Raw genomic sequence first — 271,345 nt, forward strand, 5'->3', positions numbered from 1 at the left:
TCCTACACTGCCTTTTGAGTGGCAGGAGCTACCTACCTTCAAGCACACACACACACACACACACACACACACACACACACACACACACACACACACACACACACACACACACACATGCACACACATACCAAACAACACAACAACAACAACAGGAGTATGATGTCACTGCCACTACACTATTCTACATCCTGATTTTTTTTTTCTGTTTAAAGGCTATTAAGATAACATCATGGTTGTCTCGTATTTCACTGGCAATCAATATCTCAACTACCAGACAGTTTTACTTCCTCCATTTCACATACACTTGTAGTTTTTAAAATGCTAATGACTGTACATGTACGTTACAAAGGTCAAAGCATTCTCTTTCCATTGGTCAGAATTTGAAACTGTAAGCCCATAGTTACATGTACAATACATCACAGGGAAACTGTATATCTTCTAAATTCTTCTCATGTGTCTGACTGGATCAATGCTAACAATGCTTTTCAGCTTGGGCTTAATATGCTGTTCGGGTCTATTAAAGTTCTTGCATTGTTGCTACTGCCTTTATGCTGCAATCACTAATTACCCCATATCTCCAGATTTTCTTCTATTTTTTGTCTCTAAAAAGTATTTCCCTGCATGTTCTAGTCTTGTAAAACTGTGCAAAATGATTCAGCAAACTTCACACAAACTTCACAAAAACAACCCCGATTGCAATTTTTCTGATGTTTTGGGTGGCAACTGGTAGTTACCTCACAATGTTTGCCAAAATCTCATACTTTTTTCCTGCTCGTGCAAACGGCTCATGATGAAAAAACAAAACAAAACCAGTACTTCCCCCCCCCCCCCCTTGAAAAGTTACTGAATAAAGTATGTACTTTTTCATTTGCACACAACAGAAACACTTCACATTCTCAAAGGGGAATTAGACCAGTTGAAAGTTAGTCTGAAAAGATTTGGTTTTTAAAATAAAAATTAGATAATAATTAAGTTAGGAAATGTGGAGTTTAACTTACACATTGTATCCTTACAGACTAGTTCTTGAACAGTCAATATGAATGTGTATACTATGCAAAAAGAATAAAATGTCAACGATCATGAACATTGCCTAAGTTGGGATATATGAACCCTAACCCTAACCCCCTACCCTGGGGCACCACCATTTGCAATAGTGACAATACAATCTCCTTTCCCCACTATTAAAGGACTTTTGCCAAGCTTGGTCAAAATCCAGCCACCAGCTTTCAAGAAGAAAATGAAAATATGAAATAGTTTATGAATGACAAGATGACAGACACAGCACGATGGATGCTGAACGATCACAACAGCTCACTTGAGCCATTTGCCTAGAACAGGTAAGCTAAAAAAAAAAAAAAAAAATGAAGCCAATACATGTTAAACAACAAGCAAATGCTGTGTTGCAAGAGCCAAACCTAGTTGTGTCTGCAGAACTGACTCATTTCCTTATGAGAACACTACATATTATTGGTCCACATGGGTCAAAACTTAGTTGAAGGTGTAATAATGAACAGGCCGAGAAAATTCTGCAAATCTCATTGGTCACGAGCTGTGTGTTAAGTTTACCAGCCACACGTTCAACACCAAATTATTACAATCTCTGATGGGAGCCATGGAAAACATGCATATCGCGTACTTGTAGCAAGAGTTTGCGCACCTAGCAAGAGATGGCAATTGGCTAGCTAAACTTATTTACTGGATGAATGGTACGGCTAGCCATATATCTATGGCAAGCCAAAAAGAAAGGCGTCAACTAGATTTGCCAGGCATCAGTATTATTTATTGTTGCATACACGATTTTAAACAATGGATTTCAGATAAAATTTGTCCACTGTTCAATAAAACAGATAATGCACATACTACATGTCTTTTTGTGTGTCGGTAGGGTTATTGTGCACGCAGTAACTAGTCTACACCCACGTGGGAATAAGAAGTCAACAGGTTCCTCATGCACACAATTCCTACTGATGCAGTCAGACTTGTGCACCATTTTCATGTTGACTAAATTCTTTAATTTACCTTTTAGTTCAAGTCTGCAACGACAGCAATCAATCACCTCCTGATGTCTGTGGGAGAAATCCCTCTGCTCTTCTAGGTGTGTGCGTGGAAGATAGTCTTCTGGAGTGGGTCAGGAAATCGTAACACTATGAAAGATAGTAAATGTAACACAAGATGGAACAGTGATTCATCATACTATGTACAATGTACCCCCCCTCGACGTTTTGCGCTATAATTCTGTAACGCGAGAAGGCCTCGTCCCCAGGCTTCTTGACTTTGTTTGTTCCAGTGACAATGTTGTGACAATTTCCAATGAAAAAAACAAAGAAATACATAAGAAATTCTAAAACAATAAAATACTAAGAATGGAAATGAGTTTTGGAAGTTTTTGTGATGTACAATTGTTGAATATGCTAAAACAGATTTACAGATCAAAAATTAGACTCTCAATGCTTTTGATTAGGCTAAAATATGATCTTGAGCTTAATTTGCATAATTAATTAAAATTAGAAATTGATTGTTTCAAAAAATCTTACGACACAATCTTGTAGATTATGACATGGGTCTCACGCATGCAAAATTTCATCGCGAGCCAAGATCTCGGGGGGGGGGGGGGGGGGGGGGGGGGCAGGGGGAATCCATCTTTTATTAGGCAGAATGACCTCCTGCCAGGTATACTGCACATGATGGGCATACATGGAAAGTATAATACAACATGTACCTTGGAGGGTCACTTCCCTTTAAGTTTGATGTATCTAATGACACTGATCTACAGGGTGTCTGTAGTGTGTATCATAAACAGGCACAAGTGGAATATGAAGCCTTGAGATCCAATTTCAAAACAATTCATTTCCTGATCTACAGGCAGCAACAACTGTGTACAAATCAAGTGGTCAAACAGTGAACAATACCGGTACTACTGCAAACTGATTGACAAATTACCCTACATCGACGTATATAAATAAATTTGAATAATACCGATACTTGTTCACTCTAATGTGAAACTACAAATTCCTGATTACCGTACTGCATATCATAGACTTTACCACAGGAGGCATGGTATTACGTATATAAAATGAATTACATACAAAATTGTAGCAGAGTGACATTTCAGCCTTTTGTACAGGAAGTCATTAATATTACACACTCCCGGATTTATCCTAGATGAAGCCAACAGGTGGAGCCTGTACATCCCCACCCCTTTCTGTTCTTAGTCATGCATACATTGCAAAACAGCAATGAAGAAAAAAACAAACACAAACATGTAAGAGTTTTGATTCTTGTTTCCTAAAAAAAAAAAAATACTTGCAAAAGAAAATAAAATTCACTGTTTCAGTGGACATGTTTTGTGTGTGTTTCTTTGATATCATTTTCTTACTGATCAAAGCCCCTATTGTGTTTAAGTGAATTCTATTTGAACTGTCAAAAGAAAAAAATTGTACCCAATTTGGCTATTGTCAAGAATTTTCCACCACATGCCAACTTTTGCGTTACTTCTCGCCAGATATGTACCTCAATATCACATGTTTCACAGCAAAGCACAGAAACCAACTTCCATGTCAAAAGCTAAAAGAATGATTTATCACCTAGGGATCACCCATAACCACAAGCTCTTCTTCATCTAATTTACAAGTTATCAATATACATCCTTGCAAAGTTTTACTGATGCTCATGAAAACTGCATAGAGGAAGCTCCTTTGAAGGGTGTAATGGAGCGCTTCGTTTGACTCAAACATAGTACAACATCGTTAACACAGTGCCAGACCACAAACTAAATGCCACTCAATTTCCAAGGAAGTGCAGCAATGCGCCAACACTTCACGTAAGGTAACACTGCCGCTGTCATGATTACATGATAACCGACTTCTGGCAAGTGACTGGCACGCTCGAGGTAGAAACTGAGTACGACCGTGACCTTCGCACACACACACAGGATATTAAGCCGGCCCATGACTTCCAGGTTTCTACTCAGAGAGAGAGAAAGAGAGAGAGTTGATAACACACGACTCATTTGGTGGAATCACGACAGCTCGATGCTAGCACCATGTTACTTCCTTGGATGAAAACACACATAAAAACAAAGCAACATTTTGTAGTGCATTGTGGGATTAATGGACATCCTGTTGAAATTGTATACATGTGTACCAGTTGGAAATTGTTGTGACTGAGGCATGGTCCATTTTACAGAGTCACATCTTCATACCTACGTATGTAATTTTGGGTCTCTGAGAGCACTGTAAAAGCTATTATTTTCGCAAGGGTTTAATTTTCGTGAATTTTGTGAATCACTGTTGGGCCGTAAATTCATCAAGTGGCAACAAGCGAAAATACCGCAAACGGAGAGGTATTAGGGCACTTAAAATGGCCTCTGTGTCAAATCACACACACAAAAAAGCATCTCGTGAAAATGTCTGTGACCTCCTCATTCACATGTACAGTGAAAATACCAGCTTTTAGAGTATATGTATAAATGATTAGTCATTGAGAGATTTGGTGAGGTCCATATCCAGAATTCACAGGCATGGCCTGCTGGACACTATGGGATATCCTCATCAAATTTTAACACTGACCCATTTACTCTGCACTGAAGTGCAGCATTCACATAGATACTGTACATGTACCTGGTACAATTGTAGTTGTACAAGTATGCATGTACAAGTGAACTACAATGTGTGTCAAGACAACAGCTCAATATACATGTAGTCAATAATTTTGTAATCTCCTCTTTGTGACAAAATCAACAAAATTGTCTTTCTCTCTACAGTGTTGTACTGAACAATGATTCATAGTTCAATGCACTTCCAATCCCATCACGATGACTGTGATAATGTGCACATGTACACCACAGGTTGCAAACATCTTGTTTTCTATACAATCAACACAATAACACTTAACAGTTGAGCCAGACAAAATATTCTCTCTCTCCATTTTGTGGTACATGTACTTGCCTATGGAGGTCTGCACACAAAGAGTACAAAACAAACCATACAACAGATGACTGCCTGCAGAAACAATACTTTACCACTGCCAAAGAGATGCACACAGACCAGCTCCCAACAGCAAAGAAGCTCATAATTGCCAAAATACCAGCCAATGTTACATGTGTACGTGATAACTTCCTTCTCTGTTCAAGACACACTGTAGAAACTTACTGGATATGCTTGCTATGCTCCTGCTAGTGTAAACGGCAAAGCATATTTGGCACCAGACCATGAACTATGTACATCGTCTGCTCTGTAAAATACGTACTGCGCTTCCTTGTGGGTCATTTCATACGGAATTTCCAGACATCTCCACCCATTCAACATCTTCCCCACCCTCATCGATCCACCTCCACCCCATTCTAACCTGCCATCTGATTTTCACATCATCCAGTCTTTTCATGCCTATGGAAAGCGAGGGAAATCTTCGACCGTTTTCACACGGGCAGAGACTGCACCATTTTAATGATGATTAATAGCGATGCTTCATTAGAATCATCATTCTGAAGACAATTTTGGCCATGTGTATGCAAACTAGAATCATGAACGCTAAACTGAATTGCGCAATTCTAAGGACGGTCCAAATTTGTTTTTGTTTTTTTCAAATGACAATTCACCCAGAATGATGGCACAAAACATTCATTTGACCCCAAAATTGTTCTTTTTTTTTCCACGTTTCAACTATTTTTGTTAAAAAAAAAACACACAAAAAAAAACACTCCCCTCAAATGCACGCATTGCATGTGAAGCTATGCAGGTGTGATGTAATATAAGGCCTCGCAGGAGGCCGAGCCTGATATTTGGTACCATCCGGTGTGTATGAACATTTTGTCAATGGAAGAAGCCTTTTTAGTACCTTCCTCTTCACGAAAGACAGGATGAACACAAGAAGTAATACCACTAGTATCAGTAAAGTCAGAGACCCCTCGTATATAATTATACTGCTACTACTACCAGTCCTACTGAATTCAGCCAAACAGCAAAAAGAGAAATTCAAATCTGCCGCTCGTATCGAGTCCGGAGCTCTGTTCAAGAGTAATTGATGGGTACCAAGAAAGAAGTCACTCCACCTCTCAGTGAAACTGCAGAATCCCTGACACCTTTTTCAGTTCCTGTGTACAGATGATTATTCTAATAGCATAATTGTCATTCAGCATTGCAATATGCAGGCAATACGTTTCTTGGCTCGTGTGAAAACATTCTTGGTCACAGCTGCAAGCCCCCTCTGCTCTAACAAAGCTGTAAAACGAATTACACTGATATGTACAGAAGAGATAGCAGAGGTTTTCATGTACTCAAATGAAGTCTCTCATACGATTGTAGATAGTCCCCTTCAGATGTAAGACAAGAAACTGACTTCTTGTGTACATACAGTAGGTGTACATGATGCACAGTGTAGCAGGAAGACTGAAGAACGAAACTCGCTTGTCATACTTGTGTACACTGAATATAATGTACACATCAAATTCAGTGGAGCTTTTTAAAGAAATCTCACATATTCTGATCCTCTGATACAGAACAAAGAACAAGATGTACTACAGTATACTTCTTTACAAAGGAATCCTTTGTGTGTGTGTGTATGTATGTGTGTGTGTGTGTGTGTGTGTGTGTCTTTTGGTACGATATTAAATGAACTGCTGAAATGTCAAATTTAGGTTTTTGTGTTCAAAGAGCATCTTCATCAATATTATACACAGTATTTTTACACTTTCTGACATGTGAATGCTCATTGCTTAAATATTATGTATGAATCATAGTATGAATGAGTATTCCATGCACTTATCATGGCAAAGCTTTGACTGACTCTACCATTGATCTCTCGCATCACCCCCCCCCCCCCCCCCCCATATCATACCATCGGTCATAGTTGTACGTAAAGACATTACATAACCTACACATGATGCGACTTTTGGTACCCCGGGGTACCAAACAGAAATCTGTCACTTTGTTGAATTGCTACATTTTTGGGGAGGTTATAATATCCCTCCCCCCCCCCCCCCCAAAAAAAAAAGAATGATAATAATAATAATTCAACAAAATGGCAGATTTTTTTTTTTTTTGTACCCTGGGGTGCCAAATAGAAATCTGCCACTTTCTTGAATTACTATATTTTAGGGGAAGAGGTATTATAACCTGGGTTACCACAAAAACGGGTGACAGTACTATTTGGTGCCTTAGGATTAGGTACTTTTTTTTCTTTTTTTTTAAACAATGAGCTCAGCAGTGCAGCAGCATCATCACTGTACAACATGAGTGCTCATCACACACTACACCAGTGATCTCAGTGTTACACTCAAACAGCAACACCGCACAATGTATTACCACTCCATGGAAGACATAAAATTAGCAATCACGGGACATGTTCATGGCTTACAACATGATCTAGTCCTGAAATACTGTTCTAAATTGTAATAAACACGTAGAAAAAAAAGATATTGCTAAGTGTTATTACTATCATTATCATTGCATTAGTTATGTTTTAAACAGTCATACATGTATACACAGGGCTAAATTGGCTTTGGGATCATTATACCTGCCAGCTACAATTTGGCCACCATAAATGGGAATGTGTAACTGTACATATACATCTTACGAACACAAGATGGCGCTACACAATGCCATAATCCGAGGTATGACAGTACCCCGGGGTACGGCATGATGGTACTTCAGATACTACGATCAATCAAAGCGATCAGACTAGAATACAATTAAAAAAAATCCCCCTTTCCACAAATCAATCAAAACTATTGGCCTACACTATACAAGTGCAATGTATGTAGGTGGATTTGTACATTGTACATGTACAATACAATGCAGAAATATAATCTGTAGTCATAAGCAAGAGGTGTAGCTCACTTTTATATCATCATACTTTAAACATACATGTAAATTGTAATGGCATGTAATATGATCTATGACTATCCAGAGAATTGCAAGTCTAACATGAAGATGTTGATTTTTTAAAGAAGTTTACAAGAAAGCCATTTATGACTACACATTGTCATATTGAGAGTACTGCGGCCTTGCAAAGGCAAAATGAACACACAGATTCAACACATGAACCTTGGCGATGGTCTGCTGGTAATTTTTTGGATTGACAGAGATTCTTCCATACTGCTTAATATGAAGTTGATGGTAGAGACTGAGAAACTTCATGGGTGAACATACGATGGCTTTAAAGGTATAATATAATTCTCAGAAGGGCTTGAAATTCATCTTCCGGGCAATTCCATGCTTAGTACTTAACGGCGTATTAAAAGCAAATTTACATTTCTATTCTTACAACTGAATCACCATTTTATACAGTTCAAGTCAAACTTATGTTGAAAATATCTTCATCCTTCCTAAGTTTATGATGATAGAAAAGAATGAATACAATTCAACAAATATTAGAATTGTCATGGCAACTTAAAGGGTTGGTGAGTAATGTTACCCAAAAAAAAAAGATTTTGACGAAAAATCAATATCTTGTGACAAAAAATGTGCAAAAATGTCAGTTACTACAAAGTGTTGCATTAATTTCAATCTATGCATCATGACAAATGTTCCCGCAAATTTTTTTTAGCATTTTGACTGATAATTTTTCAGTTAGACCCCTAAAGTGTGGTTAGTAAGGTTACTGTTAGTAACGTTACATTTGTGCGGAGTAATTCAGCACGTCATTTCTCACCATTTTGTAATATTTTGATAGAATATCACATGACCTCTGGAATGCTTCAGAAAATTTATTCATCTTTTTCCCTTTAGCAAAATTTGGAGAAAAAAAAAAATCGAAGGAACCCACTGTAATTTGTATTTAAGTGAATTTAATTGTCCCCAGTCCCACGTGTACATTTCAAATGATGGTTCGAGATCTCGCAAAATCAATGAAAAGTAAAAATAAAATCTACTGAATTTGAAAGACCGCTATGATTTCTGAACATCAATGGCATTAGTAAAGTTGATACCTACAATGTTGTAAATCAAAGATTAAAATAAAGGGGCACTTTTCTTTTATTGATTTCATGTCCTCCTAAACTGTGGAATTGCCCTTCCACAATTTGGAATTTGCTTACAATGTACAAAATATCAAAAAGGGTCTGGATGTGGAGACTCTGCCGTATACTCCCATCTGAACAGCAGTAACCACACCTTTGACAACAAGGACGTAGTCATCTTAGATCGCGAGGCACGGTGGTTCGAGAGGGGAGTCAAAGAGTCTATCTACGTTAAACGGGAGGAACCATCCCTAAACCGAGGAGGGGGCCTGAGACACAACCTAGCCGAAGCCTACAACCCGGCAGTTAGGAAGATTCCTCGACGCTTTCCGAAATTCCCCGACCCTGTTACGGGTCAACAACCAATTGCCGCCAAAGATCAGTCGGCCTGATGAAGCGTCCCGGAGCGGACGCGAAACGTCGCTACTCCAAATTACAAGTAAGTCCAGTTGACTAGATTTACCGATATTGTTCATGAAAAGGGTCTATCAAGAAACTTAAGTCTGGCCTTAATGCAGTTTGCTTGCCAGGATGACAAGTGGTTTGGGAGTATTATGACATCAAAAGTGTAGAATAGTTTTGATGGTAGTACACTACATGAGTTTTATTCCTGAAGCAGCCTCCCTGTTCACAAGTGGGTAGGTAGAATGCTACATGATGATGGATCGCGCCCTAGCAGTAGTATTTCCCAACAAGCTGCATGCGACTCACTCTTGCATAGAAGATGGATGGACACCGCTGAGCTACACATGGCTTGATTTGTAATTGATTATAAAACATTATGCAGCAACAACGATTGAATATCGGAAAATCCAGTCAAGACTTATCAATTTTCAAAATTTGGGTTAGGAGCCGTCATCATTGGATAGGAAGACTACAACAGTTTGTGACACATGCATGGACAATATAAAGAGAATTTCACAAAATTTCATTTTTATGAAAAGTATAATACAATCATTCCCACAATTTGTTTATTGACATACAGAGTATGTGAAGGGTAGTATTATTCAATCTTCTTCTTGTAAGAAGTGCAATGTTGTACAGAGCAAGTCAAGTGTTCTCTTTCTTTCTTCATTAAATGCAAAGAGAAAGGATAAAATCGTACATCAAAATTTTCCTTATTACACTTTATTTTCCTTATATGATTATTTATGCATGACGTCAAGTGCTACTGTGGCACACGCACACAGCCCCATCTATGAGTAGATCTACTATTGAACTCTAGCTGGACGGATATCATTTATGACATTTTATTTCCACATCATGCTGCTTTTGAGCTATTTTCTAATGGTGTGCTTAAAAGTGTCAAAAAAAGATAAAAATTAAAGTTTTTGACAGCGCATTTAGGGAAGCCCTAATCTTGAAGAGGGACATTCTATGCAAACAAGAGGAGTTATGAAGATTTATCTACAGAAACTTTTTTTTTTTTTTCCAAACAGAGGCTTAGCTCAGTCTTTTAATCTGAGACCTTTGAATGACAACCAGTCACGATCCGATGTCAACCATAATTCAGAGCCCTGATCACGCCCCTAACGATAGTGATCCACTCTCACTATTGTCTGATGTTTGTACCCTTACATGTACTGTACATTGTAGCATAGCCCCCAGTCATGCTGACAATTTTTAGCAAATATTTAAAATACTACACAACACCAGATTCACATGTGAATATGATTGCACTTGGCGGGTCTGATACTGTAAAAGTGGAAATTTTCATGGTGTTTAAATTTTCACACATTTTGCGCAACCAGAAAATAGTGCGAAAATAAAAGCATGCAAATAGTTTTGCTTGCTGTGTGTTCCAGTAATTGATGTCTTGATCTCGCGGAATTAAAAACACACGAAACTCTTCTTACTCAGCTCGGTCAAGCGTGAAATATTAGTCACGCAGCTCAGAAATATCCACTTTTGTAGTGCCATGCCCATGATGATGGCATACAAATGCAGTGTGCACGTGTGTCAGTATTCAACATCAGCTCAGTGTGTCAAGGATGCACAAGAGTTACAGAAGGCAGCAGAATATAGTAGTCACAGTGACCATTGGGCATTGGTGACAATGAATTAGATCTACATCTTCGACTTTGTTCAGTTGATGCATTCTATAAATCAACCTGCATTTTTTTTTTTTTTTCAGGTGCTGTAAGATATTGCCTACATGTACATGTTCATTCAGGTGGCCCATGCTGAATGACCGAAAGTCTCCGTACTCAGTCGCCACGTCTGCACTCAAGCATTGCCGCGCCGCCGCGCCTGGCGACACTCAGCCAGTAATCGCTCGCATTTCAGCATTCGCATGGGTCGTTTGACATCGCATTTAAATCCATGATTTTAGATATGATGCCTCAAACCGATTTTGCTCAAATTTCGTGAGTAACTAGGAAACTTGTGAAGCTTTATGGACATAATCAAGCGAATTGCCGCAGTCCTTTCATTTTCGCGTTGCATTGCAAAAAAGCGTGGAGACTCCTTATAAGGGGTGCCCCGGGGGTTAGATCTACTTATAAGGGGGACGGGGTTACTTATAAGGGGGACGGGTTACTTATAAGGAGGGGCCCCCCTTGTGAGTGGGTTTCCCGAACTGATGTACATGCTGGTAAATCTAACTACCGAGTAAAATTATAGGTAAAAACAATACTATAGCGTACAGTAGATCTACTTACTAAGTTACATTAGTTAAACTTTACATTGTTACAAGGAACTTTTTATATTTTTGGGTGTGGCTGTGGCAGTGCCATTGCTTGGCATACTAAAAAGAGTTTATTTTTCACTGTTGACAGTCTCCATTGCACACACTGGACCATAGCAGGCAAACGGCTGACATGTCTGTGATATCACTGTCCGATAAAGACGACTGTGAAAGGTAAATTTAACAGGGCCTACACTAAATTTAATGCTACAACTGTACAAGCCCATGATTAACGTTCAGTCTATATCCTCATCTACACACCTCATTTTGTCCGCATGGGTCTACGACAACAACACATTCAACGGCCCACGGCCTTTTTACACACGATAAATAAGACTCAATTACTTCTCAAAACAAGGACATAATGTCCTAAATAACCAATCTCACTCCGACCAGGTGCATGATACACTTTCTAACTTAATATCTCGGACGATAAATTAGACTAAAGGGGTATTCTATACGTACGTTTAGCCCGGGTTCAGCACGAAACATGGAGGTTCAGAGCAGCGTTGCCAATCGGTTACTAACTTCGCGTAGATTGAGAAAGTACAACGCCATGGATGTACGCTGTGTGTGTGTGTGTGTCGTAGGGATCGGAGAGCGTGTGTACCGGTATCATCATTGGAAACAATGCTTGGCACCCGGATTGCGGATACTAGTTACACCCAATCGATCCGACTACCCGTCTCCAACTTCTTATGCCCTGCAATGATCACAAAATACTAGTACACTCATACAGTTGAATTGAATAAAATGTATGTTTATTTGCATAGCCATTGTTTTGCATACTTTCACTGAAAAAAGGAAGACATGTACAAGTATCTATCTTTGTTTATCAATCAATCTACACTAACTAAATCTACCTAAATAGGCCTCTATCTATCTTACTGGTATATGGATCTATCTCTATCTATCTATCTATCTATCTATCTATCTATCTATCTATCTATCTATCTATCTATCTATCTATCTATCTATCTATCTATTTATCTATCTGTCTATCTATCTATCTATCTATTTATACATATCTATCTGTCTATCTATCTATATCTTTTTATCTAACTATCTATTTATCTATATATCTATTAATCCATCTATATCTATCTACCTATCTATTTACCCATCTATCTATCTATCTATCTATCTATCTATCTATCCATCTATCTATCTATCTATCTATCTATCTATCTATCTATCTATCTATCTATCATTCTACAGTATCTATCTATCTATATCTGTTTATATCTATCTATCTATTCAATACCTAAACCTGTATACAGTAATCATCTATCCAGCAAATGTTTTCCTGTTTTTTGCAGTATTGAACATGAACTTGAACTTCATTTGTCTTCCGTATCTCAAATGCACATAAAAAAACAAGGTAATCACTATTTCACACAGTACGAGATGAAATTTTCGCGTACAGATATTTTCGCAAATAACTACTTGGAGGTACATTTTCGCGTGTTGTTAATTTCGTGGTTGTGAGGGTCTAGCTGAACTTAGTTATTTTCGCGTTGTTATTTTCGCGTGTTGTTATTTTCATGGTTCAAAGGCGATTCGCGAAATTCGCGAAAATAAAACCACCGCGAAAATTTCAGCTCGTACAGTAATTGTCTGCTATGGAGAGCACAATGTTAATTGTGATCAAAGAAAGAAGAATTCTTTCTCTTTCCATTGATACCCAATTATGTTAGCAAATATCATGCATGGCTGAGCAAATGAAATTTAAAGACAATAATGACAAATTGCACTTTTTCCAACTTTGAGTGTTATCATGAAGGTCCAATGAATGTCTCACTGACAGTCACTGAATGGTTGAGATCTGTCATGGAAAGTATTCAAACTAACAGGACAGCCAGCACAACTGCAGGTGTGTGTTTAGGGTTTCTTCTGACCTTTTGTGGTCCATAACCTTCAACATTGATAACGTGTGATATTAGTGCATGGTATATATGCATTTCAGCACTTGGAGTGTGTCCTGTTTTCATTGACCCTTGATGGATTGAGGTTTTGTTTTCCTTTTATTTCTAGTTTAGGGCTGCCAGTACAGTGTCAGTTTGAAAAACCCCTTTTTGTGATAATATATTGGTTTAAGTTTATGTATGTAGTCTATTCATTGTGTCGGTGGCTTGGTACACGTGTATTGCATACTTACTCGATATTGGAGGTTATTTTCAACGTCTTGTCACCTTTTTTCTTTTTCTTTTCTGTGTTTTATTCATATTTTTTCTAATCATTACAAATCATTTGTAAATCATTTGATCATGTTTGTGATATGATTTGATAAAACATACAAATAAAAAAAAAAACATGGCCAACATTGTTGATATCTTGATCGCTCCCATAAAGGCTAAACCATTATCCATTTTCTCTCTTCATATTCAGGACATGGTTTGTTGCTGCAAGCTACGTGTATGTTTGTTGTTTGTTTGTTAATTTATTTCCATCACAATCAATCAAGCATATACAAATATAAAAATAATACAATGTTAAGAGCGGCTGGATAAGCCTCACTCAGTAAATATTGCCAACACGGCTTACTGTTTTTCAGGAGGGTCCAGTTACATTTACAAATCATTTACTGCATAAAACTACTAATTACACGATTACACATGAACAAATCAAAAACGTCCCCCCCCCCTCCCATCCCCAACATGAAAAAAGCCAACATAGTTGACTTTAATCTAACTCAAACCCTGCATATAGCATTATACCTGTCTATAATCTGTTACCTATCTATACTCTGTTACTTTTTTTTATTCTGTGTATATGTATAATAATAGTCTAATAAACATAAAACACAAGTCAAATCGATTAGCTAGTAAGACCCATGGGCGAATGAATGTGCTCTTTAATATGATTTTGAAATAATCATATTAAAATTTGTTGCCTTTTTTACATGAAAAGGAATTACATTAAAATGAAAACTCCCTCTATAGGAAATCATTCGCTTACAATAATTAGTCCTTGGTGTTGGAATCTTTATGTTATAATCAGATTGCAAGGAATATATGTTCTCTTTAACTTGAAAAAGTTCACTCAAGTAAGGCGGTGCCAATCCATTCAATGATTTATAAACTAATTGAAGAAGATGCTGTCTTCTTCTCGAGACAAGGGAATCCCACTGACGATCATGCAACCTAGAATTAGTAGTATGAGAAAATGGGTCAATTTTTATAATGATTCTCCCTGCTCTATTCTGAAGTTTTTGAATCATATCCATTTGTTTCTTTTTGCCAGAGTCCCATACAATATCAGCATAATCTAAATGGGGCAATATGAAAGACTTATATAATATCTTTAAACTTCATTCATCAATAAAGCTTATCATTTAATCACTCTCCTACAGACATTATCAACTTGTAAATTTCAATTTAACTCTTTGTCAACTGTAATACCCAAATACTTGACACACTTAACCTGTTCAAAACTTTTGGAATTTATACTCAAATTTAACTCATTATGCTTATTAAACAATTTTCTATTACAATTAGCATACAAGCTGTTTTGTCAAAATCTAAACTAAGTCTGTTTGTACACATCCAATCGAAAATATTATTCAGGTCTTTTTGCAACATCATTTCAACTTTTTGAGGATTTGTGTCAGCAAAATACAATACTGTATCATCGGCATACAGGTGAATATTACATCCATCAACTTTATTTACCATGTCATTTATATAAATGACAAACAACAGTGGCCCCAATATCGATCCCTGAGGAGCCCCGTAAGAAATACACTGTTCATTTGATAATGTGTTGTTTGTTTGCGTTACAATTCGCCGATCACTTAAATATGAACAGAGAAAAATTGACTGTGTGGGTTGACCTTTGCGGGAGTGACCAAGTTATCAGACAGGTGGCCAAGTTGAAGGTTATGGACCATAAGATGTTAGAAGACACCCTAAACACAAACTTAATCATACAGGCTGGCCTATTTATTTGGCCACTTTTATTGACAACTCTTATCCATTCAGCAAGACATTCATTGTTTCTTCATTATAACATGCAAACTTGGAAAAAGTGCAATTTGTCATTTTTGTCTTTATAGTTCATGTGCTCAGATGAGTCATGCAAAACATTTGTAAACATAATTAGGTACCAATGGGAGGATCGAAGAAGAGTTTTTCTTTCCTCATAACTAACATTGCGCTCTCTGTAGCTGACGATTATGAGATAGTAGCCCTCCAAAGTCGGAATATCTTTTTCTGATATGCACTGTATAACAAGCAAATGGTACATTAAAAAAAAAACGGATCCAATGAGCAAACCTTTGGGAAGCAAGGCTTGTTAAGAATTTCCCTCAGTTAGGGAAAAAAAATTGATAAATGAATACATAATTTATAGTATTAAATGCAACTACAAGTTATTCAGGGATTAGAGAACTGCTAAAACACAGTCAAGTAGAATAATGATTTAAAGAGTATAGAATGGCTTGGAGAAAGAGAAAGGGGGAGAGAAAGAGAGAGAGTATGGATATTAACATTAAAAGTACATAAAAAAGATGAAAAAAGGACTTACAGGATGACTACTCAAGTGCAACAAAGATACTGTTAGATATTCTGAGAAATCTAGCAGCTGTAATCATGAACTAATCAGGTACAAGTATAAGGAAATTTCATTGGTAAATACAAAGAATTTAACTTCATCATTGATCTAGAGACTTATGTGCAAGAAAACTTTTTAATTTATGCTCTAAAAAAACACTGGACCTGGCATATACCATTGTCCCATCATGGACATAGTGAGGAAAAAATCAGATTAATCTAGTGAAAAACTGCACCGCATGATTGTCAGCATTTATTGTTAGGCATTCTCTCAGAAGAAAGAAAGGGGAGATGAAACTCTTGAAATATGGCATATACAGTATGACTTTGGTAGTAACACTACAGACACCCTGGTTGTAATAATTTACCTGATAAGAGTAGAAGTATGTCAAACCATGTTACACCTTTAATAGTAAAGATGTATACATTGCATATTTCAGTCAAATCTCTAGCACTCTAATATCTAGTTTTCATCCATGATCATTCATATTGCTCATTTTCATCACTAGATGCTTGCTCTCCACAAAGTTATTTATGTACTAGTAACTTATTCTTCATAAAGGACACCAACTTCCAAACAACTTCTGAAGTCTCATTTCTGTTATTATTGCTTATGTATATAAAACAAGTTATTTACTGCAGTTTATGTTTCATCCAAAAAAAGTAAAAAAACAAACAAACAAACAAAAACTAATTCATCTCAACAGATGTCCGACATGTAATTGTATACAAATCACTTGGTTTCTCAACATGAATATATATGTAAAAAGTGTGCTTGCATGTTTGTTTGTTTTTTAAATTTCATGTCCAGAGTAGTTTCTCAGCTGTATTCTTTGCTTATCACATCCCTCTTCCTTCCATGTTTGTTTCATCATTTTTGTTTATTGTTTTTATTTTTCTCCCCAGAACATAAAACAAGAATATCAAACATGACCAATAATATACACTGGTTGACTGCAAGGTGAAAATTGGCTGTAATTAACAAATGGAAAGTATTGTATACAAAGTTTTGAACTGAACATATAGCATTAACTCTGTTCTGAGAGGGAAAAAAAGATGAGGGGTCCTCTGAAAACGAGTGCTTCATATTGTGGACAACTCAAGCAATCAATGTGAAAACTTTGGTCTTCTTAAGTAAATTTATAAAATGATTCAAGACAGGACAGACATTACAATTAAGACATTAAAAAAGATAGAAACAGAAACACAGACACATATACAAACATAAACACAAACCCCAAAACACAACAAAATGTGACATAACTGAAACTGTAAATGCCTACAAGCTAGGTGACGAGAAATCAGAAAAAGGGTGAGCAAGAGGGTGACAGGGTATAGCTGGTGATTCTGTGCAGCTGAACCCCCCCCCCCCCAAAACTGCTAACTAATTAAAAGTAAGCCTGGTGAATGAGTAGTTGAGAAGAGGAGGGAGTGCACTTTTCATGCAGTTTAAACAGATGGCATATAGTTTCTGTTGAGATTGGGTTGCAGGTTTTCAACATTTTTAATAATTTTTTGAGATAGTGAGAAATCTCTTACGAGATATGCAACAGCATGTAATTCTAAGAGGAATTCAAGTTTATTTGATGAAAACTGGTTTTGAAATGGCTGAGATATTCACAACATAGCAGTCCTAATAAAAGGTGAGACCGATTTGTTTTCCCTTCTTTTTCAATATCTCAGCCATTTCAATACCGATTTTCATCATATGAACTTTGAATTACTTTTAAAATTGTAAGTGGTTTCTAAGTATCTTGCAAAATGCTAAAGGGCTGAATCCTCACCTCAACCAATACTATTCCTTCCCTTTAACATTGTCTGAATTTCTTCAGGTAGTATTCTCCATTTTATTATGATCTAAGGCTGCACTAAAGCAAAGGAACAAACTAGTACGTACAAGCATTGCTTTTGGTTGGTTCCATCATATTTCACACTCTTTATTCTTTTTTACAGACTTAAAGCTTTGGCTCTGTTATCTATAAATTATAAATTGTGTCACTATGGTATCCGTGGGAAGGCCTTGGAGTGGTTCAGGAGCTACCTTACTGATCACAAACAATCTGGTCAAAGTTCCATAAAGAAATCAGTTACTTGCGGTGTTCCTTAAGGCAGTTTATTGGGACCTCTTTTGTTTATAACGTATATAAATGATGTGATAAATGCTTGTCATGTTTTATCTTTCTTGTTGTTCGCAGATGATTCAATCATATAGTTTTTTTTGAACATTTGAATACCCACATTTTGGTGGATACCTTCAATTCAAAACTTCAAAAGGTGCTTTATTGGATGAGATCAAATAAACTGTCGTGGACCTTCTTAAAACCAAGTGTATGTTACTTAGTAATTCTTTGAATAATCTTCCTAATGATACTATCCAGATGATACTGTTATAGATGTAGTTTCATCAACAAAGTTCCTAGGATTGACAATTGATAATAAACTTTCGTGGAAGACACATATTGATAACATTTGTCATACAATATCTTGTAACATTGGTGTGATGAATAAAGTGAAGTTTTATTTTCCCATTCCCACCCTCCTTGTTGTATTTAACTTTGATTCTGCCTTATCATAATTACGGTATTATAGCTTGGGGAAACGCTCATTCAATGCATCTTGATAGACTGTTACGTCTCCAGAAAAAAGCCCTTCATAAAATTTGCAATGTATCTTGGAGATCTCGTACTGATGTTTTATTTTTTGAAAATAAGATTTTAAAGGTAACTGATGTTTATAATTACCATCTTGGTCAATTCACGTATAAATTTAGTAATAATTCATTACCTCAACTCCTTCCACAGATACCCAACTTGTCATTCTAATCCACATTTACTTTTGTTGGACCAAAATTTTGGAGTAGCCCTAGTGATGATTTAAAAACGGCCCCAAGTTTGAATTGTTTTAAAGTCAAGTTAAAGAATTTTTTTTAAAGATATTTATAAAAATTCATTTGAACGTCATCATTAAATATATACATTTTTTCATGTTCAAATGAAAAAAGGATAAAGTGTTGCTGATTTTTCAAGGATTATAGAAGTACTGGAAAATTCACTTTCATTTTTTCTTTAATGTTACAAGCATGGCTTAGCGGCTCCGTTAACTCATCACTTCTTGTCTTCACAATCGACATTTTTTTTTTTGATTTTCCAACCATGTTATCAGTTCTTCTTCATCTCTCTGTCTTTTCTTTCCTGTTCTATTTTCTGCATGACAGCGACTTAGTGTTTGGATTTGTCTGGATGCTTGTCTAGGGCTAGTTAGGTTTACATTTGTAGTTCGTGTAATTCATTTCACAAATTTAGTTTCATGTACAAAGTAGAAGATCAATGATATGATATGTACAATTGTTTTACTATGTTTGGGGGGAATGCATCCTACAAGCATTACTTCTTCACCATTACTCCCCATCTCCTGCATTTTCTAAACTTGAGAATGTTCTTTGTGCTTTTTCTTTTTCACCCTATCATTTGTATATCCATAAATTGAATTTATCATATTTTGTTAATGTTGACATATTATATATTATGCACTTATATTCTATGTGAAAAAATATATATATTTAGAAGTTCTGTTGGAGATGGGAAAAAAAATAAATGAATACATAAATGAATGACTCTATTTAAATGAAATTTTTGTGTTACCTACCTGCTGGTCACGCAACATTGCATTTACCTTTGTAATTTGTTCCTATATTTTGAACTGCACTTTGATGAGTTTATTGTTTTGTCCAGTGATATTTTGTTGTGAAAGATGAGCAATAAATTCAGTTTAATTCGACTCACTTCTGATTGCATAATTTGATTCCTTCTCTGAAAACATCTTGGTTTTGATTCAAATTAATGAATTCTTGTGTCGAGTTGTTTTAACTGCAACTGATTGACAAAGTGCCCTTTAATCTTTGTAAATAAGCACTGATTATTCGGTGTTGAGTTAGGAGTTGTCATGATGCTGCCCAAGATATATTTGGATGTATGATGCTGATTATGATTTCTAACTTTACATCAAACCAAAAATGATGACGTTAATGGGCAAGTTGCTGTGATATGATTTTTTTAATAAAAGGTGGTATCAACCACATGTTTTTGTTTTTTTTTAAAGAATTTCCTCCTCGTGTAGGTGTGCTTAGTGAACATGTATGCACATTATGGAGTAATCTTGTCAATGTGGATATTTTTTTTTTCTTTTGCCTCTGACAATTCTGGTTCTGGTGTATGGAAATTTCACACGATATATACATTTTGATATATTTAGATCATCTATCACTGGTGGCCTTTATCCATTAAGTTATTTAATATTCATGTACTTGCTTAATAATTCACTGATTCACATATTCATTCATGTATTAATTAATTCAAATCCTCAAGTACCTATTTGGTTTCTTAACATTTTTATGCACCTATTTATCTTTTTGTTAGATATGTATAATGTGTGTGTCCTTGTGTGTGTATGGATGAGGGTGTGTTATGTATGTATTTTTCATGCTTTAAACAAGTCTCATAAAAGACAACATGCGCTGAACACACACATCATTTTACAAATGCAGCTTACATTATATAGATGATGACTGGCGGGGGAGGGAACATACCGAATGTTCCCGACAACAAAAGTCATCATCTGTTATATTATATGGGTTAGTCAAATACATGTACCATCATCTCTTATGGGTTGATATTATAGTCAAAGTAATCTGAGGAAAACTTACCTGCAATTCGCAACGTCAACCACCAGCACAATGCACTCGATCGCTCGCGCAGAGCCAAATTCACTGTGCGCGGGTCCTTCAAATCACACTTTCGCACGCAATACAATAATTGGTCATCTGCTTTTTCACATTGTATGGAATAGGCAAATTTATCCTATCGATTGCATGAAAAATATGATCGTTCAATCGTTTGGTATCGTTTGTCATTTGTTATGTGAAAATGTTTTCCCATTTCACATTACAAAAATGCTCTGCCCATGGGCGTACATAACCAATGTGCCTCCATCACGTGACTGTGTTTAGCAAATCACTAACCGGCATTTGACTAACCCATTTAATATAGTCATTTGATGTAAAGCTAACCAAACATACAGTGTGACACAACACCTTGGAGCAAATCTCTAAAATCACAGATAACAACAAACAGCTTGATAAAAGTTGAGTTTACATTAGTTTGTTTTATTAGACCTCATTATGTTGACTAGCAGCATACTATTAACAGGCAGAGTTTACACAAACAACAACAGGAGGTTACACTGTAAAGATCCGTACAGAGAAGATCCAAAGGCATTAGTTAGAGAAAAATGATACTTTGAGGCAAATATAATTCAAATCACATTTCAATTCAGAGTTAATCCAAAAACATATTCTGAAGTGACACGGCAGTACACCGATGCATTATTTACAATTACTGACACAACATGACCGGCTTGGATCATACAACTAGCATAGGCATACACTTACCACCTGCTCGTCACAACAGACTTATGGATATGAAATATATATATGTATATATAAATAGGTTGAACATGAAAAAACAACTGATATACAAACAAAATACATCTTTAAAAATACCCCTGATAAGATGGATCCCATTATGTTTAATCTTTCAAATCCAGAAGACAGTTTTAAAAATACCCCTCTGGTTAAAGATGGGTTCTGTTGTGTTGGCTACGAGCTGGCTTGTGACAGCCAAGTCAGCTCCCGTAACTTCCAATTTAAAATAATCCATCTTTCTGTTTTGGCAATTAGAGTTTACACACAAAAGCATTTAATCTCATGATAAGTACTCAAGTAGAGATCATCAGTGGGATGAAAATTTGGCAATCAATAGCTACAATCTGAAACTGAACGTGATTAAACAAATTCTAAACATTCTTTTTTTTTTAAGGACAGATGAATGAGATAGAAAAAATAAATAGTATAAAAGTACAAAATGATATATGGGACAATAAAAAAGAAGCATTTTCAACACTACAAAAGAAACGAACATTACAGGTATGTAATTGCAAAATAAAAAAATTGTATGCATATATCTATTCCATAAATATCTTTTAGAGCAAAAACAATATCCAAACAGTTTAAACATGCAATATACACCATCACCTGGTACAAATGACACTATGACTCAACTATCTTGCTTTGCTTTAAAGTTGAAGTTTTGTCCACAGAAATGCAAGGTTTCGTCTACAAGAAATTAAGACAAAAGTTATGGGTGTTCTTCCTTTTCCTATAATGCTTTCTTTCTAGATTTGACATGAAGCAAGGGGTCATACTGTGAGATGTAGCAGAAATTAAAAGACTTGCCGGAATGTGGCAACAACATTGGCAAGACTTTGTTTCACAATGAAACATTTCACATGATTGCTTCCAATGTGAGATATCACAAACTGCTCAAATGAAAGTCACGCTTTGTGTGTGATTATGAATTACTTCAAAATTGCTGCTCTGCTCTTTTCTTCTGAACAAGATGCACATGATTTCTCCACATTCAACCACCCTAAATCTGATGTTCTGACAGGCTAATCGCTGCTCCATTTGAATACATCTAACAACTGATCATGCAAAATGGTCGCATTGGACCAAAAGAGAATGAATGAACTACATGCAAATCAAAACAATTTCCAGATGAATGACATGCAAGAACAAAGTGCAGCTGTTGGAAGTACTTTGGAAATATTGAAAAAGGAAGGATGTCAAAAATTCTAGGGTAACTCCTATGCAAGAGTGGCTACCAAAACTGGTATTAAAGGTTAAATTATTAATCTAGCAGACTTTCAGATTTTATTTCTTCTGAAACATTGTCCAAAACAGGTTAAAATTTGCATAAGGACTTTACTTGTCACAAAATGTTACAATCAGTGGATATGACTTTTCAAGTGGAATGCCTTAGGCAGAGACTATTACCTATCAGGTTAATATCTATAAATGGCACTACCTGAACTAATGTGTTCTTGTACTGCTCATGTCTTCTCTGATATCTCATTAGCAAAATGCATGTTAAAACAACAAGTAAAGACTTGGCTGGGTCAACACTCAAAAGAAGTTTTTGGTGCCTCTGTCTACAATGTGGCACAGGATTAGGAACTGTACAAAGCTGTTAAAGAAAACATATATCCTGTACTCAATGAACTCTAATGAACATTCCATTACGATCAGGGCATTCCCTACCCCCCCCCCCCCCCCAAAAAAAAAACAACAACAACAACACACCAATAACAACAATAATAAACAAATACATAAATAAATGTCCTAAAAAAGGCATGTGAGCATCTCATTATGCAATTGCAAAACTGTTGCTGTTGTAAAGGAGTGTGCAACAATGCCAAATAAACTGCAATTGCATATGTGGTATTTGTTGTCTACACTTTTATATCAGCATATGAATCAATCATAAAACACATACAAAAGAAATTAAGAAAAGAGGCCCTAAGAATGAGTGCAAACTTATTCAAAAATTCTGCCTCTTCAAACATTTTTGTTATTATTTGAATCGGCAACTAAAAAACAAAAAGATGTACTTTAATAGCCTACATTGATATCTAATTGCATATTTTGGTGAATAAAAAATACAAGCTCTACTATCAAGAATAAAATAGCCAACAATGAATGTTTAAAATCAATTAAAAGTGTAATTTCTTGTGCTATAGGACAGGAACTGACTCTTGGTGACTGGCAGAACTTAAAGGACAAGTTCACCTTCAAGCACATGTGAATTAAGAGAATGCAGCAATATCAATAGAATACATCAGTGAAAGTTTGAGGGAAATCAGTCAATCCCTAAGTTACGAATTTTTGAAGTTTCAGTACTGCAATCACTGGATGAGAAGACTACTGCAGCTTGAGATGTGACATGTGTGGAACGATATCACAAAAATATCAAGAAAATTCAACGTATTGTCACTTTTCTCGCATGACAGGGCACTTGACTCACCTCTTTTAGAAGGCAGGGGAAATAATACTACCCCTAACATATGTCAGTGCTAAGTCAAATGAATGTGAACGTTTTTCACAAAATTAAATTTTGTGAAATTCCCTCCATATTTCCCTTATATTGTTCTATACAGGTGACATCATGAACTACAGAAGTCTTCTCATTTAGCAGTGACTGCGCAGAAACTTTTAAAAATTCATAACTTTTGAACCGATTGTCTGAATTTCCTCAAACTTTCACTGTTGGGTTCTACTAGTACTGCAGCATTCACTCAATCCACATGTGTATGAAGGTGAACTTGTCCTATAAATCAACATTCCAGCACTTCAAGAACATATTTAAACAGAGACGCCTTACTATGGACACAATACACTCAACATTATTCCATGAGACAAAATATATATTATACGCTCTCCTCAATATCTACGTTCTTTTACACATTAGCAAAATATAAATCAAATTTTTACCGCTCGCTGAATACAGTATCATTTTAAATCTCTGTCAGTCATCTTTTCAACATGAGCAGAAAATTGAATCATGCAGGCGTGAGTGTGTGCTTGTCTGTGGACTGCAGTAATATCGTTGTGGCATCCAAAAACATTTTGGAGCTTCTTCCTTTGAAGGATTTGCATAATCTGGCTGATTTTCAAAGCTAATCAAAACAGCCAGACCACAGATATGGAGGCATCAGTAATTCAACTCCATTCTCATGTAGTACACAATCATCGTAATGTAATCACCTGATGAAATGTATGAAGATTTCTTTCTCTCTCAATATTAGGCAACATGACAACATTGAATTCATTTTCATTACAATCAATTAAAGTAATTGGCTTACAATATTTACATATATATATAATATAGCGATGTTGGTGCATATTCAAGACTTGAATCTGACACCATTCTCTTACTGGCAATATCAAGCAATGCTGGAAATGATAATCATTCCCTTTAATATTATCTCCTCCTCTCTAACCATTCTAAATTCATATTCGTTTGAGATTCACATGACAAAAATACACAGAATACCTTACACTTACATATTTTCTTTGTCAGATAAGAAATGTTTCTTCGCGTGAAGTTTATCATTCATTTTGGCTTGAAAGGACACTTATCTTCACATCTCACAAAGTCTATTTAACCTGCAATAACAGCTTATAGATCAATGGTATGTTTTCCTACATTGTGATTTTTGTTCCTTTACATACAATTCCACATGCAAAGTTCAGTGATTCTGACCAACTACACTTCCCTTCCAGTGAGAATTGACAGACTCTGTGGCACAATTTAACAGACCAATTTGGGTGCTGCAAAAATGAGATTTGAAACTCTTCTTTGGTTGTCTTCCCCTTTACTAGTAGACTAGATCTCTGATGCAAGAGGGAATTTCAAACATACCCAGCATCTCAAAATGTAAAAGTGTCCTTCGTTCCGAGAAAACATCGGTGAAACTGGAAAAGCATGTCATCTCAACAGCGTGCATGATTCTTTTTATGTACAATCCATGTTTTCACAAAGATAAATATACAAATATTCAAATAAGGATGACATATATCCCTCTATACAACATCACATATATATCACGCCCACAATCTTCCCTAATACTTTTTGTTATTGAGCCGTGCTACACATAGTGTAGACATCAACGTCCCGTAAACTCAACTTTACTTATCATAGTATACATTACCGATTGATTACCTATGTACAACATATCAATGTACCACAACATTTCTGAGAATCAAATGGTCACCACAAAACAAAGATGCTAAGCTTGGGTGGCAGTGCATGTGTACTTCACCACAGAAGCATTGATGACTGTGACATGATGCAAAAAGGCCGTATCTCCATCAAACAAGGAGTTCAAGACAAATATGTTGTAATAAGCATTACTTGAGTAAGCTTTGGTGCAAACGGACTGTACAACTGACAGTTTTTGAAATATAATCGGTATGCTTGTCTATATTTTCACATTGATTGTACAATGCACAACTTTTTATGAGGGCAGAGGAGCCACATATTGTGCCGAGATGACATTCCATTAACAAAAATAATTCTACATGTAACTACTGTAATTGCAAGATCAGCAATTACTTGATTTCTGCTCTTTTAGTTTATTTTTTTTTTTGTGCTCTTACATTTTATCAAAACACTGTAGATACTGCATAATACTTGTGTAGTGGCAAACATGACATTTTTATTCTTATAAACTGAACACAGGTCAGGGCAAAAGCAGCCCTTGAGGCTCAATGAACACTGCCACTTGTAGTGAATTCACACCAGAGACAGCAGTATATGTCACAAAAATAAATACAATACATCTTGGCATACTAAGAAGTAAAAGAAAATCTTGCATTAAAGTGGCATGAAAAAGTGTTTAAAAATTTGGTATGGCCTCTGAAAATGGATACACTTATGATGGTGTCAATTTTTCACTTCAATGTGTTATTATTTTTTTTTCTCAGCATCTTTTGATTTTAAAGAACAACATTTGAATAATTTGTCTCTAATTGAATGACTTTAAAACACTCAAATATCAATAGCTCCACTATACACCTGCAAAAAAGCAAAACTTAACAAAATGGCATGACTGTTGAATATTAATGCCTACTATACAAATATATCAACAGATCCTGTACACATTTTACAGCACTGCGTTTCAATATCAATTCTATACATGAGTGAATGCTTACAATGAAGGTACAACAAGAGTGAGTGATTGAGTGAGAGAGAGAGAGAGAGAGAAAACGAGAAAGAGAATGGGTAAAGAAACAGCCGTGAGATGGTTTCTGGGCCCTCGGTACGGGAGCAGGCAGGACCAATCTAACCTCCCGCGCATCCCTGGCAAGCGCAATTCGTGACAATCTGGACCTGCGTGGTGTTGGTGGAGCCGTCCGGGCAGTGGAGTCGGACGGTGCGACTGTGGGCGCTGCGCGGCCGGCAGCACGAGGGACCGCACTGTCCAGAGCAGACTTTGTTGCGAATCGGTCGCAATGTGCGGCACCCGTTCATCTCAAATATCTCGTTTGTCTTGAGTCCAGTACAGGTTGTCTCTACACGAGTGAGAAAATAGACAAAGATCAAAATAGCAAATAAGCTCCCCATGTAACAGTTCCTACATCTTTCCCAATTATCATACTTGACATGTCAGTAACATTTACCTTACCATTTTTCTCTCTCCATAGAAACAAAAGTCATTCTAAACCTTTTTTTCAGAAGATGATGTTCACCGAAAATGACCATTATATCAAGCCTAAAGAGGCCAACTTATGTAGTGCATAAAGACATAGTTGTATGTGCAAAGAGAATATATGAAAAAGACATCAGTTGATCAATGTTCACTTGGTTTTGAATCATGGATAATATTTGACCATCCTCCAAGAGCTTTGAGGGAGATCAAACTGTAGATTAATTATGTACCTGATTGCCCAATACTTAAAGGCTATAATCATGTAACCTCTGCTATGCTCCAGTGATTTGAAGCTGAAATCCAAGAGTACAAATGGATATTTCACAGGGGTTTAATGACCGTGTGATGCAATGGGACACACTTTTGTACATCTCAAAGTAATACAGCTCCAGCGGGAAGGGAGAAAATTTGGAAGCAATCTTTGGGCCTACCCTGGTCACACATGGGTCCCATCCAGCCGTCCTGGCAGTCGCAGCGGTAGGTGAACTCATCTTCCACCAGACAGAAGCCATTCCGACACCGGTGCTCCTGGCAGGGGTTGGGCGTGTCGTGGGCGGGGCAACCCTCTACTACGCCCACACGATTCTTGGCACTTGTCAGGGGCATCGGCTGGTGGTTTATGAAGAATGCCCGGATGCAACCTATCATGGGTGATTGCCCACAGCAAATTCTGATTAATCCATGAAATCACACTTTATTTAGGCTAAGCAATACGCCAAAATCATTCAACGAAATGAACTGTTGCTAGCATGAACTACAGAGCAAGGACAGAGCAAATGAACTTTGTTTTCAAGACACAGATTTGCTGATATGGACACTTATGTAGCAGCTGACTAAAATCAAGATAGGTATTCAGAACTCACCACGGAGACTAGTCTTGTTGCGGAGATGCCAGGAGTTGACGGCAAAGTTCTGCTGACTGACCGGCAGACCTCCGATGTAGAGCAAGGCGTTGACGTCCAGCCGGTCTCTCTCGCCAGCATTGGTCTTGGTTTGCCAGGGTCCGCCGTCGATGGACATGGACACGTTGCGTTTGTTGAGGACCAGCTGCAAGGTGTGGAAATCTCCCTGGTTCAGCTTCTTTTGGTTGAACATGGTCGCAGCGGGGAAGTTGCCGACATCGTAGCTGACGCGGATACGGCCGCGGAACAGCTCGACAGCGATGTGGTGGATGACCCCGAGGTACAGGAGAACGCCGTTCTCCTCCGTGGTGGCAAAGACCAGAGTGAAGTTGATGATCTGCAGGTTGCTGGGCCGGTAGTACTCCACGTACGACTCCCCTCCCGGCCTGAAGCTCATGCTGGTGGACACCTCGCACTTCCTCCCGTAGAAGCCCGGCAGGCACATGCACTCAAAGGAGTGGGTGATGTTGCTCTCGTAGCACTGGCCGTGGTTGTGGCAGTTGCAGGGCGTGTCGCTGATGTAGATGTTGGCGTTCATCTCGCAGAACTGACCGATGTAGCCCTGGGCACAGCGGCAGACAAACTGGTTGCGGTCCTGCTCACACACACCTTCATTCTGGCAGGTCCGAGTGCGGCAGTCCTCATAGCCCTCGGTGCAGTTGACCCCGCGGTGACCTGGAGGACACTCACATCTGGAAAAAAAGAGCAAGTTTATTATTGTAAAATGCCATTAACTAGTATTACTCATCAGAAATATAATGCATCATACATTATGCTAGTAAAAACCAAATATCTTAACATTACACTTCAAGCTGATTTGAAAAAAAATAATGGTGGCAAAATATCTACCTACTCCAAAGAAATGTTAAAGTGAGCCTGATGCGAGAAAATCCTTCAGATCTAAATGTCAAAAAATTATGTTACTAACATGTTGTATTTGAATACAAAACAAACTTGTGACAGCTAAATGTACAAAAAGTTGCTTCTAGAATACACAGTCTGCTGGCTGAATGATTCATACCCATCATTTCAATTCAATCAGAGCAATCCCATACATCACTATCAAAATATGCAGAATATTTAATTTCAATCAACTTTAGCAAATTTTTCATCTTGTCAAAGGACATATTCAATAGGCGAGGCCAAGGATCTCCAAATATATAAGAATCTGGAGTCTCATCCATCAAACCTAAGTACGCACTAGTTTCTCACAGTCAGCTGACCAGGGCCCCATTTCATAAAAGATGTTAGGATAGCGGCTCTTGCTGGAATGGCAACTCACAATAGCAACAGCCAATCAGGAAGCTGGATTCTAACCGTTGTCACGACAATTGAAATTCCAGCAAGAGTTGCTATCATATCAACTTTTTATGAAACGGGGCACAGATCTTACCTGTAGAAGTGGCCGAGATCAAAACAGACCCCTCCATTTTGGCACGGATCCACGCTGGGGTGGCACAGGTCAATGTCTACCTCACAGTAGTCACCTGTTTCGGGACGAAAAGGGTTTAAAGATAATTGCAGGGGAAAATGTGCAGAATGTGAAGGCATCAGCTAAGCACCAGCCATTCATTATACTATATCATCATATTCTCTATATTATATCATGTAATATGATTTTCCATTTGTATTTGATATTGAAGTGCCAATTAAATAAATAAATAAATAGATAATAACAATTATGATTAATAGTCTCATCTTAATAGCATACTTGGCTTTCACTCAGCTCTCCTAAAGCACTTTAACATGAATTGCATGATTTGTCTTAAAGCCGTTAAGTACCAAATCAAAATGAAAATTGGGAAGCTGATGTAGTTATGCCCATATCCTCCTGCTTGAGGCTCATATTTTGTTGAAAAAGTTACATTGTTCAGAATGTCAAATGTTAGATTGTGATTCTGAGTATGTGATTGAGTGAGAAAACAGCTATTCTCTCCGTGAAATGTACAAAGTAAAGTGTTCTATGCGAGAATGGTTGTGTGAAGATAGGTAGTGGGAATATGAGAACTCCTGGCACTTTTTAGCATATATTCAGATAAGTAGGCTTGGCATATAACTGCTTCATCATTGACAAGCCAACAGCAACATGGCACAAGGAGATTAAAAATTATATTTTTGTTTTTGAGTGGGAACATATCATGGATTGGATATCACACCTCTGAAAGACATTGCTGGTTGATGAATAACATACTTGAGGTAATAAGCTACTTTTAAAAAGTACAAATACACAGGTCAATCCAACTTGCTTGACACTGATGAACTGTGTGGCAAAGGCATTATAATATGTTTCTCTGAACAGTAATCCCTGGCGACCTTTGACCCCACTATCAGTGTCACCTCTCACCTTTGTAACCCTGCGAACACCTGCAGGTGTAGTTGTTGATGCCGTCCACACAGGTGCCGTTGTTGAGACAAAGATGGGCGCGGCAGTCATCCACGTTGATCTCACACATGTCGCCTGAAAACCCTGTTGCACAGTCACATCTGTATAAGGATGAGAAGAAAAAGCAACATATAATATGAGATGAAAATATACTGGACACAGCATATATTTTGCAGGGTTCTTATTTTAGTGAAGTTTGCAAGTCTGCTATTCCAGAAATTAACAGCACACAATAAATACAAATGCAAAAATGCATGCATACATTTCTCTGTTCATTGCTGTACTCCATGATCATTAAATTCAACCTCTCATAAAATTTTTGGAAGTCCTGAGTGGAGAAAAATTAGACTTGCTGAATATATGTCATGCACAGTACCTGGTACATACACACTTTTATTTCTAGTAATCTTCAGTCTTGATTCCATGTAATACAAATAAATCAATTTTACACTATCACTTTGATAACAAAATGAACAAAACAATTATGCACTTTTTTTTCAAAAAGTATATATAAAGTAATTACAATATGAATATCTGGAAATATCTTTACATAATTTTTCATACACACACACACACACACACACACACACACTTGCTTAGTTGGTCTATTGTTCATTTTTTAATGTGAGTAGAAAGGTGACATTTAGAATAGATAAGTGCCGCATCAGCATGGTAAAGGAGATTTCCGTCACTCACCTGAACCCACCAGCCAGGTTTTCGCAGACTCCGCCATTCATGCACGGCCGCTGGTCGCACTCGTTGATCTCAGCCTCACAGTTCTGGCCCTTGAACCCGGCGGGGCACTGGCAGCGGTAGCGTTCGATGGGGTCGGTGAGACACACGCCCTCATTCTCACACGGCGATGAGAGGCAGGGGTCGCACTTTGCTCGGATCATGATATCTGGTTCCTCTGCAAAGAGAGCATCACGGAGCCAGTATGTTATCAGTATGTCCTCACAAATTGCCTAAACACTGATCTTTACCAAGAACATCCTATCGTCAAATATAGAGAATTTGTTCATACTTTCCTGAAATATCCATATCCAGACTCTTTGCTGACATGAGGTGACTCGATAATGAACATTGTCCAATGTACATCACATTTTAAGATCTGTTGCCACTGGAAATGCCACTCCTTGACAATTTTCCATTGCTATTTTCACACACTACAGATACTTTTCATTATTTTTTCTCTCTCTTTTGTTATTTTAAAAAAAATGAAACGGTCCCCCCAAAATTAATATATCAAAGTTGTTTTACCAAATTGGCAATTTTTGTGGCAAATTTCTTTCTGATTTTGTGCAGATTTAATACACCACTTCCACCTAATCCCTCTCTAATGTAAGATGTGCACTGGTATTCAGAGTTTCCAATTTCTAATTGCTAATTTCTGCAGCAAGTTTCTCCTAGGATGTGATGGGTTAAAGCTTCACAGATCATTGACCCTTCTCTAATATATACCTGTGCAGAGGAATTTCCTGGATGGTGCAGTGAGGAGGAGCTTGCCCCGGAGGACGTAGGGTTCCGAGCAGCTGGCGATCCCGGGCTCCTTCCACCCGTCCTTCACCCAGTCAGACAGCCAGCGCAGGTTGCAGTCGCAGTACAGCGGGTTGCCACCGAGAGCCCTATATGCAGGTGACAGCCCGGACAATAAGGAGAAGATGGGAAAAGGGTACGTCAGTTCATGTCAATCATTGCCACAGATAATTGAAGAAAAACCCACAGAGAATTGTAATCACATAATCCTGTCTCGGAACATGACAAGGACACTGAGTCAGTCAAATTGGTAGTTTAGCAAACAAAAGCAGATAAAAATGATAACATGCACACACACAAAGAGACATACACACACACACACACACACACATACTTTAATACACTGAAAGACAAAGAAATGCTAAAAAACAGTTAACAGAGATAATCTGACACTCATCATTTTCGGCAATAAACAGTGTTGTCCTATAATAATAATAAAAGAAAATGGGCAATTAATGTTTGATGATTAATCTTTTAATCCTCCAACAGAATGGCCAAAGAGCGCAAAAAGAGCATGACATTTATTTGCAGAATGTTGGTACATTGTATGCATGTTTGTCAAATATCTCTTCACAACTACACCTTGTACTACGATGTATATAGCGCCATCTACAGGACAATTTCTGCTATGTTCTTTGGATGCCCTGTAATAATGAGGCATAGGAAGCTCTCAGTACTTTGTGATTTCATAGATGTAATCTCATTGGTCTAAGACAACAAGTTTATTTCTGAGAATATCTTACATTGTAGATTTATACATTTCTATCACAGTGAGTATATTATACAGATATTGACTTAACAGAGGTGGAATATAACATTTGAGATCCTCGCGGGAAGTTATATTTTTGTCGAGGATTATTATATTTTTCCGAAGCGCGTAGCGCTGAGGAAAAATATAATATTTCGAGACAAAAATATAACTTCCCAAGGGAAATGAAATGTTATATTCCTACCGAAGGAAAAAAGTCAATATCTGTTATATTATATGACCTACAGTACAAGAAATAAACTGCTGTATAAAGCAACACGACTTCTCCTTTTTAAAACCCACAGTCAAATTCATGAACGCGCGTGACAATGCTCGGCACTGTTAGTGATATGCAATCGAGCCAAACCGAGCCATAACTATGATGGCTTTCGCGTAGGCCCTACTATCGGTAATTCGTTCTTCCGTGGCATATAGCCGTGCAGGAGCATTCCTAGAACAGTCGCTATTCAATCATACGTAGGCCTGTATCGAGGGCCTATTTACGTAGCGGTAACGTTAGACTTATTAGAGCTAGATTTTGTAATGCCAGTTGTAAAATTATTTTTTTTTTAAATTGTAGAAGACTACCGTAACTGCCGCTTTTGGTCTAAAGCAAGCTTGTTGAGGTAAGTGTTTGTGGTGATGTATGAGAATGTGAACTTTCTAACAATGTAGGGCCTAATCTCTTCTGTCTGCAGTCACTGGTACATGAACTGTAGACTACGGACCTGGCCCAGGTCCAGGTCCAGCGCTAACGGTTAGTAGCATAGAACTACCGGTGTCAAAGAAACTTACTCAGTTAACTTACTCAGTTCAGGCGGTGGTAATACTAATTGGAATGGGAAATCCTCTGCCTTCCGGCCCTGTCACGACTGTCTAACATTAACGGGAGTAGTAGGCTCTATAGCTTCCAACACATTCACCAGTTTGTTTCTCTCTCAAGCTGCCATACCAGTTACAACACTGCTAACAGTTTGACAAAAACAAATCTGTTGCAATTTCGCAATTCTCGCTTGTAGCGCGTGTATGCTGTGCATGAAGTGTTGTCTACCGCTAACGCTTTACAGTAGTGTGCTGTGTACTGTGGTCACGGCGATTGCATTCGTGTATGTGCAAAGCGTCTCTGTGTATGTTGCGCGCATCATAACAATTGGTTTTTGATGACGTCACCCCTCCTGATATAACGCATTTGTTTAACGTAGTCGCTGTTATATTCCATGGTTGTACGTAATTTACGTCATGTTATGGAAATGTAACGCTTCTCATCCTTGTGACAATGGTCACGTGACTGCATTTTGACCAATCACACATTGATATCTATATAGGTCATATAATATTACAAAATATTACACAATCATGAGATAATATACTACTCTACTATAAATCTATTCAGACAAATAAATGCTGCTTGCCCAGTATGTCTGCTTGTAATAGACCTTTAGTTTCATCTGCTCCATTCACTACTATTTTAAAAGCAAAAGTCATGTTGATTATACATTACCGTGCTGGTTATGGCTATGACAGGCAAGCCTTTGCTGTGCATTAAGTTTCCTTGAACAAATTGCCCGTACGATGTATGCCAATGCAGAATATGTCAAAAGAAAATTTAAATGTAAACTGGCCCATATACAGGTAGCAAAGTTCCTTTCTCCCTTTCTTTCTTTTTTTAGTAGAACTTTGTGACAATTTATGTCAGTCACATGCAAATAAAAATTGAGAGCAGAAAAATGCCCAATAAGTTTCCTTGGGGGACCATGTCAAGCAAAGCATACTTCCAAAATTTTTTTTGGACGCAATATGTAACCTGAAAATTTCTTGCCATCTTGCAAAGAATTTCAACCATTCTCGTCCTCGGCATTCCCCAGAACCACTGTGACTTCCTGCCTATGCCTATCACATTCATTTTTTGCTCCAGGCATTGCAAAACAAGAAATTGGATTTAGTAAATACTCAGTCCAGTCCCCGTCATGACTGCCACTGCAAATTTTCAGGGCAAATCTTATGAGTGACATTTTATCTTTGAAATGATTTAACCAGAATTTATGTCCCAGTATTAAACACCAATTGGATAATAAGTCCAATATCCCTTTCAGACCCTCAAGGGGACAAGATTGATTAAAATCCTCCTATTTCTTTTCCCTCACTTTCCACACCACTTTTTCTCAGTCTCTCTTCTCCCCTCAGGAGTCTGTCTAAGACCTTGATCTCTAGTCATATAACTGAAAATGGTCTGGAACTGCATGTTAACTACCAGAATTTTGAAATGTATGCATTTTATTTGTAATACTTTTTTATACCTCTGCCATGGAAGGAGGTTATGTTTTCATCGGTGTTTGTTTGTTTGTGTGTTTGTCTGTGCGCAAAATAACTCAAAAAGTTGTGAACGGAATTGGATGAAACTTACAGGATAGGTTGAGAATGACAACAGGAACAGGGTTAGATGATTAAACTTTGGTAGTGATCCAGGATTTTTTTTTTTATTCATGAAGGATTTTCGCTATTTTGGCAGATAAGGTCAATGAACTTTGGAGTTGAAGCTGTGCATTTATTGAGGTTTGAATACACGCACTACAGTGCGTGCTCTTGTTTCTTCTTGGGCAAGGCTCTATTTGCCAATGACATAATCCTTCAAAAAAAGTTCAAAGAATTCCTGGATCCACAGGGTGGTGCAGATCACTACCAAAATTTAACTCTCTGTTTCTGGTGTCATTATCAACTTTTCCTGTGCGTTTCATTGAAATCTGTTCACAACTTTTTGAGTTACTTTGCAAACAGACAGACAAACAAACAAACAAACCAACACCAACAAAAACAGAACCTTCTTGGTGGAGGTAACAATGAAGACTGATGAATGAGAAGACAGGCCAATAGGCTGATAGGTAAGGCAAAGAGAGAGATTGAGAGAGAGAGAGAGAAAGACAGGAAAAAAAGAAATGTCTCTACAGCGACTGGTTATACCCCCGCCAAACAACATTTCATAAGCTTAGGTCAAAACAACATTTCATAAGCTTTGGTCAAAAAACTGAGGAAGTAGTTAAATCCGCAAGATCTTTCCTTGATCTTCTGCCATTAATATGCCGTTACCATGGCAACATACTTTCGGGTACTGTCGAAAAATGCGTCTTGCACATCTACAACCAAAGGCACACATCTGTACCAAGTTTCATGGAAATTGGGCAAAAACTGAGGAAGTAGTTTGCAACACAAAATTTTCCGTCATTTTGGCTCATAATATGTGAGCTGTTACCATGGCAACATACTTTTTGTCACTGTCAAGAAATGTGTCTTGCTGACCTATATCCTAAGACAAACATTCAATATGAATTCCATGAGAATTGGAAGAACACTGATGAAGCAGTTTTGCCATGAAGCATTTTGCCCTATATTTTACCAATAACATGCCGTTACCATGGCAACGCACTTTTTGCCACTGCGGAAATATGTGTCTTGCACATTAACATATTCAGATGAACATCTGTACCTAATTTCATAAAAATTGATCAAAAACTGTGGGAGGAGTTCGCGACGCAAGATTTGTACCCATTTTTGCCCATAATATGCCGTTACCATGGCAACGTACTTTTGGGTACTGTCAAAAAATATGTCTTGCACATCTACAACCCAAGGCACACATCTGTGCCAAGTTTTATGGGAATCGGTTGAAAACTGAGGAAGTAGTTCGCGACGCAAGATTTGCAACGGACCGACCGCCCGACCGTCCGCTGATTCCTATATACCCCCTTCAAACTTCGTTTGGCGGGGGTATAATGAGAGAGAATGAGGGTGAGGGATAAGGGGAAAAATTTAATCTGAAGTGGAAATGTTGGGGTGAGAACACAAATATAAAAATTACCTCGTTCAATTAGAGCTCTTGACACATTTACACCCAACATTGCGCAATCCCACTAATTGCTATCGGTTTGGTCGTGATCCAAGGCAGTTTATATATAGGGGCCTGAAATATCCTGTCACGCAACATCCTGGCAGAAGAATGCTGTATCTCATACAGAGAATACCATCAGGTGCCAAAATTCATTCCCTTCCCATCTTCAAGGTACAGATTAAACAATTCACTCAACTGTGAACTGTAATTATTGCCTGCTTCCAGCTCAGATGAACATTTAACATCAAAACAGCAAATGTGTATACAGTTCTGGCAGCCAAAGATATGCTTAATTGATATTGAGTACAAAATCATTCTTATTGAGCTGTTACATCTCCATATTTTTCTTGCAATGCAGTACACCCACTGCTATGTTTAGGGGAAGGGAACAAAATGATAGGCAAACAGAGAGGGTGAGGGATATGGAGAAAAAATTAATCTGAAGTGGAAATGTTGGGATGAGAACACAAAGTTAAAATTACTTTGTTCAATTAGAGCTCTTGACACATTTACACCCTACATTTACAACCACTGTCCAATCAAAAAGTTACTCAAGACGCTTTGTCTACCAAAACACAGAAGGTGCATATTTGAGATATCCCTGCGGTGACATATCTTTTATTTACCAAACAAACATCAATTAAGTAATAGTACACATTCTGGTATGAGTGCATGGTTTGCCTTCTAGCCTTAGCTTTTGGAAAGCTTTGGAAATAAAATGTTCAACTTGTGGAGAAAAATTGGAATCTCTCATGAGATTGGTTTCAACAGCTTTACTTGGGCTTGAAGAAAATTCATATTTTGTAGTTTTGATGGAATATGGGGTGCATTATAAGTCAAGGTATTTTTACTTCTCAACGCAGGAAAAGAAGTTTCCATGTCATCAAAATTACTGCTTACTCCGTATATTTTGTGAGGTTTTTATTTTTGCGAATTCCGTGAGTTGGGTACCATTTGCAAATTTAACAATGCACAAAATTATTACCTCTTATGTCGACATGAACACAACGTGCATGCATACATTTCTCTGTTTGTTACTGTGCTCTATGATCGCAAATTTAACCACTCACATAATTATCAGGAAGTCTTGATTCGCAAAAAATTAGACTGGCTAAATATATGGCGTATACAGTATGTTTTTTTTTTCTTTTTTCATTGCTGAATCCATGACTGGAAACCGGAAGCTAAATCCATTGAAGAGAGGCCAATATCTACAGAATGTGGTCATTCCCTTTCTCTGCTACTCAGATTCCACAGGAACTATTCAATATCGGGACTTCAAACGGAAGCGGGAAAAATGGCTGCTGTCAAACCCAATTTCAGACGTATGGCCTTCCAGATTCGCCAATTCGCCGGGAAATTGGAGTGGTCAGGCACGAATCAGCAGTATCCTGCCCCCCATTTGCATTCTACTCAAACAACAGAGTACGTCAAAAGTTTGGGGAAAAAAATAACTTTCTATTTTTCTCCTTTCTCTTTTTTTTAAAATTCTTCACCCTATCTTTCTTTCATGATGTGGACGGGGAGAGAAATGGGTCAGTTGGGACTGATGACTGAGTGCTGGAATCGTTGGAGACGCTGAGTTGCGAGCGTGCCGCCATCTGGAGGGTCAGGAACTATGAAGCAGACGTTTTGGCAGTTTTGATCTTAGTCACTATAGGCATTGATTGTTAAATGTTAAAGGCAGTACCCCTCATGTACACAGGGCAGGGGTGTGAACTCTCAACTTGGGATTTTACTTGGCAAGTGTCTAGTACTCGACCTGTCTCCATAATATCATGGTGACTGTTCCTATGGACATCAAAACTATTTGCATGCCATGCAAGTGTCTCTGAATTTTCCTTCTGAGCTTAACATGTACTGGGTAGGTGACTAAGAGTCTTTTTTTTTTTGTTGCTGAGAATACGTGTAAGTATAAACATTATTGTATCTTGAAAACACTGGGAAATTACTATCTTTTTTATTTCCACCAAAAATTAATAAAAATCTACACTTAAAATACAATTTTTGAAGTAATCATGGTCATGAATGTGTATACTTCTTTTCCCTTTACTTGGTAAAACCACACCTAGTAAAAAATACATCAATACAAAGCAAAACAAAAAAGGAAAAACAACATAACTGAAACCTAGTAACTACAATGGTAAAATTCACATGTAGGATTTTCTTCTTAAAAGTTTTTTTTCTCCTCTGGATATGGTCCAGCACATAGTCTTTGATGACATGGGATACGGCAATGAAAAGAATGTCACAGTTTGTGAAGTTTTCATTTTAGTTACTTACAAGTGTGTGAGAGAATTGAAATCCTCAAAGGTACCCTCCGAGATGGCCGAGATGTTATTTCCATGGAGAGAGCTGTATTGGGAAGAAACAAAATCAAACAAACATCGCTGTTAAAGAAATGCACTTCTAGTTAGTCTTTCTTCACAGTATGCCTTAGAGAATTTTAGCAACATAAAGAAACTAAACTTTAACAAGGCAATTCTTTGCATAAACGGGAGTATATTCATTAGATTTGGGGTTTTTTTTTTCAGGTTCTCTCTATGTATTTCAATGTATCATTTTAGTTCAAGGGTTACAATACTGCTAGCAAATATGTCCTTGAATTAACAATAAAAACTATAATAAAAAAACGTTCTAATAGCTGTTGCTTCCCTATTGGCAGAATCGCTTTCAGAGAACACAAAGATCTCTTAAAGAGATTGTCCGTACTCATGCATAAAGACAATGATCTAGGCATGGCCAAATCTCACTGTCTTTTTGTATTCCTGCACTGAAAAAATGATGTGCTTGTATGAGCTTTTCCACATGACGTTCTCAGTGGGAAACTGTACACAAAGTATACGAAAAAAACAAAACCCAGTTACAGTGGCTTCCTGAACGTATGACATTAATTTCCTTCAATGTTATGCGGAGTGCAACCCTCACACACTCCTGTGTTTTCCCCCCAATCGAAGATCGCGTGCAGTGAGAGATGACAATCGTCAATCGTTACTGAGGTGATTCACATGTCATTAACGACGGACAATGTGGAGGGTAAACACTCGAGAGAGAGTGTGCGGATGCCATGTTGAGTCATGAAACAATAGAGATGTCATTAACTACCACGCGTGATGTGCCATTGCTGATCAGCATTCACTGATGGGCAAAGGATTTTAATGACCATAACTTTGAAGCAGCAGAAGCCGGCGGGATGCAAACAATTTGCCGGTAATTTGATTTTGACTGGCAAAGGAAAACATCTAGCGATATGCTGACAAATATACTCTATAGATATCAGATAAAAATAAGACGAGGCTCGTTTGTTTAAAAGCTGCTCAGCTAGTATTCAGGGAAAACATACTGTTATTACGATTTCTTGTGGTATTTTGGGGCAGATTTCCTTCCTCATGATTGACAGGTTCATTCTCTGTTTACTCAGTTCTGGAACACTGATTGTTAATCATCCTCATGATTGCTCAAATGTCTGGAATTTATGATGTGGTTTTTACACTTCATCTCTTTTAACCCGCTGAGGAAGGTTTGATTTTGCTACAACACGCATTTCCCATTGACACTTGCCCGAGTATACTCGGGACTGGTCATCAATGGGTTAATCAATGAGAACTAATGTCACTTCCAGAAAAGAAAAAAAAAACTGCGAAAGGAAAGAAGCTTGTCTCCAATCAAACTTTATTCCACTTTAAACTGAAGTACAGATAACCCTTTTGATTAATTTTCAATCTTATTTAAACATTTGGGACATCTGAAACACCTATGAAAATTGACATGTTGCAAATCGCACTATTACTAGCCTAGTGGTGCAACCGCTAAACATAAAAACTAGATGATTTGGAATCTTTTTGCCAAAAAACTGAAAACCTAATATGGTCTCTGTACAATGAAGTAACTTTCAAAGTGGCTGATGCAAAGATCAAAGCACATAATTATGAAACCCTGAAACCTCACAATCTCAATTCATCTACACATATCTCTCCTTTTTGTCTCTTTATATGCAAATATACCTTACTCGTTATAAGTCAAGAGATCTGGGGAGAAAACAAAATATTTAACAGAGTATTTGACAAGGAACTTGCGCATCAAATTCTTCTCAAACCATTGTGACCACGATAAAATCAGGTCAGTTAATTTATACCACTACGATATCCATATACAGAGTATAAGTGATGATGTGACTGCACACTCCATACACAAGCACTGAGCCAGGACTCCAGAGCAAAACTGGGTGTGAAGCTACGGAGATGAGAACATCTTCATTCGGAACAGGCCATGACTATCACACAGCTTTGTTTCGATGTCCTCACCACCCCCTTTGGGGGAGCGGGCGGCCCACTTGGATTATCACATCAATCCTCACTTAATATGTGATTAATAACAGCTATCATCCAAATCTGATTATTAGGGACTCGCAGGAATGATGACAGATATCATGCTCCATGGAAAATGGGTCGGGAGATTCATAGTGGATAAAAGAGATCTGTAATTATATGCAGATAGATAGCTGGGTCTAGGGATACTACAGAGAAATAGAGAGAGAGAAAGAAAGAGAGAAAGAAACAGAGATAAACAGACAGACAGACAGAGGACAAAATGGGAGAAAAGAGAGATAATGAGATATATAGGGGTCTGCTCAGTTTGAACTTGAATACTGCAAGGTGTTTCCACTTAAGACTTTAACACATCCTTAATAGTTTAGTCATCTCCTGACACCCGAGGGTGTACAACTTTTTACTTCCACTTGATACAAACCACAACTTGTCATTCACTGAAAGAGCGATCTATCAATCAAAATAGCTTTCTCACTCGATGTGCTGTGAAGATTGTGATAACACTTTCTAAGAAGGCCAACATATTCACTTGATATACTGCTACAATTAAAAGTAAGGAGCCCTTGGTTTGCAAATGAAAGCTGGAGGTCCAGACCAAAGTTTAAACACAAATAATGCTGATAATAGAGGCTAGCCACAGCTTAAAATTGAGGTTATTTTTGTTATATCTTTATTCATTAATTTATTTTCTTTTTCGGTGAAATGGTAGCATATAGAGTACCAAAGTGATGATGTCACAGTATTTTTCTTCACAGCTTGGGTGCAAACCAGGTGTGAGCATGGTTAGCAACAATAGTGTTCACAGAAATTTGGGCCAGGTGCAGTTGTTACATTCAGTTTCCATGGCAATGAATGGCTAAAACATCACACTTTGGTACTCTATAGACAAAAAAAAAAATGTCAATATTTTGTTTCATTGGCTTATATCAGCAGCTGTGCATGCCTCGGGCAGAATGACAGATATGAGGGGACAGGAAACATGCCAAAAACAAATTTTATCTAAATCCCACTTCCAAAACTTAAACAAAAGACAAATTCCAACAAAAGTTGTTCAGAGAATTGCGGTGATGTGAAGTAAACCCCTTTTCTGGCATGGAATAATTTCGTCCCGTGTGCCAAAAACGAGTGATAGATGGCTGACATTTTCACTGCTGCATGCACGCCAATATTTTCCTTGAATTGTAGTGCAATGAGTCACATCACGCTGGTAGGAATCTGGGACTTCTATCAAAGGGTTCACGACACTAAGCTTCATGGTATAGAGTTCACATTTTAGTTGGCTGAAAACTTTGTGGTACTTTCAAGCACTTTACTTGTAGAAGAGGAAAACCCTTCTCTTTGTCCCATTCTTGTTTGTAGTGAGCATTTTTTTTTTTTTTTGGGGGGGGGGCTGAGAATTGAGAAATGCTGACATAGTTGATGACAAATTTCAAAGAATGAGCCTCATCTTTGCAGATTTTGAGATGCACACACCACATTAAAATGATTCCCACAAATGAGATCAACTTTGCATTCCATCCTTTGCAATTACTCAGACTACACTGATGTAGTGGTGCTCATTGGAATAATCTATGACCAAACCAAGGGCAGCAGAATGAGCAAAATTACCTCAAGTTATGTGTGCTTTATGTTACTTTCCAATGATATCACTTGGGGACAATCTTATCCACAAATCTTTTCAAGTTAGATGATCTTGACCAACTGTCCCTTTAACATCAATAGGCATGCTCTTAATCCTACAAATACAATTTGTACTAAAACTCTCCAAACAATTTCGCGAGCAGCATGTTTGCGGATCGGAGTCAGTACGTCATCATTCACGGTTTGTCCACACGCAATCTCCAAGAAAAAAAGGATGGCGCTTGGCTCCCCACAGGCTTCTATCCTGTTTGCACTGACAATGATTCAGACTAGAAGCTGACAACTGTGCTTGTTTTCCCGCCTCAAAATAGAATGCTTCATTGAGTATAAATAAGTATATTTCCCCAACCACTCTTTGCACGAACCGACAGTATTGCTAACGCATCAGTAACTAAATCCAAAACTCAATACAATGCACATGTCGAAAGTGCAAGTGCGATTGGATTATTTTTCCCCGCGTATCAAGTAACACCTAGAAAGACATAAGTGCCGCAGAAACGAAATTTACTCGCCGATTGCAATGCAAAGAAACTGTCAAGTTGAATCAATCTAGTCCCGTACTCCAGACAACAATAAGCGTCATGTAAATCCAATCCATGATTGAGATTTAGTCCAGCAACTCCAACAAGCACAGAATATGTGTACCTTCACGCATGAGTTGGTGTGCTTTATCATTGGATGCCAAGCAGGATATGTAATGTGCCAAGCCCATATGCGCAGTCAAAATGAGAATAATCCATGTACCACAGTTATGCTACCACTGAGAATTCTGGTCTGAATGTTTTCAAACCATAACCCTTCCAGCAATTTGATTCGGGGGCATGGATGTTACAGACCAGGAGCTAGGGCGAAATCAGAAGTAAGTTACAAATCTAATTATCTGGGCTGATCAATGGTTTGATAAACCCCTCCCTATAGGATTTAAGGATAATGATGTTGCTGAGCGATCAATACTTACAGTATTCTGAGGGATGTCAGACCCATGAATGCTCCCGATGGGATACAGCTGATTCGGTTGTAACTCAGGATGCTGGAGAATTGGAAATAAGAGAATAAAAAAAAATAAAGTATCACATTCAAAGCTGATTTTAATACACAACATATCTTCCTGTCTCAACTGTGATCATTCCAAAAGTAGAACGTGTTGATAATGACTGGTTACTTGGTTTACTGTGAGACAGACGCTTTTCGTAAAGCCAATATGTCTTCATCCACTTGTGCATAGAGATTATTATGTTTTAAAGAAAAGAGAATGAACTTGCTTTCATTGATAAAAGAAAGAGAGAATTGTTGCTACTTGTTTACCAGTGGTTGTCTGGTAGTCAAAGGCAAGGACTTGATTTACAAAGGGAGGGATATATTTCATGTAATGTCATTTCATTTCATTTGTTTTCGTTTACCTATCCATTTCAAACAAAAAATAATAATCATAAACACAGCATGATTATTAGAATGCATTAATTCAGGACTTCAATGTTATTTCATGATACTGTAGAGGAAAAAGTCACTGAGTATCTGTGTATTGAACCAGCTTTATGAAGGAACTTAAGAGCAATTGTTTAGATGAAGTCTTCATCAACAGTTCTATAGTCTATTGTGTCTGCTGCTCCTTTTTTCAACAGATTCACTCAATGCAGTAAAAACTTGGTCATTACCAATACAAAGCAGTACACAAGGCAAGATATTTGGGACAAAGGAAAAATAAAGTGCAGAAATTGGATTCACATTAGTGTCTACTTTCTTCAAAGGCAAGCAAAGCACAAAAAAAAAATGAAACAAAGAAGGCAAACACAAGTTGCATTGAAATATTGGAAGGGGAAAGAGGGAGAGAGATATATATATAGGGAAAGGGAAAGATAGAGAAATAAATAGGGAAAGGAAGAGATAGAGAGATATACAGGGAAAGGGAGAGAGATATATACAGGGAAAGGGAGAGACAGAGAAATATATAGGGAAAGGAAGAGATAGAGAGATATATAGGGAGAAGGAGAGAGATATATAGGGAAAAGGAGAGATAGAGATATATAGGAAAAGGGAGAGACTGAGAGATATATGGGAAAAGGGAGAGATGAGAGATATATAGGGAAAGGGAGAGAGAGATATACATATAGGAAAAGGGAGAGATAGACAGATACATATAGGAAAAGGTATGAAGCACCATATAAATGCAATTATTATTATTATTATTATTATTATCAAAAGGGAGATATATAATGGGGAATGGGAGAGATAGAGAGAAATATGGGGAAAGGGACAGATAGAGATACATAGGGAAAGGGAGAGATAGAGAGATATATAGGGAAAGGGAGAGATAGAGAGATATATGGGGAAAGGGACAGATAGAGATACATAGGGAAAGGGAGAGATAGAGAAATATATAGGAAAAGGGAGAGATACAGATATATATGGGGAAAGGGAGAGATAGAGAAATATATAGGAAAAGGGAGAGATACAAAGATATAGAGGGAAAGGGAGAGGTAGAGAGATATATAGGGAAAGAAACAGATAGAAAGATATATAGGGAAAGGGAGAGAAAGAACAATCAGAGTTGAACAGAGCAATCCATACTTTGCAGTGAGATGTGTGTTACAGGGACCACAGTGAAGGGTTAGCGCCACGAGAAGGACGAACAGCACTGCATGGCATGACCAGGATAGGAAAGAGATAGAGGGGGCTCTTGAGTGACATCTACCCCCGGTGAGGAGGATAAGCGTCGTTGTCCTCAGTGCCAGGAAATCGGCAGATCCTAATCCAATTTGCAACTAATTTGGGTTCACAGAACTACAAGGCGGTGATAACAAAACTCGTGCCTGCACCGGCAGTGGCAGGGTGAACATTTGATGTGATTCGTTCAAGAAGAAGATGCACAGTGACATATATCACACTTGATTGTTTGTTTGTTTGATTTTTTGTGATAATGCGCACTCTAGACAAGTGAATGAGATGCTCAATTACTCCTTTCAAAGCACCCAGACAATTCCAACCTAGTTTTCTGCAACGATAGGTGGAGATTACACCATGAATTGCTTCTACTACAAGAAAGATTATCTAACAGACCCAGGGGAGCTTCAAAATGAATCCCATTCAGCACGGGGTGTTAAGAGTGCACCCCTGTTACTCACATACATATAGCCAGGGAGAGGGGAAATCCCCTTCCTCCGGTTTTTTTGGAGGGGGCTCTTCTTGACGCACCACACTTGATTATCACTGCTTTCATCAGCTCAGCCAAGGTCTGTTACGGGTTCTACTTCCCTTCCCCGGACGTCAAAAACTAACTCTTCTTTGTCACCTCTGCCTTTCCCCCTCTTGATAAAGGTCACAGATGGAACCTTTACACAAAGGGCTGACGAGCCTTGATGAGGTCACTGACTTTAATACTACTTGCTGTCTAAAGACTTGACTGAATAATACCTGCTTGGTCTGACCAAAGACCCATTTTTCTTTTTCCTCTTTCAGTGCACTGATGACAAAATTGTAGATGTTACTGTGTACCTACTCAGAATAGGTCTTTTGATATTGAAATCTTGCCATATTTTAAAAATGAAATTAAATTGTAAAGATATGGTAATAGTCAAATGGACTGAAGAACATGACATTGTATACCTTTGAGCAAATATTAAACCATTGAGGATGAGCTGTTGCTGCTAAAACAAGTCTGCCCAAGTATACACAGGGTTAGTCTGCAACAGGTACACAAGCAGATATCCTGGCAACAAAATGCAGGTGAAAAGATGTTTTACTATACAAGAGAGGGAAACGACAGATAGGATAGAGGGGATGTAGAGTGGGTGGCGGGTGGGGGGAGGGGGATTGGCTTATCTCGTGGGACCAAACGAGGGAAGTGCATAGAGGAGAGAGGAAAGGAGAAGCACACGGATCAAGGGCTTCGGTTGGGGAGTAAGGGATGCGAGGAGACAAGAGGAGCATGACTCTCCCGCTTGCGAGAGTGGCCGAACGCCGAAGACAGATGTACGGCGCGGCCGCGTGACTCACAGAGTGGACAGTTTGCTCATGTTGGCAAAGGCATAGTCGGGCAGCATCGCTATCTGGTTCATACTGAGATCCCTGCCAAGAGGAGGAAGAAGAAGAAGTTTCAAATAGTTCAACTTCACTGAATCATAGTAAATCAATCCAATGCAATTCAATCTATTTCAAAACAAGTTTTACTCGACATCATATATCGCAGCTTGGATGACAAATTGCACATATCTACATGTTAAAAATACCAAAGAATTTACAATAATATTTTCTCTGAAGGATGTTCCATGGATACCTGCAATACCATAAATTGAAGTGTGTTTACATCTGATTAAGATTAAAGTATATTGTGATATCCAAACAAATCAAAACAACTGAGCAATCAAAATAAATGCCTGTATAGGTTCCCTAGAAATTATGATATACAGATTTTATGATAACCCTACAGCTGATGGCAAGTCCTATATGAATTTGTGATCCATTAAACACATCTTTGAAATCAGTCCCATCACAGTAATTCCTGATAACAAATTTAAAGGGGAAAATCGAGTCCAAATATAAGTTAGTCTGATAAGAAAGTGTAAAATATTACAAGTTCAACGGTATAATTTTGATCAAAACTGGATGAAAAATAAGGAAGTTATGACATTTTGAAGTTTCACTTTTTCATTATGAAAATGCAAATCGCAAAGTAAGCATGTCATTCCCTCACAACTTACCACATAGTTTGCACATAAAATTTTTTAAATTTCCAGCTTTTCATTAAAATGCAATTATGCCCAAGGCTCAAATCCTTGTATATCTAAGTGATCACTATTCTGAAGTTATTCAACCAGGAATAACATCATGTTTCAGACTTCAGTGATAGAAACATTGAATTTTTGTCATTTTTTGGACACGATCAATGGAAAATTGCGAGGGTATGACATGGTTAGCTCACCATTTGCATATTCATATCCATTGTACAAGAACTGTTTCGAAGAAATTAGCAAAATTTCAAATTTCATAACTTCCTTATTTTTCATCCGATTTCAGTCAATTTTTTACCACTGAACTCACAAGATTTTACTCTTTTTTATCAGACTAACTTATATTTGGACTGGATTTCCTCTTTAAGGGTTTCACAATAATTTGGGCAGTGAACATCACTCTCCTTTTCATCCAACATTGGAGTTGAATGACACATAGTGTCTTCATAATTCTATACTCTATGCTTTACTTCAGTAAAGATTGAATCCTACATAAGATATCCATCTTTCTGAATTAGTTACTTCCCTTTGTTTCTTCCCTTCTAAAAATAGACACGGAACAAACAAATTGATTAATTCTTCAAAATAACTTAAGACAAACACAAAAATTGCATTTGACTTAGAAATGAAGACCTATAAACTTAATGTAATATGCTAGCTGCAGAATTTCCAGGCATTGTTTGTTTAGTATTGCTGATAATATCTTTGATGACAATCCCACCAATTAACACTCCCATGGGCAAGGTTCAGTGCTTGACGCCTCGTTCATAAACAGTCTAAACAATGTCTGTCAAATATCTAAATCTTTTTGATAAATTGCACAAAGAAAACTTATCTCTTTGATCACATTTCTGTCTCAACTGTCATTGAATCTGTCACATGTAAGTATGAAAGAATCACTTTGATGTGACAGCTTAATGAATGACATAGTTATAATCAAATCAGCCTAATTTCCAGTCAAACATACTTAGCAAGAACAATACACTGAAGATGGGTCACTCGGGTACATGTGTCTCACTGTGTATCTCATGAAATTATGGCTATATCCTTGAATGACTGAGATGCAAAACCACCATCAGGTAATTCAGTTACAGTATTATGAATGGGGCAAGTGAGTGAGTGAAGAGGATTCTCTTTGCGAAATGGATTAAACCGGCATTCATCCAGGAGATGGGAATGACAGGAGAGAGTCTCGATTCCCGGTCAGAATCATTTCTTGAGGCAGACTTAATTGACTTCATGTGGGACTGTAGAAATCATCATCATTTTGGTCAGGATCAGCCCTAATTGTGTTTGAAAGGTTCATTATGATGTGGATTTCTGCTAATTTTTTTTTCTCAGGTGCTGAAACCTAAGTGAGGATCCTTCTTCTTTCCTTTTTTTTTTTTTTTTTTGCATAATTCATCACCGTTTCGGTAACTCACTTCCCTTCTGATAACTTAATAAATATGTGGTCAGGAGAGACACTCTTCCTCTCCTGGCTTTGCCACGAGAGTTTACCAGGTGATGATATGAACGAAGAAGTATCTAAAGAAGATGGTGTTGTCATTGCATCTTTTGTCATTATTTTCAAGGATGACATGTCACTCGTCACAATGTCATTTCCGAGAATATGAGCCGCAATTTGGTATGACATCGTACCTGCATATCATCAGTGCATTCATGAATGTACTCACCCAAATCTTACATATATTGCATTAATCACACAGTATAACTAATAGAAGAATCGATTCCTGTGGGAGTAAGCACTAATCAACATTTTTCGCAGTGATGACACAGGAGTGTTAACAAAGACAGCACTAACATGAAACATGTTTTAGTCTCTCCATGTGCCACTTGTACGGCAGGCTGACAATATGGTACTTGCCTACCACTGTGTTTTGTATCAAGAATTGTTGGGGGTTTCTCAAGAGTTTCTGAAATATATGGCTACAAGTCTGCATGGAAGAAGGAACTTTAGTGGCCCATTTGATATGACAGTAAAAAAAAAATTGCATTCATGATGGTGGATATTCATGTGGTCATGGTAATTCTGATTATTTTGTGCTGCCATTGCAGCCAAAAGCACTGAATGGAACATGGCCCAGATGAGTCTTAATTTGTCAGAACTGCTAATTGTGTATGTGGAAACTTCACTTACAGTGTGTGTAAACTTTTCAGACTGCTCAACCTGTCTGGTATCGTGATCAGCTGATTGGAATCAAGGTACCTGCAAAAACAGAACCAGAGGGGAAAATGATACTGGTCACAAGCACAGTCTACTTTGATAGACGGAGGAGTGTGCTTGCATCCTGGTTGTAAAATCTACATATTATATACATTTAACATTGGCAACTGATCTCAGAGCAGTACTCTAGACTTTGACTCCCATTCTTGAGATATTTGATATCAAGATTTTTTTTTTCTTGATGTTCTTCACTTTATGAACTCCTTTGTACTCTGTTGGGGTCATTTTTGAGTCCACTGAGGTGCTACAGTGGCATTGTAATTGCAAAGTTTGATACTTCTATATCTTTCACATGAACTGTCATTCCTTACTACAGCAAGATAATTTCTAAGCAAGATCCAATCAAATGCACATGTGAATGAAAAATACTATACATACATATACATGCTTTAATGAAATATTTTACACTCATCCGAGTAAAACATTTGAAAAAAAAATGATGAATGAAGAGGATCAGTGACAGGCTTCAACTATTAAACTTCATGCACGTTTTATCTCTTATTTTGAAAGCTGATGTTAACAGGCTCCGTCTCAGTATCAATTTCTTCCCCACGAAGTTACACATGTACACACATATGAGCAAAAAAAATAACAAAAGAAAAAAGAAACAAGATGGGAGTAAAATAAAAATAAAAAATGATCAAAAGTCATTCCTCCATCTAAAATTTCCCTCGAATCAGTCTATTTAAATTCAGTTGGAATATATATGGGGATGGCATTTTGACTCACAGACGACATACCCAAATAATCCCATCCATTATTTCCAGACAACTTCCTGAACCTTGTTTGTGCAATTTATGTAATGTCTGATCCCCTGGTTCTATCATTTGTCCATTCTGACGTTTCCCGCACACTGAATAAGTACTGTTGTCAAGGTCTTTACTTGTGCAAATAACCGAAGAAATCAATATCCATCAATTTATCATCGTCAAATTAATACTACTTAGCCGACGTACAATTCTGTGGCGCCGGATGGGATGTTGCGCGGAGGCAGAGTTAGTTCCTTGCGGCTGCATCGGACCACGGTGCCACTGCAGGCGCACTCTCTCGGACAGGCCAGTGAGGGCAGGCAGCTGTTGTGATCGTTGCCTGAGATAGAATGACAAAATGTGAGCTTGAGGTACCATCTTGCTAAATCTGTGTAAGAGGTCTGTAGTCACCTAATCGTCTGATGGAAGTACATATCTGTAAATACATACCTCCACAACTACTTTAAAATGTCTACCCAGTAAATTGTGAACATTTTGATATTTTATGAAGATAGTCTGTATAGCTTAGAAATTCTCCATCAGATGAAAGCCTTGAGGTTTAGCTTCTTCTTACAATTGGCAGGTGACTAGGACCAACTCATTAGAAATTAAAATGCATTTTGATTTAAACTGAGGAAATATAGTATGAGATTTCTATAAATTGTAGTTGTACAGAAAAGAAAGCATTTTCAGAACATGGTGGAACTGGTAAATGTGCACAACCTTCAAACTTTGCATATACCACAATTATCATTGTGGCCACTAATCAGCAACTCCTGTAACTGGGTATAAATTTAATGACATTTTTGCATTTATTCTCATCCATTTGAACATGGAGTGAGAGTAGAGCCTATTTTTATCAACCTGTTCCTTCAACACTGTTGTATGAATCGTAAAGACAGCACATACATACTCTCAAACACATATTACTCAAGAATGCACTCCTCGGATATATTTTTCTCCCATTGCCATAGTGATTTCTAAATATCCTACATGATGTCATGTTTCACCCTTGGGAATCACACACACACACACACAAACACACAATGGAGATCATGTATTGCTGTAGATAGCTAGCACATAGCTTTCAGCAGAGGTCAATGCCGTAAACTGGAGATTGTGGCCGCAATCTCTGTCCACAGTTGTCAAGGATCAACCCCTTATCTTTTCTTGGCACATAGTGACTCTCTAGATCTTCAGCATTCTCCTCACCATGTCTGTATTGAGTAATTCAACGCTAGGTCACACACAGCCCAACAGCAAAACATATATATGATAGGAGCGGAAGTGATTTCATGGGTCATTTAAAATACACTGATAATGGCAACTCGTCAAGAAATTATGGCCATGTGCCATTTCAGGCATTCCATCAAAAATGCTACTGACTAAAAGGTTTGAAAGTTTCTGAACTGCTGCAACCATTCTCTCAGTACAATTACTTGGAGAACGGATGACTTACAGTACACTTATAAGTGTATCTTTACAATGACAGAGAATACATGCCAAAGATTTTTAAAACTGATTCTCTTTAACCCATTGAGGACCGGAAGGGCTGATTTTGCCACAAGAAGCATTTCCCATAGACACTTTTCCCGAGTATACTCAGGACTCGTCCTCAACGGATTGATAGGTTTACAGAGTGTATGCATGGTTTTATCAACTGTTGTAAGAGAACCTGAAGCACATGTAATGGAACATCTGCCTAAACTGCTATCAAGCAAGGAGATGACTTAAAAATAGCTCTTCAGACTTGATCCAAACATTTTCGTATGAATCATCGTAGCATTATCACAGGAATTAGCTCCTGAAATGATTCTACAAATTTTCAGTGAGGAATGGCTATGGTTGCACGTGAGTCTACTTAAGCACAAGAAGATGGAACCCCATCAAAGTGCTGAATAAGGGGGGACTTGTCTGACACCATGACCAGACGTAACCCAGAATAGACAACTTGTCAGGCACTATCACATTCTGTCATGGATAACCGGGCTGTCATCGTCCAATGAGTGACTCACGGCCTCGGCGGTATATGCCGACTCATCTTCTATTGGCCTATGCGAATAACACACATCAATCCTACTTATAATATGCCTTATTGCCACGAATCGGCTACCCCATATCAATATGCATTATAAGTAAACAGTAACAAACTGATTGTAAGGTTTTACAGGCCCTAATTTTCAGCGCACTAACTTCTCAAGCAGTAATATTGAACACGTCTTCATGATTGTAAACTATGCAGCCCTGACATGAACTGTCAAAATGGAAACCTATTTTTTGAAAACCTTCACAGGAACAGTAAACTCTGCATATTAGGTGATATGTACATAACATCAGTTAGCCACATATCTAGCAAATTCTTTGATGTCAGACTCTTTTTTCTTTTCTTCTTGAATGAAGGCAAAAAAGTGTTTGATATGTGAAAGTAACCACGGAAGATGCACAACACACATGGCTATCGGAATGGTTATGACCACATTACCCTGATCGAATGGTAAAAGTCCCTTGTCATTGTTTTGCCCTCATAAGTTTTATCTATTGATGGAATCTGAATCTTACGAAGAAAGTCCACAGCTGGAGATCCAACTTACGTCACAGTTTTGCAAAGGTGGTAGCATTTTTGTCTTGAATTGCCATTTACTTTCACTGAATATTTCAGACATTTCTTTCTGACACATCAACGATGCTTTCACTTGTGTCCTATTTCTTACTTGCTACATATTTCTATCATCTCTCATTATTTTTGTATACTATATGTTTCTACCTAGAGCAAATCTCTTTTGTATGATTTATATTTCATATGTTCTTATATGCTTCTGGTATATATGTCTGTCTCTTATATTTTCGTACCTAATGCTTCTCTTGAATTATAAAATTGATATATTCCTATAAGGAAATATTTTCAATTGGTTTCTATATGTTTTCTAGAGTTTGATATATCGATATTGTCCTACCTAATGTTGCTCTTGAATTATAAAATTGATATATTCCTATATGTTTCTTCTTGGAAATATTTTCAGTTGGTTTCTGTTTCTATATATGTTCTCTCACTCACCTTCACAGGTGAATTGGTCCCGGCGCAGGGTCTGTATGGGTGTGTCCTGGAAGGCGAGTGGTTCCTGGCATCGGGGTTCACCGGTGACAATCTGTCTGGCCGCCAGGTAGTCCGGAAGCCAGGACAGGTGACAATTACAGTTGAGTGGGTTGCCCAGCAGATTTCTGATGGCAAACGACAAGTTGTCAAACTTGATGAATTGACAGTAAAGTCAACTGGGCTATCAGAGCAATCATACAACTTTGAGAGCACTTCTTGCAGATGTTATAAAGCATATATAACTGTCATCAAACAAACTAAATCTGCACATTCAAAGAGGTCACAAGTGCATAGGAATAATTTTTTTTGTTTTGTTTTGTTTGGCATGATAAGTTTTGTACACTTATATCCTTTGTTGAGAATGAATATGAATAAATGAAATAAAATGAATAAATGAAATGAAATGAATGAAATAAAATGTGTGTATTGTTTTCCTTTTATTTTTTTTTTATTTTTTTGGGGGGGAAGGGGGGGGGGGGGGGGGGTGAGCACTGCCAGTTACAGAAAGCAGTGGTCAAATATCACCAGTGTCCTGCCCTGATCCCCCTGATTGCACATGTAACCAAGGCCTCTGGTATAGGCCAGGATAGTACATTTAGAATAGACTGATTCCCTTTTCTATTTCTTTAGCTTTTGTTGGTTGATCTTAGGATAATTCTTACTTGTAGAAAAAGGTATGGAAGGAAAATCTTCAGAATATTCAGTTCTACTTTAATACATATTTTTCCAATCTGACTACAAACTCATCCCAGATCTCTTGTAAAGATGTAGCTTCTTCATGTGGTATGGAATCAGCAGTAGTTTGCATAAAACTACACTAATGTGGAAGAGGGGGTTGGGATAGAGATACTAAGCCTGGCATTGTATTTGGAGATGGGGGGGGGGAGGGGCTCAGAAGTTCCCAACTCTGCTACGATCGTATGTTGTCACATCCAAAGATGACCTATGATGGGCCTCTTGCATAGGTCAGAACCCATTATCAGGTTATCATGCTTGATTGTGAATGACACTCTCCTTTATGGACTCCTAACGTGGTCAAATACCCAAGCTCTGATGATTCAGCATTCATTCTTAAAAAGTGTCAAAAATAAAAGTGATGCTCTTTGCTAGTTATCTGAGGAAACTTTTAACAGAATTTTTCCCCTTTTTGTCATCCCACTCCTAATCCAATTCCTTCTTTGTTCTTTACTCTGTAAACTAGCTTAGAATACAACAATGTCAATGTTGTTTCTTCCCCCGGAAGATGTGAGCAGCTGTTGTCATTTTCCTAGCACTAAATTAGATCAAGCTCTTCTTCCCAAAAATGCAGATGTGAGATATGAATTCCTATGAGCACATTTGCCAAGAATTAATGAAATTACAAAATGTGTCATATCCGCAATATCATCGCTTTCAGGAATATTCCTCTCTCAGACTTCCTTTACTTTGTTGTTTTCTTGTATTTACTTTAATGCACAGAAGTATAGTGTATTCAATAAGGAATATTACGTAGATCCTGGGTAGTGTGTTTGATTGTGAACATCCTTCAAAACAACACATACCCTCTGGCCATATCACTGAAAAAGGATGCAGAAACTCGGGCAAGTGCTGGAATCTACCAACAGTGACAGTGACAAAAAACTCTTCAGACTAGAAAATGAATGACAGAATAGTGGAGTAGATCCCCAGGAGATTTATCAAACGTTTTCTCAAGTTTGTTTAAATATTACCAAAAAATGCCACAATTAAGATCTCCCTCAAGAAAAGGAGGGATCAAAATAATATTCTTGTTGTGTTACATACATTTTCTGATCTTGCAGTATACCACATTTCATTTTTTGGATAAAGATATGAAATCTGATATTCTTTCCTGGGTGTTGGGCACATGAAAGTCACCATGTTGTGTTGCATTCCACTTGGATAAATGGAGAAATTTTGCATTTTTATGGAGATTTTCCCAAAATCATTCGTTGACTGACTGTAAGGGATGACTTACAAGGTTGCTAGTTCTTTCATGGAGTCTAGTGAGCCGGGCATGATGGTACTGATGCTGTTGTCATACAGGGATCTGTGGGAGAAAAACAAGAGAGGAGCCACAGGTTCAGAAACTTTATCACAGTAACCATGGCAGCTATTATTATAGTGCATGTGATGGTACAGAGGCATGGGCAAGGTATCATAAGAGACTCAATAAGATACAAGATAGTAATAGATGGATAGATATAGAGATATATAGCAAAATGGAGATAGGTAAAGAGACAAAGAAAGATATACAATGTAGATGGACAGATAGTAGATAGATAGATAGATAGATAGATAGATAGATAGATAGATAGATAGATAGATAGATAGATAGATGAATAGATAGATAGATGGATAGGCAGACAGATATATAGACAGATACATAGATAAAGAGAGAGAGAAGGGGTTGAGAGGAGGAAAGACATACCCTCTGTTCCATGGTCTTATTTTTATCAGGATGAAAATGTTCCACACATAACCCCCTAATGCCAGATGGCATCTTTTTGTTTAATAGCTTTTGATTGATAAACATCAGATATCATCATAGAACAGTACCCATGCATGAGAATCTCTATGATAATCAGATCTACGGATAGGTCATTGGAGATGGTTACCAGTCATACACTTCATATAAAATCCAACTGATTCTCCTTACATAAAGACTAGGTCTATTACAAATCACAGTGTTATAGATAAGAATGTTGCCATTTGTTGGATAAATAGATATGCTTAAACTCTCATGAAGTATGAACACAGGGTAACTTTTTCCCCTTTTTCAGTAGAGATTAGGATGTCAACACTTGCAATGAAAATTTCTGTCCCCTGATTTGAAATCAAAACAGAGTAATCTAAATCGCACATCTGTTTCCCACATTTTTATTTCTCTCTCTCTCTCTCTCTCTCTCTCTCTCTCTATTTCTAATGGTAGCATCTTTCCAATGATATGAGGATTTTTATCACACATATCTCTTTTGGAATAATGCATGCTTCAAGAGAAGAGAAGTGAACTCCTTCTCAGAGGAGCGTAGATCAAGGTCGGTACGTGCACCTGTGCATACACGCACATCAACATTGACATATCATTCATTCTATTTTCAGTGACGTGCACCATGTTTGAAGTCTTGTTTGACACAGCCATTGAGACTCTTTCAATATTCTTCATCATTATTTTTCCCCTCCATCATCCTGGCCAAAAAAAAAAAAGAAAAGAAAAGAAAAGGAAGATAAGGAATGCGACATTATCTGTTGGACAGGATGTCACCATGGAAACGAGAGATACAACAGTGACAAGACACCTCTTCTGACCTCAAGGGGTCATCTCTTCACCCCTCTCTGTTTGTCCTGGTATTCAACCCAGTGTCTCCACTGATAGGGATGACGGCAGCTGAGCCAGGCTTATTCCTTCGTTGGATGCCATCGTCATACGGCTGCAAATGTTTGCACTTCTAATAAAGTTGCAAAACCACTAGCAACTAGCTGCCCTGCCATCCTCTGACTAAAGACATGTTTGCAATCAATCGTGTGCAATTCTGCATTTTTCCATTTTGTATTTGTTATCATTATTATTATTTTTTTTTTTTTTGATAATGCATGGCTCTGTTGAAATCCTAAAGTATACTATTGTAAACATTTCAAACATCAGATTACTAGTTAACATTAAAGTGTTGAAATTGTATGTACACCATCTGGTTACCACAACCAGAAATCCAATATAATCTGAAATAAATGCAACAAACTACATATTAAGCTACTCAAAAGTTGTGGGTTTTGGTTTGAAAGGGGGTCAACACACCCTAGAAGATAGATGACCTTTCAAGTTCACTTATCCCCCCCCCACCCCCATACTATTCTGACCTTCACCATGTAATATCCTTTGCCCTATGGGTTTTCTTTATCATTTTCTTTATCTTTTTGCCTACTCATCAACTGTTGATGGCATTCCAGTCCTAAAAAATCATAAGCCCAGTCAAACTTGGTCAAAATTTCACTGGTGTCCTTAGGTCAGGGTGGGTAAGAGATGATCCCTCCCTACATCAGACCGTTTAATTGGCGATGACGTGTCCCAGGATTTAAACAGGAAGGGGACCATTGAGAGGCAGCATGCCGTGGCGAACATACGGCCAGGGCCGGGCAGGCAGACGGTCAGCGTCCACTGCATGATTGATGCCCGGCCGCTTGATGGAAATTGTCGGAAATATGAAATTCCACGTCCAGAGGCTATGGGGGGGGGGGGGAGGGGGAGCGGTGGGGCTACCCATTTTCCCCAATCAGGCATCTCACAAGAATCCAGTTCCTTAATATATTGTGGCCTACTTCTCGGCCAAGGAGCAATATCAAATGCATCCTCATCACAACTCTTCCAAGGAATGGGACATACAAAGCTGACCTCATTAACTCCACTGATGTAAATGTCATCTACAAAACCAAGTTATTGATAGACATTTCCGGTGTTCGAATATTTTCTTTCACATTTCCTCTGCTTTACGTAGTGTCCTACACAGACAAAAATACATACATAAATGAACAAACAAGATGCAACATTTCAGAAACATTTCAGAGATCCTGCTAAATACCACTTAATGTGTGCATATCAGAATATTCTCTTTTTCAAATTTACAGTTCTTTGTTCAAAGTAGTCAAAGCGAGAAATGCAAGTGGCTCCATGCAAGTATCTACTTGATTTTTGCATTAAGACAGTATGACACAGTATGATACACCAACAAAGACTCAAATTAAGATACAGACCAATGAAAAGAAACGAAATGCACACACAGACAAGAACTTGCACTCACTCGCATAACATTGGCAAATATAAGCACACATCTGTACAAACATGTGACTTGACACACAATTTAACACACTCTCTTTGTAACGTTATGGTCTATAAAACATGACAGTACACAAAAAAGAAAAGATATTTGTTTAAAATTCAGAGGCAATATCATTCCTAAATTTGACTGTCTTCATTTTTTTTTTACTCAACAAATAAACTGAAAAATATTCATATATAGATGAATACCTACTAAAATAACAAATGTAATAAGTGAAATGGAACAAATAAGAACCTCACTGACCACAACCGATTATCACAATTATGAACAAAGAGATATGGAAGAGAAAGAGATAGATGTACTCACAGTAATCTGACAGATCTCAGGCCGGTAAACGTCTCGTTCGTGATGCAAGTCAGTTTGTTGCTCCTCAGCATCCTGGGGGAGAAGGTACATAGAGGAGCACCAGGGTAAGTACCCTCACCACAGATTGGAATGATGGAGTATCCCATACATTACCACAAACACCTTCGGACCAAGTGTGGAATGTCTGTGTGTCACATTCCAAAAGACAGTCATTTTGTCTTACTTACCATCATGATGATTGAAAGCTAAGAAACAAAAATTTGTAACAAGATTTATGCTTACTCCTCTGACTCGAGTAGATCCTAACAGATTTTAAATCTAAAACTTTGCTAATATTTTGTGGTACATTCTCTGTGACTCTTTTGATTCAAATGTTTTTTGATTTGTAAATCTTTCATGGGCCATAGGTACATATGCTTCAAATCAATTATAAATTTATTTTATTTTCACTGAACTACACTTTGTATTTAATCTTCCCTTCCCCAATGTCACTTGAATCTTTATTCCCAATGTCACAATAGTTTATGAAAAAAATAAGTGATAATGATCAACAGACAACTCTTGGTATGAACAAGTGGGATACCACAATGTTGTAACTCATTAAATTATTGCTTTTCCACCGATATTTCAGAACTTTAACTTTTTCAGGACTGTGGAAAAAAAGAACTCTTTTGTAAACGGGATTTTGTTTGAGTGTGTGTATGTGTATGTGTATGCATATGCGTAATGCGTATGTGTATGTGTATGTGTATTGTGTATGTGTATGTGTATGTGTATGAAGTCTATGGCAAAACATGGTTAACATTTTTTCAGCTAGTTTGAAATTGACTCCTAACTTTGTGACACACAGGAAAAAAAAAAACAACATTATGTGAAAACAGAAAATCCCTCAATATTACTGTTTTTTCTTAATATCATGGTCAAAGAAAGATTAATATGACCCATGACATGATCACAGACATCGGTAATGGCAAGTAAATTGAAAACAAATAAGTTATGTCACTCACTTTGGATTAATCACTCCATTGTATATGTGTAATCCTTATGCCACAAAATTTCACTCGAGAAATCAGAAAGTAAAATTTAAACCATCCACCTAGACCAAATCTCCCACCATTTTCACCATATTTTGTGACAATACACTTTCATTAGTCAGCGCTTCACACGGTGCCAGTGAAGATGCATCATGTTTTCACCACTGCATGTACCAAGGTGATTAGTTAGCATTTACCATCATACCCAAACCACAAAGATCTTCAAATCAGTTGACCAGAATCAGTACATTGCCCGTTTATGTATGTACATATATATATTTACATATTCATATGCATGTCACTGTGTTTTAGTAAATGCATGCCGACACTTGTATACCATGAAGCGGGTTTCTACGGAATTCTTGAAATGTGTCCAAAAAACACAACAGGTCCTTTGAATTACAAATCTACAATGTCAACTGTTCTAAAACCTAGAGTTCTCTACCTCCAAAAGGCAAATGTACCTCTTCTAAAGTTTTTGTGTTCAAACAAGAGTCAAAATAGAAGCTACACAATGAAGATGTAAATTATATACAAAACAAAAATACCACAAACTAGTTGCAGGATGGAAATGACTCTTGTAAGATCATAGCATATCTGAATGTGCATAAAATTGTTGATCAATAGGCCTAAATTTGCATTACCTCCTCCAAGAAGTATAAAGCAGTGTTAAAGATGACATTTTAATTGCTTGAGGTCAATATGCAAATAGTTATATAAAGTGCTTTGGAAGCAAACGAATACTTTCCACTGAACCTAGTTTCCTTGGGTCATATCATCATTACCTCATTCACACTATTCATTATTAACCTCAAAACAATTTCTGCATGTAACCGTAAACTTGCACTCATGGTACACATTTGTGTGAAACACGGTTTGGCATGAAAATTTTTTACAGTGCAATTCACCTCATGGAAATATAAACTCATGGCATAATTTTTTCTCCCTCCAGATACATGTAGTTCCATCAGTTTTAGATATTGTTGTTAGTTTTGAACAGGTTACAATGAATGTGCCCATGTACATCAATTCAGGTTTTGTCCTACTTGAATATATCAAGGGACATATTGCCAAGACCTGCGCATCATACCTTTGATGATGAATGAAATATTTTCCATAGAAAGGTGATCATGGAAGAATATATACTTTAATATTTTTTTTTCAAGATGCAGTGTTCATTTTTATATATGGAGAAATGATGGTTGAAATTTTTCATGCTATGCAAGGTGGGCACAATGGATAAAAGAAAGGATGGAGTGAAATGACCAATACCTAATAAAGAATAATATGATGTGCATGATTTCTGTTTGCTGTGATAATTTCATGGGAAAATTCAACATTTTCAATCAATTTTCATGATGATGATGATGAGGATGATGATACTTTAACAATTCTGTGGATCCATTAATCAGTGCTTGCAGTCACCCAATTATAAGCAAAATATTGCAGTGCATTGTGGGATACTGCTGTCAGCAGCAACTTGGTTGTATGACTGACTTAATGGTCACTCACTTAAGGGTCACATGACTTTTGCATCGAAGAGGAAGCTGTGAACTCATCATACATTGAGGGCTTTGACGAGAGCCTGGTCATGGCTTAGTACCTTACCATTCATTTCATGATTTGTGCCAGGCAAATCTTTCACAAAATTCTTAAATCTGCAACCACATCACTGTATATGCATAGGTGAACAATGCCCGCATTATGTTTGTTTGTAGATCCCTGTTAATTAACACCTCCTTTCCATTCTTTGGAGCAGAATCCTATAGCAATAGAGATTAGAAATGATGTTAAGCCATTAGGTCCCACAGACCAAAAATATCGGGTTTGATGCTGTATTTGTTTTATAACATGGGGGGGGGGGGGTAGGCCTACTATTTATTGACAATATATCATATGTTGAACTAAAACTTCTCTATACTATTGCTTATATACAGTAGGTTGCAGATTCATCAAAAACCTCTAAATTGCAAAATTTACTTTTGATGCCTGAAATTCCTCTTTGTCTGTTAAATTAGCAAGATTTGTATTAAATTTTCTGATTAGGTACAGATTTTAGATATCAACCAGGGCTATCTAATCTCTCCAAAATCAAGATATGTAGTGAATTTCAGCGGTGCCAATATAATGACGAAATATATATCTGTTGCAAATTATCCCAGAAATCACTGTGTTCATTATGAGAATGGGACGGTCAAGAAATGACAGTCTTGCGGGTCAATTGACACATCTAGAATGGGGACTCACTGTGAACTAATGCTGAAAATCATCCTCTTCAAGCTCACTGGGCATGTGTGCACTGAAAAATGAATCCACTCAATAATACCATAAACATGATTGTCTTCCCATACATGTTCTCATTTATGAACAATGGTGATGATGATGACTATGGAATGATAAAAGGTGACACAATGATAATTTTGGATTGCTCTTTCTATTAACCGTTAAGTTGATGATATGAAATGAAAGCTACTGCATTCCTGGAACTCGATGCTTTCTTCATCTGCGAATGAGTGGGGTGAATCTCATTTTTGTTCTAAACGCAATGGCAATGTAGCAATTCTTGATGAATGCAGGCATGATGAGAGTGAAGAATTTGACAAAAAAACACTGTACTTGGCATCAAAATGGTAACTCCATTCAGCCATAGCATTTTATTTGCCCGTCCCTACAGGCAGGGACAGTTTACTTCTCCCCCCCCCCTCTTTTCTCCTTGTGATCGGAGGACTTCTCTTTACAATCACTACCTCAAATTTGGGGATTGCACCACATACAAACAGAGGCAAGCTGATGTTGACGGAAGCTTTATCGAAGAACAATAATTATGGCTCTAATGTTTGGAGCAAATAATCTAAACTCACACGGGGGATTGTTCTTTCAAACACAGGTTCCACCAGAAAGAGAGAGGAAAAAGGGGAGTCCCACCTCGGAGCTTTGGATATAGCTAAGATCTCTGTCCTCAAACGCAAACCTAAGCATTTTTTTTTTTCATTTTTTCATTTTTTTTTTAACAAGAAATCGGAAGCATATGAAATAGTGATGATGGAAAGGGGTTTAGTCGTCTGTGTGTAGAAGGGGAACTTGGGACTACGTCAGACTTGGGGGAGAGAGGGGTGGGGAGAAGAGTGTATGGGAGTTCTTTTCGGCAATGTTTGGTTCGAATCCAGACGAGCCGGAACAGGTGGGGGTAAAGCGGGGAAGGATTGTTGGAGCTGATGATGGGCATAGGGGGCAAGCTGAGACCGGTATAGGGGGTCACCGTGAGATGTGTTTGGAAAATGGCTTCATTGTTGGAATGAAATAAATGTCGCTGAATTGGCATGATGGGATATCTAAATGACACCAATCTCTCGCAGAAGGAGTCCATCTATGGAGGCTTTCATGAAAAGGTTAATATGGTTTTCTTACATTTGCCTTTCAGGTTTTTCCTTCAAAAAAAAATCAAATATAGTTTCTTCAACCTTTCTGTATAACTTCTACACAATATATGCTATTCCCTATGGATCACTTTTCACACATGAGTGTGCACTTAAATATTTGGAAACAAAACAATTCTAAGTGTAAAAGTTACAATTGTAGTGCTAAGTGGCAACTTGGATTGCACACTGTGATAAAATAGCAGATTCTTCTTTTTATCTTAAAATTCCTTTTAGTCTAGAGACTCATTTACATACTCAAGGCAACTTATAATTTGCATGAATGCATTCAACTTTATATCACACATTTAACTTAGAGGTTACATTTCTAAATAGAAAATAACAGTTCCTCCAAACTTTGAGAAATCTACCTTGTCAGTTAACACTCAACAGCTATTTAGATAGCTTTCCTACACCAATCTTTATGCCACAGGACATTGTGCTTTCAAGAACTTTATATTCAATAAATGCATTCTGTTTACATGATTGATATGACCAGGCTATGATGAAAATATATATGTGATTTTAAGACAGGAAAATATAGAATATATAATCATACACAGGTTTACAATGATTCCCATATGCTGTACTTGATGGACAAGCTCAAACAAATAAATATGCTTATACAAATGTATATAAATCAAGTCTCCTCTACATCACGTGCACATTGACAAGGTAAGTTCTGCTTCTTTAGTCTCCATTCACAAGTACCAGAGTTAATCAACAGTCAAAATCATAACAGATTGTGCCTCAAACAAATAATACAACAGCACATAAGGTATTGAACAAAAAAGATCATTCATGTCAAAATGAAATATTTTCTGAAACAAAATATCAACAAGGTGCTGTAGGAAAGAGAATCAAGACAATGGTTTTAAAAAGCATCAGGCAATTACAGACATCTTAATAAATCCCAACAACTAAATCCACACATACTGGGCAGCCCTGAAAGAGAAATGCATGAGTTAGCTGCAATGGAGGAACAATGAACAAAATAGAAAAAGAAACTAAAAAGGAAATATAAGCAAAAGGATATGTTAATATTAAAGATGATATAGTGAAGTGAGCAAGTGGGCCTAGAATAAAATTAAAAAATGAGTTCTCTGTTAGTGAGGGTGGTTCAAGATGCATTCATATGTTTCCTCATGTTGGGAGCTCTCGTAAGCAAGCCAAGATGTTGCACATCGGAAGACGAGAGTTAGTGTACCATGCCAGGCAAATAGACTAGATGCTGAGCAATGAGGGTAGATATTATGTGATGGTGCATTTTGTGACTGCGCAGAGTGAGATGTGAAGCAAAATACGAACCAGTGAGAGTCAAAAGAGAAAAAAAATTCCCACAACACAAGGTGGACAGAATGTATTTAGCAGATTTTATTTTTGATACACACCACAGAAATCTGTGTCACATTAGGGCAAAATGCTTTGTTTTTATTCTCTTAAAAGATGTACTGCAGTGTTTTCAACATCAAAAGCAATCAGTACAAATAGTTGATGTAATTGGTGATTTATAGGGATTCCATTTCATTATTTTGCTGATTGATATATCTAAATACCATGTGACATTTGATAGTGTCCAACAAGCAAAGGGTGAAAACGGATATTCAGTGGATCAACACAAACAGAATTTCATTCACCATGAATCGCTAAACACAGGCTGCCTCTGTCACTTTGTCAGAGAAGGAATGGCAGTGAAACTTCACAGCAAGTCAAACATGAATAATATGGTGTGGGCAATATAAGACTATATTCAACAGCACTTGCTTCTGATACCTCTCTTCTGTGCAGTCACAAATTGCAATGGTTGGTTAATACGGTTGCATATGTGATTAATACATTAACGTTTCCTGCAGGGCCAAGACTTCCCAGATTACCTGCACATACTTTGCATCAGAAATCACTTCTTGGCATTCTTCTTCTTTTTTTCATCTTTAATATTCATATCTAGCAGTCAGGAAGAAAAAGATTTTTTTTTCAAACTGGGGGGGGGGGGGGACAAATGGTATTGATGGTATTGTAAAGTCATTTTTTAAAAATCCCCTTTGATAGATGTATCACCACTTTGATGTACAGAGAAAAACTAATGCCTGCACGGAAACCCCTAATCATGTTTGGTTTGTTTTTAAATCATTAGACAATTCACAAATCTTTAATGGGATGATACAGATTTTGAACATATCATCCTTCTTTCTTCCTTTTTTTTTTATATGAAGGTTAACTAAGAAGTCTCAACTCATCAATAATCTGTCTGAAAAAAAGTGCATTCCATTGTATACCGCAGGAAAACATGGTGATAACAAAAAAGGAAAAAAATGAGCGATATGTCATAATGCCCATGAACAGCACAAAATGATATCATGAAAAAAAAAATTGAAAGAAAAAACAGAAGAAAGGGTTATATGAAGAAGAGATGGAGTCTCATGTGCCTGGCTATGATGGAGGCTGCTGTCAGGTTGACGTAACAGTCGACTGGAAGGTAATACTCACAGCGTCCGAAGGTATTTCAGTCCTACGAAAGAGCGCCCCGTCACTTTGCTCAGTTTGTTGTTAGTGAGCTTTCTTCACGTTTCCAACGAGCACACGTAAAAATAAGAAATACACGAGTATATGTATATATGTGTATAGTAAAGCACAGAAGATATTACGATACGAAACAAAAGAGATTAACTTGATTTTCGATACAAACATAAAAGCTTCACAAATCAGTCTACTCTTTCTAATGACATGTGACAGGAGTGCACTGTTCAGTTTCTGGGGAGAATGTTTGCTTTTTACTACTGCTTTTAAAACAAAAAGAGCTTTCACATAAACTGTTCATACACTCACATTTTATTCAAGTTTAAATTTATGGAAAAAAAACGGGGCACAACATGTAGTCAAATGCCATTATGCAAGAATGCACAGAGAACAAATACAGGACATGGGGATAGGGGCAATATGTCAAGGCAAACAAACTAGAAACACATTCTTCTTTTGCTCACAGGAAAAAAGTACTTCATCTCGTTTCATATAGTTTTCTATTGAAAATCATATTAGTGTTCTGTTACAAATCATTTTATCTCATCAGGGCATAGTTTTGACTGAATATCTAATTGAATCATCAGGTATATGTAGCAGTGTAGGATTGGTGGCATTACACATCACAAAAGAGTGACATGACTTCATACAACCTTCAAAACAGACAAACATTTAGCATGCACTAAAATCTACACAAGCTTCAAACAGGTACTTTAGTCAAGAGCAGGACAATAAACACATGGAGGAAAAAAAGAACAACATAAATTCAACTTGAAGTAGTAAATTGCACATTGTTTGAAAGTGGTTGGAAAGAAGGAATTGTTACGGAATGATTAATGGCACGACTCAGATGTAAGAACAAGTCACAATGGAAAAAATTATATCAATTTGGGTTTGTATTTAAACTTCAAATTCTTGACACAATTTATACCATCAACACATTATCAGGTAATATAAAGCTTTTTATCTCACAGAATTGCTACATTGTATTGAATTTGCGATCCTTGTTTAATCAAAGAGCAATTCCTTAACAATTTATGACACAATGCTTCTCACTAGATTTTGTTACTATCACTGTCAGATAAGGGGAACATTAATTATTGCCACACAGCTGTAAGAACTCACAGTAAAGCAATGGGATGGCATATATACATAGAGCAAAAAAAAAAATAAACACAGGTATGACAAGAAGAATTTCTTACAATTCCACGAGGGATGACGCTCCCTGGAAGGCCTCATCTTCTATCACCGAGATGCGGTTGTCACGGAGATCTCTGGGAGGGTGGATGACAAAGAGGATGCAATATTCAGAGGATAATAACCTCTTGATGACTTATGCATAGTTTGTGGTGACAAAGTGTGCATATTGAGGTATAAGATGTTCCCTCCGTGAGGACAATACACAGAACAAAACACTGGTTCCATGTTATAATGTGTGAGCTTATAGTATCTCCCCATGGCCATTGCAGAGTACATAAAAAACAGACACTTCTGGCTGCGTAGATACATAATAAATTAGTTACTTGATCAACAAATAGATTAGCAAATAAATTACTGAAAAAAAAATAGTTAATAGAGTGGCGTACAAACAACTAAATAAGTAGAAAAATAAGAAAATGAATAGAAAATAAATGAAATAAGCACGAGATGTATATGCACTTTAGGTAAGATGAAAAAAAGTAACATGGGCCCATTAATATGTTATAGATGGCACGTAGACTGTCTTGAGTACAACAAAGAAAAACATTTACACAAAATGAAAAAAATAATTCAAACAGTTACACCAGTAGGACAACAGTAATAATATCCTCTGAACTTGAAATCTCAATTCGAGAGTATTACTCTGATGCGTGACACTGGCTGAGCAGACAATGCGCCATGTTCGTAACACAAATTCAAACATTGAGAGCTTCTCATTACACAGGTAATCAGTCCACACACCATCGTTACATGCATTTCTGCTTGGGAAACACAAGTATGCTAATCCAATTAGCTTCTCTACACATGAGGAGACACACAGTCTAATTGGGACATTTTTTTTCCAAACTTGCTACCATCCCTGATTAAAACCCGGCCAAGAGTTATCATCGTTACGTGCTTTTCTGGCTGGCAGAAGCATGGACTGATCTGATTTGATTAGAGCATGAAAGAGGGATTGTGTGAGAGGGAGGAACAAAGCAGCACGATCAAGAGTAGAAAACTTTTTATCTCTTTTTTTCCTCAGGATCTGGAATTTTCTCCCTCTTTTTTAGGATGTAGACATGGCTGAGTTGTAAGTCTGGGATTTTGTTTTGTTTTATTGTTTTGTTTTTGTTTGTTTGTTTGTTTGTTTTTTGTCCATAGGTACCAAATTATAAATGTACACATCTGCAGGTTAAATTACAAACACTGATAAACTTTGGTATATCTGGAGGAAAAATGAATGGTTTTTGGGCAGCTGACAAATGGATTTCAGTTTACTTATTGGAGAAAACACACCGGTAAACAACTTGTTTAGATTGCACATGAAATTGTAATCTACACTGACATATGTATGAATAGAAATATAGTAATTTTCCACCAATACATGTTGTTGCACTGTAGATGGTAGGTACAAATCACCTCTTCAGTAAAGATATACACTGTGCTCCTCTTTATGTGGACTGACTATGACTTAAATTTAAAAAAAAAGAAACTCTATGTAAATGCAGCGTTTAAGGAATAAGCCATATGATAATTTCACAATATATCAAATTTACAACAAGGGAAAAGTGTTCCACTTTAACATTCACCACGAAAACACGGAGCAACCATTTTCTCATAACAGAAAATGTATAAGTAGATTACAAGTAGGGCATTTCAGTCATTAAATTGAGAGAGACAAGCAAATTGATGTACACTTTATACATGATACTCACAGGATTTTAAGGTTGGGTAGATTGCTGAACTTTCCATCAGATGAGATGCGAGAAATCTCATTCCCATTGAACTTCCTGGAAAGATAAAGAAATCAATAAACATGCTTCATTATTGTTTTGGGTTTTTGAGTTTCCTTTTTTTTCTGGGGGGGGGGGGTCTTCTTGATTGATTTTGTAACTGTAACTTCTTATGTGACTAATATACTTACATTTTTTATGAAAATTTGACTTTGACGGAAATGTTGTCTTGTGAAGGAAATTCTGCCCCTTTGTGAACACTGTGTGACATGCATACTTTAGGTAAACTTACAAGTAAAATGATGTGGGTTTTTTTCCCTTGTGCCAACATATATATTTTGTCATAAAGTGGATATACTTCTGTAGATACCACATAGTATAGGATGAGTAAACACAGTGATGTTACTTCACAGACATACAGCATCCTTATACGACAAATACAATTGTGCTGTCCTTTATTACTACAAAGACAGGGGCATTAATTAAGTCAGTTTTGGGTCAAATATGACACTTTGAAAAAAAATAACTGTAAAAAAAGAGAAGACTTTTCTGGTATGATAAAAGAAAGTCAGTACATATCATCCACACTAATATGTAATAAATGAAATTGTGAATGTTAAATCACTGCTTAGATAACAGGCTGTAGATGATATCAATCAATGTTTTCAGTTAGAAAAAAGATGTTATCAAGATATAATAAATTCCATATCCTCCATACCATTTTTAAAAAAATATGTGGTATAGTTTGAAAGATTCAAAAGAACATATTTGTGTTGGTTTAAAAGGTAACAGATTGAGACAGTAGGCTATGGGTGATAATTTCAACTGATGCTTGTGGGGAAGAAAGGATGCCATGTTATGCAAATCATCATCACTCACAGTTCAGTGGTGTACATAGGGATGTTGTCAGGAACAGTGGGGAGTCCCCTGCCGGAGCAATCCACGATGCTTCCCTGGCAGTTGCAGGAGTCTGGGCAGTCAAAGTCTATGAAGCACTCCCCAGCACGCATTGTACGGTAGTACTCCGAGTCTGAAATGGGTGAAAAAAAGGGGGCGTGAGCAAAGACCATGATGTGTCTTGGTCAAAAGCTTCAAATAGGAAAGTAATTTAAAAATTTTGACACTTCTTGATTCAGCAAACACATGTTTTTGTGGCTCTGCCCAAATGGGCGAGGTTTGTTTTCACTCTATGGGAACAAAAAACTCTATCAAGTCATTTTACCTACAAGGAACTGCTTCACGAAAAGCAATATTCAATCACTGTAAATCTATCATACAATATCATAAAAATCTACAAAGTAATGAACAACAACTCAATATCAAAACAAAGGAGAAGTAACTTGATACATGAGCATAACATGTGGGTTATCATGAGAGCTATGCAGCAATACTTAAGAAGAATTTAGCCACAAACAACTCTTCATATCACACTCTCTATACCATCTCAAAGTTTGGTTCAATCAGAATTCAAGTGTTCAATTCCTCTGAGATTATTCATCAGTCTCTTTCATTGGACGGCAAATGAGACTCCTCAGATTTGCACTAAATTTCCTCAAAAACCATTTCCTCTTCTCGTCAAGCATTATACCTGCACTAGAACTAAAGCCCCACAGCGGGCTGGGAAACCTAATGAATACAAATTGGACATTTCCATTCTCTTTTGCTTCACTTTTCTGTCAGGATGCAGAGTGGTAGAGCATGTTTTGTCCGTTTCCATCAGATCAGGAAATGGACTTGCCATCCATATAGATGCAAATTACACCAAAAACCCTTCTTTTTCGCAGAACGGAATGCGTCTTCTACTCCCCATTATCTAGATGTGAGTTCGCTGAACACTGGATGGTTGGGGGGGGGGAGATGATTAGATCAAGGGTATGGTTCTGGGGAACGTTTTCGCCGGGAAGCCTTTGATACGACCGGATAAAGTGGTACGGCATCCAGCTTCGAGAAATTGATGAGGACATTACGTGCTGGTGAGAGGGTGGGGGAGAGGCAAAGGAAATGAACGCGGGATTTTGTTTATGACGGTATCTTTTCAAAAAGCTTTAGTGAGGGAGATGAGCTTCATTCAAGACTTTGTGAGAAATGTGGAAAGGAAGACATGTAGGGACAGTAACTGCACTACATTAACCAGTTGAGGACGGGCTGATTTTGCTACAACACACATTTCCCATATATACTTGCCCACGTATACTCGGGACTTGTCCTCAACGGGTTAAAGAGTGCTTCATTTCCATTTGAAATAATACATACCTAGAATCATCAATGCATATTACTTTCATGTCATTTTTATTTCAGACTTATCATATACCTTCTTATCACAAGAACTATGTTGAAGTACATGTACTGTCATGCAGAGAAAAAGAATGTCCATATTTGTGACATGCAGTAATAAGGAGGGACAGAAATGGTTATGTTTCATTACATACTGTATGTAAAACAGTGTCATTGTATCTACTTTTGTAATCAGTTTCTACGATTCAAATTGTATGTTAAAAATTGAATACTTTTTGCCGAGTGATGTGTATTGTACTTTGATGTGAAATATGAGAAATTCAATTCAATTTAATCTATGAAGATTTTGGAAACTTTATTTGTTCATCAAGGCTTTCAATGCTTCAAATAACCAAGAATATGATATCTGTAAACTAATCTGAATGATATATCGATACAGATAGATTTTGATTCATCCAGGTAAGTCCAGTCAAACAGATTTAATTTACATGCTTTTTGTCTGAATAATGTTTTTTTTAATGTAAATATGAAGTTATATATCCATGTAACTACAAGAAAAAGGCTATCATAAAATCAAGTTTGATATTATCTTACAATACATTATAACAAAAACATCCATCACTTATACATTCTTATTTTTTGTGAGGCACTAAAATGGAATATCTAAGGGAAGGACAGAAAAAAAGTCAAAATATGTGCAGTACTTAGACAAGACGAGGACATCTTGAAAATTGCATCTTTACAAATCATACAAGTATCTACAGATATGGGCACTTTCTACAACCTCCTTGTCCATTCACATATGCAGTGTACATGGTTTTGCTTGTACCTTTGCACTTGTATTTGATGGTCTTCATCTTGGAGATGCGTTTCCGCTCCATGCGCTTAGGACCAGCACACCGTGCGCCGCTGGTCTCCACTGGGTTGTCGTTCAGGTACTGGGCCAGCCACCGCAGATTGCAGTCACAGATGAGGGGGTTACGGGCGAGGTGTCTGCAGCGGTGAAGGCCATGAGGACGGAGGGATGGACAGAAAGATAGAAGGATGAACAGATGGATGGATAGATGGATGGATGGAACAGATGTTGGCACACAGGATGACAACATAATGACAAGAATTAAGGAAATAGTGAGGAGGAAAAGAGAGGAGATTGGAACAAGAAATAAAACTTTTACCGTCATCTTTAAATGCAACAAACAACTATGCCCTACATAGCAAACATAAAGATCACTGAAGTCTGAATAAAGATAACATTACAAAATATGAATTCAAGACTCCAAAATGGGCGAAAATGTCCACACTGCAAAAATTTCCACTTTTACAGTATTCTACTAAAACTTGATATACATGTGTGTCACACAAAGCAGTAGAGAACTGCAACAGAAAGACCAGAATGAATATAAACACTTCATGAGATCTGAATGTACCACTTTTTTTTTTTTTTTTTTTTTTGCTGTCGTTTAAAACTGCTTGAAAAGTCATAGTTATCACAGGGCAAAAATGATGAACCTTCCTGCCTAGCTTAAAGAAAGGTAAATGAGGGAATTGGCAGAATCCCAAACACCCTTCTACTGATGGGCCATCGTTTCACACCTCATAGCTTCTAACCAGACCTTTTTAATGGGCCCTATACATGGCCCACCTTTGGGAAGCGTTAGAAAAAAAAAAAAGGGGGGGGGGGAGGGAGGGTATTGATGATCTTAGGGTGCTGCTACAGACTGCAAAGCTCTAAACATTCCCAAGGTCTCTTTTCATCTCTATGGCTTCTGCAGTGTCAAAGGCCTGTCCCTAATCTCTCGACGTATTTAGCGGGTCTTTGACGGTTTTAACACCCGTGCTGTTTGCCTGCGTCGGCTCATGCAGGATTAACCCAATTAAAGCCACATTTTGACACATGTGGGCTATGTATTCAATACTTTGCCCTGCATGGGTCATCAGTTAACTACAGTAAAAAGATGTACATGCTGTAAGTGAGGTATATACATAACTGTTTCGATCCTTGAACACAGCAGAGCTGTGAAAATCCAACCATGGAAATGATTGTTTTGATTGTAATGATGATAATGATGTACATTCAGGAGACACGACATTTGCTCCTGCGACAATTGCTCCGATCTTATTTTCTTGAAGGACTTAGGATTAGGGTTGTGATAGGGTCTTAGGTCTAGTTTGATGTGAGGATAACGATTTGGGTTAGAGTTATTGCTGTGGATAGAATCTATATCTGGCTTAGCACGCAGATATTTCGCGGGAGCAATTGTCACGGGAGCAATTGTCGCAGGAGCAAATGTCATGGAAACGTTCATTCCACAGATTATTTTATTTTTGCAATATGACTGCTAACATCTATGTGTGCTGCAGATGATCTTGGATGCACCTGTCTCAAACAATCTTCTGAAGATATGAAATTTACTTACAAACTTCAAAAGATCCAGCCATACATGACATGTACCGCAGTGCAATAAAAGCAATTACACACCATTGATCTTTCAAGTTTCAAGTTTCAAGGTCTTGCTCAAGGCACATGCAGAGTGCTTGTTGCAGAAATGAACCTACTGGTTGACACAGCTTAAAATTACATAAAAAGGAAACAACTGATAGATGGGTGCATGGATCTCATTCAGGCATACTAGTACTACTTGTATGCAGACGTGTCCAATTTCATATCAACTGGTTCGAAGGCATCGGGCTCTGTTAAACCCTTTCTTTGCCAGGGACTTTGGACAATGTGTACAATATTATATTAAAGGTTTTCTGTGCAATCTATACTTGGAGTACACAAATGGTTAACCCTTTCTGCACCAGGGACTTTGGACAGTGTGTACACTGCTATGGGATTTTCTGTGACAATTGGCGCTCAAAGCACGCAGCATGATTAAATATCTTTCGCATCTGTCATCCACCACGTCTGATTCAGAAACTGCACCGTCCCTAGCTGTCCACAGTTTCGATCCTTTCTGGGGAATGGAAGCAGCCGTACTCGGGCGGACGCAAATCCCTCTCGAAAATGAGGCCTACAAACAATCCATCGCTGAGAACTTCTGTCACTGGTGAGTTCATCAGTGCATGGGAACCAGTCTTGATCTCCTAATCTGCATTTGCTATCTCCATGGGTCTACACAATCATTTATTCATTAACTTTTTTTTTTTTAATTTGTTGTCAGTGTAAACAGATCTTCCCAGGGACTCATGATACAGGCATCTACATCTCTGGTGTTTGTGGAACCTGATTCCCCTCCACTTCAGACCCTTAGTCTTTCTCTCTCCATTTCCTTTTCTCAGCTAGTAGCCCCCTCAACCCCCCCCCCCCTTCCATTGCTGCTACAGCATGTCATGATCAACTGCTAACTGCTATCGGAGACAATGAATGAGTGAGACAAACATGGATTGGATTCACGTGCATAGAATACACAAACAGAGCAGATGAAGAGGGAGAAAATGAAGAGAGAGAGAGCGTGTGTGTGTGTGTGCATCGAGAGAACGGAAAATCTTGATTCTCACATTACTACGAAAAAGGAATAGTTGCTGTTATCACTGTAACCCTCACTATGTTCAGAATACAAATGTACCTGCAGCAAATATGCAAAGACAGTCATAGCTCATATTCTCACGCTCTAATAAGATTTCGTAATTTGAAGATAGAGGTAGGATCGCATGAGATGTGAAGTTACATATTTGGATAAAGGGAAAGAAAAGCAGCAAAGTTTCATAATGGATTCAGAAAATATGAAGAACACGGATGAAGGAACAGTCACTTTGTTCAAAATGCATGCAATGGGCAAGATGGTTTATGCCAACTTTCTGGAAAGACATCTGGGTACTGACAGAGAGCTCTCATTCTCCAACACCAATGCCATGCCACAAGATTTTCACACCTAATAACAGGATATTTAATGACACCCCTCAGAAGACAAGATGGGCCAAAAATGAAAAGAATTCCCCCATCATATAAACCCTAGAGGGACAATTTGAGTAGGTCAGCTACAGGTGTGAATGAAGAGGCTGGGGGTTAGGACCCAGGTCAAAAGAGGTCAATCTGCGGAATCAATGCAGCATCCTCGGCCGGCCGGCTGAGGGAATGGCTCGTGAGGATTCTTTGTCTGCTGTTCACTGATCTGGTCAAAGAACGATGGAAGCCTCACAAACTTCTTCACTCATGTGCCAATGGAGTGAATGTAAGAATCCCTGACATGAGGTTTTAATTGACAATTGACATTCTAATTCCATGCTCCCCACCCCACAAGAACATTGAACCATGAGTTGACAACAGCTGTTCTGTCCTCGCCTTCATACCCTGTTCTTTCTTCCCAAGTATGCAAAAGTACGCTCTTAATCTGTGGTCAATGCTATTCAAACGAGGTGCTTCCACATTTCTTCACCATAACATCTTATTTTCTGAACCCCCCCCCCCCCCCAATTCCTGTGATCATGTTTTTCTTTGCCTATGCACAAAAGTGCAGTGGCACTAAGATGGCTGTCTTTCAGATGATCTGTCCTTTCTCTTGCTCAGATGGTCAAGGATTTTTACGGGCCTGCTCCGGTCATCTTCCGCCAATTCTGGGCCATTCTTGACAGGTCTGCCGAGCTGCAGGAGGCTAGCTTAACTGGTGCACTTGTACTTTCACTTGCATGTACCAAAACAGTGAGTTTGACTCTCATCCTAACTGGTACATTCTGAAGTCTACAATTGGCAAGAAGGTTGACTCACAGGTTGACTACAACAGCCAAGACAGGCAATTACAGAGTTTGTACGAAATATGACCATCTGTACGGAAGGTCTTTCATTTGTTTAAAACAGAAACAATATGCTAACCCTAAGATTACCAAGGGTAGCCCTTCTGTGCCTATCAAGAAGTCAATGACTTCCACAGGTGATGGTTCTGGAAGGGTTGATATGTAACTGTTTTTTGTGCAAACAAAATTCACAAATACGTATGAATATCTTAAACAATGAATTCATACATTTACAAAATTGGTATTCAACTGGACACAGGCATCACAGAGAGCATTACATACCTGCATTCAAACCTAGATTATAGTCAAACAAGACTTAAAATTGAGTAGCCGCCTCTTGTTAAGTCCAAGACATACGCTGGCAGGGCAGGGGTAAAATGGGGCCAAGCAGGTCATGCAGGTAACAAGCAATTAGCCCTATATCCTGACTCTTTTCACCTTTTCAAAGAAATTAGACATTTTATGCCTATTTACCATTCATCCTGCTAATCTCTTGCGAATGGTGAGAAGTGTGATTTGTACTTCCTAAAATGAGCTTGTGGAGAGTTCACTGCCCAGAGAAATGATGCCACATAGACTGCATAGAAAAATCATACACTTTCATTAAAATGTTTCATCCTGTCTTTATGGTGTCTGGCCCACGTCTAGACTACCATCCTGTTGCGTGAACTCTTAAACAGCTTACAACTTCCACAAGAAATGAGTAAGTTGGGAGCCATGAAAGAGAAAAATATGATGAAAATTTTCCACAAATTATCCTGACATTTCAACCATACACTACTCTATGAAACATAAAGTGGACAGATTTATAAACTTTCCATTAAAAATAGAGAAGACAAAGCAGGGGAGAGAGAAGACTCAAAAGACATTCGGCAAATCTTGAGCAAAATTTTGATAAGGACAGTGGCCTCTATGCACCAGGTCGAACAATAAGTCCTTTTTTCCTTACAATATGAGACATGTACTCATACCATCGAAATCTCAGGTATCCATTAAAAAGCCATTCCTGCTGCCTTATCTCCTTTACACCACATCAACAACACAGCTTAGCCTCTCTAATCCATACACTCCTACTTCTCAAGTTGCTGTCTTAAGACTTTGCCCAACTCCTGACATGTTTTCAGCGTGATCAACAGCCGAGTCAAGAAAAGAGTCGCGAGAGAGAAACTATGCTGCCGATAGGCCTGTAAGTCTGGGATTACTGGGGTGAAATTCTGAATATTTATGAATTTATCTTGGGGAGTTGTTGTTGCAAATGCGGAGGAGATCTACCCGACATAGCGGTCAGACCCGCGAATGAAATATGACCCAGATTTCACACGTGCACACTTGTTGATTGATGACTCGAAAATAAGCCCCAGCTAGGATACCCTGAGCTGAACTGACAAAAAAGTTCAAAATACTGGCCAGGCAAAATTCCACACCATAAGCACCAACTCCTCCATTCTATGCACAGCTTTGTGTTAACTTCAGCTGTATACAGGATGGAGGGTTCCTTAACCTTTCGTCTCTGGTATCTCGACACATGTAACAACCTCTATGAAAACCACAGAAATGTCACTCGCAACTCTCTGTTCTGTGAACACATGTTGGAAACTGCATCGTATAAAAGCAAATTTTTCTTCTCAATGGCTTGTAAGGCAATTTTGCAAGAAGATACAAGTGGAAGGACATTAGATGTAGTGACAAAAGGTAGTTACTCCTTCATATGTGAGTGGAGGATCCGAGAATCAGTCCTAGGTGATGAAAGGCAGTTACAGACTCGCAGGTAGGACTGGGATGGGATGGGGCCACATGAGTGGAAAACACTGCATGAGTCAACCACAGACAGACTTAAGGGTCAGCACAAAACTGATACTGGTCACCATGACAACCAGGACAGGAAATAATACTGGACCAATCATCAACTTCATCTTGCTGTTGAAAGGTAACTATAACTGTTTACTGCTCACATAATGACAGAATAAGGATTTGGGCTGGGCTGTGGAAGAAATGGATTGAGGGAAACCAGCTAAGGTGACACTTTAAGTGTTTTGGCAAGGCGACACTTCAGTTGCATTTACATTTTATAGGAGAAATTGAAACATATTTATGAAATCTGGTCAGTGGATTGATAGGGGTGATCTCATCTCATCATTCACATTCGTTTTCTAAAGTTTCATTTATATCTCAATGGCTGCAGGCATATATCCATATAGGTGTAATGAAGTGCCAACATTTATTCTTCTCCTCTGCTTCAGTAATTCATCAATCATGCATCATAAAACTTGGTAAAGGTGGAAATTCTTTGCTGAGATCAGGAAAAGCTCACACTCACAATGAAAAAATTCCGACAATGACTAGATTTGAACACTCAGACTGACATACAAAGTTTCTGGGATGCTTCTCTTCACTGTGTGATTTGAAGGTATGCTCATGTATCACTATGCAGGTGTTGGACTTCATTTTTCTAGTCTGTTCGTTTGGTCTCGTAATGTAGCTACAATGTCATGGATTTGGCAGCAGATGTATCATAACATTTAACATCACCATTTCCATTCTCAAGTTATAAGACAAAGGATATCCGTTCTTTCCCCAAGGAACTTAAAGATGCCTTGCTATTCAAATAAAAGACTTTTTGACGAATGACTGTTATGATATAGCTAAATGTGCACACACTTTGGGCTGAAATCTAATAGATGCCACTCTAATAGAAAAATGGCATCATCAAAGTTTGTAGATCCTGGGAGAGCTTGTAAGAAGGTTAATACTTTAAATCTCTTCTGTAGATCGATGGCTGCTTCATTATGGATTCTGTAAGATGTCCTTATATCTAGAGCTACCCTTCCTATGGTTATCGTGATGTATGACTGGTTTACTAAGTCCAGTTCGGCTCTCCTTCATCTCACATCTATGACCACACACACCTCTCCAGTTTCCTCAGCTACACCCAAGAGCCATAATTCACTCTATCGGAGCATCATCTGTGTCCACACAGCTTCCACGTTTTATTCTGTACCCATCAATATCTGACAAATAAGCAATTCCCCCCCCCCCCCCTCAGCAAGCACACATATATCCTCCTTCCCCCATCTCCAACCATCACAGTCGCACGCATGGACACAACTGATCATAAACTCCGAAGAGACACGCTCCGAGCTTAAATTGTTACCTCGCACACAGCCTAATTCTGTTGAAAGAAGAAATTTAGATAGAGGCACATGAATGGGAATTCGTGACGACCGCCCCTCTCGCCGCGACAAAACGTTGGGCCAAACTCCCCCGACTGGCAGCCCTGCCCACCCTCATCACGCCGTGCTTCAAACCTCCATCATTTAGGCCTCTTTGTGAGCCCCTTGATTACAGAGGTGTTAGATTTCACACTCCCTTCACAATCCCTCAACAAGTGCGATCCAAGTTACTTCATCACAAGAAACGACAGACAAGGGTATGGGGTAGGAGGAGGAGGAGGGGGAGGAGGAGAGAGAAAAATAGCAAAAAGAAAAAAAAAAAGTTTACTCTGCAACTAGCATGGCACAGTGGCAAAAAAAAAATTTGCCAGTATTGGCAAGAGAATGTTTGAGGATGTGAAAATAAAAAGGTGGGAGAACGGTCTTTCTACCATGATTTTTCTTCCCTCTTTCCCTCTCTTCCTGGGTAAATTTGCTCAATGGCTTAGGATTTTGGTTCAAAATATTCCATCATGACATGGGTATCCTTGGTATGGTGAGGAACAGGGATAAAATATGCCATTGAATGTATGGTATGCGCTCTGTTTGGCACACATAGAAATGGTCAGAAACCTCCCCCCCCCAAAAAAAAAAATAAATAAATAAATAAATTTAAAAAAAAATAATAATCAGCATCTTGTGAAAAATAAATCCCTATGCAGGATGCAAATGTGATTCATATTACAATCTGCTGGAACTTGAAGTCTCTATGTTAATGACAGCAATTATGTTTTCACAAACTTAACACTATGAAACATATATATTTTATGTTAAAGCAATTTGTTTATAGTCATGATAACTGTATTGTATATTTCCTATAATCAGATAGTTGCAAAATAGACTTACTTACATAAAGCAGTCTGAGGCACAGGTATAGGTTATGAAAGGAGAGTGCCCCCAAATTCAAAACCTTGCTTCTTTCTAATAAATTACTGCTGCCATAGAGGGTGTACATTTTACAAGCACTACTTCTTTAGTAGTCACCTTCACATTTGTAATCATATGATATGCGAAAATGTCACAATATTTTGTATGTATAAAATGTCCACAATGTGGAATACAAATACATTTCATTTCATTTCTTTACTGCAGATATTGAACAAGATAAATTGCTTCTCAACTTACAGTGTCTCAAGTTGTCTGAGTGAATCGAAGGTTCCGTTAGAGAGCGACCGGATGTTGTTATCATACAGGGAGCTGGAAAGAGAAATGTGGAAGACATTGTTTTTCCATAAATGAATTAATGCATTCTCAAATGACAGCATGATGAAAAATTTGACAAGCAATGCACCTGATGATGTTGTTCATGATTTATACAAAATAAAAGTGTTCTTTACAGACAATACTGAATGTTTACCATAACAATTTGCTCAAGTGATATGATTTTAGTTACAGATTCCATAGCAGATAGAGTTAACAATGTCAATGAAAATAAGATTTCATCTTATAGAAAACAATCAAGCACCAGAAATGGATTTTAGAAACTAGAATGTTCTTTCAATCAATCAGAATGTAAGCATATTACCATATTATTACTACTGCTGCTGTTTTCACTGCTACTACTACCACTACAACTATCCCCACCACCACCACCACTACCACTACTATTATGACTACTGCTACTACTATTACTACTACCACTACCACAACTAAAACCACCACTACTACTACTGCTACTACATACTACTATAGCTACCACAACCACTACCACTATACCACCACCACCACCACTACTACTACTATTATTATTACTACTACCAACACCACCTATACTACTATTACCACAACCACTACTATTCCTACATCTTCTCCAGTACTACTACTACTACTACTACTACTACTACTACTACTACTACTACTACTACTACTACTACTACTACTACTACTACTACTACTACTACTACTACCTCAAGCAGTACCACTTATTCTACATCTACCTCGTTTAGTACATGCAATGGCTGCAGTTTAGATGCTAAAATGTATCCTTTGAGTATATCACACCTCCACACCAGTCATCCACAAAGGCTGCTTCAGTTCATTAGCTTTATATCACACACAATCCAGAAATAAGCCATTCCAATTGATGGTGAAAAGCACAGCTGACTAATGGGAATCTATCCCCATCCTTGAGGTTACTCAAAGTCATAATCATCAGGATTATGGATGGCTAATCAAAAGCCTCATCCCTCCTTTTTTTTAAATGCTTTCAGGGAAAGTATCACCGGCTGTGGGCTTAAGGTCACTGATTGGGTAGACCTGAAAAATCAAGAGGGGATTTTATATATGTCGATCTACCTATGACCCTTCATTCATTGAGAATAGATCAGTGTAACCTCCAACTCTATTTTGTCACACTAGTGCTGAGTGAAAATGTGAGTGGCTGAATAGCGCATAGCCTTCACTCACATCACGCCCAATTAGGGTGCACATTGTGTACATAATCCTTCAGCTAACACACACGTATTACCAGTACGTGTGTGTAATGTACCTCTTACACTAGATTTCTACGGGTCATTTACTTTTGCTGATTATTTGGTATAATTTGTCATATGGTATGATTTGTCAGGTTACATCTATTTCTAGCCAAAGAAAATATTGATTGTTTGACCATTAGAAAAGCAATATGCTATTCTCCCCATTGTGCTTAAGTTCTTTATTAATCACTCTTTTCACTCATACAAATTCTATATATAAAACAGTCTATCCTTTTTTTCCACCTGTATCATTCCATTCCTTCTATCCACTTGTCCATCTATTCTCTCAATTCCATTTAATACTCCTTTATTACCACATCAATCACTCTCCAATTATCATTTTCATTTCTCCACTCATCTAGTTCTCAATCCTTCCATAAATCTCCTGATCCATTTAACTATCCATCCAAATATTATCTGTCTACTCCATCTATTCTGTAGGCATTGTTTATCCATAAACCTATCAACTAATGCTTTAAATTTTCTTTTCATCTAACAGTCCATCCTTCCTTTAAGCTACTTGTCCTTCGATCATTTTCCTCAGTCTCACCAACATTGACTCCTCTACCTCGCAGGGAGTTAAGTTTGACCATTATCTCAGAAAAGATTGCCTCTGATGCAAATGATGCAATCAGCAACTTTCCCTAAAACTAACACTTTCATTTCTTTTCTCCTACATCTATCCATCTATCTATCCATCCATCCATCTATCAATCTATCCACACATCTATCCATCCCTTCATCCCAGCAAGACTTCTTTCTTACTCACAGGAGGTTACGTTTGACCATGTTCCCTGAAAAAAATTTCCTGTTACAGATGATGCAATCAGCAACTTTCCCTAAAACTAACATTCTAATTTCTTTTCTCATTAATCTATCCATTTATCCATTTATCCATCCATCCATCAATCCATCCACCCATCCATCCATCCATCCATCCATCCATCCATCCATCCATCCATCTATTTATTCAAACATCTATATACAATGTATCCCCTCATCCCGGCAAGACTTCTTTCTTACTCACAGGGAGCTATGTTTGGCCATGGTCCCTGAAAAGATTGCCTTTGATGCAGATGATGCAATCAGCAACTTTCCATAAAAACTAAACACTTTCATTCCATTTCTAATCCATCCATCCATCTATTTATTCAAACATCTATATACAATGTATCCCCTCATCCCGGCAAGACTTCTTTCTTGCTCATAGGGGGCTATGTTTGGCCATGGTCCCTGAAAAGATTGCCTTTGATGCAGATGATGCAATCAGCAACTTTCCATAAAAACTAAACACTTTCATTCCATTTCTAATCCATCCATCCATCTATTTATTCAAACATCTATATACAATGTATCCCCTCATCCCGGCAAGACTTCTTTCTTGCTCATAGGGGGCTATGTTTGGCCATGGTCCCTGAAAAGATTGCCTTTGATGCAGATGATGAAATCAGCAACTTTCCATAAAAACTAAACACTTTCATTCCTTTTCTAATCCATCCATCCATCTATTTATTCAAACATCTATATACAATGTATCCCCTCATCCCGGCAAGACTTTTTTCTTACTCACAGGGAGCTATGTTTGGCCATGGTCCCTGAAAAGATTGCCTTTGATGCAGATGATGCAATCAGCAACTTTCCATAAAAACTAAACACTTTCATTCCATTTCTAATCCATCCATCCATCTATTTATTCAAACATCTATATACAATGTATCCCCTCATCCCGGCAAGACTTCTTTCTTACTCACAGGGAGCTATGTTTGGCCATGGTCCCTGAAAAGATTGCCTTTGATGCAGATGATGCAATCAGCAACTTTCCATAAAAACTAAACACTTTCATTCCTTTTCTAATCCATCCATCCATCTATCTATCCATCCATCTACCCATTCATCTATCCATCCATCTATCCATCCATCTATCCATCCATCTATCCATCTACCCATTCATTTATCCACCCATCTATCCATCTATCCATCCATCTACCCATTCATGTATCCATCTATCCATCCATCCATCCATCTATCCACACATCTATCCATCCCGTCATCCCAGCAAGACTTCTTTCTTTACTCACAGGAGGTGAAGCTTGACCAGGTCCCTGAAGAGATTGCCCCTGATGCAGGTGAGGCGATTAGCGTTGAGGAGGAGCAGCTGCAGTGATGTCAGCCCCCTGAAGATGGCCTCTGGCAGGTCCGCAATCCTGTTCTGATACAGGGTCCTGGAGAGGGGGGAGCGAGAAATACAGCGAGGAGGACAGACAGAGGCAAGGAGAAGGAGATGTAGCAAGGTTACAAATGGAAAAGAACACAAAAGAAAAAGTAAACATGAAGGACCAGAAGAAGGAAGCAATAAAGGATATGTAGGGAAAACAATAGGAAGAAAAAGAAGTGAAGGAGATGTAGAGGATGCGGAGATGGAGAAAAACAGGAGCACAGAGTGGAAAACAAGAAAGAGTAGAAGAAATAGGAGGAAAAGGACAAGACGGGAAGGCAGAAGTGACAGAAGAAGAAAAACATGGAAAGGAGTAAACAAAGTGACAGAGAGTAAGAGAGATGGAGATAGAATATATGATGGGTGAAAGACATAGGGAAGAAACATAGAGAGTTGAATTAGAATGATGACACACATACAACAGGTTGCAAATTTTCTGTCACTGTACACTGTTCATTGACAAACTCCCTTTGACTAAAATAAGGTAAAGTTTAAAAAGATTGAACAAAATTCAATATTGAACAGGGTTTACATCAACAAAAGCAGAATTATACATATAGGGTGAAAAGAAGTACATAATTTGTCACTCACTGAAATTGTGAAACTTGTTAGGGGTGGGGTACCAGCTACAGGAAGGAGAAGGATTGCATCAATTGCCGCTGATATTGGGGGTTTTAGGGAGCAACAAGAAAAGCATCAATTACATCCTTTCATTGATATTTCCAACTACTACTGCCATACCAGTTCTTTGCCCTTTCAAAGTTACCAAAAGTCCAATAACTATCCCATGAGACTTCTTTCAAGATCTCCAAAAAAGGTCTCATAATCACCCAGGGTGACATCTTTCTCCTTTGGAACTGAATTGAAGTGAAAGTAGACAAATGACACATTAACAAAAGAAGGAAGCATTTCCACTGTGAAACTGTTGATTACCAGGAAAAGTCAATGAGCTTAATACACCCCTCTTTCCCATCCCTCTCCACCTCTCCCTGAAAAAAAAAAAAAGGAAAGGAAAGGTAAGAGAAAATATTGAAGCGTCAACTCTGATTTTCCTTTTTGACACTACAAACAGGAAAGCCTGACAAATGCATAGCTGCTGTTTCTAATATCCTCCTCAGACAGAGGGAGAATGTTGGATTAGTCCTGCTCAGGGGCAGGGGGGAACACTCGGATGGTGAGTAGCACCTTCATTCTTTGTCAGACCATGCAAGGCTGTGAGGAAAGTTGTTTTGTTGCATATCCAAAATGATACGGGATCAAGAGCTCTAACTCTCTGCTCATAATTTCCGCACAGGTAGGGGGGCTGATATGCCTCTGGAGGCCTCTGGCTATGCTGATGAGGTAGCCAAATCATGGTCAAAACTACAACGATTCATTCCATTAAGTGCCCTCTGTTTGAAACTGAAGAAAAAAAGAACAATGTATTCATTGTGGGAAAAAGGGGAAGTATTGTTTTCACTTCCACAAAACACCTACAAGCTTTTTATTTCTACAATAGAAGACAGGGCAGCGTACACATTGCAGTTTCTTCAAAGTAGATTTTAAGTGAAATCACGCAATTCTTCAGGGAAAATAAACACACCAAACAGTGGAATTCTGTGAAAATGTGTTTTCCAAAGTGTCATACTAAGATACTCTACATTTACAGAGGCTAAGATGCCCATATTGCCCCTATGGTATCATTTTTTGTTGTTTTGTTTAATCTTGTATCCTGGTTTAGCTGTTATGATAGGCAAGGATGGATGACAAGCCAGGCCCCCACAGAGGAAGATTCACTGTATCAACCCCGTCTTGTCGGGAATTCTCGTCCCCCTCGCCTCCCTGCTGCAATAACGGCACTGCTGCTCCCTAATCGAATTTCTTTCTCATCTAATTCACAGCATGCTCTTTACCTACGGTCATTACCACAAATCTCACGTGGAGGAACTAGAAAGAAGTTGGGGAGGTGGGGGGGGGGGGTGGAAGAGGGAAATGTTTCCCCTCCCCCTCCTTTCTAAGTTTTATCTTGGTTAATTTCTTAAAGTGGATGTCTTGAGAAACAACTCTTAGCTACATCCTAACACTGATCACGCTGAAGCAAGACAACATCATGTATACATGCGTACACACAGCCACATTTCCTAAAGTTCAGACTTAGCTTGGCTAGTATACTGTAAAAGTGGAAATTTTCACGGTGTTGAAATTTTCGCGCATTTCGCGCAACCAGAACCTAGCGCGAAAATAAAAGCACGCGGATATTTTTGCTTGCCATATGTTCCTGTGCGTGATGTCTCAATTCCGTGGAATTGAAATATGCGAAACTCTTCTGACCCGGCCAAGCGCGAAAAATTGATCGCGCGAAAATATCCACTTTTACAGTACTTGAAAATTATAAAGCATGAGCAAGTCAAATGAAAACTTATCCACCCATAGTAAGCACATTCATGCTTATAGCTATATGTGACTGTGAAAACAGTATAATATGCTGAACATGTACTACATGACATAATGTATATATTAGGATTTGAACCTACAACCCCATGAAAGAGCATCTAGAGATCAAACTACTGACAAAAAATTTCTTGCATGAATTGCACCTGTAGTATTACAGTTCAGTACAAAGGCAAAAGTAGCATAATGAACATGTTTTGACTGAAGGAAAAAAATCAATATTTCCATTTGCATTGCTAACACCATACAGAAACAAAAGAGGCAAGTATGGCAATCTTTCTGTCTTTGCTGCATCTTGTAAAATAACTCCCTGTACAAAAAAAAAAAATGACAGTAGCTACATTAGTGCACACTAACAACTACTGAGTTAAAGATGAATGGAACATTTGAATGGAACATTTTCAAACAAATAACTGGAATCAGGGTATAAATCTATCCAGCTAATATTGAAAGCATGGGTTAAAACCTTGTTCATAACTTTCATCATATCCACAAATATTCCACCCCTTCTATCTTCTTCTACAATCTCCCTTTATTCCCTACTTTATTTTCTACATCTCTTGGTTGTCCCTCTTTGCCTGCTAAAATCTCTGCCCCCGCTCACACTTCATTTCACACCAGAAAAATGTGTAAGTGTTGCAGCTCCTCCTCGGCACACAATTTGGCTACTTTTTTTCCTCACTTTTACTCCCTACGTCGTCCTGATCTTTTCCTTTTCGGTAAAGAGCTCAAACGGATGTTTGCCCAGTATGGTAGCTGGTTAGCTCGAAGACTTATTTTGACGTATGCCAGCATGAAACTAGCAGGAGAAAAAGTCAACAACAACACGACTTTATCCAACTGTTTTATCCCCTGACCAACCTTCTCACATTACAAAGGAAGCTTTAAAAGTTTGCATTTTATGCCCTTTCCCAACAAATATTGCTCAAGACTTGCATGAAATTTGACCTTACTTGTAGCTCTCATGAAATAGGCTAGTAGCAAATGTCAATGTTTTGCAAAAGACTCAAATAATGGTCGCATTGTACTTAAACAAATTTCAGCTGGTCATCAGGTAGTAGAATTTGGGCCTTGAATGTGTATCAAATGTCTTGGTATAAAAACCTCTCTAATTGTCACCACAATTCATCAGAAGATGACAGCTGGCATAAGATATGCATATACCAAACTTGATATTTTAAACCATGGAATAAAAAAAAATAATCTGCTGTTTGTTTGTTTGTTTTGTTTTGTTTAGTTTTTTTTCACTGGAGGAACTCTGACGGTTTACAAAATGAGATTTATTTGAGCATAATTTACACTTCATATATGTGTCAACCCACTTGATTTCCTCAATTCATACAGGTCTGGAATATTTGCCTTATGTTTTGCAGCCCACGTTGCACTTCATCCTTTTGTACGTCATGCTATGGTGTGGCAATCGCCATGGGCAGTAGTATAGGCTATCAAAGTGATGACTTAACCAGCTTCAATCTGGTTTCACTGTGGCTGTCATGTCTAATTACAGGCTTCTGCATCTTTACTGCAACAACATACTGGCGGATACTGGTGATACCTAGGGCTTTTTCTTCTTTCTTTCAGGACTAAACTATAGGTGGTAAACACCTCACTTTTACTACGTGATAATATGAACGAAGGCAAAAAAAAAAGGCCAAAAAAAGGCCCCCCCAAAAAAAAAACAACAAACAAACAAACAAACAAACAAACAAACATCTATGGATGTAAGCTTTACATTTGGAATGCGCACTAAGAACTAATATTCCAACAGTCCATCGTCAACAAAAATATTTTTGGCCTCAAGCTACAAAAATGCTTATTCATGTTGAACACTTATAAACCTGCTGTATGTTACTGCACTGGTGGTTTGTAGTACACTTACATTAAATTTAGTAAAAGCTGAATTACACAGAATGTTGTATAACTGACACTACACTGTGCTTTTTGGACATGATTGATTCATCATTAGTGGCCAACTGTGAATATATCACATTTTAACATGGACAGATAGATAGACTCCTATTTGCATAAAGGTTCCAAGATTTCTTTTTTTTTTTGGGGGGGGGGAGGAGGGGGTAAAAGAATTTGACTGAAAAAAAGAAAGATGCCATGTTATCCACATTTCTAATATACCTGTAACTGAATCCAAAAATATCAATCTATACTGGCAAATACTGGAATCATGAAGTATTGATATCAAACCTTGAAAAAGTATGAACCTTTTAAATCGTTGAGGATATCGATCTTTTCATACAATTTCAGTGAAGATCTTTACAGGGACTTAGATTCTTAAACTGCACACACTGCAATTGCTGTTTACAAATTTCAGTATGTCATATATCTGAAAGGCATTGTAATAGCATGCTTACGAAATGTCATAATACTGTAATTAATGATACGGATATAATAATACGGTATAGAATCAGACATCTTGAGTACCAACAAACACATATTAGTTTTGGTTGAGCTGGGGGATTCAGATTTTAATTTTTTGCGAGATAACTAGAAATCACTTATATGAAATATAACAGAGCATACTATTCTAAGAGGAATTAAGGTTTATTTGATGAAAATACATTTTGAAATGGCTGAGATATCCAAAAAACCAAAGTAAAACAGAGTGGTCTTAATAAAAGATGAGTCCCACCTTTCATTAGGATCACACTTTAATACTTCATATAAGCAGTTTTTAATTATCTCACAAAAAGTTAAAACCTAAATCCCCATCTCAAACAAACTATACCCTCCCTTTAACAATAACCACTCAGAGCAGTTTATATTCTCAAGATCTCTTCAAAATTGATGAAACTATAAAATTTATCACTACACAAGAAATTTCCTAAACATCTTGTGACAAGATTTATCATGCGTCGCTGGAAAAAAAAAATGTAATCCATACCTCATGTGTTCATGTCTTCAGATGGGGAATAAACATTGTTTTGATATGGAAATAGTATGATTAGGTTTGCTTCTCTGCAGTGTCCTGAAGGGGGGCCTGTCTACAGCTGGTGGTTTAGCCAGCCTTCTTAAATAGTAGTGCCTGTTTTAACGTCCCCATTGCAAAGCATATATGTGTATCATCTCGTGAAGCTTACAGCTTGGGGTGATGTTACCATGGCAATAATAAATCTCATGTTTTGAATGATTTATTTTTTCTCCCTATAGGGGTTTCATGCACTTCACTTAAAAGGGAAGGTTTGCTACTATGGTCTGTCTCAGATACTGTATACGCTATATATTTCGCGGGGGTTTTATTTTCGCGAATTTCGCGAGTCGGGAGCTATTGGCGAAATTAACAACACGCGAAAATATTACCTTCCAAAATGAATCCCTTGCCTTGATGATACGAACATGTCAGTACTAGTATACCATGTCATGGCTTACCGAACAGACCATAGTGGCTAAGCTTGTTTACGTACATATAGCACGTCCACGTCTACTTACGAATACTGTAGAGAGCCAGTCCATTATCGCAAGGGGACCACTCTTCAGAAATCTAGCGCGATGGAATTAACCACTTCAAAAATGTTGAATTCTAACTTACTAGTTCGCAGAGTTTGGTAATTTTTTTTCATGCAGTGTATAACTAGTATCATTCTTATTTGCTAGTAAGTTGAAAATTCACACTTTCTTTGCCACTTCATATTTTCTCTGGTCCCCCAATCGCGAATTTAACCACTCGCGAAAATGTGTGACAGCAGCAATTCGCGAAAATTTATGTACGCGAAAATTATAGCGTATACAGTAGATCAAAGACAGTCTAAGAATTGTCTAAGATAAGTCATGTACATCTGCTTGTTCTGAAACATCATAATAAAAATACACATAAAGTTGCCTCATAAAGGTAGCCACAACTTTAATACAAATAGTCATCAAAGCACATCTAAGAGACATGCAACCAAATATTTGGACGGTGGAGAATCAGATATAAAAGCAAATCATTTCTATTGGAATGACTGTAGTAGGTAACATGTTAATGAATTGATGACATACATCTTTTCTGCATTACAACATTGTACAGAAGATAGCTGATACTTCCTGTCTTGCCATAGGCCCACAAAAGGCCTAGTTCTGAACAGCTTTAAATAAAACTGTACATAATGCTTGAAATCATTCTTTCAGCTAACTGCTTCTGAAATCACATCATTTGATTTCAAATTGAAACTGTTTTCCAGTTTCTGATAATTCATATCATATGATAGTTTAATTTGGTATTAAAAAATGGCTAGTGTGAGCATTTGTTCGGTTAAAAGCCCAACTGCTTAAAGGTAAGAAAAAAAAGTAATCAGTATTTTCTATTCAAACCTGGTAGTCCAATGAGGAAAATTATGTAAGGCAAGCAATTAATTACTCATCATGCAGGAAATGTTGTCAGTAAGCAATATTTTCGTGGTTTTTAGATGAGTTCACATTTTTCCCTCACAGTTATGATCATGTTTGATGCCACATGCCCTTGAATTCAGTCGGTTTTGGTCAGCTCTGAAAGTTCATAGAATTGTGACCTTACAAAAACTTATCAACTGACAAGGACTAGCTGCAGATGAACAGCGTATCCTATAGGCAGTGCTAATTTAGAAATGGGTACGTCGGAATATAAGCTGTAATACTAATTGTCATTTCATTATGAATATCAGTGTCAGGTTAGCATTGCCATGCACTGCATGAACCCAATGTCTTCTTTGAGACAGATGGAAAATGAAAGTCTAGCTGTTACAATTTTTATTTATTTAATAAATTATGACCCTAAATATGCAGGAGCATCTGACAGTGCATTACATGTTTTATCATCACTACATAGTTGAGAATGTGTCATGATGACTGTATCTAAAGAGAGAGAAAAAATAGTGAGCTAGTTTTCATACACACAATCCAGTGCTGTCATCTGTGTGAGCGAGTAGCCACATAATTTCATTTCACTATATTTGTCTCAAGGACAATTGCATTGATAGAACACAGATGATGACATGTTAGTGTCTTTTCTGCATCCTCAACACACGTGGCTCACTTCAGCATTGGTGAATGGGCAGGGGTAGTGTTGCACAGGGCCAATACTACAGCTGCCTGCAACATCATAACCAGCATAGCCGTCGTATCATGGCCTTGTTAGCACCCTGCGTCATCGCAGGGGGATATGACCAATGGTTGAGGTAGTATGCATGTGATGTAAAATGTATACTCCTCATCAATATGCATCATCAGCACATCTACAGTAATACATGATATATATCTTTTACATATCTGGTGTCTGGCATACATACATTCTGATGCTCTTGAATATGACTATGATCGAGTTCAGTTACTGCTGGTAAAATAGTACATCAACATCTTCTGAAGACAGGCTCAGTGCCAACAAGCTGAGATAATCTCAGCAGTTCTGTGAAAAATGTTTGGGGCGTACTGTGAACCACAAGTTTGTAGATGGAAAGATATAATGCACGGTACTTACAGAGAATTCAGCTTCCTTAGGCCGCTGAAGGCATCTTCGGCGATCACTTCTATCGCATTGTTACTCAGGTCTCTGGAAAGAAAAGTATAACACACAGGTGAAGTGGGAGGCGCTGATAACATAAAAGCCAGGAAATATTTCCAAAGCCTAGTAGTCTGGTTAGGACATTACATCATGACTTCTCAGGCAGTGTGTATTGCTGACTGTTACTGCTCGACATTGACAAACTGTTGCTAAATGGTATCTATTATCACATACACTTTTATACCTCCCTAAGTTCATTCACATTGTTATTCATTTTTTTTTCCAATCATTCCTTCATTCATCTGTATACATTACACACCTCTATCTTCCTTTAAGCCACACATGGAAAGTATATGATATCACTGTTTAGACGTAATGGTAAAAAAAAAGGTAATGAATACATGAAGATTAATTTGAAGGCCAAACAATTAATTCAATATTTGCCCGCACCTTATTTAACATCCCGTGCACATGAAATAACAGTGACAAAAAAAGGTCTACACCAAGATTACACAATAGCACAAACGATTTGATTTCATCTGAAAAAGATAAATTGTATATGCAATGATCGAACAATTGAAATTCAGTTCAACAGTTTGACATATACTTACATCCTTTTTAATTTCTTGTATGGTGAAAATGCCCTTGGTGGGATGACTGAAATTGTGTTCTGTTCAAGTCGTCTGTGGCAGGAAAAATGGGTGAAATTGATGTAAGATATTAATCAGGAGAAACTATCTTAAAATAAGAGATAAGAAATGAACCAACACTTTTGCAAGACAAAGATGCTTGAAACAAAATATATTTTGAAAATCACACACATCTCAACAAACGATTCTGCTTGAACATAGCATGTCCTAGCATTCATCTGAAAGGGTAATTGGTAAGTGTGTGTGTGTGTGTGTGTGTGTGTGTGTGTGTGTTCGTGTAAAAGAGAGAGAAAGAATGGGTTAGCCAGAAGATAGAGACAAAAAAAGATAAGTAGGGGCAATCTGCCACAAAAATACACATTTCAGATACTATTGCAACACAGTTGGGTGGTTTCATAATTTTTCACCTGTATGAGAGACAATGCTTGCAAACGCTCGGCCAATGAACTCTCGCGTTTCTCCTTGCGTGACACTGAATATCATCGGAGGAGTTTGGTGAGTTTACTTTGCAGGTCAAGGGTGGGCTTAGGAAGTCTTCCAGGACTCACACACGGGTGTGAAACCTTTAGTAAACTTTTGCAACAACAATCACCAGCTACCTTGCACTATTGTTTGAATGGTTCAAAAAAAAAATCTCCTCTCTTTGCATACTTTTTCTTCTTTCCTTTTGCCTCTGAATTCCCAAATGGATCTAGACTAAACATTGAATACATACAAAGGGCGTTTGCAGACTAAGCTCCAAAGAGAATTATGTAGAGTGTCTATCACTGCCACATTTCAGAAAACACACACGTTTTCAATTGAGTGCAACTTGCTAGAGATTTTCTGTTTAATTTCTAAGATAAGAGTTTACGTAGAATAAAGACAATATTTGATGGTCGGGATAATGCTCCCTAAACAAAGTGCAGAAATTGATCAAAGTCTTGAAGGATGAACATCATATTAACTCTGTCCTGGTGATGCACGCAGAGAGAGAGCAAAAGTATAATTGAAATTAAATTGAAATTGAAAAAGACAGACCTTCAGAATGAATCTAATATGTCATGGAATGAGGTAAGAGGAAGGAAACCAGGCTCACAATGGGCAAATATTGACCTGGAATCTTCAATGCGATAATACCCAGTCCCATCCACATATGAAAATACAATGAAAGCAGATATTCTAGAAAGCCAGCACAGATTAGAAGAATGACAAAGATACTGGCTGAGACATGACAAGAAACTCTCTCAATGATATGGAGGAAAACAGTATATATGATGCACATCCCATGCAAAAATTAAATCAGGATATGTCAACTTAGATGAATCAGGACTTCCTTTTTATCTTTTAAATTCATTGTGCAGTATGTTTTATGTTTCAGAGTTCTAGGGAATTGTAACATTCTTGTGCTTTTATGTGTGGTGCTTTTGTTTTCAGGCTACTTCAGTTACCAACATTCAGGAAATAGGTAAAACAATGCATTTATGACCTTGGACTGGCTTGTGGGTCTTTTTTTTAAGTGAAGTTAATCAATTTTGACAATATATGATTTTTTGTGTAATGAAATTTGAAAATATTATCCAAACAAGTCTCTCTTGTCTCTCTTGGCTCAGTAAGACGGAGGGAAACCAGACTTCCACTAATACATCTCAGCAGAACAGAAATTTTGTTGGATACTGTACAGCTGATGATGACAACCCTGACAAAATAATTTGACACTCACAGGGTGTCGTGTATCTCCTGGCATTTAAAATTTGCTCCTGGCGTTGGGTCAGCAAAGTAGGGGGTTATCAAAATCTTGAGCTCCAAATGACTGAGGCGCATGTACAAACAGTATTAAGTACCCAACTTATCCTTCCAATACACCTGCTCTTTTCTGCATCATACTGCTAGAAAGGAAGAGAGAGAGAAGAGGCAGGATTTAAGTTGAGAACTATGCTTATCCTTCGCTCGAGTTTTGGTATCTAAACACACCTGCATGATTTTTGACAGAAGACATGGTTTAAGACTGTCAAATTGGATTGAAATACAATGTAGATCAAAACAATGTTGGCACAATAGCTGAAAGCTATGGAATGTTGGATGATTGCATATCTTAACATCAATGAGCTGCATCCTATACAAATCCTCATGATAATCTAGTGAAAAATTATACCAGTCTTTTATTTCTGAAAATGAAACACTGTTGAATTGATTATGCACACAAAGGCTTTCAGTTGCATGAAGCCACATATCTTGGATGAAATTGATGTTCAATGCTTTTATCCCAACATCTTCATCAATTGTTTATATACTTTCTGGGCAAATGCTGTCGATTTTTTTAATTTTTTTATCTTTTTATAGATAACTAAACCCATGCCATTTATCAACTACGAGCGAGATGTATGAAGTTTCATATTGAACATCTATACTTCACTTTCAAAGTTATGTACTCCAATGTTTTTGACCTATTTTCACTTTTTGTTATACATTTTCAGGGAACCATTTGGCAATGTCATTTTGGTTCTGGATTGGTTATTAAATTCACTAGCATCACTCAAGGACACATACCTGAATACCTGAACAACACCTTTAAGAAAGGGGTCTCAGAGACGCTAAAAATTGCGGATAGACCAGCGTCTGAACTTTGTAACTTGCTAGAAAAATCAGGAAGAAAGAGAGCTGCTTCATAAACACCTGAAGGCATTGGCATTTATGAAATCACAGATTATATTTTTCCACCACAAAGGCCATTGGAAACTGTGTACAGCTCAATAAATGTTTAGAAAGACTGTATGGACAGAAACTAATGTATGTGACAAGCTAGCATATCCTCAGTCCTCAGAAAACTCCAACACGGCTCCGGGATACTCTGTCTGCAGGCAGAATGTCAATATTTTTCAAGTGAAAAATGAAAATATTTTTGGTTGGTGTATGGAGTACTTTCCTATTTTACTGAGCATACCAGTAACTACCCGTGCGTGTGTGTGTGTGCGTGTGTGTGTGTGTGTGTGTGTGTGTGTGTGTGTGTGTCTATGTGTATGTGTGTATGCACATGAGTGTATTGAGGAATTCTTGCCATCTTATTCCACAAAAAGAAAATGGAAAGATCCCAAACAAGTGTGGTGACAGCAGAAATTCTTATCCTACCAGTGCTCGTAGACAGAATTCTACTTGACACATAGAGTTACATCGGCAACAGCTGTGATGAAATCACGCACACTCTCGTGCAGGCGTAAGTCTCTCTATCATCCACAGAATTAATATCGTGGCATACAAATGTCTGAAATCTCAGTCATGATTGCTTTGATGGTTTAGTAATTAAAGGAAATAAAGACCTGTGTCTCTGATATAGTACTTTAACCCAATGAGAACAGTCTGATTTTGCTACAACAGACCCCTGCCCGAGTATACTCGGGACTCATCCTCACCTGGTTCAGTTCTGGTGGTATACAATGTAACATTCATACTCGCACAATGTCTAGATTGTAATGGTCTTTAGGCATACACATGTACCTGAAGGAAAGGACAAACTCAATTACATTGAGTAAATTACAAACTCTATGAGAGATAAGAAATCTAATTTTCTGTCTAGGCTACCTTCCTGATTATCCTATCTTCTTTCTTGTAATCATTTTCAGGTCTTTCCAGTATTCAATGACTGTATATAAGCTGACAAATGCAACATAGCAGCTTCTTTCCAAGAATCTGTTAGCTTCATGAACATTTTTTCAATGGGTTTGAAGGTTGGGGAGGGGCTATGGTTGGATCTATGCATACAAAGCCATTCATTTTTGTTTTTGTGCAAGTATAAGAATAATGAAATGAATTCAACTGAATTCAACTCTCTTCTCTCAAAATCTCTTCCTTTGAGTCAGTGGAGGGCTCCAAAGCCTCTCTCTGGCACACGTGTAACCTCAGAGAATGTATTGCAGCTGGTGCAGGTCTGATCTTGTCACAACCAATTACACTCTCGTTCCTCCATCATACCAACATTCAATGAAATGGAGAGATGGCAAATCAATTCTTCCACTGACCTCCGTCGTCGTATGGAAACATGGGCATGAGTAGGAAAAAAAAAATCATGTCAGTGACCCTTAATTTCAGTGAAGTTAAATCTGGGACAGTAAAAAGATGAATTATAACAAAAATAATAAGCAGAGACCTGCCTGTAATGTGCATCTTGAATTGCACTGGTCCAAAATTCTAATGGAGGTAAGAGGAAGCATCCCCACCCCCATCCACCTTTAGAAAATGAGACCTGATCGAGATGGATCTAAGATTGATTGGACTGAACATACAAAGGCGGATAACCCTGATTGGGCGCAATCACGGCAACAAGATTACACCACCATTGTGGATTTGGAGGCTGCTACCACGACAACCGCGTCATCTGCGAGGGGGCTCGCTTTTTCCATCAACTATAGGGGGCTGTCACCAGCGATCCCATCAAGAAGTGAACATCAATCTCCATTAGGTGTCACTTAAGGTTTGTTCGAGGCTAAGGACAGCTTTGTCCACCTTGATTTCCAGCACTGATTGAGGCAGCCCTCCATTCATGCCGGGCTTAGTGCTGATGAACACTTCACGTGAACCAGTATAAAATGAATTGATTTCTTTCCCCTCAAATTTAATACAATATGTGACCATTTCACCCCCCCCCCCCCCCCCCCCCATGTCTTGGGATAGATATCTCAAAGTTTGTCACACAGGATGGGGTCTTTCAGAGGAAATATGTTTATTGCAATCTTGCTAGAAAGTGATGCCTTGTCTGATCTAAAATGTCACATTATTCCATGACCATATACTGGTATCATTCTGAAAACTTCATAATTTTATTTTGCCACAAGTTGACATGCCTTTGTGAAAACTGGAGGTTCGGGAAATTCAATATTTTCAGCCATAAACTACATCAACTAACTTTACCAGTGCATGAAAAAATCTTTAAAATGATTCATATCATATAAACTCTTGCCAAAATAAAAAATGTCCAAAAAAAAATCTTGCTCAATGTCATAAGCAATCATGAAATTTAAGATAACGAATTAGTTATCTAACATTTGATTGAGTTTCAAAAATTTGTTTGCAGGAAGTCAGAATATAATGGGTTTCCCTTCCTCTCCATTACCTCTGGCTAATTTCCATCAAACATCAAAATGCAATCATCATGAGCAGGTCTATAATCTCTTATTTTGGTAGGAATATAATGATTCATAGGGCTCATCATATTTCATTCCAATCTACCACTCTGCCCCTTCAAGCATACATGTGGAAAACTAAAGGAAACTACACTAGTGTCCACTCTTTCACTGTCAGTATGAAGTAGGATACTTTGAATGACAATGTTGAGCAAGTAATCTTATGTCAAAATCTAATATCTAGCAAAATTTATGATGATTGATAAGAATGGAATCCCAATCCCTAATAAAAAGAGTATTGTGTCAAAAAAAAAATCTGCAATCACTTCAACTAAATCATCAGAAAGTGTAATACTGTATTCAGCATGCCATCAGTGGGACAAAAAATTTGGCCAAATATGTGGTTGTATCAATGATTTGAATTTGAAACTAATCATCATGGTCTAGTGTAACGTGATGAGCGATCCCTTTACCTCAGCCGCATTGATAAGATTCGAGGATAGATAGCTTAAGACCTCGAAGAATAAAGAAAATAACGTAAACCCCCACACAATAGAAAGACGAAGAAATTACCAAGTGGTAATAATTGGAAATGGATCAGCCACATTTCTTTTCGTTTGATTGATATCATTTTTCCTCTGGGACGCAGTATGGGAGGCAATTGACTCGAACCAAGTAATCGTTTTTCAGTGAATGCAAGACAAATGCAATTTTGAGATTTTCGAGAACCCTAGACAGATTAGGTGACCGTAATCCCACATAGAGACCAAACTTCCATTAGGATTACATATTATGTCTCTGCTGAGAAGTAGAGAAATAGACAGATAAAAAAAGGGGGGAGAGAGAGAAGGGGAGTGGGGAGATTTTAATACTGAGAGAAGGAATACAGTATGTTGTAGCTGTGGAGTGACTGACTGCTGAAATGGATGGGGAGCAAGTGTTTGGGATTTTACCGTGCTGATGGGGTGAAATCTTCAATTTTTGTATTTTTCAATGTATGCCAAAGGATATACATAGATTAATAGAAACCAAGGAAAGCATATACAATTATAGTGTACTAGTATACATATTTACTGACAATATACATATCCAGTAACAGTTATGTAAGCATGACTGAAAAAAATAAGATGATGAAGAGTGGCAAGGGCACCTATGGATTTCTCGCTAAAGCTTCTCTAAATGGAAAAACAAAATCCAACTGCAGGCAAGAATATCTCAGAGAAATTTATCAATGTCAATGACAGAGGTATAAGATTTCTCCCTAAAACAAAGCCAAGTAATAGTTTTTACTCCTGTTTATTTGCTTGACAACTAGCAGCTTTACTAAACAATAAAACAAGTTGCATGGAGATTTGTGATTGAATTTTGAAACAGTTTGAATGAATAATCGCCAATAGTCTATTTATTGCTCTCATCTTTATGTGTTGTGCAGGTGCCTAGGGATATGCATACCAGTTTGTTGTTTTACAGCTGATTGAAACCTCGTGCCTTACTAGTGAACACAGCTCATCACTGTTAACCTATTGGGCACTAGCCAACAATTGACACCAATCTTCAAAAGATATTGGTCAACTATTTCAAGACCAGCATCAGCACACGAGTATATAAACTTTCAACTCAGGACACAAGTCTCATGAAGGCTTCCACAGTGCCAAAGTTCATATCTCCACTTTTCCCCCAAGGCATGAAACAACCAAAAAGTGACACATTGCTCACTCTGAGTCTACATCTTGACCACTGCCTTTCGGCCGCTGACCTATGCCAAAGATAATACACAGAGAAATGTTTGCAATTCATTTTTGCCCCCAAGGTGCTGGCAGAAGTATGCTAGGGTCACACAGGTGGTACTACTTTTTCTCTTGTTCCAGTCTTATCTGATTTAAGATCAGATTGCACAGAAAACAAGCCCACAAAAAAATTATATTTTTTTTTCACCCCGCCCTCTTTTTGTGCGACTATTCTCTCTCCACTCAAATCTGTCACCTCCGTAGATGATTGCAGCAATTATATTTGCACTGTGTCTGAATTCAAGCATTACTTTTCTTTTTTGGTTAATGTTGTCGGATACAGGTGAAATGAAGTCTTTTTCTGATTTTTTTTTTCTTTCTAGTGCTTGATTGGCAAATGAACAATTACAGATTGGATGATTTATTTATTCAACATTTTGCAGGTGATGAGGAACAGTGGATATCTATGATGATCTATATGATCAAGTGAGAAGCCATTTTGACCTCTCAGTATTCAAATGCTTTTAAACAAATCAAATTCAACATGTTACTGATCACAATAACCTAAATATATTCTACTAAAAGTTCGCGTCAGAAAACCCCACAGCCTCAGCAATCAGTTTGTAATTCTTTAAACTTTCTGATGTGCACAGTTAGATAGACGTTAGGATTCATTAGAATAATTCCTCTTTGCTTTCCCTAGCTTTTAAATCTTGAGTCTACTGAATTACACTGCCACATAAATAGGCAGAGCTCATAACTCATTTGTGAATGTGAGTTATGGACAAATTTGAAGTGTTTTCTCATAACATGACTATCAGCATATCTTTCATGAAAACTTGTCAAAGAAGGAAGATCTTTGTTTCTGATGTTAGTGCTGCTGATTGGATAATGACTATGAAGTCCTCCCTGTGTACCAAAATCTATCTGAAATCTATTTGTTGCAGCCTTCCATGACCACCGATTATCTACCAAACATTGTAACATCCCGCGACATTCATCTTACAATTTTGATGAGTTTCCTCGAAAAGCAAATCAACAAAAGCTTCAATCTTTTATTTGTTTCTCAGAAAGTTTGAGGGATTCACTTGCTTCTAATTGCCACATCAGGAGAAAGGCATATCTAAGGTTTGACTTTATGAGGCCAAGACATGAAACAATCAATCCCTGGAAATGCATTACAGCAGTCTACTGTACCTGTGGGATATTGCATCATTTCACCTATCATAAAGTAGGTCTATCAAACTTACATTGCATCCATAGGCCTATGTGGGGTAAATGGCCAACTGCCATGTATATAAAAAAAAAGAAAGAGAAAAGAAATATGCTAGAAAGTTATGCTAGAAAGTTGCAGGCAAGAGCATGGGCACTCACAGGTTTAATGGGATGGATGCTACAAAAAGAAAAGGCCCCCTTCTCTTCCCTCAGGCATAAAACGGTTTTGAGTACTTTCTAAAATATGAACGTGAAGAGGGTACTGTAAGGAGGCTATATAATCACTGGGGGAATTTCATCTGATCCTGTTTCTATGAAGTATGCAACAAAGCCAGATGACGACTCTCATGCAGGTTTGATGAGCCCGAGCGGTCCCCATTCTGCAGGGCACAGATGGGACCCATTTTACGAGGTCAGGATGAACCCACCAATGAAAGCTTCTTCCCTGAAAATCTGATGGCAGCACTAACGGGAAACAAACAAAATCAGACAGAAAGCCAACAACAGAGTCACTGTCCCAATGACAATAACTTAAACCACATTGAAAAATGGGTACTGCAGTCCCATAAATCAAAACTCGGATTTGATAGCATTTTCAAGTTAATCCTCAAATGCCAAATGACTCGCCACAATGTTGGCAAAGGGCAAAGTGTCACCAAAGAGAATTACACATCTATATCCCTACCAACATATAGTTTTGTGGGGAATCAGCAGGATTAATGCTGTATGGCTTGGCTTTCATGCTATTCTCACTCTCAAGTCCATTATGCAATCATTAGTATTTTCCTTTTCTAGTGATGTTAAACAGGCCTGTATAGGCCTATATGGAATGTACATCTCCCATCTAACATCGAAACTTTATATCTTGTTTTACACCTATGGTATGGCTACATTTTACTTTCCCTTTCCATGATAAAAGAAAAGAAAGGAGAAGGAGAAGAAGTATTACTCTGAATTTGTTTTAAGAGGGTTGAGAGACAAGGTAATGTTCTAAAAAAAAAAAATCCAGTTTTTTTTTTGTCTTTACTTCATTCGTTTTTTATCTTTGTGCATTTGTGCATGCTTCTTGGCTACATATATCCATTAAAAACTATTATAAGCTTTCTTACTTGCCCAACAAAAATTTGTGATACAAAAATTTTAAAGATTTAAGAAAAAGATATCTGTCCACTTATGATACTAATGTGTAATGTTCTCCCAGCAGAAGAATGAGGACATACTATTGGAAGTGTTATAGACTTATCAAAAGTGTTTGGCAAGAAGCCACAACTTTTTAAAGCTAATGATATTGGGAAACAATTTTAAAGGGGCATTACGGTCTGTAGGAAGAGCAGGCACGGCACGAAGAATAAACCAAAGTTTCTTTTAGTTTTTACAAGGATTTCAGGTGAGATACACACACATGATATATACAGACACACAAACACTCATTTGTAATGAAAGCTGCACATGAAACAATGTTTATGTGAATCATCATAATAAATTATTATCATACAATCATAGTTTTGCACTTTGACATTTATGCAACATAGAGCAACCTTATAACTGGATGTTGGACAAAAAGTTGAAGTTGGACAGATTTATGTGGAATAATATCTCTCTGATTTCTGTGCCAATACCACAACTTGTGTGTGCTCTTTGGAATGTCACATGCACTTTTTGGGACTCCCACGATGAAACAGGATGGCACATCAGCCTACCCATTGTATGTTTCCTCTCCTAATTCAGTTTTCTCTCAAAATAGTTTGAAGTTTGAAGAGAAAGCCAAGTGTAGAAGTTTACAAACGGTCTGAACGCCAAGCGCGTGGTAGAAGCTTCATTCACAAATCCCAGAGTTTAAGGGATTTGCGCGTTGCTTGGATTCTGGTCCAGATAATTGACGTGGCCTTTTGGACTTGCGAATGAAGCGGCGGTACACGTGCAGGCAGGGAACAGGTGTGAGTTTGGCGCATATTCGGAAACAAAGGACTCCCCCATTCTTGCGCTCATTCTCGTCTAATATTGTCATTTCCTTCTGGGATATCAAAGCTAATTTGTCTTTGCCCAATTCATATATGCCCTCCGCAAACAGCCTCCCCGCTCTCAATCAAACAATTATGCTTGCGACTGTCGACAGTTGCTCCGTATATCACTGCTGCTGCTGCATGTTTTCGTGGAAATATTGGCCTGATATTTTGGATGGCAGTAGGTTGGCAGTCATCTCTTTTCTGCATCGTACATCCTGACAGGGGAAATTTCATGAATGGCTTGCTCTGTTTGTGGACTACTGAAAATATTTCTTGTGGCTTGTTCAAATGTTTTCCCTCCTTTTAAACAGAGCACCTGGAGCTTCCACCAACCGGAAGAAAGGATCAAATCATCCTCATCCGGGGTGGCAAAACAAGGTGCTACTTCAACTATTAGCTAATTGGCAAGCTACCACATGCCTACCAGCACACAATATCAGGAATAATGGATTTCATGTGACACACATTCAGATATTGAGCGTAGACACTCATGCCCTTGTGAAGCACTCTTACTTTTACAAATGTCATAGAAATTCAGGTGTGAGTTTCTTCAATTTGTCTCCCTCTACAAATGATATTTGTTAAGATTGCAACTGCTGATCTATAAATTAACAAACATGTCGGAAAAAAGGAACCAGAGGGACTTGAACCTGTCATCTACTGCTTTCTGGACAGCGAAACTACCATCAGGCTGTCCCTGGTTGCCGGCAGTGACACGATAAACTTGGAACAAATACCCAAGCTCCAAAACTCCGACACTGTTATGTCAAAGTAGTCCAAGGCGGAGAAGGCATATTAAATGAAAGCAAGATATTATTCAGAGGGGTGTCACTGCCGGCAGCCAGGCATGTTTGTTTCAGACATGTTTGTTAATTTATAGATCACAAATATCATTCATAGAGGGAGACAAATTGAAGAATCACATACCTGAACCTTCACCCTTCTGAACAATATCTTGCTTTCTTTTCATAGAAATTATTCTGCAATCTGACATCCAACAACAAAATTTCAAGAATTTTTCCTCTTTCTTTGTCTGTTTGTTGTCGTTTTACGGGTGGAATATGAAGGTAAAGGACTGTTGTTTACAGCAAGTATCTACTGAAAAGGAGGTCTGTGCAACATACCCATCAAATATATTTGCCCCTCTTTCTTCGTTCTCCTATTGAGGTGCACAGCTGAATCATTGTACCTCATTTTTCTGCAACAGATAGTGCTTGAGCAAGGACATTACAAATGATATTTCTTCAACTTGCCCATATGAGTAAACATGCAAGGTCCCCAATATTTTCAACACACAAGTGCTCACTCATTTTACTTGCTACAAAGGGAGTTTAGCTGCCCCGGGCAACTGGGTTTGTAGTATCCTGCTTTGAGCACCCTGACTTGGTGGAAATATGCTGCATGAAGACAATTACTACAAGTAATTGACAAAATTCACTGATACTCACAGTTCTACCATGTGATATGGAAAGGTGGCCGGTAGCTGGGTGAGCCCTCTTCCCCTGCAGTCCACAACACGTGATGTACAGTCGCACTCATCTGGACATAAGGCTTCAATCTCGCACATTGCCTCGTGATTTTCGTTACCTGCAGTACGACCAAATGGAATCACAACACATCAATGACAAAGTTTTCTGTATTATCAATGGCATCATCAAGGCCAGTCTTCATTTACTACTAAAAGATAAACAAAAACAATGACACTGTTACATACATGTCAATGCAGGGAAAGCACACCTTCATCTATTTTATGCAAAACTATGACTTTAAAAAAATCAAAATGTATACAAATGTATTGATTACTGTGTATGTAGAACAAATTGTGACATTGCAACACTTTTGAGTCACATCTGATCAACAGAATTTTGCCCTTGTGAATTCACTGAAGATACAAAATCATTTTCAGTCTTCATTCATTGCATTTCACTGATTACATAAAAGGCTACAAATCTTTCAAACATCAATTACACTTTTCTATTGACAAGATACATTCTGTGACAATGCATTCAATTCGTCATTTGCATGCATAAGAAATAAGATCAAATCTAATTCTGGACCTAAAAAAAAAAATCAGTCAGGAAATGAAATAATGAGTAATATGTGTCTCTGTGTGGCAGAGAAAAAAATCCAAACATGACAGTGGACTGTCTGTGTACCATGCATAGAGTTCTGTGTCATCTTTATATCAACTTTCATGTCCTTCTGAATTCGGGAGTGAGCAAGCACTGGCTACAATTCTTGCAAAAGGAGAATTTGATGCAGGCGGAATATCGTGTGCCATTTCTATTGTTCTCCCGAGCATTCCCAGTCGCAGCGCCTTCTTCCCCTGCCTCTGCCCAATCTGATTCTAGCTGGGAAACAAGGTATCGGGTGCACGGCGATCGATACAACTCCGACTCGGATGGTGTTTGTGGCTCCTTTGTGAAAGTTCCTGTGAATAAAATGCTGAGTCAATGCGGCAAGCAAAGTGCGTTGTCTGTGCCGGTTAATAAAATCGTCATCTGATCCCTCCTTTCTTTCCTTTAACCTTGCTGCCAATTTGGCTTTCCTACAACGTCAATACTCTTTTTTTTTCCCTTCAGTGGCCAAAATCGTTTTATTCACACCAAGATTGTACATTTTCACAGCCCTAGCGATTAACTTTCTTGTTTTGCCGAGAGGCAAGGTATCGCATGCAGAATGGGAGTTAGGCACATACTCCTCCATGTGAATCTAGGTTATACTCTTGTATCCCATAAGAGTTCGAGCCTAATGATAAAACTTTGCATTCGTCTTTGGGGAGGTGCTATTTTTTTCTTTTGGGGGGGGGGGGAGGTTCAACATCAGACTTTTTCATGTTACCATTTGCTATGATTTATACGCCGAAGGTTGTATGCTACAAGTATTATTTCTAAAAATCCAAGTATAAAGGCTTTTTGTATCTTTTTTTTGGTGTGGTGTCTTACCTGACACAAGTGTCATCCATGTGGATAGGTATAAAGTGATTTTGTAGTGATGTATCTAAGAAAATAAAAGTTATGAAATCATCCCTCTCGGAGCATGTATTTTTTCCCTCTAGAGACCTTTCATTTTCTTGTAAAAAATGCATCTGTGCGCATCAACATTGCATTTGCCTGAACGAATTTAACTGCTAACTTAACTGCATTGTTTTCAAATTGCTGACATAAAAAAATATGTGGAAAAAGAACAAAATAAATTAATTCAAATGGACAAAATTAAATTCATGACAATATTCCAAGCTGGACTTTCTACAGAACAGCCCATACACTTAACCCCTATCAAAACTAAAACTAAAACAAGTCTGCATTAGTTTTTTTTTTTTTCAAATGCCCTTTTAGGAACTTGCAAATTTCAAATTTTGACCCAAAATTACATGACATATTGAAGTGATCTCAACAATCAACAATTGGACTTGTTGTTCTAAATACAATGCTCTGAAGAAGATCAAAAGAAATGTAAGTCATGATACTATGAATGTTTAATCAATATTTGCTGAATCTCTAATCATTAACTGGCCATCTACAAATTTAGCAAAATACTGAAATATGTCAGTTTTGTGTAATCAGAAATTAGACGACCCAGTATGGATTACATTTCCATATTAATAGTGGTTTTATGTAACCATGACATATAGAATTCAGATTGACATTGTGTTGCAAATTTATAATATATATATATATAATATACAATGTATATTATATATATATATATATATTAGGAAATACAAAAACATATCAGTGATAGATACTAATTTGCTAAAGATTTGATTGTCCCGTCTAATCTTCACGTTACAGAATTGACATGAATTCAAATTTCAGCGTGCCTTGAAGAGGACTGAATAGCATACTGGTATACAAATTGTAATCTAAATAATATCATGATACTATATCTGGACAGGATGCTTCATTGAATATTACTATTTTTGTATGCATGTGCTTGTGCAAGTGTGTGTGTGTGTGTAGGTGTGTGTGTGTGTGTCCGTTTGTGTGCAGGAAGAGGAAAGCTGATAGCTTCCAGCCTTAGAGGTTTCCTTGCCCATAGAATGCAGGGTCGAGCAGGGGAGAAGCTAAAATCAGATTTGAACGCTAGGCTCCTTTGTTGTAGCCGTTATGGAACCTGTATGGCTCGGAGCTAGGATTTTGATTTCTCTTTTTTCCTGATTTCTCTCTCTCTCCCTCTCTCCTTCCATCTCTCTTACTCAGTCTGTTTTCCAGAAAATATCCTAATGCATGGGTTTACATAGTACTTCCATTGCACAGTAATTCTACATATCTATGCATATTTAACTCCAAGTTGCAATATGAATCATGATAAACTCTTTCTCATATATCTCATATGTTTCCTTTTTACATTCTGTTTATCTGTTTGTTTGTATACCATTGTAGATTATAAAAGTTGAGCTATCTCCTTTCTTTCTTTCCTTTTACAAGTGCTATTTAAAATTTGCAATGCAGTTTCTTGGTGGTTTTCTGAAACTACCGTTGACTGTTGTTGGGTTTTGTTGTTGTTTTCTGGAGATGAGCTTTGGTCACGCTTAATTTTTAACTCCTATTTCAGCGTCTTCTCTGACACAGAAAAAATTTTTCATCAAACTATCATCCCTTCACATTGTGTCTATCTTGAAAATATAAAGACCGTTTCAAACATTTGACGCATCTTATCCACATCTTAACCATTGTGTGTACTTGTCTGCAGAAACATCACTACCACATCAATGATGCTAATTATGTATGACATCAGTTCATGCAAATGGAAACAGGATTTAAAGGGATGGTATAGTTTTGGTTGAGACTTGGCGTCAGGTTTCTAACTTTCTTGGTGAGATAATGAGAAACCTCTTACGAAATATAAGAGTATGTGATTTCAAGAGGAATTCAATGTTTATATGATGAAAATTGGTTTGAAAATAATGACTGAGATATCCAAAACAAAGCGATACTAACAAAAGTTGGGACCCACTGCTTATTAGGATCACTTTATTTTACTTTGTCTTTGGATATTTCAGCCATTTCATAACCGATGTTCATCATACAAACTTTAAATTCCTCTTAAAATAGTATGCTCTATAACATTTCATAAGTGGTTTCTTAGTATCTCACAATAAGTTAAAAGTTTAGTCCTCATCTCAACCAATTCTATACCATCCCTTAACCATGTTTTTGGTGTGCACACTAAATGTTGTCAATGTTTGTTCTGTATCAATACTTGTGCTATACATTTATGGTGCTGCAAGTTGTTGTTTTTTTCTCCTACTTTTTTCTTTTATCACCGATTTCTTTATCTTCCTTTCATTTCATCTTTCCTCTCCCTCATCCTTCCATCTTTCTAGCTCCCCCGAAAAAGGTGTTCTCTTGATTTTGTCATCCCGATCCTTCCCTTGGTCCTGGGTTTGTCAAGCCAGGCCAGGTGGGATCCAGATGGGGGCCGCTGGGGGCTATGGATGGGAGGCTGGGGAGGTTAACCTCACCTGACCTGGTGACTTCTCCGAGAGACTAAAGGAGACTTTAAGGAGGGGTAGGGAATGGAGGAGTGGAGGAGGGGTGGAGGAGGGAGGGATGGAGGGAGGGCAGGCAGGCAGGCAGGCAGGGGATGATGAGGGATGGGGGTTGGTGACTGGTGGAGGGTGACTCACAGGTAGAGGTAGCCTATACACCTGTCAACATTCCCCCATACTGTAAAATGAGGAAAGTTCGCGTGCATTCTAATTTCGTGAATTTTGCGAGAGCCAAGATTCGCGAAATCAAAATGCATATGTGAAAGTTCTTGTCCCCTCTATACACATTGAATGTTAGTGGTAACTCGCAAAAATTTCATGCCGCAAAAACGGCCACCGGCTCCAATTCGCGAAAATGTCATGCTGTGAAAATATTGTGTTTTGCAGTAGTTCTGTTCAGGAGAAAAGTCTGCAGACCATGATAGTCACTAGGATGACTTCGTAAACATCCTGGCAACCAATCCTGGTGCTCTGTGCAATTACAAAATTATATGCACACACTCAAAATGCATTAGTATTGAAAGATTATACAAAATGCACATGAAGCATGTGATAATAATTGCAATGATGTTGAATTTATGATAATGGTAATAAAGGTTTCAACAGTGCTAATACCACAATTATCATTCTTTCTATCATTATTACCACAATTAGAGAGAGAGAGAAAGGGGAGGGAGAGTTTGAAAAATAAAAACCAAACTTACCACAAATATTTTTTGGTTTTCCTATAATAAGGAGCAGAGTTGACCACAGGCAGAACAGCCAAAAGCATGGTGGCTGATACAATTGCTACTTTGCACAAGCCTACAGGATGTAACCTATACTCAGAAAATTATTGTCATGGAGAGCTCCTGCTGAGAATTAATACAAGTTCCATGTAAACCCATAAAAAAAGGAAACCAAAGATGGCTTACTTACAACCATGATTGGGATTATTACTGTTTTTAAAAGTATTGAAACTGCCTCATGCAGCACCATGTAACCTGATTTCTCAACAATACCAGTAATGCAATCTTCAACTGCATCCCAGCTTTATCGTGCTGATGGTCAACTACTGCCGATAATTGCAATGTGCGCTACTTTTCACCCTCTTTAGTGTACTCCGTGCCTTCCTGGTGCGATAAGAAACTGAAACTGTCCATCAATCACTTTAGTTTATAACGAATTGGCAACGTTTTGGCAGGTACACACACCCTTCAGGTGCTTAATCCTAGTGTCAAATTATGTTTCCAATGGCAGGTGACAGGGCTGAGAAGAGCTCCTTGCCATTATTAAGTCTGACTTTTCAAAATATCATCAATAATAGTGCTTGAAATATATCCCCCCCCCCCTCTCTCTCTCTCTCTCTCTCTCTCTCTGCCTCTCTGTTGGATTTCCTTGTTTGCTTCAAAGCTTCATCACTTACTCTACACATACTGTCAAATGTATCAAAATTCACAATGTTAGACCCGTGCCTCAGGGAAAGATTCATTGCAACTTCGGAAAATCATGCATTTGTGTCTTGTTGCTTTTTGTTAGATGCTGTGAAGCAGACTTTATGTGAGGAAAAAGATATTTATCTAAAACAAGTACCATAAAAGAGACATGTCACAAAAGTACCTTGATTATCATTACTACTGTCTGAAGTATAAAAAACATGCATATTAAAAACTCCCTTACACGAATACTCTAAACCACATCAAATTTGTGTCCTATATGTTTTGAGGTGTAACAGACAAAATATTTCTTTTCCAATAAAAGAACACAAAATTAGTGACTTTTGATTCTAAATAAAAAAGTTCATGTAATATCATAAAACCCTAATAAACAAAAAGTCACGTGGCCTCAAATATCATTTTGACAAGTGCAATAGACAGAGCCCTCTCATAGAAGTTTGTATGGCTTTTATTGTTAATATCATTAGTCTAATGTCTCTCTTCAGCTCTCAGCTTACGTTTCGCAGCTTTCTTTCAAATAATTCTTTCCATGGAATGAATTCTCCTCTAAAAAGACAAAGAGATATCTACACCATATAAGTATACCCTTTCAAACAGAAATAATCTTGAGACATGAAAAAGTTCACTGATGTGACAACCTCACTTGTACTTGCATTTTATCACCTGTGTCCCTGATCAGCAAAGGTTGTAGAAGCCGAGACAGAGTTCTGCCTCAAAAGGGCAATATCTGAGGTTTTGATATTCCATCGGAGACCAGGACGTGATAAAAGACTACTCTGTGTTCCCTCATACTCAACAGATTTGTACAATTATTGCTTGAATTTGCTGAAAAAGTTGGCCGATGAAAATATGCACTTGAATTTATGGACAGAGTGGACAAATAAAAACACACACACACATACATATTTTTCATGGCGGAACAATTTCTTGTCACTTTGATAAGTATATCTATTACATTTTCAGACATTTATGACCTTGGCTGCAATATGAACCAGAAGGACTTTGATCTTGAACACTCTCACAAACCACCTGGAGTGATGTCAAAAGAGCATTCATGTTTATATGTAACATCTCACGGCAGATTTACGAAAGCTGCCCTTGAAAGGTGATGTGAACATTATACTGACAACCAAAAGAATGTTGATGCCACAAGCATTAAATCGTTAGTTGGTACTTCTTTTTACGCATCATGCCCACACTCCTATTAATCTTCTTTAACTGTGTAAGAGATGCCAAAGGCTTACACGAGAAAGAAAGCAAACGAAAGAATTTTGGGCAACCTATTATTTTTCCTTCCCTCTTTTACTGTTATTGGATGGCTTTTATTGAGTTATTTGTTACATTCTGGAAAATTTTTCTTTGATCTTAATATCTACAATCAATATCAATACAGATATGTGGACAGGAGATATATCACTTTTCTGTACTTTAAATGCATGCTTTGAAGGAAGCTTTGTGAAAATATATATACATGTTTAATATTTTTCAGAAGTCTTCATATCTTTGAGCAGCTTTTTACAAAATAATTGTTTTTCTTTGTAAAAAAACCTGTCAGTTAGCACCAATGATGTAAATCTTTAGTACTTGTTGTTCTGTTCAAGAAAAATTAAAATTAACTTGAATTGCCTAATCTTTCTATGTGTGTGCATGTGTGTGTGTGTGTGTGTGTGTGTGAGTAAAAAGGAAAATAAGTTGTTCATTTGGGCAACAACTGTGAGCATCTTCATCGAAATTGCTCAAGATAAAACACTTTTTTGTCACTCCCAGGGACTTGGGGGCAGGTACTCATTAAGGCCTAACTTTACATGGCATATTTTGTTATGATTGATTCTACACGTGTATATCACGTGCATAATAATATGATCAGGATACCATATTCTGGTTGCCACTGACATATTATTCTCTGAGAAGTTCACTTGTCTTTTCTCCACAAATTGATTGGGCTGTTGGAATGCGGCTTTACGGAAATCCATTAAGTTTCACGCCCCAGCTCCTGCCAGAAGTGGGCTATAAATAAGGCGACCACTCCTGGTTGCCACATCACCCCACTGCCTCCCCATCTGACCACTGCCACTTGGCCCCCTCTCACAACAGCTGCTCAGTGCACTTGTTTGATGACTTTGAACCCACAATATTGGCTCCCAATGCCATTGGAAACTGGGCGCCATGGCAACGCCGCCATTTTTACGCCTGACACAGGCATTTCATTCTCCCTTGCATGGGCAAAACTCAGTCATAAAACCACAATCCCAAGAGCAAAAGAAATGCAAGTGCCAACTTTTCTGTTTCAACAGACAACGAGGTATCAATCGTAAAAAGGTCATTCTGTCAGGAAGTCTCTTTTCCGATACTCAAAAAGAACCATTTGCAAGAAAAATTTCCACGGACTGATCAGAATTCGCTCATCCTAGTTGGCTGAAATGTGAGTCAAACTGACACAATGCCACCACCACTGGGATTTGGTTGCCAAAAAGATTTGTGAATGGTGACGCTTCCTTGGCCATCAAAGAAAATGAACTTCAGAACTTTTCCCAAATTCCCTTACCCTTTAAAACAGCCAAGCAAATTGACATGATATCAATAAGTGGAGAAGTACCATGACCTTATGAACAGGCTCCTGTTTAATTTCACTTTTAAGCATTGACATTAGCATAAAAGTCATATCCATAATCTAAAATTTATATTATATTACTTGATACTTTGTCTTTTCATTATAACTGAATCACAAACCTGCAGAACCTCAAACAGGCAGCAAGAAGGTGAATTGTTAAATTTGCCTAAGGCCTCTCGCGTAGGAGGAGAAGACGACACTGGGGCATGTTGTTTCATGTTTAATGAAGTTATGTTTTTTCCATCTTATCCTGAAGAGAAACTTGTGGTGAGTGCTTACAAGCTGTCTTCTTGTCCTCACCAAGGTACCTTGAGTTCTAACAAGTCACTTGTCCTGAACGAGGTGCCCAGGAAAGTATATTATCATCTATATAGGACGTTTTAGCGGCGCATTAAAAACGCGTATTGTAGTGCAATCAATTTTTACCGTTCAATATCAGAACATATTGAACGAAACGCATAGACCAACGTATTAATTCCCTATAGGCTACCGTGGTTACTTGCCATTTAAGATCACACCATAATCAATTCTGTCTCGTCTGTTGCGCGAGCGCTTGCTGAATGCGCAAACGCTTACTACTAGTGCGCGTCATTTTGTTACAATTCACAAGCGCGCAAGCCACGCAGTTTGAGGGGCTTCCCCTTTTAATCGCTAGGATTTGACTGCCGCTAGTCAACTTCAAAGACGAGAAGAAGCCCGGTAATTTTGTGCAGTTTATGCTTGCTCTACTTTAGAGTATATAGATGATAATAAATATATTGGATGGCCTTGATTCATGGGATACCAGGGGATATTGCACTTGTTAGGGTCAATATTGCACTCATCTTCGATTCGTGCAATATTGGCCCTAACTCGTGCAATATTCCCTGGTATCCCATTCATAGCCATCCAATATAATATAAATATTCCGTATAAACCCTTTGAAAATCTCTGGGAGGAGCTGAACGGGCTCTTACCTGTACACCTGAAGTCTGTAGTCTGAAGTTCAGCCACCTTGAGGCTGTGGAGCTGGCGTGGAGTCTCGCAGGTGGTCAGTAGACCCAGTTGAGGGTGTTGTCGCAGCCAAAGGGCAAGCCATGACAAGTGGCAGTCACATGCCAATGGGTTCTTTGACAGTCTCCTGTGAGGCAACAAGGTGGCAGCAACAATGAAATAAGTTGATCTGTTCCGGATGATGAAACTGTCATAGATTTCTAATTTTCAGTTCTATGTTGGAACTGCTATCAAGCAGCTCACCAGAGCCAATGATTATTACTTACTGTACAACATTTGTATTTTATACATGTGCCTTTAAGTCTATCACACACTTGCAGAAAATGTATAATTACACAATGTGCATATCTGCTATAACATAACTTTGACTGGTAATAAAGTAACATTCCAACCGTCATAACAAGTGCACTTTTGGACAAATGTGACCTATCACCACAAAAGCCTCCCAAAGTTGTCACACTTAATTTTCTCGCTTCTGTGCTGTAATTCTCTGGACTCTAGTGAGATAAAAACTCCATTTCACAAAAGCCTATCACAGAATGCTACAAAAGCATGCATTGACAAACAATTGTACATTATATACAATCTTATGAAAAACAAAGGTAAGCTTTGCAATTTACATGGTGTCGATCAGGGAGGACATTTGACTTCAAAACACCCATTACAATGGGTCAACTTAAAACATCATAACAAGATGCTGTCCCAAGATCCAAAACTGTAAAAGTTCAAAACCACTTTTTGGCCTAGAATTCAGGCAGGAGGTAGATAAGATGGCAAACCTAATCTTTTTTTCTCCTACAGATATCCATGTCTTATTTTTCAGCCAAATCACCTCAGTTTGCAGGATCCCTATTACACTTAAATGACTAACAAGGTAATATGGTAACAGGTCACAAATAAGGGAGACCTGAAATAACTCTTTAACTCTTTATGTGCCACGTTCGCACGTCCGACTCATTCGACGACGTGCCAACTTCGCATATTCTGCTCAACAAACAAAGCCGCCAAAACCGATCGATAAATCGCTAATCACTGCTAATCCCGCGGCACAATAAAAGCGTTTCTCGTGCTTTTGTTCCTCTCTTATACGGCTTGCATTTTATGTGGTAATTGACTATCAAGCGGTGCTCCCAACTAGATTTGCTCGTACATTCTTAGTTTCTGTCAAGGTTTTATGTGCAAAAGTCATGCCTTTAGAGTAATGTAGCAACTGGTCATTCAAAAGAAACATTGAAAATAGATTCGTCATACAATTTATATCGAAACAAAGCTTGGCATTCCTGTTTAACTTTGCCTACTATTATGCCCATCTTGACAGAAATTTGTAGAAGTTACACAAATTGGGAAAACAGAATTCTTTCTCAAAGCCTGACTACCTTCGTGTCTCAGAATAAGGTGGCACACAGGGGGTTTCCACCATGGCACATAAATAGTTAATAAAAATGACAAGAATCTGAGGAAACCTTTCATTTCCTGCAGCAAGATGATACTGCAGTTGATAACATCATATGACATATATCATTCAAATGCCAATGGCAAGCTATACAGATCTGATCTTTTGTTAAACCTATTTCACGGGCTAGCTGCTTTGAAATAAGAAGTACCTTTGAGCTTCTCATATGATTAGATGTAAAAATTTTCAAATTTTTCTGTAGTAATACTTTGCATGTCATAAAAGCAATTTATAGCATCAACAAACTCATTCAGCCGTATACATTGTTCAATGTAGTACATCTCTCTGGTTAAATTTCACGATGGGTAATCAAAAAGATTTTGGATCTTTGATACCTAAAAATTATGGGTTGCTTTACAAATACATTTTTAAATTCAATTCTGTGGTAAAGAAAAAAAACTTTATGACTGGTTATTAAAAAGATATTGGTTCTTTGCTGCCTAAAAATGAGAGTGTGCTTTACAAATATATTCTTGAATTCAATTTTTTATCTAAAAAACAATGATGAGCTACTAAAAAGATATTGGTTCTTTGCTGCCTAAAAATGACAGCTTGCTTTGTAAATATATTTTTGAATTCAATCCAAGGTCAGAATATGTTCGCTAGGTGAATTCAATCTTCATTTGAGGACCACTGGATGTTGCTAACGAATATCAGCAAATAACCCTATAAAGAGAAATACACTGTCTGCTGGTATTAATATTTAAAGGAAACTGGGTCCTGTTCTGTGCTGTAGAGGATTACGAAGTGATGGTTCATTACATTTTAATAAGTAATGCTTACTTCTTTGTATTGTCTACTTCTTTATTTTTAGATTACTATCCTGTAAAAACACCTTGTTATATTTACCATAATCACACACCGTTGCTCGTTCCCGTAATTGATTTTAAGATGCAGGTTAAAACGCATCAACACTCCGACACTGACACATTGACAAAAACACATTTTGTCTTAATCTCCAACAAAGGGCAAGATTTCCTTCCTTTCATACATGATTGAATTACTGTGGCACTGATAAATACTCTATTTTTAATTGCAACATCACAACAATTTAGTGTCATCAATGTCATGTCCTTATCAACTACATATGACATCAAGAAAAATGCACTTCATAGAATCAAATTTGCTAATTCTCAAGAGAAACGATTATATGTCACTGCCTATTTCTAACGATCCAATCAGTGGGTAATCTAACAATCACGGATGTATTTCCCTTGAGTTCAAGTCTATGCTATAATAAGGGTACAGTTTTCATGCGGCATATTGAGTGACATCCATTCCCAAAACTTGTTTTCAACAGCCCCCTTGCATTCAAACTCCTGCATCGGATTACAAGTCAGTTTCGCTGACGTCACTGCAAGTCTTGTCTGGAGCACAAATCATAAATCACAGATAACTTCTCACACTTCTCTTTTCTTTCCAGAGTGTATAGATTGGTACTTTACATCAATCACTGGCATCAAATAAACATTTTACTTTTTTCTTTTCATCATGTAGCACATGCATAATTGTTTTCTACCATCAATTGCTAGACATGACGTGGGTAAAGTTCAGTGTCAGGTAATACTACCTGGGACATTGCATACGTGTGGAAACCATGCATTATTTATACTGCTGCCAGGTCATTTAGAAGGCGGAGTCACCCCTCCATTGTTACAGGACAGCCATAGGGGAGCTGAAACTTTATTTTCAAAACATACTGGTCATGCTAAATTTTTATGAGCCATAAAATCCTTGTGACTCACAGAGATCTGAATAGATGTATGATTTCTGCAGAGTGCTTGAATTTCTACCTTGCAGTGAAACTTGCATAAAATTCCTATGTGTTTCTGGAGCTCTGTAAGTTCTTTGTAGCCTGAACTTGGTACACAAAAAGGAAGCATTTCCGAAGAAGAATGTTCCCAAGGGAGACATGCATATTTCACAAAAGCAGTGAAACAAAATGTGACAGAGTACAGATCTGGAAGTCACCTCCTAAAGTTAAAGGCATCTCAACAGTTACGTCTTCGATATTGTTTTGTTTTTGGACACACATATATATTTTCCTCAAAGCAAGGGACAGTATATGTCCATTAATTTGTCATTCCAAATAACCTTTTTTCAGGATGGTGTGAAGCTGACATAAATAGCAATATCATCCTTTGAAAAATGTTTTTTTCAGGTAGTAAGACAGACTCTACACCTAAAACTAAATGCTTTTCCAATAATTCTACTTCAAAACATCCCAATGCATCATTTTCAAACCAGAGCATCATGACTGAAAACACTTCATATTCTGTTCTACTTTGCAAGTCTGAAATGACTTTTTAAAAAATGGCTCTGGTCTGCTGCTTTGACTTCTAGAACAATTCTTCATTTTATCTCTATCTCTTTGGGGTATATTCCCTTTAAAAGTGAAACATTGGATTCGATATATGCCTCTTGCAAGATATTTTGCTTGTATTTTGGAATGTCACATAAATGATACATTGCCTGCTCCAGCATTGATTCCATCCCTTGATGACACCTCATCCATCCTCCTACATACTTTGCGCATCAAATCAATAATTCATCTCATTATAAGGACACATTTCCTCCACTGTAGCCTCTCCTTATAAAATATGCATTGTTATTGCCTCTTGGTAGAGGAAAAAGAGCAAGTCAACAAATATTGCCATTATTATCTGGCGCCTTACAAGATTGCATGGTGATTATACATAATCCCGACTACAATCATTTGGATTTAGCTTGACCTAATCAATTTAATGTTTTATGCACTAAACTGAGTATTTAGATAAACACACTCTTCTCCAGATTCTTATGATATATCAACATGATAATATATTATACAATACAATTACTATTTACAGTAGTTCTCTCTTCACACAAGGCTAAGAGCATTTATAAAATTACAGAAATAGAAAATTTATACATGTGATTCAAAGTAATGATGAAAACAATTTTGACCAAGCTTCAATACATCATTTGGACGAAATCATTCAGTACAATGTAGGTTCTTGTAGGTAAAAATGATATCTGTACAGACCTTCAGAGTGGATATAGAATATAATATGTTTTCAGAGCTTTTTCAAAAGAGTATATGGATACAGACTGTCTGATACTGTAAACGTCGATATTTTCGCATGATTAAAGGTCCAGTTGACCTTTGGGAGCAGTGATTTCAAAAGTTTTAAAGATATCACATTTGATGCATATGTGTAGGTCTGTTATAGCACAAAACATCCCACCATATAAAATTTTCACAATAAAGCCTAAAATATAAGGAGATATCAGGATTTTTCTCAATAAACCATAACTGTATACGGTTTAGTCTGGAAGCATTCTTATTATAACTATTGTTCTCATTTTGCGTATTTAACAATACTTAACATCGATTATATGGATTCAAATTTTAACAGTGGTTGTTTCTATCCCTGACTAACATTTTAGAACTATTTTAATGCACTAATGTTGGGTTTTAGTTTCATCTGCAAATGATAAATTATGCCTTTAATCTTCGCTCTGAACGGCTCAAAAACATATTCGCGGGTTCTTGAATTTGCTCTACATGATTTGTCAACCCATTCAGAATAAGCTGAGAAAATTGTGTATATATTTTCACGTGTTTTAGAATTGTGCTACAGCACAAAATACGCGAAAATTAATGTACCGCAAATTTCTGCGTTTACAGTAATCAATGGGATCAAAGCAATTCCACAGAGCTCTTTTCAGAGTTGGGACAATCCAGGTTTTTGCACTACAGAATGAAAGAATAGCAAAACTATGGTATCCAAAATTTTAGTAAAGCCCTAAAAGACTTATTTCGTTTCTTTTAAAATTGAGACAGGAAGAACTGTAGTATACTTACAGCTGTTTCAGAAAACTCATATGCGTGAAGCTACTACTGCTTAATGTTGTGAGATTGTTGTCATTCAGATATCTGCAGATAAAGAGATGGGGAAAAGGGGTCTGTGTTAGATATTAAAACATAGAAAATTCTGCTGACTTTTTATCAACTCCTGAGAATTACAACAGACAAAGACAGAATGCTAAAGGATTTAAGAGAGGGAGAGTCAGAGTGAAGCAAGGCAGAGACAAAGAGTATAACTGACCAATAGATCAAATTTTGATGGACAGATAAAATGAGATTGTGAGTGATAAGCGACAGGCAGTAGATACGCAAACTTCAGGGAAAGATGGAGGTAACTGCATCTTCTCTCAGCTCTCCTTCATATTCAGGCGATATGCAAACACAGTGTACATTAACGTATCATTTTGTCTCTGTGAAATTCAAACTCGTACGCTTGTGCAAATCTCCCAAACCCTGCAGCTGTATCTAATTTCACCACATCACGTCCGATGTTTGCTTTCTCTTTTTGCCTCGCCTTGAGACTGGCAACCTACTGCCTCAAGTATTGATTCACAGGCCCAACCAGACTCTCGCTTATCATTTTGAAAATGTATCATTTTGAAGACTTTAATCAAATGTGACATGAACTCCCTGTGAACTAATTGATTTTTCTTAGATATCAGTCTCTTCTCTTGCTCTTTGAACTCCTGCTGCCAGTGACATTTCCACTTGTGTGAACATCACAAGAGGTCTTTGAGATTATTTCAGCATTGTGCTTCAAATCAATACCACACGGATCAACTCTTGTTGATACGTCCAGCCCCATAATCATAATTACTTCCTCCTATATCCTTCCTCCGCTAAAAATCAATCGATAGCGTCAATAAGCGAAGAGATCGCTGGGGCATCACTGTGGCATTGATCTGCTCTACGATGCAGAACTTAATTTGGAGTGACGGAAAGGGAGAAACCACAAGAAATATCTCTCGACAGTCCATGAGATTCTCCTACGAGCATCATTAGTGTAATGAAACAACAACCACAACTACGGAAGAGCAAATTTTATCATTTTTATTTAAAAGTCACTACTATAGATTCAGATAAATGTAGGTGAATATTACTGAAATGGAGTGCTACTTGACAGGCTATGCCAATGTCAATTAGAACATTACAGGAAGACAGCTTTTTTTTTTAAAAGGCTTTGTACAAATTTAAGAATGTGAATCCTGCAACATAAAATACTTTCTTCATCAATTTGATTTTGGATGTGAATTATTTCTTCTAATTTTAAACTGTTACAATTTAGCAGTTAATGATTAATATCATAAATAGTTAATTCATACGATAAAACATGAAACATTGCATACAATTGTACAACAGGGACATAATAAGCAACGCCTAGTAAATGTTGAAACACTACAGCAGCATGGCAAGATAAGCATTGTGCCGAGAATATTCACATTTGATTACAGTAAGATGAATGAGTAATTTCCAAGTGCTACTAGCTGAAACTAACTTAGAAATGACTAATCAACATATTAAAGTTTCTAGTTGTTGCAGTAGTAACAAAAATCCTTTAATATCACATATGTGAGTCTTTCAATGTGACAAGACCTTGAATAAGAAATGAAAAGGACATGACTGTATGACTAAATCCAATTTGAAATATTTGCTGGGGTACAAGTAATAACACAGACATCCAAGTGCAAATTACATAAGTTTAAAACTTGTTAATCTTTTTGCAGCTGATTAACAAATAATTTCATTAATATATCAATCCTTGTTTTAATGAGAATAACGAACTTGATGGCTGAGCTTCATAAACTCTACAAGATAACAGACTGATGAAAATGAAGACTTACAATATTTCCAGCAGCCGCAGTGGTCTGAATGAACCGCCCATGATGCACAGAATCTGGTTATTATGTAACCGTCTGAAAGATAAAATATATTGATGACATTTCAATACATTGAAAATACATTGAAGCACTAGTCTGATATCATGTGCTCTTAACACCTCACGATGACATTATTAAAGAAGTTCAGGAAATGCCATGTTTTGAATAAAACTAGTGCCGAAAATATGGAAAAAGTACCAAAGTGGTCTGGAATAAACTGTATTGGAAATGGCTGGTTCAAACCTGGAGAATACTGTTTCTTGAATACAGGTATTTACACACCTTAAATAAAAAGCTTCATAATTTCTGAGTAAATAAAGCTTTTATTTCATATTAAGCTATTGTACCAGCTTCTTAAAGGGCAATGACTGAAAAAAGTTTAGAGACTGCATAGTCGCCCATTTTCCTTTTTTTTTCACTAAAAAGATGGTTTGCATACAGGTACATTATGTTTAAATCATTGACTTGATCAAGAATTTTAGTGAATGGATGGGACTTTCTGCTTGCCCTCTCCTTCATAAAGTTTGCCTAAAGTGCAATCCGTGTTTCACACAGAATTCACTTCCCGAGCCTTCAGAAAGTTTGGTTGCATGACAGGGATTAGTGCAATGTACGGAAGAGGATTAATCCATCCTATTGAATCAGTATAGACCTTGGCCACACAGCAACAATACCTTGCAGAAAAGAAGTATCTGTGCTCAAGTGTTTCTTTACGCCAAAAAAGCAATGCACTGATATCACTGTCTTATTTCTTCTTTTCTGTCTTGAGACAGCATTTGGCCTTGGATTAACAATGTAATACATCAGCTCAAACTACCCTGGTAGTATCAACACCTGGGGCCCCATTTCATAAAAAGTTGACACGATAGCAACTCTTGCTGGAATGGCAATTGTCATGGTAATGACGAGAATCCAGCTTCCTGATTGGCTGTTGCTATTGGAAGTTGCCATTCCAGCAAGAGTTACTATCCTAACATCTTAAATATTAAATGGGGCCCTGGTGTTGAAAATCAATGTGTAGGAATATTTTCATAATCATCCCTGGATGCTTGAGCCAGCTTTTGATTTTTTCACAGTGTAAGTGTGTAATCTATCAGCTCAATGCATGATGCACAAATACCTCTACACTGATTGTGTTCTATTATATACAATGATTCAAAGTTGATCTCATTGACACACTTTATGAACACATAAATCCTCTGTGGTTTGTTAGGGGAATCATGCCATTGTGTAAAGTTAGATACCAGTAAATTGCTGTTCGATGGTAGATACGATGATTGACCTACAAAACATCAACATCTGGCAGGTAATCGCAATCATGTGTCTGTCATTAAATCCACCATCAGTAGTATTGTCTAAAACATCTACACTTGCCTTCCTCTGGTGGTTTACCATACACAAACAGCTGTTTCCTTGTACCAATGTCAATGACTTTGAAGCTACTGTAACGCAAGATATATTTTCACGGCATGAAATTTTCACAAATTGGAGCCAATGGCTCTCGCTAAATTCGTGAAATTAAAATGCACGCAAACATTTCTGGTTTTACGGTAACTACATGCTGTAAAGCTATACTTCTTAAACAGAAACTGATCACTTGAAGTCTAATTCATGTTCTAATTCAGAGTTGCAATGTAGCATATAATGCCATATCCATTTTTCTTGAGGCATTTTTTGCATTAAAGAAAAAGCACCAGAAGATTTTGTAAACATACTGTACTACATTGTTGTAGATATCAAAAATTCATTTCAATGACATACCCCAAGATATGAGTTTTAACACTAATTCTTATGATCACTGCAATGGTAGTGACAAAGTTTCTGACATAACTCACTGTTTGTATGACACGTAAATATATCAGTTTATACACATGCATACATTTTACACAATGCAATATCAAAGAAAACTAGAAATATCACTGAAGGTGATTAATACCCCCGCCCCGTGACGACAGTCTTACCCAAGGAATGATCTTTCCTTGATCTTCTGCCATTTAAATGCCGTTACCATGGCAACGCAGCTTCCGACACGTCCGAAAAATATGTCTTGCACATCTTCCCACCAAGACTATTGTGTGTGCCACATTTCATAAGCTTTTGTCAAAAACTGAGGAAGTAGTTCAATCCACAAGATTTTTCCTTGATCTTCCGCCATTAATATGCCATTACCATGGCAACGCAGCTTCCGACACGTCCAAAAAATATGTCTTGCACATCTTCCCACCAAGACCAATGTGTGTGCCACATTTCATGAGCTTCAGTCGAATACAGAGGAAGTAGTTCAATCCGCAAGATCTTTCCTTGATCTTCTGCCATTTATATGCCGTTACCATGGCAACGCAGCTTCCAACACGTCTGAAAAATATGTCTTCCACATCTTCCCACCAAGATCAAGGTGTGTGCCACATTTCATAAGCTTTGGTCAAAAAACTGAGGAAGTAGTTAAATCCGCAAGATCTTTCCTTGATCTTCTGCCATTAATATGCCGTTACCATGGCAACGTACTTTCGGGTACTGTCAAAAAATGCGTCTTGCACATCTACAACCAAAGGCACACATCTGTACCAAGTTTCATGGAAATTGGGCAAAAACTGAGGAAGTAGTTTGCAACACAAAATTTTCCATCATTTTGGCTCATAATATGTGAGCTGTTACCATGGCAACATACTTTTTGTCACTGTCAAGAAATGTGTCATGCTGACCTATATCCTAAGACAAACATTCAATATGAATTCCATGAGAATTGGAAGAACACTGATGAAGCAGTTTTGCCATGAAGCATTTTGCCCTATATTTTACCAATAACATGCCGTTACCATGGCAACGCACTTTTTGCCACTGCGGAAATATGTGTCTTGCACATTAACATATTCAGATGAACATCTGTACCTAATTTCATAAAAATTGATCAAAAACTGTGGGAGGAGTTCGCGACGCAAGATTTGTACCCATTTTTGCCCATAATATGCCGTTACCATGGCAACGTACTTTTGGGTACTGTCAAAAAATACGTCTTGCACATCTACAACCCAAGGCACACATCTGTGCCAAGTTTTATGGGAATCGGTTGAAAACTGAGGAAGTAGTTCGCGACGCAAGATTTGCAACGGACCGACCGCCCGACCGACCGCCCGACCGACCGCCCGACCGACCGCCCGACCGCCCGACCGCCCAACCGCCCGACCGTCCACTGATTCCTATATACCCCCTTCAAACTTCGTTTGGCGGGGGTATAAAAAATCACATGTGGCTTTACTTCCAAAATATATTCACAAAGATTTCATAGCTCTACAAACTATGCATACAGCGTAGCTCTACAAACTATGGACAAAATCCATTTGTTGAATAACATCCCGCAATGCATACATGTACCACTATGTTCTTAAATCATCTACATTTCATACAAAATCAATGATATATTTTTGTTCACATTTTTATCATCTAAATGTGTTCATGCCATCATAGTACTAACAATGGGAATATGTTGCAGTACAAAGAAAGGAGAATGAGTAAATTCATACTTACAAATCTCTTAATGCTGATGCTCCTCTGAATACTTTCCTGTCAATTTTCACCATTCTGTTAAAACTCAGGTCTCTGAAAAAGTAAAGAAGAAAGGGGGAAATTCTAAATCATCTTTGACATCAAAATCAAATTATCAGCAAACTAAATTACAGATTGCACTAGGGCTCGATATCAGCAATGGCCCAGTGGTCTGGAGCCACTAAAAATTGATGTCGAGCCATCAAATTCAAAAAAAAAAAAAAAAATCTTTCTTTTGGTGGCCTGATAAGGCACTTCAGATTCATAAGGAATTATAAAGTTTCCATTCATTTTGGGCTACATTTCTTTTTTCAGGCCACCAAAATGTCAAATTCACTGATATTTTTTTAAAAGTTACACCTGTAAGCCCCCCCCCCCCTTTTTTTTGGCTTTATCATTACTTTACAAAACATTCTCAGTAACATTTTTTCTCTCGTGATTTTTTTTTTTTGGCACTCAACTGCTCTCACGAAAATTCACATTGATTCATGTAAAGATCAAACTGCGTATAGTTTGATGATTTATGCCAGCATAGCTTGCTAAGATATTGCAATGGCAAGGGTATTGATACCGCAGTTTGAAAAAGAAATGTTGAACCAGGTGTCAATCCTAACACATAAAATTAGTTGACACTTTTGTGAAAATAAATCATTTACCTACAAAGAAATGGTGATACATCTTTCCTGTCAGGTGTAAAATAGTCATTAAAAGGACAGAAATAAACATACGATTACTAACAAGCTCCTTTGTGGAAGGTTAATACCATTCAGCTTCTTCATTTGAGGCTGTCACTAAACCCCTCCCAGCTCATTAAACTGCACTTGGGAATTTGCAATTTTCCCTATTGTATTTCACTGTTAGACGACACACTAAGAAATATCTCTTTCAAGAGCTGGCTTTTAAAAGATACTGAAGAATAGACCGATTCGTTGGATTTCTTTCTTCTGTTCTTTTCTCCTGAAGTCAACATTGAAAGGCTGGCTGAGGAAGAAACATATCTTACTGGAATGATGTATAGCACAAACAAAACCCCAGAAACATACAATGCTTGTTTTATATGCACCATTCAGCATTTTAAAACATGGATTGATAAATGAGCGCTGGCTCACTGTTGCAATTTCTCGTATTAAAGCAGCTTATAATCCATCCCCTAGCCGCCTTGATGAAATAGTCATGGCAGCTTCAATGCATGAAAAGAAACAGTGTCAATATGATGCTCCATGATACAAAATGAAGATGAATCGGCAAAAATCCACGGGAGAGGGACATGGACAAATCAGATCACAGGATTTGGAGAGTAATCTTTGGTTTAAAAAAAAAATGTTCTGACTGATTAATTGATATTTTCATACAAACTCAAGTTGAGTATGGTTCATCCATTAGTTGAGATTTGGGGAAAAGATTAACTTTAAAACCGTGATCCACATTAGTTTGGTGTTTTTTGTGAGATTTGGAGGGTTTTTTAAAGCTTTAAAGAATGAGAGATAGAAGACTGGGGGTATCATGTGACAAGATAGTTGTTGACCTACAAAGAACCAAGAAAAACAGCAAGCCTGTCTGCACAGAAAGAAATTTCACTTGTACATGGTATAGGCTGTAGATCTTCACTCAAATATCCTTGGTAAATGTTTATCATGGATAATGATGATTATGTATAGTTTTGTACCTGCATCAAAGACTTTGGCCTCCCCTTCTGTTACATAATACCAAGGACAGCATTTATTGGAGGACATATGCAGACCTTTCACATGGTTTAAAAAATGAAAACTCTCTTGAAATTATCTTCATAAATTGCAGTTGTAATCATGATTAAAGTTTCAGGCCTTTCAGACGCTCAAAGCTCGAATGTATAGAGTCCTTTCAGATGACAGAAAAATCTCTCTTATAATCAAGTTTATGAATCATGTTTGTAACTTGATTTGAGTTTTGGAGATACGAGTTTGTGACCTGTTGATACACTTGCAAAATATGCTTTCAGCTAGTGTAGTACGGGAAGATCACATTACATTTTGCGCAGTCTGTGGATGAAAGTAAGTGTAAGGTCAAGCTCAGCTCCACCTCCTTAACCCGTTGAGGACGGTTTGATTTTGCTACAACACGCATTTCCCATAGACGCTTGCCCGAGTATACTCGGTACTCGTCCTCAACGGGTTAATGACATTCTGGAGGGCATGCCTTTCAGTAGGGAAGTGAGCACCACAAATCCAGCAAATCAAGACCTGAAAACAACTCTGGTCTTCGATTTACTAATCGTGATTCTAGAATCACAATTAAAATAATTTGCTTTCAGACAAAAGAATTAACTCGATTGCAATCTTGATTTTTTTCTAATAGAGATTATAATTATGATTACAAGAGAGATTCTTCTACAGTCTGAAATGAGGGAAAGATATACTGTAGGAAGAACTGCTCATTCTTCTCCCTCCCACCCAACCCTTTCCCCCATCATTACTCTTGCCATGACAGACACCTTAGTCCCCGCGTTGCAGGGGACACTCGGAATCTTGATGAATTGCGAGGATTGCTGATGATAGGATCATGACTAAATTTATCATTTTGAAATGGATGGCAGATTCATCATTCTTCCTTCCTCCCACAAAAAACGGGAGGCAGACGGGCTTACACAGCCTGATCTCCCTCGACATGAAAGGGATATGCTGACGAGGGGACATGTGCTGGGAAGGGGGCTCATATACTAGTGCTCAGGCAGGAGATGCCTCGGCAGATATGATAAATCACTTGTGGGTACTCCAGGCTTTTTAGCTGCAAAATGGCTAGCCTTTTGTCAAGGCCCTCTCGCTGTATGGTGAAGAGAGCCCAGCTGAGTGGGGTTGCGCGAGGGCCTTTTGAGATCTGCTTCGCATCCTTTTGTTAGCCCTCTGAATTACCGACTTTTGCTCCCAGATTTCGGGAGCAAAAGTCGGACCAATCAGCGTGTCTGTCTGCTCGAACCCGATTTGAATGGAGCGAATGCACGCCGCAGACCACACAGAACTCTACACACACAGAGTGTGTAGAGTTCTGTGGCAGACCTCTGCGGGTGGTCAGTGATGCATGCGAACAGGCATGACAACACGTCCAAGACTGAGGATTCGGGGAGCGCGCCATTCTATTGGTTGACCGGAACCCGATATAATGAGTATTCAGAAGGGTTCACGTGTCATGAATAATAATGTGTGAAGCAGATCTCAAAAGGCCCTCGCGCTGGCGCGCTCGGCTGGGCTCGCTTCGCTCGCCCATTACAGCGAGAGGGCCTTGACAAAAGGCTACAAAATGGCGGGCATTTTTTTTTTTTTTTTTTTTTGAACAGGGTGCAGTGGATGAGCAAGTGCGGTAATGATGAATGACCACTGAAGATGTAGACGACTACTCCAATAAAGTTTGCATAGTGGTCTTGATGCCTTTATGTCCCTTCTTAAAGCAGTTTATCAATATCATGCATCAATAACTTGATAATGGGTAAAAGTCAGAATATCAGACAGATAAATAAGTAGAGCCTATTTCTCCATGACTTGACTTTGTTGTATCAAAGTTTTGGATCAAAATTGATTTTCATTTCATCAATTAGTTGATGTAAATGAATTGTGCTTTAAAATCATGCAGGGTGAAAAAGACAAACAAGAGCAGGAACATAGAATCCATTCATGCTCTTTTACAGGGTTCCCAGCATTTCAAGAATACAAAATTCTCTGGATTTTTCCCTGATTTTTCCCTAATTTTTCCATGATGAAGTCTCAAAATTCCATGATAATTATTTCAACTCATTTCAAGTTTCACATAGCCAGTCATCCAATGAGTCTGACTGACTACTTTCAATGTTGGGCCAATTAAGATTCCCTGACTTTTCCCTGATTTGAGGCATTTAAAGTATATCAAATTCCCTGACTTTTTCCTGACTGACTGGAAAAGAGTGAAATAATTTCCCCTGATTTCCTTGATTTCCCTGATGGGCTGGGAACCCTGTTTTAAGCACCTATATATAGGTGCCTATATCAAAACAGGCTGGTCCTGTTTAACCTCACCAATCAAGGTATCTAGAAGACTGAAAGGGAACAATCTAAAGACTCTACAATATCTTGCAAAAACAGCATATTTTGCAATGCATCGTCAGAGTAAAACAATTTATTATCCAGTGACAACATTTATATACCCTACCTTATGTCAATTTGTAAACAAATTGATAACAACAGCCTGCATGAAACAAAAAAAAAGCCACAAGAACAAGTACCTGCAGTATACAGTGGTGTATGTACCACATATTGAAATACATGAAGGTAAAAAATCTCCGTCACTGACAAGTCAACTGACAAGTGTCAATGGGTAGGCCCAATATCAAACTCAAACCTCTCCCCACCCCCAACCTCTCTCCCTCCCCCCCCCCCCCCACTCTATATCTTCTTTTAGTATGAATGAGGAAAATGTGAAAGGGTTACAAAGTCTTTCTGAGAACTGTTTATGCTTTTAGCCCAGAGGTCAGACAAGACCTTTTGACCCTTCAGGTACTTATTTACCCAGATATGGTGAACATAAATATTTGTATACAAGTAGTCAGGAACCACTATTACAATACAGCTGCTGGCACAGCCCCTTTCAGTTCAACTATTTCTTCTTGTTAATATCAAATTTCTAAAAGAGGACAGTTACTGTTCCCACTTTTCCATAACATGAGATTACAAGCTTACCAAGAGCACTTGTTCACCTTTTACACATGTTCCTTTTAAAAATTAAGTATGTTCCACTGTTTTTTACATTTTTAACAATGACAACACAAATAGTTTAAAGGGATTGTATACTGTAAAACGAGGAATTCTGTGAATTTTGCGAGAGCCAAGATTCGCGAAATTAGAATGCACACAAAAGTTCTTGTCTACATTATATGCATTGAATGTTAGAGGCAACTCACAAAAATTTCATGCCGCGAAAATATTGTGTTTTACAATAGTTTCGGTTAAGAGCCAACTTCACGTTTCTAACTTTTTTCGGTGAGATAACAAGAAACATCTAATGAAATATGAAAGAGTATGTACTTCCAAGAGGAATTCATCATTTATTTGATGAAAATTGGTTTTGTAATGGCTGACCCACCTTTTTATTATGATCGCTTTGTTTTATTTTGTTTTTAGATGTCTCAACCATTCCAAAACCCATTTTCATCAAATAAACTTATGCTCTGTACTATTCTATTAAGTGGTTTATTGGTATCTCACAAAAAGTTAAAAGCCCATTCCTCATCTCCACCAATACTATACCATCCCTTTAAATTTTGCAATTGCCTGTCAGCTCTCATGTTGTCATGTTGTCATGTGGATGTGACCCACTACAACAAAAGGATCCGAAAGTCAGGGAGGACAATTTTCTGAAGATGGCATGACATAGAAAGTTCCCTTACTCTTCTACTTTAATTTCATATATAACACAACTCATAAAAGTACTCGGTTGCGGAAATATCAATGATTTTATTAGCGCATGTCAAGTGGTCGAGGAAATAAGAGTTTCGAGGAAAATGCCTTGAAAGTTTTCCTTCTGACGCTAACATGATCAAGGGGATGCAAGACAGTTTTCACCGATTGACAATAGAAGGTATGATCCTAGCGACCTCTGCAATGTTCATTCAAGCTTAGCGCCAGCGGTCTACAAACGACCAATCAGTAATCAGGATGCCACGCACTGACCAATAAGATCACTCCCTCATTGCTAGGGGCGGAGTCTAGTTGCGGCGCTAAATCAAAATCTTCGGACACGTTTCTGTTACATTGAAATTCAGAAAATCATGGCCCAGAAAAACGCTAATTTCTTGCCTTTTGTTTGATCATTCAGCTTCGAAATGTTGGCAGATGATAGACAAAACATTAGACTACAAAATTATGCCAAAAACAGAAATCTGATTGTTTTGACCAATTTTGATGATCAATGTGACTTCAAACTCAATTTTCTCGGCACAGCCGTCAACGACTTTAGGATCCTTTTGTTGTAGCGGGTCACATATTATCTTGATTTCATTGCTTTTGTTCAAAGGAACTCTATTTTCATCGCAAACTCTGCATAACCAGGACCCACAATCTCATTCTCTCACACACTCACTGTCTTTCTCCTTCTTTCATCATGCAGGAGGCAACTTTCTCCGTGATTAAAACTTTTGATAAAACTTTCAGAGGTCATCACTGTTCTTTATTTCCTCCCCCTATGTATCCATCAATTACAATGCCTTGTCTTGTCTGCAAGCAGGCCAATGACAGATCGTATTAGAAAGCATTTTCTTTGCATGATTACGAGTTACAGAGCATGTACCAAGAGAAAGTGAAATGTGACAGGGGTCAAAAGGGAAAAAGACAAAAAAACTGTCACCAAATTACCAACCTTAATACGATCCCTGAAGCACAGTGCAGTAGACCTTCAAGAGACTTGTTTGCCCAAGAAAATGCCCCCATGGGTCACATCCTGAAGCATTGTGACATTATGTTTGCTAGCTTAGATTTCGATTGTGAAAGGGACATCACATTTACAGAGTGATTGCACTTTCAAGTTGACAGAAGGGGAAAAAAACACAAAAGCTGCATAGTACACAAAGTTTGGATGATACAGTATATTTGTATCATACTGTAACACACCACTTGAAGGTCTCTGTTGTAGTTTTATTCTTATTTTTCTTCAAGGATTCTGGAGAGCTTTTTTTTTTGGGGGGGGGGGTTGTATTTCAGACAGTCCCTCCTGCATGTCTGCATGAAATGGTTGTGATGATAGCAAATGTAAATAGCTAACTCGACACAGGTTTCCAGCGCAATCCACTCCCATTACGAGAAGCATGTGACTCATCAGCGACCGTATACCAGTCTGTCGCACTTGACTTGTCCCAGGTATGGCTCCATTCTATGCACATGTTGTAGTGGGTTGTGGTTGATCATGCCACATTGAACCACTTTCTAAACATTGCTCACACTTAAAGGAAGAAATGACAGTTTTGAATGTATCAGATTTGGGGATTTTTTTTCTTCAAAATCTTTTCCTACAGATGAAACCTTGCAGATTGTATGAACTTAGTATTCACATAAAAAGAAAGTGCTAATAATCAAACTTCCATTCATGGTGGCTAGTATTCCAGTGAGCAGACTACACCCTGACCCTAGTGCATTCTCCATCAAAGCTAACAGAGCTAATCCTCACATATATAAGGCACAAAGGATAACCTTTTACAGTCAACTTATAATTTTTTGCTGATGTCATAAAATCCTAAGACTCTGGGAACCTGTTAACATAGTCCTTTACAATGAGTTTGAATGTCAGGTTTTGTCATGAATGTATAAATAAAGCTAAGTTGTACTTAAGTGTTCAGGTGGAGCTCAAAGTAGAGATATCATCTTTTTATAAAATATGTAATATGATAAAAATAAAAACAATATGGTTATGACAAAGCTTCTTGTCACAAGGTTGTCACTGTTTGTAGGCATCTGATCAGAAGCACCACTTGGCACATTGCTTGTTTCATGCATTGTCATATTAATTTGCAGCTGGTTTCCTTGGAAGAGGGAACAAACCTCTTGATCCCAATCTTCCTCATTATGGGGGCGGATTGTACCCCCTTGAAAGGGGAGGATGGGGAGGATGATCCCAATTATATCCTACTAGAGGGATTACACAGGACCAGACTGACTGTCTGTGAGAGGAGGAACATGGAGGTGCCAGAATCAATCACATACCCTCAGACGTAGCACTCACATGACTTTAAAACTCTGAAGAAGAAAAAAACACTAATCAGAATACTCATCACCTCCATTTGTATTTGCATGGAATAAAGTTTTTAACCCTTTTAGGACTATTCCCTGGTACACGTGAGCCAAGGGTGTGACACAGGGGTGCGACACAGGGGTATTCCCTCAATATCCGCTCCCTGAGTGAATGGTATGGATGATATGAATGAAGTAGATCAATACCAAACATTTAGGGCCTATTTGCATCATGTACGTTCTACACAAGTAATCATTTTTTTTTTATACAAATGAGCCTAATATTTGTTAGCATTTGGCACAAGTTAACAATGCTACCAGGGAGGTGGGAACACCTCCCTAATGCTACTTTACTTTCAATAACAATACAACATAAATGTTTTGCAATCATATGAATATCTTACATGTAGCTTTATCCAGAGCAACACACTTGATTTAAAAAAAAAAAGGATTATATGCTTTCTGTATTCCATGCAAGTAAAAGATTGGTCAAGTACACTTGGAAATGACTTCTGATTGTGTCAATTCTAAATGTCACACTTGATGGTTGTATTTAATACAATCCTGCAAGGAACTACTTTTTTTTTTTTTTTAACACAGCTCTAAATTATTGCAGGGATTGTACTGTATGTTATGTATGATGCATGAGATGCAACAGACTGGAAAATCTCCCTGAATGATGAGAAGCTTGCTTTTATGTCAGAATGATATAACAGAAATAAAAAAAAAACCCAAATAAACAGGTGAAGTTAAGAAATTCAATAACACCTGCACAATGCTGTACTTCCAAGGACATGACAGTCAGAACAGCATGTGAGTTGAATTTCTGCCCGTCTGCATGAGCCAGAATGTACTGGACTTTGCTCTACTGCCAGCCATGAAACATATCATGTAGCTTTATAAACAGTGTTATTGCAAAGTCTGTCTTGTGAAAGCGCTAACATGGACTTGGTGACCATAATCTGGTTCTTTCAAGTTCTACAATGTAACATTTGCTCCCCACCTCCCGTGGCCCAAGCCCCATGAAAGACAAGAAAGTCCGCTCCCATTTGTCAACCCTGACCCATACATACCCCCACCTAACCACTCACAATCCCTTCTCCACCATGTCTGTTCTTTTGTGCCTCGGTGAGGATTATCCACATATTTTGAATATTTTTGAAAATTAAACCATTCTGGGTGAACTTGAATGCCGAAGAGAAAAGTCTGTCACTTAGCAGTTCACGCTTGTTTTTTCCCCAAGCTGCAATGATATAACTGAGCTTGCACTGTTTAATCCAACTACAGAAGGATCTTCCTGAGCATGTTTTAGATAAAGAGGAAGACCAAAAAAAAGAAGAAGAAGAAGAAGAAGAAGAAGAAGAAGAAGAAGATGTCTTTGCCATAGCAGGGCAATCGTATCAGTAAGCCCTTCTACAGTTCGGCTCCCTTTACCACTATCCTTGGATCAGAGCTTAAGCTAATGAAATACAGGCTGATGATCCAACATGCATCAAGAGACAACAGCTTCCACCTGTACGATATGGACGATGATGACGGTAACAGGATGTACGCAATACACCTGTCCTGCATCAAACCCTTTGGAAGATCTGAGTTTGCCATAATGGTCATATGCCACGAAGACTTTAGAGCAAATGCTGGTTACATTAATGGTAAACAAAGAGCATGGTAAAAGTATCTGCATAAGATATGACAGAAATCTGGAATTGTAAAGTTTGAGGGGAAAAACATAACTTGAAACAAAAAATAATATCATTGTAAATGGTCCATCCTACTTCAAGCAGGACCAACTCTGGATCTGAATGATAAAGGCTTAAAGCCTGCATTCAGAATCATCCATAGGTATCCGTAGGTAGTTAGGAAGGTAATATTTCATCACTGGTAACACAGCAATCCTAGCCATTGACTTTACATTTCTTCAACAATGTCAAAAGGTGTACATACATATATCCTTCACATCAAAGGAATGTGAAACAAAGCAACATTTTTCATATACCGGTAATCTTCTACTGACTTCCCTTTGGTTATGCCTTGCACTGGCCATATAAATGTTTCTGCATTCAAATGTAAACTTACTTTTTTGTTTAGTATAATTCGAGATGGCTCGAAATATATGGAATAAACTTGGAACATTATCAAATAGAAAAAAAAAATATTGTTGCAATATAAATGCTTTAATGCAGGGGCATAAAGTCATATATTTTACTCCTGCAATCACATTCATACCTTACACATTTCACATGAATGCATGCTGAGTATAGGCAACCTAAAAAAACCCTGATATTCTACAGCTTGGTTACTGATCTAGACACTGTCTGCAGGGCAAAACAGGGGGATAAATACCAAAAAGGAAGATTCTCAGAAAGCACCCGCTAGAAAACATGTTTACCACCAGAGAAAGAGGCAAGGGGCTAACAGTGACACAGAAATCATGTCGTGTCTGCCACAGTGTGAGTCCACACACCTGACTCTCCTACCATCTACTGACACACCATGTTTCCAGTGTCTTGTTACAATGTATGCCACACTCATCTCCACAGATCTACTTCTGCATCACAGTGACATATTGCATTATATGGTACATGCGTCGTTTTCGCACAGAGACATTCTAGTACATGTCCTTCTAAGAGTGAAATGTTACAGTCAGGTGAACTTTTGCCTCTCCAGACACTGAAACAGCACACATCCTCCAATCTGCATCTCAGTCTGGTGTTTGTGTTTTAACCTGATAGCATAGCATTGGATGCCGGCAGGATGACAACATGGCATAGAGGTTACAAAAATAAATAGGTATGGATGAAAGAACATCAGCACTTGTGAAATAATCAACATCTGGGTATGACCTAATTCTGGTGCCATTACCAGGTTGACTATTCACACATCATTACATTCCACTCCTGAAAATAAAAAGACATTCATGACTAATGACCCATTTAATCATGCTAGAAAAGTTTTCAAATTTTGTTCAAATTCTATTGAGACACTAAATTTGATAATGGTAACCCTTTTGCTCTAGGCCTACGTACATTGTACCTGTACTGAGTCTTCAACAGATGTGGACGAATTCTAAAGGCAAAAATGATGACTCACTCCATAAAAGCATCACAGAATTGATTCCAAGGTCAGCAGATTGTGATGCAGAGGAGATGAGGATGTTCCTTCCGCAACAGAGTGTAGTATGTGAGAGATATTTCAAGTTCTATGTGCACATTAAATTGGAAAGAAATTCAATATCTTTACCTTAAAATTGTAGGGCAGTTTGATCTGATATAAGACACACCTTGAAATCAGATGTTGCTACAAGTATATATATCTATGAAATTATATCTAATCTGTGGTTAGAGGTAAAAAGCTGCATACCTGTTGCCATCGGTAACCAGCAACTCTGCTATAAAACACTATGTTCACCTCAAGAAATTGGAGAGAAAATTCCTTGTTCATCTTTGTGAACTGATTTGGGTATTGATGGCACTGAATGTACAACATGAGGCAGCAGACAAAGCACCCAATGAGTATTTTACTTACTCTAGAAATACTTGCTCTTTTGGGCAAGTGATTGAGCTACTTAAAGGGTGTGTACAGTTCTGGTCGAGGTGAGGATTTAGTTTTTAACGTTTTGTGAGATATTCAGAAACCACTCTATGAGATGTCAAAGAGCATGCAATTCTAAGGGGTATCAAAAGTTTAGTTGATGAAAATCGGTTTTGAAATGGCTGAGATATCCAAAACAAGGTGAAACAAAGAAATCCTAATAAAAGGCATGGCCTGTAGTCTTTTATTATTATCACTTTTTGGATATCTCAGCCATTTGAAAACCAATTTTCATCAAACAAATGTTGAATCCTTCTTAAAAGTACATGCTCTTTCATATTTCATACAAGGTTTCTCATTATCTCACTTATAGGAATGTTCAAAACACGAATCCCCACCTAAACCAGTACTATACAGTCCCTTTAAGGCAACCAATATTTCTTTTATTTGCTCCCCTTCTTGGGCTCATAAGAGAACCATTTTCTTGGCATCTTAAGGAGGGCTTCTGTCTTTAAAGCTAAAAGTGAAAGAGAAAGAGTGCACTCGGGAGAGAGCAAAACAGACACAAGACATCCATTCGCCACTGTGCACTGCCTTCCCTGCTGTGCCCAGAACGTGACATATGCTGCAACTGACAATCTAGGTGATAATGTGGCAATGATGCCATCATATCAACATACCACATTATCCAATGTGATGGCTGGAATTTTAATGGCATTGGCAGGACCCCCCTCCATCACACGAGGATGACACCTGGAAGCAAGGCAGGAAAAAAAAAAAAGATCCCGATCGAGTGTGCGGTATCCAGCTCATTGACGAAGCTTTTGAGAGATATGTGATGGGGTGATGAATGAATGCTATCTCTTCCAGGGGAAAAAACAAAAATAAACAAAAAAACCTATCATTATTCCACCCAAGTCAGACGCAATTTGATTTGTGCACAGTCTTATGTCTGAACTAAATCATTCTGTATGTATATGATAACAATCCAAACAGCATGTAAGGAAAGATCATGTTTCAATAACTGGTTCCACGACATTTGCCCCTGCAACAATTACTTCCATGAAACGTAACCCTAACCCTAATTCTAATCTTCACATCAAACTAAACCTAAAACCCTATCACAACCCTACCCCTAACCCTAACTTTAAGTCCTTGGAGAAAATAAGATCGGAGCAACTATTGCAGGAGCAAATGTTGTGTTACCCTAAAAACTAGACTACAAACATTTTGATGGACATTATAAAAACACATTGGGGAGGGATAGAGGCTGTGGAAAACAGAAACTATCAAAATTGGCATTTTCCTGGTAAATGTCATCTTGCAATTGCCATTCACTGCAGCTTATAAATATGCAGACAGTTGAGTGACCTACTCTTCTTTCGATGTGCAAATAATTTGCTTGTTTACAATACCCAACATTTCCTGGTATCAAAATATCTGCATTCAAAGCCTGAAAGTGATTGAAATTTTAGAAGCTCTTTAGCACCCTCACAACCATTCATAAGTAATTCATTGAGCTTTGAAAACCCAGATGGTAGCTGAGAGCTCTATGTTTGCTTTGGCTTGTTCATGATTTATTTACAAGATTTGTCAGGCCTCTGTTCTGTTCTGGATGAGGCCTCATTTCCTCTGCTGTTTGTTCTCATTTTGGACTTGATTTGAGGGACACCAATCGAGGGATATACCGCAGAGTACTGAAAATATTCATAAGTGGATATGTACGATTGATGAGAGACACTTAAATTATTCATTTTTTTTCTCTTTCGAGATACCACAGCTCAGAGACATTTGGAGATTCGAGCTGAGGGTTGCGAAGCACAAGGGAGGTTGGCACATTTGGGTTATGCGAGGGTTTCCCCGGGAACACGCAGGGAGCGGTACAAACTCCGCTGGCTGCCGTGGAGGGATTGATGTGGGATGAATGTCAAATCAGGAATAAAAACCCAACTCCTTACGAAAGCAAATTCAAGTCTCCATGGACTGTAGAGAATGTCTTTCCACCTAGCAAAGAATGAACAGCTACTTCAATTTCAAATGCTCTTTTTCTGTGAAATTTCTGTCACACACTTCATGACATCAATGCAGAAATGCTGAAGAAAAGCTATCCTACAAAAATATAAAATGAGCAGTTGCAAAAACCACTATGCTAGTCTCATAAGTTGCATTGACCGATGGTCAACTACTAATTGTGGAACATATGAAAATTACAATCTTCTTCACACCTGTAGGCTGTGTTGAAAGATGAAATATTTCTTTAAGTTCATGAAAATGAATCTTACTGAAAAAAAAAATCAAAATCAAATCAGTATCACTGAAATAGATTTCAGTGAATATCATGATGTAACTTTCTATGTAAAAAGCACTATGTCCTTAATCAATGGGTACTTATGTTTCACTGCTCTGCTTTGATTTTTTTTTTTTTTTTTTTTTTGGGGGGGGGGGGGGGTGGTGGATTGTATCATCCACTTAGCTTGCCCAGATTTTGGTTTTGTTTCTGAAATGATCTCATCTCCTTTACCAAGTGCTATAAGTCATATACTGTAGCTTGATAACTGCAGGATATTGGAGTATGTATGGGTACACTTATTTCTATCGGACAGTACCAGGTACTGTCAACAAGGAGTGTTGCCTGTATTGTTTTGATTACGTAATCAAACACAATTAAGTATAGTTACATCTTTCATGCATTGGATGCAACACTTGCATGTCATTTCCTGATAATAAAGCACATGACCATAACAATGATGGGGTGTGAAGATATCATGATCGAATAAATTGAATAAAATACTCCAGTATGAGCAACGCAGAGACACCAAAGAGCAGGCCAAAAATGGTGCAACTTGTGCGTAACTGTCACATATGGTGGTGTGCAGCCAGTGAACAGAAGCTGCCACATAACAGTGTGTAACGATACTCTGAAATTTGAGCATTTCACTTCATTGTCAGCAAATGATGGCTTCACAGAGACGGATCCAAACACACACAGAGACAGCCCACACACCCGGCTTGAATAAGCAGAGAGTTCGGAGACAGTTTTGCTTCCTAATGCTCTAATATCCTGACTTGTCCTCTGGGGGCGATCCAAGCAAAATAGCTTGGCCTCAGGGTGAAGAAAGAGATAGGGAGACGAGGACAGAATGGGCGAGAGGGAGGGAGAGAAATATTGGAGACGGTAGATTCTTCTTTTGCTATGTGTGGTAAGGGAAAACTCAGGGCATCAGATCATTGCTTTCTCTTTCAGTGCCATAAGGTTGGGTTCTTGTGGTTGTGTCCAGGAGGAGGAGGAGGAGGAGGAGGAGGAGGGGGAGGAGAAACTCAGTTGTCATCATGTGTGTCAAATACCAGACAATGAATGAACCTGCTCTTTCACGGCAATGGCTAGTGGTATAATGACCATGACAAGCCCATGTTCCCACTGTCTTGCATAATCCTGCTAGAATATTAATTTTGAACATTATCTTTCTTTTTTTCAGTTTGAATTTTAATTCACTACTCATGACACACAGGATAATAAATGTAATACATGGGATTGGGAGTGGTTCTTGTGAGCTTCTGCAAAACAAAGATACTTACTTCACACATTTCAGTCACAGTCAATAAATTTGATTTCTGTCATGCCAACAATTTGGCAAATAGACTCATGTTCTCTTTCTTCTGCCTCACTGAAAGGAAAATGGCTTGTTCATGGCTATAGATCATAATCACACTCACAGGGAGTCATAAAGTTTTCTTATAGACAAAGCATGAGTTATATAGATTCCATAAATGATGCAAAATACATAGAATCTACTTGTGTCTCTGTCAAGGCTTATTATATTGTAAGTTTGTTGAATCATTCATTTGACTTTACTATGAGAGAAAACCATGAGTTGCATACCAGCATGACTGAGATGAATCTCATCTGACCCCCCCCCCCCCACATCCACACACCCACACACATATACACACAGTATGCTTTACTTCATATGGCTGACTTAGCAATAATACCTCATGAATACATTTATTGCCATTACTTCACACCATTTGAGAAATTGTCATGATCCATGACTGGTAGGCTGCAAGAAAGAATGTAGAAAATCATTGCCACAGTTGAGGGCTTCTCTGATAGGGCTCTTTTCATCCAAGCACAAAGGCACACCATGCTACCTCTTCATGACTTCAAATGCAAAGCAAATAGTTTTCCCCCTCAGATTTCACCCTTTTTTCATCATTTGTGCCTGACTGATGATATCTTGAGACTTCCCTGAGAAGAAAAAAAAAATGGATATGTGTGTGTGTGTACACAAAGCAAAGACACTCTTGATCTGAAGAAGCACAGGTCTGTGTGTTTGAGTTGGAAGATTGATTTTAACTTTGGTAATGGCCTTCAGCTGTCATGGGGGTCTGGGGTAGCCTTGATTGTTGACAGAAAGGCAGAGCACTGATCTTATACAAAGAAAAATAACCAAGCTGGCCAGTTGATATTCAAGGTGGGATAATGCAAAGAAAGGTAACTAACAAAAGTCCCTATCATAGCAGAGAATCTTCACATCTTCATCTTCAAAAATAGAGTACTCTATTCAAACTGCATTCCTCCCCACTTCCTACATTAAGAAATACTCCACTGGAAGTATTTCACACTGTGATGTAAACAAATGATATTATAGGAATCTACCAATCATTTACTTCTCTCTAATAGCAAAAAAAAAGAAATCCATTGATTTTAAACAACTCATGATGTAAAAAGAAAAATCTGTAGCCATTCATTTTTTTTTAAACTAAGAAAGAATATAATCATGACTGAATTTTTCAAGCAGGAGATATGTATTGCACTGTTTCAGACCTACTGCATGTTATGGACTTCAACTGTCAAATGCCTTTGCACACAGTGAAGATTAAGATGCGACTGACAGGAAAGTATTTACAGTATTTGATCTGATTGAATGCGATTGCCACACTAGCACACACAAGGAATGAGAGAGAGAAAGAATCCTGTGCTTTCCTCCGTGGCTGAAAAAGTGATGGTGGTGGCTTCATGGCGCGTTTTGACACCCGGGAGGTTTGGGGGGCTCCACGGCGTCTCGGCGGGCTAGACGCCCCGTCACACTCACAATGGGCGCGGAATAATGGAGGGTGCGATACGCATCGCAGGATGAACTGAGAGAAAGATTGACTAATATTATTAGGTCAATTTTATTTGACAGGGCCCCCATTCATACCATCATACATAGAAATAACACCTCCAGGGCCTTCATCCTGCCAACACATCAAGCAGAGATTTCCAAGTTTCTCAACCAGTGTGTGGCAAGAGAAGAAAAATAAAGAAATAGGGTAAAATCAGTTAGTTTAAATAGTTGCGCAGTGTCGTCCAATCTGTTCAGGTGGTTGTTGAACGGGGGAAGAAACTTCACCAGGATTTATGCCAAATGTTTGCGAAGATTCTCTGGAGTATTTAAGGTCCTGAGAAATGGGGAAGTGGTTTTCTGCCATCTCTCCCCCCTCCGGTGTTTCTTGTGTGTGCGTGTGGCGACTGACAGTGGGGGCATTGGCATTAAATTGACATTCTTGTTCCCCAGCTGAAGCGAAACAAGAGCATTGGCAGCATCCGTTAGGGAATTCTAATTCTCTCCATTTCCCTCTCTCTCTCCCTCCATCTCCATCTCTGTTCTTCTCTTTTACCTAACTCTTTTTTTTTTCTTTGCTCAGGAAGTTTGATCTGGGAGCCCATCTCAGAGGCTGCCTAAAAGACTAGAAACATACATGTCAGGGGAAAAAATGTTTTTCTTGAAGTTTGAGATGCAGGAAATATGAGTTATCCAAGGTCCATCATCTTCAATCTTTGGCATTGGTTACACTTTGGCAGCTAGGTACTGCCCTCTCTGTAACACAAGGAACAGTGCTGGGTAAAGACAGAAAACACTGTGCAGAATTGATACAAGATGGCTGTGTCCTCCACATCATTGTTGGAAAAGGAAACATTTTCATGATAAAGTATGACTAACAATTATTCCCACAAGTCAGGAAATGCATGACAGCACCATTGAAAGAAATCAGCAGCATCCAAATTGCCTGAACAATGGATACTGCAGAGGTGTAGAGCATGCATTTATCTTTTTTTTTAAAGGATTTTTGTTGTTGTTGTTGTTGTCCCTTTATAACATACATTGCACATACATGTATTCATTACTAAATAAACACAAATAATAGCTCCTGCTGTGGAATCTGCAAAGTGATAACTAACTAGTTTGTTTCTAAGGGTGCATTTATCAACTCTTTTTCTCGGCAGAAACAGGTTTTCCAAATGGCTTTCAGGGAATTTTTACGAGATGATAAACGTAAAGCTGTTTTGATTATGGAGTTCAGAAAGCCTTTTTGAAAACTTCAAATTTGTGCTTTCCGAAACAGGTTTCCAAAACAGGTTTCCAGAAACCTGTTTCTAGAAGCCCTTTGAAGCGAGATAAATGCAAAGCTGTTTTGAAACGGCTTTGTACTGCGGTTACGAACCATGCGTTTCCGGTTATTCAATATGACCCCTTCTCCTCGGGTCAAAATGCGCAATGCAGCTGTGCAGTGACAAGGCCAGTTTTCGTGTTCGCGATGAGTTGATAAACGCAACTATTTTGGAAGCCGTTTCTAAAGGGCTTTGGAAACGGCTTTTGAAAGCCGTTTCACACAGGGGAAAGATGAAAACGCAGCCAATGTGTATTGTGGGTATTAGCTATAAAGAGCCACAATTCACAAGTGGTATAACATTTTCACCTCTTATAATGTTTAGGGTCAAAAGTGAGGTGCGGGTCAGATCTACTTGTGCTAGTACTGCATCTTGCAGAGGACATTACTAGGTGACAGGGTAGACTAATAATCTGAAAAAGCCATTTGTAGAACTTAAGATCAAAACTATTCATATGATGATTGAAAATACCTACTCATTGTAGAAGATCTCCAGAGTGAAATCCGTTAAAAGACTCTTTGGCAATAAATGGACTGTATGTGATGGCTTAGCCTTGCTTTGAGGCTGCAGGCTGCTTTTCTCATGCACAAAGGTCTCTATCATGTATGACTCAATGCCACAATGTAAATCAAATAAGATTCAAACAGGCTGGATGTAGGCTACTCAGAGAGAGGGTAAAATTTGCTCTTGATGTTACAAATTGGACAGGGAACAGATGATGTGGAATATAGTCACTGTCCAGATATCAGATTAATTATGTTTTTTTTTTGTCTCTGCGTACATCGGGAGAGTGAAAATAGAAAGGCTGCTGTCTGGACAACAGACTAATGATGGCTTTCTGCTCCGCTAATTGAAAAAGGTTATGGAAAGACTGGTCCCGAGTTCAACCTTCGTGGAGGGCTGGATTTGGTGATTGATGTCTGGGGATTGATCAGTTGGGTGACGATAATCCCTCTTCTCTCCCTACCTCAAGGGGAGTATTTGCCGGGTAGGATCAAACTGTCCAATGACTGATGCGGTAAATTGAGATTAATCCCCACAAACGTTCCAAAAAAACTGTTGTTTGAATGAAACACTTCCTGGACCCAACTACGGGGAGAAAATCTTTCTATCTTTTTCAGAGGGGGTCAAGAGATAAACAATCTGTATTGTTCATACCTGACCATCCTCTGCCAACATCTATTCCACAGCTCTTGAAAGTGTTTTTTTTTCCTCTCAAAATGATTAACTCCAACACTAATATTCTCTCATCTTTCAGATTTGTCTGCTGAGGGAGTAAAGAGCTTATTATAAAATTAACAGTTATTTTAATGTGCACACTCACATGATATTTAGCTTATATGCTCATTTTCTCCTATAGGGCCTACATGCATATTTATCCTTTAACACAGTCATGATACTGTCATGTATAAGAAATGACACTTCCTTGCAAATTGGTAGCTTATACCTTTGTAATCTACTGTGAATCCATACAGGTAATATCAATGTGTTACATATAATGTGTATTCATATCATGAGTCCTTTAGTTTTGTGCAACTTACAGAAGACAGTGTAAAACAGATAAAACTAAATGAAATGGGCTAATCAACCTGAAATACTGATTGATTTGTTTGAATATTTATCTCTCTAATCCACAATCCACATGTAGATTAATTCACCTGTAATATCAAAGTTGATCATGCTGACATATCTTTATCAGATGCAGTTTGGTATCAGTCTGTGAATGTTAGCATCTTTGACATATTGAATGTTTCACAGTTTAATTCAACTATTGGAAGTAAATCTGTGAAATTCTTGTCAAACAAACAAAAATGATAAAACCATATCATGTATCTAAGGGAAAATCGTCACACTCCATTCCTCTTGTAACTGATTTGGGCTGGAGAAGGGGTGACTTGCGGCCGAGGTATGCCTCCTAGCAGCTGGGAAAACTTCCCAATTAGCCTGAAGATGATCTCCGTTCATCCACCCTGATCGGAAACGACGCTGATGAACATACCAGCCTGCTCCGAGCTGAACTTGACCTCAGAAACATGGCTAAACTCCTTGGCGTGTGCTGTCAGGATGGTGAGGACCGCATCAACATCACCCATCATCCTCAATATTTTGCAACAACTTCATCCCTGTATCATCGCATCGGGGAATGCCAGTGGGGCCCCTAGTAGACTGTCACAGGCAACCTCGTTTCCTGATTCCATCCTGCTGCTGATGATACCTTGCAGCTCTTGTCATGTGCTGAATCTCAGTTTGAGACTTCTCATCTCCTCACAACTCTGGCAAGTGCCATCAAACTCATCCTGCTCATGCTAACATTTAAAGGCTATCGCTCTTGTTTCAAAGAACAAGTGTCATTAGCGGTTCATTCATGTTTCAGTTACATACATTCACAACTGAAAAAAGAACTTTTCCACCTACTACACATCATTCATTTTCAAAACCAATTACCAACTCGCCATGATATGAAACAACCAGGTATTCTTGTCATCCAAAGTTAAATTGACAAGAATATTTGATGGGGCAAATGGATGTTTTATGTTTGCTTCTTATGACAAGTCTTTTTATTGACTCTCATTTGAAATATTTAAACATATGCTACGATCCTGACATTCCTAAGTTCACAGTATACTCGGCCAAAGTTCTAAACAGGTTTTATCGTATAGGGTAGAGCTATCATTCAATCATTACAGTATGCAGTGCAATGTTGCTATTTTCCTATATTTTATGTTATCAGAGATAAGATTGTTACAAAATTGACATTTCTTATATTGATTTGTATCTTCAACTTTTTGTTTTGCATACATGTAACTTGTTACTGTACTTCTAAGAGAAAAAAAGAAATACACAAATATAACAAAACAAAACAAAATTCCTTGTATCAAAATATCAGACTATCCCGCAGAAAATTGAACTGCACATCAAAGGCTTGAAACCTCGGGCAGTGCCAGGTCCCATTGCAATAGTTCATATTGGGAGAGTACTTGCTAGTATCTATTTCTTTATCCACTCACGACTAATCCCAGTCCTTGGAGTGATGGAACCATGGAAACATTTATGATTTGTATCATACACTGTAGCTTTGCTTTCAACAAGGCACAATTGCAGATATGCCTGAAATGATCTGATATCTAAGAAATCATTTTCCCCCAGGCATTTGCTGCAATTTCCTATGACACCAAGAATTTGATGACTGTTGATGGTTGATCTGAAAAATCATATCTTACAGAAGAGATCTTAATCACCTCTTAACCGGCTTTCTGGATTAACATTCCATCATATGTGGGCCAAAAAGATTTGAGGTTTATCTCGGTTCAAGTGGGTCATTCTTCCTGGTATATCTACAAGTGTGTACCTACAGATGCTTCACTTCTGTAGCATCACACAGGAAAATCCTTGTCAATGAGATAGCCTGCACATATGGATAGTTTCATATTTGGACAAGTGAAGGTCAAAACAAATTATCTGCAAAGTCTGACACTCTTCAGATTTCCTTTGGCAGCATACTTCTTGCTAAGATATGACATGGAAACCTCACTAAAGGTAAAGTACCTGTATTCCATTGACTGTGAGTGTGCACTCCTTATAGGCTCCTGTTAAGTAGTCAAAATTATGGAAATTTTCCCTTTTATCACTAAATATGTTTCAATTCTTGAAATCAGATTTGTATGCATTCATTTTTTGCTATGTTGGCAACCCTTGGCAAGCTTAGCAACCTTCTGGAATAACCTTTGTTGTAATAATACACATAAAAGTTGGAATATGATAGTGAACCAGCATATTGGCTGGATTCAGAAACCAGGTGCCTATACAAGAATGTGAGATACAGTGTAGATTAATCGATTGAATATAAGTTAGTAAGTTTTCTGCCCAGAGCCTGCACAATCTATTGTACTTTTGCTGTGTTGTAATTACTGCAATACAGAAGTTTCCTGTTTGCAGTATCAATATTTCTCAAACACTACACTACCAGTTTAAAGTAATTTCTGTTATTTATCAGGGTTTGATGTATTGCTGCAGTCAAAGATAGGATTTGCCCCTTTAATTACAATCAAGCTCAGATACCCGCTGAATCAAAAACATGATATTGCTTTTCACAGTCATTTCAGATTGGAGCTCTCTTTGAAATGCTCCACTGCAATCTATAGGCAAATCACATACAGATTTACATTTTTTTTAAAGTGCATGTTTGAAATGTAATGCCATTTGGATGAAGCTAAAACTTTCTAATTAAAAAAAAGGCATGGAGATTTCATCTTTTTCACTAAATTCCGACTAAAAGTGCTCTTCAGGTATTAGCCAACAAACTCCAGTGCTTGTATGAATAGTGGGTATTTAAAAGCATGCAGTGCAGTCCAGTGAAGTAGCTGATGCATACTTGTGCGCACACCTGCTTGAGGACATTGTTGTTCACATGTGTTGCAGAGAGGAAAGCTGCAACATTCCACAGATTACGCTCAAAGTCAAAACAATATTTAAACTTCCAAGATGACTGGCAACACATGATGCACGGCTGTGCGCATCTGGGTTCAGCTGACAGCAGAGTCAGCTGAGAGTATCGAGTCATCTGAAAGTATTTGCTCTACAAGATGCAGGATCTTCATAATTATATCATAAAGTTAACAAATGTAATTGTTGTATCCCACCCAGATCTCCTACCATAACTATACTCGGTGCCATCATAGCCAACATAGTTGTCTGTGATAGTCATACGTGAGTGAACAGGTATGGTGACGATGGTTAACAATAATGTAATTTTGACAAGTGATGTGTCAATATAAATACAACAAATTTCTTTTTCTGGGGGAGGGGGCTAGACGATACAAAAATACATGTAGTTTACCATCGATCTTCTAAGCGTACTTCCATTAATCTTTCTAGACATCAAAACTCAAAGCTGAATCCTGTAGTTGTCATGTAGGCCTACTTCCTACACATCCATGTGACTATATAGAAAAGTGTAGCATAGGCCTGTATAAGGGGACAGGTATGTACCATGATAACAGAGTTACATGAATCTTGGAGCATCAACAAGGCCAGAACTTCTCGGAAATACAAGTTTGGCAAGCCTGATCATAGAGCAAGACGGATCATTTAGATATTCAGCCAGGTTTGTATCATCAAACAATGTAATGGTAGAATCTCTGTCTACCCTCCTCAAGGAGAGATCAAACATATTAAGACATTAATCATCATTAAAAGAATCCAATTAGCAGCATGGATTATTCTTTTGAAGAACTTCATCTCGTCAGTGAAGGTACACTATTCCTAAGTGGTTCAGACGAAATGGTTTCTCTTGGTGGTAGGCCCCCATTTCTTTGGCTGCCCTAGGATAATATGTGAAACCTAGAAATTCCTCTATTTGACGATGTGATAACCTTGCCAGTAAGCTGTGTTTATAGAAAATAGTGCTCTATCCAAATAAGGGGGGGGGGGTACAGCTCTCCCTATGGCCAGTGCTATACTAAATCCCCTTTTATCACTGATGCTATTTGCTTGATAAACTTGTTCCCCTAGTCATTTTGGTGATAAATTTAAGATCGCTGGAATGTCTTGGTTAGAAATTGTCTGCATGGGTTCATAGAGGTTATCTCACGATACAGGGTATTCAAAAGAGCTATCCTTCAAATTTTCAAAAGCAGAGGCTATAGTAAGATTTAGAGGAACTTGTGGAAGGGGAAATGAATCTACAAATTACAATTATGTATAATGTGCAACATTTATATGACATCTACTTTTTTAAGTATCTATAGAATAACATTTTCAGTATCTAACCATCTTCAAAATTTTTCCGACCTTCATTGGTAACTCATGAGTTGATAGATGTAGCAACAATCTGCCACAAACTCAGGATGTTGGATCCCACCAGAGCGGTGGACCTCTTCTACCTACGTGATCCCACAGAAGGCTTCAATATATATAGCAAGAATGCAAGATTAACCTCAATGTGGAATAAGGCATTTGTGCAGAAAAAATAAAAGGTGACCTTATTTAGCTGAATTAGAAACATCACAGAGACAAAGAATATTTTCAGTAATTTGTGAACATACTACTACATTGTTTTCAACTGCTCCCACATGTGACCTATGACTGTACTTGCCTCATGCAGGCCCAGCTAGGTCTCCCTTACTCTGGCAAAAGGAAGCAAGCGACAAATTATTCATATCTGTTTTAAATATGATTTGAGATTTGCACTTGATACCATATCCTACTTTCATGACTGATTTTCAGCAGAAACATTAAGCTTACAAAGAGACATCTAAGTGATATTGGCATGCTTTGATGGTCATTTTCAAAGGACAAATACACCTACATTGTACTTTAAAAAAAGTCACACTTTTGTCACTTACTTGTTTTTGCCAAAGTAGGGCAATATACTCTATTTGATCAGCAAACTTGACACCTTGAGTGTTAATTAACCTGATTGTGTAAGTGTTTCCATTTAATTCCCACTCAGTATAAAAACCTATTATGCCTTTTATCTCTTGCAAGTAGCCAACGGCCACTGACAGGCCTTTCCTCAAACATCATAAACAGCCTTCACTGCCCACTCATCTGCTTGCTCAGTTGTACGACTTGAGCAGAAACTCCAATATTGACTTAGGTAGAGATGTATGTTATATCAAGAGATTATCTACTGTATAGAAGCTGTAGCTTGATGCATTAAAGTTCTACTCCTTTTCTGATGCCTTTGGACGATCCTCCTATATTCCTTCAAAGTAAGGCTGCTAGATGGCATTTATGGGCATCAAGGTAGTGAACTCATGTCATCTTCCTATAACAAGAAACACTACACTATAGAAATGAAGAACCGAATACATAATATATGTACTCCTTTTTGGTACACACTATTAATAAAGGTATCTCTATGTTGCATTAAGATTCAAACATATTCCATCCCACGCTTTTCTAATGCTCAATATCTATGCTGAAAGAATATTATCAAAATAACTGTTTTTAACATCTGGCCAATGTATGAATAGATTAGAAACTTGATATAATATGCAAACTTATTTTTCATGGTGGTGCTTACATTCAATATCAGTTAATCTTTAATATTACATTCATCTCACAAGACTTAACAACCGACTCACCCTATAATATTTTCCATATGATTCTATTCTGCAGTGAAGATCCAGTCATACACAGAGATCAAAGGATCATTGTGTGCCAAGAAAAAGAAAAAATGTATGTTCAGTCGATCGAATATATGTGAACCATAATAATAAAGGCAAGTAACATTTGTGTGGGAGTGATTACAAAAAGACAAGAGAGTAATGGAGTACTTTATAGGCTCACAGTGTATATTATTGAATTCTTTTAGGGTGTGTGGTAAGCTGTAACATAACAGAGGGCATTGTGAATGCTATTGTCACAAAGATACAAAAACTGCAGGCTGATAAGATTCATATCTATTTCTGAGAAGGCATCAACAATTCTTCAAAAAACAACAACAACCACGAGAGACGGTGCTTTCATCTATTCATGTGAAACTGGGAACTACTTTTGTGTGACTTATTCTTTCAATACCACATTATGCCAATAGTGGAAAACGCACAATATATCTGGACTTTGCCTTCCACGCAAAGCTGCCACTTTTCAACTGACAAATACTTGAGGTTGCAACATTTTAACTGGGGCAGCATTTCAAAATAAACATCCACTTCTGGCTTATAAAAGGTAATAGGCATAGCAGCAAAAATGTCCAACAATCGAAAGTCCCTCCCACTTTCTTCAGAGCATGATAACCTGATTGATGATTTTTGCCGGGTATACAAGACAAAACCACTCTCTGACCATAAAACCCAACCTCAAACTATCTCTGCAGAGCTAGCTTTAGCCATAAACTATCAAATTCAGATGGATAAATGGCTCTGACTGAGACCTCTTGACTTCACAATCCTCATTTCAGGAAAGAATCAACAAACAGACAATGCAAGTTCAAGTGAGATGTACTCCATCAAAACAAAGAGTAGATAGGGCCGAGGTAAGCATCACATAGCTTCTGTGCATGTGTATAACATTATTATGATATAATATACACCTACACATCAAAGTTAGAAAAGAGAATTAAGTAGACATACCATACACAAACACACACACACACACACACACACACACACACACACACATCCAGATTTAACAAGTTCAGCATGAAATGGTAGACTTTTCAAAATCCTGATACAGCTGCAATCAAAGAATGGGTCAGAATTTTTTTTTTTTCAGTATGTACAAATATCTTCATCATTTTTCCTAATTAGCCTTCAATGCTAGATGTGAAATAGAAATTGAATATTATTCTTGAATTTCATTTTCACTTTTCTAGTAAAGAAATACTGTTACGCAGTATCTAGACTCAACTAAAACAAGCCTTGAGTAAAACAAGTCAGAAATTTTGTTGCCCAACTCTGCATTGACTGCCAGTGCCCTTTCCCTATGAATTGCAATGTATAAAGTACGTAAGGGGTTGCCAATATTGAACACACAAGCAGTGTATGGAGAGGGGAAAAAACAGAAATGGACTGCAGCAAAGCTTTCTGTTTAGCAAGACAGGTAACCATCATAAAGGGAGGAAAAATGAACTTAGACGACCCAGAGACATGCATTAAACTCAGACATTGCCGATGGATTTGCTCATTTTTAAGTTTTACAAAGAGAGCGCTAACACGCACCATTAACCATTGGCTGCGGCCATTTATCTCACAACAGCGTTGGAATGCTGCTGCTTGCTGGAGGCTTTGTATGCCATGTTATTGTCATATTTTTTGGAGGAATTGTTCACCGCTGGAACAGTAACAACACTTGTGCCATACAAATGTGCCATGCAGTCGTGATACAGAACAGATGTTGGATCATGAACTGCGTGATGCTCCTAGGGAGCATAAGAATGTAGTCCACAACAGCATACTGACTGCAATGTATGGGGAAAGACACACATTAGATGTAGTTTAATATTGTCTCTGAACAGCCAAGAACAGCAATTTCATATCACATTTCAGTTCACTGTACATTTTGATGCCACTATACATTGAAGACTGCACTACATCCTAAAATTAGGAGGAAAAAAATCTATCTACCACAGCATTCCTAACTGGTAAACCACAATCCACAACAGAGATAGATGAACTTAGACATCCATGTCTTGTGTAATGTTTGGTTTAGATCTACAAATGTAAATTAATATTTTCATTGAACACAAACATGTAAAGATGTACTGATATAAATCTATCCATGCATAAACTTTACCACAGAAATTTGACATCAGCAAAGACAGGATTCTTAAGAACAGCTTGTAACTGAAACGTGTAATTTCATATTCAAAGTACAACAGGCTGTATACATAAGTTGGCAAAACGACAGTAAACAGAAATTTCTAGTTCATACAGTTGTATTTAAGATCATTTTCTCATCTCCAGAGCTACCAAGTCTCACGCATTCTGCGTGAGACTCAGGCATTTAGGGGCCATCTCACGATCTCACGCATGACACCCATTTTTCTCACGCATCGGGCAAAGTCTGCAACTTGGGCCTATAATAATGAGCATAGCTCAAAAGATTAAAGTGATAGTTGCAATTGAAGGTATATTTCCCTTTTGTCTTTCAAAATAAGTAAAAAATAGTCACTTAAGTATGTACCTGATCGCACCATTAAGAGCTAAAAATTGAAAAAGCTCCCTACCGTGGGAGGCCACAGGGGGGAAAACCCCTCCCACACCCTCACTCGCGCACACATTCGCATGCTGAGATGCCGAGTCATGAAAATCTCACTCATAAAATTTGTTCGAACTTGGCATCCCTGCATCTCTTTAGTGATGAAATTCTTTGTGGTCACATAAAATCTACTAATCTAATAGTTTGCTTGACAATGTGCACTCTAAATACCAGTTCATAGGAAACATCAATAATTTGATTTCTATCATTCGCTGACAACATTGATGTAACCACCACAACAAAATGAATTGAATGCATTTGCTCTAGTATAATTATTATTATCACTTTTTACTAGAATATGTTTATTTTTGTCACAGAAATTTATAACTAAAAATGTATGGGCCTATCTACTGTGAACACTGCTAATATATACAATCACATGTCTTACCCTATTTGTGGAAAATGAGGCATTTAAGCACCACTGCACACACGTTTTTGTAGGTGGACTTCGCATATAAAATGCATTCACTAACTGTTCAGACCTCTAGACCAAGCCATCCCCACCCACCTGAGATCCCCCTCCCAATCTATAAAACACACACAACTTTAACATGCAAGAGAATAATCACAGGCAGGGAGCAAAAAAAAAAATTATTGGTCAAGTGTTATTGAGATCTACCATGTTTACAACTAATAAGCTGTGCATACAAACACAAGCACACATGCCCCATTCCAAGCTTTACAGGTGTGCAGTTCAGGTAGAAAATCTACCATGTCAGGTGATGCCCACGACAGATTCCAGGGTGGGACTCCTTTCTTTTTTTGTTAGCAGTCTATAGGTCAAAGGTCACTCTTTCAACCATGGAAAGGCACTCACAAAGAATCCACAAGTGAATCTAAATAAACTACTCTTGGTTTACAAGTCCCTTTCATTTTTGGAATAGTAAAAACAAACTTGGAGAGATGTAGGGTTGGCAAGCAGCTTTCAGAAAAACTAAGAAAGGAACCAAGAGAATGTGGGCAACGACGAACGTGGAACTCGAGTGAGGAGAGAGGGGAAAATCCACCCTGCATTCAAGTCTCAGGTCGCTCACTAGCTGATGATGAAACACTAGGCATGGTAGTTTCAATGCGATACACTTTCAAAACTTTACCTTAGCTCCTCCTTTGCACTTCTCCTCATAAGGAGATAGAACTCACAGACAGTTTTGAGGAAACATGATACAAGTTTGAGAAACACTAAAAATCTCAATTTAAGCAATTGATTTTCTCATGACCCATGTTCTTGGGGTATGTGCAACAGTGAATTTCAGGGAAACTTTAGATCATAACATTGCTAAAGATCCCAAACACCAAGCTCTCAAGAGAAAATTAATTCATATTATATTTACAACAGCATGATTCAACTGTATCATCAAAACAAATTTGGCCTTCAAGCAATATTTCCACTTTAATTTTTCCTGCCTACATATCCTGTATCACTTCCTTCATAATATACATTGTACCTGTGAAATTAGAGCACACCTTCTGTCTAGAATCCAGTGCTCTATGATAACTGTGACAGGGAGTTTTCAGAGTGAGAAACGAATAATTTTTCATCACTAGTATCACCTTTACCACCACTTCAATATGTGATCCCCCGAGAGATTCCCAGATCTGTCTTTGGCATACCCTTCCCTCAGATGTTTCAGATCACCTCTCCTTCACAAATGCAACAAGCAATTAAATGGAAACGAAACTCCAGAAATGATGGATTTCAGGAAGATCAAATTCCTGGAGCTATTTCCTTTTTTTCCCCTAAAATTATATGGAGTACAATGAAGTGCTGAGGTGGCTTTGGAGAAAGGAATACTGACATTTGTATGGACTGGTAGAGAGATTTACGACAATTTTGTCAAATAAATCTCAAGATTTCCAAAAGCTTTTTTTCCCCCTGCTTTCGTTGAGTCACTCAGATGTGCTATAATGGTCTCCATCTTAAGAGAGGATCTAGGCAAAAGCTACAACTTCCCTTCGATGTACTAATCCATTTCTCGGCGTCTCATTGTGTACAGTGATGCAGATGAACAACGTGGAATTCACCGCTGCATTAATAAATTGGATTTCGCCAGCATGTGTAATATACAAAGGCTCTTGTGAGTAGCAACACGAGACACATTTTTTGTGCGATAAATCAACACACTTCAGTAATAAAAGGAGCCAATAACCTCATGCTATCCAGTGACTATGACAGTCAATTGGCTCAGATAACTTAAAGGACCACTTTTATACCCCCTTTAACCTTGTTTTCTAATGATGGGTCCTACTGCACATTATGTATGCTTATATTATCGCCCTGACATGCAGGAGAGTATTAAATTCCTAATACAACATCACCAAGATTAACCTCCTTCTGTTTCTCAAATAATTATATTTCATCTATGATTATATAATTGACACAACTTGTGAAACAACTCAAGCATAGTTTTTATTTTCATAAAAAGCCTGAAACTCCTTACTTTCACTTCCAATACCCTAGAAAGTTGCCATATTTGTTTTTCTTCAATACACAAGACATAATCTCTCATGTGCACTTCATCAGTAGAGAACCAGAAGGGTGTTACTACATTTTTTTTTTTTTTTTGGGGGGGGGGGGGAGAAGGGGTATTGAATTATTGGTATCACATTGTAGAGCTTCATCTCTCTTCATTATGGTATCCATTTTAAATCATTTTCATTTTTAGTAAATTGTTAAAAATCAAAACCACAAAGGCACTATTTCACCCAATATTTTGAACAATGCTTATATATCTACCCACTTATGATTAGGTAAACTCTTTATTTCTTGAAAATTGATTGTTTCAAATTGATTGTTTCGTTTTTATTTATGCTCAAATCAGTAGCGCCCTCCTGGTTCCCAGCTGGATGATATGTTCCATCCTATTTAAAACATACAGACTTGAAACAACACAAAGGTCTAGATCTATTTTTCTCTAAAACAGGAACAAAACCATGGCAACCATATCAACAGGGATGTGGTCCCACCTCCCTGATATCAACATCCCTTAGCTGTATAAGTACACGTGATGGCGTTTGGCTGTGTAACCTCAAATCATACACCTCTTGCACTTTAATCAATTTACTTAGGATATTCAGGCACACTACCACTTTAAAATGATGGTTATGAGATGGAGTTAGACCCGCATGTGGTCCTTGACGGGCGATGGGTTTCTTTTATTTAGCTGGTTGATATTATCGTCTTTTGCGGACTTTGTGCACAAAAGGAAACTGACTTGAACAAAAGCCATGCTGGAGGAGTCTCCTATACAACGCAGAGATTGATTGCTTTAAACCACTATGCCTGATCAGTAAAAGAACGGTTTCTTTGCGGCTAACTCACTGTAAAGGTGAGGAGGGTAATAACCCAGTGTGATTGTTTGCCATTGTGCAGCATTGCAAAAGTCACTTGTTGTGGAGGGATGATGGAGAATGTCTGATTGATGAGGCAAATAATTCAAATTGATCTTGTAGTACATCATCATGAAGGACTTACATTGATAACTGAAGTAACTTAAAGTTTGAGAATATTCTTCTCTTCCATCCATTTCTTCTTCTCCCCTTTCCCCTTCTTCTCTTTTTCTAAATCTGACTACAAGCCTTTGGTGAGTATGTTTAATATGCCTTAACTCATGCATTCTTGAAGATACAAAATATTGAAAATTTTTAACTATTTGAGCTCTAGCTGTAGCTTACCCAAGGAAAGTTTAGAAGGGCTTTTCCCACTCCTTCAAACAATCATTCCTGAGTCTTACTAATGTACATGTAGCACAGGCCAAATCCCTGATATTTTTGCATCATTCGCTAAAGAGAGAAAAAATAGTCCAAGGTCTTACTTGACAAAAGAATTTTCGTCCCTGTTTATATGGTAGGAGCAATCACTACAATTTCACCCTAAAACAGGAAAACATTGGCATTCCATCTATTCTAGGTCCAGCTACAAATTAATATATGTGAACAAACACTGGCAATGAAAACTGAATTAATAAATTTAATCTCACAATGTGAACCCGCCATGCCAAGGACATGTCAAGCCAAAGCAATCAATAGTAGGTAGGCCCTACTGTTCCAACAATAAGGTAATAGTATGCATCCGTTAATCGTATCATACAATAGTGTCCAAGTGTCCATTGCCACATGGTAAATTGATGCCTATGGCAAGGAAAGACTGAAGTGGAAATATAAACAAGTTTTTTCACAAATGGCGTGTTTTTTTTTTATTCATAATGATTGATTGAATACCATATTTGTAAAAAAAGAATGTCCTAGGATGAATTTATGAATAAATATTGCAAGGTCACCTCTCTTGATGCTCATCTTTAAGAAAAAATAATTTTGTATGTATGTGTGTGTGTGTGTGTGTGTGTATGACAGCAGATATCAAACCACAAGAGTAGTGACCCAGAAACAAGTGCATGCAACAAGAGCTACTAAATCTCCCCTTGCTCTCGAACTGCACCTCTCTCTACAATTGGTAGCACGACATCATGAAATGACCTCTGATCAATGCCACGTCCATGCAATAAATTCATCATCGCTGGTCGGACAATGGGCACTGGTATTTATGACTGCCATATCATTTCCTCCGAGGCATGTTCCAGATGTGTAAAACCACCACTCAGTTCCTGAAACTGTTGCAGAGTTCAGGTAATGCTTGCATTCAGGGCTTCCTTTTTTTATAATTAAAAAACAAAACTGGATACAGGCACTCCAAGTCCAAGCAACTTTGTGAAAGTGTCACAATTAAATACATATTTGTGCATAGTGCACATCTGCAAAAAGAGTAATTTTTATTATTCTGTAACATGCTGTTACTTTTCTCATATAGAGCTGTAGCATTTCATCTTGGCTAGAACGAGAAATTCAGTGATTTCCTACATCACTTTCTAGGGGCTGTGAATGAGGATTACTTTCTTGCAGATGCAATGGTTTCACCACATTGCAAATCTGGAAGAAAATCACCAGCTTTTGTTCTGTGATGCACAGTTCCCACATTTTGGCATTTTTGCATATTGTAATTAGCAAACTTGAGAGTTGATGTACCAGTACTCTATTTTAATTCAACCTGAAGCATCTCAAAGACGATGAACTGCATGGAGAATTTTCCAATGATCTTTTCTCCACATTCATCTTTCCGTTTCTGTGTCCCTGCTGGCTGGGCACTCCAACATCCAAGACTTCATACCGTCACGCACAAAAATGATGTATTACTCTCAAAAGGTGTGCCTTTTCACACTTGGTTATTCATCTTACCTGGCATTTTTCCCTACCCCCCCCCCCCCATTCCCTCTCCCTCTCTCTGCAAAACTCCTCTTCAACTCTCTGCTGTATACAAACTAATATAAAAAATTTCAGTTTCCATCCTGCTTAGCCGAGAAGCCTTTGGGTGGGAGCTGACGCTTGATACAGTCTAATTCCCACAAGGCGTAGCCCCCAGAAATCTCTGATTTGGTATTCCACAGGAAACTCAAAGGCATCAAAACTTTCCTTCCACACCCTGTAACCCCCATCCACAATCCAAATTTCTATGTATAACTTTTCCCCCATGTTTTTGTAGTGGATGCCTGCATTCAGCTGGGAAATATGGCCCATCTATAAGTCAATACGGTCAAGGTAAGGCATGCTCCTCTGGGGTGTTCCAATTTCTTATTCATTCAACTTCTCCCAAACAAAAGCCACATGGTTATAAGGCAAAAAGAAAAAAAAAATGAAATTTTCTTTTCCTCGTGTCTTAGCCCCCCCCCCCCCCCTCCATCTCTTTTTCAGAGACTCCATTTTCATTTTCATCAGGTGCAAAATACGAAGCAGAATACTTCATGGTCAACATTTAGAAATGAATGTTGACCATATTAATATCTCCAGAAATACCACCATAACCCAAACAGATTCTGAAAGCTCAAATTCATGATTTACATATCATAACATCAAGTTACACACACTTTAGTATACACAGTAAACATTCTTGCCTCGTCATGGTCTGATTTGGGTTCCAGTATTCTGTAGGAATTAACAGGATTTCAAGCTTGCTCTCATCATCTGACTCATCACAAACATGTTTAACAACACGCCATTTCTTTTGAAGTTCATCTTAACCCCTTGAAGAGTAGTCCCAAATGGTGTCTATGCGGATGGGAAATGCGTGTTGTAGCAAAATCAGCCAATCCTCAACAGGTTAATAGTGTTGTGTCAGAAATGGCATCATGGGAGATGGAGAGAAAACAGCAGAAATAAAAAGGAGTGGTATTTCTTCACAACTGATATTTTCGCTGGATCAATGCCATTCATCTTGATACTACATAGCTGTCAAAAACACTTCTTTCTGCATGATACCTCTTCACTCCTTTCTATAACTACCATCTTCTTTTTTATGCAACATCTATTTTCATATATTGTTTGCCAAACAATTCACCGGAAACAAAGTGACAGCATTCATTTAGCCATGATTGGCATGTCTTGAAGAAGGGATATTGATCTGATGTTGAGGTACCCTCCAAAAGATTTTGAGAACCGCAACAAAGTCATTTATACGATCTCCCTGCTGCTTCCTGTCACTTCACCAGGCTATGCAGGAGCAGGCTTTCTAACTCCCCTTCTTCAACCCACTCTTAAACCAATACAATGGGACTAAGCCAGGATGGGCACAATTGACACTCATCAGTTGACAATTGTTTGGATTGTTTGCAGCAGAGATCTTCCTCCTTACTAGTCCCCCTGCCGCCAGCGGGCTGTATATCTGCCCACTCCACTCGCGAGAAATATGTAAGTTTACTAAAGGGGGTGGAGTAGGGGTGGCTGGACATTACTGGTATGTGTAAGGGACAGTGACTTTTAAACACGGATCTATTGAAGCCAATGTTTGCTCAGCCGATTCACCCTCATAGAGTGTCTGCCCTGTCATGTAGACACAGGTGTTTTGCTTGCTGGTTATTCTATTGCTCATTTGGGGTAACACAAGGAGGAAGATCCCCAAAATGTTTTTCTCAATTTTGGAATCATTATAAGTGATTGTTGTTACACAAACGGATGGCCATTACGAAGAGAGTCTCCATGTAACTTTCATGAACCAGGGAGGCGAGACGGTTCACCTCCCTGCATGTACATAATGAGGCCACTTCAACAAACAGGAGGTTTGGTATGGGGGTATAAGGAGGGTACTACACATTACATCTAACAGATGCTCTTCATACTTACTATAAAATGAAAATTATGTACATAACATGTATATTTCTACAACCCACTATCAAAACATTGACATTTGTAAGTGACTATATACAGTATATTACTTTAGCAAGGACATACTTTTTAGGTGATCCGAGTATCCTCTCGGATCACCTTCTGTATCTGTACTGATTCTTTGTTCTTCTTTTTCTTCTTCTTCTTTATTTCTCCTCAAAAGTTGTGCAGAGGTTAGCTCAGAAAGTGCATTGCCTCTCAATGTCAGAGTTATACCATATATGTATCATGTCGCAAAGACGACAGCGCAAGTAAAATCATAGCGATCAGTCGACCGTGACGTCACTATGACGTCATTATATGAAAACACATTTTCATGCATATCTCATTAATGGAATGGAATATTTCAATGAAAATTACGTCACATATATTTCAAGTCAAGCGCATTCTACTCATATTCTCAAAATTCATTTTTATCTCAAAACGCGCGCGTACGCGCGCGTTGAAATATTTGTATGCTCAAATCCAGCTCAAATTTTTTTTGCACACGTTTCAGACCATTTGGAGCATTTTTTGAAAAATTGAAAAAATTGGACGGACGCGTACGCGCGCGCACATATTCGCACGCACAGCTAATATAAAATAGAAATTTTCAATTTTTTCACACCGATCGGATGTCCAAAATGTCAAGGAATATTTCTACCAAGTTTCAAGTCGATCCGACTCAATATGACGTCATACGGGCCCGTCAAATTCAAAATTCCGCGCGTGCGTCAATGGGGACACACAGTGCAACTATGCCAAAAAACCGCCAATTTTAAATCGGATTTTACTCGTCAGGATGGACGGTGACCCCCCATTTTCTTTACATATTCTGAAAGGTGATGAGTTGTACATGTCATTTCATGGGCTGGCTATGCTGATAAAATGATTAAAAGATATCAAATTTCTTAATAAAGTAAAAAAAGTAAATTTTCAAAATGACGTCATCAAATTTCAAGTTTACTCGAGCGTATCTCACTAATCCTTTGCCAATTTTCACCCAAATTTCAATATGTTGTAGCTTATGAAATGCTCTTTCATAAATGTTATAAAACAATTTTGATTTGATGACGATATCACCTCGAAAAAATGGATGGAAGGTAACCTTGTCAAATTTGACCAGTTTACGTGTAATCTCTATGGGAGTGCAATTTTTATGGAAATGAAAATTGACATGACTATCTTTATCGAGCACTAGCTCACTTATGCTTCGGTGAATTTGTCTAAGATTTTAATATGTTGTAGCTGAGATGTAGGGCTATCGTAAGTGTGCCCTTCGTTTTTTCATACGTTGTCGGGATCACGTGAAAAAACTTGGTTGAAATTAAAGTTTATCTTCGATGTATTGAAATATTTCTTTCTTTTTGCAACTTTCTTTGCAATAACTCAAGAAAAACAGCCCCTATCACCTTCATATTTTGCACATGTTTAGTTCATGTCACGAAAATTATTTCACAAAATTACAACTACTTGATCAGACGCCATCTTGGGTATGTAAATTAGGGTCAAAGGTCATAGATGTTTCATCCTGTATCTTGGTGAATACATGTCCTATCTTTCCCATATTTTGCACACGTAAAGACCATGTTACAGGGATCATTTCATAAAATAACCACTTTTTGCTCAGATGCCATCTTGTCTGTGCAAAGTGGGGTCAAAGGTCATATGTACTTCTTTTTCTATCTTTGCTATGACGTGTTATCTCTATGGGAGGGAATTTTTTAGATGTGAAAATTGACATGACTCTCTTTATCGAGCACTATCTTACTTATGCTTCGGTGAATTTCTCTCAGATTTTAATATGTTGTAGCTGAGACTTTGCAGTATCAGGACTCGAATCATTGATTAAAAAAAAGATCGGATCACCTTAATTTGTCAGTGATGACAAATTACAATCTCTAGTCTTTCTTGTTTTTGCACAGGTTTTCGTTTTCTTGTGTACTGGTGTTTGCTTGATAAAAATCTCAAAAAGAATACCTTGCAGATGGGAATTACAAATACATTGTATGTATTTGTACTGACATATTGTTTAAATTGAGGTAAAATTCATAAAAATAGATAAAGCATATTTTCTTGGAGCAGAAAGTTTTGTATACCCAATGACTCTGGATGTTAGACACATTTGTGTATTTCATCACAAGATCATCTATTATTTATGTCTTGTTTTGATTGCATTTTGTTTTTGTTTTTTGTGCTTTGTCTTAATACAAAAAAAATAAGACCATATTTTTCTGTCTCAGAGGAAGTGGTCCTCTCTTCTAAAACATTTTGGTATGAGGCATATCTTCATAAAAACTTTCTACATTGAAACTCAATCTAGTAAACTCATCTAGTAAGCATGCTCAACATCCATTGATGAATCAGTTGCTTCAGAAAGCATCATCCCTACAACACTAGAACATACCTCAACCATCCAAGAAAGATTTGAATTAAATCAGAACATGAAATTGTATTTCTTGTTGTTTCATACAAGATGAAATGTTACACTTCTTCTGATATATCAAGTTCTAGCCATGTTGAGAAGAAACTTGGATAGGATTGACAGGGCAGGAGGAGAGGGAGGGATCAACTTTAAAGACTCTTTCATTTTTCTTCTTCTTTTTTTTAAACAAATTGCTAACTTTGTGAATAAGTTTTACTTTAATTCTGTTGTAAATATCCAACACTTAAAGATTCAACAATACTGCTAATCACGCTGTTAACATTTCCTTATTTCCATCAAAGCATCAAAATTTAGGTGCAGCCTTAAGATTATTCTCACCAACACTTCATTAAAAGAAAGGGAGAAAAAGGAATGAATCTGACATCCAAGATTTCCAGCTTTGGGAACAAACTTTGTCTTCTCCATCTTTTGTCTTCCAAAGTAAACAATAAAGTACAAATACGAAATTTCTCACAGTAAATTCCTAGGTATTTCTCCACTTTGTTGAATAAGTCCAAATAAATCCTTTGACCAATTGGGAGTAACAGGATCTACATGAGGGGGGAAGGGAGGGTGTTTCATGGGAGCTTTACACAAGCAAAAGGTGGCTCAGAGTGGGACAAAGAAAGGGAGAGACCCCATGATTGAATGGGGTGCCTGATTTTCAAATAGTCCTGCCATTCGATGCGGAGGAGTGCGGGCCCAATGAGTTTGGTAATCTCCGGAGATTTTCTGGTCCTCTTTTGTCCTGCTTGACACCTGGGAGATAACTAATGGGTCTAGCTTCTCCTTTCATCTATTCAGTGCAAAACTTTTTTCCCCCCTCCAAGTGCCAGCGATGTCAAACTGGGTCTTTCTTTCTGATTCTAACACCCCCCCCCCCCCAACCATGTTGCTGTTATACAGTTGAAATAAAGCATAGGAGAAGGACAACACTTTGCATAGTGAACATTGACTAGCTTGGAACTTGTCGAAGTCCTGCTACCTACAATTTGTTTCTGTAACTGGAGGGTTCTCTTCATCCAAAATATATCTGACAGTAATATACCTGTTTGGGAAGACATTCTTTAGAGACCTGCAGGCCAGGATGATGTTCCTATGGTAATCATAAAGCATTGTATAATGTACCTCTTTGAACCATGTCCATCTCTAGCAAACCTTCACACTGCACATTATGATGCAAGTACTGTAAAAGTGGATATTTTCGTGCAACTAATTTTTTACGCTTGACCAGGTAAGAAGAGTTTTGCTTGTTTTTAATTCTGCGGAATCAAGACATCCACTACTGGAACATATGACATGCAAAAATATTTGTGTGCTTTTATTTTCGCGCTAACTTCTGGTTGCGCGAAATGCGCGAAAATTTCAACACCGCGAAAATTTCCACTTTTACAATAGTTGACAGAACCGTCTTACTCAACCCTGGATCAAAATATAATATGAGTATTCTGCTGATTGTTGGGAAAGTATACAACAAAGTACCAGGCAATATCAAACAATTTAAATTTCAATATCAAGTTGCCCAGCAGTAAACAAAATTTTGAAGTCAGTAGTGAGATAAAAGAGAACATGCACTCACACCTACAATTTGATGGTGTACACTTTCCAGAATATACTCCCGAACTTTTGTCAGCATCATGGATTTTATCAAAAGTTCAATGTTTTCATGGGTATTGATAGAATTGAAATTGTCAAAAAAAAAGATATCAACGCAAAATGGTAAATCTTTCTGTCCTGTCCAGTAACATTGTCTGTTAGTTCAAGGTCGCTATAAAATTGAAAAGGCCTGAAAACAAAGTGAATCAAATAGATTAAACTGAAATTTATGTAAGGATGCACTGGTTGTGCATGAGACCAGCAGCTACCCACAAAAACTGCAAACTCTCTGATGCTTCTGCTCATGAAGGCTGACCCATGTTCAGAGATAAGAATCCTGTGAAACAGATAGGATGTGACTTCAATGGAGGTCCTGCGTGTGCAGGAGAGATGCAACCATTCATCCATTTCAGGAGGAGTCAATTTCTGTTCTTTCAAAGAGTTCTTTCAGAGAATTACTTATCAGTCATAACCAGTGATATCTCAAAAATGTACAGTGCCAGAGGCAGTGGTCTGCAACTCTATAGCAAGTGACCTATGGCAGGGATGGGACGAGGACATCATCTTAAAATGTCACCTGGAGCCCATCTAGCTTCACGGAGGACCATGTACGTGGTTAAGTGTATAGCATGTATACCCACTTCTTGGGGGTCAGATTGATAAAAATGAAGCCCGAAATCCTCCTGGGCCATTTGTTCATACCTTGTCCAAATAATTCCATGGAGGTCTACATCTGAGTTCTCAATGTACTACAGATGCAAACCTTCAACCTTTGGTTGACTATTACTAGTACCTGGTCAACACTTCCATCATCCTCCCACTTCATAAAGCATGCATTTTACAAATAACTAATGTAAGTTAACAATTTGCAAGAAGTCGACAACAGGATCTCTGCTTCTGACTGACTTGGAGCAGATGGTCACTGACAAAATAAAAGTATTTTGAAAACAGAGGCTGAACATTTATTGATAATCTTCTACCACATGTATCACAGTGTTTCCTATAGTAGTTCACATGAAAAGACAACAAAAAACATTTATGTGGGTAATGAGATATTGATCATTTGTCACAATTTGCAATGTAATGAAAACATCATCAAATGACACACACTTTCACCAGTGTTACATCATCTAATGTCTATTATTTGTCATTTGTCATGCCCTTCTTTCAGCCAGTAGTGTGAATTTCACAGGTAAGAGTATCCCACTGTGAATACATACTTCGTAGCTGCAACATGCAATGTGCCAATGACTGCCTTTTTTTATAAGATAAACAAAACATGCGGGGACAATTTTCTGGAATGTAAATCCCTATTTCTAGACAACCTGTCTGCTTCTGTCCTACTTTTAGTCATTAACATTCCCCAAGGGGGTAAAAATAGTGTAATTACATTGATTTATCTGGAACGACGACGATTCGCATCGAAGAAGGAAATCAATAAGTCCACCCAATAAGCTGATTGATGGAATGGCGGCACAGTTTTTTGTGCAAAGTTTCACTGTGGGTGATCTAAAAGACATGTTCTTTGAGGAGATTTATATTCTTTTTTTTTCCTCCAATCATGATGACTGTTTTTATCACATTGATGAGCTAGTATGATCGCTACACAAGTGATCACACCACATCATTGACCATGACAAATTACTGACATATATGGACAGTTGGCTTGAACTGCTACAGAACACCACATCAGTTTACAACATGCATCCTTCATGTTGTGTACTAGCTTTCTTTATAAAACATAAAACTCCTGACTAAAATATGTAAGTGATCTACAATCTAATTTATGTTTATCAAACATTTCAACAGATTTCTTGATTACCAATACACGAAAAATGCTACTCTGAAGGAAACTTTGAACATCTGAATTTTTCAGCACACCGACTCTTGAGAGGTTTAAAGACATCACATTGATCAAGTACAATATACTTTCTGATACATCCAAAACACAAAGTGCATAAAAATGTCTTGTAAGAAGAGTGATATACCAGGTACATTTGTATGTACAATGGAGTCATTAGCTGTGTTCTCCTTGAAAACAATATGGACAAAAATAACAAATCTCCTGCTGTTGTACTCATAAGGATTCATTCACTAGGGCCTACAGGTAATCAGAAAAAAACTTCTCACGCTGTGTAAATTATCTGGATGATATCGTTCTGCAATGCATTTTATGTTCTTTAAACAAATATTATGTAAGGGGAGATAAGAAAACAACAGTAGTGTTTGTCTTGGGCAGGATATTCATATTGAACGGGAGTGACTCATCCTCATCCTAGCTCAAGAAAGCGAGTCTCTCTGGCCTATTTTATTTGTCAGTGTTCAGGCTCGACATCAAAAGCACGCAGTGCTTTCAAGCTGATTTGTCTCCACCACAAAACGAGTTCAGAGAGACACATGGACAGACAAGTTTAAGACCAGCCATTAACCGCTGAGCCACTAATTTTGTGTCTCTACATGGCAAACACAAACACTGGTTGTTAAACGGCTGAATAAAGCCCAAAAGGCTGTACTTTGCTGTTGTTGTTGAAACAACTTTAGAGCAGTGTATACGCTGCTACTTTCCTTAACGTCCCCCATGGTTCATGCGAGATGGTACATAAAATCCGTCTAGACTAATGGCTCCGACAGACAATCAATTCTAGCAAAAGGAAACCTCGCAAGTATCAGCCAAGACTAAACTAGTCAGAAAACACTTCAAAGGCATCGTACCAACCTACCTCTGATATCGCTTGACGTTCTTCCCTAGTTGAAGTCAAGGAGCATTGAATTGAATTCATTTTATTTCCATGAACAACAAAAACTTATTTTTTTTACAGGTACATTCCAAAAATGAAATGCAAGAGAACAAGAAAACCCAAAATGCAGTATTCTTTTCATGAACTGAAAATAAAAAAAAAAATAACATAAACTACATAGGATCATATGAGGTGATGATTACAATAGAAGTAGCACAACTTTAATTAAGAACTTTGGTTAAAAAGAAGTAATACTTTTGCTTGAAAAAATAAAATTTGCACATCTTTAATTTTTTTTTTCATTGTTCGTGAGATGCACTGCCATATTGATCTGGTTTTCAAAGTATCGAAAGTATTGTTTTGTTTTGTTTTGTCTTCTTTTGTTTTGTGTTTTTGGGTGTTTTTTGTTTTTTGTTTTTGTTTTTTTGCTTCAGCTGAATCAAATGATAGATGCTAAAGGTTTGAGAGTAAAGGGTACCACTTTAGCCAGGCCCAGGAGGAAACAAATGATTTAGTCATTTCTTCATTATGGTCTTAAGATATCCATACACCAAATGTGGTAAATATGATTTGATTTGATTTCACTGGATTTCATTTTATTTATCAGGTTATCCACATATTACATTTATGACATTCATCTACACATCAAAAGTTTTGATAGTAACAAAAAAAAATTCCATGTATAGAGAATGAACTTTACATAACATTTAAAGTTAAAGGAAGATATCATACCAGAAGATTTTCTCCTGTATTTTATTTATTTACTTTTTTGAGGTGGATATGTCTGGGATAGCAACATGAAGATGTTTGGCCTGTGACTTGCACAAAGGGATCTGATCTCCTGACTTTGCATTCACTGTTCTCATTTGTAGTCATTGGCACTGTCTCGTCAACCAGATCAACACCCCCGATTGATCTGGGGAACATAAAAAAGGGCTTACACGAGGGATAAGCTCTTTAATCATCTAATTGCAGATGTGGACTTCTATTCCTCAAGGACTGGAAACATTCCCTATTAAAGCAGGAAGATTATAGGATGAAGCAGTCCATTTATATGGCATCCCGATAATCTCCATTTTAATGGAATGCCATGTGACTGGCGTTTAAAAGATGCTTTTCACAGTGTTGACTCACATCCTTCTGTCCTATAGATCGCAACTGATCCTAGAGCATCTACTTCTGTCTGAAAGGAACACAAAACGTTATAATGAAAATGGAGCTTCTTTTTTGAGAATTCTGACCAAAATTCAAAGTACCCGATTATGGAAGATCAGTCCCAAATCATTAATCTCCATTTTCCAGCAGAATTGGAAGAACCTCTGATAATTTGTTTGTTTGTCTGCTGACTTGTTTGTTTGTTTGTTTGTTTGTTTGATTTACACAAAATATAAGTAACATCCATGGAGTTGTACTGTCAGTCAGTCTGGCGTTTGCAGCAAAGCCACACAACTCTCAAGGACAACCAAAGAACACACACAAACTCACACAAATGCATATAAAACTGTACAAAGACACACATATAAGGCCTTCAAACAAGGAACCTTTATACATGCGGTAGGTTTCTATCATTTAGCTAGGGACCGCATTTAAGTGATACAGATAACCCCCACAGACAGATGCCTAAATGTCTTTCTTTACATTCTGCACACAGACCTCATTTCTCAGTGATCAAACCCTACATGAGGCCTATTGTACCTTTCCATCAGCTGACGCTCATGGTTCACTTGTGTCTGTATTCTTCTGAATGGTTCGCATTTGGGAAGCATCAATTAACTACTGCAAATGCTCCTAAAAGTATAAGTAAGATATATTACGGTACTTACAGTTTATACAGGCTCTCCATCCTTGCAAAGGATAATTCCGGCAAACTCTGGATTTTGTTGTTATTCAGGCGCCTGCAAAAGAACAAAATCATAGGATATTAATCTTCTTGCAAACTTACCCTTAATGGAATAAAAGACATTTTCACATTTGAGATGAATAACAATCAGAAAAGAAAGACTATAGTTGTTAAAATTTATCTTACATATAAAACAGTCTCTTTGGGATTGACTTGGATAACATGGATTAGTGTGAATCAATTACTGATTATTGCCTGTCAAGTATGTTCCAACATGACTCCAATCAAAATCTGCAAAATTTACATGAATAATGACACTTGACAGTCATCAAGCTCCACTGTTATCAATGTTACGATCATCATCCAGGGGGCTGGGTGGGACACTGTTTTACTAAAATCTTGCAGCATTTAAAACGAAGTTACAACTGAACTAAAACAGCGCCAGAAGCTGTGATTCCATGAGGGAATCAACAGAGAGCCATGCACCAACTGGGCCAAAGACGCTGAACTCTCATTAATTGTGCGAGAGGGTTTTCATCAGATCTTTTCTCCCTCCAGTTGTAACTCAATAGAAAGAGAGTTGCTATCAATTATCCCTTGAGAAACAAGTCAAGTTTTGCTTCTCACTCTTGTGATTCCCTGCTGATGATATCAAACTCCATACAAAGGAGCCAGAAATCATTTAAAGTGACAACTTGCAGGTGGACTCTGAAAGACAAATCCTATTTCCCTCTGATGCATCGAATGTCAAAGTTAATTTTTCCTACAACCCCTCCCCACCCCCACATTTTTTCCATCACTAAGTTTAGGAGTAAAAATGTGCCACATTCAGAGTTATCCTTTACATATATTCCTAAACAGAACTCTGCAGAAAGTTGACCTCCATTACTTTCATAGAGAAATATAAGGAAGGATAATCTTTCAAGGAAAACAGTATTTCATAAACTTGTTTGCCTTTGCCTTTAGTTGCTATTTAAATTGCAGTACATGTAACAGGTCAGGTAAACATCTGTTTGTTTTTTATTCATTTTTCTTGTAATGCATGAGGTCCATCTACTAAGAAAAAAAAAGAAGAAAATATCTCATCAAATATCTACATGTATTATCACACAGACCAGGCCATCATTAGAAAGTAAAAATGTAATAAAAGTCAAAAAGACTTTTGTATTGAAAAAAATATATATATAGCACATGACATTATAGATAGATAAATGGCTGGATATTGCAGAGTGTGGTATAATTATTTACAACCCTCTGATGTACATGGAGCCACATTTATTGTATAACTGGTACCAGTAGACAAAAACCTAACCGAAAGAGTAAAAGACATCTGACATAAAATTCTGTTTCATATCACCTTGATTGATCCCAGGCCTTCAGACATTTACTGCGATATACATTTCACCAATCGCACCGCAGGAAGAATTTGTACCAATTTGTGGCTAAGTATCATATTCAGTGCTTAGGCAATGCTAAGAAAACAGAAAAGCCTGAGATCTACTGAACCACTGTTAAGTGTGTGAAAATGGCATTACCACCACAACTACTCTCAAAAGAGGTCATGAAAATGAAAAATGGATTAAAATTTCTTGGGAAATCTAACTCTTCAATCCTGTTCCCTCATTTGAATGGAAAGCACCTTCCTTGTGCCATCTATAAACAAAAGACTTTTGCTGTCATCAAAATTGCAATGCAAGTGCATGTTGCAGTAATTCAGTCTTTGTTCTGTATGATATCTTTGTAATGTTGATATCACAGATGACCATATGCAGTAGCTGCAGCTGAAATAGGCATCTTATGTTCTTGATTATATATCTCATGTACAGCAGCAGTTAAAAATTCAATATAATGAGCTTTAAGGTTAATAGATATATAACTTACTTGGACTCTGAAAGCCAGCCTGTATAATTTTTCATTAGAATAAATGCCTGTTGTTGGGAATGAAGTTGTGGGAACACAAATATAAATCTTTCAAAACACAAGCCTCAAAGCAGACACGTGTCCAGTTTTCTTGTTGCTTTAGCAGTTGCTTCGAATAAGAAGAACAGATTTTATCACTTTTTTTTTAATGCATGGGAGGTGACATGTGGCAGTCAGTGTTGATGGGCAGCATTTTTAATGCAGCCTGTATACAATGTATAAAGATTTCGGGGTTAACTGCTGTCATTTATACTTCGATACTGTGAATATATCCATAGGAAATATGCACCTACCAAGCTAGTATTGTTAACTGATATCTTTATTAGATAAACTAAGTAGGCCTACATTTTAAACCATTAAGTAACATTCATTATTGATAATTTCTAAGAGATGATAACTACAAGTGATTTCTGCCCAGAACTAACTGGTTGATAGGTGGTTACTTGTATGTGATGCTTGACACCTTAAAACTATTAAGCAGAGAAGTCCCCATGCACACAGATTAGAACTGCATAATGACCTTAAATACACACTGGAGATCTAGTGAGCTAGCGCTACACTGTCTCTGATATGAAGATAGCACCACACCCATGTCAATTTTGGTTCCAGTGTGTCTTCATTGATGGGAGAGGAGACAGAAGGGTTGGAAAGAAGATTTGAGCACACTGTTTAGTCTTTGGGTAAAAAAAACACCTCATTTTGACAGATAACTCGAGAGCTGCAGCATCTCATGACAGAAGTTTTATAAAAAGTGTGTGATCTCTAAATATACTCAAATGATGAGACCTATCATTTGCATTGTTGCTTTGAGGCATTTCAATTCAAACCAATTCATGATTTATAGTCCATGTCGGTGATAGCCTACCTTTGACAACCATTGACAGGGGTCGACTAGGGCTGCTCAGCCCACTAATGGGGGGTAAAATCAAATTATTCACTTGGGGAAGGGGGGGGGGGGGGTTGAAGGCACCAGAGGATCATGTTCGTCATTTTTCTTCAGAGAGCATTCCTTGAATGAGTAACAGGGAATTATCTCCATGTGATTCAAAGTGAACGACCTAAGTGTCGCCTTTTACCGAGGCAACTCCCAAGATGCTACACGGCCAAGTGGCCTCTGTAACCTCAGTATTTACTCAAAGCGGTCCCCAGCTCCTAACCTGATTTACCAAAGCATGGTTCTCTCATAGCAGTTCTCCTAATGAAATTAGGCGCTAGATGACTATTGATCGCCGACTCGCCAGTCACTTCCACGGATACGTTAATAGCGTCAATGCATGTGTCAATTACCCGCGCCCTGCGAGAATGTCCGCTTCCCTTTTATCCAAATCTCCCCCAACTGAGAGCGGGAGGTGGTTTGAGACTCAGCATGGGTTTGCTCCGCTTTCTCCTGGAGACAACTGCAATTTTACACCGTGGCCAGTTCGTGAGCCGCAAAAATAAGTTGCATTTCCATGACCTCCAAACCCTCCCTCCCCCCCCCCCCCCCCTTCCAATTTAAAATGACAGTCTTTTCTGTGTAATTGGAAACTGGTCTTGGGAATATTTCTGACACATGCTCTTCCACACATGACAAATCTGATTCAGAATGAGAAGAAAAGGGGTGACAAAATCTACTATGTCCTTCTCTGCAGACTACGATAACACATAGGCTGATCATTGACTACAAAACCAGAGCCCTTGCATTTTAAAGATTTGGAAATGATTTGAACAATAATATTTATCCCAGCTCAATTAATGTCTGACAGTGTACTTAGCATAGTTACAGTGTACCAGTATGTCCAATATCTTTCTCTTTTTTTTTTCAAAGGCTTATACAATACATAGTTCAAAGTAAAATATAAAAACATGTAAATAAGATTTCAAAATTAGCATCTCTTTTATGCTTTAGACTGGCTTAAAGAGAAATGAAACCTTGATAATGATGTAGACAGCATGAATGCAGCAGTATTACTGTAGTAGAACACATCTGCCAAGTTTGAGAAAAATATGACATTCCATTCAAAAGTTATGAATTTTTGAGGTTCATAACTTTTTGATGGATTTTCCTCAAAACTTTGCTGATGTGTTTTACTAGAATTGCTGCATTCACTCAGTCCACACACAAATATATAGGGTTTCATTCCCATTTAACTTATTTTATTGTCACTTTTCTGTGAAGTTATATGATAGAAAAGGTGAAAACTCTATCTCCCATGGCACTGAACCCTTTGTGTGATACAGAAACTGGATCCACCATCAGTTTGTGCAACAAAAAGAAAACAACACAAACATTGTGTGTCTATACATTTTGGTTTACACACCAAAGTTTGCGCGATCACATCTCATTATAATTCCAAGTATGAGCATCTTCTGCACAGCTTCTAATAGAAACAACAAAATGGGTAGATTTGTACAATGATATGTTCTATCATCCTGGCCTACACATGCTTGATTTTGACATACCAATGTTGTAATTGAAACTGTTGGCTAAAGGAATAAATGCCTGGAATGTAACCCAATGTCAATCAAGTCAACACACCTCGGCTCCCCACACTTGTCTAAGTTCTTGGGATTTTCTGTGTGTTCTACAGTACACTCACCATGTTTGACATTCTCTCTGGCACACAAGTATGTATTTACCATGAGGATTTACATATTTGAAGTATTAAGTGTCTTTTAATTCAAAACCTCCCTATAAAATCCGCAGACATCCCTTCTGACTGTAATACTTTGTTACGACCAAAAATCACTCTGAGAATGATCGCACAAAAGAAACAATCAACTGATGTTCAGGCGGTTTATTAACAGTGATATTGTGGGTACAGACTCGTAATCGGTTTTCACATCAGTACAATAATGATCACTAGAAACAAATATAAGTCAGTAATGGCATCACTTACTCACTAAATCACGAAATCCCTACAGTTTCCTGGTAGTGTCCAAATACGATGCTTGATGCACAAATGAATGATCCGTGATGCACCGATGAATGATTCCTTCGACGTAAATCCAGAGGCACAGGTTACAATAGTCCGCGTTATAAATCCAGGGTATATGTCCACAATAGATCCACCGTATAATGTTCCCAGCGAAATGTGCAGAATCCAACGACCACATCCAGTCGATGCGTTGAATGATGATTCACTTTATATTGTCCAGCTAGGAATCCAGCCCGTCACAGCTTTGCCGTAGCAATGTCCGTTGACATTAAAATATGGAGTCCAATGAAGGCACATTAATTCTCTGCAGGCAAAATGTCTCCCAGGCCAAGTATCTCCACAAACATAACAGGTCAGCAGGTAACACAGGACTGACTATAACAAGTCGCTTCAGAGCCAGAAGTGACGTAACTCTCAAAGCAGAGGTGTTGGGTACTCTGCCTACTGCAGAATTTCTCTAGCTTATATACTATCTATTCACCCCTTCTAGCACATTCTATAACTCTCTCCAACCTACTAGCCAGTCTAAGTTCCAGGAAACCTGGATGACTCACTGCCTAACTATGTACAAAACATCACTGCCAAGAATAACTACCAATCACATTGGGCTACAGGGACAGTGCCTCACTCAGCCAAATATGTTAGCACTTCCCAGAACTTTCTGGAATGGGTGAAATCCTTCTAGATTGAGTGAGCTATAATGTATTTCCTGCTACATGCATGTACTGTATAGCTACATTGTATACCACCTAGAAAATTCTCCACTTATCTGGTCAGCCTGTATGTACTATATAATCTATACCACATAGAATGTTCTCCATTAATCTGGTCAACCTGTGTACATACACATTAAAACAACCATGCATACAGTACATCATACATGTACATAACTACTAGTGTGTACATTTGTGACACCATCCCCCATGGGAAAAAGAAAGCCTTGCCGTAGCAAGGGTTTCTTTTACCTTCACAATTTCTCATTGTTATTTACAACAAATGTGAGGTAAAATCCAAGTCAAGCAACAAAAATTACATACTATCACATGCCTTTTGGATAGCTGTATTAATTCCATGTTCTCTTTTCATGGATACCATTTACAATGATATTGCTTGGATTCTCGGAGCTTATACAATCATATCAAACTGTTTTGCACACATTAATGGATATGCTAAACACATACACTGTAAATGATATATGCTGGTGAAAACTTTTCACCCTTAAATTCTACTTAGCTATCCACTACCTATGTCACACCAACTGACTTTCTGTCATAGCATTCTTTCAGCATATTGACATGACACATCCTCTGATCTTTGCATCTGTCTGGTGTGCTGATCACATAGTTCACATGATTGAGTTTCTTTTTGACACAGTATGGGCCACTGAACTTGGCTTTCAGTGGTTCACCTTGTATGGGTAGCAGTACCAGAACTTTGTCACCTGGGTTGAAAGTTCGGGCTTTGGCATTTTTGTCTGCCTTTCTCTTCATAGAGTCTTGTGACACTTTCAAGTGTTCCCTAGCTACCTCACAAGCCTTTGAAAGCCTTTCACGAAACTTTGACACATAGTCAAGTAGGTGGACCTCATCATCCTCAGTCATGAATTTCTCTTTGATGAGCTTCAGTGGGCCCCTAACTTCATGACCGTACACCAACTCAAATGGGCTGAAACCCGTCGACTCATTTGGGGAGTCCCTCGTTGCGAACAGTAGGAAAGGGATGCCCTTATCCCAATCCTCGGGATACTCCTCACAGAACGCCCTAATCATTGTCTTTAGGGTCTGGTGGTAGCGCTCCAACGCACCTTGGGACTGGGGATGATAAGCTGATGACTTCAGCTGCTTCACACCCAAGCGATACATCACCTCTTGAAATATGCCTGACATGAAATTTGACCCTTGGTCAGACTGCACTTCCTTGGGCAACCCATACCTAGTGAAAAACTGCACTAGAGCATCTACCACAGTCTTAGCAGTGATATTTCGCAATGGGATAGCCTCTGGAAACCGTGTAGACATATCCATGATTGTCAAGAGGTACTTATGACCCGACCTAGTCCTAGGCAAAGGTCCAACACAGTCAACTAGAACCCGACTGAATGGTTCTTCAAACGCAGGTATCGGAATCAATGGCGCCGGCTTCACCGAATGCTGTGGTTTACCAGCCACCTGACATGTGTGACAAGTCTTGCAAAACTCAGCCACATCCACATTCAACCCTGGCCAATAGAAATGCCTCATGATCCGATCCTTTGTCTTTCTGACGCCTAAATGGCCGCCAACAGGTAACTCGTGAGCAATCCTCAAGATCTCACCGCGGTAACTAGGAGGGACAACAACTTGACGGACCACCGTCCAATCCTCATCAGCTGGCCTATGGGGAGGTCTCCACTTCCTCATCAAAATGCCATCTTTGACATAATAGCACTCAGGGACCTTTTCAGCCTCAGCCTCAGAACACGCCGTCTGAGACAAGCCTTTCAACTCAGAGTCTGCCTGCTGTGCTTCAACCAAGGAAGACTTGCTAAACAGCCCATCACTGTTAGCCTCGGAGCCTAATACAGCAACCCCATCATTCAAATCCTTGAAAAAGGTTTCTGCCAACCAAACACCGGAATTCTCCTCCACATCAACAGAATCCGCATCATCTTGAACAGCTCTACGAGCCTGAGACCTAGTCACAACACAATCTGGGAAAATCCCAGGAAACTCCTCCTGCAACTGCTCAGTTTCAGCAACCACCACTGGTTTATCTGAAACAACTGGAGACGCAACCACCTTGTCCCCAGCCAAGTCATTCCCCAACAGGAAGTCAATGCCTGCCATAGGCAACTCAGGAACAACTCCAACAGTCACAGGACCAGAAACTAGGTCACACTTCAAATCCACTCTATACAGTGGCACTGACATATAACTGCCATCAACAGTCTGAATCAAGACTTTTGCATTCACTGCACTGTCTGGTGGAAAAGTCATACCACCATCCACCATCAACGACTGAGAGGCCCCCGTATCCCGCAGGATGACTACTGGCTTACCTGCCTCACCAGAAGTACATGGGGTCACCTCACCATCAAACAAAAAGCTACGATAGCTCTCATCCACCTGCTTCATCCTATCTTTGAATTTGGGAGACTGACTTTCAATGGCCTGTGTTTCACTGAACGGGACACTGTTTTCGGGTAGGACACTTTTTGACATGACAAATCCCAAGTCCTTCTTTGTTTTGTTTTGCAACTTCCAACACTGTGACTTTACATGCCCTGTCTTGTTACAGTGAAAACATTTGATGACATTTGCACTTGTACTGGACCCTTTGTCAGATTGAGGCTTTGGTGCCGATGAAGTTTCAGAACTCGTGCCTTTTTCAGAACCAACATTCTTTGGACTGCTCGACTGAATTTTGTCTCTCTTATTTCCAGAGAAATTCCTGAAAGGTGGTCTGTTGTCATTTCTGTGGGTCAGCTCATACTCATCAGCCATCAAGGCTGCTTTATGGAAACTTGTCACTTTGTGATCATCCAAATGTGACCTCACACTGAAAGCAACACTCTTTTTGAATTCTTCCAAGAGAACAACCTCACGTAGGTTATCAAAGTCCTGATCCACTTTCAGGGACCTGTACCACCTATCGAACATCATTTCTTTTTCACGAGCAAACTCAACATGTGTCTGGCCTGGTTTGCGGTACGAATTTCTGAACTTGTGTCTGTACGCCTCTGGCACCAACTCATAAGCATTCAACACTGCCTTCTTGACTGTAGCATAGTCACGTGATTGCTCTTTTGAGAGAGATGAGTACACATCGGCTGCTTTGCCGACAAACACACTTTGAAGGAGCATGGGCCAAAATTCCTGTGGCCAGTTCAAACTGTCAGCCACCTTCTCAAATGACACAAAATATGCATCGACTCTGTTTTCTTCAAACTTTGGCACCAATCGAATGTTCTTGGCCAAATCAAATTCAGGGGGAGCCCTTTCACGATTTCCAACAGTCTGTGCATGAGTCAATTCCATCTCACGTAATTTCACTTGTTGCTCCACTTCAAATTTCTTAATTTCCAGTTCCTTTTCTCTCAATTCCATTTCTCTAGCCCTTTGCTGTCTTTCTATTTCTCTTTCCTTCATTTCCATTTCTAATCTCATCTTCTCTTTCTCCATTTCCAATCTAGCAAGCTCAAGCCGCATTTGATCAGAAATTTGAGCTTGATTTGGAGTGTCAATTTCTTCTTTGAGCTCCATGTGACCAGCTACTAAGTCAAGAATCTCTGCCTTTCTTGCACCTTGTGGAACATCTACATTCAAATGCTGTGCAACAGCAGTCAAATCACATTTGCGTAACCTTTGCAAATCTTTGAGGGACAAATCTGTCCTCTGAACAAATGCCTGAACATCCATTATACTGATTGACATTGTTACAATGTATAACACACAATATACAATTGAACAATCAACTCAACTGGTATTTTGTCTGTACCAATATTCTGGATTCCGGAACGTTCCAAATTCTAAGTTTTGGCTTAAAATTCAATTCCCGGACAAGCCCCCAATTTTGTTACGACCAAAAATCACTCTGAGAATGATCGCACAAAAGAAACAATCAACTGATGTTCAGGCGGTTTATTAACAGTGATATTGTGGGTACAGACTCGTAATCGGTTTTCACATCAGTACAATAATGATCACTAGAAACAAATATAAGTCAGTAATGGCATCACTTACTCACTAAATCACGAAATCCCTACAGTTTCCTGGTAGTGTCCAAATACGATGCTTGATGCACAAATGAATGATCCGTGATGCACCGATGAATGATTCCTTCGACGTAAATCCAGAGGCACAGGTTACAATAGTCCGCGTTATAAATCCAGGGTATATGTCCACAATAGATCCACCGTATAATGTTCCCAGCGAAATGTGCAGAATCCAACGACCACATCCAGTCGATGCGTTGAATGATGATTCACTTTATATTGTCCAGCTAGGAATCCAGCCCGTCACAGCTTTGCCGTAGCAATGTCCGTTGACATTAAAATATGGAGTCCAATGAAGGCACATTAATTCTCTGCAGGCAAAATGTCTCCCAGGCCAAGTATCTCCACAAACATAACAGGTCAGCAGGTAACACAGGACTGACTATAACAAGTCGCTTCAGAGCCAGAAGTGACGTAACTCTCAAAGCAGAGGTGTTGGGTACTCTGCCTACTGCAGAATTTCTCTAGCTTATATACTATCTATTCACCCCTTCTAGCACATTCTATAACTCTCTCCAACCTACTAGCCAGTCTAAGTTCCAGGAAACCTGGATGACTCACTGCCTAACTATGTACAAAACATCACTGCCAAGAATAACTACCAATCACATTGGGCTACAGGGACAGTGCCTCACTCAGCCAAATATGTTAGCACTTCCCAGAACTTTCTGGAATGGGTGAAATCCTTCTAGATTGAGTGAGCTATAATGTATTTCCTGCTACATGCATGTACTGTATAGCTACATTGTATACCACCTAGAAAATTCTCCACTTATCTGGTCAGCCTGTATGTACTATATAATCTATACCACATAGAATGTTCTCCATTAATCTGGTCAACCTGTGTACATACACATTAAAACAACCATGCATACAGTACATCATACATGTACATAACTACTAGTGTGTACATTTGTGACAACTTCTCTCAATGAGAATTTGGTATTCAATTTCAGCTTTTGTGGGCGCATTCCTGAGGTATGCTGATGACTTTGCTCGTCAGACTTGCAATGCAAATCCCCTAAGAGCAGTAAACATGACAATGTAAACGCAGTCTTGAATAACGTGAAAGGCTCCGCAAACTGTTGCACTGTAACCTGTTTGTGGTTTGCCTTTACCTCTGCTTTCTTTCTCTTGCTTTGTGTCAGTTCTTCAATCTTAGTTTGAGCTCACCCATTGAAAAAAAAGAAGGGGGGGGGAGAAAAAAAATCAAGCAAGACTTGTAATCCAAGCACGTAAATCCTCAACAAGCATGGCAACCTTTTTTTATGTCTGGAAAGATGTTCAAGGAACCTAAAATACAGTTGTGGTCCGTGTTTTTCTTTCTTCAAAGTGTGTGAAGTTATTTTCACTTTTAAGCAGAATGAATTTTGCTTTGATTACCATGACAATGTACCCTGGGAAAATATGTTTATCACTGGGACACAATCAAAGTTCTTCCAATAAAGGGGGGCATTACATTTGGGTCACAAATTATAGGACAGTTCATATTACAAATCAAACAGCCTACAGAAATATCAATGCATAGAAGCAAAGATTCTCTATCTTTGTACCAATTTCTCGTCTTTTTTTGGCATTTTAATAATCATGTATTTCAGAAAGGTCATTCATTTCACTGCCAAGTTAGTCATTTAAACAAACTAGAATCCAGTTGCAATTAAGCAATTGGTGATATTTCAATATGCTATTGAATCTGAAGCATTTAAAATCAAAATCAGTAGAGGGTCTATAGGAGCCTATACTGATTCATGATATCTCTGTGACAGAAGTTTTCCATCGTTATGATTATTTACTTTTTTTGTTGCCATGACAATGTGCATTGTTTCTTTTTTTTATGACATCATTCGTGCATATATACTTTATATTGTATTTGAAAAAAAAAAACAACTGCCCTTATCAGACGAATGAAAGACAGATCGACAACTTGTAACACTTGGAATCATGTTCTCTTTTTCTTTTTTGATGATGGAAATAAAGAAACTATTGAAATGAATTGAATTGAACTGAAGCTGGATTAATGAGGATAGATTATATATTGACAGTGTTGGCCCACTGCATGAAATATCAAAGTTTACTTCTCCCTCAAGATTACCCACGAACTCCTCAGTTGATGAGAACTGAATTAATCACAACAGGTATAATAGTAATACAATCACAACAGATAAACCTCACATTGATCGAGATGGTCCAGTTCTACATAATATGCAAATCTCTCGTATTCAAAAAAATGCAAGGACAAAAATAGTCTTATTCTCTATACCTAAGGGGTTAGAAATACGTAGTATTCTACAGTTCTTTGTCTCCCTGGACTCTCTCTCACCACTCCCTCATTATACATCATCAAGGGAGGTAAATAGAATTTCAAGTGCAAGTTAATGTATTACTTAGTTCTGCCACTTACCTCGGAAAGAAAATGTTCTTTTCTTTTCGACGGAGTGAAACTGACATTTAGCCCTTGTCCTAAATTCTGTAATATTCATCGGCCTGACCGCCGGATCCTTGATAGGTACATCAATAGGCTTACTGATTGAATCGTCATTTCCTTCAACCGAGTGAAACATTCACTATTAGGAACATGTTAAGTTTGCTAGATCTTAGTGTGCAGTTCGTCGGACTAAGTAAAGGGAGTAACGGCAGTAACTACAACCGCCGAAAGTTTAATACACGCTGAGGAGCTTGACAGCAGGCAAACGATAGTCTGGTTACAATCGATATCAATTTGTTATCTTATCGCCATTCCAAATTTACAGTAAACTTACATTCGTTCAACGTTGACCAAGTCTTTGAAGGCTCTCCGTTCAATATGTACGATTTGGTTATCCATGAGCTGTCTGTTGAGAGAGATAGAAAAAGACGACGAGATCGAGATATCAAATACATGAAAGGTAATATTCACCGAACATTTTATAGTGATCGTATTACATGCATTTCGGTCTTTCATATCTTCTTGCAGACATTGTACAACGACTGCATAACAAAATAATATATTATATTATAGCGATTGATTGGAATCAAATTCCCCAAATCAATTGCAAAGAGTTTGCAATTGATTTCAAATCCATCTCATAAAAATTGATATCAACCGCAATTTACACAAATGCCTTACACAAAATGCATAAAACAATAAAATAATGAAAGTGACTGAAGGGCTGGGTTTAAGATAAAACATCAAAAGTTATCTAAAGGAAAATATCACTTACAATGTTCGAAGAGAATCCATTCCTTCAAAATCTTTTCTGCTTATTCTTGTGATGTTATTTCCATTGAGGTACCTGTGAACAAAGTAGAGATAAAACGTAGACAATTCAGGTTCTCTGCAATTTGATTTGCTAATTGAAGTGCCTATCAGATACTGTGACGCAATATTACAGCTAGATCAAAAAGTTATGATTCTCTTTCGCCTGAGTTCCTATCGAGGGTAGATAGCACCATCTTCTAAAATACTACCTGCCGTGTTCCGCCAGATAAAGGGACTTGTTAATCACCACCGAAAACAGAATGATATAAATATTGAGTCTGACGAAAACGCAATTTTGACTGAAAAATAAATAGATAATAATAACATTGATAACAACAATTATAATGATAATGATGATAGATAATAATGATGATAATAATGATAATAATAATGATAATAATGATAATAATAATAAAAATAATAATAAATGGGGAACATAATGGTCACGATATAGAATACTTGTCACTAATTTGCGTTGACTATTTTGTGTGGTTCGAAATATTGGTGATAGATATCGAATAATATACTTTATTGAAACTTACTGCGCTGTTCAACGCAATGATCTTTCGCTAAAATTTATAGTCATGATGTCATCCTTACTTCAAAATTGAGATTTAATGTCCCCTGGATGAGGGAGAATGAATAAAACACATTTTGCCATTATGCTGTATAGGTTTTGTTTTGTGAAATACGTGTTTTTTGTTGTGTGTATGTGTGTGTGTATGTGTGTGTGTTTTGTTTTGTTTTGGTTTTTGGTTTTTTTTTTTTAAGTTTGTCACTGCTTGTATACCGGTTGATGTACGGGTTGTGTCGTTCATATAGCGTAACGTGACTATGCGAATAGCACGAGAGAGTGCGAAATTGTGCGACTTTACACTTTGTTATTTGCCGCGAAACAGCGTGCAAGAAGACAAGTGCGGTTTCTTTTGTGTTTCGGGACTTTCTCAATGACTCTATTTTCCCCCTTTTTTATAGGCTGATCTCATCTTTTCTTTCTTGACTGGCAAGCGGGAAGGCTGAGATACGAAAGAAAATTAGGCTCATGGGCGATTCTTGGTGCGTCGGATGTTCACACTCTCGTGAAATGTATCACATCCTAACGACGTCGGCCCTTTTGGAGGTGGAGCAAGCAAACAGTTTGTGCAAACTACTTCCACGAAGTGGTCTCCAGTGTCCGGCAGGATAGCATACGAAAGCGCCTCTTGGTCCCGGTCATTATCTCACCCCTCACGTATACAACATCCAAACCATCTTGCTTTTCCTCACGCCCTCGCTTCGCACTATACCCCCCCCCCCCCCTCCCTGTCATCCATTCTGTCTTCCCATATTATACATTCATCCCATCTCGATTCCTTTTGGATGAAAGTTTTGAAGATCAAGGTATTTTTTTCCCCTCTCTCTCTCTTTCTCGCAGTAATTGGGACGACTTGAATTATTGAGAGTTTCGTCGCCCGGAGGAACGTGTTCCGGATTAGATTGGAGACGGAGTGGGTCAGCTGATTCGTGATAGTGTTTCAGAAAGATGATAATGCCACCTATAGGACCTACAGACGTGGACTCTTATAATATGACATGTATTGTTCATAAGAATATGTGCCCGTATCACTCTCTCCTGCTTATAATAATATATGGCGTACACTGACAAGCCATTTTTATTTGTCTTATACATGCATCTTCTTTGGCGGAAAGCCTGTCACCTCCATTTCCAGTCTTACGAATCTATCTCCCTGATATTAGGTACAGAAACATCTTTACTCGAAGGAAGAATGGAAAGAAATGTGGGTTAGGTCTCAGAACAGGTTCAAAGTAACTTAAAATCAGGGCCAAAACAAAACATTCGTTTCTCAGCTACGTCGGAAGGCATAATCTATAGTGACCTCGCAGGAGAAATACGAAACTTTGTTTTGAAATACTGATGAGGTAATTCCTTATTCATGAGACCTGGACCAGGCTAAGCAGGGAGAGTAGGCCTACCTGATTTCTTACGGATACATTTTAGTACACATTATTTACTGACGTAGGTATTCAAAGTCGACGTAAATGATGTCAATGCTAAACGAAGTAGTGGTTGTTGTTTGTTTTTTTGTAAAAATAAAAGAAATGCAATTGTACTTCCCTTATATATAATGTTTAAATTGTTTACGCCATTTCATTTCATATTGAGGATTAGAAATAAAACGGAACTATTGAAGAAACGGATGAATAAATCGATGCATATTAATTTTGTCAGAATAATGATTGCCGTATTAATGAATAAATAAATGAATAGCGGTTGGTGATGAATGAGTGAACGAATAATAAAGCATGAATAACTCATGAATGAAGATAACTATACACAGCCCAGTCGCTGTACATAGCGTAACAGCGTCTGGTCGGGCTAGAATGAAGAGCGACAGCAGGGACGATGACTGGACGAAGTCTTCTCTACTTGTTTCTTTGTAAATTCTTTTTACTTAAAATATGGAACGATGGTTGATCATGCAAAGGCTCTCCATAAGCAAGCAGCTGTATATTCACTGTTGGATAAATGAATGAATGAATGAATGAATGAGTGAGTGAGTGAATTAATCGATCAATATTAGTTGTAGGAAATAATGTATAATTGCATCATGACTATAATGATGACTAGAGAAAATACACAAGTCCGTATAAATTGATGGATATCAGAATACATGTATGTAGTATAGATTGATGAATTCAAGAATGAACGAATGAATAAAATGTGAATTGCCATAACGGCACTGATGACCTCGTGGACCCTTTGTTGTTTTGTTTGCCTCAATGGTAAAGTAACGTATGCGAACTATTGATCAAGTTACGTGTCTCAGTGAGTAGCTATAAAGGTGATTCGAGACTTGGCAATCAGAAGTTTCTTTCAGTTGGTGTTACTGGTAATTTCGCGGATCCGTGAATTCTTAGTATATACCATTGTCCGTTCGGGACCGCTTAGAAGGGGGGGGGGGGGTGAGAGTTGTAGAAAAGAAATGAAAAGAAATCGGCTCTCTAATAACGTTCCAATTCTCGTCAAAGTAAACAGCTATTGATTGATGTCCCCCACACATCGACAAGTCGCCCCTATCTCACTTTCACCGAGGTGTCAACGCCGGTCTATTTCGCTGTCAGATACAAGGGCTTCCTCAGTCACCCGATCGCCTGTACATATACGACTATATGCCGGTCATGGGTAATCGAAAGACGTGATGTAAGTTGAAAGTACGGCGTTTTAGACCTCGATCTCCTCGGCAAAATCCGTTGGTGTGACTTCAAATATTTCTTCTCCTTCATGCATGCCCCTCTATTTCAGAATGATAAATGCCCGTTGTACTCGATGAAGATGTTTCTGACTTGCAGCATGTAAAATTTCCCATGGACATTGCAGGTTTATAGCGTTTATTTTGAAATGAAACCTTACAACAGAATAAGTGATCTAAAAATAGACACATCAAAGGCAATATACACTTATAAGAATGAAATGGTACATAAGCATTTCAAATGTTGTCACTCCTCCAACATTTTGTCAAATGTTAAATTCAACACTTAAAATGTTGGGTTTACCATTTCATTACACTTCTTTAGTTTAAAAGTAAGATGGTATATGTGAGTCCAACATTTTAATTGTTAAATTCAACATTATTCAACAGAATAAATCATTAAAAAATAGAAACAGCAAGAGCAATTAATATACACTCTTAATATTGAAGTGGTAAATCAACATTTTAAATGTTGTAACTCTTCCAGCATTTTGGTGGATCTACCATTTCATTATACACGTGAAATTAGTTTAAAAGTAATATATCCAACATTCTAATCGTTAAATTTAACATTTGACAAAAGGTTGGAAGAGTGACATTTAAAATGTTGATTTATCATTTCATTTTTGAGAGTTTATGTGTGTGTCTGTGTGTATGTGTCTGTGTATATGTGTTGCGTATGTCTGTATGTTGACAGTAATTTTCCCTTTAAGGTATATCATCTATAATTGGTACACTACGCAGGCATGTTTTCTATATACATTCAGTACATGGGACATTAATTCCCAGGCAAATTGCCTCATCTGCTCTCATTATCAGAGACCCCGATGTTCTGGCAAAATATGTTCTACATTACCCTTTCATCTCCTCTGTCATTTCAAGGTCATTTCACACTCGCGGTTTGGTACATTAGTCATGATAATGAGGCATTGATTTTGCTGATAATGGTGAAGCATTATCCTCATGACAATATTAACGTATCTTGCAGGTTGATACTAAAAACACCATACATCTTTAATTGGCATTCGACTTCCAAATTTTAAACTGATGACAGACAAAAATACACTACTTTTAAGTCTCTTTGAAAATCAAAACCCATGCATGGACTGTTTTATACACTTTCACGTTTTAAGCGTCATGTGTATGATAGCAGCTTTCATTGCTAATGATAGTCCATGAAAATCGGATGAAACATACAAGATGCTTCGAAATCGTCATCTTTTTTAACTCCAGGGTCAAAAATCATTTCAATCGTGGTTTGACGACGCTTCGTCTTTTCTATTCCCTCCCCCTTCTTTCACTCCCGCTCTCTCTCTCTCTCTTTCTTTCTCTCTCTTGTCGTATGGAATATTTCTCGAAGATAATCTCGAAAAATGATAGATAAATATTGTCTTTGAATGAATACGAATTAACATAAATTATAGTCATTAGAAATATATTGAAATACATGTATAGTGTATATAGCACTGACAAGTACAACAGATTTGTATAGTACTTTTAATTTATGGTCCCTGAAAGTATACTCATATCATTTATATCAAAGGGAAATTAAGCCAGGCCATTCGTGACTCCACCCCAGCCCCCCCCCCCCCCCCCCAATGCACTTGCACCCCCTATATTTTGTGCAAATCTTTGAGAATAGCTTTCTAGTCGTTTTGTCAGGAAAGGAGCTGTCATCTCGTCAAATATCATTACGTATGTTTATTGTTGTGGCCTCTGCAACGTCGTGCTGCATGTCATGAAAGTGAAAATGCAACAATTTACTGTATTTTGTATCTAAATGATTCATCAAATTTGTTTGAACACTTGATTTTCCTAAGAAAATCTTATATTTTTATTTGTACATTGCACTCTTGAAAAAAAAAGTTACATAAGTAAGCGGAAATTAAAATTAAGACTGGAACTTCAATGTTATATTGTTAACTCATGCTTTTTTGTGTATGTGTGTGTGTTTTTTTTTTACTTTTGTTTGTTTTTGTGTTCTTTTTACAAAGCAACAAAACTAAATACAGTATCACTTTCTCATGAACTGAAAATAACTTTCTTATTGGTTTGCCGCGTAGTTCGCAAGCAAGTAATATGGAAACAATATATTGTTTATTATGTCGATCACTATAATTATCTATATGTCTCCGCTTTAAACAAGAGTTTTCCTTGTTACAGCTTCTATACGATAATTTGATAGGATACAAAATATTGTTTAATAATTTCAAAAGGGCCATGATCGCATCATCTACACCGACAATAACATTGTGACTTTGGCTTGTAGCTCTGTTATGCGAAACACATTTCCTGAAACTTGACGCATATAGAAAACACTTCTCTGCTCGGTTCTATCGACTAAATTCTGTCCATGAAAGTCATTCGGGATAGGGAGTGGAGTTTTTCTTTAAGTGGGTGTGTACAGTTCTGGTTGAGGTGAGGATTTAGCGCTTAACGTTTTGCGAGATATTCAGAAACCACTCTATGAGATGTCAAAGAGCATGCAATTCTAAGGGGCATCAAAAGTTTATTTTGATGAAAATCGGTTTTGAAATGGCTGAGATATCCAAAAGCAAGGTGAAACAAAGAGATCCTAATAAAAGGCGTGGCCTGTCGCCTTTTATTGTTATCATTTTTTTTTTTAGATATCTCAGCCATTTGAAAACCAATTTTCATCAAATAAACGTTGAATTCTTCTTAAAATTACATGCTCTTTCATATTTCATAAAAGGTTTCTCATTATCTCACTTAGGAATGTTCAAAATATGAATCCCCATCTCAACCAGTACTTTACAGTCCCTTTAAATTCCCTGATGGACAGAAATATCTCGCAGACTGAATGAAAAGAACGCATCAGTGCAGGCTGGCTCGCCGCAAATAAGCTTATTGGAAAAACCGCACGAGACTGATACTCTTCTAAATGGTTTCCGCTTTCCCAATTTTTTTGGGTGTCATTTTCGCTGGACGACGAGATTAGAAGTTTGAAACAATAAAGCATAAGTAATCGCTCGATATCGTGATCACCCTTGACTGCGGTCATGTGTGAAAGTCATGAGTTTCCATGGCAACGGAAGAGGCTGCCTTCCTGGTTTCCTCCGTGATGCTCAAACCACGTTTGTTTTTGCGCTGATTAGTTCCCGGGCGTCAACGCGGTATTCTCGTTATAATAGGAGCCATAAACTTCATCACAGATTCACTGGGTAAATCCGTTTCATTTTGGAAGAAAAAAAACGTGGTTTTTATACCATCATGTCGCTTCGAATGCAAAGCACGCAATAGCTTCCCGCCGCCAACCGTTCTTGAACACTACAATATATACCTTAAACCGAAAAATCACATTGATGACTATATCATGTGACTTCCAACAAGATAATAGCTTCACCAGATGCATATTCATAATTAAAGCATAATACGCATAATTTGATGTGTAGTTTGAATGATACATTAATATAACTCACGAGGCTAAAATCTTAAAGGTAAAATGTGCTTATACAAGAACACGCGTAACTGACATGCGACTACACAATGCCCATCGTAAAATAGCCCATATTGAAGTGACATAACACAACAGACGTAATGTAGTAAAAATACAATAATTTCATGCTTTTGATATCATTAAGAAAATTATGAAGTCACGATGTAACTGCATAATATAAACGGTAAATCTCTGGACTTCTAAATGCAACTTAAAAACTTAGAAAAAAAAACATAATTTGATTGTTTGAAGTGAGTGACTAAACTAAGAGATTAGATATTCTATCTGGCACTAGCTACTTTTCGATTCGCCAATAGCTTTTCACTTTCTGATTACATTCTGCGGGCATCGAAGGGGAATGCAAATGAGGGTATTGCCCTTGAAACATCGAGTAATTAAATTAACCTGCCAATATCATACCCATATCTGAGCGTGTCAGTATAATAACCAGGCCACTCCACGCATCGTAGCCCAAGTGAGATGAGTCGCCATGGTAACGCAGTGGGATGATGATGATGTTCTCCTGATTACGCAATCCCTGCCAGTTCTCCTTTTCATTAGTAGCGGGCGGGGTTTGCCATTAATTCGGAACGAGTGTTTGGGAAGAAGAATCTGCCGGGCTTGAAATGAATGAATGAACCGCCTTTAGCAACAAACCCATCTCCCCCCACAAAGTAAAGTAGATATCCAATACTATTGGTTATCAGAGTGACACGCAACTTTTCATGTAAAAGAAAACAATACAAAACAAAACAAAATGAAACAACAAGTCCTTACGTTTCGTTTGATGTGAGGAATCCGAAATTCCTGTGAAATATCATTTGAAATATAATTTCTACTCTCTTTCGCCTTAATAGGAGATCTACATCTGTTACATAGTCACTTCTACAGTGTAATTCCCAATTATCCGAATACATTATTCTGGAGACATTCACATTCGCCGCCAGTCTAGCTTAATTTCAGCATGAGTGGAAGACCTGCCTTCTCTAACAGGTGAGACGAGGTCAAGTAGGGCCTACGTGATGCAACGATTGTTTCGCATGAAATAACGTCACAATGTCGATTGATCACATCAAGTAACACATTTCTGTGCTGGTATGATATGCTGTATAGCTTTGTACTATAGTACTATTCATTTGTATGTATCGTATCATGATGGCAGATTTTTTTTTTAAAGAGACTTTGATTTTTAGCCCTATTTTGGTAATTTTCGTCAATATTGTTCATTTCGGTTGAGAAATCAACATCATCTAAACTGCCAAATCTATAGCTGATCTTTACATTGGCAACACATTCTAAAAGATTACATTAAATACTTTCCTTCAAATTGGCATTTTTTTAGGGGGTGGTGCAGATTTAATGATCTAAACAGTTCAAACTCTTCACCTGTTAGGAATACGCAGTGAAATTCAGAGCTGCCAATTTGATAATGAAAAGATGGTGACTTCTTCGGCACAATTACCTCGATGGGTTAAGGAGTTAGGAAAGCTATAGTTGTTAGGGTTTCTAAACAAGATGGTGTCTATGCCATATCCAAAGAGAATCTAGTTAAAATAGAATCTCTTTGGCCACATCCCATCTCCAAGTTGTCCCGAATGAGGACGTTTATCCGAGTACTCCACACGTGCTTTGTTACTCTGCCCGTAATTTTCAATGGTGCCACATGTATTATTGATGTAACTTGGGTCACTTTGATAGAACTCATTTGCCACAATGCTATCATTTTGTGGATTTAAAGGGACCACACAACCCACACGGGAATGTGCAGACTTTAAGGACGCTTATCACTGTATACAATTTTGCCTACACTATTATAGTGCAGCACCAGATTTCTTGATGATGGGGGTCTGGTAATTGACAATATAAGAAAGAAGCATTAGACATGCACACCGCGCAACCTCGTCTGCTCAGAAATCACGTTTTGTTCCAATGCTCCGGGGAATGTCAGCATCCAACGTGTGACAACTTATTACGCCAAGGGTTCTCAGTGTGACGAAAATTTGCTTCAGAGGGATTACCGCTGATTGACCACGTGATAATTACGACTGCGACTTTTACCCATTGTCGCAAGAAAAAAAGAAAACCTAAGAAAAAGATTTTTTTTACATTTAGTAGCGCAACAAGGGAAAAATAGGCTTGCAGTATTTTTGACAAAGGCTCTGTTCTGCTGTTGAATGCGTGGTTTAAACTCTGTTTTTCTTTCTTTCTCTTCCCCTTTGTCGGAGACCTTCAGCGGTGCGTTATACTCTGCGATATATTTCTCAGCCACGGCTGTCCCATGCCTCTTTCATAATTTACTTTCGACAAGTTCGTATTTGCAGAGTCCTTGAGACTTTTCTATATTCCTTGCTGCAAAGTTGTAATCTTTCTTTCGTCCCTTTTGTTCGCGAAAATCCATCGCGACGATATTGGATTCTGATCGCAGAAAATAAATACAATCTTTTGTGTCGCTAAGCACGCACCCCACCCTCTTTTCACTCCAATTGGGAGTGTTTGGTAACACGTACATGTATTACGTGTTTCAGTCGCCACGTTCTTCAAGGAGTATTGTATTTACGGTAGGTCCTTCTACATTTGAAATAATAATAATAATAATATACATGTCTTTATATACGTCTACCAAGCAATCAAGATTCACAGGAATTCCTTACGAAATAAATCATCTTCTATTTATCGAATATCGCTCATGATTAGGGCAACGTCGAAATAAATTTGTAAATATCTAATATTTCATCGGAAAGTTCAGTAATCAGAATAAATAAGAATGAAATGGGAGAGTCAAGAATTACGTGCGGTGACGTAGGATTAAAGGGATAGTACAGTATTGGTGAAAATGAGAATTGGGCTTTTAACTTTTTGCGAGATACCAAGAAAACACTTATGAAATAGTACAGAGCATACCATTTTAAGAGGAATTCAAAGTTTATTTGATGAAAATCGGGTTTGGAATGACTGAAACATCCAAAAACAAAGTAAAACAAAGCGATCGTAATAAAGTGTGGGTCCCACACTTATAAGAATCGCTCTGTTTTGGATATCTCAGCCATTTCAAAACCAATTTTCATCAAATAACGTTGAATTCCCCATCGCAAATTACATGCTCTTTCATATTTTATAAGAGGTAACTCATTATCTCACAAAAAAAAGTTAGAAACCTGAAATTAGGTCTCAACTAAAACTATACGATCCCTTTAAAAAAAAAGTGGCATCTGGAGTTTGAAAGTTATGTTCCAGCATGCATGTTCAAGAAGACCAAATATCAAAATCTCGTCAACATCGCAGAAGACTCCAAAGGGCATGAAAAAGGAGGTAAGTGGGGCTATATGAAAGGGGTAAACACATTCCGATCATAAGTGCACGTCATCGTCCACATACTGAATACAGAAGGGCACTGTTTACCTTACGCATCAATGACTGAACTCAAATGAGACGCACAATCCATAGATACAAAGCCAACTTAAAAAAAAAAATACATCAACTTTTCCAATGTACGGGTCTTTTTTATGACTTTTCCATATATATTTGAGTATTGCAGTGATATTCATAATTTATGAAGTAGATGATATCAATGTTGATGATATTGAATGAGTATGATGAAGATATATTGTAATGCGCAAATTTCATTTCCACTTCAGTAAGATGCTATTATACTCTGAGTAGCAGCGGGAAAAAATGTCTACATACACACACACAGCTCGAGAAGAACAAAAAGACGCGGGCAGAGCAGAGAGGACATGAATCTTGTGCAGATTGACTAAGTATGCCTCGAGGCAGATTTTCATAGATCCAGCTGATGAAATATTTCGAATTTGTCGGGGATTTTGTCGGGGACGTTCATTTTAAAGCGCAGCATTCATATCATACGCATCAAATTTATGGCACAGACCGCGTAATTAAGAAAAAAAAAAAGAGAAACAGACTTCTTCAAAATTATATATTTGACAATGAGAAATCAAATTCTGTCTTGGTTATTGTTGTTGTATGGTGCTGATTATAACCTAATGGTAGCCAAAGAAAGGGCTATTTTGTGAGATATAAATATTGTGAGATAACAGTGCCAATTTGAGACATTGGTCCTGAAAAAAAAAATAAAGCTATTTTACACTCCCTTTCATGGATCCAGCTTTAGGGAGCCATTATCTGCTCATAATTACCTTATGAAGGAGACACACGAACTTACAGAGACAATTTATGTCTCCATTAATAACGTTTTCCACTAAATTTATATCACGTCCCATTCAATCTTGCATGCTTTACTACTGGCAGTATCTACACAATGTCTCCCTAAAGATAGATCCAAAATTATATATATATATATATATATATATATATATATATATATATTCCATATTACACTAAACTCGTTTCTTCATATCTCTGTATAAGGAAAGGGAATATGTTGGTGGATTGAGGGAGAGTAAAACATTTTTAAGTGGTGCTCGCTGGATACCGCAGCGAAAAGACAACCGCTGCTACAATAATGGACCACCGAGCACTTACGGGGAAACGTGGCTTCAGTATACGGATTATTATCTCTCTGATGAGAAGCGATAGCTATCTTCTATACTCACAATCTTTCTGTGTTTAGCGGTATTCCTCGTGGCACCTCGTGCAGCCCTCTCTCTCGACAATCCACTGTATTTCCATAGCAACTACACAGTCTTGGACACCTCACTTCCGTCGTCGCGGAACCAAGCGCACAGAGCGCAAGAAGCACAGCGCCAACCACAGCTAACGACATCGTGAAAGTAAAATGCTGGATAAGTCTCGCGAAAGAAAATATTCACAAGTATAAAATCCAAGAGAAAAATCTCGACCGAGCTAGGTAAAGAGCGCGGGCGAGTTGTAGTTTATCCTTTCCGCGGTATAGCGCGAAATAAGAGAATGGCGAGATTAAAACGTTCTCATCATTCAGCGTATTTGTTTGGGCAACTGTGGTTGTTGTTTGTTTTCTTCTTTATCTTACTGGGTTTTTCCTCCCTTTTCTCTGAATAATAGTATGCGTTATCGATGAGGGGACAATGTAAAACAGGTTGTCACATTGTCCGGGTATGGATGAATGGTGCCCAAAGATTACATGAATCCACTTTATCCGATTCTGGTTGCGGAAGCGGGAATATTTTCTGGAGCCGCTCTGGATCTGGCGAACCTCACCACACCACGACGTTAATCCGGATGGGTGTCTCCCAGACGGCGACTCCCAGCGATCTACACCGCGACCACACACCCTCTGCCTTTGAACGACTTCGAACTTCTATAAAAAGCAGAGGTGGTTTTCTTTTCAGGTATCCTTGCAAAGACGACGGTTTGTTCCACTCACACTTCACCCAAGAAATCACCAAGAAATTAATAATCCATCTCAAGAAAAGGCAAAGATTTGTTGATTGTATTATTCCAACAGCCACCTTCAATATGCATTCCACCAGTTAATGATATCTCCAATTTTCATACGTAAGTGCTCCACGATGTTCTCGAAAAATACATCAATAATTTTCTCAGAGGAGACGCTGTAAAAGTTGAGGAGGGAAATATATACGCACAAATCTCATTTAGCAGCACTTGTCAGGATTCCCCGTTGTGGTTGCCGCGTAAATCCTCAGTCTTCTCCTTGTCTCTAATCGCCAGCAGAGCCGACCTGACTGGTCTCCCCCTATTCAAAAAGGCGGCGAGTCCAGAAGGAACGCTACCGCTGCCGCCGCTGCGTCGGAGGAGCTTGATGTCTCGGGACCGATAGATCCTAGGGCTTCACCGTAGGACACTAATGTCGGGTGTAAAACTGTCCGGAGCGAGCGCTGGTAGTGTGTGCTCGCTAACGTTCACTCTTGGAAGTGAGCCTCACACAGTGAGTGCACTCCGATCACCTCTGATTCTCACAGAGCGCTGCAGAGGGGAGAGAGAGAGAATGGGAGATGTTTATGTACAAATAGGAAGGGGAGTTCTGACACTGCTGCCGATCAAGAGCACGCTCCATGACTGTTGCAAGGCAATAAAAATCGTCATAGAACCAATATTTTTTTCTGTCTCTGTCCTCGAACTCAAGTCCTTGAAAAGGACAAAATAAATAAATATTTGGACTCGTTAGACAATCCGTCAATATGCCTCCTATTCAATCCATTATATTGCCATCTATCACTTTAGAAATCAGTAAAGACATGAAAAGAAAGCCATGGCTTTTTGTTTCGCTCTATATTCGTCGGTAAACCTTCGAAGCTCTCGAAGATTGAAAAACAAAATATTCTTGACCTGTAAACAGGTAACCGAATCGAAATGTACCTATGACGAAAGACGTCATTAGCACTAATGATTTGGGAATACTTTCGAGGAAAGGTAAAAGTCAATGATTGAATCGATCCGTTGAGCTGATGAGCAACAATCTCGATTGTAAATGTTATCATTCGTTCCGCAGTCAGTGGGCTTAATGTTGAAATGTACCACCATCCTGCAGATAACGATAAGGACGTTTTTGTTGTCATTGTTATAGAAGAATCTCATACACATGTAGTCTACTTTGTCAGACTTAGATGCCTTGGTGTCGCAAAACATGTGCACTAATCATGCAAGAATGCAACGGCTGTAACATTTATCATAGAGAAACAGTCCATGCTGCCTTTCTTTTTATACTATAGAGGAAAATCGTCTGTGTCTGAACGAGTAAGCCTAGTCCATATCATGATATCGAAGTCATTGATACTCAAACTGTGGTCCGTAAAACCAAGGAAAACCAGTGAGCCTCAACGAGCGAAATCGATACCAGGTATCGATCTTGGCCGGCGAAGGCGGGCTCAAAGCGCTGGTAATTAGGGAAAGAAACAAACCACCTTTCTCCTCGGCTTATAGCTCACTTAACAAAGCCCACTTTGCTCAGTTTGCTAACCTGTGAGTGTTTCTCAAACACACAACCTGACCCATGCTCGCTTATAGCACGTTATGAATGGAGTAAATTTAGTTAGAATGGACCAAAACGTATATCATAAAGTAAGATTTCACGCCTGTTTCTGAAGATCGTGTTTTTCCAACCGTCTGCTGGTCCTCAGGGGGAAAAGACAACGTAATGACCAAAAGATTTCGTATAGTACTTTGAACTTGATTGCCAGTCAAAAATAAAATGCAAGGGATCGGACCTATGCATGAGCCATAAAATGGTTACTGACTGAGTGAAAAAAAAAATCGCGTCCGTTTACTTCTTATATGATCATATCTTTCCCTCTATTTCTGTACCATTTCTTTCCGAACACGATTACTCATCTGGACATCGTAAGAAGATATCATCTTGCACAAATACATTCATCCACTTCTGATCAGCACACTCATATGCATTTGTGGGAAGAATGCATTCGTTGATTCAGTGGTTGTAATCTGAGATGGGTTGAAAAGACTTTTCCTATGACTTAATAGTTTATGTAGTCGTATTTCTAATGTTTGTATCCTTTGTAAGAATTCTATCTGGTACTCAACCTGAAGAAATAACTCAAGAAATATCACTGGATGAAAATAAAGCCGAGTTCCAACTTAGCGTTATAGTAGTTCCCCTTAACCTTTGAATGACAACTGTTCCGAATTCCGTTGATGTACCGATCTTAATATTTTGCAGTCCGGTCCCTGGCTATGACAGGGTTAAAGTTGGGCGGCTGCAAACATAGAACTTCAAAGTAACCACATCACCTTCAAGAATTTGATTGCAGATCCTCTAAAAGTCGAGATCTGCGTGAATCATTGAATGACAGTCGAGTTGGTTTACTTCCCTTAAGGAGTTTTAGTTTTCTGCCTCTTCGCTTCGCTTTGATACCTTCTTGATCAAACAAAACCGCTCGAATCTGTAGATAAACTCTTTTTGATAGCACAGCAAAGGGGAAAGAGATGCTTGGGGTGTGAACAAACGACTTTGTCCACGTCCCTCGGTATAAATCGGGACGGTCCGAACCACAAAGCCACCACAACGAATTTGATACATTTTGTAATACCACGAGCTTACATCAGGTTAGAATGTATAGAAAGCTGCAAGGCACATAATGTGGTACTGTTCAATGAATGATAATACATGTAATCATAATCCTCCTATAGGAAGACAAAAAACAAGGAGGTTGACTTGATGTACGTATAATGTATTTTTTTCGAATGTATCATATTCAGTTTTGGTGCAATAAATGACATGTTGTACTAAGCAAACATATATTATCTCGATCGACATATAGATTTTCAAAAGTGGAAAAAATGCATTGAACCACATAAATCGAATCTGATTCGCCAGCCAAGACTCGCATATATTATGTACATATTATTGCGTGTGTGTTGTGTGTGTATATGATAAATCACTCATAACCACATGAAATCCCGATTTGTGATGTCATATTCAAAATAGTCAAAATGCATTTTCTTTCTATATTTACAAATTTATACAAACATTCACTTACATCATTCGTCGAAGATTGTGATATTTCAACTGATTAATCGTAAGAATATGAAACCTGAAAATGTGTCATAATATAATAAAACAACATTTTCGAATTCGAAGGATAAATTAATCTAAGCGAGTCTAGTAACACTGGTCGATTGTCCATAGTGACATTGACTCTTGTTAGACCATCTCACGATCAATATTTTAACGTCACAACTGCATCATGACATAAAAAGTTAACATTGAGTAAGAGCTGCGAATCTCTCATCAAGAAAATATCCAAAATATCAAAAAAATTGAAGATGAATTGATATCTTTGGAGCATAGTTCATCTTTAGTTTCTACCAGTTGTTATTGTGATCAAATATAAATTTCCTTTCATTTATTTTCATTTATTTTCATTTTCAATAAAGAGTATCAGTATACAAAACATAGCATGAAAAAGAGGACGAAAAGGGGAACATAGTATCATGACCATTTTTGACGACCAATAATTATTACATAATCTTGCTGTAGTCCTCTGGAATGTTATAAATAAACTATTTAATTGAACTGAAAAATTGAATCGAAAAGATAAAGTATTCTCAACATCTCAAGTTCGTTATGATTACACATATACAGACACATGCAAACGTCGGTATTATGATTATAGTATGAGTTAATTATGTCTTGTGTTTCTTTTTAATGTAACGTTATTCATGTCTTGTGTCTCAAGTTCAGCTTTGTGTAATACTGAGTTTTTTGCTTCAAAGTTGCTCCTTTTTCTTGTTCCCGGTTAAAGGTGAGAGAATGAAGGGCTTAAAGGGGAAGGCTAGTAACTGATCAGTGGGAATCAGTGGAAATGCTGGGAGATGATTGTTCCAATCCTTATGGGATTCATTCAAGAGTTCATTGTATATCTATTGTTGTGTGAAAATGATTTGCTTCAGAATGGTCTCATATTCAAGTAATGTGCAGTTTAATGCTTCCAGGTTAGCGTCCCTGGTCAGTGACGGAGCATTAATCTGCACATTACTGGAATATGAGACCGTTCTGAAGCAAATCATTTTCACACAACAATAGATATACAATGAACTCTTGAATGAATCCCATAAGGATTGGAACAATCATCTCCCAGCATTTCCACTGATTCCCACTGATCAGTTACTAGCCTTCCCCTTTAAAAGCACGTGGTTTGAGCAGTTTATATATAGCAATTCACACGAAAAAAATACATTGAAAGAGGTACTCCCGATAGTGAATCGCTCTACGGTATATACAACGTTTTTGATCGAGTAAATGCATCTTATCAATAACGTGTTATCGATTAGTGTGTCTCCGGCCAGCAGTTTAGGATGAGATGGTTAAAGGGAGGGGTAAAGGCGCCGTATAACCGCCATGCGCGGAGTAGCTCCGTCGGGCGCAAAAACACACCACACGGATCCTCTATACACGTGACGGATAAAATAATTGCGTTCATTCATCGGAGCAGTTAATAATAGGGGTGTTTAGTTTTGTTTGACTTGAGACAGTATAATGGAGCGACGGATAACAATGGATAACCAACCCTACAGGGGTTTATTCATAGAATCCTTATGGGGAAGGAGACGCTGGTATAAATAATCTTGGGGCTATCCACGCGACTTGCATCGGCTGACCCCCCGGGGTGACGAGGGTTTCGAGAAGGAAAAACAAAATGATGAAGAAAGCGACATCACGTCGCCCTCTCTCCCGACCAGGCTGGTCAAGTAGCTGCTCTGGACAACAGACGACAAACGGCCAAAGTAATCGTAAATACGATGGCTTGACCAAAAACAAAGATATCAACCTCTTTCCAATTTAGCTGTCTGGCCCCGTAGGTATCTTTCCTCTGCGATTATTTTTGTTCTTCAAAATTTTCTTTATTCTTGAGCGTACGACGTACAGACGGGAATACAATACGTTTTAATCATGACCAACATAATGATGAATAGCAGTAATTATGATATTATGATAAAAATGATGGCTTTGATAATGATGCCTATGATGCTGATGATAATGATAATGATGACGATGACGATGGTGACGATGGTGATGATGCTAACACTGACGATGATGATAATGATGATGATGATGAGGAGGAGGAGGATACTTAACATATCTTTATGTTGAGTACATGTATTTGTAAAACAGTTTGTTTCATAAGAATCCTTTGAGTGGTTCACAGTATACAAGCATGCTTTTTAGTGGACCTCTCAATTCTTTTTTTTTTCACTCTAAAACGAAACTTTGTATTTGCCGGTATTTATGCATGTATATCTTATTTGTTAACTATCGTTTATCCTTTGCACAGTTGAATGTATGCATATGATTATAATTCCTGATCTATTCTGTGTTATGTTTTATTTGAAGAAAAAAAAGAATGAAAATAAATGACTTGAATTGAATTGAAATGAATCGAGGAGGAGGATAATGATGATGGGAATGATGATGAGATTTAGATGATGACTTATAAGATGATGACGATGATGGCGGTGGTGATATAATGCTAACATTGATGATAACGATGAAAATGATAATGATGATGATGATGATGATGATGATGATGATGATAAGGAGGAGGAGGAGGATGATAATGATGATGCGAATCGAGACGATGTTAATGATGAAGGTGACGATGATGATGATGATGATGCTAAATGGCAATGATGGTGATGGGAAAAATACAATACAGAAATGCTTCTGTATACGATGACCAACAGCACCACAACGAAGGTGACGATAGCCGGAGAGGTGTGGAAGAGGGAGGATTTACTGCCAGTGGTCGGTGGCTACAAGCAAGTCTTAAAGTTCAATAACACTACACGCTCAAACTTACTTTGTATAAAGAGAGTCACTGATCTGACAAACAGAATGGTAGCTGTGTCATCAATACCCGCCATATAGGATTATATAATACCCCCAGTATACGAAATTCTATGGTTTTATGTGTTTTAATGGATCAGCCACACGGTGTCATGGTCCATGGTTCAAACACATTATTGCAAAATATAGATGATGCGGTGATGTCATCAACTCACAATATTCTGATGTTCGTGTGTTCACTGCTTTCCAGTGCACATCACATTGCAGCAGTCTTACCTTTGGTCGTGAATTAAGGGCTTTTATGCGGAACAATCTAGTTACAATAGAGTCTATCAACATGACTGAGTATACCGTCAACTCTAAGGAAACTAAGTCCCGCCTCTTGTTTGTAATCCACTTCGAAAGCTAAAACTGGCATCGCCACTAATTAAGAATCGATCGTGCGGTGATGTTGCGGTGAACATAATCTCCGTCTGTTAGCATTACGCTAATTAACCATTATCGATCCTCATTATTTTTCGAATGTTGCCAACTAGCGCCATGAGTGCCTACTTTTGCTGTTGTTGTTGTTGTTTTTTCCAGCTAGTAACAGCCGACTGACTGGGACAATGTGGGAAAGGTAAACGTTGCAATTGGCATGGAAAAAAACTTGCCCCTAGCTTCTGAGCTACAGATGCAATTCCTGTAAACAAGACAAAGAGCAGACAGGATGGTATATGAAGCAAACAAATGTAATAAAACAAACAAACAAACAAACAAACACAGAAAACACAACACTCACAACATCATGGTAAACAACATTTATTTTGTATGTCTGTTCTTTTCTTCACAAGAAGGATGTATCTTGGGTGTTACTGGCCCACATTTGAGCTCTAAACTTCGAATCTATATACTGTACATGATCTGGCACTTATGCGATACATTTGGATATGATTGATGCATACGATATTTCAAATGCTGTGGAGTCTATAGGGCTGGGAACGTCTATTAGTGTTATCTCACCTTTCAAGAGAAAGAATGTCCAGTTTTAATAAGTTCGAAACTGCTGACGTGTAACTTTATGTATACTTCAAAAATTTGTGATCATGCATGGGTGAGATGATTCATTTTTTCAGTCATGTCACTGTACATTATCTTGTCTATCTTTAAAAGAGACGCACACAGCTAATTTCGTATTCACTCAATAGTTTATCATCGTATGGCGTCTCAATGTGCTACTCTCACGGTTGTTTCATGGTTTTCACTGCTACATACATCAAGATATTTGACCTATCAGTGTCGTCGCTATGAGTGTCATTAGACTCATGATTAGCTTGATGATATTTCGAGAAGGAAATGAAATGGGGAGAGACAGATTGACTTCGTATCATGAGACGAGATGACAACATTCCTACAACAAATAAAACAAGTCAGATAACCCATTCGAAGTGAAGTATCATTCAATCCGCATATAAGATATTAAATGCCAATTCAACGATCTTTTGGCAGTCAGCACGAGCCCAATATCCTATACAACTGTACCAAAAAGTTTGTTCTCCTTCGTAAGAAAGAAACGATTTAACAAATTGATTATGAATGCGAAGATCTACATGTGACATTTGCTATCTCAAAGAGATTCACAAATAGCATTGCGTTAAATGAAACTTCACCTAGAGAGCGGATATGTACATCAAGTGATCTGATAAAATCATCTAACTTCCTTTTCACTATTATCCAGAGCAAACCACAGACAAAACCCAGGGTAAATTTTCTTAGGTGGCACTGTCATTTTCATTACTTTGCAATTGCCACGAGTCAATTTTCGCCCCGGTTCAAGAGGAACATTGCAGATATCTTCCGTGTTCGCCCCGAGCAGAATTTGAACCCAAGACTTCCATTCAAAGTCCCCAGGGTCTCTTCCACTACACCACAGCGTTTTACAACATGGAGGTACAAACCACTATTGCTAACACACAGACATACACGCTCACCCATTGCAATATGTGCGTCTGTTTGTGTGTCTGTCTGTATGTATGTACATGTGTGTATGTATGCTTGCATGTTAGTGTGTATGCATATGTATGTATTTATGTCTATGTATATTAGTATGTATGTATGTATGTATGTATGTTATCTATGTATACATGCATGTATGATTGAATTTACATGAATGTATATTGTATGTAAATGTAATACAAAGCCTAAAAAAAAAAAAAAAAAAAAAAAAACAATCATTCCGTGACAGGGTACACGATGACCAATGATTCCCAGACATTTTACTCCATTTTCTACAGCCGTTCTACATTCTAATCATCTGAGCAATCATTGTTTGAATCTGCTTTGATGCGTGCCAGAACATCGTATTTTGCATTATGACAGTTGACAGTATGAGGACCTTGCGTGACACGCTGCTATTCTCATATCCTGACAGATTCTGAATTGTATCATGATATCTGATATGGAGGCAAGTCGAATCAAGCTGGTGCATCAAATTGGCTTGAATTCCATAGATTACTTAAAAGTGGTGTTACATTAAAATCATAAACACTCATGCCGCAGGTGCGTGCATGATAATCATTCACATTGAGAGCTAGCATGACAAAGAATGGATCGAGTGTGGGGCTGAGTTGTGTCAACAAACGTTCAATACCAGTTTTCCAGAATTCATGGCATTAAAAAGGACACGATTAATAGAGAGAGAGAGAGAGAGAGAGAACTATGGTATCAATGTTATGTATTTCATAATTGCCTTATGAATTATTATTTTGCTTGGTCGCTATACGTACAGCCATGGGACCAACGATTTCAAAAGGGGATTCCAGTGCAATTGAAAGTTAGTCTGAAAAGAAGAAATTAAATTTTCTTAGCATAACAATGTAACTTTCATCGAAATCGGATGAAAAATAACGGAGTTGTGACATTTTGAAGTTTTGCTAGTTTTTCAGGAAACAGCTCTTGAACAGTAAATACTGCATGAATATACAAATAGTGACGTGATAATTTCATCCCCTCACAACTTGCCATATAGATTGTGTATAAAATTTTGAAATTCCCAATTTTTCATTCAAACGCAATTACGCCCCAGTCTCAAATACTGATATCATTTCTAACTGATCATAGACGTTATATTCTGAAGTTATATTCAATCAGGAATAACATTATTTTTTACACTTTGATAATAGAAACATTGAATATAATTTTTTTTTTACACAATCAATGGAAAATTGTGAGATGATGACATTATCAGCTCACTCATTTGCATATTCATGTCATTTGACTGTGCGAGAACTGATCTTCAGTAATTAACGAACAATCTCATAACTTCGTTGATTTTTACCCGATTTTAATCAAGTTAATCACCGTTATGCTCGTTTTACTCTGTCCTATTTCAGACTAACTTATGCATGGACTGAAATTCCCTTTTAATATTCTCCGAAGGACTACACTTCGAGGATTAACTTGCAATTAACTATGGAGCGCCAAGTGTTGCATGGTCCTTTCCGTCACGAAATGACAATTTCGTGATGAAAACTTTTTTTTTTCGTTGACAAGTGACAACGTCAATTTCGTGGACGAAATTATTATTTCGTGGAGAAATTGTTATTTCGTTGACAAAATTAACGAATTTGTCATTTCGTCGACGAAATTGATGTTGATACTTTTCAACGAAAAAACGATATCGTAAGTAGATATCGAAAGTTGTAATTTCGTGACGAAAAAGACCATGCGACACTTGGCGCCCCATAGTTAACTACGAGCTTATCCTCGAAGTTGGCTTATGCTCGAAGTTAAGGATAACCGTCTGAACGTGAATATTGACGATAAGGATAATGTGTCTTAATTGCCCAGGGGTAAACCAGGCTGCAACCTTGGGGCCCAAACGCTGCAGCCATAGGGGACTCGGATCAGGGACTTCGTGCTTGAAAGATCGTGGGCTTTTCCACAGAACAACAAAAGCTCCTCACAACAGCGTATCAAGGAAGGCAAAAGCGTTAGACGTACAGTCCAACCTGCCCTAGCGGCCATCTGTATACAGCGGCCTTGCCTGTCGTATACGGCCACTAAAATCGACCCCCTCCCCCCAAGCCATTTTAAAGGGGATGGCTAGTAACCGATCAGTGGGAATCAGTGGGAATGCTGAGGGATGATTGTTCCAATCCTTGTGGGATTAATTTAAGAGTACATTATATATCTACTGTTGTGTGAAAATTATTTGCGTCAGAACGGTCTCATATTCAAGTAATGTGCAGATTAATGCCCCGTCACTGACCAGGCACGCTAACCTGGAAACATTAACGTACTGCTATACGAAATTGACCAACCAGAATGAAGTACTTGTGGATCTCAACAGTTCGCAATTTATGATAAACGTGTGATAAGAATAGTTTTATATCAATAAGGAAACAGGAGGAGCAAAATACAGACGACAAAGGAATCAATGCGAAAAACGAGTGACGGTTGTTTTATTTCACTTGTAACTGCAGACACTCTCTTCTTCCTTCGAATGAAATTTGTGAGTGCAGTCGTTTTAACTGCGCAGTTTGTGCACAGGCAAGATAAGGCAAAAAATCGATCATATCATCTCGAGCAGAAATGGATACGTCGCCAATCCATGAAATTCTGTTGCCGCGTTATACAGGTGGAAGAGGACGCTATTCCTATTCCTCGCAGAAGCGAGACATATACAACGATACTAGAACCTGATCCTATGGGGAAACGATCTTGTGGGGATAAGGAAAGGACTTTTTCTCATACTGCACCAACACTATGGAATTCTCTATACCAGACCCACTAGAAGTCAGATGCATGTTGGCAATAATTTCAAACAAAAAAGCGAAACTTATTGGTATAGAATAGTATATGTTTGCTAAATTTGAATTTATTTATGTAATTGTGTCAGATTTATAGGCAACTTTGAGCTCTTACGTACGTATATGTGACATAATCAATGCAGGGTATTGTGCTTTGTATTGTAATTTTTGTTGGCATATTAAGTATCGTGGTATAATTTGTTTCAACTATGAAATGCCCTATATGAGATGCATAAGGCATGGCATTATATTTTTCGTTAAGAAAACAAAACAAAACAAAACGAAACGAAACGGTGCGCCATATATTTACGAGAATTCACTTCGTTCCATGTTTGTGCTCACGGAATCATGCTTATGAACGTCAGCATGTCTATCAAAACATTAAAACATCTACACTCCTGCATTTGATGTTGGTATTTCTTATTTTGCACTTCAGGTGAATCAATATCTTTTATGTATATGACGGTGGCTTTCCACATGCTGCACGCATAATCCATTTTTGTGTTTGCAAAAACAAACAAACAAACAAACAAACAAACACACAAGCAAACAAACAAACAAACAATAAAAAGCTAATAGAACTAAAAGGGATCTGAGTCAAACGTAGCAGCAACAAAAAAGAAAACGAACAAACAAACAAAACACAGATGATAGCTTCGCACACGTTCCTAACATAAAGGTTGGAGATGATTGTATTACATCTCGACTGCAAAACATTGAGATACTGCACATCAAATAGTCGTGTTTAGCTACAACAGGTTATTACATGAAATATCAACGGGCGCGGCGTCTTAAGATCAGTATAGTATACACGTGAATAGAAAAGATGACGATTCATTAAAGAGAAACTGTGAAGGTATGAAACATAATTGAATTGTCATTTCGCTTATACCATACATACTACAAATAAAACCTTTACAAGTAGAATTAAATGACACCCAGTACCATAATCACGGTAACCATGGCAACAATTGCATCCATTTAAAAGGGATAGACTCGAATAATCACGTCAATTACTTTAAACTTTGTGAGCTATGAGTAACACAAATTTTGAGTAATTTGCGATTTGGTTAAGAAATTTGAATGGTTTTGATTTGTGTATCTAGGCCATCTATTTTCTTCTTTATTTGTTGTTTTTGTTGATACACTATAAGTTGCGTCTTTGCGTCTTTTTGTATGTTTGCGCTCGCACGTGAGGGGAAGTTCCCGAACAGATTTATGTTTCTGCTATCCAGTTTTACACGTGTGACAGAACAGAAGTTCTGTATTAAGTTATTTGTGAATGAGAAGTGATGAAACCTTTACATTTCTTTCCTTTAAAGAATCATCCTTCATAGAAATTTAAAACGAGTATTAATGCGTCAATTAATTCAATTTTGTTTTTATTTCTACCTCGAGAGTTGTTGGTGATAGCGTTGAGCTATAGAATATTGGCTCAAGCTGAGCTTTACGTGCCTATCATTTTTTCAGATGAAACTCACGCCAGACATTGTGGAAGTTCGTTCGAAATTGGCTGATGCTGTCACAAACGCCAGAGATCCTGGCCAGAAAAACAGCGCCATAATTGTACATTCCTCGGCCTCTCGCTTTTAGGGGGGAAACATCCAATTTTACCACTCGTTCTTAACCATACCGTGTGTCATAATGTTACTTCTCCTGAAAGATGATATCGCACGAAACGCCAATAAAACAGGGAGCCCGAATCAGGGACAGATTTACGATACATGGATGTGGTCACGTGGGACCGAGCAATAAAACGGATCCTGCCACAAATCTCCACATAGCCCCACATTATTTCTGTTGTATCTTAATAGCAAAAGGGATGATGCTACAGAGAAGGTGCAGCTCATGAGCAGTGAAAATAAATAAAACGAATGAGTTTTGAAGAGATTGTTGAGTGAGAGTCTAATCCCGGTGACATTTGAGAACAAACTCGTGTCACATGACCCGTGTGTTTGCTAATTGACGCTGACATTTATTTCATTGGATTTCCCCGGTTGAGATGAAATTAAATTCCCATGCCAAAAATTACCAGAGTTTTCTTCCATCATCGCTTGCCGAACCCTACTGTGATCCCTATGAAATGTCTTTCATCATTTCATAAACAACAAAACAAAACAAATGAATTTCGCATTGGGGTTGTTTCGCCTGAATTGAAGCCCTCTGTCGATGAAGAAAATATCGAAACATTTTGTTCTCGAAGATACTTATAGTTTTTGGCCCCTGGATTGATACATGTTTACAAGTGTCATCATATCCCTGTCATTACAGTGGACATCTCCGTTCATATATACCATATAAGGTTTAATGATATGACAGATTGTTATACGATGCAATTTCGTTGAGAAATTAAGTAAGAAATGTCAGAAAGAGAGAAGTGGTTGACATTATGAGACATTTTCATCTTACCATGCGGCTGGGAGTGTCTTCCTCAGAAAAATGTCAAGGCATCATTTTTTGTTTAGGGTCCTATGCTTTAAAGTGCGACTCTGCGTCAATCCGAAAATGGAAAGAAATTGCGTATAGGCTACTAACGAACCTTTGAAATTACAAACTTTTTTTCATTTTCATTTCATTTCATTTCATTTCATTTATTTCCACAGGGTTTACATTAACGAACCTTCGGAAAATAATGAATCTTATCTCAGTCTTGGATTAACGAACCTTCGGATTAACAAACCTTCGGATTAACGAACTTTATTTCATTTTTGGGTTAACGAACCTTCGAATAACGAACCTTATTTTATTTTCGGAAAAACGATCCTTCGGATTAACGAACCCTGTTTCATTTTGGAAATCATTCTTTGCAAACCATTCTTTTATATTTTTAGATTAACGAACCTTTAACATAACGAACCTTATTTTAGTTTCGGATTACCGAACCTTTGGAATAACGGACCATGCTTCATAGTCTGATTAACGAACCTTCGAAATAACGAACCTTCGGATTAACGAACATTTGGAATAACGAACAATGCTTCATTTTCTGATTAACGAACCTTGGAAATAGTGAACCTTATTTCAGTTTCGGATTAAAAAACCTTCAGATTAACGAATATTTTCGGGTTAACGCACCTTCGGAACAACGAACCTTATGTCATTTTCGGAATAACGCACCGTCGGAATTACAAACCATTTTCGATTTTTAGATTAACGAACCTTCGACGTAACGAGCCTTATTTTAGTTTCGGTAAACGAACCTTGGGATTAACGAACATTTTAAATAACGAACCATTTTTCATTTTTGGGATGAGAGAACCTTCGGAATTACAAACCATATTTATTTTTAGATCAACGAACCTTCGACGGAACGAACCTTATTTTAGTTTCGAATTAACGAATCTTCGAAATAACGAATCTTCGGATTAACGAACATTTGGAATAACGAACCATGTTTCATTTTTTATTAACGAAATTTTGAAATAATGAATCTTCGGATCAACGGATTAACCAACCTTTGAAATAACGAAATATATTCTATTTTCGGATTACTGAACATTCGGAATAACAACTGTAACCCTTGCCCCATTCGCATGGGAACAAACCCGCTGCTTTTACAGGGGATTCCAACCACGAACCTCATTGATACTTCGTAGGCTGATCCATCTAGCCACAGCAGCTCAAACGATGACAGTAAAGGAGACTTCCAGATAATTTTCATACATTTACATTTGAACACCCATAAATTGGTTATACTGAATACAGAGTTTCATAGTTATAGTGATTGGGATAAGGAATTAGTATGTTGTCAAAATTGGTAACAGATCACAATGACATAGCATCTTCACATGTGCATGATTAGTGCTCAACAAAAGAAGAAAACATGTATAAATTCTACACAGGTGAAATTTTTAAGCAAGTATTCTAACGGAATTATATTGCTACATTACAGGAATATATGAGCCTCCTACGTCATCATCATTGTTCAGTATACGTTTTGTTTTGTGTTTATTTTAGTTCATTAGTTTTCCGCTCATGGGCCACAATAATTTCCCAAAATCTACGCACTATCGATTTATGTACGAGGCCCACATGATGTGAAACTATGTATATAAATCGTCTGGAATGTCTCTTTAAGAGGGAAATACTTGTGCTGATAGGTGGCGATTTATCTGCCAAAATCATGATTTTAGAGTATTTTTGGATAAGCAAACCAGTGGGAGAGTTCTAAAGGGATGGCATAGTGGGATCTTCTAATTAGTGTATGTGGTCTCGACCGATGTAACTGTTAACATGTCAGAAGGCGGGGGGGGGGGGGGGGGCGGAGGGAACAAAGGGAGAGAGAAGGAAGGGGACGGATGGAGGGAGTCGTGGTGAATATTATGTACCACTACACTACTAGCGGCCTCCAGCATGGGAAAGAATTGAGATTTGTTCTATGTCCTGTCTCGATTCAAATAACAACGGTAAAGCCACCTTTTTAATCCCATCTGGTTCATAGAAATGCTTGTTCCAAAACATCCGCGGGGTACGGGCTGACCCCTGCAATACCGTAAGGGAGGTTAGTGTGGTGCTCAACCAACTTTCATCGCCCCTACAGCTCTTGTCGAAGGTGAAAGTACAGGTACCACTTTTCCTCGCAATCATATTTTGAATTCATTACAGCAATCATTGTTATACTGGATATGTGATCCCTGCAACCACGAAGACAGACTTTCCGTGAACACGGTGTAGCTGCGTAGCAGGTTCTCGCGAAAAGTCCACTTTTCTTGTTACCCTCAATACATATATTTATGCAGCATCACGAAGGTAACAAAGCCTATATACAATGTACATTTTTTTTTTCATTGACAACTACAATTCTCTTTTGATATTCTTGTTACTGTTGTAATATATCATTCAAAGAATGCTATCGCACAAATAGTCAAGTGTATCCGTATAATACTGAGCACTTATCACGAGTGAATTTACTCCAAACAAGGTAAGAGAATTCTGTCAACGCAGAAAAAATACACATCAGTAAAGCTTAAGTTTAGTTATACAAACCTTTGATACGTTATTGTAATCTATATTTTTCGTTGAATCAGCTAGGGAGGTCACTGCTCTGGTTGAATCCATGGTCATCGCTGGATGAGAAGACCATGATATTGTAATATGGGGTCATCCCACGAGACCGACACCCACGAGTCATATACAGCCCACAAGTTCGACATTGAAAAAAGGTCCACGAGTCATACAGCCCACGAGTTCGACACTATGCAAATAAGACCCATATGAGTTCGACACTCCCATAGGTAAAAACAGCCCACGAGTTCGACTTTACAACACGGGGTTTAATGTGTCGGTCTCGTGGGTCTTGTTTGCTTAGTGTCGAACTCACTGGCTGTATGACTTGTGGGCTGTATGACTCATGGGCTGTATGATTCGTGGGTGTCGAACTCGTGACGTGCACTCGAGTCATAGGGTTCACGAGTTCGACATTGAATATAGAGGTCCATGAGTCATACAACCTACAAGTCATATACAGCCCATGAGTTCGACACTAGGAAAATAGGTCCCATATGAGTCCAACAGTAGGCAAACAATGCCCACGAATTTGACACCAAGTAAAAAAAAAAAAAAAAGAAAGAAAAAAAAAAAGCCCACAAGTTCGACACTAGGTAAAAAAGACCCACGAGTTCGACATTACATCACGGGACCTAATGTGTCTGTCTCGTGGTCCTTTTTTGCTTACTGTCGAATTTGCGGGCCTTGTTTTCCTCGTGTCGGAATATGAAAGTCACATATACAGGTTCCCAAATTTTAAAGTTGATTATTACAACACGTCGTCACCTTCAAAATAACGAACATCACCCAAACAGACTGGAAGACAGGATTTGCCAAAAAGGAAAATTGTCATCATTCTAAATCAAAGGTCTTTAAGTGTCGTCTGTACTCTCTCCGCCTTGTGTAAATTTCACTAGCCCCCAAGTCCTCGCGAATTCAACATCTCTTTTTTTTTTCTTATTATTTCTTTCTTTGCCACCAGTTTCGTGCCACCATTCGGCATCTGAAGCAATCGATCTCATGTGCTATGGCCGCACTTTTGTCAACAGTTCCCGACAAAGCGGGCCAATTGAGCGGTTCAAACGAGGCGCCCTTTCTTTGTTGATACAAAGGAATGTTTCGATTTCTTAATTGATCATGTGACCTTCCCGCTTTAAGTTCAGTGACCTATTCAAATTGTATGGAGAAAAAAAAAAGAAACACGAAGGACGACTTACGGGATTGATAATGTTGACACACCAGTGCTAGCTAAGCTAGCTTTTTTTTCAGTCTTTTAATCAATGTCGTAGCAGCAGGTACATTCGCACTCTATTGACAAGCATCCCGAGTAGACATGAATACCCCGTGTCTAAAGAATGATACAATCAGTACAAGTAAAATCCCTCCCCAGCATTATCACATGAATTCGCACATACTATATCAAGGAAACTGTCAAGCAAACGTTAGCAAATCACTAGCATTAAAATTCCTACCTTCAGAATCTTTACTTCACAACAAAACACAAAAAATCACAAAAATTCCGTTCACTTCCAAAATGGGCGAAATGACCATCGTTTTCACACTGTTACATAAAATTATCTTTAATCAATTAGCCCTTGAAGAGGGAGAAACGTGCCCACTCATAAATCACCTTCTCTAACCACGACTGCACAATTTCTCCACCCCTTTATATGATGTACTATATAACATGATTTCGTTGCTCTTGTTTCTTGTGTAAGATTCAGTGACGGGCACCATCACGAGTCGGATCTACTCTACTTTAAAAAAAATGAAATAAGAAGAGAATCACACCTGCACGTGCATTATTGAGAATTTGAGACACATAATGAGGATATGACCAGTGTGTACTATATGAATATCAATAGTGAACAAAGAATAACGATTTATTATTCATACTAAACGTAACGAGATAGGTTTAAACAGAGAATAGCAGTTGAACTTGCGAGCAGTCAAATTTTATAGGATCAGGGATTTTGTGAGTGTCTGCCTTATTTTCTCACTCACTTATTGATGAAACTATTTCGGCAGATACATTTATATGATTCATAGACAGAACCATTAATCTGTTTCCTCTTCAATCCTCTCAAAACCTCTATCTTGAGATCTTATTGAGACTTTAAAGGGATGGTATAGTTTTGGTTGAGATGAGGATTCAGTGTCTACATTTTTGCGAGATATTTAGAAACCACGTGTAAAATGTTAAAAAGCACACAATTCTAGGAGGAATTCAAAGTTCATTTGACGAAAATCGGGGTTCAAATGGCTGAGATATCCAAAAACAAAGTCAAAACAAAATGGTCGTAATGAAAGGTGGATCCCACCTTTTAGTAAGATTGCATTGTTTCGGATATCTCAGCCACTTTAAAAACCAAATTTCATCACATGAACTTTGAATTCATCTTATATAATACTCTTTCATAGATTCCATATGCGATTTCTCATTATCTCACACACAAAAAAGTTGAAAACCTGAAGCCCCGTCTCAACCAAAACCATCTCTTTAAAAGCAAACGGATCCAAAATGGGATATTGGTAGTGACGGGGTTACATCGTCTGTCGTTGTCCAGAACTGAGTCCATCGTAGCCCTATGCTCTCTTTATGTCGATTTCACAGCACTAGGCTCGCTTTTCTTCTCTGGCGAATCTCCTCTATACCATCACACTTGTGTGCTGACGGATTTCTTCTACCGATGACTTGGCCAAGAGAGCGAGAGAATTTGAGGGGTCCCCGCGAGGTCCCCTGTGTTTATAGCACAACGCTGCTAATGATGACATAGATTTTCTCACCTGTCACACGTGTGGTGGCGAAGCAAACTGAAAATAAAAGGAGAGAGACAAAACAACAAGGTCTAAGCAACCGCTGACATTATGCAGAATGACGTTTTCTTCTCGTTTTTCCCCCTCCCCTTCGAACGGCTTTAAGAAAGCGACGCGTACGAACAAACAAAACCAAACACAAAACACAGTCCTTAGCAAGTGTGAAATATTTAGGAATCGGTGCACTAGTTCGCATTCTATCCAGCCGTTTGCGCAAGGCCATAATTTTGATTTGCACCGCATATTGGAGACGAAATTTGGCCCATCTGATACACATCGATCATTGTCAAATTATTTTCATCTGGCCCCTAAGTGTATACAGGCCTACCATCAAATGGGTTATACGGAGAGGGGTTCTGTTTCTGCTCCTTTTTGAGGGAAAGTTTGAACCCGGGGCATGTCCGACAAATTATGTTGAACCGTGGGAAAACGCGATTGTTTGTGGGGAGAAAGCATAGCTCACACGATTTACGATTCTATGGATCATTTAGAAAAGAAGATAATGATGTTTGTCGTTCACATGGTGATATATATAGATGCTAGAAGTGCTTCCTGCAGTGTAAATAAAATGTATCAGAACTTTTATATGTTTCGTAGAATGTCATAGTTGCGATGACTTGCTTGTCGAAGTGATTAAGTGCAAAGTAAAAAAAAAGTGCGATGACAGAAGGACGAATTTTGAGCTGATATCATAATTATGCCTTTCTGTGTGAACTTCACGAGAAGTTCCAAAGACCAACCTTTTTTCTTGAGAAGTTGACTTCCAGAGCCTAGGTTTATTATCCATCTACTCTACGAGAAGACATGTTTCTGCCATGATTTTAGCAAGTCCTACTTTATACTTGAGATGTTACACAACGCTGCTGGTTGTCCTCAATTGTGAAATAGCCGAAATTTAAAATAATATATGCATCAAAATGATGATGGAGGTTTTCGGTGGATCAAACTGAGGAAACACGTAGGTGCCTACACCAAAATCGTGGTTTGTATGTATATCTCCCCCCTCCCCCCCCCCCCCCCCTCTCTCTCTCTCTCCCTATTTCCTCGATAGCTATGATGAGACAGCTGTAGCCACTGGCTGGCAAAAGAAGTCACTCAGTCATAAACTGCCACAAAACCAAAATCATTCCAGATCACTACGTTTTAATCAGTTTCATGAAAGAGTTTCAAAAGCTCTCGTGGGATGACCTTTACAAAAGAGAGGGAGACGGAGTAAAACCCTCATAATGATGGAGGGGAGGAATGGTGACGATTTTCGAAGGAGGAAAAAAAAATGCCCCGGAGTTAGACACAAAATATCGGCAACAAAACATGTCAGTTTTCATCGAGATTTGCGCTTGTTATTGGCAGAACGGTTGTTTGCGCTGCCCAGCACGAATCACGGCGGGGCGACCGCCAGCTCGCCCCCAAAAGTTGTAACACTTGCAGGAATACAAAAACTCCAGCGTTCAATAAAATGCGACCAACCGACCGCATAACGTCCCCGTCCCACTCTTCTAACACATTCTTTTCGCCATTGTGGTCGCCATTACACTTGGATTAGTGACGCCCTTTTCTCCCTTTTATCCCAAGTTAGTTTTTCGTCTTCATTCGTGTTTGCTCCGAAAGAATGCGTTTCTTTCTCATATATTCCCACCCATTGTCTGTCAGGAATTTTTCCTCTTCAGGTGTCTGGCGTTTTGACAGGAATATTACCCTCTTTCAGTCCGTTTGGACTGACGGCATTATTATTGTGAATGGAAAAACTGAAGGATTTAACTTATACTGCAGTTTCCATTTTTCGACGTACAATAATGGACTGCGCTATTTTTCTGCATAATATACTCCTGAAAAGCGAGCAAACAAGCTCATTTTGCCATTTCAGATGACCGTTTGGTCGATACTAACTATAACTGATGACACGTGTAACACAAGAGACGGGCTAGTACGAATGGTGAGCCCCAAGTCAACTTGTGAGCTATATACCGTATGTCCCCCCCCCCCCCAAAAAAAAAAAAAAATAAATAAATAAATAAAAAAATAAAAAAATAAAAAAAATAAATAAAAAAATACAATCGGACTTTCCACAACAATAACTTTAAGAATAGTGAATCAATCCAAATGCAAGGTATGAAACAGTAACTCATTACCTACATTTTATCACAGAAGACCAATTCCATTTGCTTCAAAGAATCTGTAGTCAAAGAGAAATGAAGATCTTTGTAGAGCATTGTCAGGAACCCCTTCCCTCCAAGTTTTGTCCATTGTGTTCACATCTTACAAAATGCCAAGAGCATCCAAGTGCCGAAATTGGAAGAAACGGACCCATGGCCTGCTTTACAATGATCCACATTTCTCTGTGACCAGTGGCCACGTAATGAAATTGAATGAGGTTTTCTGCAAAATGTAGGCAAGAGGTTATAGTTTCATTCCCTGAAATAACATTCAGATTGTCTAATCATTTTGAACGTTATCAATGCGAAAATCCAGTGTAATCTTTTTGGGGACATACTGTTGATCTACCCTGTCACTGTTTGACATTTAAAGAACATTCGTCATCTCGTGATGAAGAAATGTTCCCTTGTTAAAAACAAAATTTATGTTCTCTTTTTCTTAGAGTATTATCAATCAGACAAGAGTGATAATTTCATTTTTTAGTTTGATTGGATACGTACCACGTCCAGGGTTGGACCAACCGATTTACCCTCTGTGAGAGATCAATGGTATTGGCAGACCAGATGCAAAATGTATAGAGCAATTTTGAGAGGTTGGTGTAAAGGAAGACATAGGTCTTCAGAATGGATCACACACTGATGTTGTCTGTTTGGCCTCAACCTGTCTCTCATCCCATGCATTATCGTCGATATTCTCTTCCTCTGTGATCTTTCTTCCCCCTCCTCCTCCTCCTCCTCCTCGTCCTCTTCATCTTCTTCCTCTTCCCCATCTCCATCTCCCCTTCCCGCTCTCATTCTCTCCTCCTCCTCCTCTTTCTTACCCTGTCCTCCATCCACCTCCCGACCTTTCTTCTTTTTGCCTGTTCATTTTCATCCCTCATTCCCTTCATTCTTAATTTCCTCCTTCTTGTCTTCCATATGTCCACCTCCTCCCATCCTCTTCCCCTTTCCTCTTTTTCTTTGTCATCCCTCCTCCACCCTTCCTTCCTTCCTTCCACCCTTCCCTTCTTCCTGCCCTCCGTCACTCCATCTCAGAATATCTCTCCGCCCCTTGTGCCTGCCTTCTTTCAGTGCAATTTCTGAACACATTCTTCATCTTGGTATGGATCCGTTTGGTGCTGACAGTTCTATAAGGAATGTAGACATGCTGCTAGAAGCATTGGTAAACTTTTGATAATACCCCACATCAACTCTGCTCGAAAGATCGCTTCATTACTTTCATCATTGTGGAGCCCCGACACAAAGAGATGAAGTTTGCGAACTGACTGCAATAGGGGATGCCTATTTAGACCGTTTTTACAAGAGTACTGCCCACGTACACCCATTCATAACCGTCCTGCATCGTGTTTATTCGAGGGACCCTTTTCTAGTTTTCTGAATGAATGCATAGACGAGGTGCTCCAGCCACTCACATGCAGCAGCTACTGAATATAACGAAAATGATATAAAAATACAAATTTTGGACGTTGATTTATAAGGATCTGCGTATTAGTTGACATAAATAGAAATCGGTTTGAATGAATTACTGAAGAGAATGAATTATAAGATGAGACAGCGCTTGGAGAAGAGAGGGACATGACATGACGAAAGGCTGTATATGGTAGGGGTTGCAATGGGAGTTTTTGAAAAGTGTAGTTCCTCGCGCTGTGCATCTCTCAACGCAAAGGTTGTAAAAGACAATCTGGCCGATTATCAACCCCTTGAATTAGATGGCAGATGCAATAAACGCGGCTTACTGACAAATTTCAAAGTATCAACCCTCCATGATTGGAGTGTAATTGGGGCACCTGAAATGACCATGTCATTATCAGATGGTTTGAAAGATGTCGAAGTCGCTGAAACATTAGATGATCTACAGTTATCGCTGAGGTTCCAATAGGCGCGTGCAGTTGCCCGCTCCTTCTTATAATGTATCTCCCGAGTCGGTACGACATAAAGGGGGATATAAGATACGGCATTGGTAAGTTTTGCTGTGATAGTGCATGACTCTAGCTTTCGCATGCAGGGTCAACAAATATTGCCCTCATTGAACAATTACAGCAAAGGATAAATTTCTGCGACAGGTTTCATACTTAGGAAATACATGGGTGTCTTTGATGATGATCATAATAACAACCAATATCTACACAGCGACTTTTCAAAATAGATGCAATGCGCTCACAAAGTTGCAACAAAACACAGAAATCAATAATATACTTATTGAACTAATAGCAAAAAAAAAAAGAACATTAATCACCATACCATTGGAATCAAATCAAAACCAAAAGAAGTTAAACTTTTGAAGCAAGTTAGTTTGTAGTAGTTTTTGTTTTGTTTTATTTTGTTTTTAATTGATCGATGTTAACTGCTGAATAGATGTTTGAGGGGAGGCTATTCTTGGATTGTGGTGCTGAAACAGTGAGGGCGCGACGTCCGGCTGTTGTTCGGGTTCTTGGAGCTAGTGTCAAGTTATCTCCAATATGCCGGCGAAAACACATTCAAACTTAGTTTTAATGTCTCATCAAGAGTTTAACTATAACATGGCTTGAAGGTACTCAGATGAATGTTGGAGATATATCCCAAAAAGAAGTGTGTGCGCTCTTAGACAAATTGGTGTACGTCACGATTTCGACAACCACAAATCATACAGCCCATGAGCTCGACACTATATAGGCAAATAAGGTCCATGAGTCCGACACTAGGCAAACAAGGCCCATCAAAAACAAAACACGACCGACACATTAAGCCCCGTAATGTCAGTCTCATGGGCCTTTCTTGCCTATATAGTGTCGAACTCGTGGGCCTTGTTTTTTATTATCGAAATCAAGGGCCGTATTTGCCTGATGTATCGTGGGCTGTATAACTCATGGACCTTTTTCCAATGTCGAACTCGTGGGCCTATGACGCGTGGGTGTCAGTCTCGAGGGATGACCTTGACAATACCACCCACAAAAACACAGATATTATTGTTTAACTATTTGGATTATCTTTGCCTTGATTTCAATCAAGATGCAATCAAATACATTACGTTTATATTCACAACCAAGTTTGGTTTCTAGTTCCAGTTTTGTTGTTATTGTACAGAACACAAAGAATTACCTCCAAATTATTCTCTTTGTATCAGTTACAGAGATAATTTGGCATACAGTTGACTTGTACAATTATGTCCTATTGAACCACTTGCCAAGTCATATTAGTCATTTTTCTTTGTAAATTGCTCGGTTTTCGGAACATCGATGATCTGTTAAGTGGAATCTGATGATAGCGTGTGGTTAGAACTGTATACGACCACAATAATGCGAACGCAGGAAATCACAGCTCGTGGGGGTTGAAGGGTCATGTGCACTTTTGAAAACGGGAGAGTGTCATCCACCAAAAGCGATGGCGTTGATATCGAATAATATCCAAATATAGACCCCTAGAATTAAGGAACATGATTTCGAAATTCAGCTGATTGGACATTTAAAGAATTTCAAGAGGAAACGAACTTGTGCAGTTTTCTAAAGATAGTGACGGTAGTGCATTATTTTTCCTCTTCGTCAGTTCGTTCCCACGTTGATTCAACCGGTGATTTAGAGGTGTTTCACATCAAGATGACATAGATCAAATTTTAGTTAGAACTTGATATACTCGCTGTTTATTGCTTGGAAATGGGAATGTTGCCCAACTTTCCTGGTGTTCTCATTGAAGAACCATTTCACTCCAGGTGTATGTTTCTCAGGGAACCGGAGGGGGGGGGGGGGGGGGGGGGGGGGGGGAGAGGACGACGGGGAGTTGTTAGTCTCCAACGAAATAGAGCAAAGTAAGTATGGATCAAAATGATGACTCGTGAAGTCAACATTGTGCAGTTTAAAGGGCATATCATTACAAAGTGCTACATTAAGATGAAATTCGATGTGAATTAATGCAAATTAGAGATCCAAACTGAGTATGTATGCCCACTATTCTTTTTTTTTTTTTTTTTTTTGGCCGCTGCTAAACCAATGGATGATCTGTGCTTATTTACGTCGATGAAGGGGCAATTTGTCAATAGATTGCCGTGTGGATTTGGAAGACTATCTTACCAAATGTTTCATGGCAATGATGAATATGATATGAATGGGACTTGTCCTCTGAAAGACAACATCCCTATAGTTTGAAAAGCATGGGGGGGGGGGGGAAGGAATGGGAGGAGTAAAAATTCATTTGAAATTGACCGAATGTAGCCTATGAAATATACACTGTATGTCATTTCATGAGATACAATCACAACATCCAGTCCATATTTTGTAGGGTAATATTTTCAGGAAAACCTTTTTGTAATGGGTCAATTTTAAGATGACCTCAAAATTCAAGACAGTGAAAGGATTGTCAATGACACTTGTCTTCTCTCACTCCAGGATGCACAGTTAACCTGTCCAAACACTTCGCAGATGACGTTGCCGTACGTGATACTAAATGCTATGTAACTACACTAAATGCATCGTAAGTATTACGTGACATTCGCTAATGCAATCTTTGCAGGTGAAAATGAACCACATGGACAATAGTTTTTCTTGGATTCTTGTCTCCAAGATTCCAAATATATCATTGGAAAGCACACACTAGTTTTATTACAACGTTGGGAAGCTCAAGTTTCACCTATCTGTTGATTTTTTTTTTTCATACCTGAGCAACATTGGGTGGTTTCATGGCTATCTTAGTTCCGTTTAGTTCTTGTTCCACAACACTTCTCAAGGGATACTATGATGTATATCGTTTTCCTATAGTTGATGTCAGAGTAAGTAATGATGGGATCTTGAGTTTAAAGGGATGATAAAGTTTTTGTATAGATGGGGCATCAGGTTTCCAACTTTTTTGAGAAAATGAGAAACCTCTAATGAAATATGAAAGAACATACAATTCAAAGAGAGACTCGAAGTTTATTTGATGAAAATTTGTTTTGAAATGGCCGAGATATCCAAAACAAAGCAATTCTGATAAAAGGTGGGAAAAACCTTTTATTAGGATTGCTTTGCTTAACCTTGTTTTTGGATATCTCAGCCATTACAAAACTAATGTTTATCAAATAAACTTTGAATTCCTCTTTGAATAGAATTGTATGCTCTTTAATATTTCATAAGTGGATTTGTAATTATCTCACAAAAAAAGTTAATAGCTGAATACCTATCTCAACCAAAACCATACCATCCCTTTAACATGTTTGCTGACACTAGGGTCCTAATGTATCCTGGACTTCTCTGCTCTCACTACATTACACCAGGGCTTCTTGATTTTGGCAACGGGCCATGTCTTTTACGAATGTTTTAAAACTGTCTCATGACTGTATTTTCACGTTTTCACATGGCAATGTCATACACATAATACAAGCCAAAAGCCAACCCCCCCCCCCCAAAAAAAAAAAGTGCAGAGGAAAACTATACTGAATACCAATAGGTCTCTAAGTATCATGGATGCATGAGAATCAAGCAGATTCAGTCAATTGTGATTTTATGAAAATCTGCCCAAAACTGGAAAGATTTGCACAAAGACAAATCACAAACTGTCTTTCTAATCTGGAGTCATCAGCGCTGCACTTACTGCTCACTGCCCTCTACTGTTTACTTTTGATTAGTTTAATGATGCTGTGCTTTGGGTGAAGGATGTGTACTGGGAGTAAAGTCGAGACTTTGAGCAAGGCACAAGAGGAGAGCATCAAATTGGCTAAACTTTAGACTTTTGAGAGTAACAATACTGACTTCCAGGTTCTATGCAAAGCCAGTTAGTTTTCTTGTCTGACTTGAGACTTCTGTTGTTTTTCATCATGTTTAATTCAAAGTGAGTCAAGTTTTTAATCACAACCATAAGGGAAAGTTGGCTTGAGTGCTGATGACCAGTACTTTTATTGTCAAACACACAATGAGTCTCGCTTTTGCCACATTTTAGACAGATATTTAGACTTGCCATGCTCCCTTCCCCCTGGCAGGATGTAGTGGTGGGGTGCACCAGTGATCACAGATGACAAACAGTCAACACAGTTAGTATGCATGCAGGGTCTGTCGAGAGTTCAGCTGCACTTTTTGCGGACTCTCTGGGGGAACATCTCGGCACGTCGACAAAAGGGCCCTGCCAGCGTCCCGTTGTGAAATCAGACGCTTGCGAGGGAGGCCTTTGTGCGTCTTCACGTCAAAAAGATAGTATCATCTGGCGACACAATGGGACGCTATTCTGGGGTCCTCAATTGGATATTTTTCGCCTCATTTCTGACTTCCTGCAGTCATCGGGGCCGACCTTCCACTCCCTATAGGGGGAGTCACGGATGGCTTCACACCCCTTTGTACTCCCCATGTAACTGGGCAATATTTAGCAAAGAGAGATTACAACTGTGGCAACAGAGACATCCTAAATGCAGCCATTATTTCTCATTTACCCCAAAACTGTTTCTGTTTTTTCTGTAAGCATCTCTAAGAAAGGGGAAATTGAATATTTTGCCAGCCATGTGGAGATGACGAAGTTCACCTCTGTGTTCACTTTTGGCACAAACTACCTCATTTCACAGAATTAATTTTGTGATGAGGTGGATTGAAAGTCACCATAGCTTTATCTACTATATTCATCGAACAGTACCTTTTCCTGTATATCATTCAATGAATACAAATCATTTAAAAAAGGAGTAACAGAGAGCTGAGAATTTCTGGCAAGTTTGAAATATCATTTTAATTTTCAGGATACCATGGGAGCACATATACAAAATGTACCACAAACAAGACAAAGCTTGCACTGTCACATAGCGTTTTGGTACGTGTCTTTGTAACAGCAACTTATACAATCAATTCATCACCATCTTTACAGCAATACAATTACAATATTAATTACCAGTACCTTTGACCTTTGTTATCATTGAATCTCAATGATGTAAACATACATGTAAATCTGACAAAAGCACCGCATATAGATGTGAATATTGCTTTTCATCCAATACATGCATAATTCACAAGAACCAAGAACTCTGAAGAATTGATTTATGGTTGAAAAATCTTGATACACTGGCATGCCCATCAGTTTTGTGTCTCGCTCTTAATTTTCAATGACTATCATAAGGACAGAGGCAAAAAGCCATTGATATAAACGTTTAACTGAAATCTGCCCATTCTACCACACAAACTTTACAAGGTAATATGCTCTCACTCATATATCAATATAATATGGACTGGCCTTGAGGGGGATACGACATATATTGCCCGAACTAGGAATGTATTGCCTGAGTCTTTGACTCGGGCAATACAATTCTAGTGAGGGCAATAAATGACGTATCCCCCGAAAGTAGACAGTCCATATTATAATTATTACCCATTTCAGGCATCTTCGAGCAATAACTTAAATCAATACATCTTTACAATGTAAACTTTCCAATTTACGGTAACAAAATTCACTCAGCGCCAGGTCGAACCCTACACCACTGTGCACAATTCAGGTACTCGGCGTGCTCACACAGTCGCAGCGATCGTCCCCCTTTTTTCGTGCTTACGTATGGAAATTTGCCCTCTGTCACGAAACTCAGGTATGCTGTGCAAGTAACAGCCAGCACGCACAGTCAGACACATGCCTACGTACGGTGCAGCGATAGTCTTCTAAATTTACGAGTTTGCCCTTCATCGTGAAACCTCACTGTGAGAAACTCTCACAACAGTAAATTTTTCATCACCGGGAGCTCAAGTGCCCGGATGCTAGCGGTTTTCGATATTTTCTCTTGGTGATTGACCGGAGTGTTTACGTGTAAAGTTAATGGCCAAACTCAGAAGAAGGAAAATATACACTAATATTGACCAACCAAAATAACAACTACAACTGCCCGACAATACCTCATATGGGTAATAATACGTTATGTTTTATTGTCCAGCGATGACCTTTTGCACCCCCCAGACAATAAACAATTGGCAAAGCATAAACAGGCATACTTCGCAACTGCTGACTTTAAGTAAAAGCATATCCATGACCAGATTGGAAGCTTTATTGGATTGTCTTTTCAAACAGCTTGGAGATAAAAAAAATTAATACATAATTATGATCCTAATGAAAATACATTCAACTTGTGTTACAATATAATTCTCGGGACCAACAGTTTTCTTTTGTTATATAAAAATTTTGCTAAACCCAAAGTGAATTTTGCTTCAAAGACATTCATGACAATGATTTGGCACCTGCATTTTTACTTTTTTGTAACAAAATATCATCATAACTTTGTTCATTTAACAGGGGCACCCTGTAATAATGATAATGATGATACTGATGCTGATAATAATAATAATAATAATACATTGTAATAAAATAATGAAAACCAGAAAAGCACTCAGAGAGGGCAGACCTCAACCAGGCAGCTGATTTCCACCCATACATGCATGCTGAAAATACAATGTAGTCCCTTTTCCTCATTGATAAAGAAGTCTTTTTGTTTTGTCTGAGAGTCTACCTCATCAGTAGCTTACCACTGCAAGCTGCGCTTCGAGAACATGGCAAGTGCGCATATGCACACATCATATATGCCCGGCTTGAGTTTCTTGCTGGCCCTATATGCAAATGAAAATGCTTAAAAAATATACACTGTATTTTTGAAGTATCCTGGATATAGACGGTGATCCAAATCACTTACAAAATTTAATGATCTCTTTCTTAGGTCATTATAAACTTTTTCTGTAAGTTTTATCAAAATCTGTTCACAACTTTTTGAGTTATCTTGCAAACAGACAGACAGACAAACAAACAAATGCTAACAAAAACATAGCTTTCTTGGTGGAGGTTATAATAATAAATAATAATAACAATAATAAGTCACAAAGAATTCTCCACATTACAATCAAAAGCTAAACTAATTTGTGTGATAGTGAGTCTGCATGTTGCTCACCTAAAATTGACAGAAAGCAAAAGAACTAATCAAACATATTGCCTTGTAGCTTCTAAAGCCATGGAAGTTGCCATGTACAGCACATGACAGCCACATGTCCACACCAAAACCATAGTCTGACAAAACTTTGCCTAATCTACAAAGGCCTTCATCAAATTCTAGGCTTTGTAATACGCAAGTACATATTTGTACATATTTTGATATTCTAGAGCAAAGGCACATGAAGGTACATACTGTAAAGATTTTATTTTTTGTTTGGTAAACATAGTGAACTCTATAAGCCTGAAATTAGGCATAAGCTTTATATTTTTGCTTTTAATTTAGTTTTCTGAATACATGATCTCAAACACATTGTCAAACAGAATGCGTATCCTTGCAATAACAATACACGTTGGCATCAATTTGTATTGTTTGAAAACAATTGCATCTAAGTATAACACATTCTTGATTGAATTTCAATACATGTATCACAACCAGTCACAAAATACTAAATAAAAAACTCTGTGTGGTACATAATTGGCATATTTCACTTGCTAGGATGTTATTTTCATGGATTTGATCCACATAATTCCACATTTTCTACAGTGAAATCAATAACTTAGATTGTAATATTAATGCAACAGAGAAATAAATTGCTATATACTCCGATTTATGTGAGTATATAGTATCATCTTTACAGGCAACAAAGATAGAAATCATTTCCACTTAAGACACTTGAATAAATGCATAATCTGCTACAGCTAGGCAAGCCTTCATAAAGCCTTGAAAATTATCCCTAATCTGCCAGTTTGCTCGAACACAAATCATCAAATCCAATGCAACCACACTTACAATATCCCGAAAAAAAATCTAATGACATGCTGAGTGAAAGGGAAAGACAGATTAGCAAGCAGCTGAATTATTTGGCATTAATTTTGAGCCATGATATAAATTTTTGGTCAGTTTTCATTACGGCTATGAGTTCTTGCAGAATTTAAGTCTGATTTTCTTTTTCAACCGCATTTTGTGGATCCTTTGCATCAGCCTCACTGTCTTACCCATAATCCTCTGCTTTGGTCTGTGGGACAAGGGTTTGCGCTTCTCTCTTCTAACAGATTGGTGTCTACTCATTTTTCTGCACATGTCTCTCTCCAGTGTCAGCTCTTGCCCAGAGTGTTCATGGATGGGCACATGGGGGCGCTCTTTCAAATGGGTCTCCATACCACCAACACTTTGCTCTTCGTTTTTCCATGGACTTGAATCTCCTCCTCCTCCTTCTCGAACCTCCTCAGCCACTTGTGCAGAGCTGGTTTCGTGTAAAGTATTGGAAGATCCATTCAAAAGTCTCTGGCCGGTGGCTGACAAGGGGAAATCCCCTCCCGACAGGGGGGAATCCCCAAACTCCAGTGATCCAGCAGCCATTTTTGGGGACGCAACATCCTCCTCCTCCTCCACCGGTCCAAATCTTATCTGTGATGTTGGGGACTCGGCATTCCATCTCTTCTTCTTCTTCTTCTGCCACAGTTTTCCTTTCCTGGCTTTGACACCATTCATCTCGTCATGTGACCTGGTGGTACAGGCAGCAAAAAACCCAGTAAACCTACTTTTCTCTTTGTATTTATGTGCTTTACAACAATTTTATAGGCACTCAACCTGCAATGAGGACGAGTCCCAAGTATACTAGGGCAAGTGTCCATGGGAAATGCGTGTTGTAGCAAAATCAGTCCGTCCTCCATGGGTTAATGTATTGGGCTACTACATATCCTTGCAGCATTACGTTTGCTTCCTACACAATGATTCACAGACTTGCTTGGAATGTGGGAAAATGGATCAGCAAATATTTGGAGGGTTTCAGTTATGATAATAGAAATTTCTATTTTTCTCTCAAATGGGAATGTACAAACATGCATTTGCAGACAATATATCAACCAATTCATCACGCTATTTTCCTTTCTATGTGAGTAAACAAGTATCTTTTGCACCTGAATACACACACCACTGACAAATACATACTTCTCAAGGATAACTAAATACTACAAATAATCTATTTGGAGTCACTTTTCTTCTCATAGTGATGACTCATCACCCAAGGGACAATAACCTTGAAACACTAAAATGTGCATTCACTTTTATTAATGAGAGGGTTAGAGTTACTGTCCTTAAGGCTATTGTCCACAATGCTTTAGTCCTTGGAGGTTATAAAATAGTCTGAAAGGTGAAGGTCTTGTGGCAAAATCACTACTGGGGGAGATCTATCAATCTGAGGATAAGTTAATACCCTGATTTTTAGCTCTCACTGTACTACTTGTTTCAAAGATGTAACTCTCAAAATGACAATTCATCACTGTAATGATAACAATAATGCATTACCTCCCTTCAAGCACTCATGAGGCTGCGTTCACATAGAAGTATACTATTCGGTGCTTGTTTTCGAGGGCACGCGAATAGCTTGAATCGAACGGTAGGATTTCCCAGCACCGGTTCACATAAGAGTCATTCTTCTTCTTCTTCTTTCTTCTTCTTCTTCTTTCTTCTTCTTCGTATTACTTAATGTTTTTTTTTTAATTGTTTTGGAAATATTACGGTTGAAGGTCAAACATAAAGTGAAAATGTGATAATTTTGTGTTTGTTTTTTTTTGTCTCATACCCGGAAATGGTTTAAGGTATAATGTAATTTTATGGAATTTAATGAATATTCATGTACTGATTGGCAGTGATTATCTTGGAAACTTTAGGGTCAATGATCCATGTCAATTCAAATTTTCATTATTTCTTGTGTATGCAGTGTCTGAGAGTTTCTTTCTTGTTCGAATTGTTCTTGTTTTGTGCGAGCCTGTGTGTCATTTTGATTTTGTAATTTTACATTTGTATATTTATGTAATACTGTGTATGTATATTCTCACTTTTGTAAAATCATTTGTAATTCAGCCTCAGGCTGCGATCAATGATTTGTTGAATAAAGATACCATTAATAATAATAATAAAGAGGGCACTATTCGAAAATACAGAATAGCTGCAAATAGTATAGCATAGTGAAAATCGCGCTTGCTCGATTTTCGAGTAGCGTATACCATCTTTCGTTTATGAAATCATGAAAATTTTGGTCTGGATTTGCCCTTTAGCAAAAATAGGCATGTAGACTGACATTCTGACGTAGTTTAAAAATGGTTATTGCTGGGATGATTGTGTAGGAGGAAGAAGTAGGGAGTTGATGGTGCGGGTGATGGTGTACTGGGTCTGCTTGACGGCGCATAGCGAATAGCGAATAGCGAATACCGTATACTTCTATGTGAACGCAGCCTTACAGCACATATATCTATCTCTCTCGGAGTAGAATTGGGTCATTTTCACACCCCTATATTGTGTAAAGGGTATCATCACATTTCAAATAATGTGATGAATTTGTGAATCATTATCACCAAAAACGTATCTTGCACTTTACATACAGCTTTTTATTATTACTATTTTGATATTGCTATGTAATGCAGAATGTCCTTGATTTGTTACTTTGTGTATTCTGCACTAATTGTTGTATTTTGTCATTCTGTGGCAGGGTCCCCAAGAATAACTGTAAAAACCGCTGATGGGGCTACCCTGAGTAAAAAATACAAAGTCAATATATAAATAATTTACATTATCTATGATGATTATAATGAACATAATATCAGTGCTCATTGTTATCATAATTATTTTTTTTTTACTACTTTTTTTTTTGGGGGGGGGGGGGGGAGGGGTTGAACAATGTGGCTGATAACAATTGTCTAAAGAGGATTTCTGGGGACAGAAACTGTAACTGCTTTGACGAGAGTGGGGTGTCATAAAGATATCTAGCCATACCTCTTGCGGGGGCGATATCTTTCAGGGCAGTCCCTCCTCTTGTGGTCCAGGTCCCCACAGATGTGACAGCCTTGATGGACTCGCCCACAGACATGAGAAGGCAGCTCGCATCGCTTACACGTGGTACAGTGAGTAAATGCTGTATATACAGATAAAAAAATAGGTAGAAATATTAATGTGTGGATACATACAAATACAGATGGAGAGATACAGAGATAAATAGATAGGCAGATAGATAGGTAGATTGACAGATAGATGGATAGACAGATAGATAGATGGACAGAGATAGATTGATAGATAGATAGATAGATGGACAGAGATAGATAGATAGATAGATAGATAGATAGATAGATGGACAGAGATAGATAGATAGATAGGTAGATGGATAGACGGATAGATAGGTGGACAGAGATAGATAGATAGATAGATAGATAGATAGATAGATGGACAGAGATAGATAGATAGATAGATAGATAGATAGATAGATAGATGATAGACAGGTGATTACTGCAAAAGCTGTTATTTTTGCACTGGTTTAATTTTTGCGAATCTTGTGAATCACAGTTGGGCCATGAATATGACAACCTGCGGAAATGGACTGAACATACAGGCATTAGTGCACTTACGATAGCCTCAGTGCTCAATAGTGCGAAACAACATCTCACAAAAATGTCTGTAACTTCCTAATTTGTGAAAATATTGGTACGCAAAAATAAGAGCTTTTACAGTAAATAGAGGAGAGTGAGAAAGAGAGAGAGAAAAGGAGAGAGGATAAGTATTAAGTATATTTCTAGCTGTATTGTGTTAATATCTTTATCAACAAATTGGACTGAATTTTTGATGTACAATGTTTGCTTCCTCATGAGCTAAAATCAACACTATCAAGGGATAGCAGGGTAGCAACGCAGTCCACAATTTATGACTCATCCATTTATTTTGTATGCTACCTGATATTTTTAGCTAAATGATCATCTCCCTTCTCAATGCGTTATGCAAACTGTACCCATTTACGATTTAATTCTACAATCATGCTGGATTTTGTAATTATGTAGCCCCTGAGTAGGTACGTCCATGATTTTTATCATAGCTGCTGCTAATACACCGAAAAATATCTTTATTAACATCAATGAAGGCCAATTGTAAATCAGTTGTGACCCCCTTCTTACTTCTTATGTAAAATAGCCACAGCTGTAGTTACTTTGACAAAGACAGTTTACAGGCTGAATGCATCACTTACATCTTTAGCCCCTGCCATCAAGCAATGCCATTTGATGAGAAACAACTCTCACTCCTTTCTTTCATTTAAAATGCCTTGTCTGCCTTGGACTACTTAACATAACAATGTCAGAATTTGGAGCTTGGGTATTTGTTCCATGTTCATCGTGACACTGCTGGCAAACAAGGATGGCCTGGTGGTAGTGTCGCTGCCCGGAAAGCAGTAGATGACAGGTTTGAGTCCCACTGGTTCCTTTTTTCCGGCATGTTTGTTAATTTACAGATCAGCAGTTGCGATCTTAACAAATTTAATTTGTAGAGGGAGACAAATTGAAGAAACTCACACCTGAACTCTCACTTCGTTTGAACACTTTTTTGTTGTTGTTGTATTACCCAGGTCCTTGAGATGTGACTGCACAGCAAGATGTTGCTTGATAGATTTGTATGTACTCAGTATCAGATTTCTTTACTAAAAGTGACCACAGAAGGACCTAACAGAGGAAAAGAACTATGCAAATGCATTACAGTGTACATGCGCTTGTGCAACCTGTCCGATCATCAGTTGCATTCTTACACGGTTTGACGCATTTGGCACACGGCACACAGTGTCTGTACGTTGTCCCGTTCTTGGAGGGGCACTCTTTGCATAGGGAACAGTGCTGGTTTTCACTGGCCACGAAGCGCTGGCATTCCTCACAGAATCTGCAGAAAGGATTTAATCAAAATCAGAAATACTTTGATGCACACATGGGCCTTTTGATGACATACCATTACACAAGTCCTTGATAGAGTTTGCAAAAACCAGGTAAAGTTGTTGCAAGTGATGTTAAGAGTTTGTGTTGTATTTCAGTGCTAAGAAATAATGACTTATTGATTTTTGAAAACATTTCTTGCAAAGATATATTGTCATATTGAGTGAACTAATGTAAAGTATTTTATACTGTTTGGCCCACAAATTACAGTAAAAATTGTTGCTGCTAGAAGTTAGAAGAAATTATCTACTGAACGATCATTCATTGATTGAGGTCAATGACTAAAATTCAGTGAGCTCTAATGTGAAAAGAGACTCAGCCTGCACAATGCAACTGAAAGGCGTAAACTGATTGGCCAAAAATCAACACTGTTACTACCATGAGCAATCTCTTGGTATGGATGCCAATGCCATTTTGAAGTAGCAGTGCCAAAGGGTTAAACTTTTGTTTCTATCCATTTACATGTGTGTACAAATGAGAAAAAAAAAAAAAGCAAAAAAAAAAAGACCAGTGTGACAGGGGTTGACTTAGTAGCCTATTATGTGACACTAGGACCCCGTTTACAGCCCGGCCTCAATTGCGCGGCCGAGCCTCGCAATTTTGTCCGTTTACACTGCTGGGCTCGGCCGCGCTTTTAATTCAAATCTTTCAATATTTTGTCGTAGTGGCGCTCTGCTTGTAAACAAACGCAATTTGGTATAGCCTGGTTTTCAGACCCTTTGCCAACTGTATTCCGTGGCGACTTTGTTCGTCGCCGTTCGGGCAAAGGCCTTTGCCGAAGGAAAAATCCTTTGCAGGACAAAACCACCTTAAACTATACTAGTTTTCCACGTTGAGGGGGTTAATATCGTGAATAGCGAAATAGTACGGGCAGAGGGTCTGGAAGCCAGACTAAAATTGGCTGCGCATGAGACCACCTCCAGAGCGAGGCCAAATGTGAGGCCAATTTTGGCCTCGCATTTGGCCTTTTGCGCGTTTACACTGAAGCGGGGCTGGGCTCGGCCGCGGCTCGGCCACGGCCGAGCCTTGCACTGTAAACGGGGTCTAATTGCATGTACCAACTGTATATGTCATATATTGCAGGAGTATAATATGTTGTAAATTCTGACTTTCAAGAAGACACCGTATGCAAGTAATTGAATTCATGACTGGAAAATCTCCGTGATGGAATGAGGAATGAATTTTAGCTATTTTTTAAAAGAAAAATATAATTTTTCACATTGGAGATAATATACGGCACATTTGTGCTGTGGGAAGCAATATTTCTCTTGAGTTGTTAAATCTTGATAAAATCAATTGACTAATGAAATTTCTGAACATTGTTTGTATAAATTGTTTTCTGAATTTTAGTTCTTATGTATAATGTTGTTGTTTAAATAGTTTTCTTGGACTCCTTGGTGGAACAGCAGTGTCTTGTAGGCACGGCTGGGCAGGGCAATCCAGCCATATTCCAATGATCATAGTTTGATCATCCTTTGTGCATTCCAATTATGTTGATTTCATACGGAATATAGAAAACAAACAACATTAACAACAACAACAACAACAACAACAACAACAACAACAACAACAACAACAACAACAACAACAACAACAACAACAACAACAACAACAGCAACAGCAGCAGTAGCAGCAGCAACAACAACAACAACAAACCCTCCAAAAATACAAATACAGTATCCAGCAGTTACTACCGTTCTGGTGTTATCTAAAGACCTAGGCATCAATCAATCTCTTTTACCTATATCCCTCTGATGCAGGAAGCTCTATCTTGGCTGGGTCAATGTTGGTGAACACCCTGACTGGTGACCCCTTCTTCTTGGCATTCGGTCCCCCTTTGAAGAGAGGGTGATTGTCATAGTCAACCTGAGAAAGGGGCGAGAAGAGTGGTACAGTGCACTCCTGTTCTAGTGAACATGATTATAAAAAAAAAAAGTTCTTACAATGAATTAAAAATTCAGTCCCAAAATTATTATCCATATAATACACTTTATTTGTTTGGCAATAGCAAAATTTCAAACCAAAGTCCTTAACCACTATGGCTACAATGAGCTGTGTGTAATTCACTTCAGCCTGCTAAGCATGAGAAATTACTTGTGTGAAAACTTCCGCTTTTACAGTAAATCTAGTCACTCACAGATTCCACTTGTTTTACAGCATTCAACCATCATATTCAACAGCTATCATTTGTAGCTTCTTTTATGCACACTAATGGACCATGTAGCTAAGATTTTGATTTTCAAAATGAAAATATTGAAAAGCAGAGTTACCAGAGTGTAGCTGCTTGTTCCATGACATTTGCTCCCATGAAATACATGCACGCTAAGCCATACATAAATTCAACCCACAAATATAACCCTAACCCTTATCCCAATCCTCAAATCAAACCAAACCTAAAACCCTATTACAACCCTAACCCTAAATCCTTGGAGAGAGAGAACAAAAAAAGTGGATGGGGTATCAGCATTTACCTTGTAGTCCAGCATCTTGAATCCTGCGAGATTCTGGATGATACGCTGCTCCAGAAAGTACGGGAAGATCCACATGACAGGGAGTTGGGCATTTGAGTCTGTGTAATATCATACAACAAAAACGATGAAAGCATTGTATTAATAGGGGGATACCCTAGAAGTTGAATTTTGGATTGCTACTGATGACAAATCAAAAATGTAATATTTCCTCTTGCGTATAGACGAATACTTGAATTCAACTTATTTTCTTCTCTCTCTTTTTTACAGGTACATATAGACCGATTCTGTGAGGCGGTTTGTGTATTATCGGCATGGGCAGTGCCATTACTGCGGTGTCGCGGCCGACCCCCCCCCCCCACTCCCCCACCCCCCTCCCTACATTAGCATGTGCACGGAATGAAAACTGATGCATGGTTGTTTTAGCCAATAGGCGTCTCGTACTGAGTGCACGAACGCTTGCTCAATGCGCCAACCTTTGTTACAAGTGCGCGTACTCCTGCTACAAGTGCGCGATAAACATGTTGCCCGTGTGGGGGGGGGGGGGGGAAGGAGGGGGGAGTAGGCTGGGACACCGCAATTTGGCTGCACCCAGTGCCACAAATTGTCTGCTGCCCTTAACGAACCCGAATCGGTCTATACTTGGCAAATAAGAACCATGGTACTGGTGAATGACCTGGTATATCTAAACAACATGACTGTATTCTGACACAATCTAAGCCCCTTTATATAAAATAAAGCATCCAAAGAAAATTTAAAATAACGTGACGATCAAAAAATGATAAAAGAGTGTACACTTCAGCATGAAATTCGACAGCAATATGAGACATATTGCCATATTAAATAGTTCAGCAGTCATTCAGACATTTGACTTGCAACAGGAATGCAATAACATACATGGTATGGTAAGAATGTAGACATCAGCTCCTAAGATCGAAGGCTCTCCCCTCCCTTTCCCACCCCTGAATGTACTGTACCTGCAACATCTGCTTTCCACATTTTCATGATCCAGCGCACACTTGATGCAAGTACATCCACCAGCCCTCCAAATGGCGGGTCGGTTACCACGACGACCCCTCTCCCACCAGACCTGGAGAGGAACTCTCTACATGTCTCGTGACTCCCGGAACCATCCAGGAAGAAGTGGTTGAACATGTTGAACCGGCAGAATTGGGATGGAGGATAAAACTGACCCTGTGTTTGAAATAAAGAAATTTTATGTGGAACATGGGCGTAAATCCCGGGGGGGGGGGGGGGGGGGGGGGGGGGGATGGGGGGATATATCCCCCCCCCCCCCTGAAATGGAGGAGGGGGGGATGGCCTGTACAATCATCCCCCCCTGAATTTTGAAAAAAAAAATGGAGGAAGCAGAAATGTGATTGTATCAATTTTGGCATATTGCATGAAGTTTGTACGCCGGCCTTCAGACAGGTAACAGAGCTGAACAGTATTCTTTCTTGTAGGAAAATGTATACATAATTTTCTCAAGCGCTCGCTCGCTTTGCTCGCTCGCGAAGAAAGTAACATCGACATACACTGTAAGGTATGGCTCAGACGTTGACAACGTCAAATAGTATAGGCCTATATGTAAACATGCTATGACGCGAGTAACTGGGGACCATCTGCAAAATATGTACGAAAACAAACAAACAAACAAACAAACCATAACAAAAACTATATCGCCATAATTGAACCCCCTCCATTTCCTGTATCATTCCTGAGAAACGACAGTGACTGGTGACTCAGTCAGGATACATCTATGAGCATACCCAGGGAAGATCAGGGGCGTCGAATCTATCTCGGTGTGTTTAGTGTTTAGTGTTTAGTGTTTAGGCAGACAAATCATTTATCCCCCAAGCAATTCCCGAGATGAGGACAAATCTCGAACTTTCTTAATGGAAAATTGTCCAAATATCGCCAGAACTATGCACCAGATCGTTGTATTGCAGTCATAAACATGCAAAAGCTCCGCTATACAGGATCCCTTTCGATAGACTTTATACACTTTTGAGATTGACGTATATTTCCCTAATTTATCAAAGAGTGTGCAGCAGATCTTTCACTTAACAAAAACACCCTCATATGCAGACGCGTCGATGGGGGGGATGGTTCCCCCATAAAAGTGGGACAAACAAAAGCGAAAATATAGCTACAAACGGCAGTGTTTGGAGTGTAAAATGTCAAAATTTTAAAGCTCGCTCGCTCCACTCGCTCGCATTTAATTGCTATGCCATTCTCCTGATGCTGCTGCCAGTGAATGGCAGCATTCGTGCCGGTGCGCCCCGCCCCTTAATTTCCAAAGCGAAAAATATAGCTACAAACGGCAGTTTTTGGACTGTAAAATGTCGAAATTTTGAAGCTCGCTCGCTTCGCTCGCTCGCATTTAATCATTATGCCATTCTCCTGATGTTGCAGCTAGTAATTGCCAGCAGTTTTCACCCGATGCGCCCCCCTTAATTTCCAAAGCGAAAAAATATAGCTACAAACGGCAGTTTTGGGACTGTAAAATGTCAAAATTTTGAAGCTCGCTCGCTTCGCTCGCTCGCATTTAATCATTATGCCATTCTCCTGATGTTGCTGCTAGTAATTGCCAGTAGTTTTTGCCCGGTGCGCCTCCTTAATTTCCAAAGCGAAAAAATACAGCCACAAACGACAGTTTGGGGGACTGTAAAATGTCAAAATTTTCAAGCTCACTCGCTTCGCTCGCTCGCATTTAATCATTATGCCATTCTCCTGATGTTGCTGCCAGTAACTGCCAGCAATTTTCGCCCGGTGCACCCCCCTTAATTTCCAAAGCGAAAAAATACAGCCACAAAGGACAGTTTTGGGGACTGTAAAATATCAAAATTTTCAAGCTCACTCGCTTCGCTCGCTCGCATTTAATCGTTATGCCATTCTCCTGATGTTACTGCCAGTAATTGCCGGCAGTTGCGCCCGGTGTGTCCCCCCCCCCCCCTTGATTTCCAAAGCGAAAAAATACAGCCACAAACGACAGTTTGGGGACTGTAAAATGTCAAAATTTTCAAACTCGCTCGCTTTCATTTAATCGTTATGCCATTCTCCTGATGTTGCATGCTGCCAGTAATTGCCAGCAGTTGTGCCCGGTGCGCCCCCCCTCCCCTTAATTTCCAAAGCGAAGCATATAGCTACAAACGACAGTTTTGGGACTGTTAAAAGTCAAAATTTTCAAGCTCACTCGCTTCGCTCACTCGTATTCAATCGTTATGCCATTCCCCTGATGTTGCTGCCAGTAACTGCCAGTAGTTGCGCCCGGTGCGCCCCCCTTAATTTCCAAAGCGAAAAAAATACAGCCAAAAGCGGCAGTTTTGGGACTGTAAAATGTCAAAATTTTCAAGCTCGCTCACTTCACTCGCTCACATTTAATTGTTATGCCATTCTCCTGATGTTGCTGCCAGTAATTGCCAGCAGTTGCACCCGGTGCGCCCCCTTAATTTCCAAAGCAAAAAAATACAGCCACAAACGGCAGTTTTTGGACTGTAAGATGTCAAAATTTTCAAGCTCGCTCGCTTCGCTCGCTCGCATTTAATCGCTATGCCATTCTCCTGATGTTGCTGCCAGTGATTGACAGCAGTTACGCACGGTGTGCCCCCCTTAATTTCCAAAGCGAAGAATATAGCTACAAACGGCAGTTTTTGGACTGTAAAATGTCAAAATTTTCAATGTAAAAAGATTTCACCGTGGGAGGGAGAAACCCCCCTACCATACCCTCCCCCCCCCCCCTCGCTTGCTTCGCTCCCTCACGATCTCATAACCGCTCCCCCAAGATCAAATCCTGTCTACGCCGGTGATAGGCCCCACTATTTAGTAGGCCTTCGCAGTGATGTCGCACAGGCGGAGCAAGAGCTGAAATACCACGATTTAGTCATTCAATAACATATTGTGAATATTTCATTTTCTATTGGTTTTTTAAGAAAAAACAAACAAAAATTTCACCAAAAGTGTGCACCAGATCGCTGAATTTCAGGTCTGAAAATGCAAAATCTTCCTCGTGTGAGAGAGGGACACCCCCCCCCCCCATACACACCCTCCCCCCGATAACCCGGTCGCTCCGCTCTCTCTCACAGATATTTCAAAAACAAAAAAATGTCTTCATACTTTTAGGTCTGATTTTCCCCCGCAAGTCATCTGACAAGCAAAAAAAAAAAAGCAACAACAAGAACAAAAAGTCTTCATATTTTTGCTGCCACTTTCCTCCCACTTTATATTTCATGCAAAAGAGTGGGACATCCGATCCCTGTAAAGTGTGCGTGTGGGGGGGGGGGGCACCAAGCTCCCCCCCCCAGGCTGCGCCGGTCCGGTTATGGGCTTGTAATCGTGGTGATGGTGACCATCCCCCCCACTTCTCAGTACGGATTTACGCCGTTGATATGGAACATTACATTCACATCAATAATGAAACAGAAACAGACATGTTCTAATTCAATACTTGGTATGGAATTGATGAGGATGTTAACCACTGGGAAGAAACATGAATAGATAGACAATAGGAACTACAAACATGAAAGACAGAGAACAGTCTTGAGAAATCTGTATTTCCATACCTAAAGGTCACATGACACTTGTTCCAAGAGGAATCCTAATATGCATTTAAATTGCAATGCAAATAAAATATGCTTGCATTCATTTTTCTTCTCTTTTCTTTTGCACCTGTGAAAATTCATCAAGAGTTTCCTATCTTAAACTGCTGATTTATGTTGAGAGATGCGACTTAATGTGTGTGTGTGTGTGTGTGTGTGTGTATGTGGTTTGTTCAGAATTGACCTCCAAAACAAATGTGCTACAGCGAAAAATCTCCTCTGAAAAGGTCAACTGATATGAGCAATACACATCTCAGATCAGCACATATGACCATGCTATCAATTAATTTAGGGCAAATTTCTGAACTTACGTAGCGATGGTCAATATCCAGCAATAGACTGTCCAGCTTGACTGAGTCTTGTGAAGTGATGTATTCATGCAACCTGGAATATTGGATGCACATAAATTTACTATTTATTCACATTTTTATAATGCAAGGTTGACAGGACAGACTCTGATAATCTAGCAACAAACACAGTGAGCTGAGAATGGTAGAGTTAACAAAATAAGGTCAATGGAACCAACAGTGTTCACAAGCCAGAAAGCTTTTGGATTTAAGTGATAGAGAAAAGAACTCTTAGAAAATTGAAAGGTCTGGAATTAATGGGTAAACACAATGACTGTGAAATTGGACTTGGTTAAGAAAAGAAAACTAAAGAATTCAAGGGTTCTGAAAAATGAATGGTTAAAACAAAGCTCTGAAAATGAAACATTCTTTAAAATTTTACGGAGAACGAACATTTGCATTTAATGCCCCTGTCTTATGGAATAATTTTCCTCAGAAATTGAGACAAATCACTGATATAAATAGATTTAAGTCTGCCTTGAAAACGCATTTGTTTACAGTGTAAGCAAAATGAAGCTCGGTACCATCACTGTAATTGGAATTATATGTTCTTGTTACAATCTTTTCATTTTTTGAGTGCACAGGGACATTATCACTATGTGTTATGCGCTATATAAGCACTGTCAATTATTATTATTTTTATTATTATTGTATGAATTGAAGGACTGAAGGAAAGAACAGAAGTTTTAGAAAGAGAGAAAGGTCCTAAGAATGAAGGATTTCAGAATTTATAACAAGGTTACACAAAAATGGCTCAAATTATAAATGGGGCAACAACAACAACAACAACAACAACAACAACAACAACAACAACAACAACAACAACAACAAAACCCAACAACAGGCTCTTGGAATCAACAGAAATGTTTTTAGTATTTGTGTTGTTAAAACAAAAAGGTTTGTAACATTACAAAGTTCTACAGCTTGGTGAAAATCAAAGTATATGTTCTCAGTGACAAGACAAACTGTAAAAATAATTAGGCATGATGCACAATGGATGAAAAGCTGTCACAATAGCTCACCTCAGCCAAAGGGTCAGTGAGCTAAAGCAATTATGACTGTAAAGACTGTTGCTTTTATCACTACATGTCAAGTAAAAGCTATGACAGGGGAGTTTGCATTTACCTTGGTACACCCAGACATAGAACCCTGTTGAATCCGAGAGACTGGAGCGTATCAACCAAGAACTGTACCGTCTTTGATGTGAACAAGTATTGCTGCACAGTAAAATACAGTGAGAGAGAGGGTCAAAACATGTGAACTATCTCATCATAATTATATTAACAGCAAAATACATTCCATTATAACACATTTAGTCTGTGACGTGAGAGACTTCTGTCAGTGTTAGACAACCTTCAAAGATTCCCTCCATCCCCCCCCCCTCAAAAAAAAAAAATTATATTGTTCCAGGGTGGTCCACAACTTGAAATTTTAGCATGTTGCAAGCTCAGAATCTGAGAATATTGCAGAAATTGAATATGCGCGGAGCGCACATGATGAGTATGTAGTACGCAATATTTTGCTGCTTATCTCTCTTTGTGCTGCTTACATTCAATGTTCTCTCTCATGTTTTGCACACAAATATCTAAATTACCTGGTAGTTTGATGTTTCTTATGTTATGCACATGTTTTGCACATTTTTGAATACTTTTACTTTGAGCTTGTTGCAAATTCTTGAGGATGTTGCATAGCATGTTGCTGGCTTTTTAGGATGTTGCACAAGAATTTTAGCATGTTGCAGCGACATGCTAAAACCCCTCATGGACCACCCTGTGTTCTATTAAAATACTAAATGTGGTCATGCATTGATCGACTGTAAACTCTATACAATACATATCTGGATTTTACATTCCTTTCAAAATAACAAAGAACTACACACTTGTCATGTACTGATTATCATCTTTCATCTGCATGTAAAAGCTAAATGCTGCAATGTACATCAAACCACTGCATTGCAACAGAAATTAAAAAATGATCAAAGAGAACAATACAAAATGATGGTTGAATGTTCACATGGTGAAAAAGATCTTGCACTCAAGTGATCATATTTTTCAACTCATGCACAATTCATGGATGACTTAATAAGCATTTGACTTTTAAAGAAAATAGAGGGAAGAAATTCGCTCTTAAAAACATTGCACACCTTTTATTTCTACAAAACTCTGAACATTTCCAAGTTAGACTTGATTCATGCATTTACAAAGACCCACTGCATTTGTCTTGTTATTTTCAATAGCCTCCATGAGGTAGCTGGGTCTCCTAAGGTCCCCACGACTGATCCTAGTCTTCAGACGATGGTCTGCATGCCTGAAGCGCTCTGCAGGAAGAAGTAGCAGGTGACAGTCTGAGCAGTAGGTACGGTCCGCCTCGTCGAGCTGCAAAGATTGCCTGAACCTGTCAGAGTGATATCAAAAACAAATCAGACATCTCCATCAATTTATTTTGAAAGGGTTATTTGCCGGTTTCTTTTACCTGTAGATTGAATTAAAGATAATATAAAGTTTTGGTACCTCAAAAGTTTCCCTGAGTTTCCTTGGCTTAGTTTGTGTTTCAGGTTAAAGTACCTTTCATATAACTAACACTGGGAGACTTACTTGCCCCAAAGTGCTCTCATGTCTTAGTAATCATGCAATAATGGTTTCGTACCAGAGCAGAGCGGACTCTGAAAAATTCGAACGAGCCATTAGTTTGACTCGACGCGGACAATCAATATACACGTATTGTACGAAACCATTATTGCATGATTACTAAGACATGAGAGCACTTTGGGGCGAGTAAGTCTCACAGTGTTAGTTATAAGAAAGGTACTTTAACCTGAAATACAAACTAAGACAAGGAAACTCAGGGAAACTTTTCAGGTACCAAAACTTTGTATTATCTTTAAACAAAATGATTTTTTTTTTTTTTTTTTGGGGGGGGGGGGGGGGGGAGTGGTAGATACCAGCCAATAATGCAGTCCATAGGGCAGCATTTACACTCTGAAACTGAAATACCCACTGCATTAAGCCATAACCTGCTAAACTTACCCATTTATACTATTTCATTGAGTATCCACACGAGTAAGACTTGGCAGGAATGTAGGTTACTAGTAGACAAACCCACTTGTATGTAACATTACCAATAGTCTAAGTAGACAGTCGATGTGATGCAATATGCAACTCCTACAGTGAACATTACTGTACATTATAGAAAATACATCAGAACACTACTCATTTGTCCTTCAGCAAGGCACATTGTCCACATTGCTGCTCTCTACCCTGGAGTATAAATGGGAGCCAGTGCGTACCCGGTAGGATGAGAATGTTGGTTGATTTGGCATGTGTGCACCTGTAAAATGGCGACTGGCTGAAATGCTCCCCAGGGAATGGAGAGTGAGCACTGTCAGTGCTGGTTGGAAATAATGTCTGCCTATCCAGCGATCATGGTATGTGCCTTGAGCATTCTACAGAGTGGATTTGGCGCAATATGAGTCATATATGATTATTATTATCATAATTACTCCCTAACACAAAATCAGCAACAACAAAAAAGTACAGTGAGGGCCAAGGACAACTTGCGAATCCCTACCATACCCGATAGCTGGTAGTTGTTATTTATGCAAAAACACTGCTACCCATATTTCCTAATCATGCTTGCTGAAAATGTCAGCATGGATGATTTTAGAAAACCGACCTATCATAGAATTCCTCCTGGCTCGTCCATGGCTGTCGGGATCGGTTGAATTCCTCTCTCATCAGCCGCTTGGTCTCCGACACAATCTCCACGTCAGAGTAGAGCTGAAAGAAGCCGCAGTCCGTCCTGTCCCGACAAGCCGAGCACGCAAAGTATCGTTGAGACTTCTGCTTCCCATGTTGGAATCGTTCAAACAGTAGTGTTGGACCTGCAGATGGTCAATGAAAAAAAAATGCTCATCTTAATTTTCAATTCTACATTGAATTTGTGAAGGAGTGTTGAACTTGATGGACACACACATTAAACTGTAAAGTGAAATAATTCTATTAAGCTGAATGTCATATTCTGCTTATCTAGAGCCTATATTCCAATTTCTGGCACATTTCATGTCTCAAAATCAATGTTCTGTAATGCCTAAAACTTTAAAGGCCAATTTGTGTGTCAAACTTACATAAATTCAATCAATTCTGTACCGGTAAACAAATTTGTTCCAAAATCTCAACTTCAAGTTGAACATTACATAACTATGATATATCAGTGGTGATGGATATCATATTCATAGAAATGTAACAACTGGGTCCGGAGGCAATATTATCTTTGAAGAAGAAGGTCAACAAAGTTCTTGATAAACTAAGTAAAGCTAAAGTAGAAGAGCAAACCTCCTCAGAATCAACAGAAATAAGAATCTCCTCCTGTTAACAACTAAATACTGTTGAATTCACATTAAAACGACCGAAAGGCGAAAGACTGAGGAGTATTAACGACCTTGCCAAGAATACACTTCTGACTGTTGTTGTCACTAGTGTAACTTCCAGAAATATAAAGTGTTATTTTGACACTCATAATGATAGTAGATTCCCCATAAATGTAGAGGGTCTACAGACGTCCCCCTCCCCCTTGCCTGTGGCTGTAGTGTAATGCTCCCCCCTCCCCCACATCCCTTCATAGGTCCTGACCTTACCATGAGGGCAGTGAGGTGCCTTCTCCAATACATCTTCATCAAGACAGACATCCACTCCGTACTGACTAGAGGCGGCTGTCGCACACATTATTCAAATGTCAATATTCAAAACAAGTTTTAATTTACAAACGGCTAGGACAGAGCTTGTCTCGTCCACGTCTGAAACATTCTTCACAACGGTAACCACACACACGTGGCCAAAGCCCGCAAACTTTCCTAGATAGAAACCGCTCTGCAGCTGCAGTAGAGGCAACTGACAATGACATTACAGACTTTGCAGAACACTTTGATGATATGCGTTGTACATCCCTACACAACAAGTTTTCCGTTTTGCCTTCATGTCGATGAAAATTCAAAACATTCTGCCAACGCCAAGCCAGTAGATTTACACCACGCGATCGATCTGTCCTCCTTCGCTCCTGTAGCTGTTCGAATGTCCCCACGGCGGCGGCTAGGTTGGATAGCCAATCAATTCTTCACTCTCAGCCCGGCCGGCCCGGGCGGGCGCGCGAGGCGGCAGGCTCGGCGGCTGCATGCATGCAGCATCCATCCAACGGCCGGCCGCTGAGGTGTCCTTCTCATAGCCAGTGTTGCCAGATGGTGATTTCGGGAACCAAAAAGGGTGAAATTTGGTGATTTTTGATGTTGTTTGGTGACAAAATTTTAGCCTGGTAACCAAATCAAAATCTGGTGATTTTTGGTTACTTTTTGGTGATTTTTGGACCAATGAAAAATAATCACACTAATTGAAAACAAAAATGCATTTTGCCCAAAGTTTTACCCATATTTCCTGTAGAAACATAACATGTGCCCCTTTTTTGTCACTCGACACACACAAACACTCATATATCCATACACGTCGTACAAATGCATCTAGTGTGTGTGACTACGGCGCGCCGAAAGTTGCACCGAGAGTCGCGCAGAGTGTTTTTGGTAAAGGTTTAGTGACATAATTTTGTCTTGAATTTGAAGCCTTACCTACGCTATTCCAAATTTGGTGATTTTTTTATGGCTTTTGGTGATTTTTTACAAGGCTTTTGGTGATTTTGCTCAGTTTGGACCTGGCAACGCTGCTCATAGCTCATCGCACAGTCTAATCACGGAATCACGGAGCGAGAACGATGGGGAAGGCAATTCAGTTGGTTAGCGCTGCTCTACTTAGGCCAGTTTTGACCCCAGATGAACGAAAAACCATCATTCAGTCTCAGTTAGATCGCCTATCATCGAGTGAGGATGAGAAAACGGGGGTTGAGTTCCCGAAGGGTAGGTAGAAAACAATGATTTTGCGGAAATAGTATGTTCCCGAAAAGTGTAGTCCCATCTACTCAATATGATGTATGGTTCAGCAGTCTGTGTATGTTTGCTTATCATATCATCAGTGAGTGTGTGTGGTTTCTTAAACATTATAATCATACACTTCTGACAATCTGAAATCTATGATCGGCAACACTCATTCAGTATTTACGTGTCATATTTTTTTGCCAATAAACTTTGTTTCTAAATCCTGTTGTGTCAATCGGGTCAAATCCAAGTTGTTAATTCTTGTGCGGTGGAATAGAAGAAGGGCCATGGCTGATGCCAACTCAACCCATCTCAGATCTTCACAAATTGGCAAAATTCAAGAAAATTTATATGCTGTGTGTGTCACTTGCACTAGATCTTTGTGTGGCCTGTAGGATGGGTACAGGTTCAGTATAGGTACTGTTAGTAGAGGCCTCAGCTCTACTCTTGTTATATTTTTCATCAAAGAGAAGATAGATCTAGGGCCTATTTTTTTTTCCCCCAAGGCTCGGCTGTTGGCATTAAAGTTTGCAGGCACTGACTTCATGGCAGAATTTATCATATAGAATCTAAACCTAGGCACCTCACTGTAAAAGGAAAACAATCTTGCATGCATGAAATTTCTGTGAATTTTGCAAAGAGCCAAGATTTGGGAAATTCAAATGCATGCAAAGCGAAAATTGTCTGTACAAACATTGAATGCCAGTGACAATTCGCTAAAGTTTCGTGCTGCAAAAAATGGCAGTTGGCTCCAATTCGAAAAAGTTTTGTGCCGTGAATGTTTCTGTTTTACAGAGTAAGTGACAGTTTTGGATATTGAATCATGTTATCTCAACCAGTAAAGTTTAAGCAAGGTCAAAATACATTGTATGTGTGTGTGTGTGTTTTTTTTTTTTGTGGTAGTTTATTCGTCTGTTAGTTGTTGTTTTTATTTTATGATCTATAGTAAATCATACTCAGAGTTTAAATGTGTTATTTGTTATTCATTATTGCTACCCCTAACCTACATGTATGTAGACCATTTGAGATCAAGAATACTAAAAAAAATCAAAAAATCTTTGAATGTGAGATGAGGAAGTCTGAGCAAGGTTGGACTTGATTATTTTTTTTTTCAGACTCCATATGAACTACTGTAGCATGACATGCCCTAACAAATTTCTAAAACTTTCAAACATTCTATTGTATGATTTAAAGCTGCTCAGTTGTGCATATACAATGTACAGGTGTATAAAAGTCTGATTATGGAAAGCGGAAGATATGTCCTATCTTTCTATGGCCAATGAATGATCTCAGATGTGATGAAGCAACAATGTCTCATTCTCTTTCAGACCTTGAATGGTTCAACACTTCTGGACCATTGTCCTTCAAATCCCACCTGCATGGCAAAGTGGTTGTTCTAGACTTTTTTACATACTGCTGCATCAACTGCATGCACATTCTGCCCGATCTTGAGGCCCTTGAGAAGGAGTATCCCGTGGAGAGTGGCATCGTCGTGATTGGAGTCCATTCTGCCAAGTTTGAGAATGAGAAGGTGTCCACCAATATCAAGAATGCCATCATGCGCTACGGCATCGAGCATCCCGTCATCAACGACCACGATGCCGTCATGTGGAACGACCTGGAGATCCAGTGCTGGCCCACTCTCATGATCATTAGTCCCTCGGGGGAACCTATCATTTCCATCATCGGGGAGGGCCATCGCGACATCCTCTTTGAGACGATCGAGCTCTGCTCTGCTCACTTCAAATCTCGCGATATGCTGAGCCCCCACAGTCTGCCGTTCCTGAGCATCAAAGATTCTCTGGTGGACACGCCCCTCCTGTATCCAGGCAAGGTCACCACCAACCCGAAAGGTGACCTCCTGGCTATTTCGGACACTGGCCACAACAGGGTAATGATAGCCACTACTGAAGGTGAGGTCAAGCATTGCATAGGAGGGCCCCAGGCTGGGCTAAGAGATGGTCTGTACCATGAAGCTCAGTTTCATGCCCCTCAAGGACTTTGCTGGGTAGATGATGTCATCTTTGTCGCTGATACTGAAAACCATGCCATTCGGAAGGTTTGTCCATTATCTTCTCTAAGAGACCTAAAATGCTTATACATCCCCCTTTTTAATTTGTTTTATGGTGAATTATATTTTGGTATTTGGAGAAAGTTTGTTATTTATTTGTTTGTTTGTTTGTTTGTTTAAAAAATGTACTTAAAAATAACCCTATTTTCAATAGTTCTACTTTTCATGGTAGAATTAACACAATGAGTTCAGCATTACACATTTGCAGTGATAATGGTCTTTAGCTAACTCTAGGCTTTCAAGTACCGGTGCCTGTATCCATACACATACTAGTTGCTCGTCTTTCTTGCCCTCTCCCTTAAACTATCTTCCTCTCTCTGTCACATTCTCACATCCTCCCCTCCTTCACACACACTGTGGCCATATTCCTCTACAAACCAGCCTGCTCACTTGCAGAATTTACACTTCTTACTCTGTTGTGTCAGTAACAGAGTTTTTCATGACAAGATTCTGACTGAATGCTCTACACAGATTGACTTGTCAAGACAGTGTGTCAGCACCATTGCTGGCACAGGAGAGCAGGGCAATGACCCCTACGGAGGAGGTCAGGGGGTAGAGCAGGTCATCAGCTCCCCATGGGATGTGGCCTTTGGTCCTCCGAACGAGGATGTGCTCTTCATCGCCATGGCGGGCACACATCAGCTCTGGGGACTGTTTCTCTCAGATGGGCAGTGGCTCAAGGCTGTGTGAGTTCTCAATTTCATTCCTCAGGACCACTTCCTTTAACATCTGTCATGTCTGTCATCAGATTTGATTTGACTTGTGAAGATAACGTGTTATGCCTCTTTTCAGTAAAGAGTTTGTGAAGACTGAATCAGTAATTGGTGAATATAATCAGAAAAACTACATGTTGCCTGTCATCTGTTAATGTTGTAAAAGTAACACAGGCCAGAATATTTCTTGTGCATGGTCTGATAAAATCATTTTGTAGTTTTCCCAGAAACTATTCATTATGAATACATTTCAATGTGAAGCTTGAATATTCATAAATATCTGACAGCAGCATCTTTAATGAAACCAGTGTTACAGAGAAAGATTTTCATACCTGCCAACTGCTCCCGTCTGAAAGGAACAGTCATATTTCTTTAACAGGAAAGAAGAAGCATTATTCAACCTTGTGTTCCTATTTTTGTTATCACCTGCTGATAGTAATGTATGGGAGATGGGTACTTAAAAAGCATTAGTTTTGCATTATTTTCTCCCAGTTATTCCAATTAAACTGAATTTAAGAGTGGGCAGGTATGCATTTTCTTTTTCTTACACAGAGTTTATCACACACATAGGTCTACAGTATAAACGTATGTTTTCCCCCCTTTTTTTTATCACAAAGTTCATGTTAAATTGTTATTTAAGACATTACAAGCCTCACCAGCAGCACTGATCATTTTTCAGAAGGTCTTGAGATGAGTTTGGCTTGGGCAATTTTACAAAGCACAGCTGTGATATACTCAGTCCTTATGTACTTCATCAGCATGTGCAGTGCCAATCCTCCAGTTATTTCTGTTCACTCCCTGAAGTCTTCAGAAAATGATCAGATAGTTGTCCTGTCTGTCCCACAGGGAGCACGCAAAGGGTACGTGCATGAACTATGCAGGTAGTGGCAAGGAGGAAAATCGCAACAATTCCTATCCTCGCAAAGCGGGCTTTGCCCAGCCGTCGGGTATCGCTCTGGCCCCCCAGGAGCCCTTCAACTGCATCTTTGTCGCTGACAGTGAGAGCAGCACCATTCGGAGGGTGTCTTTCAAGGATGGGGCAGTCAAGAATGTGGTGGGCGGGGAAATAGACCCAATGGTGAGAGTTCATAAACAACACATCAAAAGTGCAGTGACTTTTCATAAAATGTCCCAATAAGGTCTCCACAGAGTAGCTCTTTTTTTTCAATTTATTTATTTTACAAACTACAAGCTGTAGCTTGCAGATGGTGGCATACAATGTGTTTCAAGGATACAATTTCTGTTCGTTTTCAACAGTCAAGTTTCATGTTTAACTTATTTTCTGTAATGGTAATGATTGTAGTTTGTGAATGAGGATCTTACTGTCTTGAAATATTTAGAATTCTTGGTATCATTTTTGGTTGGGACATAGTTTGTATGTTTGCAATGTTTGTATCCTACAATTTTTTTTTGAATGATCACTGATCCTTACTCTTAGTTTACAACTTGACGTGTTGCCTTCAAATTCCCTTACATTTTGAAATGATACAGATGATATCATACGTTGTATAATTTTGTGTTTACCATGTAAGATAGCTATAACAATTTCTGTTGTGTATTTTTTTTTTTGTCTTAGTATGCAAGCCATGTAAATTTTGAAAGTTTGCACTGATGTGAAAGCATAACCAAGATGTGAATTTTCAGTGCTTGTCTTTCTTGTGAAATTGCTCATGACTGTGTTTAACCTCATCTCTTCTTCCCAGAATCTGTTTGCTTATGGTGATGCAGGGGGCAAGGGACTTGAGGCAAGACTACAGCACCCTCTGGGCGTGGCATGGGACCAGAACAAACTCCTCTTTGTGGCTGACTCGTACAATCACAAGGTGTGCACTGATTCAGTTTGTGTCAAAGGTCAAATGTTGAATGACTAGATTACTTCAGGGCCTGACAAAACCACTTGTCTGCTTGTCTATGGGAAGCAGAAACCATGGCCAGTAGTCAAATTGCCAACCCACTGATCAGTATGGGCAGTGAGCTAAGGCCAAATTTTAACACACAAATGAAAATATGAAAATGATAATGCATAGGGTTAATATATACCAAACTTGCTCCTGGGTGGGATTATTGTATGTGCACTAGCTGTATCATTTGACAGAATACTGGTTTTATGCATTTGTGTGAATAAATGTTTGTGATGGCTATGCTTTTGACAGGCTTAATTATTCCAGTGTAATCAAGATTTTATACATTTCCCATAAATACTTACCAACTTACTTCCAAGTCACCTGATTTTGATATTTTTGTTTCAATATTTTGGATCCAGTTCACTTTCATAAGTTGTTTCTGCCATGGGTAAGCTGTAGGCCAGCTCTGTGGCTTTAAGAAACAAAAATTGTTACAAAAGTATACTGACCTTTTGTAAGACAACAGAAGATCAGTTTTTGTGTATGATTGAGTATTTCGTAAGCAGGTCATAAATGATTGCACAATTCGTCCCAGTTTAGCTTTTGTCATCCCATTTCCAATGCCACAAATGATGGAAGATTTTTACTGCAGATATTATGTTGTTATCATGAAATTGCCACCTCTGAACTTCTCTAATTATTAATTAAATTTGCAGGAAATCAGATTAAAAATCAAACAAAGTAATTTGACAATTTGAGAGAGAAACAGAAACTCAAATCTTCTCAGATGTGTTTCCAGTTTAAGAATAGTTGTAAGTTCAGCAGTTAAGAGGCTTATGAGACTTTTGCAACTAAAACAATTATACATGTTTGTGGACAACAGAGAGCTCAAATGAGAGAAACTGTTGGACTCTTTTTCATGAAGTGCTATCAGTGGATAGGAAAAATACTGTGTAACAAATAAAATAAAAAAAATGTAATTAACTGATACAACATGAAATCACAGAATGTAGTTTCTGGGACCTGGCAGATTGAGATATAAGAATAATATTAACGAAATCATGTCAATGATTAACATGAAATTTTTCAGATCAAGATGATAGACGCTGCACAGAGGTATTGCGTGACGTATGCAGGGACTGGGGAAGCAGGCAAGGAGGATAGTGACGACCTGATGAAGGCAAAGTTTAACGAGCCGGGTGGACTGGTGGTATCTCCATGCAGCAGTAAGATCTATGTGGCCGACACCAACAACCACGCCATCCGATGCATTGATATCAAGAAATCGTCTGTTGCTGAGGTATTATGCTAAGTACTGATGTTTGATAGATGTGACAAAATGCTTGTTCGACAGGGTGCAGTAATTTTATTCATTCATTCATTTATTTAGTTAGTTAGTTAGTTAGTTAGGTAGTTACAATGTAGTTAGTTAGTTATGTATTTATGTATTTAGTTATTTATGTAGTTATGTATTTATGTATTCATTTATTTATTTATTTATTCACTTATTTAATTATTTAGTTTATTTATTTATTTGTTTTCAGTAGCCTGAAAATACAGAGGAGGCATCCTTCACAAAAGACCCTGTATTGGTAATTACAAACTTGTGACAGTAACTTGTGGGGTAATAGTGTCCCAGTACATATGGAAAGTTTGGGTCTCTATTCTATCAAAGTGAATCATCAAGAGATAACATCTTTATTGTTAGTTCAGGCCCAAGTTAGTCTAGATATTTATCTCACCTTACCCCCCCCCCCCCCCCCCCCCCCCCCCAAAAAAAAAAAAAAAAAAGAAGAAGAAGAAAAAAAGAAAGAAAAGATGATGAAGAGAAAAGAAGCAGAATCCTAAAATCACTGCACAGGGTGGCCATCTTAATCTCTTTTATGTCCTAAACGACCAGGTTCACATCCAAGTGCCTAGGACAGAAGTTGACAGTAAGCCAGCAGCCCCCAAGAAGGTGAAGTCTCTGCTCTCAAAGGGTATTAATCCAACTACAGTAGAGGGCGTTTTACTAGAGAACGGTGGCCGGCTAAGTGTACGCCTGGATATCCAGCTCCCTTCAGGCAGCTACCTCACAGAGGGTGCTCCGAGTTCATGGCAGATCATAATGCCAGGTAAGCTTATCATTTCAAGGGAGATTGGATGAGTTTGATTAGGTTTTACACAGCTATTTTGCAATTGTAAGTGAAAATTTGAAACCATTATTTGCTTAGCAAATTAACATACAGTCTACATGTGCAACTCCTTTTAGACATCTATTTTTTGGCAAAATATTTTCTTGCAGATAAGCTATGGTTCTTGAGAAAAAGTATCAAAGAGCCCAGATAGTTTCCTGGGTACTGAAGGTGACAACTATACACTCATTTTATGCGACATTCTGTCAACATGAATCATTCAGATCATACCCATTTCACTTATTGTCCCCGCCGAACGAGTTCGAGCAGGGGACTATGAAACGGGCTCCGTACGTGTGTGTGTCCGTGTGTCCGTCCGTCCGTCCGTGTGTCCGTCCGTCCGTCCGTGTGTCCGTGTGTCCGTCCGTGTGTGCGTCCGTGTGTGATCAAAATCTTCAATTTGCTACTTCTCTGTCATTTATGAGCCAATTTTGATTCTGTTTGCTTTATATGATAGCACTACATGGGAGCTTTGAAACTTCTACACAGAATTTCAGTCGTGACCTTTGACCTTGACCTTTGACCTATATTGTACATTTTGCTACAAAATGCTACTCCTTCGCCATTTCTAACCCGATTTCGATTCCGTTTGCTTTATGTGATGGCACTAGGTATGGGCTTCAAAACTTCTACACAGAATTTTGACCTTTGACTTCTTTGACCTTTGACCTTGATTTTTGACCTGTATTGTACATTTTGCTACAAAATGCTACTCCTTCGCCATTTCTAACCCGATTTCGATTCCGTTTGCTTTATATGATGGCACTAGGTGAGGGCTTCAAAACTTCTACACAGAATTTTGACCTTTGACTTCTTTGACCTTTGACCTTGATTTTTTGACCTATATTGTACATTTTGCTACAAAATGCTACTCCTTCGCCATTTCTAACCCGATTTCGATTCCGTTTGCTTTATGTGATGGCACTAGGTGAGGGCTTCAAAACTTCTACACAGAATTTTGACCTTTGACTTCTTTGACCTTTGACCTTGATTTTTGACCTTGATTTTTGACCTTGATTTTTGACCTGTATTGTTCATTTTGCTACAAAATGCTACTCCTTCGCCATTTCTAACCCGATTTCACTTCCATTTGCTTTATGTGATGGCACTAGGTGAGGGCTTCAAAACTTCTACACAGAATTTTGACCTTTGACTTCTTTGACCTCTGACCTTGATTTTTGACCTATATTGTACATTGGCTACAAAATGCTACTCCTTCGCCATTTCTAACCCGATTTCGATTCTGTTTGCTTTATGTGATGGCACTAGGTGAGGGCTTCAAAACTTCTACACAGAATTTTGACCTTTGACTTCTTTGACCTTTGACCTTGATTTTTTACCTATATTGTACATTTTGCTACTAAATGCTACTTCCGGTGGGGACATATATTACGCACCGCGTAATTTCTACTTTTCCTTGTTTACATAGAGGTAGCAGAAAGCCAGTCACTGTAGCTGTCAGGAAAGAAAATTTCTATGTGTACATTCAGGAGAAAATTGGTACCAAAAATTATATGCAAGGTTCCTATGTCACACCCGGATTGTATGACAAGGATCATTAAAAAGATCAGAGAAATCTTGGGAGTTGGAATCAAATGATTTCACCAAAAGGAGGACCATCGAACCAATTACTGAGCCTCAGCTCTCTCGATGCTTTTCACAGGTGAGAAACTGCAGATCGTCATGGAGAAAACAAGGCTGACCAGTCTGAGCGACCCCGCCCCAAGCCACCGCTGGACGCTCCACGTCGACCAGGAGCTGCCGTGCGACATCACAGTGCAGGTGGAGGCAGCGATCTACTATTGCCTCCCCTCCGGAATGTGTCGCATGCAAACTGTTGGATTCACCGTCCCCATCAGCATGAAGGATGGGTCTCCCAGTGAGGCTTCGACTAATGTGGTAGCAAGTCTGAGTGATGCTATGTAATGTGGACATGTGTGTTAGAAACAATTATCCCTATCTTAACTGGGTGGGAGGGGGGTCAAATTGACTCCCCTCGACATTTCATGTAATGATTCCACACCGCGCAAAGATTTTGCCGCACTATTTCACGGCTTTTTTCTTTAAAGTCTCTTGCATATTATGAGACCAAATTTGCGACATCTGGGTACACCGTTCTGAAGTTACGTAATGTTTTGTACATGCATGTCAGCCTGAAAACAGCTCAAATTTGTGATATTGTGAGCAAATTCAGTGCAAATAGTGTGGTTTTTTTTTTTCTTAAATTGATAGGAATCAGATTATTTATACTTTTGATAATTGAAATTAATCAATTAAAATGTAAATAACTTCAAAAAATGCCTGGAACAAATTTTTGGCAAAAAAAACAACCAAAACAAAATAGAACACAAAGGCCAAAAAGCAATAACGTACATAAGAAATTAACCAAATAAGAAAATACAAAAGGAAATAATCTTGATTGTCCTTATTTTTTTTGCAAGAAAATTGTTTGATGTGTCTTGAGGAATTCTGACGTAGAAATGAGCAATCCTTCTGCCTTTGTAGTGGAGTTACAGGCAAAAATATGATTTCTTGCATAAATTTGCATAATGAATTAATCAATTAGAAATAGACAATATTTTTCTGTTGAATAAACATATAATCTTGTAGTTGACATCCCCCCAAATGGCACGATCGCCGCAAAACTTTGCCTGAACATGAGCTGGATGTCAACTACAAGATTATACGTTTATAAAACAGTAAAAATTTGTTCCTAAATACTTGTAGCCAAGTTAGAATAGGGTTAAAGGCTTTGGTGTGTGGCTTATGTGATAGTGATAGCATGTTGGTTTGTGCTCAGATTTGGAGTCAAAGGTTACTTACAATTCCAGCTCTTGTGGTCAACATATCTCAACATATATCTGAGCGAGGAGCTGTGTGGTCTAGTGGATAAGACCACAGACTCTAAATCATGAGGTCCTCAGTAAAGTTCATGGGCGGCAGCAGGGATGCCTTTGCTGAAGCACACTGCCGGTATTCATATTTAAGAGGCTAGTATGCCAGTGGTACTGTTGCTGCGAGAGCTTGCTGAAGATTGATACTACCTTTACTTATAGAAAGGCTGATGGATGGATAAAAGATATTATGTATTGCCTTGTATTTTTTTTACTTATTCAAAATTTGATGAGGGTATAGTATTTATCTATACAAAATGTAACTATACACAGCCCTGTTGCTGTACACAAGTGTAAGTCGTGACAGGGCTGTACGGTGTGGACACTACGTAATCTTAGGATTCTGGGGCGCCGACTCTATTTTGAATTTACTGCACCATATTTGTTACTCAGACTACATACGATGAAAACTTTATCTATTTAGCTACCGTCTTTGGCTATCGATATTAAGATAATTATTTCACGACTTACCAAAAATGACACTTTTTTTAATCCTGTACGTCACAGAAATTGTAAAAAGGCAGACATGATTCGAAATGTCGGCGGCACTGCGAATGGTGGGCAAAGGGGGCGCTGTTGACCGTGCGGGCAGTACAAACTCTGCAGTGTGCGCACCAAAGAGATTGTTACATAGCAGACGACATTGTTCTATACACAATCTAATGCAAAACGAGCAGAGGTTCATTTACACGTATCACCATATCTTATGGCAAGCGTGAACGCATGACTACGTTTTCTATCTATTAGTAATCCCCTCTGTTTTTACGTTAATGAAATGCAAAATCATGGAGAATCATCTTCGCGAAATTGCGACTGCCATATTTTGCCCATACTTTGTGCTGAAAGAAAAACAAAGAGCTGTCATAAAAAATATCGCAGCGTGGAGGCACACCTTTGCAATCCTACCTACAGGATACGGCAAGACTTTGCCGTTTGCCATCCATGCCCCTCTCATGGAAAAGGTTGGTGTTATTGTTTATTTTGTGGTTTCTTTGTGGTATGTCTTGTTTAAAATATTTCTGTACGTGTACACCTATATTGTATCTATATAGGCTAATTTATGGGCTATTTTAGGCTGAAGGATGAAATGCGTTTGTTAGTACATGTACACACATCAGTGACCGTTGTTGTGCGATAAAGGAAGAGAGGGGACTTTTGAAATCAGGAGAGGGAAAGCAAGATGAGTGTTAACAGGGAGGTGGAAGAGCGAAACCACCTCCCTGGTGTAAAGAGATGAGGAAGGCATTGACAATCGAGGGGTAGCGGTAAGCTTGAAGTTGAAGTTTCACTAGTGGAGGTGGGAGAACAAGGGACAGTTGTCTGGAAGAATAGAGTAATCACATCAAGGGTTTGGAAATCGTTGGAGCGGAAAAAATAAAACAGGAAAGAGGGAGGACAGGGAGCATTTGGAGGTTGGAAAATCATGGAGATGAGAGAGAAAGAGATGGAGAGGGAGAGAGGGGGGGGGGGTTATAAAATGTAAAATTCCGGCTGATATTTCACGTAGTAAATTAAGGGAAATGCTGAATCGACACTATATAATTACAGAAGTATAAAACGTGGAAATAAAAAGAAAATGGAACGTTGAGAAACTGTGCACTATAGCTGTGTAGATGAGAGAGGAACGACAGAATCAACATTAAAAAAATGAGAATGGGTTGGTTGGTTGAGCGTATCCTTGGAAGGACCAATGTGGAAAGGAGTTGTTGAGAGAGAAGATAAAGTCAAGTATAGTAAAAATACTACCGTGGGGGAGGGGTGCAAAGGACTGAGTAAATCTTTATTAGAAAAAAACTTATATAGTACAATTGAATGCAATGAAAGTCATGAAAGAAAATTCATTGGAGTACTACAATTGCATATTAACAGATGTACACCGATACTCTAAACCATGCTCGTAAAATAACAAAAAAAACAAAAAACAAAACTCAATCCCCTTGTAATTATCACTCATTGCAGGGTTTTCATTTATTTTTTTTTTTTTTTGACAGTTGAAGCCATAGACAAGACACATGACCATTGTGGTCAGTCCACTAAAAAGTCTTATGATGATCAGGTGCATGCGGAGATTGGAGTCACACGGAATAAAGAACTGCGGCCATTCTCAGTCATTCCGAAACGGACATGAAGCCGTTGACGGAAAATGGTAATTCAACATCGGAAGTTTCCTGCGATGTGTTCTTGAAATGACGTATACTGATTCCAATGTAATTTCACTATATGCCCCCCCCCCCACACACACGCACACATACACTGAGCCTCACACTTCCAGCATGTCAAGCAAGTTAAACATGGCCGCAGCCTGTTAACTCTGTATAAGTCTCCCCCTGTAGATGAATTAGTCTTTCTCTCGTAAATTAACCATTATCTGAAAAAAGATTTTGGTTGAATACATACATATTCAAGTACCTCTATATGTATAGAGTTTGGTATAATAATGACAACTAACATGAATTTTGAAATCATAGATCACATTACACCTGATGCCGTGTTTATAATCTATCAAACAAGACGATAGATACTGGTATAAATTTACAATTCTAACTGAACATAGAACGGGGAAATACACAGTAAGTCAATTTTCCGGATATAGTTTATATCATGCATGTTTGAATTCAGGTGAACTGCAACTGTATCAGGTAACACTTCTCTTTTAATGAACAGAGAGAGAGACCTCATTTTCACGTCTCCGGAGGCCATCATGTCACCAAAATGGTGGAAATGGCTGCGGAAGTTCCAACAGAGAATTTCCCTGTTGGTACTTGACGAAGTGCATTGTCTCACAAAATGGCAAGTTAACATATCTAACGGACATAAGTGTTGAAATATCAACCTCCCATCAAGACATGCCTGATCAACTGAAATTATTATATATTTGCAAGATGAACGTTTATTATTTATGCGTGATATCGATGGATGAGCCGCCACTAATACTGTCTAATCATTTAGCTGATGCCGTGAATGAAGAAAGTCATCACTTCAATATTAGGAAGGCTGTGTTGAATGCTCTGTTTGTACCTAGTATGGAGCGCACCGAAGAACATGTGGGGTCTTTTTGCTCTGTATGTGACATTGCAAAGCATTGACATGTCTTCATTAGTCTTTAGGTCTCTCCACATCTGCATACAATTGTACAGCTCAGCGCTGTGAATCCATTCGTCTGGAGAGGGCCCTCAGCTTTTGACCAAGCTTACGAGGGTCCCGCGATGGAATTTTCATCGAGACAAAAAAAAAAAAAAGCCATCTTTCCCACCTCCTCCAACCATAGCCTTACCACCAAGCCTGGCCATTTTGATATCGTGTTCACCCAGCTTTTCCGGATGTAAATGGATTTCGTTCGGCACACCAAACGGGCAGATGAATTCCTCGACAAGCTTCCTTGCCACAGTCTCAGCTCTAGCATCAGTGAGTGCATAGGTAGGCTTCAACTCATTTTGTGTGGTAATCCCCTACCACCAGAATCCATCAGTTGCCCTACTCTGTTTTCGGCAACGGTCCCATCAAGTCCAGTGCCACTCATTCCATCGGGGCACCCACCCTTCTCTGTTGTGAGGGCACACTTTGTTGGCTCGGAGGAGACTTTCGCCACTCACCAAAATCACACCTTCTAATGAAAGAATGTGCCTCCAGTAGAATTGCAGCTTCAATTTGGCCAGTGTCTTTTTCAGCCCAAGGTGAGCTCCTTGTGGACCATCATGCACATCATGTTTAGCGTCCTCACAGAGCTTTTCCGGCATGATTATTTGTTTCCTGACAATCTTACCATCGTCAGATTTCCAGCGACGATACAGTACGCCATTGGCCAGTTCCACCTGGTCCCACTTTTCCATGTGGATCGTATGCCAGGGGTGGGGCGGCTTCACTGTCGGTTGTAGTGGCTGTTGGCTGGACGGATTGCTTTGTAGCTGGCAGGACATGCAGCTGTTGACCAGTTGTTCCACGTCGTTGTCAATTTTAGGCCTCCAATCTTTCGTCCGCAGCATTTGTTTGGTGCGCACGATGCCTTGATGTGTGTCGTGTGCGATGTCCAGGGTGCGGCATCGTAGGCTTGTCGGCATGACGATTCGTGGTCCCCTCAGAAGGATTCCGTCTTTGACGGAAAATTCGTTACAGCACCGTGTGTAGCTAGCGATGTCGGGATTGTTATTGTTCCACTTCCCCGACATGACAGCCTGTATTACCATAGCCAAACGGATGTCTTTTTCGGTTTCAATGCGAATCTCCGCTCTGCTCATCGCCTTTGGCACTGCGTATGTCACGATGGCGTCGACATAGTCTTCTGGGATGTTGTGATGAGCTTGCTTTTTGACCACGAGTAGGGGTGAGAGTGGGTCAGCAGGATTTGTCTTCCCGGCCATGTATCATATCTTGTACTTGTATCGCTGCATGCGTAGAACCCAGCGTTCGACTTGAGCTGGTGGTTTATTGGTGGGGGCATGCATGTACTGCGATATCTGCGAAAATGGCTTTAACCGTTTGCATAGTTCTACCAACACCTGCTTCTCCCCAAGCGGTACCCAGCACTTGCAGAGGGCTTCCGTCTACTTGCTGGATTTTCTCTGTGAAGGCCTGTAGCTCTGGCTGGGAATCCCTATCCATTTTGTAGTGTGTGGTAGCACTTATGATAGTGTCGGTGGAGCCTGTGTCGATTAGAAACTGACATTTAGTTGAAGGAAGGGTTCCAGTCACATACAAGCCCTGCTTAGCATTTGATTGAGTATTTGGGAGCATATGGAGTTGGTTCTGAACTACCATCTCATTTCTGTTTGCGTTGGGTGATTTTGTTGGCCCTGGTTGTTTCCCAGCCTGGCTCCAAGCCCCTCGGCAGACTGCACCATGTTTCCCGACTGCGTATTGTTTCTTCTTGTCAGAGGGCATTGGCGACACAAATGACCAACTTCTCCTCATCTATAACAGGCTCTCTCTTGTACCCACTGTGAGCGAGCTGAATTGGTTTGGCTAAATGGAGGGGGAGTCTTAGCTCTATTTGCTTTTCCTTGACCAGACCCCATTTTCTAGAACAATTCCGTTAGAGCCTGCACATGTTTCATTTGCTTTGTCAACATATTCTCCACCTGTTGGAGATGGGCATCAGGGTCAAAGGTCAAGTCTCCTTGCGTAGCAACCAGACCTGTGATGCTCACTCCTCCTTTGCATCTCCACTTTTTTGAGGCTCTCAGTTTTGAGTGTAGCTTGCACAGCTTCATCTAGGGTAGACCGTCGGGCTTGATGAATGCCCTCTCTGATGGATTTATTTTCTACAGCATCGATGAAACGGTTCTTTTCTAGTCTTTCACGTGCCATGGCCAGAATTTCTGGATAGGCTTGGATTGATAGTTCATGGATAGCTTGTCCAAGTTGTTGCAAAGATTCTCTTGGACTGTGTTTTCTATGTCTCAACTCCATGAGATAACTCTCTGCTTGCTGACTTGAATCAAATCTCCTTGCAAGCATCCTAGTCAGTTGGTTGTACGAGCGTCTTACTTCACCACTCAGACCACTAATACAACGCAGTGCTTCGCCTTGCAAGCTTGACATCAGATATGAGGCTGTCTCTTCATCTTCCTATCCATTCACATCTCTGCATGCTTCGAAGTGGTGGTAGTACTAATCTCCCCATGCACTTCTATCATTGTACCTATCTGGTATGAGGAGAGGTCTTTGTCGCTTGACATGTTCCGGTGTCAACTTTTGTGACACACAAGGCATTGCGCTTTGCGCTGTGGTCACCAGCATGGGTCTATTCGCATCACTCTTGTTTACAAGCAAGTCAAATGGCGCTAAAGAGGAAGGATAAGTCATTTGTTGAGAAGTTGTGAGTGGGGCAAACATAAAAATTCCTTCTGATTGGAATGGTGTCAGCCTCGTGTCGGAGGAGAGTAGACAGAAGAGAAGTAGGGGTTAGGGGAGAGTGGAGGAGAGAGGGAGAAGGAATAGTAGGAGGGTCATGGTCTTCTATACCAGACCTAGAGCATATTAATTACAATATTCACCAAAAAGTAATTTACAGTTTTTCTGTAATTAGCTTGTAGAAAGTGTTTTGCACTGCCGTAAAAAGAATAGAAAAAATTCATGTGGATACTGGTTTTTGTTGTAGTTGATTGCACACAAATTGTAGGGTTCAAAGAACCTTCACAGGAACTAGAGCATATTGATTACAATATTCACCAAAAAGTAATTTACAGTTTTTCCGTAATTAGCTTGTAGAAAGTGTTTTGCACTGCCGTAAAGAGAATAGAAAAAATTCATGTGGATACTGGTTTTTGTTGTAGTTGAATGCACACAAATTGTAGGGTTCAAAGAACCTTCACTGGAAATATGCATCTTGTCACCTTGCCCCGTGTTTGATGTTTGTATGTTTTTTTGTTTCTCTGTCTTGTCTTGTCTTGTTTTGACACTTGTATATGTGTGTGTATGTTTATGAGTGCATGTGTGCTAGGAAGTTACTGTTCATTCTGTGAAGTGATTTTAAAAAGCCTATCACATGTTAACTGCTTATTTTCAACTCAGTCTTTGTTCTACAGTTTTTGTAGTTGTGCAGATGCAGACAGCATGATCAAGTATGTGCCTTTGTCAAGGACATTACACATACCGGGGTTGAGGGGACATTTCATCAAGCATTTTTATCAGATATATTTTTTTCTGATGCACAGATTTCTGTAGCTTAAAACAATGTGTCAGATATATTTGTGACAAAATGGTGTATGACATGCCCCAGGTCTTTTTTTCTTAATATTATTATATCCAAGTGATGTTTTAGTTGGCACTCAACATATAACATTCTTGAAATACTTCTTACCTCAAGAATGCCCCAGGTCTTGATTTTAGATAATCACATGGCCTTTAACTGCCGAAGTGGTCAATGCTATAGCTACTACGAGACTGGTACATCATTCTACATATGTCTTAAAGGAACTCACCCATGTGGAGCTTATTCTCAAGACATGGTTTTTTTATTTGTTGGGTAATAAAACACCTGCGCATTTTCAAGGGCCTTGTTGGTGTTAGATGATTATAGATTATGACAGTACGAGGTATGTTCTGCTTGTGGGTACAGTTCATTATTCATATTTTATGTATTTAGATGGTTTTTATGGTGCTCTTGGAGTATGACATTGGTATTCTGTATTTAAACTGCACATATTCTAGAAATGGGAGTATATTCACCAAGTTACACTGTATAACTACATGTATAAATTAACTTTGTACATTTTGATGAATGCTAGAAGTAGTTGAGTGGTAAGAGAATATTGCTTAGAAAGTAATGCAAAAGGCACTTATGAGGTTATTCTATTGGTCATACATGTATGTATAAATATATTGTGACTTGTCATAAAATGAAGATGTCTTAGATGGCCACATCATTGGTGAGATTATGTCATTTTATACAACAAATAATGACTGACAGAGATTTGCAGATATGATAATGCATGTATATATATATATATATATATATATATATATATTTATCTTTTCGATACTAAAATGGCATAAGCTGTATATGGTTTCATGCAGTGCCAGAGATAAAGATAGTCTGGCCAACCCGCTTTTCGGCTCATGAGTTTTGAAGCCTGTGATTGCTCAAAAGTGGTCCCATGATCTTCATGGAGCCATGTCGTTTCCAAAGTGCACTCATACACAGTCCCCATTGTTAACTACAACTTCTTTGGCTTGGTCATATTATTATATATTATTATGTTGTGGGTGTATACTCTAACCTTCTAACGCATAATACGCATGGTAACGACATGGCGTCCAATTATAGTTGTCCAGACTCTCTTTTATTTACAGCACTGGTTTTATGTCCTACCAAAGTTTTCTTCCAATTAAAGTGTATTCTTCTTCTGTTCAAGTCATATTTGCCATTGGTGTCATTGTGACTGAAGCTTGATTTCTGAACAGAATTTCCACCAAAGAGAACTTGATATGTATACAGGCACCTGAAATTCAGGAAGAAATTGCAAATTTTAAGGAAAGTTGACATATTTTAACAAAGCTATCATTTGAGAGTTCTAAAAATTAGGAAGTCATCGAGCATGATATAAAACGTACAATGTTTTTGATCCCATGATTTTGGAAGAAAACATCATAGAAAGCTCAGCATGTCACGTGAGATACATGTATATCACCCTCTTCTTCCCTTAAACCATTCCATACTGGAACCTGCTGGCTTCTGTATTAAATGTGTGGAGATTGCAGAATTCAGTATGGAACAGGTTAAGATGGGGTCAGTTATTGTACTAATAAAAAGTTGAAAACTTTCTAGGGTTTATCATGTTTAATTGCTCTGTTGGATAAACCCAAGAGGATGATTGTGCATTATTGTGCAGTAGTACACGTCATGAAGGTAACTTCACCCACTATAGTAAGAAAAGAATGTGATATGACGATTAGAATGTGGATGAAATAAAGGTTTTACAGAAGGGACAGCAACACTTCATTCTGACCCTTCTTGATGTTTAATACAATGTACTCTATGATTTGCAGATCAGCAGGGGGTGTTTCATCAACGTTAGTCAGCGCTGACAAGTTATCAGCACTGACAATCACCATAGTAACAGTCAGTGACCAGAGCATCTCATCCAATCAAAACCAAGGATTTTGCTGAAATTGTCAGCGCTGACTAACGTTGATGAAACATCCCCCAGATGTACACAGGTCCTTATACAGCACATTTCCATTTCAGGTCATGTTTGTATGAATTGATGTTACCTACTGCCACAGATTACCTTTGTTTTTAACTCTTTACGTGCCACGTTTGCACACTAAACTTAATGATGTGCCTAGTTTGCACATTCTGCTCAAATGCACAAACCCGCCTGAACCGATCGCTAAATTGCCAATGCACAATGAAAGCATTTCTCGCACTTCTGTTCCTGTCACATGTAGCTTGCATTTTATGTTGTGATTTACTATCAAGCCATTTACCCTAGCATTCAAATCCAAATTTGCAAGTAAATTGTGAGTTTCTGTCACAGTTTTGATTGCAAAAGTCATTCCTCTACAATAATGTAGCTATTGGTCATTTGAAAGCAAAACGATCATAGATTTGTCATACCATTTACATCAAAGCAAAACATGGCATTTTCTCTACAACTCTGCTCACTATATGTCAAGGGTAGCAGTAACAGAAATCTATAAAAGCTAAATAGATTTGAGATACAGAATGTTTTCCCGAAGCATGACTACATTGGTGTCTCAGAATAATGTAGCACACAGGGGGTTTATACCTTTAGCACATACAGAGATAATGTAAAACTGGCTGGATTTTGTTTTGGTCGTTTGATTACTTTTAAGGTTAGCACAATCATGCATGTGTGGACTTGTGAATGCGAAGCAAACTAACTTTAATTTGATTGAAACCAAGTAAAAAAGAAAAGAAAAAACACCAACAGGGATAACATCATGTAAGATTACTGTATTTGTCTGTTGTATTATTTAAGGATATTCATTTTAGATACCACCTAGGAGTCATTTTGTTTTGTAAAACTTCTGTTTATATGTATTTGTCTTCTTTCTCATCGTCATGAGAAAGTAATATATTCAGTACTTCTGGTTATTACCCCGAACTGCACCTTGCTGACAATGATAAAAAAAAAAAAAAATCAATTTTAAAGAAAGGGAAGTTTATTAATAAATCAATTGTTAACTAAAGTATTGATGGTGTATGAGTCTTCCTCTGAAATAGATTCTGTGAAGGATATTTCATTTATGTTTCTTGTAATATTGCATTTTATATTTTATTGTATAATAAGCATTTTTTTATAGAGCAGTTATATAAATTCTTACTTGCAGAATTAATTCCTTCTGATCATGCGAACATAATAAAAGTCATCACCCCTGTGATGCTAATAATGTCTGACAGGTGACCTCTGTGTTGTATGTATGTGTGTATGTCTTTTTGATATGGTGCCATCAATGTGGAGTCTGTGTAAGCCTAACCTAACCCTTTCTACTCTGCCAGGGACTTTGGACAGTGTGTACAATGCTAGGGGTGTTCTGGGCCAATTGGCATTCAAAACACACAGCCAGTTAACCTTGCATTTTAGCGCACATTAATCTATAAATACTGAGTTTGTTAAAGGACAATAATTTCACCTTCATATTATACATAGGGATCAAGAGAAAATGAAGAGTTTGTTCGCAAAAACCGATAAGTCCATATTTGCCAAATGGAGATATTGGCGATTAAAGGTCAAGAAAAATAAAGAGAATAATAAGAAAATTTTTGCTTCTTTTGACCATAGCTTCAAAAATGTACCTTTATATGTAGTGACCAATATATCATTTAAAAGGTATTATTTTGTACTTTATGACAGAGACCGTACTTCAAAATCTTCAAAAATGGACTTATCGGTTTTTGCGAACAAACTCTTCAAATACAGCAATATTAGTTGAACACATCAGTGAAAGTTTGATGAAAAATCTGACAATCCATTTAAAAGTTATTAACTTTTGAAGTTTCAGCTGGATGAGAAGACTATGACAGCTTGCAATGTCACATGCATAGAACAGTAAAAAGAAAATATTCAAATTCAACATATTTTCACTTTTCTTGCACAATAAAAGAGCACTTGACTTGCCTCTTTCAGTAGGCGGGGGAAATGATATTACCCTTAACATATGCCAGTAACAAGTCAAAAAAAAAAAGAAGAAGAAATTTTGTGGAATTTTTCTTAATATTTTGTTTATATTGTTCTACACATGTGACATCATACACTGAAGTAGTCTTCTCATCCAGCACTAACTGTGGAGAAACTTTAAAAAATCACTTCTTTTGAACGGATTGTCTGATTTTCCTCACACTTACACTGATGTGTTCTACTAATATTACTGCATTTACTCAATGCACATGTATATGAAGGTGAACTTGTCCTTAGTATTGTTATAATAGAGAAATTACCAGTAACTAAGATGTGGATATAATTTAATTGATGAAGAAAGAAATGGAATGAATGAATTCAGTAGGCCGACAGAATAATGTAGCAGCCTGCTTCAGCATGATTTGAGTGAAATACAATATTTTGACATTCAGTAAGTCGAATATGAGTATTTGAAGAGTTTGTTCGCAAAAACCGATAAGTCCATTTTTGCCAAATGGAGATATTTGCGATTAAAGGTCAAGAAAAATAAAGAGAATAATAAGAAAATTTTTGCTTCTTTTGACCATAACTTCAAAAATGTACCTTTATATGTAGTGACCAATATATAATTTAAAAGGTATTATTTTGTACTTTATGAAATTATGACAGAGACCATACTTCAAAATCTTCAAAAATGGACTTATCAGTTTTTGCGAACAAACTCTTCATTTGCATTCTTTAAAAAGAAGAAAAAACACACACACACACTTCAAGCTTCTACATATATCTATAGTACAATGATAATTTCTACTGATTTTTGTTTGTTTGAAAGGAGAGAATTCTGCATTTTCTATTTCTTTATAATATTATCAAGAGTTTGTTTTGTTGGTTTTTTTTTAGCACTGACACATAGAGTTTCATTAATTGTGCAGTTTGTCTGTATTTTATTGCTGAGTCTACCTTATACATTTATTCCCCTCCTCCTTTTTTTGAGTGAAATGTTGGACTTGGTTTCAAGAGAGGATAAAAAAAGTGTAACGCAATTGTCTCATATCGAAACCGTGGCATTGACCCTTCCAGCAGAAAAAAAAAACGAGTTTGTCAGTCTTGAATAGCGCCATCTCTGCGTGTTTAGCGGCAATATTTGAGGTGCATACACGCGAGCATCACGCATGGCCATGTGTTGGAGGGACGACTCGCTGTCACAGCTGTAAAGTTTAAAAAAAAGGTAAGTCCTTCCGGGGAATTGCATATTTGTCATTTGATTTCAAAGCACGCATCAACATTTGTTTCATTGGTTGTAGACGCAATATGAGAAAGCATTCAATTAGTGAATGTGAATCTTGCTTTCCCCAGTCAGTCAAAGAAAGTGTCTTACCCAGCATGAAAATCAGTATGTGGGACAACGCTAATTGACCACGTTCCGGAAAAGTAAATTTATGTTGGGTATCCAATACTCAAGTAGTTACTTCGACACCCTACTAATGTTTTCTGTCAAAAGAAACTTACATTATTTCACAGTTTGTGTGAAATTGTGCTCACATGTAAAGACAATATACTCAGAATTCACAAGCGCCTATGAAAAATGTGATTAGCGGTACCACACGCTCTAACTAGATAATGTCTTGACTCTTGAACGCATGGGGTGTTTATTTTGACGCACTCTGATTAACTGCGACCAGCATGCAGCAGCCCCAACAAACGCATAGCGTAATGGGGCTGCAGACTGTAGCATTCAGGATCGAGGCAGGGGTAGTATCGTGGATAAATATCAACTTCAAATCGAATTCTTTTTTTCAATATGAAGACTTGCTTACATGTTTGGGTGAAGTGTTGACAACACTCAACAGGTAACGTGCAACGTTTGGTTCTGCCAATAGAGTAAAATACTCCGTTTGCGGCAGGTTAAGGGTTTTCCCACACTGTAAACAAATCAGGCAAATTATTTTCAACCATTTCATATATCATAGAGAAGATTATTCCTTATTGCTATTGTTTTCATAAAAAATTGACCAATGACAAACGCAGTTTTCATAATTTACCAGGGCAAAAGCCGTCACAATTTTCGCCGATATGCGCCGTGACTAGGTCTGCTTGCGGCACGATGTACAATCCCTATGCAATACGCGCGTGCTCCGCGATCTTCAGCTGAACGCCTCCACGAGTCCCGCGAACATTGCGTAAGCGCCAATTCCCATTGCGAAAGCACGTGAAAATAGCGGGCGCACATGCACTGGCTGCAAACAGGATTGCAATTCTGGCGGTGTTGTTGATGTCTTTCTCGTGTTTTTCTCATTTTTTTTCGATGGTAACATCCACTTTCAGAAAAAAATGGCGGCCCACATTGGCTTTGCGAAAGTTCTATTTTACGTGAGGATATGTTTTCAAAATCCATGAACATCGGGAAAACGACAAAAAATCCAGTTTCTTGGACCATTGTTTCTTAATGCACTTGTCAATGTAATGACTCACCCCACTACCCCCGGACATGGGTGCGTCATTTCCTCGTTTGGTCCGTCAAATTTGTGACCGAGGTGTGCGTCATTTTACCAGCTATGTCCGTCAAATTTTTGACCGAGAGGTGCGTCAAAATCCCATCATTGTCGTCAAATTTTTGACCGAGGGGTGCGTCATGGTACGTCACTTGGCTATGGAAAATAACACGCATTATTCTGAACCGAGGGGTGCGTCATGGTATGCACTTGGCTATGGAAAACTGCACGCATTTTTGCACGCTACCAGTACCGGATACACGTACGTACCGCGAGTGAATTTACAGTGAGCGCTTTCCCGCGGCAAGTGAAAATCAAAGTCGGGAAGCGTTTTGGAGTAGGCCTAAGAGGGAAAAATGCTTGCCTGAATCTGGCAAGCAAATGATTTAAAAGCCACCCTTTCTCCTCACATTTTCTTTCCAACAAACTCATGAAATCACGCATACTCAATCTCAGGCCAGACGGACTGTTTAGCGATATAACGATTTCAACCTCACAGTACTAAGTAGTAAAATCAAAGATCGTATACGGAATTCCGTATACGATCTTTGGTATACCGTTGCGTGGTGTGTACTGCGCGTACCTGCAGTATAGTACAATGTAGCAGGCAAGTCGAGTGTTAGTGGTGCGCGACTCGCTCGCTAACGCTGTGCAATTCGCAAGTGAGCAGCGTGCTCGTTATTCCTCATCGAACGTACATCGTCCATGTGTTGCATTCAATCGGACTAGAAATGGCCGCGCACATACAGCGCATCTGCAGACAAGTCATGGCCAGGTGACTATGGATTGCATGCACATACATTCGGAATATCGTAGCAGCAGAGTGATGTACGGTGAATGACGGTACGGTGCTTACAGGGCCAGGGTAAGGGAAACTTGCCGAAACTTTGACAAATTGTGTTTACGAACCGAAAGAAAATGAAATTGCGTGAATAAAGCGTATGCAAAAATCCTTTCAGTATTTACGGGGTGCGTCAAATGTACCGAGGATGTCCGTCAAGAAAGTGACCTAGGTGTTCGTCAAAAACCCCGTGTTGTCCGTCAAAAAAGTGACTGTGGTGTTCGTCAAAAACCCCGTGTGGTCCGTCAAAAAGTGACTGTGGGGGTGCGTCAAAAACCCCGTGTGGTCAGTCAAAAAATGACCATGACGCACCCATGTCCGGGGGTAGTGGGGTGCGTCATTACATTGACAAGTGCATAACTCTTATGTTATGAAGTACCGAAAATAAAATTTTGGATGCGATATGTTGTCATTTAGGCGAGAAAATTTCACTTTTGTCGGAGATTGTGCCCATTTTATCGGTTGGTTTTTGTTGATTGGTAGTGTGTTAGTATATGTGTAGTGTGCATGTAACAGTGCAATGTTGTGTTTAGCGGTATATTACCGAGTATGTTGTACCTGCCGCGAATGGGCGCACGGCCGCATACTACCGCAGTTACTCTAGTCCCTTTCTGTTCGAATTGACGACTTACAGAGCTACCAAGTCTCACGCATTGTGAGTGAGACTCAAGCATTTAGGGTCTGTCTCACGATCTCACACATGACACCCATTTTTCTCACGCATTGGGAGCATAGCTTAAAGGATTAAAGTGAGAGTTGCAATTGAAGGCATATTTCCCTTTTGTCTTTCAAAATTTAAAGTGAAAAATAGTCAACTTAAGTATGCACCAGCTTGCACCATTAAGAGCTAAAAAATGAAAAAGCTCCCTACTGTGGGAGGGCGGACACCCCCCCCCCCCCTCCCACACCCTCCCCTCACTCACGCACATGCGCGTGTGCCGAGATGCTGAGTCACAAAAATCTCACTCATACAAATTTTTTGAACTTGGCATCTATGGACTTAGTGACTCGGTCGAGAGGAACCTGGGAGAGCTAGGACCTACACTGAATTGACGGCCAGAGCATGTGCACACATCACATGCACACAAATTTCAAATCCAGTGACTGGATAAGCATGATAAGATGTCTGTGTGTGCATGTGCTGGCCGTCAATTCAGTGTAGCTCTCCCAGGTTCCTCTCGACGGAGTCACATTAAGTCATCAATTCGAACAGAAAGGGACTATTGGCAGGACCAAACGTTGCACGTTATCTGTTGTCAACACTTCAACTTCACCTGTAAGTCCTCAAATTGAAGAAATTTTTCGATTTTAAGTTGATATTTATCCGCGATACTACCCCTGTCATGATCCTGAATGCTACAGTCTGCAGCCCCATTACGCTATGCGTTTGGGGCTGCTAGTCGCAGTTATACTCAAATGTGCCGTACTAAGTCACGTCACAGTGTACTTTCGACACCCTAGTGCTCTAGGTGGGCCCTATATACATAGGCTTAACCGTAAGGTCTATATGGCCTAGATTGAACTAGATTGGAGTGACAAAACACACACACACACAAAAAAAAAACATGGATTCCTGCTTCAATTCGTTCAACCACCCATCTGTTAAGATTATGTTAAGTGCTGTACCCTGATATTAAGACATTGGAAACAAAAAAAAAACAAATAAGGGTATTAGACACTAATGTTCCGTTGTCAGAAATTTCTGTGAAGACCAATTTTAAGCCTTTATTTTCATTAAAGCTGAAAGAAACGATACCAGACGTATGGATTTTTTTTTCTTACCTATAACCAGGTGTTCTTGGGAGAGACTCCTTCCTATATAGTGTTATCTCACTATAGAACCTGTACCTGTCTGTAAAGAGACTGCCAGACTGTGATTTGCCATGGTGTTCTTCACGTGCAATGAGTGCGGGCAAGCCATCAAAAAGGCCCATGTGGACAAACATTACCTAACTCAATGCAGAAACTGCAATGTGCTCTCCTGTATGGATTGCGGCAAGGATTTCTAGTAAGTCCTGGCTTTCCTGACTTTCCTCTATTACTGGCTGGTATAATTTGTTTGTTTGTTTGTAAAGCGCATTGAAATTCTTTTCAAGTCTGAAATGCGCTATATAAAAATCTGTTATTATTATTATTATTATCATAATCTGCCCAGCAGATGAAAATGAGAATGAGACTGCCATGGCAGAGTTCAGGTGGCTGTGTGATGTCAGCATATTTGGGTCAAAGTTCATGTATACTTTTTGTTCTAGGTGGTGTAGCGATGCCAAGTTTGATCCCACTTCACCTCGCAGTTCAGGGAATGTTCTGATAATGAGGCCTAAAATTCAAGGTAACACACCTACAAGGCCGAGGTATACCGTACATGGAAAATTTGTCTTCGCATGTGATGGGTTCATCTACATTTTATGGGCTCTCAAATTATATCAAAACTTGCTCAATTTTTAAAGTAAAGACACTCTATCTCAGTGAGTGTTGATCTGCAGTGAATTGCAGAATTGGACTATTCATATGTGAACTAACTTTTCATATCTTTCAATGGTCAGCAATTGATTGAAGATGCAAGAATTCAGGGCATGATAAAATTGTGCTTAAATGATAATAATATCTGATAGTAAACTTTGCTTAGTTTATACTTTCTGATGTTATTATTTAGTTGATTTTAAGAGTAAAAATTTGTCGAACAGCATATCTATTCAAATTGTCACCAAAAGTTGTTGGAGCATAAATCTACCACGTTTAACATGTTATTCTTCAAGAAGATCACGCTACTTGTAGAAACACACCTTGTCTGTTTTAATGCTGTCAAGAGACAGTGTAGAGGCTAGTAAGTTTGATGTTGAGTTGAAAAACACTTTTCTCTTTTGTTTTGTAGTGGTGATGACTACAAACAACACACCCAGTGCATCTCTGAGAATGAAAAGTATGGTGGTAAGGGGTATCAGGCACAACAGAAACCCAACAAGGGGGAGGCCAAGCAGGAACAGTGGCTGCAGGTGAGATGTGACCATGTTTAGTTGCACCAGAAAGAAAGAAAGAAAAAAAAATACCCTAATGATGGAGCTTGGCAATGAGCCATATGCAAGTCTTTATTCAGATTGTCATTAATAAAGAAAGGTCCAGTAACTTTCTGATGGAATAATTTAGTTCTTTTATGCATAATATTTCAGGGAAAGTTTTTATGCGTAATTTCCCCCCCCCCCCCCACACATCGATCACCGGACATTCAATGACACCATTACTTCCTGGGTGTGAGCATCCCCCCCCCCCCCCCCCCACTTGCTCCTAAAAGTGAAATGAAATGGCACAGGTTTCACTGTTCATCCTGTATTGACCTTATCAAACACTGATTGTTCATAATATTTTGCTAATGTAATACAATGAAAAGTCTCAAGGAGAATTCAGTAAAAGTCAAACTTGTACATACATCTGTACACATATTCAATTCTTAGCTGCAGCATCATTTTCTGTATGAATGCAGAATAAAACTGTCATGTGATCTTATTATTTTTATATAATGATTATCATTATCATTAGTACTAGTACCATCATCAACATTATCTTTATTTAATTATTTCATTGTGTATTTGTGTTATCGTCAATGCCAAATATGTTTAGTATGATGTTTAGAGGATTTGAATTTGATCTGCTTTAAAAAATATACATGAGAAAATTAGTGCTTTGATACCCATGGAAAAGGAATGGGGCAGAGTATAATCATACATAATTGGAACAAATTAGTAAAACATGCATTGTTTCTAAGGACTGTAAGATGATATAATTGTCATTAACAAAGTTTAAATGCAGGAGACCTCCTCATAGATGTGTTGCTAATGCATTTGTACTTACTCTTTTCCAGTCTGTTCGTGAATCCTGTAAAGCTGGCAACATTAGTAACCGCATCAAGGGACTACTAGAGCGGATTGCAGAGTATCCAAATGTACCAAGGAAAAAGACAAAATTTGTGGTAAATGAACAATGTCAGTTTTTGTGTAATATTCATGTGGTGGATATTGACCCTAACCAGAAATATAAACTTTGGTGTGTGCAGATCACAAAGTGTTTCATTTGCTTAGATAAATGATATTATGGACATTCTTCTCTTTTCTTCATTTTTCCCCTTTTTTAAAGAGAGAGATAGAGCAGATAGAGTAGTACAAAAGGTGGCTGGCTGTCTGTGTGTTTATCACGTGAATTGTCACTTCTTCCCATACCAGATTGGTAAACTGGAAGCATGAACTTACTTTTAGTTGTCCATCCATTGGTCCATAACAATGTAATAAACTGTCTGAAGTACCTTGTTTGCTTTTCATTGTTATTGGCCAAGTCCCTATTTATCATACAATGAGGCACAGATGAACTGATTAGATTCAGGTCAAAAATGGCAAAAAAGTGGCAAAAGCTTCAGTGGAATGAGGCATTTTAGTGCAAGTGACCAAATTATCAATGGCCATCCAGAAGTATAGGTCTTGAGGTCACAGGAAATGATGATAATGATTCACAGCATTTGTATGTCTGTTTAAAAAGTTTTCAAAGGTGATGACTCCTCCAAGCGAGGTAGCATTTAGATTCCTGGTGAAAAATGTGAGTCATGGGTGAAGCTTTGAAGTGCTCTAAATTGTCAATTAAGAATATTATTACAGAAAAAATGTGATGCATGAGCATACTGAATGTCTGTTTTCATTAATTGTACACACATTGCAGTTATTGGGCAGATCAATTTAGTGGAAGACCCATAGAGATCATTTTTAACCCTTTTTTCTCTTCTTCATTTATTGTTGACAGAACTTTGTGAAAAACAGTGTGAGAGTCCATGATCCCGCAGTCATGGAGCAAATCTGGAATGTCTTCAGTGCAGCTTCAACAGTTAAGGTGAGCGTTTGGCGCGATTCTTTTTTTCTGTGTGGTATACACTGAAAGACAGATGGCTTTGTTGATATGATGTGTTGTCTCTTAAACATGAACTCAGCTAGTTTTCCAAGAAACCTTGATCTTACCTTTGAAGAGGTGTTTTATAAAGTGTGAATGAGTCTTTTACTGTGAGTTGTCCTTGTAATTTTGATAATACAGTATGTCCCCCCAAAAATTACAATCTACTTTTGGCACTGTTAACACCCAATAATTTTAAACCGTCTAAATGCTACTTCAGAGTCTTAAAATATAACATCTTAGCTCTATTTTGCAGAAAAGCCCATTCAATTTGGTTAAGCGGTCACAGAGAAATGTGGATTGTTGTAAAGCATGTCATGAGTATGATTCTTCCAAGTTTAGCACGTGGGTGCTCTTGGAAATGCAAGTCAATGTGTGAACACAATAGACAGAACTTGGAGGGACGATATTTTTGACATGCTCTACAAATTTCCTCATTTTTCTTTGACCACTGAAGCAAATCAAATGGGGTTTTCTGTAAGATGTGGGCAATGACTTAGAGTTTCATATACTGAAATTGTATTTGGATTGATTCACTATTTTTAAAGCTATCATTGTGGAGTGTACTGTTGTAATTCTTTTGGGGACATATGGTGCAGCCATTGTATATCAACGATGGAAACATCAAATGTACAACAGCGATATTAAAAGTATGATGTACATTCACAAGATCAGTTGTGGTGAAAAATAATGCAGGCAAAAGTGCTACTTTCTCTGTTGTTGTTGAGTTTTTTGTGCATGTGCTTCATCTTCAGGAGAACCCCCAATCCACCCAATCAACTACTGACATCAACCAAAGTGACTTACAGACATCTCAGCAAAGTACCATGGCAACGGCTGCTGAAGAAGAGCCACAGTCTTCATCAACCGAAAAGAAATCTTCTAAGAAAGAGAAGCACAAGAAAACTCAAAAAGAAAAGGATGCCACCAGTGATTGTAACAATGAGAAGTCTGAATCTTCGACATCATCAGGAGTCGTAGACCCTAGCAACCAAAGTGATAAAGCTGAGGATACCCAGCAGTGTGGTGAGACAGATCATCAGGTGAATGGTTCAGAAAGTCCAAAAAAGAAGAAGAAAAAGAAGAAAAGCCCTTCAAAGGATGAGCACAAGAAGATGAAAGTGGAAAGTAATGCAGCTGGTGGTGATAGTGCAGATGACAACGCCGTAGGTCCAACAGCGACAGGTATCGTGGACTCATCCAACACAGCTGAAGGTGAGAAGACAGAGGATCCAATGCTGTCGGAAGATGCAGGCAAACAGTCAAATGGTGAAGGGGATCTGAAGCAGAGAAACCCTTCAAAGAAGAAGCACAAAAAGCAGAAAGTGAAGGAGGAGAAGGAATCTGATCTGTCACAAAGAAGTGTTTTCGGAGCTCTGTCAGAAGACCAAGATAAAGAGGCATCAGAATCTTTGACAAAGTCCACTGCATCAGCTACTGCAAAGTCAAAGGTTTCAAAAGCAAAGACCAAGAGGGGTGAAGGTGACACAAATGGGAAAACATCGAAGTCAGTCTCAAGTTCTCCACAAGGTGCCTCTGTCAAACCGGTGCCTGCAGGCTCACCAGCTGAGGGGAAAGGACACAAGGGTAAAACGAAGAAGAGGAAACGGGCAGAGTTGGATGCTTCCGTTGTCAAGGCACCCCTGGGGAGTAGTGACGGAGATGGGGGGTGTGCAGAGCCAGCTGAGAAGAAGAGGAAGAAGTCTAAAGGAACTAAGGTGGACAAAGCGATAAATGGAGGAGATGTGAAGAAAAAGAAAAAGAAAACATCAAAGGCAAAGACTAGTGAAGATATGCAGCATCAACTTGGCAACAAAAGCAAATCACCAACAGAGGCCCTCTCGGCCAACGTTGCCAATTCAAGCTCTTCAGCTGATGTTGCTATAAAGAAGAAATTAAAGAGGAAAAGCAAGGCTTTAGATGACACAGCGAAACAGACCAAAAAGGTGAAAAAGGAGAAAAAGAGGAAGAAGAAATCAACAGACTTAAAGCAAGCTACTGGTGTAAAGGGGATAGAAAACATGGACATTTCCAGTAAAATAATGGACAAGGACATTCAAACTGGCATGGAAAGTTCTTTGAAACCTCCAGGGAAGAGGGAAAAGAAAAAGGGGAAACAGGAGAGCAAAGCAGAGCACAAGAAAGCAAGTAGTGATAGTGATGCAGCAGGGCAGAAGAAGACCACCAAAAACAAAGCATCCTTGGGGGCGGTGAAAAATGGGAAATCATCAACAGTTGGTAGTCCTGACAATAAAGACAAATCGAGGGTGAAAGTAAAACAGAAAGCGAAGCGTAAGCATGAGGAAGTATCAAAGCCAGAACTTAGTAGCGAGGAATCGATGGGAGAACCTGTCAGAAAGAAGGCAAAAAAAGTGAAAAAGAAAAGGTCAGAAGTGGCCAGCTCGATTGGGTCTGGCACTTTACAGGCCGATTCGAGTGAAGTAGCAGATCCATCTATGCCTAAAGTGAAAAAGAAGGTACGCAAAGCATCAGACAAAAAGACTCTGAAAAATGGTGTCCAATCTCACACAGGAACAACCAGTGTACCGTCAGATGCATCAATATCGGACCATTCTCCCAAAAAGGGGAAAAAATCGAAAGCAAAGCATAAAGGTGCCTCTCCTAAGGGAAATGGAGTCAGCCATGAGACCTTAAAGTCTTCAGCATCTAAGGAGCAGCGAGAAGCAAAGAAATCAAAGAAGGTAAAAAAAGGTGAAGGTGATAATATTCCAGAAGCAACTGGTGACAACGTAAAGAAAAAGAAGAAAGTAAAAAAACTAAAAGCTAAGACCCAGAAGTCTGGTATAGATACAAGTCTGATAAAGACAGATGATGCAGGAAGCGGTGAGGCAAAAATACAGGCTAATGGTTACCCAAAAAAGGTGAAAATGCCAAAAACCAAAAAATCTCCCAAAGTAAAAAATCCAAA

General features: G+C 38.4%; 3 protein-coding genes across 3 annotated transcripts; 1 reads left to right on the top strand and 2 right to left on the bottom strand.

Moving 5' to 3' along the window:
- Window positions 1-26,608: 26,608 nt before the first annotated feature.
- LOC139735284 (slit homolog 2 protein-like) lies at window positions 26,609-191,755 on the bottom strand. Its single transcript, XM_071646040.1, has 33 exons — window positions 190,534-191,755; window positions 179,217-179,288; window positions 178,776-178,847; window positions 166,409-166,480; window positions 123,231-123,302; window positions 119,670-119,741; window positions 117,826-117,897; window positions 112,489-112,652; window positions 103,440-103,578; window positions 91,909-91,980; window positions 91,274-91,345; window positions 83,264-83,407; window positions 79,837-79,908; window positions 71,598-71,761; window positions 69,413-69,563; window positions 68,516-68,590; window positions 66,821-66,892; window positions 65,589-65,660; window positions 58,652-58,723; window positions 55,489-55,560; window positions 53,475-53,638; window positions 50,627-50,759; window positions 49,584-49,652; window positions 46,710-46,781; window positions 43,675-43,746; window positions 39,031-39,102; window positions 32,042-32,205; window positions 31,277-31,490; window positions 30,542-30,681; window positions 29,591-29,684; window positions 28,159-28,889; window positions 27,727-27,936; window positions 26,609-27,158 (listed from the first exon to the last, which is right to left on the bottom strand). The coding sequence occupies exons 1-33, from the start codon at window positions 190,701-190,703 to the stop codon at window positions 26,929-26,931; spliced, it is 4,308 nt and encodes a 1,435-aa protein (XP_071502141.1). The 5' UTR covers window positions 190,704-191,755; the 3' UTR covers window positions 26,609-26,928.
- A 29,549-nt stretch (window positions 191,756-221,304) lies between these two features.
- LOC139735282 (rRNA N(6)-adenosine-methyltransferase ZCCHC4-like) lies at window positions 221,305-238,682 on the bottom strand. Its single transcript, XM_071646036.1, has 11 exons — window positions 238,595-238,682; window positions 237,634-237,841; window positions 236,172-236,355; window positions 235,087-235,178; window positions 233,926-233,998; window positions 229,994-230,210; window positions 229,020-229,117; window positions 228,290-228,414; window positions 226,371-226,498; window positions 224,582-224,720; window positions 221,305-222,311 (listed from the first exon to the last, which is right to left on the bottom strand). Exons 1-11 carry the CDS (start codon window positions 238,680-238,682, stop codon window positions 221,720-221,722), a joined length of 1,944 nt encoding a protein of 647 aa, XP_071502137.1. The 3' UTR covers window positions 221,305-221,719.
- A 1,024-nt stretch (window positions 238,683-239,706) lies between these two features.
- LOC139735299 (NHL repeat-containing protein 2-like) lies at window positions 239,707-248,603 on the top strand. The gene is made up of 8 exons (XM_071646056.1): window positions 239,707-239,857; window positions 241,204-241,934; window positions 242,418-242,632; window positions 243,506-243,737; window positions 244,363-244,482; window positions 245,594-245,803; window positions 246,404-246,617; window positions 248,341-248,603. The coding sequence occupies exons 1-8, from the start codon at window positions 239,716-239,718 to the stop codon at window positions 248,601-248,603; spliced, it is 2,127 nt and encodes a 708-aa protein (XP_071502157.1). The 5' UTR covers window positions 239,707-239,715.
- Window positions 248,604-271,345: the final 22,742 nt, after the last annotated feature.

This window comes from Diadema antillarum, unplaced genomic scaffold (assembly GCF_040938485.1).
Source record: "Diadema antillarum isolate AM-2024a unplaced genomic scaffold, OU_Dant_1.0 seq00000569_RagTag, whole genome shotgun sequence".
Classification (NCBI taxonomy): Eukaryota; Metazoa; Echinodermata; class Echinoidea; order Diadematoida; family Diadematidae; genus Diadema; species Diadema antillarum.

Excerpts from the sequence above, each read along its gene's own strand:
- LOC139735299 (XM_071646056.1), top strand. The coding sequence starts at position 239,716 with ATGGGGAAGGCAATTCAGTTGGTTAGCGCTGCTCTACTTAGGCCAGTT. Across the intron at positions 243,738-244,362 it reads GCGGGGAAATAGACCCAATG|AATCTGTTTGCTTATGGTGA; the intron begins GTGAGAGTTCAT and ends TCTTCTTCCCAG. Across the intron at positions 246,618-248,340 it reads ATGGCAGATCATAATGCCAG|GTGAGAAACTGCAGATCGTC; the intron begins GTAAGCTTATCA and ends TGCTTTTCACAG.
- LOC139735284 (XM_071646040.1), bottom strand. The coding sequence starts at position 190,703 with ATGTCGTTAGCTGTGGTTGGCGCTGTGCTTCTTGCGCTCTGTGCGCTT. Across the intron at positions 178,848-179,216 it reads ATGGATTCTCTTCGAACATT|ACAGCTCATGGATAACCAAA; the intron begins GTAAGTGATATT and ends CTCTCTCAACAG. Across the intron at positions 123,303-166,408 it reads ATGGAGAGCCTGTATAAACT|AGACCTGAGTTTTAACAGAA; the intron begins GTAAGTACCGTA and ends TTACTTTTTCAG.
- LOC139735282 (XM_071646036.1), bottom strand. The coding sequence starts at position 238,682 with ATGTGTGCGACAGCCGCCTCTAGTCAGTACGGAGTGGATGTCTGTCTT. Across the intron at positions 237,842-238,594 it reads GGCACCTCACTGCCCTCATG|GTCCAACACTACTGTTTGAA; the intron begins GTAAGGTCAGGA and ends GACCATCTGCAG. Across the intron at positions 228,415-229,019 it reads TCAAGATGCTGGACTACAAG|GTTGACTATGACAATCACCC; the intron begins GTAAATGCTGAT and ends CCCCTTTCTCAG.